The sequence below is a fragment of the Gallinula chloropus genome (genome assembly GCF_964237585.1).
Source record: "Gallinula chloropus genome assembly, chromosome: 28".
In the NCBI taxonomy this organism is placed as follows: domain Eukaryota; kingdom Metazoa; phylum Chordata; class Aves; order Gruiformes; family Rallidae; genus Gallinula; species Gallinula chloropus.
In genome coordinates, this window is record NC_140113.1 from 1,129,758 (window position 1) to 1,399,897 (window position 270,140).

The following is a 270,140-nucleotide window of genomic DNA, read 5'->3' on the forward strand; positions in this document are numbered from 1 at the left end:
CCCAGGACCGACCCCCACACACCCCCTCCCCGCCCCTGGACCCACCCCCGGACCGACCCCCGGCACCCACCAGCACCGAGTCCCCCCCGTCTCCCCAGGACCGACCCCCACACACCCCCTCCCCGCCCCTGGACCCACCCACGGCACCCCCGGACCGACCCCCGGCACCCACCAGCACCGAGTCCCCCCCGTCTCCCCAGGACCGACCCCAGCCCGGGACCCACCCCCGGCACCCCCCAAGGACCGACCCCCCGCCCCGCTCCGCTCCGCCGCGCGGTGCCGCTGCCCCCCGGAGCCCCGGTGCCGATGCCCGGTGGCGGAGCTGGGTCCCGTCCTACCCCGCGGGGCTACCGGAGGGGCTGGGCCGGGCTGCGGGGGCTCACGCTGCCCTTCTACGGGGGGGCCCGGGACTGCGAGGACTCTGGGATCCCCGGGATGGGACTCCCGGGGTGGCACCCGGGACTGGGACCCCCCCAGGGTGGGACCCCCCAGGATAAGAAGCCTTTGGGTGGGACCAGGTGGGTTCCTCCAGGCTGGGATCACCAGGACCCCCTGGGCCAGGACTCCCCCCCCTGGATTGGGACCCTTGGGCTGGGACCTCTGGGTGATGCTCGGGGGAGGGGGTCCACCAGGCTGGGACTCCCATGGAGGTGAGGGAGGGGTAGGAAGGCAGTGGGTAGGGGCCCAGAGGGGGCTGAGGCCTGGCGCACTCATGTCAATGATGATGGTGGTGGTGGGCCCACACTCACGCCCCCCTCCCCAGCCCCTGGAGGTGCTGGACCTGGGCATGCTGGTGGCCCTGCAGGCTGATGGCAGGGGACAGGAGGTGACACTGAAGGTGAGGGGCACCCCAGGGGTACCAGGGGGCATTGGGGGTACCTGGGGGAGCTGGGGACACAGGGTGTCAGGGCCATGGCAGGGCAGAAAGGGGGGCTGAGGGCAGAGGGGCAGTGTACTTGTTGGGGGGCTGTGGGACAGAGGGGTCCAGAGGACTCTGAATACAGAGGGGCACAGGTGGGTTCCTCCCCCCCAATTTGGGGCCATCATGGAGGAGCAGACCACCAGAAAGGAGCAGGGTGAGGCTAGCTGGGCTGGGGGAAACTGAGGCAGGGAGGGGGCACCCCCATGCTGACCCCTGCCCTTCTCTGCAGGGGAGAGAGACCCCCAGAGCCCAGCACCCCATCTCGCCCCCCAACGAGCCCTGCTGCCACCCCATCACCACAGTAAGGGGGGGGGGTCCAGATTCCTGGGTGTGGGGGGGATATGGGGCTGTGCCAGGACCCCCAGGTTCTGGGTCCTGTCACCAGCTCTGGGTGACAGTGGCTGGGGGCAGGGGTGACCCAGATGCTTGGGTCACCCCCCCCCATGTCACAGGCATGGCTGAGGAGCTTGCCAAGAAGCTGCAGCTGCACCGAGCTCTCATTGAACACTGAAGGGTGACAGCACGGGGGGGACACCCAGCTGCACCCCCACTTTGTGCCAGGAACCAGCTGGGGCAGCAGTGCCCCCCCCCAACCCTAGGGCAAAGCTGTCCCCAGTCCCCACTGGCTCCAGCATGGTGGAGAGGGGTGCAAGCAGCACAGCCTTGGGGGGGGTGGAGGGAGGGGCAGCAATGCAGCCCAAGCCCACATATTTGGGGAGCATCACCCCAGGCACTGCCCCCTCAACCCCACCCCCAGCTCCTCGTTCTGTTGGGGGCAGCACTGGGATCCTGCCCCCCCCCCCCCCCAAAAAACACCCCCCCTGCATCACACCTACATCCTGATTTATTCCTCAGGCCAGAAGCAGCTCTCAGTGGAGGGGGGGGCAACATGCCCAGCCCAGTGCCAGTGATCAGGGGCGAGGGGGTGGCATAGAGTGGGGGGGGGGGGGGAATAGCTGGCAGGGCGCTGGGTGCCGGTGCACCCCAGTTCTGGGGGCTGGCACAGCCCTGCCAGCTCAACGCAGGGGTTGAGGATGGGGGGGGGGGCAGGTTTTGGGGTGGGGGTTGGGAGTACATTCAGTGCTCTCTCCTTGGGGGGGGGGTGGCCGTGGGGAGGGGGATGCCCACGGCTCTAGGGCAGGCTGGCGTTGGAGCTGCTGGCCGTGCTGTTGCGTTTCTGGAGGCATTTCACTGCGCTGGGCACCTGCAAGCCCGAGGAGACGTGGAAGCTGCCACACCAGACCTGTGGGCACAAGAACAGGGGCTGGCAAGGCAATGGAGGGGTGAGGGGGACCCCCAAACCCCACCGCTGGCACCCCCAGAGGAGCTGCCCAGCCCCTCCCAACCCCTCACCGTGAAGGCAGGCAGCACTGGCTGCGTGAACTTGGCCTTGAAGGTGTGGAGCAGCTGCTTGGTCCTGGCGTTGTAGAAGGACAGGAACCCTGTGGGCATGGGAAGAAGAAAAGGAGGGGGGGGGGGGGGGCAGCACAGAGCTTGCAGGACCCTCCCCTAACCCACTGTCTGGGCTGGTGGCATCCTTGAACCCCCCCCCCCCATCCTGCACCCACCTTCATGGAAGTTGCAGTAGACGCCGATGCAGTCGGGCACGGGCACGTCCAGCACCTTGGCCTTGTTGGCGTGCTTGGCGCTGAAGCTGACCTGCAGCCAGTTGTTGAGGTGGAGGCACCAGGAGGATGAGGTCTTGCCCAGCTGGTCGAACTTGCCCAGGCTGCGATAGGCCACCCCCACGCCGAAGGCTTTGCTGTCCCGGTCGTACCGCACCTCCCAGTAATGGTCGTCCCCATCGATCAGCGTGTCGCCTGTGGATGGGGAGCACAGCTCTGCCTGTGCCCTGTGCTGCCCTGTCCCCTGGGAGCACAGCTCTGCCTGTGCCCTGTCCCTTGGGAGCACAGCTCTGCCTGTGCCCTGCTGCCCTGTCCCCTAGGAGCACAGCTCTGCCTGTGCCACCCTGTCCCTTGGGAGCACAGCTCTGCCTGTGCCCTGCTGCCCTGTCCCCTAGGAGCACAGCTCTGCCTGTGCCACCCTGTCCCTTGGGAGCACAGCTCTGCCTGTGCCCTGCTGCCCTGTCCCTTGGGAGCACAGCTCTGCCTGTGCCCTGTCCCTTGGGAGCCCAGCTCTGCCTGTGCCCTGCTGCCCTGTCCCTGGGGAGCACAGCTCTGCCTGTGCCCTGTCCCCTGGGAGCACAGCTCTGCCTGTGCCACCCTGTCCCCTGGGAGCACAGCTCTGCCTGTGCCCTGTGCTGCCCTGTCCCTGGGAGCACAGCTCTGCCTGTGCCCTGTGCTGCCCTGTCCCTTGGGAGCACAGCTCTGCCTGTGCCCTGCTGCCCTGTCCCTGGGGAGCACAGCTCTGCCTGTGCCCTGTCCCCTAGGAGCACAGCTCTGCCTGTGCCCTGTCCCTTGGGAGCACAGCTCTGCCTGTGCCACCCTGTCCCTTGGGAGCACAGCTCTGCCTGTGCCCTGCTGCCCTGTCCCTTGGGAGCACAGCTCTGCCTGTGCCACCCTGTCCCCTGGGAGCACAGCTCTGCCTGTGCCCTGTCCCCTGGGAGCACAGCTCTGCCTGTGCCCTGTGCTGCCCTGTCCCTGGGGAGCACAGCTCTGCCTGTGCCCTGCTGCCCTGTCCCCTGGGAGCACAGCTCTGCCTGTGCCACCCTGTCCCTTGGGAGCACAGCTCTGCCTGTGCCCTGTGCCACCCTGTCCCTTGGGAGCACAGCTCTGCCTGTGCCCTGTCCCTGGGGAGCACAGCTCTGCCTGTGCCCTGCTGCCCTGTCCCTTGCCCCCCCCCACCAGTCCCAATGGGTGCCCAGCCTCTCCCTACCCAGCACCAACACAGGACCCGGGCTCTCCCCATCCCTGTGGGGCTCAGGGGAGGGATGTTGTGGCACAGCAACACCACCCCACCCATCAAACACTAAGCCATCCCCCACCACATGGGTGCTGAGCCCTGCTTGGGGTGCTGAGCCCTGCCTGGGGGGGGTCTGTGCCATCCCTCCCCACCCTGGAGGGTCAGAGCAGGGATGCTCTCAGCCCCCCTCCCCACAGAGCTCCACTCCAAAGGGGGCAGCTGGTCCCTTTTTCCCTTGATTTTAAGGGGTGCCCCAGGGCCACCCCACCTTGTGTGTCCCCCTCCCCATGTCCCTGCAGCGTCCCCACCCCAGGGTGCCCCCCAGCTCTCACCCAGAACCGTGTAGGACTCAGCGGTGAAGCGATCTCGGCCCCCGCGCCCCGAGGGCATCCTCTTGGGCGACTGCACGGCCCTGGGACAGAGGGACGCTGGTGAGGGGTGGTGGGGTGGGGGGGCTGGGTGGGCACTCCAGGAGAAGAAGGGGTGACAAAGCTGGGAGGTGGGGGTGGGGGGATGCTGTGAGGTTACCTGGCGGGTGAATTGGCGGGTGAGGCTGTCCTGCCCTTGCCGTCCTTGTCGCGCGCCTTGACGTCCTGCACCTTGCCCCCCGTGGCGTCCCACTCCACGCTCAGCTCCTCCACGCGCAGGTTCTGGTGGCACGTGCTGGCGTCCAGCCGAAACATGAACGCTGGGGAGTGGGGGGCACAGCCACCACCATCAACACAGCACACCCACCCCCCCCTTCCACCACACACCCCACCACCACCACCATCATCATCCATCAGGGAGGGCATGGGGGAAGGGGAGGTGGGGGGGGGGGCGATGGGTGCCCTGCCACCCCCCCCCAGCCCCAGCACCCACCTCTCGTTTCCAAAGTGACTGGCTCAGAGAACTCGCCTGCCACAGCCTTGTTACACGCCCGGACCCGAAAGTTCATGTACTTCATGTCAAACTTCAGCCCTGGGGGCACAGCAGGGTCACAAAGCAAAGGACACACCCCCCACCCCCCCCAATAACCCCCACACAGCCCCCTGGGACAGCATCAGTTCTCCCCCCCCCCCCACCCAGCACATCTGGGGGGTGTGTGTCTCTCAAGCCCTCACCAGACAGGGTGTACTCAGTGCCCTTGATGCCCTCGACCACCATCCAGGGCTGGTCCTCCTTGGCACGGGGTGGCCCCTCGAAGTTGGTCCTGCGGTACTCCAGCACGTAGTGGTCGATCTTGCTGTCCTCATCGGGCATCCTCCAGGCCAGGGTCACACAGTTATCGGCCACCAGGGACTCCGCCAGGTCGATCTCGGGGGTGCTGGGCACTGCCCGCAGGAGCAGCCGTGCCAGTGTCCCCCCCAGCACGGGGATGCAGCCCTGCTGCCAGCCAGGGTGTCCCTAGTGCCCCCACAGGGACACCCCCACCACCACCCCCTGGGGTGCCCAGAGCCTCCATGGGCTCAGCAGCTTGGGCCCCCCAGGTACAGCACCCGAGGGACCCCAGGTGTGGGGTCCTGGGCATGGCATCCGCCTTACCCCTGGTCACAGCATCCAACCCCCCCTCATCCCTGGGACTTTCTCACCCCTTTGGATAGGGTGCTGCCCCCTGGCCCCCTATCCCACCCCATCCCATCCCATCCCACCCCACTCCATCCCATCCTACCCCACCCCATCCCATCCTACCCCATCCCACCCCATCCTACCCCACTCCATCCCATCCTACCCCACCCCATCCTACCTCATCCCATCCTACCCCACTCCATCCCACCCCATCCCATCCCACCCCACCCTACCCACTCCATCCCACCCCATCCTACCCCACTCCATCCCATCCTACCCCACCCCATCCTACCTCATCCCATCCCATCCTACCCCACTCCATCCCATCCTACCCCACCCCATCCTACGTCATCCCATCCTACCCCATCCCATGCTACCCCACCCCACCCCATCCCACCCCACCCTACCCCACTCCATCCCACCCCATCCCATCCCACCCCACCCTACCCACTCCATCCCACCCCATCCTACCCCACTCCATCCCATCCTACCCCACCCCACCCTACCCCATCCCATCCCACCCCATCCTACCCCACTCCATCCCATCCTACCCCACCCCATCCTACCCCATCCCACCCCATCCCATCCCACCCCACCCCACCCCATCCTACCCCATCCCATCCTATCCCATTCCACCCCACCCCCTGGCACCCAGCAGACCCCTTAAACCCCATCCTTGTGCTGTTCCCTCCTCAGCCCGGCACAGCCCCTCACACCCCCAGCACTGCCAATCCCTTGCACCAGGAGAACCCCCCCATCCCACCCCCATCCTCCCAGGTCCCCATGCCCCCTGCCCGTGGGCGCTACCTGGCAGGAAGGCGAGGGCCTGGAGCATGCGGCGCTCCTGGGCGAAATCCACCATCAGGTGGCTCATGTTGTCGCTCACCTTGGCCTTGAGCGAGAGGCGGAAGGCGGGCGCCATGGTCACGCTGCGCAGGGGACACCGGGGTCAGCGGCGCCAGGACCCGGCCACCCACCCAGCCCTCACCGCTCACCCCCTGCCCTGCGCGGCCGTGGGGAGGGTGCCCAGAGCCACCCCAGCACCCAGCGGGCTGCCCGCCGCGGGGTCTGGCTGGGAGGAGGGGGTTTGGGGGGGGGGTTAGTGGGACTGGGGGGCACGGGGGTGCCGTACCTATCCTTGATCTGTTTGGCAGCCTTGTGAGCGCAGAGGGAAAGAGGAGGGGGAAAAGAAAGCAGAGGTGAGAGGAGCAGTGCCAGGAGCCAGCGTGCTGCGGCGTGTCCACAGCGCTGTGCCGGTGCCAGCGTGGCCGAGCGTGCCCGTGCCCCTGCAGCAGCACCCCATGGCACAGCACCCCCCAACCCCACAGCAACACCCCATGACACAGCACCCCCCAACCCCACAGCAGTACCCCATGGCACAGCACCCCATAACCCCACAGCAGTACCCCATGGCACAGCAACCCATGGCACAGCACCCCCCAACCCCACAGCAGTACCCCATGGCACAGCACCCCCATGGCACAGCACCCCACAACCCCACAGCAACACCCCATGGCACAGCACCCTACAACCCCACAGCAATATCCCATGGCACAGCACCCCCATGGCACAGCACCCCACAACCCCACAGCAATACCCCATGGCACAGCACCCCCATGGCACAGCACCCCCCAACCCCACAGCAGTACCCCATGGCACAGCACCTCCATGGCACAGCACCCCACAACCCCACTGCAGTACCCCATGGCACAGCACCCCACAACCCCACAGCACCCCCATGGCACAACACCCCACAACCCCACTGCAATACCCCATGGCACAGCACCCCCACAACCCCACTGCAATACCCCATGGCACAGCACCCCACAACCCCACAGCACCCCCATGGCACAGCACCCCACAACCCCACTGCAATACCCCATGGCACAGCACCCCCATGGCACAGCACCCCCACAACCCCACTGCAATACCCCATGGCACAACACCCCACAACCCCACATCAATACCCCATGGCACAGCACCCCCACAGTGGTACCCCATGGCGGTACCCCACAGCTGCAGCACCCCCACAACATAGCACCCAACAGACCCACAGCAGTACCCCACAACCCTAGGGCACAGCACCCCCATGGCAGTACCCCACAGCCACAGCACCCCCCTGGCACAGCACCCCATGCTCCCACCAGCACCCCTATGTCAGAAGGAAGCTCTGGGCAGGCTGGGCATGACCCCAAGGTGAGGGGTCTCCGCGCTCCCACCCAGCCCTGCAGCAGGCACAGCCAACCCAGCGCAGCCCCGCTGCCCAACGCAGGAAGAAAGAAGGGTGCCCACCCAGGGTGAGCGTAGCCCCAGGGTGGCATCAACCGGTGGGCATGGGGTTAGGACCCCCCCCCAGCATGGGGAGCAGCACGACAGGGATGTCCAACCCCCCTCCCCTCACCGGTGGGGACCCACCTGGGGGAAGTCGTGGTGGTTGGCCGTCCCCAGGGCCTGGTTGGCCGCCTCCAGCAGCTCCTCCGAGCTCTCCAGGGCCTTGGCACACGCTGCCAGCTGGGCCTGGCGTGGGGAGGGGAGAGGGGCAGCGGGTGGGTGGGTGAGGGTGCTGGTGGGCAGGGCGGGGTGTGGGATGGGTGCTGACCTGCAGCTCGTAGGTGCGGCTGGCACGGTCCTGTTTGATCTTCATCAGCATCTCGTCCTTCAGCTCGTCCAGCAGCGTGTACAGGGACTGGAACTCCCCCTCCAGGTCCTCCTGCGCCCGTGATGAGTTGGCCTGGTCAGGACACGTGGGGACTCAGCCAGTGGGTACCACCCCAGCCAGGGGTACTACCCCAAAATGCCAGGGAAGTGGGGGGCGGTCCCCAGGGGCATGGCGGGGTCCCCCCCTACCTCCACATTCTGCATCATCTGCTTGAGGGAGTAGATGAAGTTCTGGATCTCCTCATTCTTCACGGCCAAGGTGGTGATGATCTTCCGCAGAGCCTCCTGCCCGACCCCCCCCACCCCGCCCCGGGCCTGCGGTCAGCACCCCCGGCCCCCCCCCGGCACGGCCGCTGCCCGGGGCTCTGCCGGCGTGGCGGGAGAGGGATGACTTGGCAAGTGTGTGTGAGGGCAGCAAGGGGGGACAGCGCTGCACCCCTCCATCCCTCCTTCCCTCCCTCCCTCCCTCCCACACCCCTCCTTCGCCATCCTTAACCCCTGCGGCCCTCCTTCCTCCACACCTCCATCCCCTCCAACCCCTCTTCCTCCAGCTCTCCTTCTCCAAGCCTGTCCCTCCTTCCTCCATCCCCCCTTCCTCCCTTCCCCATCTCCTCTTCCCCCATCCCTCCCTCCTTCCCTCTCCTTTTCCTCCCTCTTCCTCCCTCCCTCCTCCATCCTTCCCTCTCCTCATCCTCCCTCCCTCTCTTTCCCCCTCTTCCTCCCTCCATCCCTCTTCCTCCCTCTTCTTTCCTCCATCCCTCTCTCCCCTCTCCCTCCCTCCCCATCCCTGCATCCCTCCTTCATTCCTCCATCCCCTCTCCCTCCCTTTTTCCCCATCTCCTCTTCCCCCATCCCTCCCTCCTTCCCTCTCCTCTTCCTCCCTCCCTGCCGCCTCCCCCTCCCTCCATCCCTCCCCTCTCCCTCCCTCTCCCCCTCCCTCCCCATCCCCGCATCCCTCCCTCCTTCCTCCATCCCCCCCATCCCCTCTTCCTCCCTTCTTCCCCCATCTCCTCTCCCTCCCTCCACCCCTCCCTCTTTCCTCCCTCCCCGTCCTCCCCCTCCCCGCTCCGCGCCCCCCTCTCTCTCTCTCCCGGCCCGGCCCCACCTGGTCGCCCATACCGGGCCGGCCCCGCCGCCGCTCGGCCCCGCCGCCACCAACAAAGGGGGAGCGGCGGCCGGGCCCCGCCCCGCGCTGCCCCCCCCTCCACCTCCCCACGCCGCGGGGCACGATGGGTAATGTAGTCCGGCCGCCCGCCGCCTCACGGCCTGACGGGAGATGTAGTCCTGGGGGGTGGGGGGCACACACACCCCCCTAACCCCCCCCACCGCCCCCGGGCCGGGGCGCTCGGCCTCCCTGGGGTCCGCTGACCCCCTCCCGAGGCAGCTCTGCCCGGCCTCAGGGGGCCTTGAGCACCCCTCTCCCCAGGCTTTGGGAGGGGGGGACGCCCCCCACCCCCACCCCCTAGGCAGGGGCACCCCGAATTGGGGGGAGGGGGTAAGGGGGTCTCCCCGCCGCGGGGAGCCCCCCCCCCCCCCCCCCCCGTACGGCCCCTGCTGCTCCCGATGAGGCCACGCTGGGCCCCGGCCTGCTGGGCGGTCAGCTTGTGGCCGGCCTGGCGGGGACCCTGGGCCTGGGGCCAGGTCTGAGCGGCCCCAGGGCCCTTGGCCTGCGCCAGCCACCCCCTGCCCTTGCTCCAGATGCTGCCCCACACCCCCACCCCTTGTCCCTGCCCCCCATCTCCATCCCCTTCCTCGCTCCCATCCCGCTCCCTGTCCCTGCCCCCTGGCCCCTTGTCCCCATCCCCATCCTAGCTGCCCTCCCTGGCCCTGTCCCCCTGGCCCCTTCCCCCGTCCCCATCTCTGTGCCCTTCCCCAGGGCCACGCAGCCAGCGCGGTGGCAGGAAGCCGTGGCGTCACAGCAAAACCCACTTGGGAGACGGGGCTGGGACAGCGGCGCTTTGGGGACCGGGACAGCTTGGGGACAGGGACCCCTGCCAGACAGGACTCTTGCCCCGCAGAGCTGGTGGCCACGCTGGCACCAGGATGTGGGAGCTCAGGGTCCTCATCCCCCTCCTTGGTGGTGAGCATGGGGACAGGGCTGGACAGAGGGGACAATGGGTGGGGACCCTAAAGTCAGGTTCTGGGGTTGGAGACAGGCTGTTTGGGGGGCACTGTGGGGGCACGGGGCTCAGCCTGGCCCCTGTGTGATGGCTGGGGCTGGGGGAGCTGCTGGGGACGTCTGTCCTGAAGGAGGGGGGCTGGAGAGGGGCTGGGGACACAGAGAAGGGCCAGGCATGGGGCCAGGAGGAGGGTAGGTGGGTGCGTGGGTGGGTAGCCAGAGGTGGGCGACATGGCTGGGGGGGAAGAGTGGGGGGCACAGGATGGGGCCAGTGGGGACGCATGGGGGGCACATGGGGAGGGCACAGGAAGGGGTCATGGTGTGTGCAGGCAGGATGGGGACAGAGGGATGTGCAGAGCGGTGTGTGGCCAGAGGCAGCAGCGAGGCAGGGAGGGGGGGGGACACATGCAGCCAGCAAACCCATCTTGCTGTCCCTGGGGGCCCCAGCACCCTCAGCCCCATGGGTGGCCCTGAGGACCACCAGAGCAGCAGCCAACAGCCCCCCCCCCACCCTGACCCCCCACGCTGTTCCCAGCAGTGGGTGCCCTGCGTGTGAGCCAGGACCCGAGCGAGGTGCAGGTGGCCCCGGGTGACAACGTGGCCCTGGAGTGCCAGGTGCTGGTGGCCGAGCACTGGAACCTGCTGCGGCTGGAGTGGCTGAAGGACGAGGAGCACAGGGTGCTGTGTGGCACCCGCCTGAACTCCAGCAGCGTCCCCCCGTCCCCCTGTGGCCCCCGCCTGCAGCTGGCCTGGCAGCAGCTCCGTGCCACCCTCAGCCTCCAGCAGGCACAAGCCGAGGACACCGGGGTCTACGTCTGCCGGGTCACCCTGGAGATCCCCCAGCACCTCACAGCCACCGGCAACGGCACCCTGCTCCTCGTCACCACAGGTACCGGCGCTGCACCGGGTGGCTGGGACGCGGCGTCACCGTGGGCGAGGGGCGGAGGGAGGGAGGGAGGGAGGGAGGGAGATGCCTGGTGGGGTTTGGGTGGCCACAGTGGAGGGACAGGGACAGGGATGGGGACAGGGATGAGGACAGGGACGGGGATGGGGATGGGGACAGGGATGGGGATGGGGATGGGGATGGGGATGGGGATGGGGACAGGGATGGGGACGGGGATGGGGATGGGGACAGGGATGGGGGTGGGGATGGGGACGGGGATGGGGATGGGGACAGGGACAGGGATGGGGACAGGAATGAGGACAAGGACTGGGATAGGGATGGGGACAGGGATGACGACAGAGACAGGGATGGGGATGGGGATGGGGATGGGGATGGGGATGGGGATGGGGATGAGGACGGGGGGGGATGGGGATGGGGACAGGGATAAGGACATAGACAGGGATGGGGATGGGGATGAGGACGGGGGGGGATGGGGATGGGGACAGGGATAAGGACATAGACAGGGATGGGGACGGGGACGGGGATGGGGACATAGACAGGGACGGGGATGGGGATGGGGAAAAGGATGGGGACAGGGATGGGGATGGGGATGGGGATGGGGATGGGGATGGGGATGGGGATGGGGATGGGGATAAGGATGGTGATGGGGACAGGAATGAGGACAGGGATGGGAATGGGGATGGGGATGACGATGGGGATGGGGACAGGGATGGGTACAGGGGACAGGGACATCCCTGACTGCTTTCCCCTCACCAGCAACACCTGGCAGAGGATTTACTGGTAAGTGTGTCCCCGCTGTCCCCTCCATCCTGGCAGCCACGTGCTGGGGTGCCAGCGGTGCTGGGCGGGTGGCCCCAGCTGGGTGTGTTTGCAGGGCTGCTGTGGGGCCTGGTGGGAGCCCTGGGGGGCACAGCCCTCCTCATAGTGCTGGGCTACATCACCTACCGGTGCTGCCGCAGGAACTCAGGTAACCCCCTCCTTAAATTCCCTGTACCCCTTTGCCCCCACCCTACCCCATGCCCAGACACCCCCGTACCCACCTGCCCCATGTACCCCTCTGCCCAAACACCCCTGTGCCCATTGTCTGTCTGCCCCTGCTGCACCCCATCTGCTCATCAGAGCTCACCCCAAGCACCTCCCAGGGCTGGGGGCACCCAATGGGCCTCGCTGGGGGATCCTACAGAGGGTCCCCTGGAGCTGCCTGCCCCCTGTGCCATGTCTTGGGGGACAGGGTTGGCCATGGCCAACCCTGCACCCCTCCAATGCCTATTCCCCACCCCCCCAGACTCAGACATCTACCTCAACATGATGCCCCTCTCAGTGCAGACCTCCAGGAAGGAGGTGCCACCAACCACAGAGAACTGCTTGTACCAGGAGGGGCTGCAGCGGGCCCGGGGCCCCCCCCAGGACCCCCAGCCCTGAGAGTAGCCCCCAATGCTCAGCTTGGGGGAGGGCACACCCCTCCCCAGCTCTCAGTTCTGCAGGAAACCCCCCAAGAAGGTGTATTGCAGCATCCTGCCACCCTGCTTGCTGTCTTCTTTGCAGCGCCTGCAGCACCCACGCCACGGCATCCGGTCCCCCCCCACCACAGCACACCCAGTGTGGGTCTGCCAGGAGGCAGCAGGTCCCCTCTTGGCCCCCCCCAGCTTCAGGGACCCCGCTCTGCGGTCCCATAGCCCCGTTTCACATCAGCACCCAGCACAGTAGTGCTCTCAGCCACACAGGAAGCCTCTGCTCCCCCAACGGGGCCGGCACCTTCATCCTCCCCCAAATTTGTGGGCAAGCTTGTTGACAACAGCTGGCCTTGAGCAGTGTGTGTGTGTGTCCCCTCCACCCCTCCTGCACTGTGCTTTGGCCCCAAAGCCAAGTTGAATGGGGGCTGGGAGGGGAGGTGCATCCAGACACCCCCTTCCCCCCATCCCCACGCTCCTGGAGGGGTGGTGGGAGTGAGCGGAAGGGCAGGACCCCAGGTGGGGTCACCATCCCTCCCCCCCTCCCAGGGCACCATAGAGTCCACCCCAAGAGGGACCAGATCCCTCCCCCCCAGGCACCATAGAGTGCACCCCAAGAAGGACCAGATCCCTCCCCCCCAGGCACCATAGAGTCCACCCCAAGAGGGACCAGATCCCTCCCCCCCAGGCACCATAGAGTCCACCCCAAGAGGGACCAGATCCCTCCCCCCCAGGCACCATAGAGTCCACCCCAAGAGGGACCAGAGCGTCACCACGCCCACGCGTCGCAGAGCGCACAGTTGGCTTTTAATGGGGGGGTCCTTTTGCAGCAGGACTGGGGGGTTGGGGGGTGGGGGGGTGTGTGTTTCACAGCTTTTAGGGGGAGGGGTTTCCCCAGTCACAGGGGCTGCGCAGCCACGGGGTAGAGCAGGGAGAGGTGGCGGGCGCCGCGGACGGGCAGCGCTCGCGCCGTGTAGTGCCGCACGGCGTCGGGCACCGAGGGGAAGGCGGCGCCGGCGCGGCCGAGCGTGAAGTGCTGCTCCCGGGTCCGCGTCAGCTTCACGTGCACGAAGCCATGGCTGCTCCTGCGGGCGGGGAGGGGAAACTGAGGCACGGGGGGCACCGCCGCCCACCCTCCCAAACACCGTGCTCACAGCACAGACCCTCTGCCCCAGCACCCCTCCCACTCAGGTGATACCCCCCACCACCACCACCACCAATGCCTGGGGTGTCCCCAGGGCTGTACCTGTGTCCCCACCGCCCCGCTGTCCCCAGGCTCACCTGAGTGAGAGCGAGTAGTCGTCGGGGCTGGTCTCACAGTCGCGCACCAGGAAGCTGCCCTCGCGGCACAGCGCCAGCAGCGTCTCGGCGCCCGCCCGCCCAATGGGGCCGTGGTACCACCTGCGTGGTGGCACGTGGACATGTGTCACCCTGGCACACCGCATCAGCCTGGCACACAGCATGTGGCATCACCCTGCTACCCGGCACTTGGGGACCCCAGGACCTGTCTGCACCGTGGGGCACGCTCTGCGGCACGGGGGACCCCCTCTGCACCCCAAAGGGACTTGTCTGTGCCAGGGGGGCCACCTTTGACACCATGGAGACTGACTATGGCACCGAGCACCCAGCCATGCCAAAGGGACCACCCATGGCATCACAGCCCTGTCTGCCATGGGCGCCCACCCATGCCATGGGGCACCCAACACCGCAGGGACCCATCTTTGGGGACCCTCCACCCCAGAGGGCTGCCTCTGTGTGTGACAGGGCAGTTGGTGCCACCCCATGGAGGGGACACACCCCCTCCCCTTTCCCCCCCTCCCCAACTCACGTCTGCTTCTCCAGGGGCAGCGAGGTGTCCACGTGCCTGGGGCTGGGGGGGCAGCTGGGCCGGGTGCCTGCGGGGGGCCGGGGGGGCCGGGGCAGCTGCCGGGACAGGCTGGGGGAGCGCTCGGGGCTCTCAAACTGCACTGCGGGGACAAAGGGGGGGGTGTCACCCCACTGCAGGGTCCCAGCACCCTTGTCTGCTGCCGGGGGGCACCCAGTGAGTGGGGCACCAGCTCTTGGTGCCAGGGCACAAGGAAACATCCTCGATGTCCCCACCTCTGCCTTGCTGTGGTGTCCCATCACCCCTGTCTGCCCCCCCCAGCTCCCCTCGTGTGGGGGACCCATGGGTGCTGGGGGACACGGGGCTGGGGCACCTCAGGGTGCCACCCAGCACCCCGGGGTGCTGTCACCTGCGAAGGCCCGTGAGATGTGATCCTTCTTCCACTCCCAAGGCTGGTCGTACTCATCGGCCGGGCGCTCGTCATCGCGGGGCAGGCGGCTCTCCCGGGTGGGGGGCACCCCTGGACCCTCCCCTACCGTCTCCCACTCCTCGTAGGGGGTGTCGTAGAGTTGGGGACCCCGCCGTGGTCTCACCCGCCGGCCTTCACCCTGCCGTGGGCACCCTGGGGATGGGCAGGGCTGGGAGATGCAGCAGGACCGGGACAGGGGGGAGGCATCGTGGCCGTGGGACCCCCGCAGGGCTGGGTGCTGGGGGGGGGGGGGGGGGTGTCCAGGGTGTCACCCACCTGTGGCCTCGCTGGGCTCCTCCTCGCAGCCACCCTCGGGCGCTGGGTCCTGCTCCCCCTCGAAGGGCTCCGAGTACTCGCTCTCCCCAGGGCCCTGCAGGTGGGTGCCCTGGGTGGGATGGGACCCCCACTGCTCCCCCCACCCCCCCCGGCCCCCAGGCCTTGGGTCACCACCCCAGAACCCTGCAGGCTCCCCCGGGGCCCCACCATGGCTGTCCCCAGCCCCTTCCCCGCTCCCTCCCACTCAATCCCTTTGTCCCCCGACCCCTCTTCCCTGTCCCCTTCTCCCAGTGACTCCCCAGCCCCCCCCCCCCCCAGTTCCCTTTCCGGGTGCTCCAGTGCCCCCCCCCCCGACCTCCCCTTGGTTCCCTGTCCCCAATCCCCTCGGTCCTTCCCCCAGCCCCTCTCAGTCCCCACCTCACCCCCCCCCGTGCACCCCGGTCCCCTCAGCCCTTGTTCCCCGACACCCCCCCCTTTCCCCCGGCTGCCCTACTCACACCTCTCCGGTCCCCCCGCTTCCCGCTCCCCCGTGATCCCGGTGCCCCCCCCCAGCTCCCCGGTCCCTCCACCGCCCTCCCCGGTGCCCTGCGCTTCCCTCTGGGTCCTGCCCGGTGCCCCCCCCACCCCCCCGGTACCCCCCATCTCCTACCTGCTCCAAGCGGCGAGGGCCTCCCCCCGGCCCCGCACCCCCGATCCGCACCAGCCGGTGCCGAGGGGAAGCAGCGGGGCCGCGGAGGGCAGAGCCGGGGGCAGCGGCGGCGGGGGGAGCCCCGCTCCCGGGGCCGGTACCGGGGCCGGTGCCGGTGGGGCGGCGCTCACCGCCGCTGTAGTCGGGCTGGGGCGGGCGGGGGGGGGAACGCCGGGTCCCCCGGCCCAGGTACTCCCGGAGCCACTTGGCCATGGCGGGGCCGCCCGGCACCGGGACCGCGGGAGCGCCGGGACCCCCCCGCCGCCGCCGCCGCCGCCGCCGGGAGCCGCTTTGTGTCGCCGCCGAGCGCGGCGCGGACCGGAGCCCCCGGCCCCCCCCCCCAACCCCCCCCTTACCCCGCGCCCGCCTCGCCGGGGGGCACCGGCACTGGGGGTGGGGGGGGGGGGGGACCAGCGAGGAGACAACGCGGGCGGGGCGGGGGCACCGGGACCCCGCGGGGAACCCCGGACACCCCCCCCGTGTGTTTATCACTGGGAGAAGCGGGGGGTGGGTGGCACCGAGCCCCCCCCCGCCAGGGGCACAGCGGCTCCAGGACCCCCCCCCCCCCCCGGCCCTCGGAGAAAGATGATGGGGGGTGCTGAGTATGGGGGTTTTGGGGAGCTGGGGGGGACATGGAGCCCCCCACAGTGCAGGTCATCAGGGGGCACAGGGGGGGCCTGACTCTCCCTCTGCTGCGGGTTTTGGGGGACCCTGAGATGGGGGGGGACACACACCAGCCCTCTGCCCCCCCCAGCCATGCCCCGACATGGCTCCTTGTATTGTCTCTTCCCAGAACAAAGGTCCCTCCCCTGGGATGCTGGTCTGATGCTGGGGGGGGTTGTGTGGGTGCAGGAGAGTTGGGGGGGTGTCACATTTGGGGCAGCAGGATGAAACTGGGGGGGGACCCACTGGCCTAGGGGCCCCCCCACTTCACCAGCCCCACAGAGCAGCTCCCAGCATTAATGTTTGAAGAGGCTAATTACAGCACACGTGTGAGAACTGCTAATTGGGATGAGGGGTAGGGGTGTTACTGCTCTCAGAAATGCCCCCCCCAGCCATTGTGAGGCTTCCACAATGAGATAATTAGCAAGAAGCTAATTAGGGAGGGGGTGTGCGCCTTGATGAGGAGGTTTGGTCAGGACAAGAGCAAGAGCCCCAGACTGAGCCCTGGTTGGGGCAGACAGACACCCCAGGGTGGGACAGACCTCCTGCTGGGTGTCACCAGGGTGGGGGTGGCCCCTGTCAGCCCCACAGGGCTCCTGTACTAAAATTATTGCTCCGGAGAAGGAAGAGGCACCTGGATCCAACACATCCCATTTATTTGCAGGTTGTGGCTGGTGGCAAGAGGGAGTCTGGGGGGGGGCTGAGGACAGGGCAGCCCCACCCCTGCAGCGTGGGGCTACTGGAGCCCCCTCCCCTAACAGGACAATGGGGAGGGGAAGTCAGGCTCACCCCCCAAAGGTGGGACCTCAGCCCCACAGTGGGGGCAAAGAAGTGGCAGTGGTGGGTCCTCCTGGGGCAGAAGAGGGGTGCTGAGCTCCCACTGTCCCCCTGCTCTGGGCAGGGACACAGGCTGGGATGGCAGATGGGCCCTGAGGTCCCTCAATTGCTGCAGGGGTGGGGTCAGTGAGCCACAGACCCCAACCCAGGCCCAACCAGCATGGGGGGTACAGGCAGCAGGCACAACCAGCATGGAGAAAACATGCTTCCCAGCCACCCCTGCTGTGGCTGCAGGGTTGGGACATAGCGTGTTCTGGGGCTGCCTGGAAGCTGGTTTGGGCACAGCCAGCCTAAGACAGCATCAGGGCTTGCCCCTGAGGAGGAGGAAGAGGAGGAGGAGGCCACCCACTCCACTGATTCATCCCTGTCCCGTCTGTGGCTGGGGCCTCGTCACTGCTGGAGGATGGACACACGCCCTGGGCTGGGCAGGTGAAGATGCTGGGGCTCCAGATGGTCTGGAAACCCCACTGGGCCTGAGGGCTGCCATGCCAGCTCCGTGCAGGGCTCTGGGGAGCAGCTGCCATCAGTCAGGAGGGAGGGGGGAACAGCCCACGGTCCCTGCTGGGTCGCTCATCAGTCACTGGCAGTGTCCTCGCTGTCCGAATACGCCCCCAACAAGCTGAGAGAGGACGTGGTGCCCGTTGCTGTGGGAAACGAGCCTGGAAGCAGAGCAGAGAGAGAGAGAGAGAGAGAGGGGAGAGAGCACACACACCCTCAGGTAAGGCCATCCCCAGCACCCCCAAACCCTGCTGGCCCAGTGCAACCAGCCACGTGGAAACACCAACCAGCCTCAGGGCTCCAGCTGCTTGAGGCTGCAGACAAGGCAGCTGGAGCCTGAACCCCAGCACTGCCCCAGCCCCCAGCCTGAGGGTTAAACTGGGTGGGCAAGGAGACCCCACTCCCTCACAGCTGGAGCCTCCTGCTTGGGCTTTGTGCCAACAGTGAGGTCAGCCCAAGGGCTCCAACCCTCCCTTCTGGCTCCCACACCCCCTGGGAGATGATTTCAGGCACTGGAGAGGAAGGAAGGAAGGAGCCAGCTCTTGGGTTTGGCCAGAGGAACTGACAGCTGTGAGAGGCAGCGTGGCAGGCAGGATGCTGCAGCATGGGCAGCTCCTCCAGCCTAATTTGGCTGAACAGACCCCACCAGGAGCAGGTGGCTGGGGAAAGCATCCAAAATGGGGTGACTCCTAGAGCTGTCCTTCCTCAGGGACCCTGAGGGCAGAGGGATTTACTAAGCCACAGGCTGAGGACCAATCAGCCCAGAATCTATCAATTCCCCAGCTCCTTCCCCAAACCCACACGTCCTCTGGCTCCCAGGGCAGTGAGGGATGAGGTGCTGGGGAGCCTTTCTGCTTGTTTTCACTTCTGTACAGCTTCCAAACTCCACCAGCATGGCTGGTTTTATAACCAGCCCCCAAACCCAAAGCAATTCTCTTGCTTTTCCATTCTTATCTCACTGTTGTGACGCTCCCCAGCATCGTATCAGCGCCTGGAGACCCTGTTTTGAAGCTTCTGGCCCTGACTGTCTCTCTCCAAGGCCTTGGCTTACCACCAAGGGCTGGGAAAGGACTTCTGCTCCATCAGGAAACAGGGACAACCCCCTGTTCTTACCCCACCACGGCCCCACCTGTTCCTACAACAAGGATTTGACCCAACAGCCTTCAGACTCCAAAGACAGAGCTGAAGGCCACTTGGGTGCTGCCAGAACCCCTCCCCAATGCCCCAGCTCAGGCCACCCCATCCCCACCCCGAGCAGTTACCAGTGCTGGCTGCTGTGCCTTTGTTCTCTGTCCTGTCAGCCAGGGCAGGACCTGGCTTCTGCTTCCTTGCTGTGACCAGCCCAGCTAACTGGGCCTTGGTGTTCAATTTGCCCACACTCCTCTCCCAACTCTCAGTCTTCAGCTTCTTAATCTGAGGCTGAGGGTCCTGTGGAGCAGAGCAGGGGTGTTAGGGTGCTTTGGTGGGAAGACAGAGGGATTGGGGGAGAAAGAAGAGCGGTTAAAACAGCAGCACAAAGCACGGGAGAGAGGAGGATAAGCTGCTCAGAGGAGCCAAGGAGGGTTCTTCCCCCACAGCAGCTGGCACAAGCTAAACAAACAACAGGGATAGGCAGCTAAACGGCTGCAAAACAGCGCTCAGGGCAAACGCTGGCTGCCTCTGACAGTGAAATCTGGCCCGGGGACGCCCAGGAGCCAGATGCATGCGGCACCACCTCTGCCAGCCCAGCCTGCGTCCCTGCAGGTGGTCCAGCCACCGAATCCAGCTCCCTCCCCCTCCCCGGGGCGTGAGGATTACTGCCGGGCCAGGGAACACGGCTCAGCTTAACCCCAGCCCAGTTCAGAGCCACGGCAGCGGCAGCTTTGATTCATCCAACCGGCCAGAGGTCCCCGCAGACACGGATCGACACGGGGAGCGGCGGTGCCGGGTCCTGTCTGCGGGGATAATCCCTCCCCTGCGGGTGAAAGCCCTTTTGTTCCCTGTGTTTCCAGCACGGACAAAAGCAAAGCAAAGGAGAGGCTGTCCCAGGCTGCGGCTGGAATGTTAGAGAGGGCTGAAATGGTGCCTGAAGCACGGCCAAGGCAAAGGAGAGCCCCCTGGGTTTGGAGCTGAAAGGGAAGGCGTGTCCTGAGTGAGGATGGGGGCAGCGTCCCCACAGCCCTTTGTCAACAAAGGCGGTCTGAACATCACCCGGGCAGCCCTGGCTCCTTTCAGCCCAGCACACAGGGACACGGGCTTTTCTGAGCTGCTCAGGCGTGACAGGGGTGAGGGCTCTGGCACTGCAGGGAGGGAAGAGACAACACACAACCCAGCGCGGTGGTTTGGGCCAGGGGAAGAGATCAGAGTCACACAAGGGTGGAAAAGACCTTTAAGACTGAGTCCAACCATTCCCATCCTGGGCTAAACCAGATCCCTGAGCACCTCATCTCCCCTTTTTTAAACCCCCAGGGAAGGTGACTCAGCCCCTCCCTGGGCAGCCTGTTCCAGCCCTGACAACTCTGCCAGGGAAGAACTTTTCCCTCCCATCTGCTCTGCCCCTGCCCTGGGGCAGCTTGAGCCCATTGCCCCTTGTCCCATCTCCTGTCCCCTGGCTGAAGAGACCATCGCCCACCTCTCTGCACCCTCCTGGCAGGGCAGGGGAGGTGGGGAGAAGGTGGGTGGAAGAGGCTCTGCCCCAACTCACCTCCTGCAAGATGTCTGTGGGTTTAATTCTCACCACGGGCCTCGTCCGTGGCTTCCCAGGCTCCTCATCCGAGTCGGAGTCGACCAGCAGCCGGCGGTTCTGGGCCTGTTCCAGCATCGCTCTGCGGGGAGAAGGGGCCACACAGGGAGGGTCAGAGCTGGTGCCGTTCCACTGCCACACCAAGAGGCACTGGGCACACACCACACCTGTGCTGTGAGGGGAGCTGGGACTCAGGAGCAGCGTGGGGAGGCTGCACCTTGAGTGCTGGGTCCAGTTCTGGGCTCCTCACCATCAGAAGGACATTGAGGTCCTGGAGTGAGTCCAGAGAAGGGCAACCAGGCTGGGGAAGGGGCTGGAGGGCAAATCCTCTGAGGAGCAGCTGAGGGAGCTGGGGGTGTTGAGCCTGGAGAAGAGGAGGCTGAGGGGAGACCTTCTCCCCACCTCCACTGCCCTGCCAGGAGGGTGCAGAGAGGTGGGCGATGGTCTCTTCAGCCAGGGGACAGGAGATGGGACAAGGGGCAATGGGCTCAAGCTGCCCCAGGGCAGGGTCAGAGCAGATGGGAGGGAAAAGTTCTTCCCTGGCAGAGTTGTCAGGGCTGGAACAGGCTGCCCAGGGAGGGGCTGAGTCACCTTCCCTGGATGTGTTTAACAGAGGGGAGATGAAGTGCTCAGGGATCTGGTTTAGCACAGGATGGGAATGGTTGGACTTGATGAGCTTAAAGGTCTTTTCCAGCCCTGTGATTCTGTCATGGGATCCACCTTCTCAGGTGCTTCTGAAGAAGCCATGTTCAAGTAGCACCCAAAGGTTGGTAACACAGATCTGCAGCCTCAGCAGGTGCAGGACATCTCTCTCCACACAAGGACACCAGATCTCTCCACCAGTGATACCAAAACCCCTCCTCACCTCCACAAACACTTTGAGGTGGCAAACAGCCCCTGATCTCCTCCCAGCCCTCCCAGGGCTACAGATCACCCATACAGCTCCTGTGAGCTCAGGCTCCTCAAGCAGGGTCCCCTCTCACCCTTGGGGTGCAGAGGGAAGGGCAGGACACAGCCCAGTGTGGCCAGTTTCACACGCCTGTGAATGCCTCCAGCCCACTCACTTCATCTCCTGCTCATCCTCCTCTTGCTCCTTGCGCTTCTGCTCCTCCTCATACTCCTTGTACTGCTTCAGCATCGCCTCAAAGTCCACGTTTGCCTGGCGCTGGTTGAGTTCCTTCAGCTCCTGCAAGTTCTCCAGAACCTCCATCTCCAGCTTGGAGTCCTTAGTTCGGTTCTCCAGGACCTGGGTGACCAGAGGGAAGTCAGGCTGACATGAGCAGAGCCCACTGACAACCTCCAACACACCTCCCCAGCCAGCACAGGGCAGGAAGCACTAAGAGGTTCATCACCAGCATCTTCATTTTGGGGTCTTTGTAGAACAGGAAAAACTGGGGCAAGATGTAGAGAGTTCCAGCACAGGAGGAAACCTCCTGATGGCAGAGAGTGGCTCCTGCCTCTCTGGAACACAGCAATGCCCCAGGAGCCCAGAGAACTAAACCAGCAGCTACAAAGTCACCTGTACTGGGAAAAGCCAGTCAGGGCAGGAGGGGGTTGCTTGCTGCAGAGGAGGGCACATTCCTGTACCTTCATGGGATTGTTGAGCTCTTCCTCTTCCCTCTCCTTCTGCATTCTTTTCTCCTCTTCCTCCAAGAGCTTCTCAGCTTGGAAGTTGCGAGTGGCACCGTGCTCCATGGTGTAGTCGGTGTTCTCAGGGTCTGTCTGAGGAAGAAACAAGAAGGGAGCAGAGAAACAGGAGGGGAATCACCTTTTTAAGAGGGGAGATAATGGCAGGACAAGGGGGATGGAGTGAAGCTGAAGGAGGGGAGGGTTAGATTAGATGTTAGGGGGAAGTTCTTTCCAGAGAGAGTGGTGAGGGGCTGGAAGGGGCTGCCCAGAGAGGGTGGGTGGGTGCCCAATCCCTGAGGGTGTTCAAGGCCAGGTTGGATGGGGCCTTGGGCAACCTTGTGTAGCTCCAGGCCTGGAGGTTGTTGTCCCTGCCTGTGGCAGGGGGGTTGGAGCTCTGTGACCCTTGGGGTCCCTTCCAACCCAGACCAGTCTGGGATTCTATGATTCTATGAAACCAGCAAAGCCATTGTTTTAGACTGGGACAATCCTCCTGTCCAGCCATCCCATGGCTGCTCCCAGGGCTGCTTCCCAATTTCATTCCCATCACATCACCTCACAATCACCCACAGGCTTTTGCACGGGCTCAGACCAGACCTTTGCTGGGGGGATACCCCACCCCCAGCCCTCAGAGCCTCCCCAGAAAACACAGAAGCACTTTCACCTTGAAGGTGATCTCTGCCAGGCAGCGTGTGCACTTGATGTAGAAGCGGAAGATGGGGAGCCCCAGGTACACCTCGTTCTGCACCGTCTCCTTACGGGCATTGAACTTCTTCCCTTTGTAGATGTACTCCCCACAGGTCTTGCAGCTGGAAAAGGAGAAGGAAAAGGGGAAAGTTCTTTCCAGAGAGAGTGGTGAGGGGCTGGAACAGGCTGCCCAGAGAGGGGGTGGGTGCCCCGTCCCTGGGGGTGTTCAAGGCCAGGTTGGATGGGGCTCTGGGCAACCTTGTGTAGCTCCAGGCCTGGAGGTTGGTGTCCCTGCCTGTGGCAGGGGGGTTGGAGCTCTGTGATCCTTGGGGGTCCCTCCCAAGCCAGTCCAGGCTGGGATTCCATGATTCCCTGTGCCCAGCACAGCCCCTCTTACCGCATGTTGAAGGGAGCCATGAGCCGCACCACATACTGCCGGTCCTTTGGGAGTTTGAGCTTTGGGATCTTAGCAGGATCAAAGTCTGGTGGGTAGTATTTCTAGAGAGAGAGAACAAAGAGGGGTGTGTGTGTGTGTGTGTGTGTGTGTGCTGGGCCCAGCCTCACCTGCAGCAGCAGGAGCCATGGCAGGCTGGCTGCCAGCTGCCACAGCATCCGCAGGGATCAGCTCCACACAGCAGCAGCAGCCAGCGTGCCCCCCACTCAACTGGCTCAAGGGCCAAACATCCCATCTCCCACTCCCCACCAGAGCCAGGCACTGGGAGGGCTGGCAGGGGGGCTGTGTGTGGGGGTGTGTGTCTCTATGGCCTTGGCCATAGGGCCCCAAACTCCTGCATGATTCAGGGCGTCTCCCACCCCTGCCAAGGCCATTCCCCAAATGCTGTCAAGAGCCTCAACCCAGGGAGCTCCAGCCCAGCTGCCCAGTCCCCTCAGGGACCCCTGTCCAGCTCAAGGCCTCCCAACTGACCAGGCCTGGGGACCAACCTCAGCAATCAGGTCACCCTCCCCAGACCCAGCTCGGCCTGCAGACCCCCACAGACCCCCCACACCCCCTCCCCAGGCCCAGCTCGGCCTGCAGACCCCCCACACCCCCTCCCCAGGCCCAGCTCGGCCTGCAGACCCCCCACACCCCCTCCCCAGGCCCAGCTCGGCCTGCAGACACCCACAGACACCCCACACCCCCTCCCCAGGCCCAGCTCAGCCTGCAGACCCCCACAGACACCCCACACCCCCTCCCCAGGCCCAGCTCGGCCTGCAGACCCCCACAGACCCCCCCTCACCCCCTCCCCAGGCCCATCTCTGCCTGCAGACCCCCACAGACCCCCCACACACCCTCCCCAGGCCCAGCTCGGCCTGCAGACACCCACACACCCCCTCCCCAGGCCCAGCTCGGCCTGCAGACCCCCACAGACCCCCCCCCGCCCCCTCCCCAGGCCCAGCTCGGCCTGCAGACCCCCCACAGACCCCCCCACGCCCCCTCCCCAGGCCCAGCTCGGCCTGCAGACCCCCACAGACCCCCCCACGCCCCCTCCCCAGGCCCAACTCGGCCTGCAGACCCCCACAGACCCCCCACACCCCCTCCCCAGGCCCAGCTCGGCCTGCAGACACCCACAGACACCCCACACCCCCTCCCCAGGCCCAGCTCGGCCTGAACACCTCCAAAGACACCCCACACCCCCTCCCCAGGCCCAGCTCGGCCTGCAGACCCCCACAGACCCCCCACACCCCCTCCCCAGGCCCAGCTCGGCCTGCAGACCCCCACAGACCCCCCACACCCCCTCCCCAGGCCCACCTCGGCCTGCAGACCCCCACAGACCCCCCACACCCCCTCCCCAGGCCCACCTCGGCCTGCAGACCCCCACAGACCCCACACACCCCCTCCCCAGGCCCACCTCGGCCTGCAGACCCCCACAGACCCCCCACACCCCCTCCCCAGGCCCACCTCGGCCTGCAGACCCCCACAGACCCCCCACACCCCCTCCCCAGGCCCAGCTCGGCCTGCAGACCCCCACAGACCCCCCACACCCCCTCCCCAGGCCCACCTCGGCCTGCAGACCCCCACAGACCCCCCACACCCCCTCCCCAGGCCCAGCTCGCCCTGCAGACCCCCACAGACCCCCCACACCCCCTCCCCAGGCCCACCTCGGCCTGCAGACCCCCACAGACCCCCCACACCCCCTCCTCAGGCCCAGCTCGGCCTGCAGACCCCCACAGACACCCCACAACCCCTCCCCAGGCCCAGCTCGGCCTGCAGACCCCCCCTCGACTCACATTCAACACCTTCCGCTCCGACATGGCTGCGCCGTCCCTCAGCCGACGGCACCTCCCGGCACCTCTGCCCCGAGCCGCTCAGCACTTCCGGGAAACCAGCCCCGCCCCTCCCCGCCGCTCATTGGCGGAGACAGACGCTGCTCGCCTCTCATTGGCTCTCCCTGTTGTCTGTCAAGGAGCTCCGCCCCCCCCCCCCCGCCGCCCCCTGTACACCCACAGCGGCCCGGGGGGAGGTTCCGCCGGGCTGGTCCCCGGGGGCCGGTCTGAGGGGCTTGGGGCGTCCGGGGGACTGGGGCTCAGCCCCTTCTGAGCCAGGCGGGGTGTGGGGCCCGGCGCTGCGGCTCCCGATGCTCACACCGGGCTGGGGAACGGCCGGTTTGCCCTAAAATACCCTCAAGCGCCGTGTGCTGGTCGCCTTCTGGCTGCGGTTTGGCCCTGGCTGGAGGCTGGACGCCCGCCCAGCTCTGGGGGGGCTGCGGGGGGGGCTTCCCGCCCCTCTGGGGATGCAGCAGGGGAGGCCCAAGGTGGGAGGGGGGGACACATGGCGACCCGCCCTCCACGGGGGCCATTGGCCGCCGCGGGGTCGCGCCGCCATCTTGGAAGAGGGCGGGGCGGCCATCTTTGAACCGGGCAGGGAGGCGGGCAGAGCGGCCTACCCGTCGCTGAGGGGGGAGAGGCGGGGGGGGGTGATGCCGCCCGACCCCCGTGGCCTGGGTAAAGCAGACCGGGATGTCTGCTTGCCACGTCAAGCCTCAGGTCCCAGCTGTGCAGCGTAAGAAGCGATGGGCAGAGCTCCCCCCACACGCTCTGCCTGACACACACACCCTGGGGGGTGTCGCTGCCAAACCCTCTGCCAAAGCCCAGCAAGCTGCCCTGTAGCCTGGAATCAGGGAATTCCAGCCTGGGCTGGGTTGGGAGGGACCCCAAGGATCACAGAGCTCCAACCCCCTGCCACAGGCAGGGACACCAACCTCCAGGCCTGGAGCTACACAAGGCTGCCCAGGGCCCCAGCCAACCTGGCCTTGAACACCCCCAGGGATGGGGCATCCACCCCCTCTCTGGGCCGCCCCTTCCAGCCCCTCACCACTCTCTCTGGAAAGAACTTCCCCTGATATCTCATCTCACCCTTCCCTCCTTCAGCTTCACTCCATCCCCCTTGTCCTGCCATTATGTCCCCTTTGAACAAGCTGATTCCCCTCCTGTTTCTCTGCTCCCTCCAGGGACTGGGAGGCTGCAATGAGGTCCCCCCACAGCCTTCTCTTCTCCAGGCTGAACCAGCCCAGCTCCCTCAGCCTCTCTCCAGCCCTCTGATCGTCTTTGTGGCTCCTCTGACCCCTCTCCAACAGTCCCACATCTTTCTTGTATTGAGGCCCCAGCTCTGGCCACAGGACTCCAGCTGGGGCCTCAGGAGGGCAGAGCAGAGAGGGACAATCCCCTCCCTGTCCCTGAAGATGCTGTTTGTGCCTTTGATACCTTTATTGGGAAATGCTAAAAGTCTCTATGCAGATCAGATGCTCCCCCAAACCCCAGCTAGATAATCTTATCAGGCCTAATAACAGAAGTGATGGGTGCAATTTAAGAGTGCAAAAAGCCAAGCTGGTCAAACCCAAACCCTTTAGGAATCCATCTCCAGTAAAGTCAGGAATGCTGGTGAAATGCTGCTGCACACCTGGAAGTAACACACCAATAGCTGTGTGGGATTGAGTTGTCTTACAAACCCCAAAGAGTCAACATGAAATGAAAAACCCCACCCAAACACACTCCAAACGACATCTGTAGGTACTTCCATGCTGCTTAACCTCCACTAATCCTAACCTTCATCTCTTGGACACATGAACCAGAACAGCCAAGGCAGCTCAGATGCTCCATCTGCTGAATGAACTTGAGAATATTGAGACAGGAAACCCCCCAGCAGGAGAATGAGCTGCCCAGGGCAAGGTTCAGATACCCCAGGACCCACCAACCACCCTGCCCACAGTCCCCTGGGAAAAGGGGAAGGGGGGGATCCTCCCTGTAGAAGACTTAAAGGCAGCTGGAGGAGCAGATCTATATTCTGTGATATAGGTAGAGAGTAAATATTGTCCTGAAGGCTGTGGAAAGATAACTAATTAAATGTGGTAAAGATGCTGTTGTAGGAAGTTACATGTCTTAGATTTGTACAAAAAAACCCCCATAAATTAGTACAGGGTTATAACCTGATCCCAGGGACAATGAATGAACCACATGGATTCTCCAGGAACGATGTTCTAGGTGAGACAGAAGGACAAACAAAAGGACTGTCCTCAAGGACCCTCCAAAGACCCTTCTCAAGGACCCTCCAAAGACCCTTCTCAAGGATATCTCTGTATGCAAATAGGACACTGTAAGCAGGTAATCTTGATGCTCTGACTGAAAAGCATAACAAATCTAGATGAGCCACAAACAACAGAAACCAGTTCCTGGCCTCAGAAATTACAAGGTACCTAAACTACAGCCCTCCTAAACTTGGACTTGAGGCTTTCCTAGCCCAGGGAACAGTCCTGCCAGCCCCCTGTGTCATTTCTCACCTCTACTTGCCTTCACATTCAAACATGCTAAATGTCCAGCAGTGGCTCCCAAACCAAAGGAGCCAGGACTGAAAGACACAGCTGGCCTGAAAGCTCCCCAGGGAGCCCACCAGCAGCCCCTCTGACCCTGGGGCTCAGGGCTTCCCTTTGCCAGGGAACAGCCCTACCAGTGCCCTGTGTCATTTCTAGCAGCACTCACTTCCCCACACGCGGGTGCTGCCGCATCACAGAATCATCACAGGGGTGGGAAGGGACCTCCAGAGCCCATCAGGTCCAACCCCCTGCCAAAGCAGCTCCCTGGGACAGGTCACACAGGTCGGTGTCCAGATGGGGCTGGAATCTCTCCAGAGAAGGAGACTCCACACGCCCTGGGCAGCCTGTCCCAGGGCTCCCTCACCCTCACTGGGGAAAAGTTCTTCCCCAGGTTGGTGTGGAACTCCCTGTGCTCCAACTTGAGCCCATTGCCCCTTGTCCTGTCCCCACAGACACTGAAAAGGGGCTGCCCATTCCCCCTGCATCCCATGCTTAAGATATTTATAGACATTAATTAGATCCCCCCTTAGTCTTCTCTTCTCAAGACTGAACAGCCCCAGCTTATTCAGCCTCTGCTCACAGGGGAGATGCTCCAGGCCCTTCAGCATCTTCACAGCCCTTCTTGCCCTCGCTGGGGTGTGGGGCAGAGCTGGGCACTGCGGTTCACGTGGTGCAGCCACAGCCTGACGATGCTGCTGGTGGCTCCTGGGATGCAGCTTTGCACCCAGCACAGCCCAGGGACCTGCAAGGACCCACATCTGAGGGTGTCCCAGCAGCGGCCCTGGGCTCACAGCCCCATGGAGCAGGAGCTCTGACCAGGAATGCCCCACATTTTGGGGTGAAACCTTGGCTGTCAGGGAGCTGTGCAAGCAAAGCCCCCCCAGGGGGGGCCCTGCCTGCAGCAGCTCAGCATCTCACTCCCCGGGGGGGCCCTGCCTGCACCAGCTCAGCATCACTTCCCGGGGGGGCCCTGCCTGCACCAGCTCAGCATCACTTCCCGGGGGAGCCCTGCCTGCACCAGCTCAGCATCACTTCCCAGGGGGGCCCTGCCTGCACCAGCTCAGCATCATTCACCGGGGGGGGCCCTGCCTGCACCAGCTCAGCATCATTTCCCGGGGGGGCCCTGCCTGCACCAGCTCAGCATCGCTGCCCGGGGGGGCCCTGCCTGCATCATCTCCCGCAGTATCGACCCGTCGGGGTTCTCTGGCGCCAACGCTGCGTGACTCAGCCGTCTCTGCCTTCGGGACCCTCCCCGCAGCCAGCGCCACTACCCAGCACCCCCAAACCACCCCAGCACCCCCACACCACCCCAGCACCCCCAGCCGCGAGGCTGCCGCACCCCCGTGGGGCTCAGGGACCCCGGTGGGGAAGGGTCTGTCCCTTGGCAATGGGGGATGGAGGGTGGGGGGTCTCCCTGCCCAAGCCCAGGTCGAGATGCCAGTGGTAGGATGGGGGATGTCGGGGGTGGGGGGGGGGGGGTGTGGGGATACGACGTGGGGGGGACAGGTGGTCCCATCCCACTCCACGTCGGCCCCTTTAAGATGCTCTTCCCGTGACGTCACGCCCGCGGCTACTTTGTGGTGCGAAGCGGGCGGGGCCTGAGCGCGAGACCCCGCGGAGCTCCGCGGGGTCTCTTAAAGGGGCCGCGGCGGGAGCAGGTAACGGGGGGCCCGGGTTGCGGGGCGGCTGCTGCTGGCGGGGGGGCTGGGGGGGTGTCTGTGTCGTACCTCTGGCAGCTGACCTCGGCCGGGCTGCGGCTCCGCACCTTCCCCCCCGCGAGCGTCAGGATGTCCCCTCCCCCCTCCCGGCCTGTCCCCATCATCTGTCCCCGGGGCTGCCCGTGTCCCCCCGTGAGCTGTCCCCATCGCCCCCCGGGCCCGTCCGTCTCCCCGTGGCTCCGTTCCCACCCTCACCCCCCCCCCGCCCTCACCCCTCCCGGTGTTTCCGTGCTCCCGGTTGCAGCCACGGGGCTGTTTGTCCTCCGTGGGGTGAGCGAGCAGGTTCCCACGCGAGTCCCTGTGTGGGAAGCGGCTTTTGGAGGTTCCCGGTGTTTTGGGTTTGTTTTGTCCCGAAAAGAACCCCTGCACCCCCACCCGCCGAGGCTCCTCCCGGTCCGGGTCCCGACCCCCTCTGCCACCCTGTTCGGCCGGTGTCACCCCGACTCTGGCAACCGCCTCCCAGGGACTCCCCTGGGTGTCCCTCTCACTCCCGCTGCCACAGGGATGGGGGTGGCACAGCTCTCCCCAAGCCCCAATGACCCCTCGGGGGAATCCTCCATCCCCCCACCCCCCCGGACCCCGCTCCGGTGCCGTTCGTGTCCTGCCCCGTAGGCTGATTAGCCGGATTTTCCAGCCGGGCTCCTAATCCCGCTGGTTTGTGTGCCCGTTTATCCCCCGGGAGCCCGGTTTAGCCCCGAGCGCGGGCAGAGCCCGGTCGCCTCCCACCCTCCTCCTGCCCGGGTCCCCGGCCGTGGGTGCCGGGTGAGTCCTGCAGCTTCGGTCGCCACCGGGAACGGGCAGCGCGGGAGCCCCGGGCGTGTCCCGAGCTCACCGTGGCCGGGGGGAAGCGGGGGGGCAGCTCCGGAGCTGGGTTTTCCCGGGTGGAAAAGGGAGACTCCGCTTTGCTGCCGCTTCTTAGGGGGGGTCCCGACCCGCCGGCCCCGCTCCGGGTCGCTGGCTGGGTGCGGGATGCCCCGCACCCCTCCTAGGGCAGCGCTGACCTGGAGGCACTTTGCGGGGCTTGTGCCCTATTTCGCTGCTTGTGGGTCAGAAAACAATGAGATTTGAGGGCTTTGCTCCGGAAAGGAGCTTTGCAGCAGGAATGCCGGGCCGCCCCCTTCCCCCCTCCCCCCGCAAACCCTCCTCCCCCCGCAAACCCCCCTCCCCCCGCAAACCCCCCCCCCCTCCCCGGGAGCTCAGCCGTGTGCCCGGCGCTTTGCCCGGTGTGTGAGAAGCCCCGAGGCAGAGGGAAGCGAGAGCTCCGACTGTCGCCCCCAGCTCGGCGCTGATAGACCCCCTCCCGATCTCACCCTCAGCCCGACCCCGCGCCCCCCGCGCCCCCCGCGCCCCTCACCATGGCCGTGGGCACCCAGCTGGGGCTGCTGCTCTGGAAGAACTTCACCTACCGCCGGCGGCAGCGGGTGAGTGGGGTCCGGAGCCGCTGGCTCCTGGCGCGGGGACAGGCGGAACCCCCCCAGTTCCTGATGGGGGTAAGGACAGCACCCCACAACCGTGGGTCTTCCCCCAGGTCCAGCTTGCCATCGAGCTCCTGTGGCCCCTCTTCCTCTTCTTCATCTTGATCTCGGTGCGGCAATCCCACCCGCCCTTCCAGCAGCACGAGTGTGAGTGGCCTGGGGTCTCTGGGCCGGCCCCAAACCCCCCCCGTGCCTGCCGGGGATCCCCCCCACCCTCACCCCCCTTCCCGCTTCCGTGGGAGCCCCGCGGGGCCCCGGCACGGCCCTGAGCGGCACCGGGGAAGAGAAACCTGCGAGGCGGGTGGGAGCCGGGGACTCGCTGACATCTCCCCCCCCCCCGGCTCGGGTGGGTGTTCACAGGGGGTCGGGGCGGGGAAGGAGGGGGAGGAGGGTCCGTGCCGCTCTCCCCGGACCCCATCCTGCCCTTTCCTGCAGGTCACTTCCCCAACAAGGCCCTGCCCTCGGCTGGGACCCTACCCTGGCTCCAGGGCATCATCTGCAACACGAACAACCCCTGCTTTCGGCACCCGACGGTCGGAGAAGCCCCCGGCGTGGTGGGCAACTTCGATGGCTCCATGTGAGCGGCAGGAAGGGAGAGGAGGGGGGGGGGGCTGCGGGGCAGAACCGGGCACCGGGCCGGGGTCTCACCGCCCCCCCCCCATCCCTCCCCTGCCTCCGCAGCCTCTCCCGTCTGCTGGCCGAAGCCCGGCGGGTCCGGCTCCCCTCCCGCGGGCAGCGGCTCCTCCGCAGCTTCGCCAACCTCCTGCCCACCCTGCGCCGGCTCCGGGGGAGCGAGGCTCAGCGGAGGGGTGAGCACCGGGGACATGGGGTGTCTTGGGAGAGAGACACCCCCCACCCCCCCCCTCCCCAAACCAGCTGACCCCCGCTCTTTCCCCCCAGCTCTGCCAGTGCGGGACTACCTGAGAGAGGATGAGACCTTCTCGGGATTCCTCCGGACCAACACCTCTCTGCCGCCAGCGCTGGTGGACGAGCTGATGGGGGCTCGGCTCAGCCCCAGCATCGTGAGTGGCTGCGCAGCGCCCGGTGCCCGGGAAGCAGGGGGGGGTTGTTGAGGTGTGACCGGCCCTTTCTCTCTCCCCCCTCCTCAACTTCCCCTCCAGCTCTCCGTCGCGACCTCCCGCCGCCCGCTGAAGACCGTGGTCTGCAGCCCCTCGGAGCTGGGGGGCTTCCTGGTGGGGGGCGACGCCGCCTCCACCCAGCGCCTGCAGCAGGGGCTCTGCGCCCTGCCCGGCCCCCAGCTCCGCGCCGCCGAGGGGTCCTTCCTCTCCCAGCTCGATCTCCCCCGGCTCTTGGCGGTGAGTCTCCCCGGCCAGGCGCTGGGATGCGCCGGGTGTTGGAAGGCGTCGGGGCAATGACCCCCCCGGCACCCCTCCTCCCCGGTGGGGCTGTGAACCCCCTTCTCGTCGTCCCCCCCCCTGCTCAGGAACAGCTGAGCTCGGAGGCGGGCGGTATGGCTGGCACCGTGGAAGCTTTGGGCACCTTCGTGCGGGATGCAGCATCCCTGATGGAGGAGGTAGCACCCCTCTCCCCTGCCCCCCCCCCCCCCCCCAGTCCCCGGGTGTCCCTGCCCCCTCGAAGCACCGTCCTGCTCCCCGTCCCTCTGTCCCCAGGTCTCCTCCATGACCAGCCTTGCCGAGCTGCGGCGGGAGCTGGGGGCGCTTATGGCCCCCAACACCTCCATCCCAGGCGCCTTCGGAGCCCTGTCCCGCATCGCCTGCGGGCACCCCGAGGGTGGGGGGCTCAGGATCCCTTCCCTCAACTGGTACGAGGACAATGACGTCAAAGCCTTCCTGGACCGCAACAGCTCGGAGCGGAGAGCCGCCTCCACAGCCAGCACCGGCAGTGAGCAGGGCTGGGCTCGGGGTGGGGGGGTCTCTGGGCACAAGGGGGGGTGGCTGGTGGAGAGGACTCGGTTGTGCTTCCGCCCAGGTCCCTTCTGCCGAGAGCTGGTCCGTAACCTGGAGTCCAGCGCCCTCTCGCAGATCTTCTGGCGGGGCATCAAGCCGCTTCTCACGGGCAAGATCCTGTACGCACCGTCCGGCCGAGGCCCCGACAGCATCATGGCTGAGGTGAGCTGGGGGCTGCGGGGGGCTGCTGGGGCTTCACCCTGGCTCTGCCCTCACCCTTCTGCCTTGCACAGGTGAATCGGACCTTCCAGGAGCTGGCGGTGCTGGGGGATTTGGGAAAAGCCTGGCAGGAGCTGGGACCACGCATCTACACCTTCCTCAATAGCAGCCTGGAGATGCAGATCCTCCGGGTATGTGAGCCCCAGACCCCCTCCCCATTGTGGACCAGGCTGTTGTGGGGTGTGGGGGTGCAGGATAGGGGTGCAGCTGGGAGCAGGGTGGACCACTGCATGGCTCTGCGGTACCCGGTGCTTTGCAGGATGTGCTGCTGGCTCCGGAGATGGCCCAGCTCCTGGATGTGTTCCTCAATGGCACCTCCTCAAAGCTGCCAGCGCTGGCTGAGTTCCTGGCAGGGCCAGCAGCAGGCTCAGGGCTCACCTGGCACCAGGTATACGCCGATGTTGATGTGGTCCTGAGCACCCTGTCGCAGTTCATGGAGGTAGGTGCTGCCCCAGGTACCTTGGGTGAGCTGTTTCCCCCAGCGCCGCTGAGCCCTGCCTGCCCTGCCTGCAGTGTGTCTGCCTGGACAAGATCGAAGCGGTGGCCACCGAGGAGCAGCTGGTGGTCCGGGCCCTGGAGCTGCTGGAAGAACAGCAGTTCTGGGCAGCTGTGGTATTCCAGCCCCCCATCAACACCACAGCCCCCACGCTGCCCCCCCACGTCCGCTACAAGATCCGTATGGACATCGACGACGTCACCAGGACCAACAAGATCAAGGACAGGTCTGGGGACACCACATGCCGTGAGCATCCTGGGACTGCAGCAAGGGTGGGGGGGGATCTCCCCTCCCAGTGCTGTGCTCTGCCCCCAGGTTTTGGGACCCAGGACCCGCAGCCGACCCCTTCAGCGACCTGCGCTACGTGTGGGGGGGGTTTGTCTACGTGCAAGACCTGGTGGAGCAGGCGGTGGTGAGGGTGCAGACTGGGGGTGCCCCACGGACAGGGGTCTACGTCCAGCAAATGCCTTACCCCTGCTACGTGGATGACGTGTGAGTGGGTGGCAGGGGGTGGCCCCGGGGACCCTCGAGTGACCCGCTGCTGTGGGAATGGTTCTAAGCACCCAGCAGTGCCCCCCGTGGTGCCTGGCTGGAGGTGGAAGGGCTGGTGCCCTCTGCCCCAGGTTCCTGCGGGTGCTGAACCGCTCGCTGCCCCTCTTCATGACGCTGGCCTGGATCTACTCGGTGGCCATGATCATCAAGGGGGTGGTGCACGAGAAGGAGACGCGCCTCAAGGAGACCATGAAGACCATGGGGCTGAGCGGTGGGATCCTCTGGCTCAGCTGGTTCCTCAGCAGCTTCATCCCCTTCCTCCTCAGCTCTGGCCTCCTCGTCCTCATCCTCAAGGCAGGTTGCAGGGTGGCAGCACGGGTGGCACTGGGAGTGATAGGGCTGGGAGCTGGCGCAGGAGCCAACTGGTCTTGGTCCGCAGCTGGGAAACATCCTGCCCTACAGCAACCCGGCTGTCATCTTCCTCTTCCTTGGCACCTTCTCAGTGGCCACCATCAGCCAGTGCTTCCTCATCAGCACCTTCTTCCCTCGTGCCAACCTGGCGTCGGCTTGTGGCGGCATCATCTACTTCTCCCTTTACCTGCCCTACGTGCTGTGCGTCGCCTGGCGCGACCACATCACCTTCCCGCTGCGTGTCCTCGTGGTGAGAGGCCCCAGCTGACCCTTCCCCCTTACCCTGAGGGTGCTGGCGGGGTGGGTTTGGGGCTGAGCCCCCCCTGGCTGGTCTCTCTGCCCACGCTGCTGATCTTGCTGCTGCCAGAGCCTGCTGTCACCAGTGGCCTTCGGCTTCGGCTGCGAGTATTTCTCCCTCTATGAGGAGCAGGGGGTGGGCATCCAGTGGCACAACCTGGGCACCAGCCCTGTGCCAGGAGACCCCTACAACTTCGCCATGGCCATGGGGCTGCTGCTTCTGGACGCCGGCCTCTACGGCCTGGCCACCTGGTACCTCGAGGGTGTCTTCCCAGGTGAGCACAGCCCCCCCCCACTCCCGGCCCCCAGCACCCCCCTGGCCTCAGCCCTGCTCAGCCCCCACCTGCTGCAGGACAGTACGGGATCCCCAAGCCCTGGAATTTCCCCTTCCTGAAGAGCTACTGGCTTGGAGAGCAGTCCTCAGCTGGGCACCCTCCGTACCCCACCAGCCCCCTCACTGCACCCCAAGGTGAGCCCTTGCCCGCCCTGGAGCCGTGCAGATGAGGGGTGGCAGCCATGGAGCAGGGATTTGCCTCCCCAATGAGGGGTCCTGCACACCATGGTGTGGGGGGGGTGCTGCCCCAGCGAGGGGTCCTGCCCAGGACATGCCCCTCTGATGGCTCCCAGTGCTGGTGGAGGAGCCCCCTGCCCAGCTCCAGCCCGGCGTCTCCATCCGCAACCTGGTGAAGATTTACCACAACAGCAACCGCGTGGCCGTCAACGGGCTGAGCCTGGACTTCTACGAGGGGCAGATCACCTCCTTCCTGGGCCACAATGGGGCTGGCAAGACCACCACCATGTGAGCTGGGGCGGGGGGGCACAGCAGGGATGGGTGCTGAGCCTGGCTTTGCCCCTGTGTTGTCTCATTCCCGTCCCATCTGCCCTGGCCAGGCTCTAAGCACCCTGCACAGCATCCCTGTCCCCACTGGTCCTGCTCTCCATAACCCCCCTTTTCCCCACCGGTCCCACCTCCATCCAGGTCCATCCTGACTGGTCTGCTGCCCCCCACCTCTGGCACTGCCTATATCCTGGGCTGGGACATCCGCTCCGACATCGACAGCATCCGCAAACACATGGGGACGTGTCCCCAGCACAACGTGCTCTTCGACATGTAGGCAGGGGCAGGGTGGGCAAGGGGGGGGGGGGCTGGTGAGAGCAGGGCTGCCCACCTCACCCCCCCCACCCCCCCTCCATCCCAGCCTGACCGTGGAGGAGCACGTCTGGTTCTACGGGCGGCTGAAGGGGCTCTCAGAGGAGCAGGTGAAGGTGGAGATGGAGCAGCTGATCCAGGACACGGGGCTGCCCCACAAGCGGCGTGAGCAGACCAGGAATCTCTCAGGTAGGTGCAGGGAGGGTTGGACTGGCAGCCGGGCTGGGGGATCCACAGCCCTGTCCCCCCACAATGCCACCCTGCTGCCTCTTAGGAGGGATGCAGCGCAAGCTCTCGGTGGCCATCGCCTTCGTGGGGGGGTCCCAGGTGGTCATCCTGGATGAGCCCACGGCTGGTGTTGACCCCTACTCCCGCCGCAGCATTTGGGAGCTGCTGCTCAAGTACCGCACAGGTCAGGGCTGGGGGGTCCCTGTTTCCACCTCTGCACATCTCAGCCCCCTGCCATGGAGTGCTGAGGGGGGGGGGGATGCCCACGAAGGGCAGTCAGTGAGGGGGTCCAGCTGGCTGCTTGCCCCCCCCCCCCCCCCTCCCCAGGCCGCACCATCATCTTGTCCACTCACTACATGGACGAGGCAGAGCTGCTGGGGGACCGCACGGCCATCATCTCACAGGGTCAGCTCTGCTGCTGTGGGTCCCCCCTCTTCCTCAAGGCCAGGCTGGGCACCGGCTACCACCTCACCCTGGTGAAGAGGGAGCAGGTTGGGACAGGCAGCAGCACCGTCTCCAGCACCACCAAAAAGGTGGGGGGTGTGTTGAGACATCAGCCAGAAGGGTGGCTGGTGCCTCCATCCTGGGCATCAAGGGGGTGCTGAGCCCCAGGATTGGGGAGGGGTCTTGCTGTGGGGTACCAGGCTCTGGTTGCCCTTCCCCACAGGACAGCAGCGACTCGGAGCACAGCAGCGACACGGGCCTGGGCAGCGAGCGGGGCAGTGAGGAGAGTGCTGTGGGTGAGGATCCCGTCCCTCCCTGCACCCCTGGCACAGTGTCACCTCCTGGGTGCTCCCCCTGTGTCCCCCATGGGCAGGGAAAGGCTTGCAGCACGCTCAGCCCCATGCCTTGCCCTGCTGCTGGCTCTTGGCCCCTCTGCACTTTGGGGGCCCTCCCATCCCCTTCAAACCCCCTGGGGACCCTCAGACCAGGCTGTGGGGCACATGCCAGCCATGGCCAGCTCCTGCCCAGGTTTCCAGCCCTCCCTGTCCCACCCTCCCCCCAGATGTGGCTCAGCTCTCAGCACTGATCCAGAAGCTGGTCCCCGGCTCCCGACTGATGGAGGACATCGGGCACGAGGTGCTCTTCATCCTGCCCTACAGTGGGGCCAAGGATGGGGCCTTTGGGGACCTTTTCCGTGAGCTGGATGCTCGTCTGGGGGAACTGGGCATCTCCAGCTATGGCATCTCTGACACCACCCTGGAAGAGGTACCCAGAGGAGCTGTGGCTGGGGCGGGGGGGTGTGTGCTGCCTGTGGGTGCCCACCCTTCCTGGAGCTCTGCTGGGGGGGCCTGTGGCTATGGGGTTTGCCTCACTGGGGCTGTGGGGGCTGTGGGGGCTGTGGTCATGGTTAATGCCAGCACCATCCTGCCCTCAGATCTTTCTGAAGGTGGCCCAGGACACGGGAGTAGATGCTGACTCAGCAGGTAAAGGTGCCTCAGTTCTGAGCTTTGGGGGGTGTGTGTGGGGGGGAAGCAGAGGGGTGTGGGTGTCCCCTTCCTAGGGCTGGGATCCTTTCTGGGAGCACCCACAGGTGCAGGGGGGTGTCACAGGTTGGGGCCACACTCCAACCCTCCCCCATGTTTTGGCAGGCACTGGGAGAGGTGCAGCCCCCAGCGATGGGGGGGACATGGAAGCAGCCGATGGGGAGCTGGGTAAGAAGGGGGGAGCTGGGACCCCCAAGCTGCCCTGACCCCTGCTGCTGTAGCACACGTCCATCCAGGCAGGCATCCCTTCGTAGGGGGGACAGCCCTTTGGACATGCATCCTTTGGGGCAGGCAGTGGGAAGGGGGAGGCTCAGGTGGGCTCGTGTATCACTCCCCCAGCCTCAGGGTGTCCCCCCGGGGATGGGTGAGGAGTAGGGATGGGGGTAGGGGAGCCTGGCTCTGTGCTGGGGTGGGGACGGGGCATGACATCCCAGGGGACACATCCAGGCCCCTTCTCCTGGAGACATGGGGCAGCTACGGGGGTCTGGGGGGGCTGCAATAGTCTGGGGAGGCGGCTCTACCCCGGATCAGTGTGGGGGGCAGGCACCCCAGCGTGGCTGTAACCCCTCTTTCCTCTCCTTTACACTGAGCCCAAGGAGCCCGGCGAGGTAGGAGCCGGGGTTGGGGAGGGGGCTCACATCCCTGCATGTAGCACCCCATTCCTGCTGGGTGGGGGGACACCCCTGCCAGCCCCAGCCCCACCCCACCATCCCCCTGCACCCCTTGGCAGGACCCCCTGCCCTTCACTGCCAGCTCTGCCAGAGCCAGACCCCCCACACTCTGCCCTTGCAGCAGAGGAACCCCAGGAGACCGACCTGTTACGTGGTGGGGCTGGGCAGGCCTGTGGCAGGGTGAGGGGCTGGGCACTCACCTGCCAACAGCTCCGTGCCCTCTTCACCAAGAGGATGCTCCACGCCCGCCGCAGCACCCGGGGCTTCTTCGCCCAGGTACAGCCAGGGGATGGGGCCAGGGGGATGGGGCCAGGGGGATGGGGCAGGAGGGGGTGTGGAGCTGGCACTGACCCCCAGCCCCTGGCAGATCGTCCTGCCCGCTGTCTTCGTCTGCATCGCTCTGCTCTTCAGCCTCATCGTGCCACCCTTTGGGAAGTACCCACCTCTGCGCCTCCAGCCCAGCATGTACGGGCAGCAGTTCACCTTCTTCAGGTGTGTCCCCAGTTTGCAGCATCTTCATGTCCCCCTGTATCCCCCCCCCATGTCCCCCTCCATGTCCCCAGCTCACTCCCACATCTCCTGGCAGCAACGATGCTCCGGGGGACCCCGACACAGCCCGGCTCCTGGGTGCCCTCCTGGCTGAGCCGGGGTTTGGCACCCAGTGCATGAAGGATGCTGAGGAGGCGTGAGTGCCTGTGCTCACCCCAGGGGATTGGGGGGCTGGCTGGGGTTTGGCCCCCACCTCAGTGCCCACCACTTCCCAGCTGGTGTGATGCTGTGAGACCCCCCCACAGCATCCCCACGGCGGGAGCGCGATGACAACCCTGGGTGGGGAAGGGGCTCGGTGCCTCTGGCACACTCCAGGCTGGTAACGGGGGTCTCTCTCCCCCATGGCACTGGGTGCCCAGGATGGGGCCGTGCCCACCAGCTTCCCACCCCGACGGCTTCTCAGCCCCCCCGGCTCCCCCTGCCCTGCTGGAGGCTCTGCGGCGAGGGAACTGGACACGGACTGAGCCGTCCCCACCCTGCCAGTGCAGCGGGCCGGGGGCTCGCAGGATGCTGCCCGACTGCCCCGAGGGTGCTGGGGGGCTCCCACCACCCCAGGTAATGGCCATCCCACAGCAGGGCTGGCCACCCTGGCCACCAGCTCTGCAGGGTGCAGGTGATGCTCTGGAGAGGAGAGTGGGGGGCTGTGTGTCCATCCAGCCCGTCTGTTGTCCCCCCCAGGTGCAGAGGGGAACGGGGGATGTCCTGCAGAACCTGACAGGGAGGAACATCTCTGACTACCTGGTGAAGACCTACCCCCAGATCATCCGCCGGGGGTGGGTGCTGGGGGCACCCTGGGGACACCGTGGTGCTGCTGTATCACCTCCTTGGGGGTATTTCTTTCCATCATCCCGTTTCTTTCAGGCTGAAGAACAAGAAGTGGGTGAATGAGCAGAGGTGAGTCTGGGGGGAGGGTCCTCATGCAGATGGGGGGGTGTCAGGAGCTCCCCCATGGGATTGGGCAGAGTCCTCATCCAGGCAACCTCAGCCCTTCACTCTGTGCCCCTCGCTAAACTAGGAGGAAGTGTTGATCTGCCTGAGGGTGGGGAGGCTCTTCAGAGGGATCTGAACAGGCTGGACCCATGGGCTGAGACCGATGGGATGAAGTTTAACATGGCCAAGTGCAGAGTGCTGCACATGGGACAGAACAACCCCCTGCAGAGCTACAGGCTGGGGGAGACTGGCTGGAGAGCTGTCAGGCAGAGAAGGACCAGGGGGTGCTGGGTGACTACAGGCTGAATATGAGCCAGCAGTGTGCCCAGGGGCCAGGAAAGCCAATGGCATCCTGGCTTGTGTCAGGAATAGTGTGGCCAGTAGGGCTGGGGAGGGGATTGTGCCCCTGTACTGGGCACTGGTGAGGCTGCACCTTGAGTGCTGGGTCCAGTTCTGGGCTCCTCACCATCAGAAGGACATGGAGGTCCTGGAGCGAGTCCAGAGAAGGGCAACCAGGCTGGGGAAGGGGCTGGAGGGCAAATCCTCTGAGGAGCAGCTGAGGGAGCTGGGGGTGTTGAGCCTGCAGAAGAGGAGGCTGAGGGGAGCCCTTCTCCTCACCTCCCCTGCCCTGCCAGGAGGGTGCAGAGAGGTGGGCGATGGTCTCTTCAGCCAGGGGCCAGGAGATGGGACAAGGGGCAATGGGCTCAAGCTGCCCCAGGGCAGGGTCAGAGCAGATGGGAGGGAAAAGTTCTTCCCTGGCAGAGTTGTCAGGGCTGGAACAGGCTGCCCAGGGAGGGGCTGAGTCACCTTCCCTGGGGGTGTTTAAAAAAGGGGAGATGAGGTGCTCAGGGGTCTGGTTCAGCACAGGATGGGAATGGTTGGACTCGATGATCTTCAAAGGTCTCTTCCAACCTGGTGATTCTGTGAGGGGCCGGAAGGGTGTCCATGAGCTGGCTGGTTTGGAAGTGTCTGTCTCCCCCCTGCAGGTATGGTGGCTTTTCTCTGGGTGCTGGCAGCTCCCAGGCCCTGCCATCAGCAGTGGAGGTGGACAAGGCAGTGCTGGAGCTCCGGGCACTGTTCAACATCACCCCGGTATGGCCAGGAGCTCTGTCCCCCTCTCACCCCCCGTCCCCCAGCTTGACCCTGATGTGGTGGCACTGGGAGCCTCTGGCCCCAGCTGTCTCCTCACACAGTGTCCCTGTGCCCAGGGCAGCCCCTCAGACCAGCTCCTGGGCAACCTCAGCCGCTTCATCGAGGGTTTGGATGCTCGCAGGAACATCAAGGTGAGCCCAGACCCCAGGCCAGGGGTCCTGGGTGGGGTGAGCCCTGGGAGGCAGCAGGGGTTGCAGCACCCAGGGGTGCAGCACCCAGATGCCCTGTGGAGCTTGGAGCAGCCTGAGAAGGACCCAGCCCAGCCGGGACTGGGTGGGAGCAGGACCCCAGCAGGGTGCAGGGTGCTGTGGGCATGGCTGCAGCAGTGCCAGGCTGGGAGGGGGTTCTGAGGCGCCGGGACCCCCCTTGGCTGCAGGTCTGGTTCAACAACAAGGGCTGGCACGCCATGGTCTCCTTCGTTAACGTGGCCAACAACGGGCTGCTGCGTGCCCGGCTGCCTGCCGGGACCGACCCCGCGCTCTACGGCATCACGGCCACCAACCACCCGCTCAACCTCACCAAGGAGCAGCTCTCAGAGGCCGCCCTGTGAGTCCTGGGGATGGGGGTCGTCGGGGGCTACTCTCCATCCCTGGCTGAACCCCCCCCCTCCCCTTCTCCCTCCACGGCAGGATGGCCACCTCGGTGGACGTGCTGGTCTCCATCTGCGTGATCTTCGCCATGTCCTTCGTCCCAGCCAGCTTCGTGCTCTTCCTCATCGAGGAGCGGGTCAGCAAGGCCAAGCACCTGCAGTTTGTCAGCGGGATGAAGCCCCTCACTTACTGGCTGGGCAACTTTGCCTGGGACATGGTGAGGTTCAGTGACGGGGACAGGGGTGGGGTGCAGCTCCCAGGGGGGCCAGGTTGCATTCCTGACTCCCCCCACCATGGCTTCTCCCTGCCCACAGTGCAACTACCTGGTCCCTGCACTGCTGGTCATCCTCATCTTCCTCTGCTTCCAGCAGAAGTCCTACGTGTCCTCCACCAACTTGCCCTCCCTGGTCCTGCTGCTGCTGCTCTACGGGTGACGGGGCGGTGGAGCCCAGACTGGGCTCAGCATCACCCCACCCTTGGGCTGGACCCTGGGGAAGGGGGGGTGCAGGGGGCTTGGGGTGGGGCCGGGAGGGGGTCACAGTGGTGGGGTGGGTACCCCCAGACCAGCCCTTGCCTTTCTGCTCCCTCAGCTGGTCCATCACTCCCCTGATGTACCCAGCATCCTTCCTCTTCAGCGTCCCCAGCACTGCCTACGTGGCCCTGACCTGTGTCAACCTCTTCATTGGCATCAACGGCAGCGTGGCCACCTTCGTGCTGGAGCTCTTTGTGGACCAGGTGAGCTCCCAGGCTGCCTGGACCCACCTCCCATCCCTGTGGGGCTGGTGCCAGCTCCCCCTCCTCCCTTCTTGCTGTCCTGGCAGAACCTCAACAACATCAACCGCATCCTGAAGAAGGTTTTCCTTGTCTTCCCCCACTTCTGCCTGGGCCGAGGCCTCATCGACATGGTGAAGAACCAGGCGATGGCCGATGCCTTCGAGAGGTTTGGTGAGTCCCAGGGGGGCAGGGCTGCTCCCCCTCCCCAAAGATCAGCCCTCATGTGGGTCCTCCCCAGCATTCCCCTACTCCTACATCCCCTCTCGCTGCTCCAGGGGACAAGCGCTTCGTGTCCCCCCTCTCCTGGGATGTGGCAGGGAAGAACATGTTTGCCATGGCCATCGAGGGCATCATCTTCTTCCTCTTCACCCTCCTGCTGCAATACCGCTTCTTCCTGCGGCTCGGGTGAGGGGTGGCTGTGGGGCAGCCATGGGGCAGCCTTGGGGTGGCCGTGGGGTGGGCAGCCCTGGAAATCCCTCCACTGGTGTTGCCCCCAGACCACGGGCTTTGCAGCTGCCCTCGCTGGGGGAGGAGGACCAGGACGTGGCCAGGGAGCGGGCAAGGGTGGGCAGCACCCCTCCCCACGGCCACCTCCTGCTGCTGAAGGACCTGACCAAGGTGGGTGCCGTAGGGCTGGACCCTCGCTGCAGGGCCCTGGCCTCCCCAGAACCCCCCCAGTCCCACTGGTGGGTGATGGGTGGGGAGGTCCCAGCGTCACCTCGGCTCTGCTGCACAGGTGTACCGGCGCAGGAGGGCTCCAGCAGTGGACAGGCTGTGTGTGGCCATCCCCCCCGGGGAGGTGAGTGCTGGACAGACAGATGGACAGTGCTATGGGCAGGGCTGGGGCTGCCCCTAACCCTGGTCTGCATCCCTCAGTGCTTCGGTCTCCTGGGAGTGAACGGTGCTGGGAAGACTTCCACCTTCAAGATGCTGACAGGGGACACGGAGGTGACATTGGGGGAGGCCTGGCTGAAAGGGCACAGGTGGGTGAGACAGAGGGACAACCCCCCCAGCTGCCCCACTGCTCCCTGCTCCTTGTCCCGGCAGCATGGGTGCCATCATCCCCATCCCCACCTTGTGCTTGTCCTTGCCCTCATCCCTGCAGTGTGCTTCTGCTTGGCTTCATCCCCATCCCCGTCGCCATCGCCATCCTCATCCCCATCCCCGTCGCCATCGCCATCCCCATCCTCATCCCCATCCCCATCACCATCCCCATCCTCATCCGCATCCCCGTCGCCATCCCCATCCCCGTCGCCATCCCCATCCTCATCCCCATCCCCATCCCCATCCCCGTCCCCATCCTCATTCCCATCCTCGTCCCCATCCTCGTCCCCATCCCCATCCCTGTCGCCAATCCCATCCTCATCCCCATCCTCATCCCCGTCGCCATCCTCATCCCCATCCTCATCCCCGTCGCCATCCTCGTCCCCATCCTCATTCCCATCCCGTTGCCATCCTCATCCCCATCCCCATGCCCATCCCCATCCCCATGCCCATCCCCATCCCCATGCCCATCCCCATCCCCATCCCCATCCCCATCCCCATCTCCATCCCCGTCGCCATCCTCATCCCCATCCCCGTCGCCATCCCCATCCCCGTCCCCATCCTCGTCCCCATCCTCATCCCCATCCCCATCCCCATCCTCGTCCCCATCCTCATCCCCATCCCCATCCCCATCCCCATCCCCATCCCCATCCCCATCCCCATCCCCATCCCCATCCCCATCCCCATCTCCATCCCCATCCTCATCCCCATCCTCATCCTCATCCTCATCCTCATCCTCATCCTCATCCCCATCCCCATCCCCATGCCCATCCCCATCCCCATGCCCATCCCCATCCCCATCTCCATCCCCGTCGCCATCCTCATCCCCATCCCCGTCGCCATCCCCATCCCCGTCCCCATCCTCGTCCCCATCCTCATCCCCATCCCCATCCTCGTCCCCATCCTCGTCCCCATCCCCATCCCCATCCCCATCTCCATCCCCATCCTCATCCCCATCCTCATCCTCATCCTCATCCTCATCCTCATCCTCATCCTCATCCTCATCCTCATCCCCATCCCCATCCCCATGCCCATCCCCATGCCCATCCCCATCCCCATCCCCATCTCCATCCCCATCCCCATCTCCATCCCCGTCGCCATCCTCATCCCCATCCCCGTCGCCATCCCCATCCCCGTCCTCGTCCCCATCCCCATCCCCATCCCCATCCCCATCCCCATCCCCATCCTCGTCCCCATCCTCGTCCCCATCCTCGTCCCCATCCCCATCCCCATCTCCATCCCCATCTCCATCCCCATCCCCATCCCCATCCTCATCCTCATCCTCATCCTCATCCTCATCCTCATCCTCATCCCCATCCCCATGCCCATCCCCATCCCTGCAGCGTGCTCACCGACCTGCAGTCCGTCCACCAGCACATGGGTTACTGCCCCCAGTTTGATGCCATCACAGACCTGCTGACGGGACGGGAGCACCTGGAGTTTTACAGCTGCTTGCGCGGCGTCCCAGAGGAGGAGACCCCCAGGGTAGGGCCTGTCCCTCACCCCCCACACCCTCCAAACCCAGGGGACCCCCATCCTCATCCCCTCTGCGCCTCTCACAGGTGGCTCAGTGGGGCATCGCCAAGCTGGGGCTGGGGGCACACGCAGACCGGCCGGCGGGCAAGTACAGCGGGGGCAACAAGCGCAAGCTCTCCACAGCCATCGCCCTGCTCGGCTCCCCCCCCGTCATCTTCCTGGTGAGTCTGGGCACCCGGGGGTGGGGGGGGGTCCCACAGCAGCACCTGGCCCCTCCCTGGGCTGACCCCTCTGCTGGGACCATTGCAGGATGAGCCCACGACCGGGATGGACCCGCGAGCCCGGCGGTTCCTGTGGGACTGCATCCTCAGCGTCATCCGGGAGGGCAGGTCCGTGGTGCTCACGTCCCACAGGTAAGACCCTCCCCACCCTGTTCCCATCCCTGGGGTCTGCAGCCCGCCCCCCTCCCCAGCAGTGCAGCACCCCTCTGCCCCCACGGGGCCTGACGTCAGCCCCCTGGCAGCATGGAGGAGTGCGAGGCGCTGTGCACCAGGATGGCCATCATGGTCAACGGCCGATTCCGCTGCCTGGGGAGCGTCCAGCACCTCAAGAACAGGTGACAGGGGATGTTTCAGGCAGTGAGGGGTGGCTGTGATGGCCGGTCCTTGAGGTGATACCACCCCCCAGCCCCCAACTCCCTCTCCCCTCAGGTTTGGGGATGGGTACACAGTGGTGGTGAGGGTGGGTGGCCCCGGGCCGGCGCCGGTGGAGAGCTTGATGCAGCACCACTTCCCCGGCATCGTGCTGAAGGAGCGGCACAGGGGGCTGCTGCAGTACCAGCTGCCCTCGCGCGCCGGCTCCCTGGCCAGCATCTTCAGCATCCTGGCAGCCCACCGTGGCCCCTGCCACATCGAGGACTACTCTGTGTCCCAGACCACCCTCGACCAGGTGATGGGGGATGTTGAGGCATGAAGGTGTTGGGTGCCAAGGTCCCATGGGCACGGCCCCTCACCTTGCTCTGCCCTCAGGTCTTTGTGCACTTTGCCAGGGAGCAGAGCGACGAGGATCCCGGGGAACCCCTGGCCCCAGGAGGGCAGGATGCGGCCACGGAGGGACCCAGCCCTGGGAAGAGGCTGATGCCATTCCTGGAGGATGGCAGCTACCAGGAGAGCACTGTCTGAGCAAGGCCGTGCGCCCCATGGACCCCTCCCCAGCCGTGGCTGCAGGGCGACCAGGGGTCCTGGAGCTTCTGGCTACCTTGGACCCCCAGAGCTGTTTGGGGGGCTGGCTGCACCCCTCCTCCAGCATTTGGCCATCACCCCTGCAGGACCATATGGGTGCTGGAGAGAGTCAGAGCACCAGGGCAGGGCTGGCCCCAGCTCCCTGGCTATGGGGTTGTAACCCTCGGGGGGCTGAGCTGGATGAGGTAGGGGGGTGTCTGCCCTGGGCAGGGGGGTCTGCCCCGGGTGCTGGGTTGCCCTGGACCCCCACCTCTCTCTGCTGGAGCAGAGTTGGCTGTAAAAGCGCCATTCAATAAAGACCCACGACACACCTGGGGGTGGGGTCTCCTTGCACCGGGGGCACACGGGGGTGGGGATGGGGATGGGGGGGGGCCGGACAGCAGGGTGACCCCCACCCCAGAACCATAGAGCGGCCGGCACGGCCCCTGCCCCACAATTCCCCACCCCCTCTCCCTGCTCCAAGGGGCTGGAGGTCCCTGGGGTGGGCGGGAGGGGCTCTGCCAGGGCGGGGGGGAGACCCAGCTGGGTGGTGGGACCCCCTCCTCGGGTAACCTACAGCGCATAGAGACCCGAACAGGGCTGCCCCCTCCCTCCCCCGGGGACACCCCTCTCCCCTGGTGGGTGCACATGGTGGGGGGGGGCGGTGAGGGGGTAGGTGGGCTACGCCTGGGGATACCCTCGCACCTATGGGGGTTCAGGGAGAGCCCCCAGCTCAGAGCAGGGACTGATGATGCCTTGGAAAGCCAGAATCAAAACTCACTATCCTGGGTGACTGAAGCAGGGACCCTTCACTGCAGTGCTGGGCACACAGGGCATCGCTCCTCCCAGTGTGTGTCCCCATTAAAGCCAAATTCCTCCTGTTTATACAGATCAACTCTACCGAGTCATTATCATTCCTAAGAAAAGGCAGGGTTATGCAAATTATCCCTAAGAAGTCATTGCTATTAACTCCTCCCAGACAGAGCATGCTCAGGGACACTTAGGGGGTCTCCCAGTGGTCTTCAGGGATGAAGGCTGGACGTCTTCCTCACTCTCAGCACACGCTCTTTACGTTTCTTCTCCATGGTCACCTGTGCTCAGAACCACATTCCTTTTCTCTGAAAACAAGATAAACTCCATCTCTTAATTGGTCATTAGTCTCATTATTAACGACTCCCCTATCTCCACTCTCTCTGGTTTCAGGGCACTGTTTTGGCTGAGGTTTGGAGCCGCTTTCATGAAACAGCTCATCTGATCACAGCCAAATTCTGCTAAAACCCCAACCTAATCTATTCTTAAAACCCCCCCAAATATTGTCTGTTCTAAGCCCCCAAATATTGTCTGTTCTAAACCCCCAAATATTGTCTGTTCTAAACCCCACAAATCCTTCACCTTCAAGGCTGTTGCAGTGCTCTGGCTCAGTGTTGTAGCCACTCTCACAAAGCAGCTCACACAGTTACAGCCATTTTCACCTAAAATCCAAAAAAAAACCCCTAATTTATTCTTAAAACCATGAAAATTCTCATTTTAAAGTTATATTAATTGCCTCTTAAAGTGCCATTAATTGTCTCTACCTCAATCTATTGCATCCCATTGAGTCATCCCCCCCCCAGCCTTATCATTATCATTACAGGACCCAAAATAGGGGGATGGGGGGTGGTTTGGGGGTGTCAGTGGGGTATTTTGGGGGTGTCCCGATTGCTGCCCGTGCCCCCCCTGAAAAAATATGGAACGCTTCACGAATTTGCGTGTCATCCTTGCGCAGGGGCCATGCTAATCTTCTCTGTATCGTTCCAATTTTAGTATATGTGCTGCCGAAGCGAGCACGAATCGCCCTACAGCCGCCGCGCTATTTAAACCCCCCTCACCTCACTATCTTCACGTCATGGTGACATGCTCACTCTACATTCCCCCACCTTTTCCGCAACAGCGTGACTTCCCCATATCATCCCATCCGTTTTGTAGCGAAATCCTCCTTTTTTTTCTTGGAATTTTAGGCGTTTTACCCGCGGAGGGGGGAATCCACCCGCGCGCGGTGCATGTCGGGAGGGATTCCTGCTTTGCATCTCAGGGCGGGGCCGGGACGCGGCCGTCACAGTCCCACAGGCCTTCGGGGCGTTGGCGCAGGCGCCTTGCGGTGGGTGCCGGCGGGGGAAGATGGCGGCGGGGCGCTGAGGGGACGGGCTGTGGTCGCTCCGTTCCGCCTCTCCCCGCGCCGGGGGAGCCGAGGAAGCGCTCGCAGAGCTCCGGGCAGGGCCGCTTCAGGCCGCCCAGCCCCGCTGACGGGCTCTCTCCATGGCCGCGGGGCCGGCTCGGGAGCCGTGTCCCCGCTGGGCCTGCTCGGGCAGCGCCGCTCCCGGGCGCCGCCGAGGCAGCGGCCCGCTCAGCCCCGGGGCTGGGCCCCGGCCCCGCCGGGTTTGACTCGTTCTCCGCTCGGGAGGCGTTTGCTGCCCGTAGGAGGCCGGACCGGGGGTTTCTCCCCGCCGAGTTTAACCCCGGGGTCCTTCTGGGGCCGCTGCCTCATCCCGAATCCGCTCCGAGGAGGAGGAAGAGGAGGAGGGGGAGAGGATCCTCCGGCCCGGCTCAGCGCCTCCAGCACCCTCCGGCTCCAGGCCGCGGGCTTCAGGATGTCCGAGAACCAGCCGAACGCCAACAACCACCACCCGGCCAACAACAACAACAACAACGGGGGCGGTGGGGCTGCCGGGGGCAACAACCGGGGGGTCCGGAACCCCAACCTCAACCAGAACCCCCTGATTAACGTGCGGGATCGCCTCTTCCACGCGCTGTTCTTCAAGATGGCAGTGACCTACGCTCGGCTCTTCCCACCCTCCTTCCGCCGTGTCTTCGAGTTCTTTGTCCTCCTCAAGGTGAGGGGCAGCTTTAGGGGGGGGTGGGCTTCGTGGGAGGAGCAGACACTCCTCTTGCCAGCCTGGGCCTGGGCCCTGAGGTATAGATCTCCTTGTAAACGTGGCAAAGCTTGGTTCTGCAGGAGGTTCCAGGCTGGTTTTGGGGGTCCCAAGCTGGTTTTGGGGGTCCCAGCCTTGTTCTTGAGGGTAGCCCTGCTGAGAAGGGCTTGGGGATTGTGGTGGATGAGAAGCTTGACATGAGCCAGCAGTGGCTCTTGCAGCCCGTAGGGCCAATGGTATCCTGGGCTCCATCAGCAGAGGGGTGGCAGCAGGGACAGGGAGGGGATTGTCCCTCTCTGCTCTGCCCTCCTGAGGCCCCAGCTGGAGTCCTGTGTCCAGAGCTGGGGCCCCCAATACAAGAAGGATGTGGAACTGTTGGAGAGGGGTCAGAGGAGCCACAAGAATGATCAGAGGGCTGGAGCACCTGCCCTACAAAGAGAGGCTGAGGGAGCTGGGGTGGTTCAGCCTGGAGAAGAGAAGGCTGTGGGGGGACCTCATTGCAGCCTTCCAGTACCTGAAGGGAGCTTATAAGCAGGAGGGGATTCAACTTTTTAAAAGAGCAGATAATGGCAGGACAAGGGGGATGGATTAAAGCTAAAGGAGGGAAGGTTTAGATTAGATATTAGGGGGAAGTTTTTTACAGAAAGAGTGGTGAGGGGCTGGAAGGGGCTGCCCAGAGAGGTAGTGGATTCCCTGTCCCTGGGGATGTTCAAGGCCAGGTTGGATGGGGCCCTGGGCAACCTTGTGTAGCTCCAGGCCTGGAGGTTGGTGTCCCTGCCCGTGGCAGGGGGGTTGGAGCTCTGTGACCCCTGGGGTCCCTTCCAACCCAGACCAGTCTGGGATTCTATGATTCACGGAGCTCCTCTGGGCCTCTCCCCTGTGAGAAAGGCATGAGAAGGCCTGACAGTGTGTGGTGGTCCCCACACCACCAGAGCTCCACTACCAGATCTGGAAATAAAGGAGCTGTCTTGATGGCCAGCCAGGCTGGTGTGGGGCAGCTCCAGGGATGTGGGCACGAGAGGTTGCTGTTGCTCTTTCCAAGCAGTTGCTTTTCAGGTGTGTTGCCTTCATGAGATATTTGGTGGGTATTTTGTCAGTCTTTTTCAGGAAGTGATTACTGCACAGTCCCACTTTCACCCTGTTTCTCTCTAGTGGGCAGCAGCCTCAGCTGTTCCTCCTCAGTGTCATGCCTTTGTGCACCAGGGTGAACTCTCATGGGTGTGGGTGCCAGGGTCAGAGACCCACAGAGAGGCCTGTTGGTGTCTTTAGGGGGAACTGCTCCTCAGTTAAATCCTGCACTGTGGCTGCCAGGGCGCTGACACTTCTCACCAGCATCACTGTGGGTGATTGGAGTAAGGGGAAGGGAGGAGAGGAGCTGACTGGGTGACACCAGTGTGCTTCTCTGAGCAGCCAAAGTTCAGGCTTTAAAGCAAGAAAGCATTCAGGACAGCTTGTCTCATACTGCATGGGTATGTTTTCTTCCCTCCCAAGAAACATTCAAGGTTTTAACATGTCTTTTTTCTTTCTCCCTCCCCTCATTGTATCTCTGGGTTCCAGCAGAGAGACAGGAATGGGGCTGGGGCTAACGGCTCCATCAGCAGAGGGGTGGCAGCAGGGACAGGGAGGGGATTGTCCCTCTCTGCTCTGTCCTCCTGAGGCCCCAGCTGGAGTCCTGTGTCCAGAGCTGGGGCCCAACACAAGAAAGATGTGGGGCTGTTGGGGAGGGGTCAGAGGAGCCACAAAGATGCTCAGAGGGCTGGAACAGCTCCCCTATGGAGAGAGGCTGAGGGAGCTGGGCTGGGTCAGCCTGGAGAAGAGAAGGCTGTGGGGGGACCTCATTGTAGCCTCCCAGTCCCTGGAGGGAGCAGAGGAACAGGAGGGGAATCAGCTTGTTCAAAGGGGAGATAATGGCAGGACAAGGGGGATGGATTAAAGCTGGAGGAGGGGAGGGTTAGATGAGATCTTAGGGGGAAGTTCTTTCCAGAGAGAGTGGTGAGGGGCTGGAACAGGCTGCCCAGAGAGGGGGTGGGTGCCCCATCCATCCCTGGGGGTGTTCAAGGCCAGGTTGGCTGGGGCCCTGGGCAACCTTGTGTAGCTCCAGGCCTGGAGGTTGGTGTCCCTGCCTGTGGCAGGGGGTTGGAGCTCTGTGACCCTTGGGGTCCCTTCCAACCCAGCCCAGGCTGGGATTCTCTGATTCTAATGGTGAGGCTGTCAGATGGAGCCAGAGCCCTGGCTGGTAGTGGTCCTTGCTGCTCTCTGCTTGTGATCAAAGCACTCTGGAGGAAGTGAGAATATTCCCAGGGCATCTGCAGGGAGCAGCCTGCTCCTTGCAGGGTTGGGAGCCACCCAGGCTCCAGCCTGGTCTCTGCTCTTGTGTGTGGTACTGATAGGAGGTAAAGTCAGAGACTTTGCTGCTCTTTAGAGTCCTGAAACTGCTCATGGCTCTGTTCTGCTGGCTTCCTTCTGCAACAAGGGAGGTGTTTCTGATTTACCTTCCCTAGCCTCTTCCATACAGCTCCTCTGCAGATGTGATGTTTACCAGCCTGTTTATTCACAGCAAATAGGTCAAGAGTGATGTGCAGCAAGGACAGCTAGTTGAATGAGGAGCAAGGATCTTAATGCCATCAGAGAGTGAATGTGTGAAGCTCAGCTGTGCTGTACTGGCCTTTCTCAGAACTTCCATAGAATCCCAGCCTGGGCTGGGTTGGAAGGGACCCCAAGGGTCACAGAGCTCCAACCCCCCTGCCACAGGCAGGGACACCAACCTCCAGGCCTGGAGCTACACAAGGTTGCCCAGGGCCCCATCCAACCTGGCCTTGAACACCCCCAGGGATGGGGCACCCACCCCCTCTCTGGGCAGCCCCTTCCAGCCCCTCACCACTCTCTCTGGAAAGAACTAATATCTAATCTAAACCTTCCCTCCTTCAGCTTTAATCCATCCCCCTTGTCCTGCCATTATCTCCCCTTTGAACAAGCTGATTCCCCTCCTGTTTCTCTGCTCCCTCCAGGGACTGGGAGGCTGCAGTGAGGTCCCCCCACAGCCTTCTCTTCTCCAGGCTGAACCAGCCCAGCTCCCTCAGCCTCTCTCCACAGGGGAGCTGCTCCAGCCCTCTGAGCATCTTTGTGGCCCCCCTTTCAGCTGTGAACTTTGGCCAGCACTGAGGGATGTCCTGATAATTATTATCTTCACTGTAGGGAATGAATCTGATCAGTTCCCTTTGTGCTGAGGCTTTAGAGCTGTTCCTTGCAGGGAGCCCTGCGAGCTGAGCCCTGTCCAGCCAGCTCAGCCTCTGCCGTGGTGGATCTCAACACAGAGCTGGGAGTTCTGCCATGGGTTTGGGTTATCCAGCTCTTGTTGGGGGCCTGTCTTTTCTTGAAGTTTGCTTTGTTCTACCTTTGTAAAGTCTGCCCTGTCCAGGCTTTGAGAAGAAGAGACACTTTGTGCTGAGGAAGGAACGGGTGAGAGCTGCGTTCCTGTTTGCATCAGTTAAAAACTTACCCACGTGTTCAAGGGATGCTTAAAACTGAGGAGCCAGTAAACAAGCTGAGGTTGCTGGGACTGATGGTGTCTTGCTTGTTGTTCCTTGCTACCTGCAGGCTCTCTTTGTGCTCTTCATCCTGGCTTACATCCACATCGCCTTCTCCCGCTCGCCCATCAACTGCTTGGAGCACGTGCGGGATAAGTGGCCCCGCGATGGCATCTTGCGGGTGGAGATTCAGCGCAACTCCAGCCGAGCCCCCATCTTCCTGCAGTTCTGTGGTGTGGAGAAGTTCCCAGGGGTGGTGGTTGAATCTGCAGCTGAGGAAGAGGAGGAGGAAGAAGAGGAAATGACTGTGGATATGTTTGAGAACAGCTCTATCAAGGTAAAGAGGCGTTGCTCCTGTACGCTGAAGGAGGTGGGAAGCTGGGGGTTGGTTTGGGGGGGGGAAATGGTCTGTTAATACAGTCACTTTAGTTATGCCACAGTCCCCTGTGATCCCTAAGACACCTGGAAGCAGAGTGTGTTCCTTGGCTGTTCCCCAATCTCCACATTACCCTCTGAAGCCTTAGAGTGTCCTCTCTCACTGTCCTTCAGGCAGCAGCGCCCTTTGGTGGGGCACAGAAGGTGTGAGCTGAAAGCACCTTCTGCCCTGACTCAGAAGGTGTGAGCTGAAAGCACCTTCTGCCCTGACTCAGAAGGTGTGAGCTGAAAGCACCTTCTGCCCTGACTTTCCCTGCTGCTGTTTTCCAACAGTTTGAGCTGGATATCGAGCCCAAGGTGTTCCTCAAGCCATCCCTGGTGAGCAGCACCGAGCCTCTGACCCACAACGAAAGCCAGGAGCTCTTGTTTAGTGAAGCAGCCTCTAAAGGTATGCAGCCTCTGAGGGAGACTGTGTCCGAGTTTGAGATGCTAGCCAGAGCAGGTAAAGACAACTTCCACTGCTCTCTCTTCTCTCTCCTTCCCCTGCATGTCTCATTCCTCCCAGCTTCTCTAGCCACCTGCATTGCAACCTTAAATGTCTTCCCTGCAGCCTTCACCTTTGTCAATGCTAACAGCTCCCCAGTGCCATCTTTCCTGGGGCTGGAGGGGGGCTGGGAGTGGGGGCTCTGAAATTTCCTGAAGCCTCTTGGTCCAGCCTCATGTTTTCTGCAGCAATCTCAGATGAATGGGAACCTCCCTCTTCTGAGCAGTTCACCATTGTCTTGAGATCTGCAGGCATCCCACTGACAGCACGAGTTCCTCCTCCTATTAACAGGATTTGGGTTGCAGTTTGGGGCCCTGAGTCAACACTGACTAATTAATCTGAATAGCTAATTAATCCTGAAAGCCACTGAGCCAGTCTGTGGATTGCAAGATACAGCATTGCTGCTCTGCATCGGTCAGGATATCATCCTGCCTCATCCCTCCCCTTGTCCCAGCACCAGTTAAGCCACAAATGCCTCATAAACTCTGGAGGGGGATTTAGTGACATTATTAAATAATACCTTGTATTGTGGTATTATTAAATAATACCTTGTATTATTTAAAATGGAATTCCACTGTTGGAAAACTCCTGTTTCTAGTGGCTAGGGGAGGGAAACCTGTTATAAATATTGGTGTTAAAACAGAAACACAGCAGGCAATTGAATTCCTACTTAATTTGCTTTTTTCTCCTGTGCTTTCACCTGGAAAAACTGGGATTCTTTGCTCTTCACAAGTCCTGGGTGTCAGGGTTGAGAGACTGAACACAGCCATGGGCACTGTTCCCTTGGCCCTGCAGTGCTTTTGCTTGATGCTGGTCCAGAACTCCTTAGCCCTGAGTTTACTATCATTAAGTTGTGGAAGACTAGAGAGCAGTAGCTACTTTTTGGTGTGATATCTTCATTAATAGTTGCTGAAGTCCCATAAGAGTCAGGCTGTACAGAGTGCTGTGTGTTGCTGTGCTGAATGCCTGGTTGGAATCAATCCTGAGATGTGATGGGAGGGAGAATCCTGCAGCTTCCCAGCATGGCTAAAAGAATTCAGCTTTCCACATGGCTCCCAAATCCCTTTGGGATTATTGTTGGTTTTTTCCCAGGTTTCCCTGTGCTATAAGTACATCAAATTTGATATTTAGACATAACATGGTGGAAAGATGTTCTCTGACCCAAAGGAAGCAATTCTTTTGTTGATATTCAAACAGTTTATTTCCATTTGAACCTAAAACTGCTTGATAATGGAAAGGAAAGATGAAGCAAACACACCAGCCTGTGTTTGCTGCCTGGGAAGTGGGCTGAGAGGCAGGAAGGTAGAGTGAACATCTCTGTGTCACCAGAAGAAGCAGGTACATTATCTGCTTTTAACTTCTGTGCCATGAGGAGCCTGGCAGCTGCCTCACCTCTGGTGAGATGCTGTGTGACAGCTTGAAAGATCAGGCTGGGAGATGATGTAGCAAAAAGCCTCTACTTTGAAACTGTCTTCAAGGGGAAAAAAGAAAAAAAACCAAGGAAATTTCAGGCACCAGAATTTTCCTGGAAAGCTGTAATTGATCCTGCCTTGAGTCTGTAATTGCAGCAGTGACCTCTGCCTCCTGCAAAAAGCAGTGCTCTTGCCCCTGTGGAGTGTTTACTTGGAGTTCAGCAGGTGTAAAGTATATTTTCCTGCTGCTCCATAAACAACCAGAGCAAGAATAAGCAGTCCTAGGGCTCAGCAGGCAAAGATGTGGGCAGGATCAGGACACTTGACAGAGCTTGGAGCTGCTGCCCTGAAGCTTTCCCAGATGTTTCACCTTAAGGAAATGTCAAGGGAGCATGCTGCAATTTCCAAGAAGTTACATCAATTTGGTTTAAATTGGTTGAAGGAAGCCTGGGGCCTGTGTTTGCAGCTGCTTTTCTTCTCAAGAACATGATAGGGATGGAATGGGAGGGGTTGTTTCTTCTTGCATCAAGAGGAGTGTGGCCAGCAGGTCACAGGAGGGGATCCTCCCCCTCTGCTCTGCCCTGGTCAGGCCCCACCTGGAGTGTTGTGTCCAGTTCTGGGCTCCCTGGGATAAAAGAGACAGGGATCTCCTGGAGAGAGCCCAGAGGAGGCTATGGAGATGATGAAGGGCCTGGAGCATCTCCCCTGTGAGGAAAGGCTGAGTGAGCCTGGAGAAAAGAAGCCTGAGAGGGGATCTGATCAATGGGTATCAATAGCTGAAGGGTGGGACACAGGGGGACATGGGCAGCCTCTTCTCAGTGTCTGTGGGGACAGGACAAGGGGTGATGGCCTCAAGTTGGAGCACAGGAAGTTCCACACCAATCTGGGGAAGAACTTTTCCCCAGTGAGGGTGAGGGAGCCCTGGGACAGGCTGCCCAGGGGGTGTGGAGTCTCCATCTCTGGAGAGATTCCAGCCCCGTCTGGACACCGACCTGTGTGACCTGTCCCGGGGAGCTGCTTTGGCAGGGGGTTGGACCCAATGAGCTCTGGAGGTGCCTTCCCACCCCTGTGATTCTGTGATTCTCAGTCCATGTTTGCAAACCCTGCTGCTGAGTGTCCCTCCCTGCCCTCTCTTGCAGTGTGGCCCCAGGAGGAGTACATCGTGGAGTACTCCTTGGAGTACGGGTTCCTGCGCCTGTCCCAGAGCACCCGCCAGCGCCTCAGCATCCCCGTCATGGTGGTGACACTGGGTGAGTGAGGGACCCACCCTGCTCTGGGTGCAGCTCTGGGAGTGCTCCTCAGAGATACCTACCTGCTGTTTCCTCTTTAGGCTGGTGGAAACGATTTGTAACAGTTGATGGCGCTCATTGCCCACGGAGGAGAGCTGCTTTAGCCCAGCCCTTACTGCTTTACTAGGACACACCTTTCCAAGAGGAGTAGTCTGAGATGGTGGGGCCTGTTTTAGGGAGTCCTGATGTTCTGTTCCCACTGAGGATGCAAGAGCCTCATGGTACTGAAGATGCAGAGCTGCAGCAGTGCAGTGTTAGAGTCCAGTGGTGGGAGCATGGGGTTGATAAGTGCATCAGCTTGGTGCTGGCTCAGCCCCTGCTAGCACCTTCAGACCTGTTTTCCTGGAACAGTGTTTCTTTCTCCTGGCATCTGCTCTGTTAAAACCTATCTGTGCCAGGAATGTGGTCTCAAACCTTCTCATGCCTGTGAATTTAATTGTCCTGTAACGAGCTGTTAGTGCAGCAATCAGAGCAGGTTTTGTTACTGACTCCTAATCAAGCTGAAGTCCAGCTGGGCTGGAGTATTAAGTGGTGATCCCATAAAGGCAATGGGCAGTTTCCATCTTAAATCTCTTTTTACTGTCCTGGGTTTTCCAGTTCAGCTAGATAGATCCCTTTGGAAGTATCCTCAGCATTTACTGAACAATGATTGCTCTTTGTGCTTCCTGTTTTGCTTAGATTGGGGCTATTTTTCCAAGCTGATCAGTGTTCAGACAGTAGAATTTGGTACCAGCTTCATGAGATGGAATCAGACAGGCCAGAGCCACATGTCCTCCACTGCCAGAGGGTGGATGGGGACAGTGGGGCCCAGCAGGGTCATGCTGAGGCCAGATGTTGGCTAAAAACTCTCCACCTGGCCCTCTGAGTCCTATCAGAACTTGTTTCTCTGGGCCTTTAGCTGGGCTGAGCCCAAGGAGATAATCCAAGCCTAGAAGGCAGATTCCCTTCATGCCTGTGCCACCGGAGAGCACGACATCCCTGATGGAATTCTCCCTCCCAGTCCTGCCCAGTTGAGCTGTGGTGCCAAAGGTCCGAGCACAGGCAGGGGTCTGATGTGAAGGTGTCCTTGGGAGCGGCGAGGAGGCGGTGTGCTTGTCTCTGTGTCACTGAAGGTCCAGCTGTGGCCTGAATGGCTTTGTCTCTTCTCTCTAGACCCCACCAGGGATCAGTGCTTTGGGGACAGGTTCAGTCGCCTGTTGCTGGATGAGTTCCTGGGTTATGATGACATCCTGATGTCCAGTGTCAAAGCTTTAGCTGAAAATGAAGAAAACAAAGGTAAGGCTGGGAGAAGCTGCTGTCAGCAGCAGTGCAGAGCAGTCACTGGTCTTTCTGTGGGTGCATGAATATCATCTCCTGCCTATTGATTAGTCTCTAATGCAGGGAAGGGTTCCCTGTGTGAGGTAGAGGTGTGATTGTCAAGGACAAAACGAGCAGGAGGGGAAGGGAGGGGAGAGGTGTCTGCAAACGTGATTTCCTACTGCCTTATTGCACTGCATAACAATGAGGATGTGTTGCCTTAGATTTGCTTTAAACCCTGGTCCTTCAGAAGGCTCTGGAAGTTTGTCTTTACCTGTGGGTTAATCACACTGAGCTTGTGTGGCTGTGTCTGCTTTTCCCTCCAGGCTTCCTCCGCAACGTGGTGTCTGGGGAGCACTATCGCTTCGTCAGCATGTGGATGGCCAGGACATCCTACCTGGCAGCCTTTGTCATCATGGTCATATTTGTAAGTCAACAAGGAGCTGGGTGCTGCCCAGACTCATCAGTGTAAGAGCACAGGCCTGAGCTTTCTAAAGCTGAGCTCATGAAGGATGAGGTTCTACTCTGGTGGGGTTCTTAACGGCTGGACAGGGAAACCAGGGAGCTGAAACAGAGCGTGGTACTGGCTTTGTTGTGGAGAGGGAGATTGATGGCAGAGAGTCTCTGAGTGCAGTTCAAACATTCACCCTGCCAGGGCCTGTGCTGCAGGACTTTGTCCTCTGAGACTTAAGAACAGGTCTAACTGCCAGGAGTGATGAGGAGAGAACCCAGTCGCGTGAGACGAGGTGATTACAGAGAAGTATTAGACAAGATCCCAAGTGATAACTAAGCCTGTGCTCATAGTGGCCAACTCCCTTTGTGTCTGACCCTCCTCTGCTGCAGCTCCTTGTACCAGATAACACCAGTGCTGGGTGACTGGTTGGAGAAGGGATTACAGGCTGCTGGGAGGAGCGCACGTGGGCCGGGAGGAAACCCTTGTTCCAGCGCCGCTGCGGCTGTTTGGTTTGGCCCCTGCTCAAATATTCAGAGTGGGTCTCTTCACAAACAAATTACTTACTGTCTATTTCACTGCAGGAAACACAAAGATTAATTGCCCTTTGTCAAGTCCTAATTGCTCTTTGGGAAATCAGGCTGTGTAGCTCCCACTAATGAACGTGGGATACGCTGTGCTACGCTGCAAGTCGGAGCTTGTTGTGGCCAGGCTGTAGTGTGGTTCTCAGAGTGGCTCCTTGGGCCTGTGGGGCTCTAGTGTGGTTCTCAGAGTGGCTCCCTGGGCCTGTGTGGCTCTAGTGTGGTTCTCAGAACAGCTCCCTGGGCCTGTGTGGCTCTAACAGTGGCTTCTGCTCTCTCATTTCAGACTCTGTCTGTCTCGATGCTGTTGCGCTACTCGCACCATCAGATCTTTGTCTTCATTGGTAAGGATTTTCTAAGGGATTTAGGGTGTCATAGAATCCCAGCCTGGTCTGGGTTGGAAGGGACCCCAAGGATCACAGAGCTCCAACCCCCTGCCACAGGCAGGGCCACCAACCTCCAGGCCTGGAGCTACACAAGGTTGCCCAGGGCCCCATCCAACCTGGCCTTGAACACCACCTGGATGCTGTGCCTCCTCTAGCACAGCATATTGTGTATGTGCTCTCAACTTCCCTGTTTAGAAGGGTCCTACTGGGGAAAATACTCCCCCACACCCCTGTCACTGTGCTTGAGAGCTCTCCTGTCCCTTAACAAGTACCAGGGACAGTGGGCTTGGGACAAAGGACTTGGTATTGTGGTGCTCTGGAGGGGGAGTGACATGGGGCAGAGGGTCCTCAGCCCCACATCTCCCCTGCATCACAGGATCTTTTCCTCCTTGCAGTTGACCTGTTACAGATGCTGGAAATGAACATGACGATCGCGTTCCCTGCAGCTCCCCTCCTCACCGTCATTCTGGCTCTAGTGGGTAAGGACAGCAGCAGCCTTTGGGTGCTGGGCCAGGACCTGCTGTGTCACACTGTGCACTGCAGTGTGCCCACATCACCTGCTCTGTCCTGTAGGTATGGAGGCCATTATGTCAGAGTTCTTCAATGACACCACCACTGCGTTCTACATCATCCTGATCGTCTGGCTGGCCGACCAGTACGATGCCATCTGCTGCCACACCAACACCAGCAAGAGGCACTGGCTCAGGTAAGAGCTGCCTGGGCCCAGCACCAGCTGCACATTGAGACAGCAGAGTCAGGAGCAGGGAGATACTCAAGGTGTTCCTGCCTGTTGACATGTCCCTCCTCTCTGCCCAGGTTCTTCTACCTGTACCACTTTGCCTTCTACGCTTACCACTATCGGTTCAACGGGCAGTACAGCAGCCTGGCTCTTGTCACCTCCTGGCTCTTCATCCAGGTGAGCAGCTGCCACCTCTGCTGTGAGTTGGGGCCACCCCTTTGAATTTGAGGCTGGGATTTGAGCTGTTACATTGTTGGGTTCTGCAGGGGTGTTAAAAAGTGAAGGGAATCACGGTATCATAGGAGTTGGAAGGGACCTGAAGAGATCAGCAGGTCCAACTCTCCTGCCAAAGCAGGGTCCCTAGGACAAATCAACTCTCTTTTGGGCTTTATCAAACCTCTGGTCAAGCTGAGCTGGAGTAACAGGCTTTATTTATGTAAGAGACAGAAATAATCCTTGCTCTGGAGAGGGAATGGCAGGAGGAGGCTATCAAACAGCAGAACTTTTTGTGGTTGCTGGCTCACATCCAGCCATGTGACAGGCAGTGGGTGTATTGCAAGGTGTTAGGGAAGGATTTCTATCCCATTCTTCTCCCAGAAATCCACCTGGGGATTCCTCCCAGGCCAGAGAAATGCCTTTACCATTGGGGATTCCTCCCAGGCCAGAGAAATGCCTTTACCACTGGGGATTCCTCCCAGGCCAGAGAAATGCCTTTACCACTGGGGATTCCTCCCAGGCCAGAGAAATGCCTTTACCACTGGGGATTCCTCCCAGGCCAGAGAAATGCCTTTACCACTGGGGATTCCTCCCAGGCCAGAGAAATGCCTTTACCATCTTTGTTCTGAGCTCTTCAGAGGGAAGGGGGGTGGTACTCTGCTGCCTGTCTTCAGGGAGAAACTAAAAACTCTTGCCAGCAGCTCGTGGAGATCATTGTAGGGCAGGAGGGATAATCTCAATTTCAGATGACCTCTTGGCTGCCAGAGTTTCTTCCAGTGAGAGGAAACCATGGTTTTCTAAGGAATGCCCAGGCTCACAGGGCTGGTGGCTGACTCCTTTCCCCTTTGCCTTCTCCAGCACTCAATGATTTACTTCTTCCATCACTACGAGCTGCCAGCCATCCTCCAGCAGATCCGGATCCAGGAGATGCTGCTGCAGAACCAGCAGGTGGGCCAGGGGACGCAGACAACCCTCCAGGACAACCTCAACAACAACACCACGGCCGCCCAGGTTGAGGTTGGGGGGCCCCACCGACCCCACCTGGTGGCCGGAGCCTCCGGGGAGAGCAGCAGCCCGGCTGCCCTGACTGCCAGCGAGGCCTCCAGCGTCCTCGCCGCTGCCACAGCGGCCTCTGTGGGGAGCGACCTGAACTGGGTCGCCGAGACGGCGGCTATCGTGACAGAAGCCTCGTTTCTCTCGGATCTGAGCAGCACCCTCCTGGAGCCAAACGTGGTTCACGAAGCCAACGGGAACCCTCAGGAAGCCGCTGCCTCCGGTTTGGTCGCCCGGATCAGGGTGAGCAGCGACCACCCCGAGCCCAGCGTGGGCTCCATCACCATCCAGGTCACCTCAGCGGCCGCGGCGGGCGCAGCGGCTGTTCCTCCGCCAGCCGCCCCCCTGGTCGCGCTGCAGGAGGAGGGGGGCTCCACCCCCAGCCCTTCCCTTCCTCAGCAGACTGAGGCTGCCCAGGGCTGGGACAGCCAAGCAAAACCCAGCACCAAGAACTGCCCTGCAGGCAGCAGCGTGGCAGAGCCCCCTCCTCCTGCCTCCCTGGGGGGCACCCAGCCCGACAGACGTTGGGGCGGCGCGCGCGGGGACTGGGGGGACAGCGGCCCCTGCCCAGCACCAGCGGAGAACGGGCCCAGCTCCGGACCGTGCTGGGAGCCAGACTCCAGGAGCCTGTCCTGAGCCCCTCCTGCTGTCATTCTGGACTTGCCTGGAAGGCCTTTGGGGTTTTGTTTTGTTACTGTTTCTCACTTCACCATCCTCCTTAACCCCTGAGTTCCTCTGAGTGGAGGCAGAGCAGCTGGGGTTGCCCTGAGGGAGGGGACAAGGTGTTGACTCTGTGGCCAACACAGCTCTTGCTCACAGCTTTTCCTCACCCCCCTGCTTTGCCCCTTTCTGCTCCCTGCTGCAGTCTGGATGCTGTTGCTGACAAATGTGAGCTGATTTGGGACAGACCTTTTGTGTGTGTGTGTGTGTGTGTGTGTGTGTGTGTGTGCACAGCAGCTGCATCCCACCCAGGAGGCCGTTTCCAGGCACCCATGGGAGACTCTTGGGAAGAAACCTGTTGACTTTCCCTCCTTCTGGGGAAGAGGAGCTGAAGACTTTCCCAAAACACCAGGTCTGCTCGTGCTGGGGCAAAGCTGGGCCATAACCAAAGCAGAAGCTGCACTTCAGCCCCATTTCTCTCCTTCACCATCCCTTGGCTGGTGGGTTTGGGGGGCAGAAGGGGCTGGGTTACAGCTTCCAGGGATGCTGGGGGGGGCTGGGCTCTGAAGCAGTGCCCTTGCTCCCTGTGCTGCTCCTCCCTGCTGCTGGGGTCTGTGAGGGTGCTGGGAATTTGGCCCCTCTGCTGTGTGTGGGAGCTCCTGGTGTGTGATCCCTGGAGTGTGGGGTGGCTGGAGGTGTGTGGGATGAGGATGGGGCTCTGGGGGATGTGGTTTGCTTCTCAGTGCCTTGTCCCTAAAAACCTGGGCCTGTTTGCATTGGAGACCAGCCCCAGCCCTGAGCAAAGATCAGCTGCTCCCTGCCTGAACTGTGCATGAGGCTGTTCAGCCAAGAACCAAAACACTAAAGCCAAGACACTGCAGCTCCTGGCACCACCTGGGCCCCTGGGGCTGAGCTGGGGGGGGGCTGGGATGGGCACCAGCTGCCCCCCCCCCTCCCAGGGCTGGACCCCCCCCCCCCAGATCCATGCCTGGAGGGGAGGGGTTATGTCTGGGGGGTGTGGAGGGAGCAGGGCAAGGTGCTGCAGGGGGGTTAATGGGGTGGGGGGATGCTGTTCTGGGGGAGTGGGGTCCCCTGGCACCCCTCCCACCCCTGAGCAGGGGCTCCTCTCCTGTTCCATGGGGAAAGGGTTTCCATGGCAGCACTGGGGGGGGACACAGCCCCCACCCCCTTTGCTTTCTCTGTGTTTCCCACCCAAGGCCCCCCCCTCCTCCCTTTTCCTTTTCAGTTCTCCAGGAGCCCTCGGTGCCCTTTGGGGAGCAAGGCAGCCCCCTCCCCACCCCCAGCACCCCAACTTTCCCCATCCCTCTGCCAGCAAAGGAGCCTCATTGCCCCCCAGCTCCCTACCTCCCTCCTGGATCCACTGGGGAGCTGGGAGCAGCTGGGGGCTGCCCAGAGGAGCAGGGGTGGGATGGAAGGGTGGAGGGGGGGGGGAAACAAACCAAATGATTTAATGAATGCAGAGTAGAGTTCATTCTATTTAATTAATGTACAAAAGGTGTTTGTATATAATAATAAATACTGTATCTAACAGCTGCTGGGGGCTGCCTGGGTGTCCTGCTCCTCCCAGTTCTGCTGGGTTCCAGCTAGACAGGGAGGGGGGAGGATTGTTGGGGGGGTGGGTGCAGCACAGCCCACGCTCAGCTGCTGCCCCCCTACCCACCCCCCAGGGGTTCCCCCCTTAGCTTGGGGGGCAGGGGGCTCTGCACAGTCCCTTGGGCACCCCCAATGTTCAGCACTCTGTGCCTGGGGGAGGGAAGATCTCCGGCCCTGGTTGGTGTAGGGCTGCCCACGGGGGGCTGCTGCCTTTCCTGTGCCTGCAGCCCCCTCCCCACCTGGGGCTGGGGTTCCTCCAGCTCCCTGGCTGTCTGAGGAAGACTCCAGCTCTGGGGTGAGGTGGCTCCAGAGAGCAGCCTGGCAGCCAGCGCTGCCTTGGTGCTCAGGGGAAGTCTGGGTCTTGGCCTGTCCTGCACTCTGGGATGAAGGTGATGCCTTCCTCCTCCTCCTCTTCCTCCTCACTGCTGTCCCACAGCTGGGCTGAGCTGGGCTGGGCTGTCCCTGGGAGGAGGAAGGGTTACCCTCACCCCAGAGCTGGGCTACACCTGCTAAGTCAGGGTGCCAGGAGGAAGAGATGAAGGCTCTAGAGCTGGGGCAGGGGGAGGCAGCCCCAGGACACCCCACCACCCCAGGGGCCTTTTCCCAACCCCTCCAGCCCCTGTCACCTCTCCTCCTGGGTCTCCTCTGTGGCTGATGGCTCAGGCAGCGCCCGGCTGCTCCTCGCCGTGCCCAGCACGGCCACCAGCTCGCTCCTCCTCAGCAGGGCCGCCTGCAGCTGGTCCCTCATCTCCTGGATCTTCTCCTCCAGCTCCTGGAGCTCACCCTCCCCCTCTGCTGTGTCCAGGGGCTGCAGCACCGGCCCGTTCCCGGGGTGCCACGGGGGTCCCTCACCTTCAGGGGGGGTTTTGTCCAGCTGGAACCGCACCCGTCGTGTCTCTTTCTGCAGGGTGCTCCAGGGCTGCCCCGCTGCTGGCACCGGCCTGGGCTGGAGGCTGCACCTTTTTTGGGGAGGGGAAGGGCTGAGCTGGGACCTTTGGGGCCCTTGGGATGGTGGGCACCCCTAGGTGGGGAGGGGGAGAGCAGCACCCAGCCGTACCTCTGCTCCAAGCTCAGCCTCTGGCTCTTCCCATCCTCCGTCCCCGTGTTCAGAGCCCGGTGGATTTTCTGGGGGGCACCAGGGAAAAGCACGATGGGGATGGACCGGGGTGGGGTGGGGTGGGGGAGATCCAGGTAGAAGGGAAGAGGGAGCAATGGTATGAGGAGGGGGGGGGGGGGAAAGGAGGAGGGGACAGGCCCCCCCCCAGCCCCACCTGACTGGTGTGCAGCCAGTAGTTGAACTTCTTCTTGCGCTTGATGCGGGGCAGGACGAGGCGGTAGAAGACGTGCTCCCCCAGGGAGGTGAGCAGGGACCCGCTCAGCCCGAGGCACAGCAGCACGAACAGCCCCGAGAAGTGGTAGATCCCCATCTGCAGCGTCTGGGGACAGGGGGGGTGTTGGCTCAACTGGGGAGGGGAGGGGTTGGGGAACCTCCCTCCTCATCCCCATCCCCATCCCCATCCCCAGTGGCCACACCTCTTCTGTGGGGAGGAGGGTGTTGACAGAACTGGGGCAGGTGGGGTTGGGGAACCCCCATCTCCATCCCCATCCCCAGTGGTCACACCTCTCTGGGGAGAGGGGGGTTAGCAGGAGGGGGGTGTTGGCAGAACTGGGGCTGGGGGAGGTTGAGGAACCCCCATGCCCATCCCCAGTGGCCACACCTCTGTGGGGAGGGGGGTGTTGGCTGAATTGGGGCGGGGGGTGTTGAGGAACCCCCCTCCTCATCCCCATCCCCATCCCGGTGGCCACACATCTGTGGGGAGGGGGATGTTGGCTGAATTGGGGTGGGGGGTGTTGGGGAACCCCCATCCCCATCCCCAGTGGCCACACCTCTGTGGGGAGAGGGGGGTTGGCAGGAGGGGGATGTTGGCAAAACTGGGGCAGGGGGTGTTGAGGAACTGCCCTCCCCATCTCCATCTCCATCCCCAGTGGCCACACCTCTGTGGGGAGAGGGGTGGTGGCAGAACTGGGCCGGGGGCTGTTGGGGAACCCCCTTCCCCATCCTCAGTGGCCACACCTCTTCTGTGGGGAGGGGGGTGTTGGCAGAACTGGGGCAGGTGGCGTTGGGGAACCCCCATCCCCATCTCCATCCCCATCCTCAGTGACCACACCTCTATGGGGAGGGGGATGTTGAGGAACCCCCCTCCCCATCCCCATCCCCATCCCCAGTGGCCGCACCTCTGTAGGGAGGGGATGTTGGCTGAACTGGGGCAGGGGGTGTTGAGGGACCCCCATCCCCACCCCCATCCCCAGCAGCCACACCTCTGTGTCCAGGGGGTCTTGGGGAACCCCTGTCCCTCCCCGTCGCCCTCACCTCGGTGACGGCGAAGACGCGCTTGCCGCAGGGCACCATCTTGTACCACTTGTCGTGCAGGAGGTCGATGAACCCGGCCGACTTGTAGCGGCTGATGAACTCGGAGATGTTGGAGGTCAGCGGCGAGTTCTGGGGGAGGCCGATGCCGTAGCCTGGCCCCAGCAGGTGGAGGAGGGGGGATGTGGGGAAGGGGAGGGGGAAGAGTGGCAGCGCTGGAACAAGGGGGCAGCACCTGGGCACAGCCCCCCCCACCCCCCCTCACCCCAGCACCCCATAGAGCTGGCACCCTCCCCATGTGGTGTGGTCATGGCTGGAGCACATGTGTGTGTGAACACACACACAGGGTACCCCCCCCCAAACCCCCCCCCCAAACCCCCCACCCCAGCTCCCCCAGACCTTCGATGGCGAAGGGCTTGCCCACGGTGAGCAGTTTGCAGTCAGAGTCGATGGAGACCTCATAGTCCAGCAGCGACTTGTCCATGATGAAGGCGTTGAGCTTGGGGGGCTCCGTCCTGCACCAGCAGCACACTCAGGGAGGGGCTGCTCCCCCCCCCCTCCCACCCCCACTTCCCTGGGGCCCTTCCACCCTCACAACCCTCCCTGGGGTGGGGTGAGTGCAGGGGCTGTGGGGATGGGGCAATGCCTGCCCTGGGAGGGTAAAAAGAGGAGGGGGACAGGGACATACACTCCCCCTCCAGCCCTCCCCAGGCCCTCCCTGCCCCTCACTTGAGCATGGTGACGCCGGCAGGGGTGGTGGGGACGTTGTAGCGCCGCATGTACTCGTGCATCTCGGGGAAGCTCTTCTTGATGTACTCCTCAGCGCTGCTCTCCCACACCGTGCCGAAGCGGAAGCCCTGCGAGGGGTGATGCAGCTGCAAGGAGGCACCAGAGCATCAGGACCCCCAGCCTGGCGGGGGGAGGGGGAACAGCCCTAGCCCCCACCCAGGGACACATCCCCAAGCCCTGGGTGGGGTGGGGGTCTGGCCACCCGTGGTGGTGCAGCAGCTTTTGCTGGGTGTTGCTGGCAAACAGCTTCCCCCACCATGAGCAGCCTCAGCAGGACCCCAGCCCACATCTCCCCCACCCTGGGGGGGATCAAACACCAGGATGGGGGGGGGTGCACAAAGCTACCTAGGTGCTGGGAAGCACCCACCCCCCAACACCTCCCCAGCCATCCAAGGGGCTGTGCTGCAGGACAGGGTTGGGGAGACCTTTCAGGCTTCCAGCAGCAGGGAAAGTGCCACTGGTGGGATGGACAACCCAGCCCCTTTGGTGAACATCAGCCCCCACCCAAAGCAGCCCAGCCACTCTCCTACCTTGGGGTCATGGATGCCTGAGAGCTCCTCGAAGGTCTTGTCCCCCACCATGACGGCGGCGAGGTTGGCCGTGTAGCTGGAGAGCACCAGGAGGCAGAAGATGGCCCAGAGGTTCATGAGGAAGCGGCCGGTGCAGCACTTGGGGGTCTTGCTGGAGACGGTGCGCCCAAAGAGGATGGCGTAGCAGAGGTTGAGGGCTGAGGAGTAGGAGAAGATCTTCCGGCGGTTGCGGCCGTGGGGCGTCATGCCGTAGGGGCTCTTCCACTCGTAGAGGGTGAGGAAGAGCGCGGTGGTGTGCAGGGCCACGAAGATGCCCACCCACATGGTCCAGTGCAAGGGCCACATGAAGGCCCCGATGGGCGACGCCGTGTCCTTGGTCCTCACCAGGATGCCCAGGCTGGTGGAGAAGAAGGGGCTGGTGAAGTCGATGACTTTGCTCCGCGCCGAGTTGATGCTGAAGGAGGTGACGGCCATGTGGGCGGCGCCGCTGAGCAGGTCCCCCACCAGTCCCGTCCAGCGCCCGTTCTTCCAGGCCCCGTATTTCCCATCGCCCACGATGTAGAGCTCGAAGGCGAAGGGCATGTCCTCAGCCAGCTTCTCCAGCAGGTCGATGCAGTACCCATAGCAGCACTTCTTGTAGGCTCGCGGCACCGAGCCGTTGCCGGCGCTGAGCTCCTCGAAGAGGGCGTCCAGCACGGCCGAGTCGTTGGTGCCAGGGTCCAGGCAGAGCTGTCCAGCTGGGCAGCTCCCATCCTCATCTGCCTCCCTGGTGAAGACGAAGGGGTGCTCCACCAGCGTCACCACCCGCAGCTGCATTCGGGCTGCCCCGGCTCCCTCGCCGGGGCTCTTGTGCTGGCGCTGGCTGCGCCACGCGCCCTCCTCCAGCGCCAGCTCGCCGTGCTGCCAGGCACCCACTGTCACCCAGGTGGGGTCCCCCCGTGAGTCCCTCCTCAGGCTCCAGACACGGAGCTGCTGCTCCGGGCGCACCAGCGTCATGTTCTCCACACGCAGGAGCCCCGTCCGGCCATGGAAGGATGTGTTGGCCAGGAACCTGGCAGAGAGGAGGAGGAGGAGGAGGGTGTCATAGCTCCAGCATCACTGGCTGTAGGGCTGCGGGGAGTGAGGGACCGGAGCAGGAGGTGCCCAACTCGGGCGTAGACAAGGGCAGGAGGAGCAGCAGGACCCAGCTCTGCTTCCCTGCAGCTCCCTGTGCCAGCAGCACCCTGTGGTATTAATATTTACAGAGCTCGGGAGCACTAGGGACATCCAAAGTGACATGTCCCCCCACTGTGTGGCCATCCTGTCCCCAGGGTGGAGAGTGGGGGACACACTGAGCCCCACAGCAGCGGCTGAATACTCTGGGGTTTGCCCTGGGTTCTGCACGCTGAGCCCCAGGTTCCCCACAGCACCCCCCCAGCCCAGCGCACCACGATAGAGCCAAGGTGGGGGGAAAAGGGGCACCCACAGCACCTCCCTTACCGGGAGAGGAAGAGCCCCGAGGGCTCTGCGCCCGGCCGCTGCCTGTCGTGACACTTCACCCCCGTCTGCAGGAGCGCCGGGTCGGGGCGGACGCGGGCGGCGCTGGCCACAGCCCGGGCCACCAGCTCCAGCGCGTCCTGCACGAAGAGCTCCAGCGGCGGCCGGGCGGCTTCCCCGAAGGCCAGGAGCCCCAGGGGCAGCCCCTCGGTCTGCAGCTCCCCGGCGCTGAGCGGGGAGCCCAGCATCCAGTGAAGCTCCTGGGGCGGCAGCCCCAGCTCTTCAGCCGCCTGGAAGACGAGCCGGGCGCGCCGCGTGTCGCAGCCGAGGACCAGCACGGGGCTGGAGAGGCTCTTGAAGCGTTTCCCGTGCTGCCGGAGGTAGGGGGTGGCCCCGGGCTCATCCAGGGAGCTGAGGTCCAGGACGGTGCGGAGGAAGAGCTGGGAGCGGCGGGTCCAGAGGCTGAGGAAGCCGGAGCTGTCCCAGGGCTGGCAGAACACCAGGCTGGTCTCCTGCCAGTCGTTGGCTTGCAGGACGCTCACCAGCACGTCCACCAGCGTCTCCAGAGAGCTCTGGCGTTCCACGTGGAAGTGGAAAGGGCTCTGCTGACACACGGGGTGGTGGCTGTCCCCCTGCTCTGCTCCATCCCCCTGGGAAGAGCCCGGCGACAGCGGCAGGAGGGGTCCCAGCGGCTCTGGGCTCAGCTGCCCCAGCACACCCAACCCTGGAGCCACCTCACGATCCCTGCGCGCTCCCTGCGCGCTCCCTGCGCGCTCCCTGCCCGCCCCCTGCCCGCTCCCTGCGCGCTCCCTGCGCGCTCCCTGCCCGCTCCCTGCCCGCTCCCTGCCCGCTCCCTGCCCACTCCCTTCCCTGCTCCCTTCCCGCTCCCTGCCTGCTCCCTGCCCGCTCCCTGCCTGCTCCCTGTCTGCTCCCTGCCCGCCCCCTGCCCGCTCCCTGCCCGCTCCCTTCCCGCTCCCTGCCCGCTCCCTGCCCGCTCCCTGTCCGCTCTCTGCCTGCTCCCTGCCCGCTCCCTGCCCACCCCCTGCCCGCTCCCTGCCCGCTCCCTTCCCGCTCCCTGCCCGCTCCCTGCCCGCTCCCTGCCCGCTCCCTTCCCGCTCCCTGCCCGCTCCCTGTCTGCTCCCTGCCCGCTCCCTGCCCGCTCCCTGCCTGCTCCCTGCCCGCTCCCTGCCCACCCCCTGCCCGCTCCCTGCCCGCTCCCTTCCCGCTCCCTGCCCGCTCCCTGTCTGCTCCCTGCCCGCTCCCTGCCCCATCACACCCTGGGGAGATGGTTCCCCTCAGCTGCCTGCCCAGCACTACCCAGGAGCTCCAGCCATGAGGGGACCCCTGGGTAGGAGACCCCGCAGGACCCCCAGGGTTGTGCATCCCCCTGCGCACACGCCCAAGGGTCTCACGCTCCCAGCCCCGCTCCCTGCCACCAGTTAACTGCGTGAACTGTGGCCATTCAGCGCCTGCCCAGCATCCCTGGGGAGAGGCTGGTGGGACACGGGCTCGGTGGTCCTGCCACGTGCCTGGAGAGAGGGGTCACCCCACCCAGACGCAGCCCCGTGGGGGTCACTGTGCATGTGGAGGAGCCCAAATACAGCGAGGGTCCCCTCAGAGGGGGTCTGTGCCTAGAAGGGACCAGCCCAGGGAAGGAAAAGGGACAATTCCAGCCCCAAGGACACAGGGCTGCAGCAGGGCTTGGCAGGGTTTGGGCACCGGCGCTGTGCCGGAGACACGGGGGCTGGGCTGGGGGCTGGACCGGGGGCTGCAGGGATCCAGCACCAGGGCAGGGTCCCGGAGCCCTTCTGGAGCCGGGGTTGGAACTGGGGGGTGTGGGGCTGCTGGAGGAGCCAGGGAAGTTGTGTCGGAGTCGGAGCTGGGCTGGGATAGAGCCAGGCTGGGGGCCAGGAGGGAGATGAGATGGGGGCTGGGATGGGAATGGGATGGAGCTGGGATGGGGCTCAGGGGGTGCCCGGGTAGAGCTGCGATGGTTGTGATCGAGCCGGGATGGGGGTTCAGGTTGCAGAGGGGATGGATGCGGGAAACGGGGGTGGGGTGGGGGCCGGGATGGAGCCAGGACAGAGTCGGAATGCAGCGAGGATAAGGAGCTTTGGATAGAACCGGGATGGAGCTGGAAGTGCGACCGGGAGGGGAACCGGGAGGGGTATCCCGGGATAGAGCCGGGATGAGGAGCAAGGACGGAGCCGGGACGGAACCCTGCGCCCCGGTGGTCCCGATCCCCGCAGCACCCCGGGACCGTCTGCGAGGTGCGCCTGGCCGGTGCGGGTCCCGCTGCGGGTCCCGGTGCGGGTCTTACCTGCGCTGCGAACGGCAGGCGCCCGCGGGGGTCCGGGAGGCTGACGAAGGGGATCTGGAAGGCGGCGGCGAGGAAGTCGAGCTGGAGCAGCTCCCGGCGGGAGCGGGGCAGAGCCAGAACGGCGGCCACCCCGCGCCGCCCCGCCAGCGCCCCGCAGAACCACCGCACCAGCGAGCCGGGGTCCCGCACGGCCGGGGCCCCCGCCACCAGCTCCAGGCTGAGGTTATGGGGCAGCGCCGCCCCCGCGGGGCCGCTTCCCCCCCCGGCTCTCAGCAGCGCGGCGCGGAGCCGGGAGCGGCGGGGGGCGGCGGGGGGCAGCAGCACCCCGAGGCGCACGGCGGGGCCGCCGCGGGCCGGGACGCGGCAGGGCTGCGGGTGCCCCCCCGCCGCCCCCAGCGCCGCCGCCAGCAGCCAGAGCGCCCGCAGCCCCGCCATGCGCCCACCCCCCACCCCCCGCCCCACACCTCCTTCCACCCCCCTCGCCGGGGGGCGGCTCCGGGAGAACGGGGGCGGCGTTCGCGGGGGCGGGCGGGGTCCCGCTGTCAGCTCCCGGCTTCCCGGGGTCCCGGGGTCCCGGCCGCCGGTGTCCGCCCCGTCCCCGAGCCGAGCGGGAGGGTCCGGGGCGGCCCCGGTGCGCGGCGGGTCACGCCGGGAACGGCCCACGGGCCCCCCCTCCCGCAGCCCCCCCGCGGGTCCCCACGGCGTTGCCGTGAGAGGGCTGCGACCGGCACGCGAATCCCCGCGGCTTCCGAGGGTCCCGGTGGCTCCTGGACCATGGGAACCTTCCTCCTCCTCTTCCTCTTCCTCCTCCTCCTCCTCCTCCTCCTCCTTCTCCCCGCCGGGCGCTCACGGACGGCGCTGCCACCGCCCGGGCTGGGAAAAGCCCCCGGGGCGGATGCTGAGCGGGGTTCGGAGCCGTAAACTGCCCCCCCCCCCCCATCCCCCCACCCCCACCCCGCCTTCCCGTGTCCCCGCCCCGGTAACGGCCACAACCGGACCCCTCCGCGGTCACAGGCTCAGCCCCAAACCCCGGGGGTCGTGGGGAGAGAGGGGGGAGCCCGTCCCACTGCGTGGGGAAGGGGCGAACAGGTCACACAGAGGAGGAGGAGAGGGGTCACCCTCCTCATCCCACCGGGGAAACTGAGGCACGGCCCAGGGGCTCCTTCCCCCTCCGCCCCCCCATCCCCGCAGCATAAACAGCGGCTGGGGGGTGGGGGGGGACCGGACACGGAGCCTCCACAGATTAATAACAGCAGCACTGGAGCCAAATACCAGCTGGCGAAAAATATTGATCACCAGAGAAATTTAATGAGTCACAGCTAATGAATTCCCATCGCGGGGATGGGCCGGGAGGGGGGGGGGGGGGGGGGGGGGCAAATCCTGCTGCCGGGGGGTGCTGGCACTCCGCGGGGGGTGCTGGACCTCAGGGCTGAAGGTGAAGCAGCACCCACTGCCCCAGGCAGCAGCTGGGAGAAAGTTGGGGGGTGGGTGGGTGGGTGTGTCTGGTGAGCCCCCCCCACCTCCCAAACCCCCGCTGCTCCCCAGCACTGCAGGGGGGTCCTGGGGAAGCCCCCCTACTCCCTCCCTGCCCTGCCCCCAACCCCACTTGAGGGAACTGGGAACCAGTGGGATGACTGGGAGGGAGAGGTCTGTCAGTGGAGGGGGGTGTGGGGGGGGAGCTGTCCCTGCAGCAGGGTGACCACAGCCCCCGGCTCAGGCAGCCGCTCCCCGCTGCAGCCGCTTCATGCTGATCCAAACTGGCAGGAGGAGGGGGGGGGGAGCGAGAGGGGACAGGAACGGGGCTTATTAAGCTAAAAGCATTAGCTAAGCGAGCTGGCAGCGGCGCTGCCGCACGGCCCCGCCCAGCGAAAGCGCATGGGCTGGGGCGGTGGGAGCACAGGGTGAGGGGGGGCGCAGGGAAGTGGGGGGCACAGGGTGAGGGGGGGGCGCAGGGCAGTGGGGGCACAGGGAGGTTGGGGCACAGGGCAGTGGGGGCACAGGGAGGTGGGGTGCACAGGGCGGTGGGGGTGGCACAGGGCAGTGGGAGCACAGGGTGAGGGGGGCACAGGGTGAGGGGGGGCACAGGGTGAGGGGGGGGCACAGGGCAGTGGGGGGCACAGGGTGGTGGGAGCACAGGGTGAGGAGGGGCGCACAGGGAAGTGGGGGCACAGGGCAAAGGGGGCACAGGGTGATGGGGGCACAGGGTGATGGGGGCACAGGGAGGTGGGGGCACAGGGAGGTGGGGATGGCACAGGATGATGGGGGGCAGAGGGAGGTTGGGGCACAGGGCAGTGGGGGCACAGGGCGATGGGGAGGCACAGGGCAGTGGGAGCACAGGGTGAGGGGGGCACAGGGTGAGGGGGGGCACAGGGCAGTGGGGGCACAGGGCAGTGGGGGCACAGGGCGATGGGGAGGCACAGGGCAGTGGGAGCACAGGGTGAGGGGGGCACAGGGTGGTGGGGGCACAGGGTGATGGGGAGGCACAGGGCGGTGGGGGGGACGGGGGGGGCACAGGGAGGTGGGGGGCACAGGGAGGTGGGGACACTTGGCAGTGGGGTCACAGGGCAGTGGGGGCACAGAGAGGTGGGGGGGCACCGGGAGGTGGGGGCACAGGGCAGGGGGGGGCACAAGGAGGTGGGGGGGCACAGGGAGGTGGGAGGCACAGGCCCCCAGACCCCACAACAGGGACAGCAAAGAACCCAAGGGGGGGCAGCTTCCCCCAGCTCAGAGCTCGCCCCTCGCCCACTCCCGGGGGTCTCAGAGCTGTGCAGGCACTGAGGGGGGGGGGATGTTAAAGAAAAGCTTCAGGCACCTTTCACTATAAAAACAAATCTTTTATGTAAAAAATAAACCTAAACAAAACCCAGAACCCCGCTGCCATGCTCGTTACCAATACAAAAGGCCCATTCCCCAGAACACCGTGAGAACAAAGTAGCTGGATCCAAATATATATAAATCATCACCTCAGGAGATGGGAAATAGCACCTTGCCGGCCCCCCCGGCCCTCCCCCAGGAGTCAGCCCCGTGCCCTGAAACCACCACCCCTGCTGAGCCCTTGGCCACCCCTCACAGCCCCCTGCCCGCTGGCCCAGGAGGGTGGATGGGTGGGGGGTGTGTGTGTGTGTGGGAATCCCATCTTCAGGGCCCCAGGGCCCCCCCTGCTGTCACAGGAGCGGAACAAGCACCCAGCAGGATCCGGTCCCGAGAGGTCTGGTGACACGGAGCAGCGTTTCCCAGGGTGGGATGAGCAGAAGGTGGTGGTGGTGGGGGGGGGTGTCTCTAAAATCCAATCTCAAACTGGTATTGAGAGAAGAAGAACACTTTCCTGTCTGCACTGCAGGGTCAAGTAACAAAAAGAACCAAGGAAGGGCCAGGGGAAGAGATGGGGAAAGAGCAGGAGCTGTGTCCTGAGGTCCCCCACACCTTGGAGCTGGCGACACTCCTCCAGCAGCCAGCTGCTCCCAGTCTGTCCCTGCCGGCACCCAGCAGCGGGAGCGGGGTGGAAACGGTCCCTGTGGTGTCCCACCTGCAGCAGCCCTGCAGCCCCCAGGCTCATCTCAGCCCCACACCATGGACCAGACACCGGCTGGAAGGGGTGGATGCTCTGGCGTGGGTGTCACACGAGAGGTGCTGGCCCAGGCGTTGTCTGCGTGCGCAGGGTGCCCGAGGGTGGGCTGGTTCTTCCCCAGGAGCTGGGCAGGGGGAGGTGGAGGGGTGTGAGGGCAGGGGGGTTGCCTCTTCATTTGGCTGGTTTGGTGATGATGCGAGCGGAGAAGTCGAAGAGGTTTTTGTTGATCTTCCGGAGGGTGCTCACCTCCTCTTCCAGCTCACTCACCTGGATCGTCAGGTGCTCCTGGTCTCCAACCAGGTTCTGGGACAGGAAAACACCAGGGAGAAGGGTCAGGCACCTGGGGTCTCCTCAAGCAAGCAGAGGCTAATACTCCCCACCCACCCCCCTCCTGCCACAGCCCTTTGGTGCTCTCCCTCCTCCATCTCCTACTCCAACTGCAGCCCAACCTGCAGCCTCCAAAACCACCCCTTCCTGTCCCCAACTTGCACAGGGCCCTGAAGGGGGGATCCCCATAGGGTCTGTAAGGTGCAGGACCCCATCCCAGAGCTGCTCTCACCTTTTCCCTTGTGGAGTACATCTGTGAGTACATCTTCTCAGCCTTCTCCAGGTAGCTCTCGCCAGAATCCTGTGGGGATCAGGCAGGGGTGACTGACATGCAAAGCCCAGGCCCCTCCCAGCACCACCCCAGACAGGGCTCCCCACCAGAGCAGGCAGGGAAGCCTCAGCCCCAAGGGACAGAGCTGTCCCCTCTCCCAGGAGCCTTCCCCTGCACCGTCTGCCACCTGCCCTGCACAGAGCTCATCCATGAGCCATGGCAGGGATGCCACTCGCCTGGGGACAGGCACTGCCAGGAGAGCAGTTCTGGGACCACTGACAGTGCAGGACACCCCCCTGCCTGGGGACAGCCACGCTGGGGTGGCTTCAGGGACACCCTGAGCTCCACCTCCTGGGTCTGGGGGCTCCTCTCCCCAGGCCAAGAGCAGCACAGATGCAGCTGAGCAAGGGAAGAACCTGCCAGCATCCCAACCTGCATCCCAGCATCCCAACCTGTATCCCAGCATCCCAACCTGTATCCCAGCCTCCACAGCTCACACCACAGGGGAACCCACTGCTTTCAGAGCCAGTGCTTGGGGGAGACCAGCACAGGCTGTGGATCCACAGCAAGGGATCAGCAGAGACCAACCACTGTCACAGCTCTACCCAGAGGAGACATTCTGTACCACCCAGCACAGCTCCCCCCCCCCAGCAGCCCCCTTGGCCTGGTACCTGCTGGTGCAGCCCCAGGCGCAGCGTCACCCCCTCGCTGCCCTGCTCGTCGTTGCTCTCAGTGCCATGGAGGTGTTTGCTGAATTTGGGGAGAGGCACACTGGGTTTCCCATCAGGGTTGAACATGTTGGCTGGGGCCAGCACGATGAAGGCGTTTGTAACTGGACCTGGCGTGGGAGAAGAGAGGGGATGGGTCAGATTCACACACCCCCCCCCTCACCCCCTCTGCTGGGTTCCTCCTGCCAGCAGCCACGGGCAGCCCTGAGAACAGAGCACAAGGTGCTGCCAGCACCCAGGAAGACACAGAGCCCCTCTCTCCCCATCCTCAGTGATTGGGAGGGGGGCTGTGGCTCTGCACCCCAGGCCTGGGGAAGAGGAGGAGCAGGGCTGGCTGTCCACCCTCCACAGAGCCATCCATGGGCAGCTGCTGCTCTCACAGCTGCCTCCTGCAGTGCTCTCGTTAGGCAGAGCTAACGAGCTCTTTAATTGCTGCATTTCCCCACACAGGCTCTCCACACCTCTCCATACTCACTAGCAAACTCCCACTGCTGCCCCACATGCCCCAAACCTCTCCTGGCCAGACACGGTGAACCCCAGAGTCCCCAGAGCCCATGGGACACCTCCCAGCTCAGTCACCACTAAGAAATCCCCCAGCCAAATGGGGCAGCAGCAGGGAAAGGTCAACAGGACCCACAAACAGGAGGGGAATCAGCTTGTTCAAAGGGTAAACAATGGCAGGACAAGGGGGATGGATTAAAGCTGAAGGAGGGGAGGGTTAGATGAGATCTTAGGGGGAAGTTCTTTCCAGAGAGAGTGGTGAGGGGCTGGAACAGGCTGCCCAGAGAGGGGGTGGGTGCCCCATCCCTGGGGGTGTTCAAGGCCAGGTTGGATGGGGCCCTGGGCAACCTTGTGTAGCTCCAGGCCTGGAGGTTGGTGGCCCTGCCTGTGGCAGGGGGGTTGGAGCTCTGTGATCCTTGGGGTCCCTTCCAACCCAGCCCAGGCTGAGATTCTATGATTCTATGACCCAGATGCACCCGAGCAGGGGCTGCCACAGCGCCCACCCAGGGTCCCCACCAAGGTGGTGGGGGTCCCACAGGGGCTCTGAGCAGCTTGAGGCTCTGAGTCCCTGCAGAGGAGACAGACAGAAGCACCTCTGATGTGGGTGAGGGCTCCCTCATAAGCATCCCCCCCCTCTAGCTGGAGGAGAGCCTGTGCCAAAGCCTGACCCTCCTGGGATCTCTGGCTGGATCCTGCTGGCAAAGGAAGGGCTCTGCTGGATGCTGGGCCCAAAGGGCAGCCCAAGAGCTGCTCCCTGCCAAGGCTCTTGTTTCACTCCTGCGCCCTCCCTGAAGATGTTTGCTGCTTCCTACGACAGCATCCATTAGTGAGATTGCTGCTGGCACCCACCAGCAATTCCAGGGGTAATCTAAGGCAGGAACAAGAGAAATGGAGAGTATCAAATCCCACAGAGTGGCCCACAGAGCCCCAGACCTGGTCCCCATCCAAGGTGCAGACCCCTGGCTGATTTCAGGAGCCCATCTGAGCCCACCTTGTCACCGTGGCTCGGGCACCATGCCCTGGGTGACACCCTGCCAGTGTGGGCAGAGGGACTGGACACGACTGGGTGAGAAGGAATAATCCAGCTGCCAGCAGGATGGATGGGCTGGAGCAGCCCTGGGGTGGCCAGGTATGAAGGAGCCCTCTGGGGACAGTCAGTGCCACAGAGGATGGAGCTTGTGTGGCAGGATGGAAACTGAGGCTGGGGGGATTTTGGGGCAGTGCTGGCTCACAGCCTCATCCCAGAGGTCTCCTGCTTGCTCTCAGTGTGGTGCCAGCCATGCTGGGTGACCAGGAAGGAGCAGTTCTGCCTTGCCCAGTGCTGTCACAACCCAGAGACCAGCAGCCCAATCTCTCCAAGTCCATCTGCCTGCCCATGCTCTGCTCTCCACCCCCTCATCCCCACCAAGGACAAGCAGACCTTGCTGGAAAAGCCCCCTGCATCCATCCTGCCTGCAGAACCAGGCTCCTCTCCAGCCCCAAGCTACCCTCTGACCCTGCTGATCTATTTGCAGCACCATCATGTGGGGAGGGCAGTGGTTCCAGCCTTGCCCCCAGCTGCCCCTTCTCTGCCCTGTGAGCAAAGGGACCTCGGTCTCCGAGCGCACGAGGCCAGAGGTCGCTGTCACATCAGCCGTGGAAGAAGAGCCCCTGTCATCCCTGCTGTGGGAAGGGAAAGGCTCAGGGAACACGCTGGAGGGGTGAGCAGGGTGGCAGCCAGGAACAGACCTTGCTGGGAGGCTTGTGTCACTGTCAGGCAGGCGGTGAGAAAGGCCAAGGGATGAGGGTGACCCGTTGGAAACCAGCGCCGCAGGGACCCTGCTGCGGGCAGGCAGAGCTGCTGAGGTGACAGAGCTGCTGCTGACAAGGAGCCCTGGCTGGCAGCTCCCAAGCCATGTACAGCTCCCATCAGATCAAGCACCCAGCAGCAGCGGGGCAGCACTGGTGCTGGGGCTGCTGGGGAAGCTGAAGCCCTGCCTGCAGTAAGCAGGGAGCCAGCAGAAAGCACCCAGCACCTCACGGCCCCAGCGCCCAGCAGCGTGGTCGGTGCAGTCCTGTGTGCTCCTCTGCAGCCCAGAACAGGGGTTTAATGCCCAGCTCACAGCAGAAGCTCAGCCCTCCCCTCCTCTGATGACTCACACAGCTCAAATCTCTGCCTTCACCCTCCTAATGCTCATGGAGGGGGGCTGGGTGGGCGCAGCAGCAGGTCCCTGTCAGAAACAACCCTTGGCAGCAGCAGGAGAGAAGGGATGGCTCTGCAGGCAGCCTGGCTCTCAGCAAACTGCCCTGGGGCAGCAGCTTTGCCCACCCACCTCTGCCCAGAGGCAGGAACAGGCTCTGAATTTCACACTAACCCATCCTGGGAGGACTTTGAGCAGTGCCCAAAGAGCAGGTTAGAGACCTGAGACCACCACAACCCTAAGAGAAACCTGCTGTCAGCACTGGCAGGGTGGCTAAATCACCCGCTGCTCTGATGCCCTTAATTGTTGGCCTGAGCCTGCAGAGGTTGGTTTGCAGGGTTTATCAGAGCCATCAGAGTCCCAGGTCGCTGCTTGTATCAGATTCACCTCAGGCCTCATGAGCTCACAGGTGCTTGTTGCTGGGGTCACTGTGACAGTCTCTTCTCCAGACACATCCTGCCCTCCCCCAGCGTTAGGGTGCATGTGGGGTAACTGCTCCCCTTGGAAAACAAGTAGGGGGGGGGGGAAGGTCCTGGATGTCCTCAGTGATGGGGTGAAATCCATGACTCACCCCCCCTGAGAGCACACAGGGGGGTTGTTAAGAGACCTGGGTAAGGTCAAATGACTACCCCAGGCAGCTGAGGCGTCTCTCTGAGGTCTCTACCCTCCCCTGAGGCGTGAAGCAAGCGGCAGAGAGAGCCCAGGGCGGGTGTGAGAGGAGCAGAGGTGAGACAGGAGCAGCCTTTGGCAGCTGAGGAGGAAAGGATCATGGAGATAAGGGCATGCCTACCTTTGTGATTCATTGTCTTCAGGCACTGCTTGCTCTGGATGTCCCACAGTCGGACTGTTTCATCGTGCGAGCCGGAGAGCAGCAGGCTGCCATCCGTGGAGACAGACAGACACGTCACCTGGTTCCTGGAATGGGGAAGAGGAAGTTTAAACTCAGGATGACCTGAGAACTGGGTGAGGTGGGCAGATGGGGGCGAGGAGGCGTTTGGCAGGTATGTCTGGTCCCTCACCTGTGCCCTTTGAAGATCTTCCCGTTCTCCCGCTCCGTCTGGAAGGTCCGGTCTCTCTGGACTGGCTGCAGAAACCAAGGAAGGAAAGAGGGAAGGAAGGAAGGGAGAGAGAGAGAGAGGTTTCAATTCAGGCAGGCTGGAGCCAGCAGGTTCATCACTGTGTCTGGAGGGGGCAGAAGAGATGCAGGGGAACCCACACCCAGCAGGTCACAGTGGCCACCTCGGTGGGGAGGTGACAGTAGCCCAGGGTGCCACATCAAGGCTTGGGCTGCATGACAGCAGCATGGAGAGGACATGCAGCCCCAGGCACTCACCCAGGCACAGAGGTCAACCTGGAAGATGGAGCCATCCATGCCCCCACAGAACATGTGATACTCAGAGAGGTCGAGAGTCACGGCCATGATCCCCACGTCGAAGAGGACAGAGAGCAGGAGATCCCCAGATGAGACTTCCCAAAGCTGCAACAAGAGGGTACAGGATGAGTACAGGGTTAAATGTTAACACCAGGACTGGAAGAGCACGTTGCTGCTCCTCAGTGACTGCCTGGCTGTGGATGGGCAAACTGAGCCCAGGGCATGACCAGGGCAGGGCCCAGGATCAGACTCCCAGACAGCTCCGAAACCCTCAACCCCATCCCATGCCCATCCCAACACCCAGGCAGACCCCTCCCTGCCCTTGGAGCCTAAAGGACACCCACGGGAGGGATGAGAGGAGCTGACCCTGACATTCCCCAGGCTGCAAAGCAGGAGGCCCAACCCGAGGGCAGGTGCAGAGAAACTGCTGGTGTCTGGGGAGGCGAAGCCCATCGGGTCTGGCAGCTCTGAGTCATCGCAGAGACAGCCAAGAAATTCAGCTACTCCCCACAGCAGCAGCGCTGCTGCAGCCCAGCAGAAACTCTCCTTTAACCCTCTGGGTCCTGCTGGCTGGTGGGAGCCAGCCCAGCCTTACCTTGGCTGTCTGGTCCAGGGAGGCCGTGGCGGCTCGTGCCAGGGGCCCCCCGAAGCCGCAGCACAAGTCGGTGATGGGGAGGCTGTGTCGGGACCACACGTGGCGAGGGTCTGGGATCTGGGAGGGTTCTGCCTGCAGCACGCTGTAGGGGAGAACAGGCACACCTTGGGGTCAGCAAGGGCCACGTGGCTGTGAGAGCAGTGTGCCCAGGCAGCCAAGAAGGCCAATGGCATCTTGGCTTGTATCGGAAACAGTGTGGCCAGTAGGGCTGGGGAGGGGATTGTGCCCCTGTGCTGGGCACTGGGGAGGCTGCACCTTGAGTGCTGGGTCCAGTTCTGGGCTCCCCACCATAAAAAGGACATTGAGGTCCTGGAGTGAGTCCAGAGAAGGGCAACCAGGCTGGGGAAGGGGCTGGAGGGCAAATCCTCTGAGGAGCAGCTGGGGATGTTTAGCCTGGACAAGAGGAGGCTGAGGGGAGACCTTATCACCACCTACAACTACCTGAAGGGAGGTTGTAGAGAGGTGGGCGATGGTCTCTTCAGCCAGGGGCCAGGAGATGGGACAAGGGGCAATGGGCTCAAGCTGCCCCAGGGCAGGGTCAGAGCAGATGGGAGGGAAAAGTTCTTCCCTGGCAGAGTTGTCAGGGCTGGAACAGGCTGCCCAGGGAGGGGCTGAGTCACCTTCCCTGGATGTGTTTAAAAAAGGGGAGATGAGGTGCTCAGGGATCTGGTTTAGCACAGGATGGGAATGGTTGGATTCAATGATCTTCAAAGGTCTCTTCCAACCCTGTGATTCTGTGAGAGCTGGACAGGGCTCTGCCTGCTCTGGGGTGGCTTGGTGAGGACACAGCAGGACACAGAAGCCCTTGGCAGTCACAGCACGGGTGATACTGAGGACAAGGGCCACTCCTGAGCTCCCCAGCCCAGAGGGGACAGAGACCTCAGCTGCCATTAGCAGGGAAAGGGTGTGATCAGCACCACATCAAGCAGGGAAAAAGGGGGCAGGGCTGTATGCTGCAGCCTGGGGAGCTCAGATGAGACACAAGGAGAAACCTCTCCAGTGGTGGAACAGCTGCCTAAGGAGGGCAGAGAGTCACCAGCACCCACAGACTCTACCAACAGTGAGGGCACACAGGCTTAGGCAGAGCTGATTCTGCCTCTGGGAAGGGGTGGCTGATCTCCTCCTCTAACAGCCTGTGCCCAGGTGCTCCCTGAGCTTTGTAGGGACTGGCTGAGGCTTCCTGCCTCAGGCCATCACTACCTGTAAAGGTTCCACACCAGGGCCAGGCAGTCCTTTGCCCCAGAGAGAAAGTGGCTGCTGTCATCAGTAAAGCAGAGGCAGGTGAGGTCCTGGTAGTGTCGGTTCAGGATGGCCAGGAGGTTCCCATTGGAGACCTGTGGTGAGGGAAAGGGGAGGAGAGTGTTAAGAAAGGAGCACTGAGATCACAGACTCATAGAAGTGCAGGGGTGGGAAGAGACCTCCAGAGCCCATCAGGGTCCAACCCCCTGCCAAAGCAGCTCCCCAGGACAGGTCACACAGGTCAGTGTCCAGACAGGGCTGGAATCTCTCCAGAGAAGGAGACTCCACACCCCCTGGGCAGCCTGTCCCAGGGCTCCCTCACCCTCACTGGGGAAAAGTTCTGCCCCAGAGTGGTGTGGAACTCCCTGTGCTCCAACTTGCAGCCATTGCCCCTTGTCCTGTCCCCACAGACACTGAGCAGAGGCTGCCCATGGCCCCCTGTGTCCCACCCTTCAGATATTGATACCCATTGATCAGATCCCCTCTCAGGCTTCTTATCCCCAGGCTGAACAGCCCCAGCTCACTCAGCCTTTCCTCACAGGGGAGATGCTCCAGGCCCTTCAGCATCTCTGTCCCTCCTCTGAACTCTCTCCAGGAGATCCCTGTCTGTTTTATCCCAGGGAGCCCAGAACTGGACACAACACTCCAGGTGGGGCCTGACCAGGGCAGAGCAGAGGGGGAGGATCCCTTCCTGTGACCTGCTGGCCACAGAGCAATGCAGCACCCTGCCCTCAACAGCAGTGGGTGCAGCAGCACCCGTGGCTCCATCCCAAGCTGGGCGCTGCGGTGCCAGACGTGAGCAGAGCAGAGAGCCCCAGTGCTGTGGGGCTGCACAGGACAGGGCAGCAGCAAGTGGAGTGGAAAGGGAAGGCTGTGCCAACACGTGAGCCCCCTTCCCATCTCACTGACAGCAGGTGACACCATCAAGCTGCAGAGGGAAACACAGCAGGAGACAGTTTGCGTAGGTCCTGCCGACGTTAACTCTGGAACCTACTGACGCCAGCGTGGTTTGTCCGGTCAAGACACAAGCTGGCAGCAAAGATTTCCTGGTTATCATTAAGATTACTCTGCTGGCTTCTTCCAGCCTCTCTCCACACCCAACGAGGCAGCTGCAGGGGTTGTGAATGCTGTGGGGGCCACGTGCATGGCCGCAGGGTCTTGGGCTGGTGAAGGCTTCAGGGTGGGTGAGGAGAACCCTAAACCTGGAGCTCTTCTTGTTGAAAGGCAGCACCAGGGATGGGAGGGGAGTAGGGAGGCAGCATGAGAGAACAGAATCGACTCCCTCTCACCCAATTACACCTAAAAATAACCCCAAGCTGCAATTCAAGGGAGAACAAGCGGTGTCACGGGGGAGGCACAAACCCAGCGCTCCCAGCACCCTTCCCAGCTCTATGGTGGTGTCCTCACAGCCTCTCTGAGGTGTCTGCTCCCTCTGCCAGGAGGGGAAACACCCCTCACTGCAGAGACACCCTCAGAAGCATTTCTGGGGTGAGCTGGGGGACACACAAAGGGCCAGGTTCTGCAGGTGAAGCAGAGCAGGGAGCAGCTCAGAGCACCACGCGTGAGAAGCTCCCACGTGCTGCAGGCTCAGCCCCCATTCTCTGGAATAAAAAAGCCCTCCCACCCTCCCCCTTTCCCTTCCCAATGTTGCCACAAGTGCATTTTTAAAGAGAAAAGAAACAATCTGATGAATTAAGATAGAGCCTCCCACGTAATAAGGCTCAGAAACACCCCCCCCCACCCCACCCAGGAGCCAGAGCTTCCCAGAGTTGGCATCCTGGTGTTTCATCCCAGGGCTTGGAGCAAGCTCACACTTTCCTTTGCTTGGTGGGGTGCTCAGAACGTGGCACCCTCCCCCCAGAAACACACTGCTAATTAAAAACAGGGGGAGGATGAGCAGAGTGCAGCAGTCTCTGTGGATAGCTTAGGGCACAGGTCACCCACACACACCAGGCTGGAAGAGGGAAGCAGTGCTGAAGGAGACGCTGTGTCCCGTGTTTCTGCTGCCAGGGGAGCAGCACCTGACCCCTGAGGCAGCTGGAGAGGTTTGGAAGGAGAAGAAAGGAACAGATTGAAGCCTCACCAGCCTCCTCCCATCACAGTTTCTTCCCCCCACCAATCCATGTGCCCAGGGAGCAGCTGGCTCCAGCCTCTCAGGGCAACTGGGAGCCTCCACCACAGCAGGGTGGCTGTAACCTGTGTGACACCAGGAAGCCTCTGCTTCCCTGCAGAGCCCAGATAACCTGGATTTACCAGTTCCTGATGGGATGGGGACACTGAGCAGCTGTACCAGATGCAAATCTCTCCATCCCTGACCCCCTCCCACGCTGGCTGCAGCCCCCTCACCTCCCACAGGTAGATGCTCTCAGCAACCCCAGCCAAGATGTAGAGCCCGTTGGGAGAAGCTGTCAGGCAGGTCACTGGCCCAGGGCATATGATCTTCTGCTGGAGCTGGTCCTGGGGGTAGAAAGAACACAGTGACCCTTCAGCAGGGGCTGGAGGATGGGAGGGAGAGAGAAACCAGACCCTGGTTCAGCTCAGGCTGCTGCAGTTCAGATGCTGAGGAGGAAGATGATGAAGGAGCACGGCCCACGCCTGTAAATCACATCCAACTGCTTCACATTGTGCTGGTTTTGTGGCAGTTGCTGCACGTTTGGCCCCAGAGGGAAAAGATAAATTCCCCTCCCACCCTCACCCAAGCACAGATCTCCAGCCTCAGGCAGCAGGTGGTAGCCAAAGGGACCTGGATGCAGTTACACTCCACAGCTGGGCAACCTTGGAGACTCAGTGGAAAACAGGCTCAGGAGATTAGAGCAAAAGAACACAGATAAAAACCAAAACAACAGCTCCCCACAGCTTGAGGGCACTGGGAAAAACAGACCCAGAGCTGTGGCAGCAAAGGGGCTGCGTGTGCCAAACCCCACGGGGAGCTGCTGCTCCCCACAGCAAAGCTGAGGGGAAGGCCAGGGAACAAGAGGAGGAACTGGGGCTGGGATCACCACTGGGCAGGAGGAGGAAGGGGTCTGGGTGTGTAGGGATGGGTGAGGTTTGTCTGGATGTGTCCAGGCTGCTGATTGTGGCTGGAAGGGTGCAGAGGGGGCTGAGGGCCCAGACACTGGTACCTGCACTCCCCAGGCTGGGGATGGGGGTTCCTGGGCACCCCTGAGCCTCAGCCTGTGGGGCTCAGGGGCTCAGAGAGGAGCCCAAGGGTTCCTGGGCACCCCTGAGCCTCAGCCTGTGGGGCTCAGGGGCTCAGAGAGGAGCCCAAGGGCAGAAAACACTTTGCTGGGGGTTCTGGAGCCATCGGCTGCCACCCCCGGGCAGGGGGGTGGGCGTGAAGGGACCCTCAGCCCCGGGGCTGCGGGGAGCCCTCCTCAGAGAGGGGGGGGGGCTCAAGGCCACCCCTGGGGGCGGGGGGGACACGACTCCGGTGAGGGGGTGACCCGGGGGTCTGACCGGGGGGACAGGGGGGGCCGTGCGGCGAGAGGGGCCCTGGGAGGAGTGGGGGGGGGGGGGTCCCCCGAGCCGAGGGGCCCCCAGCGCTGAGACGGGGGGGGGTCCCCAGGGAGCGGGAGGAGGAGGAGGAGGGGGGGGGGAAGGTGGGGCTGGCGCAGCCCTACGGGGACGGAAGGTCCCTCCGCCGGGCCCAGGGCCATCCCCCCGGAGCCGAGGCCTCCCGGGCCCGCCCGCCGCGCCGGTACCTTCCTCTGGAGCTCCCAGACGTTGATGTAGCTCTTGCCGAGCTGGGCCCCCAGCAGGTGCTCTCCGCCCAGCAGCGCCAGCCCGCGGGGCCCGCTGTTGCCGCCGCGGTAACCGGGCAGGGCCGAGCCCGAGTGCAGCTCCCAGACGGAGCAGTTACACAGGGGCCCGGCGGCGTCCGACACCAGCGCCACCTCCATGGGCGCCGCCATCTTCGCGGTCCGCCAGGGCCAGAGAGAGCGCGGCGGCAGCCTAGAGCGCCGCCCTCCCCTCACTCTGCCACCCCGCTCAACGCCGCCCCCCCACCCCCGCTCCCCTCGCCGGCCAACCGGGGCCGGCCGGGGCGGGGCCGGCCGGGGCGGGACGCGCTGCGCAGGCGGCAGGAAGCTCAGCAGGGCCCGGCCCGGGATGGGGGGGGCTGGTCGGCGTCCCGCGGGCACCCCCCCGCCCCGTGGGGCTCTTACTACACCCGCAGCCCCCCCCCCCCGGCCCTGTGGGGACCCCATGGCCCCCTGGCTGCCGTGCGGACACCCCGCAGACACCCTGTGGCTCTGTAAGCCCGCAGTGCTGTAGGCACTGGGTCGGCACCCTATAGCTCCATGGAACCCTGTAGCTCTATGGGTACCTATGGCTCATGGCACCCTATAGCTCTGGGGCACCCTTCAGCTCTATGGGTACCTATAGCTCCATGGAACCCTGTAGCTCATGGCACCCTATAGCTCTATGGGTACCTATAGCTCCATGGCACCCTATAGCTCTACAGGCACCCTACAGCTCTAGAGGCACCTATGGCTCCATGACACCCTATAGCACCCTTATAGCTCCATGGGTACCTATAGCTCCTGGCACCCTATAGCTCCATGGGCACCTATAGCTCTACAGGCACCCTATAGCTCTGGGGCACCCTATAGCTCTGTGGGCATCCTCCACAACACCCTATAGCACCCTAATAGCTCTATGGGTACCTATGGCTCTATGACCCCCTATAGCTCTGGAGCACCCTACAGCTCTATGGGTACCTATAGCTCATGGCACCCTATAGCTCCATGAAACCCTATAGCTCTATGGGTACCTATGGCTCCCTGGCACCCTATAGCTCTGGGGCACCCTATAGCTCTGTGGGCATCCTATAGCTCTACAGGCAACTATAACTCTAGAGGCACCTATGGCTCCATGACACCCTATAGCACCCTAATAGCTCTATAGGCACCTATGGCTCCATGATGCCCTTATAGCTCTATGGGTACCTATAGCTCCATGACACCCTATAGCTTTGTGGGCACCCTATAGCTCTGTGGGCACCCTATAGCTCTATGGGTACTTATAGGTCTATGGGTACCTATAGCTCCATGGCACCCTATAGCTCTGGGGCACCCTATAGCTCCATGACACTCTAGCTCTATGGGTACTTACAGCTCTATGGGTACCTATAGCTCTACAACATCCTATAGCTCTACAGGCACCTATGGCTCCATGATGCCCTATAGCATCCTTATGGCTCTATGGGTACCTATAGCTCCATGGCACCCTATAGCTCTGTGGGCACCCTATAGCTCTACAGGCACCTATGGCTCCACGACACCCTATAGCACCCTTATAGCTCTATGGATACCTATAGCTCCATGACACCCTATAGCTCTGTGGGCACCCTATAGCTCTACAGGCACCTATGGCTCCATGACGCCCTATAGCTCTGGGGTATCCTTATAGCTCTATGGGCACCTATAGCTCCATGGCACCCTATAGCTCTGGGGCATCCTTATAGCTCTGTGGGCACCTATAGCTCCATGGCACCCTATAGCTCTACAGGCACCCTATAGCTCTAGAGGCACCTATAGCTCCATGACGCCCTATAGCACCCTTATAGCTCTATGGGTACCTATGGCTCTATGACACCCTATAGCTCTATGGGCACCCTATAGCTCTATGGGTACCAATAGCTCCACAACACCCTATAGCTCTGTGGGCACCCTATAGCTCCAGGTGCCCCCAGACCCTCCCAGACCCGCTCAGGCCCCCACCCCCCAACAAACACACACACACTTATATATATATTTATTTTTTTTTAATTTTTCTTTTAATATTTCCTCAACTTTACAGGGTTACAATCCTCTTAAATATTCTGCAGCTTAAATACAATCTGTATAATAATGTTATTATAAAATGTAAACTTTCAGTGGGGTTTGGGTTTTGTTTTTCTTTTTTTAAATTTTCTTTTCTTTTTTTTTTTTCCTGCCTTTTTAAACTTTTTTTTTTTGGTTTTTTTTTAAACTTTTTTTTTTTTTCCTCTCCCTGGATTTTATTTATTTTTATTTATTTTTATTTATTTTTTATTTTTTAAAACAATAAAATCAAAACTTTCAATACCTGAATGTCTTGTAAAACTGAAATATTTCACTGGGGGCTCTGGGTTGTACCCAAAGCCACCCCTCTCAGAGGTAGAATGTGGTTTATTTTTTCTTATATTTTCATTTTTTTTTGTCTTTTTCGAAGGTTTTTGTTTTTTTTTTCTTTAAATTCTTAATATTTTTTTTTTTAATGTCTTTTCTATTTTACCTGAGTTAAAGATACACTGGCTGGGTCGGTGCTCTGCTGGCTCCATCCCTTCTGCCTCTCCCAACCCCCCAGAGAAATTGATTTGAGGTTTGCAAATTGATGTGGGAAAAGGAGGAGAAAAGGGGGAAATGAAAAGATGCTTAAAAAATATATAAGGGGGGTGTGGGGGGGAAAAGAATTAATAAACCCCCCCTAAACCAACCCAAAATAGGGACTGTGCAAAGGAAAAGGTCCCTAAGAGTGTCTGATGCACACCCTGGGTGTGAGAAATCCCACCCCCCACCTCCTCCAATGCACCCCCCTTCTCCAATGCACCCCCCTCCAATGCACCCCCCTCCAATGCACCCCCCCTCCAATGCACCCCTCTCCTCCATTGCACCCCCCTCCTCCAATGCACCAGCCCCTCCAAAGCACCCCCCTCCTCTAATGCACCCCCCTCCTCCAGTGCACCCCCCCTGCTCTAATGGACCCCCCCTCCTCCAATGCACTCCCCCTCCAAAGCACCCCCCTCCTCCAATGCACCCCCCTCCTCTAATGCACCCCCCCTCCTCCTCCAATGCATCCCCCCTCCAAAGCATCCCCCTCCTCCAATGCACCCCCCCCCTCCTCCAATGCACCCCCCTCCTCCAATGCACCCCCCCTCCTCCAATGCACCCCCCCCACTCCAATACACCCCCCTCCAATGCACCCCCCCCAAAGCATCCCCCCCTCCAACGCACCTCCCTCCTCCTCCAGTGCACCCCCCCTCCAATGCACCCCCATCCTCCAGTGCACCTCCTCTCCAACGCACCCCCCCACCTCCAATGCACCCCCCTCCTCCAGTGCACCCCCCCTTGTCCCATGCACCCCCTCCTTCTATTCCCCCCCCCTCCTTGGGATTTCTCCTTATGGGGAGCTGGATACTAAGAGCAGCAGGAGCTGGATGGAGCCCCCCCCCCCGCCAGGACTGGCCCCCCCACCCAAGGGATGGGTCTGTGGGGCTTCCAAGGGGCATTTCCAGCTTGGAGAAGGGCCGGGGGTGGGGAAATGAATGAAAAGGCTGGGAAAACCCCAAATCCCCTGAGAGAGTCACTGCCCCAAGCAAAAGAAGAACAAAAATGGGGAGGGGGGGAGTGTGTGTGTGTCCCACCAGCACGGGGACCCCCCCCCCAACACCGTGCTTGAGGTGGAAACCTGAGGAATCAAGATACCAAGGTGTGGGGGGGGTGTTGGTATCAGGTGGTGATTGTGTCTCACGCAGATGTGGGTAAATATTTGGGGGGGGGGGGCAAAAAAAGTCTAAAAATTGCCCAAAAAGTAAAAAATAAGAAGAAATCTGGAAAGAGAAGGATGCTGAAAGGATCTTCAGGGCTGCAGGATGCTGGGGGGGTCCTGAAGGATGCTGAGCACTCCACCCCCCCTCCCACCCTGAGCATCCTCATCAGCCTGGGTATTTTATGCCAGTGTCCCCAAAGAATGACACCCCCCCCCCTCCATACACACACACACACACACACACACACACACACACACACACACACATACACCCCCCCTGCTGAGTTTTGGTGGGAAATCAGCCCAAATTGGCTTTGCACAGTAGTATGATGGGGAAAGGTGGGGGGGGGGATAAAGGGAGGTTGGGGGGGGGTGTTTCCCAGGGAAAGGAGCAGAGCTGGACCCGGCCACCGCCAGCAATGGGAGGTGAAAGGAGGTTACCTGGTTTCCAAGCTCCCAAATCCCTGATGACCACTAAATATAGATCATTTTTGCATGGTAAAAAGTTTGGATTCTTTCCTCTTTTTCTCTTCCCAAGAATAAAATAGAAGCTATTTACAACCAAAAGGCTCGACCACCCACCTCTTCCAGTCCCATACAGGGAGTGTAGTTCTCCAAAACAAAGGGGAAGGGGGGGGAAGAGGGATCTGAATAGAAAAACCTCTCCTGATTTCCTATTTTTTTTGGGGGGGGGGGGATTTTTGGGGGTGTTTCTGTTATCTTTTGGGTTGGTTTTTGACTTCCTTTAGGGAGTGCCAGGTGTGTGGGGGTGTATGTGTGTAAAAGGGGGGGGGGGGTTTCACTAAAGCTCGTGTGGGCAGGCGTCCCGTGGGTCTGTCTGGAGGTAACCAAGAGGTTCAAACAAAAATAATTAATAATTAATAATAATAAATGTATACAGTGCAAAGTGTGATGTGAGTGAGGTAAACGGCCCCGGAGCGGCCACCACGGCACAGCCGGCGGCTCCGGTGAAACCCCCCCCTGGGGGCTTAAAAAGCTTTTCTGCCTTGCAAAGGAAAAACCCAGCACCACCAGAAGGAGGTTAAAGCCTGGCTGGATTCTGGTGAGACCCCCCCTCCCCCCAAACCCCATCCCCTCCCCACCCCTACAACCACCACCTCTCAGTCTGTGTCCCCCCCTGCCCTGAGCGCTGGTGGGTGAGGGGCTGCCGGGGCTGGGGGTGTTAAGGCGAAGCGTTGTTGGAGGTAGAGCTGGGGGGCACGGCCAAGCTGGATGGGGCCGTGGGGGTGACACCGCTGGTCACCCCGCCACTGGTGCTGCTGCTGCTGCTCCGGCTGCTGCCACCGTTGCCTTTGCTGAAGGCAGCGGAGGGGAGCGAGGAGGAGGAGGAGGAAGAGGAGGAGGAAGGGCCGGGAGTCTGGGCGAACAGCACACCTGGGGAGAGAGAGGGGGGGCTGAGCTGGGAGCTGCTGGCACTCAGCATGACCGGGGGGGCCAAGGGCTGAGGGAGTGAGGTTGGGTGGTGCATGGTGCTGCTGGGGATAGTGGGGGCCGAGCAGCCCCCTCCCCACACACCGGCCAAGCCCCCTCACCTGTGTAGACGATACCGTTGATCTCAACCGACATGCTGATGCTGTTGGTGCCGTTACCGCTCAGGCCGGCGGCCGAGTCCGGGCGGTTCTCTGCCAGGGAAGAGCTGGGTTACAGACCCTGCCACGACCAGGGGCTGGGGGTCCGGGTGGGGGTCCTGCACTGACCTGGCGAGCGGGTGCCCTGGCTGTTGATGCGGATGCTCATGGGCAGCTGGGCCGTCATGGCCAGCAGGTTCTGCTGCAGCGCCCGCTGCATCAGCCGCTGCTGCTCGTCCGTCACCAGTGCCATCTTCTTCTCCGGGGGTTCTCCCGACTCCAGCTTCTCCCGCAGCTGCTCCAGCGCCACGGCTTGAGCGGCTGCTGCCACCTGCACCGCGGCCGCCTGGGCTGCCACCACGGGGTGACCGGCCAGAGAGACGGGGAGCCGGCTGGGCATGGAGATGGGGATGGGGGACTCCTCCTCTGCGGGGCACAGCGGGTGGTCAGGGACGGGCGGGGACAGAGGGTGTCACCACCCCGTTGTATCCCTGACCCTTGGCATCGCATCTCAGCCCCAGCTGCCCATCCGAGGACTCAAGGTCACCGAAACGCGACCCCTTCCCACCCTGCAGCACCCAGCTCTGCCCCTTTGGGGGCTGCACCCCGGCTCCCACAGCGGCTATTACCTTTCTTGATCTTCTGGACGGGAGCGATGGACCCACCGTTGGTGGCAGAGGCCAGTCCCAGCGCTGGCACCGGCAGCTTGGGGGAGGAGAGGAGGCCGTGGGTGCCACTGGGTGAGTAGGTGAAGAGGGAGCTGCCGAAGCCCTGCCGCCGGCCCTCCCGCCGGTTGCTGTCGATGGCCGCCTGCAGCTCGTTGGGGTTGCTCAGCCCTCGTTTCTCACATTCGTAGGGGTACAGGTACTTCATGTACCTGCAGGTGGAAAGGGATGGAGATGGAGATGGTGATGTGGTGGAGATGGAGATGTGGTGGAGATGGAGATGGTGATGTGGTGGAGATGGAGATGGTGATGTGGTGGAGATGGAGATGTGGTGGATATGGAGGTGTGGTGGTGATAGGGATGTGGTGGAGATGGAAATGTGGTGGATATGGAGGTGTGGTGGTGATAGGGATGTGGTGGAGATGGAGATGGTGATGTGGTGAAGATGGAGATGTGGTGGAGATGGAGATAGTGATGTGGTGGAGATGGGAGTTGTGGTGATGAAGATGGTGATGTGGTGGCTGGGCACCCCCTGCCCATGTGCCACCCCTCCCTCCATGCCTCCCTTTCCCTCTCCACCATCCCAGACCGGGGTCTCCCCCCAGCATCCTGCAGAAGGAGCACAAGCAGCACCGACCCTGCTGGAATCTCCCCCTCCCCATCCCACCGCGCAGTGCCAAGCCCCGCCGCTCACTGGGTGCGCAGGGTGAAGGCGGCGCTGGTGATGGAGGTGGGCAGGTTCAGCCCCTTGGTGATCTCCCTCCACAGCTTCTTGTTGATCACCTCCACCAAGCCGCCCTTCTCCGTCACCAGCGTGTACAGCATGTACAGGTCCAGCACCTGCTTGGCCATGATGGGGATCCGGTTGACGGGGGTCCCTGGGGAGCGGGGGGAAGACAGAGTGGGTTTGAGCTGCTGCTTTCTCACCCTGGAGTAAAGGAGGGTGGGGGATGCCAGCGACACCCCCCTGCTGCCACCCCTCCCATCCCTCCCTCCCGCCGTCGCCTCCTTTCCCCCTGGGGACCCCCCACCCTGCTGCCACCTCCCCAGGCAACCAGCCCCTTGCACAAAGGAAACAGAAACTCGCAGCTTTCAGCCACAGCCCCCGAGCCGGGGCTGAACTCGGCTGCTCAGCCTGAGGTCGGCAGCACCCAGCAACAGGAGTTATTTATAACGGCGGCGGCGGCGCTTCCCAGTCACGAGGGTCCTGCCGAGCCGGGGGCCGCACGTGCAGGGGGTTGTTGGGGGGTGTCATCCCTCCAGCCACAGGACAAAGGCTGCAGCACCATCCCCCTCACTGGGGGGGTCTTTGCCTGCCTGGTACCTGTGGGTGTGGGGGCTCAGGGGGGATGCTGGTGGGATGCAACCAGCTCCGGCAGCACCGGTGGCTCTGTGGTCCCCCCCCCTGTGCCCACACACGTGCTTCCCCCAGCGTTGCCTGACAAAAGGCTGAAGGCAGCGATGTGTCAGCATTTCCAGTGCTGTTTTCCACGCAGGAACCAGACCCTCAACTGGGTGAACACTTCACTTTCAGCCCTTTCCACCCCCCCTCCCTGCCCCAGCTCCCTGGCCCCCACCTCCTGGGTAGAGTGAGACAGCAGCGAGGGGCTTTGCCCTCCCCAATAACAGGGGGAAAGGACAGCAGAGGGGAGGCAAAGCTGGGGGTGAGGTGTTTTGAGGGGGGGGGGTTGGACCCCACGGGGAGAGGGCTGCATGTCCTGGATGTGATGGGCATGGGGAACAGAGCTGGGTGAGGAGGGGGGGGTCGCAGGCGCCGGCGCAGGATCTGTCCCAGCGGGTCTGACCCCGCTGCACAAGGAGGTTAAAAATTAACCAGCAGCCCAGCCAGAGCTGCGACCTCGGGGCTGGAAAGGGGGCAAGGAAACAAGCTCCCAGCCCCAGGGAGGGCGCAGGGGTGGGGTGGGGTGGGGGGGGAAGAGGGGTGGGCGTGAGGGGGGGCTCACCTCGCTTCTGCATGAAGCTGAAGAGGTCATCAAGGAATTCCTTCCTCCTGGGGTCACCATCCAGCTCGTACAGCTGCACAGCGAGGAGAGAAGCGCTCAGATAAAAACTCCTTACATGTGGCCCCCCAAGAGACCCCCACCCCTCCTGAAGCAGCATCCCTGGGGCTTGTGCCCGCCAGCCTGGGCTGTTCAGCTCAGGGGGCTCCCTGCAAAGGGCCGTGGGATCCAGAGGGTCCCTGTGGCTCAGCGCTGACCCCTGTCCATGCCCTGGCAGAAGCCCCAGAGCTCAGCCTCGGAAGCCCAGCGGTGAAATCATAGTCACAAGCGCCACGATGGGCTCTTGGGTGCCTGGCACAGAGCAGAACCACGCCAAAGAGTTACCCATCCTCTGCACCCACAGCACCCAAGGGAGCCAGTGCCGGGAGCCGGCAACCTCGTGTGCCATGGTGTGAGCTCGTGTGCCACCATATAAGCTTGTGTGCCATGGTGTGAGCTCATGTGCCATGGCATGAGCTCGTGTGCCATGGTGTGAGCTTGTGTGCCACCATGTGAGCTTGTGTGCCATGGTCTGAGCTCATGTGCCATGGCATGAGCTCGTGTGCCATGGTGTGAGCTTGTGTGCCACCATGTGAGCTTGTGTGCCATGGTGTGAGCTCATGTGCCATGGCATGAGCTCATGTGCCATGGTGTGAGCTCATGTGCCATGGTGTGAGCTCGTGTGCCACCATGTGAGCTCGTGTGCCATGGCATGAGCTCATGTGCCACTATGTGAGCTTGTGTGCCACGGCATGATCTTGTGTGCCATGGTGTGAGCTTGTGTGCCATGGCATGAGCTCGTGTGCCATGGCATGAGCTCATGTGCCATGGCATGAGCTCGTGTGCCACCATGTGAGCTCGTGTGACAACATGTAAGCTCGCATGCTGTGGTGCAAGCTGGTGCCCGTGGCAGTGTGCTCGGAGGGTCCCTGTGGGTGCAGTGCTGGCAAACAAGGGCCGTGATGAGGTGGGGAGTGTGCTGAGCTGGACCCCGTCGCAGGACACCCTCCCAGCTGCAGTACAGCACCGGCTCTCCTCTGCCTGGCACAGCCAGTGCTGAGTGTGGGCTGTCCTGGGGAGGGAGGCTGGCAGCCCCTCCTCCTGCAACAGCATCCCCCCCTTCCCCAACCTCTGCACTGCTCATGGCATGGCTGCCAGAGCAAAGCTGGCAGGACGAACTGCGCCGTGCCACATCGCTCTGAGCCAGGCAGAGCAGAATCCAGCGCGCCTTCCGGCACAGCCATGCCTTGAGCACCCGGTTCTGCTGGGGCAGCTCCTGTGGGGACCCCACCCCGAGCCCAACCACCCAGCACATTCCTGCCTGATTTATGGCAGCCGGATCTGCTGGCCGGAGCGCCCCAGGATGCGTGCCGGCACGCCACGCCGGCTCTGCCTCTCCCCGGCACTGCCAGCCAAAGCCCAGCGCGGTGCTTTCGGCCGGCGGATAATCAATCCCCCCCCTGAGGAGGGGAGTCATGGCAGGGGCTGGGTGGCACGGGCGCTGCCCAGACGCCACGAGGATGGAGGCTGTGGCCCTTGCCCTGGTGCTCTCGCTTCTCTCAGTGACGGTTTTGAACAACTGCCAGCGGAGCCGCGGCGGCCGGGCCGGGGTTATAAATACTCCCGTGTCACCCCGCAGGCACGCACCGCAGGGCGGCGGGTCAGCGCAGGGGAACCGGGTCACTGATACACCCGCTCACCCCGCGGGCACACCCGGCACGGCACCACGGTGGCGCTGGGACACGCAGGCAGCCACTGCCATGGCTGAGTGAGGGGTGTGAGCCCCACTCCTCCCAGCACCCCAGGGAAGGTGTGAGCCCCCCTCCTCCCAGCACCCCAGGGAGGTTCTGGACCCTGTGAGGGACCAAGGAACCCACGCTGATATGAGGGGCACGGTGCTGCAGGAGGGCCATGAACCCCCAGGTCCCCCCAAAACCCCATGGGGCTCGCCCAGCCCCCTCAAACCCCCAGGGTTGGGGTGGGAGCCCCCCAGCACCACCAACCAGACCCCTTGAAGCCCCTCTGCCACCCCACCTCCTCAGCAATTCTCCAGTATGCAGGGGGAGCATGGTGGTACCACAGCATGGGGTGGGGAGCAGAGGCTGCCCCCCAGCAGGGCAGAGGGAGCCGTGGTGCAAGCGGCTTTTTGGGCTGAGCCACACAGGCTGTACCTGGTCAGCCAGGGAACGTTGGGCCAGCACCAATCCTGCCTGCCCCGTTTCCTTGAGCCACTTTGAATCCTGCGTGGTGCTGAGCCCTGCTCTGCTCCCCACAGTTGAGCCAGCACAGCAAGCACCGCAGGGACCCCTGGGCGGCACCGCGGCGGCTCCCGCGTTCCAGACACAGGAGTGGCAGCCGGAACGCCGGGGGATTAAACACAAACCCAGGGAGGGAGAGGTGCTGCAGCACAGCAGAGGGAAGCAGGGGCTGGAAAGCCACCAGCGAGGGAAACGTGTCCAACCGGGAGCACTGGCAGCACGGTGCCGTGCCCTTGGCGCTGGCAGGGCATCACCGATCCCGGTGAACACCCAACATGCTGGTGGCTTTAGTGTGGTTCTGGGGTCCCAAATCATGGCTACGACTGGTCGGCATCGAGCACGGAGCCAACCCGTCCCAGCATGGTGTGATGGGGGGGGGTCACGGGCAGGCTGTTAACCTGCAGAGCTCTAAAAATCGATCAGCCGTTTATCACCACATCAGCTCATTCCATTTTGATACCTCTGGCTCTTAAATAAAGCCGCTCAGCCAGGGCTGCGGGCGGGAGCCGTGGCCGCGCTTCGGAAGGGACCAACGCACCAGTGGTTCGTTTCCTGCCGCGAGACACCCGGCTGCGGGGTGGCCCCCCTCCTCTCCCCTCCCCTCCCCTCCTCTGGGCTCAGTCCCGAGGGGAACGGACACGTTTAAGAGGATGAAAGAAAATTAACCGTCAGCTGAGGAAAGCATGCGGCGGTCGGGCCCTGGGGATTAGCAGCAGCGGGCGGGCGGCCGCCCCGTGTGCCGTCCTTCTGCCCGCAGGACTGGTGGTCCCGTGCCAAAGTCTGCCAGCCATGGCTACCCACACCCATCCCATGTGGGATGAAGCCGTGGAAGGGGGTCACTGAGGCCAGTGAGCAGAGGGAGCCCCATTCCCGGATGGCACCCTCGAGGCCCCACGGCACACCCAGCTGCTGCTGCGGGGCAAAGGACGTGTCGCAAGCCGCCGCTTGTGGTAACCGGTGAGATTTCGACAGCTCGGCCGGGCTCGGCTGCAGCTTGCCGGTCAGCGCCGCACCAAAGCGGGGAGAGGGGACTCACCCATGCCCAGAAATACCCTGGCTGTGTCCCCGCAGGAGCCCCCCCAGATTCTCCTCTGGCTTTGATACTGGTGTGACAGCAGCTTCCCAGCGGCACCGCGAGGCGAGGACGTGTCCTGCTGCGGCTGGGACGTGCTTTGGCCCGCACCGCGGCCAGCGCCGAGAGACCGATCGGCATCCGCCAAGCTGCCTCCATCCCCCCCTCACCCCCTGGGCACAGGCAGAGCCGTGGAAAGGGGCAGAGACGAGTGATTTCCAGCAGCCCCTCGCAGGATTTCCTTGCATTGACAGCATCCCGCGTCTGCCGGGACAGCTCACCGGCAGCCCGCGGCACCCCTGCGCTGGTGAGGACGTGGCAGAGGGGACGGCACGCCTCGCAGACACCGAAAGGCAGCGTGGGCACGGCAGGAAAGCTGACATCTCAGCTCTCAAAATAAAAATTGAGGAACAGAAACATGTTCTCGTTTCAGCAGCGTGCGAAACCGAGCAGCAGCCGGGCCTAGCGCAGGCCCGGGGGCACCACAGGACCGAAATCGGCAGGTGCTGAGCCCCGGCGGGTGCTGATACCCGGCTTGAGCACGGCTTCTGCTCGTGGTTCCTTGCTGGGGGAGCACGGGTGGAGGCGGCAGGCTTGGTGCAAAGGTAACGCCGGCAGCCAGGCCCAGGCAGCGAGCTGAGCCGCACGGCGGAGAAGCCACCCTGTCGCCGCTGACTCAATAGATTTACATTTCGTAATGAGGGAGGCCGCGTGGGGAGGTGGAAACGACTTAATCTGTAACGCAGCTGCCTGGAGAATATCCTCTTACCAGGGCGAGAGGGGAGGGAAGGGAGGGGGGCGTCCGGCCACACCACCCCGCTCATGGGTCCCCCACAGTGCCAAGGGATGCTCCGGCACAGCGGGGCCTAGCCTGGCTGAGACGATGGGTTCCCCACCTCCCTGAGAGCCTGGTGCCATGCTCCCAGTGCTCCCAGTGTTCACCACCCAACCCACTGGCAAGGCCCGGTGCTATCGGCACGCCTGGTTCTACGCCGCGATGCCCGAGTCACTTCGCCGCCGGCGCTGGCGGGCGGCTGAGGACGAGGGGCCAGATGGCCGCTGCCAGCAGATATATAATTAAGTGGAGGAGGAATTAGGAAGGCGGCGGGGCGGGCGGCGCTGACCTCGCACCCCAGCGCCCCGGCAGGATGCCGGCCCCGGCGTTTGGTGTGGATGACGGGATTAACGTTTCAAACCAGATTACGGGGCAAATCCCGGCCCCGTTGGCTTTCAAAGGGCTCGCGGGGAGGCGGCCCCTCGGCAACGCCAGGAATGTAGGAGAAAGCCCTCGGCACGGGAGCGGTGCGTGCCGGGGTGTGCCGGGAGGGACCCAGATAACACAACACCCCCCCCCCCACACACACACACACCCCTTCCCTGGCCCCAGCAGCCCCCTGCTTGTCCACGACCGGGCACTGAGCAGGGAGGGGAAGCACCATGTAAAGAGATTCCGACATCGCAGCCAACGTAGTGCCGGAGCTGGGAAGAAACCCCCCCGCATCACTGGGAACCCCCCACCCACCCCACCAGGAGACCCAAGGACCCCCAAGCACAGCAGGAAAGCACAGGGATGCTGTAATGCCAGAGCTTGGAAGACCCCCCCCTCATCACTGGGAACCCCCAACCCACCCCATCAGGAGCCCCAAGGACCCCCAAGCACAGCAGGAAAGCACAGGGCCACTGTAGTGCCGGAGCTTGGAAGAACCCCCCTCACCACTGGGAACCCCCAACCCACCCCATCAGGAGCCCCAAGGACCCCCAAGCAGAGCAGGAAAGCACAGGGCTGCGGTAGTGCTGGAGCTTGGAAGACCCCCCCCATCACTGGGAACCCACCACCCACCCCACCAGGAGCCCCAAGGACCCCCAAGCAGAGCAGGAAAGCACAGGGACGCCGTAATGCCAGAGCTTGGAAGACCCCCCCCCCTCATCACTGGGAACACCCCACCCACCCCACCAGGAGCCCCAAGGACCCCCAAGCAGAGCAGGAATGCAGAGGGCTGGGTCTGTGGAGGGGCAAGAGCGTGTGGCTGAGTTAAAACCAGCCCCCCCCCCCCAGCTCAGTTCCGGGTTTTCAAACCTCAGGGAATAATTTTTCGAGTTTCTTTTCCATGGCCAGGAAGCCCTGACACTCTTGGCTTTCCTCCTTTCTCTTCCAAACCGGGTGGGGACGTGCACACCGTGAGCTGGGGCTGGGTGGGGGGGGACAACAACAACACACACAGACCCCCAATGGCCACAGCAGCTGGGATGGGGGGGGGGGAAAACAACAGGGGGAGTAGTGACCCCTCTGAGGGGGCCTAAAGCCCTGAGCTGCTGTATTTAGGGTAAAAAACACAAGGAAGGCAGCACCCAGGGTGGATGGAGACCCCACCCCGGTGAGGCACCCGCAGCAGGTAGCAGACATGACGTGGAGGGGGGGTACAGTGGAGGGGGGGGGGGGCTCCTTTTCTCTCTTTTTCCCTTCCTTCCTTCCTCTGAGCAGCCCCTGGGGACGTGTCCCTTTGTCCCACTGACAGCCGAGGGGCGACGCAGGGCAGCGGGGGGGAAGAGCCCGCGCACGCTAACGAGTTATTTAACGAAGAATAAACAGGCGGGCGGCGTTTCCTGTCCCGGGCGGCGCACGCAGGCCCCTCGGCCCCTTGGCCCGCCGAAGCAGCGCCGGGGGCACGGGCTGCGTGCTGATGGCACCGCCAGCGCCCGTGCCTGGGGTCAGAGGGGGCACTGATTCAGAAAAAGAAAGTCATTCGTAAAAACTGGAGCCAAAGGGCTGGCAAAGAGCCCCGAAACGCAGCGTTTCGGGTGACGCCGCGGAGGTGGTTTCCTGTAAGATGGTGGCTGAGTCAGGGCTGGGTTGGGGGGGGCCTGAGGATGCACGGTGTGAGGGGTAGAGGGTTTGCCAGGACTGATCCTTCCCGGAGAAGGGCAAAAGGGAGAGCCTGGCCCCGGCACAGATCCTGCTGCAGATAAAGCGCTCGGCTTAGGGACGGGTCACCTCTCGCCGTGCCCATCCTTAATCCCCAGGGAGCACCCCCAGAGCACAGCCCTTCCCTGGGAAGGGGTGTAGGGGAAGGGGTGTGTGCCCCTTCCACAAGACCCCCCCCTGGGCGGCCATCCCAAACCTTGCTCGCCAGCTCTGAATCCGGGAGAGGCCAGTGGTGCCGGAGGCTCACCTGCACGGGACGGGATGGGACAGGATGGGACGGGACGTGGCCGGCTCCTGCCGCTGGCGGCCGAGTCCACTGACCGGCCCGTCAGGATTCCTGCCGCCTGCGCAGGGCCGGGGCTGCCTGGGGCGGGGGGCCGCTTCCGCGGGGGCAGCCATGGAGGGGGCTGGGGAGCACGGGGCCCTCGCCGCCGCGCTTCCCGTCGGCAGCATTGTTCCTGCCGGTTCCCAGCATTGTCCCTTCTGCGGGTCGGCACCGCCCGGGCCGGGACACGGCCCCACTGCAGGTGCCTCTCCCCATCGGTGCCCACTCCATGGGCTGGGGGATGTGGCAGACCCATCGGCGCTCCCGTGGCACGGGGTCAAGCCCGGTTGCCAGTCTCCAGCCATCAGCCCAAAGCGCCAGGGGTCCTGGCGAGCAAATCCCCCCCGAGCAACGCTGCAGCCACATCCTGGCCACGGTCCCACGCGGTGGTGGCCACCCCACCAGACGCAGGGTAGGGGACAGGGACAAGCCCAGCTGAGGGGGATGGGGGTTCCATACAACCTCCATGCCCGGCCCTGCCACCTCCCCAGCCAGGCTGGTGGGAACAGCCATACGGGCCACCCCAGGGGGAACGCGGGCCAGCGTCAGCGCTGACACGGCGGGTGTCACCGCGCCACGGAGCGGGACGTTGAATGGCCGAATTAGTCGCCGTTTAACCTCGCTGACCCGCCATTGTCCGCGTGCCGGCAGCCGCCCTCCCCACCACGCCACGGGGCCGCTCCTGGCCGGGCCAGCCGGCAGCTGCCGGGACGCTCTGCCCGCAGCCGCGGCCACGTGCTGGAGCCGTGCCGGTACAGGCCGCTGCCGGGCCCGGAGCGACGCTGGCTCCCAGGACAGCCATTCTGGGACTGGTTTTCCCCTTCCCACAGAGGAGGAAACGAATCCTGCTGCCACTGCATTTCCAGCGCGGGCTGCAGAGCAACACGCCGGGCAGCAGCTTGCCGGGCTCTGGCTAGACCGAAAACTGGCTCAGCGTCCGAAGGCCGTCATGGGGCCGATGAATTGTGCGGGGATGGGGGAACTGCTGCCCCCCACCAAGCTGAGGGCCGCCAGCCAGGATGGATGGACAGAAGGGAGTCAGCCCGGCAGCGGTGGCTGTGCCGGCCCTTGCCGCGTGCGTGCCGGTGCATGCCCTTGACACAGGCTTGCTATCGCACCAGACCTTGTGCAAATATTAATTCAGTGGAGTCAGGCAGCGTTGAGAAAGCTCAACCCAGGGCCCGGTTGCTGGCTGCTGGCGCGGCTGGACAGACCCCAGGAGAGCAGGCAAGCTGGAGCCACGTGGCACCGACCTGGGCAAACCAGAGCAGCAAAGCTTTTCCCAGTGGAAAAGTGGTGTAAACTCTCGGGGTATCCAATGAGCCCCCATCTTGGGCTGTGCACCCCCTCCCTGGGGTGACACCCCACAGCACCCCTGGGCGAGAACCTGACCCGGACGCAGGGGGGTAGCAGCACAGGAGCAACAGCTTGGCCGGCCCTTGCAGGCGAGCGAGCCGGGTTTGGATTCCACCATATGTAAATGATCGCCTTAGAAAGGGGATCGCTCTAAGCCGGAGCAGATGAGTCACCCGGGGCTTCCACCGCCCCGGCCGAGGATTTGTCTAATTACAAATCTGTTCCTGAAATGCGAGGTCCCTGCACCTCCATCCTCCACCCGCCCGTGGGATGGCCGCAGCGCCGTCCCTGCCAGCGGTCTCCACCGCGGTGGGGGTCCCGGGGATTGTGTCCGGCCATCCCCCGTACGCCCCGGGCCTGGCTGTGGGAGCTGGAAGAGGTCCAGCAGCCACAATGGCTTTGACAGGCAGCCAGCTGCGGGCCATCCGCCCTGGGAACCATCACCGCAGAGCTGCTCCGGCACCGCTGAAACCTCGCTGCTTCCTCGCTCAGATGGAAGGGGGTGGTGGTGTGGGGGGGCACTGACACAGCACCGGAGCAATGCCAAGCTCCGGCAAAGCAGCTGCCTGACCCTATCCCACCACACGGCAGCGGCACGTGGCAGCACGCCGCAGGTGTTGGGAGTCCCTGAAAGCAGGGACTGTGCCTGACCAGGGGCTCCACAGCGGCCGTGGGTGCTGGCAGATGGGGAAACTGAGGCAGGAATCCGAAGGATTTCCTTCCTGAAGGATTTAAGGCCAGCGCTCGCGTGGGCGCTCCTGGCTGCCATCTGCACCGGGGTGAGACCCTTGAGCCGGCTGTGGCGGGTGGACGTGGAAGCGCTTTCCTCAAGGACCACCAGCGACAAGGGAGGGGAGCGGGCAGCATTGCGCCTGTCCCCACCCTAGGAGGAGAGCCCCAACCCCCTGCAGTGCTGGCATGGGGCAGACCATCACCAGCTCCATCCAGAGCAGAACCGGGACCAGGCGTAGGCAAACTGAGTGACCAACGGAGGGGTCAGGGAGTGGGGCACAAGCCGAGCAGGAGCTGCACCCTGCGCCCTCAATCCGGCTGCCCCGTCAGGCTCAGAGTCCGGCGAGCGGCAGCGCAGGCAGGTGTGCCATGAGGGACGCGCCCAGGGGAGCGTGGGGGGCACCCTCCTGTCCCCAAACCGTCGATTGCAGCACGTCCGGCCGGGCCCCGGGACCGGCTGCCATTTCTCCTGCGGTTTGGGCCAGAAATAGGGCAATGGAGCAACGCTGTAGCCTTGCCCAACCGCTCTGCTGCCGGGCGGCTGTTTGCTTTGCTGACAAAGGACTTGCTCTGGCCTCTCCTCTTCCCCCTCCCCTCCTTTTAAATAAACCCTCATTCCTGTTAGTTCAGCTGTGCCGGAGCTGGGAGGTGGCTGCCTCCTCTGCAGCCCTTGGATCAGGCTGGGGGGCTCTCAGGGGGACACCAGCAGCGATGCCCTGGCTCAGGGGAGCTGCTTAGCTCCAGAGCTGGGGGGTATGGGGTGGGGGGACAGTGCACCCAGGAGTTAAGTCAGCAGGACACCCAGGGCAGGACAGACATGCTTCCCTCTCCCCACCTTGTTCCTCATGCCAGGTCTCACCAGAGAAATGGCTTGGGGCAGTGCCTGAACACCGGGACTGGCACCTGCGAGCTGAGCCGGCCGTACAGGCACCCAGGTGTCAGGTTGGGGGAGGCATTTGGCAGCTAAGCTGCTCTCACCAAGAAGTCCCTGACCCCCGGCCAGGGATCCAGTGGGATTACAGCTCCGGGAAGGCTCCCTGAGCACCGTGAGCCGATTACTGGGTTGGATCCCTGGCCAGGAACACCCTTCAGCGAGCTGACGGCGGCACAGGGCAGGATGGCGATGGCTACACCAGAGGCTTGGGGAAGACACGGCCCTCTTCCTAAGAGGGGTCCACCTGCCACTGAACAGCTGCCCACGCCTCCTTGTACCCCATCCCGCTCCAGCTGCACCCCCAATCCCCCATCCCACCCTGATCCCCTCCTCACCCCCTGTTATCTACCGGCACAGCCAGGCCCTACAATCTCCTCCTCCCGGTGCAGAAGCGCCCGGCCAGGGGCCCCAGGGTGCTGCCCTTTATCTGTGCTGCAGCGCTGGCCGGAGCAAAACCACCCATGGTGGGGGGCAGGGGGGGCTGGTGATGACACCCGGGTACCCCTTTCCGTGCACAGGGGGCCCCTCGCCCTCCCCGGGGGCAGCTCACCCGCTGGGCTGCCTAACGCAATGAAGCTCCAATGGGTTTTTTAAAGAAGGTAAATGGACCCTCCCACCCTCGTTACAAGGCCACAGGGCCCCCAGCTCCCCCCAGCCAGCTCGGGGCTTTCGAAACACAAACAATCCCGAGGAGAAGGGGTTCAGGGTGTCACACTGGGGCTCTGCTGTCAGCGGGGCAGAGGGGATCTCCCCCTACCCAACCCCCTGCAACTCAAGCGCAGGGTTTTGGCTGGGGAGCAGGAGCCACCATCTCCTCCTCAGCCCCTCCAACCCTCCCCAAGAAAATCCTGGCTTCATCATTCAGGGAGCTGCTGTGGCCCTGCCAATGTCCCAGCCCTGGCTGGACACCATGTAGGCAGGGCTGGGGGGGTCCACTCTGGCCCCCCGCTGAGCCCAGCATGTGCCAGCTGGGGTTACAGAGTTGCTTTCGGTTTGGGTTTGTTAGGGTTTTTTTTTAGTTGCTATTTTTTTTCCCCTCCCTCCCTCTCTTCCCCAACCGTTGCACTTTGAAACGCCGTATCTCAGGGGAGCACTGCTCAGCCCAAGATAAGAGCTGAGGTTTCTGCACCCCGCGTGCCAGCGGTGAGGTTCAGCTGTCCCTGTCTGGGACACACGAACAAACCTCCCACCCACCATCCCCCCCTCCCCAAAAGCACCAGCACCCCACCAGGACCCCAGTGCTGGGCACCACCCTCCCCCCTTCCCAGCACCACATCGCCTTCCTAAAGCCTCCAACTCTTCTTGCAATCAGGACTGGAGATGGGAGGGGGTTTCAAACATCAGCCTAGGGGGACCCCAAATTACGGGGGGGACCCCAAACAAATGGGGGGACCTCAGAAAGAGCCCTGCGGCTGCTGCGCTCAGCTCCCCACCACCTCCCCACCCATGGGACATGGTGCCAGGGTACTGGGGCGCACGTGCCTGGGGTGGGGGTGGTGGGGGGTGTGCAGGCAGCCGCTGCCTGCCACAGGCAGCACAGGAAACTCCAAAAGAGGCAGAGGCAGGAAACTCCAGCCCCCGTGGGCTGCCGATGTGCCCACGGCTCACGTTCCCGGTATCAGCGGGCTACAGTAATAGCAGTAACGAAACAGAAAGGTCAGGAGGGGGGTTCTCAGCCAGGCAGCAGCAGCAGAGCCCCCCCCAACAAGCTGGGGCAGAGACATCAAAGCAGGTTTTCCCCCGGCAGCAGCTCGCCAGCCAGGCATTACGCAGCAGTTTGTGGCGGCCACGCAGCAGCACCGGATCTTCGGCTCGTGCTTCAGTGGCTCCTCAAAGGAGCCTCAAACATCGTCCTTTAGGGTGCAGGGTGTGAGCCCCAGCGTCCCCCTGGCTGGCTGAGACCCCCACAGCCAAGCCCAGCGGCTGGACCCATCAGCATTCCCCCCTCTCCCTTGTTTTTCGGGGAGGTAACCCCAAAATCAAAGAAGGGCAAATGTAGCCCTGGTATGGTGGAGATAGGGGGGCAAAGTGCCACCATCCCCCCCCCCCCCCCCCCAGCAGGGCTACAAGAGGCACCACATCAAACCGAAAGCGAGCCCATCCTCGCTGCGGCCAGCGTGGGCGGACAACACGACAGCCATTGCTCACGGGGAGCCTCCTCCTGCCCCAAAACTGCCCTTTTTCCTCCCCAAGGAGCCATCCCGCCCTCGGCAGCCGCTGCCCCCCGACCCCCCGCAGCACCGGGGGCTCCTTTGTTCTGCTGCCTGCGCAGGCAGCGCCCCGGGTCAGCCCCCCGAGCTGACCTCTGCCTGCGCGGTAGCTATCCCCGGGGACGGGGAGGTGCCACGCGCCAGCTCCCTAACCTCCATAACCTCCATCACTCTTCCTCCTGCCCTGCCTTCCTCCCGCTGCATTGGACCCCATCCTCCTCCTCTCCCAGCCCCCCCCCCCCATCGCTGAGCCCTGGTTTGCAGGGATCTGTACAGGATGGGTCAATAAAACACGGCAGCAGAGGACAGCAGACCCCCCACACTGCCCAGCAAGGACTGTGGCCAGGGATGCCGGGGTGCTGGGCTGTTCACCAGCACTGCCAGAGCTGAACCTGAACCATGGGGAGATCCAGAAAGCTGTGGGAGGGCTGGGGCTGGACCATCAGCCCTGTGCTGCCATGGGAGGGTGGGTGGGGGGGTAGATCTGCCGGAGAAAGAACCCTAAGCCAACCCAGCCTGTGCTGCTGTGGCTCATTTTCCCCCCCCACCCCCGAAGCTGCGCTGACACGGGCAGGAGGCTGGATGCTCGTGGGAGAGCCCAGGCGGTCGCAGCGCTGAGAGGAAAAGAGCTCATTTGCCAAAAAAGAAATAAAAAGAGGAAACCCAAAAAGAACCCCTTCCTGGAGCAGCGCTTCCCCACCACAGCGGGAAGGCCCAGCGCCAGCACGGCAGCGCTCGCGGCACCGCGGCTTCACTGGATCTCTCATGCAGGGAAATGGTGCTGTGGGGTTCTGGCTTAATGCACCCTAATCCCAGGCAAAGGGGTAGAAGTAGTTGGGAATCATAGAATCCCAGCCTGGTCTGCGTTGGAAGGGACCCCAAGGATCACAGAGCTCCAACCCCCCTGCCACAGGCAGGGCCACCAACCTCCAGGCCTGGATCAACACAAGGTTGCCCAGGGCCCCATCCAACCTGGCCTTGAACACCCCCAGCGACGGGGCACCCACCCCCTCTCTGGGCAGCCTGTTCCAGCCCCTCACCACTCTCTGTACAGAACTTCCCCCTAAGATCTCATCCCACCCTTCCTTCCCTTACAGCGGTGGGGCATCCCAGCGCGGCGGCAGTCGCCCCGCGCCGACACTCGGTGTTTACATTCCAGCTGCTTCTTCCCAGGCCGCACCGGCCCAGCTGCGCCAGAGCCGGGGTGCCGGGCGGCACGCGCTGGAGGGCGGCCAGGAGGAGCTCCCAAGCGGTGCCGCGCTGAGCAACCCCCTGGCCCGGGTCCAGCGGCCACGATCCAAGCGCCGAGGCGCTGGCAGGCTGACGTGCCGGGGAAAGCCTCTCCCGGCAGCGCGCTTCGCCTCCTCTCCTCCCTCCGCCCACGGCACAGGGGTGGCAGCCGCGTTTTTCTCCCCCCTCCGGCTGCTTCCACCATGAACCGCCACGCCGGGATCTCCCCACCGACCCCAGGAAGCCTTCTGCTGGGAAGGGGAACTGGGAGAGAGGCACAGCTCTGGGGAGGGAAAAGGGATTTAGATGCGTGGGGACTTTGAGCTGGTGTCCCCGAGCGCTGCAGAGGCTACGGCGCAGTCCCACGGCACATCCACGCACCGCAGCCCGGCATGGGCCCTGCCGACGCCACCTGCCACCCAGCCCCACGCTTTCCCATTGGATTCTGAGGGTGGGGAGAGATTGCTGAGCCCCCAGAGCTGGGGTATGGGTCCAGGACAGCCCCAAAGCGGTGACAAACAGGAAGATCACGGCTGCGGTACTGAAAAAGCCTGTTCACAGAGACAGAGATCGCGTCCCCGGCCTCTCGCTCCCCGACGGCAGGAAGCACCAAGAGACAGAAACCACAAGAAGAGGCGGCGTGGGCGAGCGGCTCAAGGAACTGGCGGAGCAGAAGCATCCCTCCTTCCCTGCAGCCAGGCAGGAGCGTGCCGGGGAGGGTGACCACACGCTCCACGCTCACTCCCGCTTCCTCCAGCAGCCCCAGCAGCAGGCTGCCCGCATCCAGATGTGCCAGCAAGTCCCAGCAACCCCCTTTCCACCCCTTCAACACCCATTTTGGGAGGGATGCAATGCACGCCCCCACCCCCCTGCCACCTCCCAAAAGGGGAAGGGGCAGGGGCCGTCGCATCCCTCCCGAAAGGCCACCGTGTCCCAGCCACTCCATCTGGGTCCCATCTGCTGCTGTTGGCTCCCGTCCCTTCCCCCAGCTCTAAACTCAGATGTATTTAAACGCACACATCAAAGGCACCGAGCAGCCCCCGGGGAGCCCCAGCTCACAGCACATTTCCTTCTATTAGCTGAAAGCAGGGCGCAGTGAGCTCCCACTCCGGGAGAGAGCGAAAGCCCCAGCTCAGCCGGTGTGGGGAAGGCAGTGGAAGGGGCAGCTGGGGTGCTTTCACCCCGGTTCACCCTTCAACAGCATTTTGGCAGAGGTGGGAAGGGGACAAGTGTTGCCCTCAGGGGCTGGCACAGTCCCACCATGCATCACCTCTGCTGGGACGGTGGCCAGGACCAAGCCACGTCCCCACTGAAAAATGCCTTGGGGCAGGTAGAGAAGAGGAAAAGCCAGAGTCCCTTCAGACCCACAAATTCAGGGAGGAGTTTTTCCATCATTTCCAGCAAGAATCCTCCCAGGTGCCTTCAGCAAAACCTCATCACACCACCCGCCTGCGCTGCGCCAGGCCACGGGGCCAACGGGGACTTAGGACCCCCAGGGGAGCCACCGCTCAGGGATGGGGTGAGCCCGAGCACGACAACCAGGCAGCAATCCCACGCTTTCTTAGCAGCAGTGACAGCAGCTCGATCCCAGCACAACGCTGCTGGAGGCAGCACTGCCAGAGGCAGCCCCACCGCAGCTCTGGAGGATGCGGGGACACGCGGCGGAGCCGAGGCGCTGGGGAGGGACGGGACGCGGCGCGGGGGGCCGAAGGCATCTCAGCGGGCACTCACCTGTTTGAACTGCTCCTCGTAGGTCCAGTCGCCATGGTCAGGTGCTGGTGGCGGGGGCTGTGAGTGGCCCAGTCCAGAGGGGAGCCGGTCCTGCCCGCCCGGCAGCCGCTGCGGCTCACCCCGGTAGTGCTGGGGCGCCGGGGGCTTGCGGAGTAGCAGCGATCCCGCACCTGCCCGCACCGCCTCTGCCGAGCCGAGCCCTTCCTCTCCCATGTCTTCTTCCTCCTCGTAGTCTTCCTCCTCTTCCTCCTCCTCTTCTTCCTCTTCCTCCTCCTCTTCGGCCAGGTCCTCCTCAAAGTCATCTTCATCCCACTTGCCCTTCCTAGAACAGGGAGGAGAGGAGAGATTCGGTCCCACGCTAGGCTGAGGGGGTTGGGTCCCCAAAACTGAACCCTCCTCCCTCCCTGCCTGCCCACACCATGGCTGTGGGGCTGGGACCACCCACCCAGCACACGGGGAAGCCAGCGAAGCCCTGTCACACCCTCTGTAGTGGGTGGCAGCCCCGTGGGGCACTGCCAGCCGCTGGCATCCTGAAGGCAGCAGCTCCGGCGGCAAGCGGGGCTCTGCCAGATGGCTCCCAGCCTGCTCCCGCCCCGGGGAGGACACGGCCACGGGGGCCCTGCATAATTTAAAGCCAGACCAGGATCCTCTGTCACAGCCCCACGTGGCTCCCCAGCAGAGATGAAATGTCGCCCAGCGCAGCGCGAGGAATCACGGCTGCGGAGCTGAGCTCCTGCCCTCAGCAACTCCTGCTCCGGGACGTCCTGGCGGCGCTAACCCACCTCCTCGCCTCAAGGTGCCCCAGCTGGGGCATCCCCCAGCAGCCTCCACCACCGCTCCCCAGCCCCAAAGGGACAATCACGTCCCCAACCAGTTGTGCCAACCCCCCAACACCACCAGCCCAACCCTGCGCCCCTTCCCGAGCCCGTGACAGCAGCTAGTCTGGCTGAGCATATACTCACAGATCCTCCTCCTCAGATCCCATCTCCTGCTGGTACCCTCCATCTTCCTCTTCCTCCTCCTCACCGCGCTCCTCCTCCTCCTCCTCCGAGGCCTGGCTCTCATCCGACAGCCCCGGGCTGGACGAGTGGCTAAGGCCGGCGGCCGCAGCTCGCATGGCAGCCAGGGCGGCCATCTGCGCCCGCTGGATGTGCGCGCTCTCAGGCTCCGCTCCTTCCTCCGAAGGTGCCGGAGCCGGATCCTGTCCACGGCCCCGTGCTGGGGTGCTGGCAGGGGTCTGCCCTGGAGCCGGCGGGGGCTGCGCGGGGGAGGGCGTGGAGCGCTGCTGCTGTTCCTGCTGCCGCGCTTCCAGGGCCTGCTGCAGCCGCGCACGCTGCTGCCGCTGCAGGTTCTCCATCACCGCCTGCAGCTTCATGGCTCTGCTGGCGGGTGGCGGGTCCCCGGGGGGGCGGGGGGTGATGCACCCGGGGGGCAATGCCCGGGAGGCGCGGGGGGCAGCGCCCGGCAGGCTGCTGCGCTCCAGCGGGGCCGGAGGCCAAGGCTGGGGAGCACTTGTTGGGGGGGGGGGAGCAGCCCTGCAAGGGGGCTGCTGGGACCCGGGATGGGGGGTGGTGAGGGAAGCGGAGGATCTGCGGCGCCGTTGGGCCCCTCAACCCTCCTCAGTCTTGCCCCGACGTCTCCTTCACTCAAGGGCTCTGGTGGAAGCTGTGGGCACGGGGCGGCTCGGTGGGATCAGGGTGCTGCTGCTGTTGGTGAACGTGCTCCAAAAACTTGGTGGGTTCAACAGGCCCGGTGCATCACCCCTTCTCTCGTTATCCGGGCACTCTCAGGGGGGTGGCAGCCTTGAGGTCAGCGCGGTGTCCCCCCCGGCTTGGGGCCAGGCGTCCTTACTCCTTGGCTGGCTCGGCTTCCCGCAGGCGTCGGCGCAAACCTGCGGGGAGAAGCAGAGCAGAGGGTCAGCGGAGCTGCTGGTGGGAGCGGGCGAGCAGGAAGGAGTTAAAGACAGCGCAGGAGCCTCATTAATCTCAAGCTAATGAGATAGGGAGGCTGGGCCCTGCTGGGGAGGGGGGAAGGGGCCTGCCGGACCAGATAGCCCTGCCTGGCCCCCACAGGCAGCGGATACCGGGATCCCAGTGCCTGCAGATAACAGCCCCACGGGGAGGGCGCTGAGCAGCCGGGTCCCCACGGGGGACAGGCCACGTCCCCACCCGGGGCACCCACTGCACATGGGGGTGAAGGACCCTCACCCCGGGGGGGGGTGACCCTCACATCCTACTGGACGGGCAGCACAGCCTCGTTCCTCAGAACCCTGGCAAAGAGGCTCTGCTGTCTGCCCCAAGAGCCCCCCAACTTCTCCCAGTCCCTGGGGGCTGCGGGTTCCCTGGGGAGACACGGGGCTGGAAAGGGCCCAACTCTGCTTCACCCCACCAGCAAGCGCCCGAGAAACCGTCACGCTACACCCAGGCCCCACCACCCCCCCCTTCACCCCGGTGTGACCCCCAGACAGGGCCACACTGACAACAGCTTCAGCAGGATCCCCAACAGCAGGGCTGGAGCTCGCCGTGCCACAGCAGTGCTGCGTACGGACAAACACCCCAGTTCCTGCTGCCCCGCGTGCCGGTGGAGCGCACCCCTCTGGGACCCTCACAGGGACGAGCCCGGGGCTGGGTTTTGGGACACAGCAGCCCCCCGCCGCAGGGGCAGGACAGCCGGCAGCAGCGGCAGGAGCCCGTCAATTCTGGAAAGGGGAACCTGCTTCCAGCGCGGGCCGGTGCTGCTGCCAATAGGGCGGCCGGGTCACAGCCGTTTCCCCCTGCGCCTCGCCACGGCCGCATCCGCTCACAGCCCCGCTCACAGCCCCGCGCTACGAGCACGCTGCCGCCGCGGCACCCCCCAGGCTCCTGCCTGTGCCTCAACTGCCGGTGCTGTCTCGGAGGGAGCCCCTTGAGCTTCTTGCAGTGCCTCAGTTTCCCCTTCTCTACCCCAGCCACCTCCACCTTGCCTGCGCGGCAGGGAGATGCTGCAGCAGCGACTCTTCCCCTCTCTGCACAGGCAGCGCTGCCCACGCAGGGCTGCCCTGGAGCAGCAGCCGGTCACTGGCCGTGGCCACGCTCCCCACACCACACACATCCGTCCTGTGCAGTGTCTCAACTCCACTCCCAGCGCCTGCCAAGAGCCACGAGCAGAACCGGAGCGAGACATGTCCCGGGCACGTGCTCCACTGACCCTGCTCCGCCACGAGTCGCCGAATCGCTCGTGCAGCACCGGTGGTGCCGAGGGCCAGGAGCAGAGCTGCCTCCTCCAGCACCCTGGGCCACGCTGGGGCCACGCTGCCACGGCCCTGCAGCGAAGCCCGAGCTGCCAGCGTGGTGAACCAGAGCCAGGGGGGGACCCTTCAACGCAGGGGCCCTGGCCCAGCGGCTGCGGTGACCTTGAGCTGTGCCCCTTTGTCCCTCCAGGCCGCGGGGGCTCGGTGCCTCCCCGCCGTGCCGGGCGGTGCCGGGCGACGCGCAGGGGATTTCGGGCATCAGAGACACCCGCGGGTGTCCCGCGGGGCAGGTGCTCGAGAGCAACAGCGGCTACGCCGGGCTAAAAATACGTGGCGGCGGCGAACGACAGGGGTGTGTGATGGATGGGGCCTTTGTGCCACCGACACCGGGCCCAGCTGTGGCTGGACACCCCCACACGCTGCCCCCCCCGGACCCCTGGCTGGGCTCAGGCTACTGCCGAGGGAGGGGGGTCCGAGGGCAGCGCTGGGACTCGGGGGGATGAGGAGGAGGAGGAGGAGGAGAGTGCCCCCGTTCCCCGGGACAGATGGGTCCCAGGGGGTGCGGGAGGGACCCCAGGGATAGTGGGGGGCTCATCCCCAGGGAAGAGCCCAGCCCGGCCCGGCTCCCGGCGGCACGTGGCACCGGCTACGCCTCAGCCGGCGTCGGGCCCGGCGGTGCCCCGCTGAACACGGGGACGGGAGCGGGGGGGGAGGAGACCGAACACCACGGACCAGGAACGGAGCGGGGAGAACGGCCGGTCCCGGCGCGGCGGGCCAGGGCCGGGCCGGGCCAATAGTTCTCACCCGACCCAGGCCGAAGCTCGGTCCCCTCCCCGCCGGCCGGAGCCCCGGGAGTCCGCGAGCCCGGGGCTGCCCCAGCCGGAGGCACAGGGGCGGTGGCGACGGCACCGTTCCCCACCCCCCCCACCCCCCCTCCCCGCGTCGTTAGGGGCCGCGGGGCGGGGCGCGAAGGGCTCTAACCGGCCGGGACAGTAAGGCCCGCAGGGTACGGAGGGCCCGGGCCGAGCGCGGGGGCGTGCCGGCCGAGCCGGGAGCGGCCGCGGCGGGGGAGGGGGGGGTGGGGGGGGTGAGGGGGTGGGAAGGGCGAGCCCCGGCCCCGCGCGGGGGGAAGCGGCTGGTACCCGGCCGCGGGGGAGGGGGGAGCCCCGCTCCCGGCCAGCAAACCGGCCGCGAGGGTCCCTGACCGCCCAGGGGACGCGGCCGGTCCTCGGTGCCCCGGTCCCTCCCAGCTCCCGGACACGGGAGGAGACCCCGGACCCCCGGTCCCGGCCGCGGGAGAATGCGGGGAGGGGGGGGAAAGGTGGGGATCCCCGGTACCGGCCGCGGGGCCGGTGCGGCAGCGCGTCCCCGCTTACCCGGTGGAGGCCGTGCGCCGCGAAGCCGCATAGCAGCCGCGGCCGCCCGGGGCTCGGGCTGCGGCGGGGCCGGGGGTGCGCTCGGTGCCCGCACGGCTCCTGCTCTCCCCGCGGGCGGGCGGCGGGGCCCGGCACCGCCCCGCCCCCTTGCGGCTATTGGCCAGCCGCACCCGCCACGCCCCTCTCCGCCCCGCCCCGCGCCGCCATTGGCCCTCCGCGCCCGCCCTGCCCCGCCCCTCCTCCCCATTGGCCCAGCGCCGCCGCCGCATGCAAATATCGCGCGCGGTGGCGTCACGGTGGCGTCCCGGCGGGAACGCGGCCGCGGCGCCCCCTCGCGGGTGGGCGGGGAAGCGGCGCCGGGCGCGGCGCCTTTAAAGGGGGGAGGCGGCGGCGCGGGCGGGGCTGGCCCGGGGCTCATGGCCCCGGGTCGCGGCTCCGGGATGTGGCCCCGGCGGCTCGTCGGGGCTCCCGGTAGCCCGTCGGGGCCCGGTACCAACGGCGCTCCGCACGCACTCACTCACTCACGTACCCCACACCCGCCCGTACTTCCCCTTCCCGGCCCCGCCCCCGGCCCGACGCGTCTCCCGCAGTCCCGCCCCCCCCCCTCCCCGACGCCACTTCCAACGGGGACGCGGAGGCCCCTGTGCCGCCGCCCGGGCCGGGCCGGGCCGAGCCGAGCGGGGCCATGGTGGTGCTGCGGGGCTGTGCGGGCCCTGAGGAGCCCTACCCGTGAGTGCGGGGCCCCGGGGCCGGGCGGGCCGTGGGGGGGCTGTCAGCGCGGCCGCGGCTCCCTCGGTGCGGTGCCCTCCCAGCCGCCGGTTACCCGCCCGCCTCACCCCGCCACCCATCCCGCCGGCTCCGCTGAGCTGGGCGGGCTCCGAGGCCCCGGAGAGGGGCACCCGCGGCGGAGAATGGCGGGGGGGGGGGGTGGCTGCGCTGTCCCGGCAGAGCTTTGGCTCTTTGGGCCGGAGCAGGAAGGCTCCCGGGCCCGGAGGTGGCCGTGTCAGAGGCAGGCGGCCTTCATTAGGATCACGGGCTAATTGGTGTTTACCCCGCCGAAGGTCACGGGGGCTGCCCTGGGGCCAGCACGGAGGTGATGGGGGGTGGGGGGGCAGCCAGGCTTCTGCCCCTCCGGAGACCGGGGCTGCACCCAGCGTGGGGAACCCCCTGGGTGGGTTGGGGGCTGCTGACCCTACGAACCCGACCCCACTGCTCCCTGGAGCCCTGTCTGCTGGGGGATGTGGCAGCCCTGTCCCCAGCGTTGGCTTTGCTTCGGGGGTGGGTGCCGTGTGCTGGGCTGTGAGCCATAACTAATGGGAACTGGTTGGAAAACATCCCCCCCACCCCTTATTTTGGGGAAGGAGGGGCTTCTCGTTCCTTGCCTGGAAAGGAGAAGTGGGGAAGGAGATGCCAAACTTGCTGTGTGGCTGCTCTGGAGCTGCTTGGGCCCATCCATCAGTCCTTGGGGTCCCCAGAGAACGAGCTCTGCGGGGTCCCCGGGGTGACAGCGGCCGGGGCAGCCTGGCTGTGGTTTGCACTGGCAGGGATCCCGCTGCCGGAGGGGCCGATAAGGGAAGGAAAGCAGAGCTTGTCTGAAGCTGGCTCCTGGCTGGGTGCCTGAGGCTGTAGAGCCTGGCTCTGCTGGCACAGGCCAAAGGTCACCGTCACCTGTGCTTCTCCCAGCTTGGAAAGGAATCCCACAGCCCTGCGAGTGCCGCCGAAGGGCGGACGTGGCAGCACAGGGTGCCAAGGGCAGGGTGCCAGCAGCACACACCGGGCAGCCTGGCCACGGCCGTGGGTGGCCCTGGGAGCCTTGGGGAGCAAGAGGAGCGTGTGGCTGAGCACCCATTCTGCTGCCTGTCCCAACCCTAACCCTACCTCTCAGCCTTGGGGTGGGGTAGGGGAGGGCAGAGCCAGCAGGTCCCAGGGGTGCTCCCACCCTCGGTGATGCTCGCACAGCTCATTCGAACACCTTTTCTTCCCCTGTGGCTGGAGGATGATGCCTCCACCTGTGAAAACAGGGTAAATATTTACCACACCTTGCCTTAGAGCCCTGCAAAGGGAAGGGCTTCCCGTGGCACAGCCATCCCTGGCTATGCCACTGAGCAGGGACAGCTCCTGGTAGCACCGGGCTCGCAGCTGCCATGCTCTATGTACTCAGCCCTCCAAACCAGGGCTGGTGGTAAGGTGACTCCCTCTATTATCTGTTGGGTTGGTTTTTTTTAAACCACCTTTGTATCAAAAGACCTGTAAGCCCTGGCTGCTCTGCTTCCAGCTTGGGTTACAGCTCCCCACCCGCCTGTTAGTCACCCCAGGGATACAGGCACCTCTTTTTCCTTCCAAGGCCACCTCTCTGCTGATTTTCCCTTCAGCTGAAAGGAGGAGAGGTGTATTTTTACCCCTACCCCAGCAGCACCAGAGGGAAAATGAAGGCTTTAGTGTGGGCAAGGAGCTGGCTGCCTTCCCAACCAGCGGGCTGGGATCGTGTGGCACAGCCCACTCTGCCAAGGATGGGTGTGTGGTGCTGGAAGGGATGGGACATGGTGGGGACAACCCAGACACAATGCTGCTCCTGGCTGTCCTTCCAGCCCTGCCCGTGCTGTGTGTGGAGGTGGTTTGTTTTGGTGGTGGTGGGTTTCTCACCCACCTTCTGCTGTGCTGAAGGAAATCCGTGCAACCCCAGGGTAGAGGAGGTGTTTGGGGGGGAAGCTGTGACATCAGAGGCTTTAGCAAGCAGAGAACAAGCTTCCTGTCCTTGGCAGAGTTCTCATGAACTTTGTAACCAAGGCAGTTGGGTTAAATGCCTGGTGAGCCCCTTGCTCATCTCTTGGGCTTCATTTTCACATGACATCTCTGAAGTGTTACGGCCCTTCCTAAATCATACGTGTGTCTAAGTAGCACCCTGACCAGTTTTCTTGCTGACAGAAGCCAAACGCCTTTGGGTACACCTGGGAGGGGTGTAGTGTTTCTCCTGGGGCTGTAGCTTTGCTGCAGTGAAGCCTGGCAGGCTCCCTGCCCATGCTGGGTGGTGCTGGGACAACTGGTGCCTGCTCTGGGCCTTGCTGGCTTGGGGCTGGTGGTGCCGCATCCCCAGGGGATGGAGAACCACTGAAACCAGCCCTGGCTGGGGCAGGGGAGTGCCTGGGATCTGGGGGAGGCTGTGGGGAGCGATTGGTCTGGAGGGAAGAGCCAGCCTGACCAGTGCTTAACATGCCTGGGGTGGGTGTTAGGGCTGCCCAGTGATGGGGTGATAGCGCTGTGGCTGTTCACTGTGACCTGAGGGCTGCAGGGCTCTGGGGAGGACCTTGCAGTGCCTATTGCACCAACACCCACAAGCTGATGCTCTGCCCCATCCCCACCGCGGGCTCTCCCCACACATCTCCCCATCCTCACCCTGCCAATAGCCCCTCCAGGGGTCTCAGGTGGGCTCAGTCCCTCTTGCCATGTGTCCCCACAGGAGCATCGAGGACTGTCTGCCCCCGCTGTGCGACTGCCCCTCCAAGAGGCTCTCTGCATCCAAGAGGAAGCAGTATTACATCATCAAGGCCATCCGCAACTCCGACCTCATCCCCAGGGCCAAGGGCCGCAAGAGCCTGCAGAGGCTGGAGAACAGTAAGGACCTGTGGCAGGCTCTGAGCAGCCTGGCTCTCCTCTCTGGGCAGGTGGTCGCTGTCCCAGACCCTCCACTGCCTGACAAGCTGGGGGATGCTGGGGGCTCGGTGGGGGATGCTGGGAGGGGGAATGCTGGGGGCACAGGGTGCTGCATCCCCCCCTCTGAAGGGTGTTGCTCTTCTCCTCCATCCCAGCTCGCTACCTGATGACACTTCTGGAGCAGGAGGAGTGCAGCAGTGAGGATGAAGAGCTCGCCCACTCCGCCACCCCGAGCATCTTCACTGAGGCCTGCAACAACGAGACCTATGTGGAGGTAGGTGCAGCTGCTTGGGAAGGCTGTGGCACAGCATGTGCATGGCATCCAGGCCTTGCTTCTCCATCCCAAGGCCTGCAGTGCCCTAGCTCCTCCCTGGTGTCAGCACTGAGGCTGGCTGTCACTCCCTGTGCCAGGGAAGATCACATCTAGGGGACCCTGGTCCTGCATCCTGGGGATCTCTGGATAGAGGATCTGCATAAACATGTGGTGCAGGGACTGGGTTCTGCTCAGAGCCTGGCCAGGCTGGCTTAACAGGGGCTGCAGCTGCTGCCAGCAGTGCCCAGCACACTGCTGAGCACCCCAGCCTTGTACCTGGGGAGCGCTGGGTGAGCTGCAGCGCTTCCTCCCACGCAGGCCCCTTGCCAAACCCCGCTGTTACATCACGCTGCCCAGTCCGTGTTGCAATACCAGTTCCTTACCCAGGCTTCTCTCCTGTCTGCCTGCATGCCCCTGGCTCTGAGGAGCTCTTCTCTCACCCCTCCAAGCCGGGTTTAGGAAGCCTGGTTGCACATATGGGCTGTCCTGTTGGATCTCCAACTCCCCGTAGCCGTTCGTTCCCCTCTCTGAGCTGCTGTTCCTGCTCTGCCTGGGCCATCCCTGGGGCTGGGTGGGTGAGGAAGAGGTTCCTGGGGTGCCAGGTGGGGCTCAGGGTGGTTGTGCACTGGGAGGGTGCTCCCTGGAGATCTCTGCAGTGGGGCCTGCTGGCTTGTGTTGTCAGATCTGGAATGACTTCATGAACCGGTCTGGAGAAGAGCAAGAGCGAGTCCTGCTCTACCTGGAGGAGGAGGCCAGGAAGAAGCACAAGAGGAATCTGCCTGTCAAGAATGAAGACAAGTGGAAAGGTGCTGGGAGGGGACGCTGGGTGGGGAGAGCCTCTCCCTTTCCTCCCCTGCATGCGTTTCGGGAAGGGCGCCGTCCCCCGCGGGCTGCGTCCCACTCCCTGAGCCATCTGCTCCTGACAGGCCTTGGGGACATCTGAGCCCTGCAGCAGGAGGGGGTTTAAGTCCACCAGACCCCCCCCCACCCCAGACTTGAGAGGGTTTGTGGGAGTGGGGAGCAGCTGGGGCAGTGGGTGCAGCAGCCACCCCTCAATCACAGCCTCCCAAATCTTGGCACCATCCAACCACTCCTTGGCTGGGGAGGGTTTTGCTGGGCTGGGGGTGACTTTGAGGAGATCCCCAAAGAAAGGAGACCAGCTGGGGTTCCCTGGGGCAGGCAGGGACGTGGGGCTCCTTCTGAGAGGTGTGACTGTGGCCAGAGCTGTTCCTCTGGGGATGTGAATCGTGTCCAAGTCCCTTCTGTCTTCTCTCTGCTGGCTCCAGAGCACCCTGCCTACACACCCAAGGAGTGTTTCCAGCGCATCAGCCGCCGCCTGCGCTCCACCCTGAAGCGGGGCAGGATCCCCATGGTGAGCTGGGGGGCTGCTGGGGGTGGCAGAGCTGGGGCAGGCAGGGCTGCTGGCTCCAGAGCCATATCCCTGCTGGAGAGGAGCTCTGTGGAGAAGGACCTGGGGATCCTGGTGGGTGATAGAGTGGCCATGAGCCAGCAGTGTGCCCTGGGGGCTGAGAGAGACAGTGGGATCCTGGGGGGCATCAGGAGGAGTGTGGCCAGCAGGTCACAGGAGGGGATCCTCCCCCTCTGCTCTGTCCTGGTCAGGCCCCACCTGGAGTGTTGTGTCCAGTTCTGGGCTCCCTGGGAGAAGAGACAGGGATCTCCTGGAGAGAGTCCAGAGGAGGGACAGAGATGATGAAGGACCTGGAGGGGATTCGACTTTTTAAAAGAGCAGATAATGGCAAGACAAGGGGGAAGGGACTAAAGCTAAAGGAGGGAAGGTTTAGATTAGATTTTAGGGGGAAGTTCTTTCCAGAGAGAGTGGTGAGGGGCTGGAACAGGCTGCCCAGAGAGGGGGTGGGTGCCCCATCCCTGGGGGTGTTCAAGGCCAGGTTGGATGGGGCCCTGGGCAGCCTTGTGTAGCTCCAGGCCTGGAGGTTGGTGTCCCTGCCTGTGGCAGGGGGGTTGGAGCTCTGTGATCCTTGGGGTCCCTTCCAACCCAGGCCATTCTATGATTCTATGATTCTATGATCTCCCCTGTGAGGAAAGGCTGAGTGAGCTGGGACTGTTCAGCCTGGAGAAAAGAAGACTAAGGGGGGACCTTATTAATGTTTATAAATATCTTCAGTATGGGATGCAGGGGGAATGGGCAGCCCCTTCTCAGTGTCTGTGGGGACAGGACAAGGGGCAATGGCTGCAAGTTGGAGCAGAGGAAGTTCCACACCAACATGAGGAAGAACTTTTCCCCAGTGAGGGTGAGGGAGCCCTGGGACAGGCTGCCCAGGGGGTGTGGAGTCTCCTTCTCTGGAGAGATTCCGGACCCGTCTGGACACCGACCTGTGCAATATGAGCTGGGGAGCTGCTCTGGCAGGGGGGTTGGACCTGATGATCTCTCGAGGACCCTTCCAACCCCTATGATTCTGTGATTCTGTGATTCTATGATCCCAAGGACTGTCCCCTGACCTTGTGTGTGCTCACCGAGCCGGCCGGGTGCCGAATTTCAGATGAGCTCCTGGGGAACGTGCTCCAGTTCTCCTGTGACCTCTGCAGCGCTGGCTGACAGCAAACAGACACTCAGCTCCCTGCACAGATGGGTTGTCCTGGCTCAGCTCAGATTTTTCTGGCAGTTACAGGGCACATTGACAGGGTTGTTTCCCAGTCTCTGCTCCATGAGCAGCAGGTGACAGGGGAAACCCAACCTGTCTGCCCACAGGGACAGACAGCAAAGACTTTGGGTTCTTCCAAACAGTCCACATGAAGCTATTTGGCAAAGCTCAGCTGTGTTTTGGAAGGGGGGGGGAACTGCACAAAGCCCTGAGCAGACAATTCATTCTGAAGGGAGAAGCGAGCGCGGCCTCGTGCCGCCTGGCTCGGGGAGCCGCGCTGCCACGCGCAGCCCCGCTGCCTGCCCAGGCACTGGCTCCCCTGGGCCCCAGGGGTGCCTGGCTCCCTGCTCCCTCCTCTCAATGGTGCTGTTTTCCTGCTCTGTTTGTTTTCCTTGCTCTAATTAGAGCCTCTAAAAGCGGCCTGGGCTACTCCTGCCCGCTGGCTTCTGCTCAATCTGTTCTCCAATGAGACTGGCTTCTGCTGCCTGTCTCTGGGGTCGTGGTGCTCTAGAGAGCTGCATGGAGCTGATCTTTGCCTGTTGGGAGGAAAGGAGATGCAAGGCACGAGGCTTTCCTGGCTGCTGCTGCTGCTCTGAACATGAGGGACGATGCCAGCCCTTGGCATGCTGTATGGAGCTGGCAGGGGATGGATTCTTCCTCACCTCAGGGGGCTGGAAATGGGAGATGTCTCTTTTCCTTGTGCCTTCCTCTCATCTCTCATCCAGATGACTTGTCTGTGAGCTGCTGGAGGTAACTCCTCAGGAGCTGGAGGCCCCGTTGTGCTGGGTCTGTGTGGATGTGGCAGGGGAAGGTCTCTTCCTGGGCTCTGCCTGGCCCCAGCTGGGGCAGTGGGTGCTGCGTGGGGCAGGTGGCTTGGCCCACCTTGGGGTACCCAGGCATCTCTCACCCGGTGCTGTGGGGTGTGAGTGGGGTCTGGCACAGCTGCCTTCACCTCTGACAGCCCCTGCTTCTCCTTACAGGGGACGCTGGAGGGCCTGGAGGAGGAGCTGCTGGCTGCTTTCTCTGTCAACCCTCACTCCGTCTACACAGCGCTGATGGACAACAGGTATCGCTCCCCCTTCAAGCTCTGCTCCTGACCTGCATGCACCCCACATGTGGGGGTTTCTGGGCAGATGGCCACACACAGGGTGCTCTGCCCAGCTTCCCACTGCCCCAGGCTGCTGAGGGGTGAAGGGGGTGAAGGGGACCCTTGGCCAGGCTCGGGTCTCATGGGTTTTCATCCAGGGACGCTCGCCTGGCCTGGCTCCTATGGGAGGGATGCTCTGGGGGGGTCAGGGCACTTTGTGATCCTCATGGGAGGAGTGAGGGTGAAGCAACGCTCAGGAGATGCTGGTCTGAGACCTGCCAGCTCTAACCCTGTCACCAAACCCCCCCCCTCCAGCTTCGAGCGACTCCTCCTCCACGCCCTCTGCCAGTACATGGACCTCATCTCCGCCAGTAAGAGCCTCATGTTTGTTTGTTTGGGGGGTTGTTTTTGTTTTTCCCTTCATCACTATCTCTCCTCTCCAGCTCAGCCTCTTCCTCCCTTCCTCCCCCCGGCCCCACCTTGTGCTGCAGCTCACAGATAACCCCTGTCTCCTACTGCTGCTGCCCGAAGCTTCCTGGGGAGCCTTGGCTGCAGTCACCCTGCTTTTCCAACACTGCTGGGTGGCATCATCCCACTTGCCAGGGGACTGAAGCCCAGCAGTTGGGGTGATGGCTGGGCCCAGCTCTGCCTTAGCAGCAGTGCTGCTGGTTCTGGGTTCAGGAGGCCTGAAGCAAGAGGCTGCTCACAGGTCCCCTTCCCACAGAGCATGGCTGTGCCCTGTAGCCTGCCCATGGGTGTCCCTGGAAGGGTTTGTTGCCAAGGCAGAGGCTCTGGGCTGTGTCCCTGTGGAGGAGTCTTTGCTGCTGAGCATTTCATCAGCAGCTGCTGGTGGCAAACAGCACGAGAGGGCTAATGGCATGATGCAGAGCCCGGGGTGCCGCAGGGATGTGTGGAGGGAGGGGGCTGCAGAGGGGAGGGAAATTGCCACCTTTGCAGAGCAGGAGGAACCTGTGTTTGCCCTGAGCTGGGGTGAGGAGCTGGGCTGGGAGTTGTGTGTTTGAGGGTGGGGGGGTTACAGGGGTGTGGAGGGTTACAGGGGTGTCTTAACCACCCCCTTCCATCCCCCAGGTTCAGACATCGAAGGGAAACGTCAAATGAAAGTGACCAACAGACACGGCGTCTTCCTGCCGCCCGAGCTGCCGCTCTCAGACTACCTGAGGCAGATGAGCTGATACCCCGAGGGCTGCCCTGCCCCTCGCTCGGTGCTGAAGGCTTCCTCCCTCCGCTCCCGGCCTCTCCCAGCCCTGAGCCAACGCTGAGCTGGCGGAGGAGCCCCAGGGTGCCCCGTTCCCAGGCGAACAGTGCTGTCTGTGGGGGTGTCATCCATCCATCCATCCATGCATCCATGCATCCATCCATCCATCCATCCATCCATCCATGCATCCATCCATCCATCCATCCATCCATCCATCCATCCATCCATCCATCCCTCTACCCATCCATCCATCCATCCATCCATCCATCCATCCCTCTACCCATCCATCCATCCATCCATCCATGCATCCATCTATCCCTCCATCCATGCATCCATCCATCCCTCCCTCCATCCATCCCTCCATCCATCCATCCATCCATCCATCCATCCATCCATCCATCCATCCCTCCCTCCCTCCATCCCTCCCTCCATCCATCCCTCCCTCCCTCCATCCATCCCTCTCTCCATCCATCCATGCATCCATCCATGCATCCATCCATCCCTCCCTCCCTCCATCCATCCCTCTCTCCATCCATCCCTCCATCCCTCCATCCATCCATCCACCCACCCATCCATCCCTCCATCAATCCATCCCTCCCTCCATCCATCCCCCCCGCCCTGTCGCTGGGGTGGGGTGTTTGGGCAGTGGAGGGGGGTGTTTGGGCAGTGGAGGGGTGGGCTTTGGGCAGTGGAGGGGGGGTGTTTGGGCAGTGGAGGGGTGGGCTTTGGGCAGTGGATGGGGGTGTTTGGGCAGTGCCTTGGTGTGTGGGGCAGATTTTAAATAGAATATAGTTTGTGTTTTTTATCAGGCCTGTGTCTGGCTGGGGGGGGGGGGGAATTGGGGGGGGTGCAGCCCCCCTGGGGGGGTGGGTGTCCTTGTGCTCCCCCTCCCCATGTCAGGGACTGGCTGGGGGGGGGGGGGGGGTGTCCCTGCCTGCGCCCGGGGCTCTTCGTGCTACAGCAGCTCCCCGGTCTGTTCCCTGAGCCCCCCAACTGGGGGGAGCTGCGCCTTCCGCGCTGCGCGGGTATTTAAAGCCTCAAGGCAAAGCCACGCCTAGGATAGAGTGACCGCTCTCCGTTGCGTGGGTGAACGTGTTTTGGGATAGACACCCACAGCCATGTAGGGCTCCCGGCCCCAAACCCCGCTTCGCCTCCGCTCTGCCGAAACTGCCGGCATCGTTGGTGTTGGGGGTAGCGGTGTGTCTCCGTACCGCCGCGGGGAGCTCTGGGTAGGCGCCCATGCAAATTAGACCCTCTTGAGTGGCGCTGTTCCGCCTTCCCAGCTCTGAGGCTTCCCCGCCTTGGGTTGTCCCCGGCGGTGCCTGAACGCGTGAGGCGGGACGGGGCGCCACACATGCGCGCAGCGGGGCGCAGGCGCGCGGAGGGCAGCCCGCTGGGGCGGGGTCCTCGTGCGCGGCGGGAGGCCGGTGAGTGGGGCCGGGCCCGGCCGCGCGCCCCGTGAGGCGCTGGGCCCGCCCGGATCCAGGGACTGAGCCCCTCAGACCTCCCCCCCCCCGCCGCCGCCCCTCAGACCCCCCCCCCGCCACTCAGTCCCCCCTCAGCCCCCCCCCCGCCGCCCCTCAGGCCCCCCCCCGCCGCCCCTCAGCCCCTCCCCGGCGCCCCTCAGCGCTCCCCCCGCCCCTCAGTCCCGCCCGCCGCCCCTCAGCTCCCCCCCCCCTGCGCCCCTCAGCTCCCCCCCCCCTGCGCCCCTCAGCTCCCCCCCCCGCGCCCCTCAGCTCCCCCCCCTTGCGCCCTTCAGCTCCCCCCCCTGCCCCTCAGCCCCCTCCCCGCCGCCCCTCAGCCCCCTCCCCGCCGCCCCTCAGCTCTCCCCGCCGCCCCTCAGACCCCCCCCTCAGCCTCGGGGCTCTCCCCGCCGCCCCTCAGACCCCGCCCCCCCCCCCCGCCGCCCCTCAGCCTCCCCCCGCCACCCTTCAGACCCACCCCCGCTCCTCAGCTCCCCCCACCGCCCCCCAGCCCCCCCCCCGCCGCTCCTCAGACCCCCCCGCCGCCCCTCAGCCCCACCCCCGCTCCCTGCCCTGAGGGGCACCGGCGCTTCCTCCGGTGCGGGGCCGGTCCCACGCGTGTCCCGCGGCCTGTGCTCGCCCCGCCGGCCCCCACACACCCCCCCCCTCCCCAGGCCCGGCTGGTGTCCCCGCGGGTCGCTCGGAGCCGGGGCTGCCGCGCTTTCCCCTCCCGGCTGCCGGTGTGAGGTGTGTGGGGAGGGGGCTGTGGCTGCGGCGGTGAGCGGGGGAACCGGCCGTGCCTGGTTTCCAGGGAGCAGCGGGCGGCCCTTCCCTTCCACTCCCCTTCCCTTCCCCCGGCCATGGACTTGGCCTACGTGTGCGAGTGGGAGAAGAAGCCCAAAAGCGACTACTGCCCCTCCATCCCCCTGGTGTGCGCCTGGTCCTGCCGCAACCTCATCGCCTTCACCACCGACCTCAGAAATGAGGAGGAAAAAGGTAAACCTGCCTCACCCCCCACCCCCTCTCCCCCCGCCCCCCCCCCGCAGCGTGGGTGGTGCCTGGAAGCTCCCAGGGCTCTTAGGAACCGTGGGGCCAGGTGCCCTGGGCTCTGCTTTCACCCTGAAGCCTCCTGGCTGTGCTGTGCCATTGTCCTAGTTCTGGCCAGGCCAGGGTTAACCTCCCCCAGTCTGCCCAGGTGAGCTGAGTTACCCGGGGCTGTTTCCCACACCACCTGACACCACTTCCCCCGTAAAAGCAGCTGGCTGGGGAAGGGTAGGGGCTGGTTTGCCTCTGGGAGAGTTGGAGTGTGGCCAGAACGGTCAGTTGGTTGGGCTTTGCTGTCAGGCAGCCCTCTGTGATCATCAGGTCAGTCAGGTACTCTGTGCTAGCACTGGGTGTGAGTGGAACTGGCCATTATTCTATATTCACAGTGATATTTGGCAGCAAACTGCCCTTATCCCATCCCACAGAGGCTCTGCCTGTTTCTCCTCCAGGAGTGAGCAAGTGGCTTTGGGCATTTGGCCTCTAGGCAGGGCTAAACCACCCCAACCACGGAGGAGACTCTTTGTTTTCCTTCAATTCCTGGATTTGAGGGGGTTTTGTTCACTGTGATGCCATTCTCACCTTGCTCAGCCAGGGCAAGCTCTGCATTGGCTCCTGCATTGCCAAGCACAGTTGTTGCCCTTCCCAAAATAGCTCAATGGAGAGTATTCAATGTCTTTTCCCTGCATCAGCTGAGGCTCCCTGGGTTCAGAAATGCCACCAGGCAGCTGGTAAGACAAGGGCAGTGATGTGCTTCCCTCCTCACACAGATCTCACCCACATGGTCCATATCATCGACACTGAGCACCCATGGGATGTCTATTCCATTAACTCTGGCCATACTGAAGTCATCACTTGTTTGGAGTGGGATCAGTCAGGTGAGCTTGGATCCCTTCCCCTTCCCCCTCTGCCCCATTGTTCATGTTCCTGAAGTGGCATCTGATTCTATCCCTCTCTCCACAGCTGTGGGTTGGTTGTCTCCACTCAAACTATCCCATAGTGGTTTGACTTGTCACGTGGGGGGTGTTTTTTTTTGGCTCTACCCCCTGGTTCTCACCAGGCACCTTTGTTGTAGGTTCCAGGCTGCTCTCTGCAGATGCTGATGGTCACATCAAGTGCTGGAGCATGACTGACCACCTGGCCAACAGCTGGGAGAACACTGTGGGCAGTGCAGTGGAAGGGGATCCAGTCGTGGCCCTGTCCTGGCTGCACAATGGTGTGAAGCTGGCTCTGCATGTGGAAAAGGTTTGTCCCAGCTCTGGGGGGCAGCTGATCAGGAAGGTTGGCTCAGGGCATCAGGAAAGGGCTTAGCAAGGCCTTGTCTGTGTGTCTGTCTGCTCTGGGCTTCTTCCATGGCCATGCATGAGTCAAGGAGGGGGATTTTTCCAGTTCAAAAGAAAAGCTAGATTCCTAGTTCCTGCTGGGGCTGGATGCCTTGTTTCTCCTGGTGCTTTAAAGGTGTCTCCCTCAGCCTGGTGCTTTGCTTTTCTGGGCTGTGAAATGGAGATAAACCTGTGGCTTTGCCTACCAGCAGTGGTTAGAAGAAAAGCATTTGAGGTCCTGAGGGTTGATCCAGGGGGTTGGGAATGGGAGCTATGTGTGTAGGGAGATAAGAAACGTGTCTAAATTCTGTCAGGCTTAAAAAACTCAGCCAGTCTGTCCAGTCCAAGTTACCTACTTATGCTTAACATTAACCCTGGAGACACCTTTCCCTCCCTGGGTGGTGCAGGGGGCTGATGTTGGGGCTGGATTTGGCTGCAGGAAGGGGAAGGGGGTGTTGGTTTTCCAGGCTCGATGGGTGAGACCTGAGCTCACACTGGGGAGAGCTTTGCTGATGGGCTGGTGTGTCACAGAATCACAGGGTTGGAAAAGACCCTTAAGATCATCAAGTCCAACCATCCCCATCCTGTGCTAAACCAGATCCCTGAGCACCTCATCTCCCCTTTTTTAAACACCCCCAGGGAAGGTGACTCAGCCCCTCCCTGGGCAGCCACAGCCCCACAACTCTTCCAGGGAAGAACTTTTCCCTCCCATCTGCTCTGACCCTGCCCTGGGGCAGCTTGAGCCCATTGCCCCTTGTCCCATCTCCTGTCCCCTGGCTGAAGAGACCATCGCCCACCTCTCTGCACCCTCCTGGCAGGGCAGGGGAGGTGGGGAGAAGGTCTCTCCTCAGCCTCCTCTTCTCCAGGCTCAACACCCCCAGCTCCCTCAACTGCTCCTCAGAGGATTTGCCCTCCAGCCCCTTCCCCAGCCTGGTTGCCCTTCTCTGGACTCACTCCAGGACCTCAATGTCCTTCTGATGGTGAGGAGCCCAGAACTGGACCCAGCACTTGAGGTGCAGCCTCCCCAGTGCCCAGTCCAGGGGCAAATGTCACATTGCAAGCGTTGGGTGTGTGATCTGACACCCCCATCCCACTCTGCAGACCACACTGTGGTGGCTTAGGGAGGAGAACTCAGTGTTGAGCCAGGCTGTGGGTCTCAGGCACAAACCTCTCCCTTCTGCCCCCCTTTGCTCACAGTCTGGAGCGTCGAACTTCGGCGAGAAGTTTTCCAGAGTCAAGTTCTCCCCATCACTGACACTGTTTGGTGGGAAGCCCATGGAAGGCTGGATTGCTGTGACCATCAGTGGGCTGGTGACAGTGTCTCTCCTCAAGCCCAACGGGCAGGTGCTGACCTCCACCGAGAGCCTGTGCCGCCTCCGCTGCCGCGTCGCCCTGGCCGATGTCGCCTTCACCGGCGGGGGGAACATCGTGGTGGCCACTTCAGATGGCAGCAGCACCTCCCCTGTGCAGTTCTACAAGGTGTGTGTCAGCGTGGTGAATGAGAAGTGCAAAATAGACACTGAGATCCTGCCTTCCCTCTTCATGCGCTGCACCACCGACCCTGCCCGCAAGGACAAGTACCCAGCCATCACCCACCTCAAGTTCCTCGCCCGGGACATGTCAGAGCAGGTGAGCATCTGAAAAGCAAGGAGAGGTGATGCCAAGGAAGCAGCTGTTGGCTCTGCTTTTGGCTTCCCCACACAGTTCCAGAGGTGAATGATTTGTGTCCTGCAGCACCCTTTGCCTTTCTGGTTGTGGAAGTGCTGCTGGTGAGCAGACTGCACTCTAAAGGTCTGGGGGTGCAACAGCCAGGGCCTCTGGTTTTGTGGGCAAGGAGCCCCCTCCTTCATGAGCTTGATGAGGTTTTGTGTTATCCATCTTCCAGAGCTGGCACTGGTTGGTAGGGAATCAGCTTGTTCAAAGGGGAGATAATGGCAGGACAAGGGGGATGGATTAAAGCTGAAGGAGGGGAGGTTTAAATTAGATATTTGGGGGAAGTTCTTTCCAGAGAGAGTGGTGAGGGGCTGGAACAGGCTGCCCAGAGAGGGGGTGGGTGCCCCATCCCTGGGGGTGTTCAAGGCCAGGTTGGCTGGGGCCCTGGGCAACCTTGTGTAGCTCCAGGCCTGGAGGTTGGTGTCCCTGCCTGTGGCAGGGGGTTGGAGCTCTGTGATCCTTGGGGTCCCTTCCAACCCAGCCCAGTCTGGGATTCTCCTGGGCTGACTGGGAGGTTCTGGGAGGTGAAACCTTTCATCTTGAGGTCCTGGTTTCAAAGCAGCCCCTCTCCAGAACGCTCAGAGCTCTCAGTCTGTGTCACATAATTCAGCAGCTGAACTCTGCTTGCCCAGGGGATTGCTGGTTCTGGGGAGCTGAGTGAGTCAGTGGCCTGAGCTCTACTCTGGGTAGGGGAGTGCCTTGTTGGAGAACACTGCTCTGGCTCCAGAGTGAGTTCAGTTCCCTTTACATTTAAGATGTGTGTGAGTGACAGCAGGTCTCAGGTCTGCAAGACACAAGATCATTCTCTGATGCTGAGAGGCACAGTCTTGATAACACATGGCAGAGTTCTGCCTTGCTTTCCCCCTCTACTAGCACAAGGGGCTTCACCATTAACATGTTGCTGATCCTCTGCTTCTTGCTAGAGGAGCATAAACTAATGGGGAGCAGGAGCCCTACTGAAGAACAACATCATAGAGTGATACCCAGCACCCTTGTGCAGCAGAATATCTTTGAAAGCACACTAATTGCAATTATTATGAATTAATGAAACATCCTTATGAAAAGTTGAGAGGATTTAGCAAGGTTTGGCTGTGTTAGTCACATCAGTAGAGTTTTCTTATGGGCTGCTGCTCTCTGTGCCTTCACTGCTTGGCAGATCATCACCCTTCTGCAACAGTGAGACGCCCTTGAAGCCTCTCAAAAGAGAGGGGAGGGAGAGAAGGGCAGAAAGGTGATGGGGATGGCACCTTTCCTTGTCATGAAGCTTGTGCATGTGGCTGCAGTGTGGGTCTCTGTCTTGCAGGTGCTGCTTTGTGCTTCCAACCAAAACAGCAGCATCGTGGAGTGCTGGTCTCTGCGGAAAGAGGGTCTGCCAGTCAATAATATCTTCCAGCAGATCTCCCCTGTGGGTGAGTTTTTCTGCACTGAATACTCTTAAAAAATTAGGAGCAAGGTCTAAGTGAAAGCACCAGGCAGGTTCTCCCATCCATTATTGCAGCCATAGGATTGTCAGAATCCTGCATTTGTTTTTCAGGTGTTCTCAGTCATGTGCTCTGTCCCATCTGTTTGCATCTTAGGCAGCCAATTGCTGGTTTCCAGGAAGTTGTTGGATTGTTACTTCCACTCAATAAAAGATGTTTTTTCTCTGTTAGACTCTTCCCACTGAGAGCTGGAAGAGCCTTCTGCAGGGAAAGGGTTGTGTGGCAAAGCTTGAACGAGCTGCCTGCTCTGTGTGGGTTTCCACCTGACTCCAGATACACCAAAATGAAATCTGTGCAGCTTGTTCTGGTGAATTAAGTTCATCACAGAACCTTCCATCAGAGGAGGCTTAGCTGAACAAGTCATCATGGTGCAGTTGCTGAGATTGGAGAGGAGGGGGTGGGAGAAATCAAGGGATGTATGAGGGAAGCACCCTGGTCTCTTAGGATGAACAAAGAGTTGGTGCTTGAGCTGTGAGCCCGCTTAGGTGGGAGCGTGGGCAGGGATTGGGGGGTGTTTTCTGGTCTCTTTCAGGAGAGATGTCTCACTTCTTTACTTATTTCCCCCAGTTGGAGACAAACAGCCCATGATCCTCAAGTGGAGGATTCTTTCTGCCACCAACGACTTGGATCGGGTTTCAGCTGTGGCTCTGCCCAAGCTGCCCATCTCCCTGACCAACACTGATCTGAAGGTGGCCAATGACACCAAGTTCTTCCCTGGGTTGGGTAAGGAGTTTCTGCTGTCTTTCTCCTCAATAACATAGCTTTTGCCTGCAACTTCACCTTCTGTGGTAACACTTCACAACAAAGCCATAGGAGATGCTGGGAGGAGAGCTTTGAAGACATGGCATCCCATATCCCATCCCATTTCATCTCTGTGGGAAGAGGGGTTTCCCTCTGAAACAAAGCTGTGGCTTCAGGATCCCAACCTGCCTGTGAGCCCAGGCTTGGGGGTGCTGTTTCCACGTGGGCTCTGGGTGTCAGCAGCTTCTCTGGGAGAGCTCAGCTTGCAGTAGGAGGAGCTGCTTGCCCAGCCTGGCTTGTCTTCTCTCCCCAGGACTGGCTCTGGCTTTCCATGATGGCAGTGTGCACATCGTTCACCGCCTGTCCCTGCAGATGATGGCTGTCTTCTACGGCTCTTCCTCCCAGCGCCCCGTGGATGAGACCATCAAACGGCAGCGAACTGCTGGTCCCCTGGTTCACTTCAAAGCCATGCAGCTCTCCTGGACATCTCTAGCCTTGGCAGGCATTGATAGCCATGGGAAGGTACTTCTCACCCAGGCCCTTTCTTTCTGTCCCTCTGAGAGGTGATGGGTCACTTGGAGAAACACTGGGAGTGTCACTCGCAGCTGGGTGATCCATTCAAGAGATGTTGTATCCCAGTAGTGTGGGGATTGTGCCTTTGGGTTGGGAACGAGGTGTGGCTGCCCCTGTGGTGTGTTAAGAGCTGTGCAAGTGTGTTCTCAGCACAGTTCTCCCCTTGCCTCCTCCCTCCAGCTGAGCATGCTTCGCATCTCCCCCTCCATGGGCCACGGGCTGGACATGAACATGTCCCTCCGTCACTTGCTCTTCCTCTTGGAGTACTGCATGGTGACTGGCTACGACTGGTGGGACATCCTGCTCCATGTCCAACCCAACATGGTCCAGAACCTGGTGGAGAAGCTGCATGAAGAGTACATGCGCCAGAACGCAGCCCTGCAGCAGGTGAGTGGGGGCAGAAGGGCTGAGGCTGGCTGCAGAAGTGGGGGGTGACATGCAGGAGGCTCAGGAGTGGTGTAGTGGCTGTTGCTCAGGAGACTGGTGGCTCTAACTCCCTGGCCATGCAATCTCTGAACACTCTGCTTGTGCCATACGTGAGCTGTGAAGCGCCTGTGTTCAAGCAGTGTTTGTTTTCATGGGCATTAAGGGGTCTCTGCCTGTTGGAAACATCTGGTGAGATGGTTTTGGCAGAGACTGTGGGAACAGCAGCACTGCTTGTGCATGCATGGAACAGTATTCACTAATCCTTCTCACCATCAGAAGGACATTGAGGTCCTGGACCGAGTCCAGAGAAGGGCAACCAGGCTGGGGAAGGGGCTGGAGGGCAAATCCTCTGAGGAGCAGCTGAGGGAGTTGAGCCTGGAGAAGAGGAGGCTGAGGGGAGACCTTCTCCCCACCTCCCCTGCCCTGCCAGGAGGATGCAGAGAGGTGGGCGATGGTCTCTGCAGCCAGGGGACAGGAGATGGGACAAGGGGCAATGGGCTCAAGCTGCCCCAGGGCAGGGGCAGAGCAGATGGGAGGGGCAAGTTCTTCCCTGGCAGAGTTGTCAGGGCTGGAACAGGCTGCCCAGGGAGGGGCTGAGTCACCTTCCCTGGGTGTGTTTAAAAAAGGGAGATGAGGTGCTCAGGGATCTGGTTTAGCACAGGATGGGAATGGTTGGACTCGATGATCTTAAAGGTCTTTTCCAACCCTGTGACTCTGCGATTCCCGTTGTTCATGTGGCAGAAACAGAGAGCAGAGAATAAAGCAGCTTGTTTTAATGAGCTTATTCTAATTCTGCCTTTACTCCCCTGGCATGTGTGGCCTCTCCCTGCCCATCAGGTCCTCTCCACACGCATCGTGGCCATGAAGGCGTCTCTCTGCAAGCTCTCCTCCAGCACCGTCGCCCGCGTGTGCGACTACCACGCCAAGCTCTTCCTCATCGCCATCAGCTGCACCCTGAAATCCCTGCTGCGCCCACACTTCCTCAACACCCCAGACAAGAGCCCTGGTGACAGACTCACTGAGATCTGCTCCAAGATCACAGATACAGGTAAAGGGGCTGCTCCCAGCACCTGGCACTACTGTCATGTCAGATCCTTTCCCCCCATCTTTGGTCTCGTAGGGTGGGAGGGAGAGGAGGGTACACAGGGGGTGAAGTTTGAGTCTCTCTCCTTCCTGAGCCAGGATATGCCTTTCACTTCTGTTTCAGACATTGACAAGGTGATGATTAACCTGAAGACAGAAGAGTTTGTCCTGGATGCCACCACCTTGCAGTCCCTGCAGCAGCTCATCCAGTGGGTGGGAGACTTTGTGCTCTATCTGCTGGCCAGCCTTCCTAACCAGGTGAGAGCCTGGGAGAGGTGAAAATCTGTGTGCTGTTGGGCAGCAGCAAGCCCAGTGTGCTGGAAACACTCATGAGAAGGGGGTAAGGAACCAAAAAATACACAGTAGCCCTTTCTGTGCCCATCTGGAAGTCAGTGAGGGAGTGACCAGAACTGTTAGAGAGGGTTTGGAGGAGCCACAAAGATGATGAGAGGGCTGGAGCAGCTCCCCTACAGAGAGAGGTTGAGGGAGCTGGGCTGGTTCAGCCTGGAGAAGAGAAGGCTGTGGGGGGACATCATTGCAGCCTCCCAGTCCCTGGAGGGAGCAGAGAAACAGGAGGGGAATCAGCTTGTTCAAAGGGGAGATAATGGCAGGACAAGGGGGATGGAGTGAAGCTGAAGGAGGGAAGGGTTAGATGAGATATCAGGGGGAAGTTCTTTCCAGAGAGAGTGGTGAGGGGCTGGAACAGGCTGCCCAGAGATGGGGTGGGTGCCCCATCCCTGGGGATGTTCAAGGCCAGGTTGGATGGGGCCCTGGGCAACCTTGTGTAGCTCCAGGCCTGGAGGTTGGTGTCCCTGCCTGTGGCAGGGGGGTTGGAGCTCTCTGACCCTTGGGGTCCCTTCCAACCCAGCCCAGTCTGGGGTTCTATGACCAGCAGCTGTGCTGGGAGGAGTGGGCTCCTTGGGAGCTGTGTGCCTCGCTGAAACCTTTCATGACCTCTATATGCCTCTGACCTCCAGCAGTGAGTGCCACAGGCTGTGTAAGTCCCCACCTTGCCCTCTTTGTCCCCTCTGCAGGGCTCCCCAGTGCGGCCAGGACACAGCTTCCTGCGGGACGGAGCATCCCTGGGCATGTTCAGGGAGCTGATGGTGGTGATCCGCATCTGGGGGCTGCTGAAGCCCAGCTGCCTCCCTGTCTACACAGCGACCTCCGACACCCAGGACAGCATGTCCCTCCTCTTCAGGCTGCTCACTAAGCTCTGGCTGTGCTGTAAGTGGTTGCCAGTTTCCCTGAACAAAAGAACCTTCCCCAAAGGAGTAATTGTGGGGAGGAACTTCTGAGTAGGCCCGTAGTGTTGAGCAGGGGGGAGTGCAGCTGCTGAGCTTATTGTTCTCCACGCTGTGTTGGAGGATGGAGGAGGAACCCATGCATGGTTCTCAGTCTCTAAATGAGGCCTGTAAAGATCACACTGGCTCACTCTTTGCTCCCCCAGGTCGTGAGGAGAATCACATAACGGAGCCAGATGATACCCTGATCGATGAGTGTTGCCTCCTGCCCAGCCAGTTGCTCATTCCCAATATCGACTGGTTGCCCATCAACGATGGCATCATCAGCAAGCTGCAGAACAAACAGCTTGTCCGCCTCCAGTTTGGGAAAGCTCCAGGGCTCGTTGGTCACACTGTCTCTTCCCAGTTTGATGCCTTTGTCAGGTAAGGTTCAGGTTAGAAGTGAGGAGAAATTTCTCCTCCAAAAGAGCAGTTGGGTGTCACAGAGACACAAGGTTGGAAAAGACCTTTAAGCTCATCAAGTCCAACCGTTCCCATCCTGTGCTAAACCAGATCCCTGAGCACCTCATCTACCCTTTTTTAAACACCCCCAGGGAAGGTGACTCAGCCCCTCCCTGGGCAGCCTGTTCCAGCCCTGACAACTCTGCCAGGGAAGAACTTTTCCCTCCCGTCTGCTCTGACCCTGCCCTGGGGCAGCTTGAGCCCATTGCCCCTTGTCCCATCTCCTGTCCCCTGGCTGAAGAGACCATCGCCCACCTCTCTGCACCCTCCTGGCAGGGCAGGGGAGGTGGGGAGAAGGTCTCCCCTCAGCCTCCTCTTCTCCAGGCTCAACACCCCCAGCTCCCTCAGCTGCTCCTCAGAGGATTTGCCCTCCAGCCCCTTCCCCAGCCTGGTTGCCCTTCTCTGGACTCACTCCAGGACCTCAATGTCCTTCTGATGGTGAGGAGCCCAGAACTGGACCCAGCACTTGATGTGCAGCCTCCCCAGTGCCCAGTCCAGGGGCACAATCCCCTCCCCAGCCCTACTGGCCACACTATTCCTGACACAAGCCAGGATGCCATTGGCTTTCCTGGCCACACTGCTGGCTCATACGCAGCCAGCATCACAACGGGCTGCCCAGGGAGGTGGTGGAGTCACCATCCCTTGGGGTGCTCAAGGAGAGGTTGGATGAGGTACTTGGGGACATGGGTTAGTGAGTGATGTAGGTGGTAAGGGGATGGTTGGACTAGATGATCTTGGAGGTCTTTGCCAGCTTTAATGACTCTCTGATCCATGTCAGTGTGGCCTTGAATCCCACAGCCTTCAACAGCCAAAGCCCAGGGCACGTTGGCTACAGACCTGCAGCTCCCTGTCCTGGGCAGAGCTTGTAGGGAGTGATGCTCTAGCAAAGCTCTGTTCTCCCTCCTACCCAGGGCACCTGGACAGCCCAAAATTGATCATCTGAGGCGGCTTCACCTAGGAGCCTACCCCACAGAGGAGTGCAAGTCCTGCAGCAGGTGAGCGATGCCGAGGAGCTCTGGGCAGACAGGCCACATCTTGGTCTCCCAGCCAGCACCCTGGGAGGTGAGGCTTTGGCCTGTGGGAAGGAGTCTGAGTGCCCAGGAATTCCAGCTTGTTTGTGCAGGTCTGGCCTTTAAATAAAGCCACTGGTGGTGTGGGAGAGGAGCTGGTGAGATCACAGCACCTACCATGCCATTTTTGGGTCGTCTTTCAAACTCCACTTGCCTTTCAAGCCCCCTTTAGGGCTGTCCCTCTGCATCCACCCACACACAGGAGCCAGGATTTCAAAACCACGATGCAGGGAGCAAACATCCCTCTAATCATGGGCTTGAATCTGCTTTAATTACCAGTTTTAATAGAAACTGGAGCTTTTGCAAGGCGACTTGTGTGCTGGTTGACATACAGATAGCAGCTGGGGGGGCTGCTCCAGGGTAACCTCGCTCTGCCTGTGCTTGGTGCTCACAACCATCACCTGCAAATGATAAAAGCTGGCTTCCTGGCTGGATTCTCCAGGAGCACTGGCTTTTCCCTTTCCTTTTCCTGGGTTGCTGGGGCTCCTGGGCCCTGCTGCAGCTCTGTGGTGCTTTTCCAGGTGCGGGTGTGTGACGATGCTGAAGTCGCCCAACAAAGTCACGGCGGTGAAGCAGTGGGAGCAGCGCTGGATCAAGAACTGCTTGTGTGGGGGGCTGTGGAGGAGGATGCCCCTCAGCTACTCCTGAGGGAAGGCTTTCTGGGAGGGAAGAGTGGGTGTGAGGGATCCCCCCCAGCTCCTTCCTTGGTGGCAGGTGGCATGAAGGGACTGCAGCTCTTCTCCCGAGCTCTCTGCAAGCGCCAGCCCCTGAGCAGTGGAGCTGCTGCTTTCCTCACACTGCCCTTTCTGGGTGAAAAAGAGGGGAAGGGTGTTCTGCCTCTTACCAGGGAATGCTGAGGTGATGGGAGGAGAACTCCAGGCTGCAGCTCTACCTCTGGGCCAAGCAGGGGCTGGGGGGGTCCCTGGTGTGGGCAGAGCAGCGACAGGTGCCCAGGGTGCTGCAGCACCCACTGACCAGAGTCCTGGCACCAATTCATCCCCTGCTGCTGGCTGCTCTGGAGTTGCTGGTTCCTCCCCATGTCCCTTCTCCTCCATCCTTTGAGTAAACTCTTCTTTTGGGTGGGAGACTTCCCCACCCACCCCCTCTGTGCTGTGAGGGAGTGGTTCCTTCCCCCTCCAGAGCAGCAGGACACCAGTGTGGTGCTGCCCAGAGCAAACTCCCCCCCCTTCTCCTTTGTAAATAAAAGTTCCCTTCATTTTGTACAGAATGTTTCCTTTGGGTTTTAAATTCCATCTGCCTCTCATGTGTGAGAGAGCAGGGCTTGGCCAAATCCCTGCCCCCCCCATGACTCCTGGGTGTCTCCAGGGTCCCTTTGTGGCAGAGAACAGCCCCTTTTTTTGTTTTCCTGTCCTTTTGAAACTGCCTTTTCCTTTGCTAGGGGAAAAGTGAGCTGATGGCAAAGTGCATGTCTCTGCTCAGCTGAATGGAGGGAGCTGGGTGCTGCTGGTAATCAAGGAAAACCAGGTGGCTAATTGGGGAGCTGCACCTTGCAAAGGCTCTCTTCCCCTGTCAGTACAACTCCCCCTCCTGTTCCTCTCCTGTTCCTCGGAGAACAGGTTTGGGGTTCTTTGATGGTTGAGTGCTGCTGCTCACTGGTGGGGAAGGGGGGTCAGGACAAGGAGTGGGGTCTCACCGAGCCCCACGAGCAGCCCCCAGGCTGGCAGCAGCCTGCTCTGGGAGGGCAGGGCCTCTGCCTCCCCCCTGGCCCTCTCCAAAACTGGAGCATCCCCCTCCAGCCCCTTTTGCCTTTCCATGGGCCCTGGAGCTGGAGGGTGCCAGCGTGGCTCCTGCCAGGCCTTGCTTCCCTCTCTGGGTCCCTGTGCTGCCCTCTGCCTTGGCGCAGGCTGAGGCTTTAACAGCTCATCGCACGGTGACCATGATGGTCCCACATTCAGCCCCTATTGCTTGCCAGCTGTGCTGTGTCCCCTGCTTCCCCCCTCCTGGGGCACAGGCACTGGGATGTGGGGTACAGAGAGGGGAATGAGGCCAGGGGGGTGAGGAGGGAGCCCAGTGTGGGGCAGAGCTGGGGTCAAGTGCTCCCTGCAGCGAGCGTGAGGGTTCTCAGCACCCAGCTCAGGGGCTGTGGAGCACAGGGGGGGGGTCCCTGGCAGCACCATCCCTATGGGCTCAGCCCACCCTCTCCCCACCTTGTGCCCAGCTCGTCCCAGTGCTGCTGGCATCCCCCAGCAAGGGGTCCCCACGCTGCCCCAGGGCTGGGCTGCTCTGCAGGAATCATCATGGCTTTATTGCGGGCGCGGGTCACGCTCAGCAGGATGGGCACGAACAGCAAAGCCTGCAGCTGTCCCAGCATTGGGGGGGCTGCAACCCCCCCCTCCTTGGCCAGGTCCCATGCATTGTGAGGGGATGCCATAGCCAGGGAACCCCCTTCCCTTAATTTCTCTCCGGTCCCCCAGCCCAGCCCTCATCCTGGCGTGGGGAGGGGGATGCTCTGGGAGCAGGTCAGGCTGCGGTGGGGTCCTGGCGCTCGGCGGTGCAGCTTCCCCCAAGCAGCAGCGTGGGTGCTGGGGCTGTGCCGGCAGCAGCAAGCTGTGGTGTGGAGCTGGGTCCCCAGGGCCGGCTCAGGGAGTGTCCCCGGCTGCCGAGGCCATGACGCTGTCGATCCAGTCCGCGTAGGGGGCGATGCGGGTGTAGATGGCCGGTTTCTTGTAGTTGCCGCAGACGCGGGAACCGGCTGTGACCACCCCCTCAGCCACCCCATTGCAGACCAAGGGGCCACCCGAATCTCCCTGCAGAAACACAGCTCATCAGCACAGCCAAGGGATCACCATCCCACACCCCAACCCCAGAGCTGGGGCTCCCTGCCTGACCCCCCTGGGGACACAACCCCATCCTCCCCACCACCCACCCCAGACCCACGAGGGGGGGTCAGTCAGCAGCCCCAACCCGTGGGTGGGTGTCTGGGCAGGGAGAGGGGTGTGAGGCCAGGGTGAGTGGTACCTTGCAGGTGTCCTTCCTGCGGGAATCGGTGCACATCATCTTCTGGGTGATGGTGTGGTCGTGGCGGGTGCGGTGGTTGCAGACGTCGCGGCTGAGCACCGGCCTCTGCACCTGGTACAGCTTGTCCGGCCGGTGGCCGCTGTGGGTGATGGTCCCCCAGCCCGCCACGTCACACACCGTGTCGGGCGCCACGTCCCTGTCCTCCCGTTGGAACGGCAGCACCCGCACGTGCTCGTTCAGCTCTGCTTTCTCCTCCAGCTGCCACCAAGCACAAGGGCACCCAGGTCAATGGAGGGGGGCTGGTGACAACCCAGCACCCAGTGGGACATGGTGAGCCCAGCCCCAAGACCACCCCGGCCTCAGGGTTTCATCCTCAGCCCCCATGGTGCAGCCACAGCTGCGAGGAGCGCGGGGATGACGGAGGCATTTGGATGCAGCCCCAAGGTCTTGGGATGGGGGAAGTGGGGATGGTCCCCTGGGATGGGGAAGGGACAAAAAGGGGACTGAGCGGTCCCAGCCTGGGCTTGGGGGTTTCTTTCCTCCAGCTGCAGCCAGTGGCTCAGGGGGGCTCCCAAGGGACAGAGGGATTTGTTTGCAGGAGCAGGGCCGTGCTCAGTGCGTGGGGAAGGAGGGGGTCCCATCAGCCCCCCCCAGCCCACCTGGAGGAGGAGGAGGTCGTCCTTGTTGTTGTGGATGTTGCTGCCGGGGTGGGGGATCTGGGCGCGCACCCGGTACAGGCGTTTGTGGGGCTCTGGCTCTGAGAGCGAGTGGGCGCCCAGGAGCACCTGGAAGACTTTGCCATCCCTGGAAGAGAGGCAGCTTGTGGGGTGGGGTGGGGGTGGGGGGGGATCTCCCCACCCCATAGGGCAGGCGGAGCTGGGGGTGGTCGCCGCACCCAGCCACGAAAAACAGGTGCCAGGGATTCCCCCACCACCACCCTAGGGTGCTGGGAGCTCCTGGGCGCTGCCACAAGGGGAGTGGAGCCCTCCTTCCCCAACACCAGGGTTGGGGGCTGTGGAGCAGGGTCTGGCCTGGGGCCAGCTGCCCCCCACCCCCACTCCAGCCCCGAGCACCCCCTGAGCTGACCCCTCCCCAGCACTCACGTCTCCTCGGTGCAGTGGGCAGCGCTCAGCACCCACTGCTCAGCGATGAGGAAGCCCCCACAGACGTGCTGCCCGTCCAGCTGCAGCGAGGCCATGTACGGGCGCAGGTGGGGTCTGGCCTCAAAACCCCCCAGGATCCGTCCCCGGGGCTGCCCTGTCACAGGCAGGAGAGATCCTGCATCAGCTGGGCATCCCCCCCCCCCCCCAGCCCACCCAACGGTGCATGGGGTGGGGTCACCCCCTTCCCCACCCCCACCCCAATACCCTCCCCTTGGTTGCGGCACAGCGGGGCTGCAGGAATTGGGGGAGGGTGGGGGGGGGTGTGCCAGGTGGGATCCCCCCCCCCAACATGCTGGGGTCGTCGTTACCCCAGGTTGCCCCATGGTGGGGTGCAGGGGGATGCGCTCACCATTCCCCGTGGTCCCCAGCAGCAGCAGCAGAGCGAGGATGAGGATGGGAGCAGGAGTCAGCCCCATGGCTGCGGTGGTGCCTCTGCCCCCCCCGGCTGTGGGGTACACGGGCTCCGTGGGGTGTGTGGGGTGCGTGGGGTGTGTGGGGTGCGTGGGGTGTGTGGGGTGGACGCTGCTCAGCCCAGACCCGCACCGAGGTCTCGTTTTTATGTCCCACTTTGGGGGGGGGAGGCGGGGGCAGGAAGGGGCAGTGCAGGGGGGGGAGCAGAGGAGAGGGGAGGATTGGGGGGGTGGTTTCCGCAGCGTGGGCTGAGTGTTTTTAAATATTCAGCTTATAAAAAGGGTCAAGAGTTCCCGGCACAAACAGCCCGGGGGGGGGAGGAAACAGCCTGTCCCAGCTGCCGGCCCTGGCACCCGCTGCCGGGGAATTCTGCCCTGTTGTTTGCAAAGAGGTGACCGAGTCCAGCCCCGGGCGTGCGAAGGCTCCGGACCAGGCGGCAGCTCCCAGGGCTGGCCCCAAGCCCCTCCGGCCCAGGGACCCCCCGCCCGGGCCATGGGGAGGGTCGCTGGGAGTGTGGCGGTGGGTGCTGGGTGCCCCTGGATGGGGGTCTGGGGCTGCGGAGCAAAGCTGAGCATCCCCCTTGGGATTGGCCTTTGGGGCTGGAGAGGATGAGGTGTGGGGACCAGCAGCCCTGGGGGGAGCCCCCAGCCCCGAGGGGAGCCCCTGCGAGGGCTGGGTGCCGCGGGGGGTGGGGGGAAGCGGGGTCCCTCTGCCTTTCTCCCCGGTGCCACTAAGCGGAGCCACCGCCGCGGCTCCCGGCCGGCCGGGCCCGGGCTCGTCCCCGGAGCCCCTCACCTCGCCTCGGGTCTCCCCCCTGGACAGACCCAGAGCGACGGGAGCCGGGGCCGGGGCTGGGACCGGGGCTGGGACCGGGGGCATCGCTCCGTGCCCGGGTAGGGTTGGGGAGGGGGGAGGAGGGGGTCCCACAGCCCGACCCGGTTCCACCGTGACCCCAGGTGGGATTCCCCCCCTGGGGGACCGTGGGGGGGGGGGGTCTGGGGCAAACAGGGTGAGGAACTGGAGCTCCTCTTCCTCCTCCTCGCCGGCCTCTGCAGCTCCCATGGGCCGGGGGTCCCTCTGTCTGAGCGCCCAGACACGCCGCACCCCCAGCATCGCCCACTCGACCCCCCCCCCCCCCCCCCCCCAAGTGCCACCCAGCCCCCAGCCCCTCCAACCTGTCCCCACCCGGACAGGGGCACATGGGTGAGGAGGGTGCTGGGCTGCAGCGCCCGGGGTGCCCTGGGGGGTGACAGGGACCCTCCCTGGGGGGGGTGAGGGGTGGTAGGGGGGGGGGTGGCTCCCCAGTGTCCCCAGCGGGCGGGGGTCGCACCATGGGGGGCAGGAGGGGGACGGCTCAAAGGGGGGATTTCCTCAGGGAGAGCAGCTTAATCGCGGCTTCCCGGGAGCCGGGATTTAGGCCTTAAATGCTCTGGTAGATTTCTGCCCACTTAGGACCAAAAATGGAACAAGGGCAACGCCGGTGGCCACACGGAGCCTGGACGGGACCCTGAGGGAGTTGGAGGGGGGCAGCAGGCTGGGTTTGGGGTGCAGGGTCGGGCTGGGTTGCCCTACAGCTGTGGGGAAACTGAGGCAGCGCAGGGTCAGGGGTGCCTCATCCTTCTTCAAGAGGTGTTGAACATCCCTGGGGAGCAAAAGGAGCTCCCAACCCCGCCCCCCCCCCCCATCACCTTCCCGGCCCTGAATCCGGGGTGACTCGAGGCTCCAGCTCAGCTTGGCTCAGGCTCCATCCTGGGTGCTCCTCTGCCCAATTCACCCCTGAGATCTCTGGGGCGCAGCAGTGCCCCTGGGCAGGGTGGGTGAGGGAGTGGGTGCTGCCCGATGAGGGCTGGGGGAGCTCAGCAGGGCGGGTGTGGGGGGCTCAGCACCCCCCTTCTGCCTGGCAGCCCTGGGGTCTCCCCAGCCCTGGAACAAGGGAGATCGGTGAGGCTGGGGGGGGCTCTGCAAGGGCAGGGGGGTCCTTGGATTGGGGACCCCCCACACACACTCCTTGCAGCACATGGGGGGAAGGGCTGACCCGGTGGGGGGGCGGGACGGGGCGCTGGGACCCCCCCCCCCGGGTGCAGAGCTGCTTTCGGGGTGCTGAGCGGCGCGGGGGGTGGGGGGTGGGGGGCTGGGGGTGGGGTGTCTGTCCCGCTCGGTGCCCGTGGCCCCGCCCGGCCCTTTGTCTCGCCCCCGGCCCCTCCAAACCCCCATCCCCACCCCCCCTCCGGCTCCGCGGGGGGCTCAGAGCCCCGGGAGCGGCGGGGCGGGGCGGGGGGCGGTGGGGAGGAGGTGGTGGAAGAGGAGGAGGAGGAGGAGGAGGAGGAGGCGGGGGCGGAGGAAACCGCCGCTCCCCGCGCTCCGCCGAGGCAGGAGCATCCCGGCTCCCGGGGAGCCCCGCGGCCGCCACCCCCCCCCCGCCCCCAAACCCCACCCCACCCCCCCGGCCCCGCTTCGCTCCGGGGCGGCCGCAGCAGAGGTGAGTGGGGGGGCGGGGGGGGGGCTGCGGGCTGCACAAAGGGCCGCTCCCCGACCCCCCTCCCCTTCCCTTCCCTCCCGGCCCCGACCCCCGCCCGCGGCTGCGGCACGGCCCTTCGGCCCCCGCCGCGGGGGAAGCCCCTCGCTGCCCCCCGGTACCACCCCCCCCCCCCCCCGGGTCATCCTCCCCGGTTATTTACCCACCCCCTCCCCACCTTTATTGCCCCCCCTTACTGCCCCCCCCGCGATTGCTGCCGTTGCTCCATCCCCCCTTATCCCGCCCCCCCCCCCCCTTTTTTTTTCAGCCGGGGCTCGGTGGCAGTTCGGGGGTTGGGGCCGGGGTGTTCGCGGGGACCCCCTCCCCATCCTCGGCTCGGCACACCCCCTCCCTCCCCACGCCCTCCGCAGCCGCCTGGCCGCCTGTCGCGGTAGTGACCGTCTGTCGCGACAGTCGAGCCTCCGCCCCACCTGTTGTCACAGCCCCTGGTTCGGCCGGACCCCCCCCCTTCCCCTCCCCCCCCGGGGATGCGGGGACTTCCCTTGGCGGTGTGGGGGGAGCGGGGGTAGCCCCTGGGTGCTGCCCAGGGCATCCCGGCAGGGGCAGAACCCCCGGTACCGGCGGCTTCTTCTCGTGGAGTGGCTGCAGGGAGCGGCGGGGTGACCCCGGGGGTGACACGCTGGCCCACGGCAGGGTCCCCAGAGTCCACCCCAGGACCATGATCCCCCCCAAGGAGAAGGCCCGGGCTCCCAAGGACAGCATGACGCTCCTGCCCTGCTTCTACTTCGTGGAGGTGAGGGTGGGGTGGGGTGGGGTGGGATGGGATGGGATGGGATGGGATGGGATGGGGTGGGGGGCTCTTTCCCCCCCACCCTGGCACAGAGGGGATGGGGGCTTTGAGCGATGCTGGTACCTGTCACACTGGGTGGTGTGGTGCTCCTGCTGCTCTGACACATCATCCCCCCACTCCCCCCCTCAACCCAGCTGCCCATCGTGGCCTCCTCTATCGTGACACTCTACTTCCTGGAGCTGACGGACCTCTTCAAGCCGGCCAAGGTGGGCTTCCAGTGCTACGACCGGGCGCTCTCCATGCCCTACGTGGAGACCAACGAGGAGCTCATCCCGCTGCTGATGCTGCTCAGCTTGGCCTTCGCTGCACCAGCTGCCTCGGTGTGTCCCAGGGCTTGGTCTGACGTGGGTTGGGGTGAGGATGGAGCCTGCCCAGGGCTTGGGGTCCTGGTGCAGGCAGCCCAGCCATGTCCTGCATCCACGGGGCAGCATCCCCAACAGCCCAGAGCACCCCTTCCTGCCCTGATCCCTGTGGGGCAGCACCCCCTGAGCTGCTGGTTCCTCCCTCCTGCAGATCATGGTTGGGGAGGGCATCGTGTACTGCCTGCAGTCCAGGCTGAAGGGCCGTGCGGGCGCTGAGGGCAGCATTAACGCTGGTGGATGCAACTTCAACTCCTTCCTGCGCCGGACCGTAAGGTTTGTGGGTACGTTGTGCTGCAGCCTGGGCAGGAGCCCTCACACCATGTAGGGGGATTGATCTGAGGGGCTTGGAGCTGGGGGGTGGGACATGGGGGCATCCTGGATACCATAGAGGGAATGCCCAACCTCCCCCTACCCCCCTCCTCCCAAACCCTGGACACTGCGCTGGAGCCTGTGTGGGATGGTGTGGGGGTGACCCTGCTCCTGCCCTCCCCAGGGGTCCACGTGTTCGGGCTCTGTGCCACGGCCCTGGTGACCGACGTCATCCAGCTGGCCACCGGCTACCACGCACCCTTCTTCCTGACCGTCTGCAAGCCCAACTACACGCTGCTGGGCACCCCCTGCGATGCCAACCCCTACATCACCCAGGACATCTGCTCGGGCACGGACAAGCACGCCATCCTCTCCGCCAGGTACGTGGGGGGTGAGCAGCCTGCCTCGCGGTGCCACCCCTCCCACCCTGTCCCAACCACTGCCCCCATCTCCTGGCAGGAAGACTTTCCCATCCCAGCACGCCACGCTCTCGGCTTTCGCTGCCGTCTACGTGTCGGTGAGTTCCCGGTGCTGCTCGGCTCTCGGTTCCCCCCCCAGCCTCTGCACACCACAAGAAGCCCCCCCACTCTGCCCACCCCCCCCCCTCTCCTGTGTGTGGGAAGGCTCTGCCCCACACATGTGTGTCCACGGTGGGACATCCACGTGCACCCTGCGTGGCTGGGGAGGGGGGAGGCTGCGGTGCTGCGATGGCAGCGGGCGCCGTCACCGCCAGCCACGACTAACCAACCACCTGTCCCCACCACCCCGCTGCCACCAGATGTATTTCAATTCCATCATCTCGGACAGCACCAAACTCCTCAAGCCCATCCTGGTCTTCGCCTTTGCCATCGCCGCCGGGATCTGTGGCCTGACCCAGATCACGCAGTACCGCAGCCACCCTGCCGACGTCTACGTGGGCTTCCTGATCGGCTCCGGCATCGCTGCTTACCTGGTGGGCCCTGACCCCCACCTTTGGGGTGCATCCTCCTCCATCCATCCTCAGTCCCCCGGCGCGGTGCTGACCCCACACTTCCCTACTTGCAGGCGTACCACGCTGTGGGCAACTTCCGTGCCCCAACGGAGAAGGTCCCGGCGCCGGCCCCGGCTAAGGATGCCCTGCGGGCGCTGACGCAGCGCGGCCATGACTCCGTGTACCACCAGAACAAGTCGGTGAGCACCGACGAGCTGAACCCCCAGACGCGGCTGGAGGAGGCGGCGCGGCCGGTGCCACGGGAGAAGAATTCCCTGGGCAGCCTGAAGCGGGCCAGCGTGGACGTGGACCTGCTGGCCCCCCGTAGCCCCATGGGCAAGGAGAACATGGTGACCTTCAGCAACACCCTGCCCCGCGTCAACACCCCTTCCATGGACGACCCGGCGCGGCGCCACATGACCATCCACGTCCCCGTGGACGCGTCGCGCTCCAAGCAGCTCATCACCGAGTGGAAGCAGAAGTCGCTGGAGGGCCGGAGCATGACGCTGGCGGAGGAGGCGGCGGCGGCGCAAGGCCGCGGTGCCGGGGATGCCGGCGAGGATGCTCCCCCATCCCTCTACCCCACAGTGCAAGCGCGCTCGGCCGAGCGGGCGGCCATGGGGCCCCGCGTCCTCATCCAGCCGCGGCCGGGCGCCTCGCAGCTGGTGCACATCCCTGAGGAGAGCCAGGCGGGCGCCGGAGCCCCATCCGGCGCCGGGGCGGCCGTACGGGCCAAGTGGGTGATGGTGGCAGAGAAAGGGGGGGCGCAGAGGGTGGCCAACCCCCCGCGCCTGATGCAGGTCATCGCCATGTCCAAGCAGCAGAGCATCGTCTCCGTCACCCCCAAGCACTCGGAGACGTCTTCCTCCTCCACCAGCTCCGACTCCTCCCAGTACCGCTCGCCTTCCGAGCGGGACAGCTCCAGCATCATCACCATCGACGCCCACGCCCCCCACCACCCCGTCATCCACCTCTCCGCGGGCAACGGGCCCTGGGAGTGGAAGTCGGGGCTGAAAGGGCCGGAGGGGCCGGATTCCTACGAGCTGGGTGACATGGGGAAGGATTTCCGTGGCTTCCGCCCAGCCAAAAGCGCCGGCGTCTCCCCCGGCTCCTCCATCAGCGACATGGAGCAGGACGAGCCGCGCTACGGCAGCCTGGCCGCCATCCCGGGGGCGGCGGGGGGCAGCGGGGGGGAGCGGGGGGATGCCCCCCCTGAGGGGCTGCTGGCCACGGCCAGCCGGGAGTCCACGCTGAGGAGGAAGCCGGCGGAGAGGGACGGGCAGGGGGACAGCGAGGTGGAGCACTACTACAAGAAAATGCAAGCTGGACGGAGGTTTAAGGACTGAGACCCCCCCTCCCCCTTCCCCCACCCCTCCAGCTCAAGGATGGGGGGGTTTCTACCAGCGGGGGTCCCCCTTTGCTGGGGGTGGGGGGCATCAGGATGGGGCTGTCGGAGCAGCGTGAGGACGCAGCAGCACATGGTCCCACCAGACCCTGAGCCAGCTGAGGCGTGTGCAGGACCCCCAGATGTGGGACCCCGCTCCTGCCTGGGCAGCTGGGGAGGGGCTCAGGGGGGGGAGGTTCTGACCCCCACCCCACCCCCGGCCTGCAGCGCTGGGCAGCTCCAAGCACTTTTGACTTTCTTTTTCTCTCTAACAGGTGCTGATGTTTCCAAGGGGTTAATTTATCCTGGCTCTGGAAGTGTAGGTCTACTGAGGGGGGGTGGGTGGGGGGAGAACATGGTGCTGAAGGGCTGGGGGGGGGGCTGGATGAGGGGGGCTGGGAGGATGGGGGCTGGGAGGATGGGGGCTGCCCTTGTGCAACAGGTCCTGGCTCACACAGGCTTTGTGGGTGCTGGGGGTCCTGCAAGAGTGGCATGGGAGGGGTCGTCATGGATCCCCCCATCTTGTGCCACTGGGCTGTGTTGGGGGAAAATGAGGATGGGGACAGTGCTGGGAAAGGGGGGGGGGGGTTTGCCCAGGGGCTCTGGGCATGTGGAGGGTGTAAATAGTGCACGAGCTGAAGTAGAGGGTGGGCTGTGGAATGGGGGGCAGAGGGTCTGGGTGCTGCCAGGTCTGGTGTGGGGGGAGCCGGGGCTGAGCTCTGTCCCCAGGAGCAGCAGCCCTGGGCTGGGGACTGAGGTTTTGGGGGGGTGGGGAGGGAGTTCTCTGGGCTGTGAATGCGTCTGTCGGGCAACGGCTGGAACCGCCGTGGTTTGGAAAGCAAATAAACACGTGGCTGTTCCCCAGCTGAGCTCCAGTGCCAGACCGGGGGGACTGGACCTATGGCAGGGAGGGGTGGGGGGGTGGGCAGGACTGGGGCTCACCAGCATCTGTGGGGGCTGCTTGCAGCGGGCACGTGCCATGGTCTGATGGCTGGGAGAGCCACGACACTGTCAAGGGCAGGGCTCGGCGTGGGGGGCTCGGGCAGCGGCGGGAGGGACCCCCTGCCTGAGTACCCAGGCCTGAGGGAGGGCACGATGCTGCCAACAAGCCGAGTGAGCCCCCTCTTCCTGGGGACAGGGACCCACCCAGGTCCCCACCGCTCCGAAACGGGCTCAGGATCTTTCTGCCCCCCACCCCAGGTGCCCAGATAAGGCCTGTCCAGGCCCCCAACTCCTGAACCATCAGGTGGGCCCGTGGCTGCAGCGTGGCCTGACCACCCCTTGGCTGCCCTCATGGCAAGGTGGGGGGGGGGGGAGGGGGGCTGCGAGCTGTGCCGGGAGGGGCACCTTGGGGGCTGCATGGGCCCAGCCATTGCTGCCAGGGAATCATCCTGCACAGCCCCCTGGGACTTGGGGGGCTCAGCACACCGTAGACCCCCCCTCGTCCTCCCGCCCTCCCGCCACAGCAGGGAAATGCCGCCGCTGCAGTTTTCCACCGCGTTGCTGTGGCAACCTGGGCTCCAGCATCACGCTGGGCTCCAGCACCACACTGGGCTCCAGCATCGCGCTGGGCTCCAGCACCGCGCTGGGCTCCAGCACCACACTGGGCTCCAGCAGCACGCTGGGCTCCAGCACCGTGCTGGGCTGCAGCATCACGCTGGGCTCCAGCACCACACTGGGCTCCAGCACCACACTGGGCTCCAGCAGCACGCTGGGCTCCAGCACCGCGCTGGGCTGCAGCATCACGCTGGGCTCCAGCAGCACGCTGGGCTCCAGCACCGCGCTGGGCTGCAGCATCACGCTGGGCTCCAGCACCACACTGGGCTCCAGCACCGCGCTGGGCTCCAGCACCACGCTGGGCTCCAGCACCACACTGGGCTCCAGCAGCACGCTGGGCTCCAGCACCGCGCTGGGCTCCAGCATCATGCTGGGCTCCAGCACCGCACTGGGCTCCAGCATCACGCTGGGCTCCAGCAGCACGCTGGGCTCCAGCACCGCGCTGGGCTGCAGCATCACGCTGGGCTCCAGCACCGCACTGGGCTCCAGCATCACGCTGGGCTCCAGCAGCACGCTGGGCTCCAGCACCGCGCTGGGCTCCAGCAGCACGCTGGGCTCCAGTACCGCGCTCGGCTCCAGCACCGCGCTGGGCTCCAGCATCATGCTGGGCTCCAGCATCGTGTGTCGCTGCCGGCAGCGGCACAACCACGATGCCCTGCGACCCCCCCACCCCAGCCGGTGCCACATCCTCCCCTGGGCTCATCGCGGCGGAGCTCTGGGGAGGAGGATGCCAACCACGGGCACCGGCAGTGAAGGTGGCAGGAGCGGAGCAGATTCCCAGCCGTGTGGTTTGGTGTCCTCTCATGCCACCACCTCCCCCCGGACCCGTCACCGTATGGTGATGTCGAAACCCCGCGCGACCCGGCCGGGGCTCGGAGCAGCATCTGGTGCCGTTTGTCGTGGCTCATAAATCACCCCTGGGAGCAGCAGCCTTCCCAGGGCAGAACTGCAGGCAGGGATGGGGATGAAGATGGGAGAAGCCACTGATGCCCAAGGGAGAGAAGCAGGAGCACTGCAACGCCGCTCTTGTCCAACGGGCTGCTTGGTGGGACCTCTGGCAAGGGGGCTGGAGAAGCCCCCAAAACCTCCTGGGCTTACAGCAGCTCCAGACCAGCGCGCTCCACAGCCCACAGGAGCTGCCACCAAGCTGGGGCTGAGCCCTTTGGGCTGGAGCCCTCCCAGCTCAGGGTGCAGCAGCAGGGGCAGCCCACAAGCCCCCCCCACCCCCCCCAGAACCAGGGTGATGCGACGAAGGCACCAAACTGCCACTGCCAATTGGATTAACAGTGGATATCCCAAAGCCTCCGCCTTGCAAACATATGGATTATCCGGCATAACCCGGGCTCGGTGCTGGAAAAGCCACCCGGGGATTAGCAGGAGGGATTGCTGGCAGCAGCTCGAGGGGTGGGGGGCTGCGGTGGGGGCACCGATGGGTGGTGCCTGCCTGGTTAACGGGGTGACGAACCGGAGGGTCTGATGCTGTCCAGCAGCAGGGTGAGGCCGGGGGTGCTGCAGATCCCCAATCCCCAGCCTTGGCACAGGCGAGCCGGGAAGGTGAAGGGGAAGCGCTGGCGGGGGCAGCACAGGGGGAGGGGAGATGCAGGGGGTTCGCATCCCCCCAGCCGGCTGCCGCCGCTCTCACGGCTCATTGCGGTGAGCGATGGCGTCACACGTCGCTTCACGCTCTGACCCAGCCGTTTCCATAGCGACGCCAGCCCCGCACCCGCACAGCTCCTGCGGCCTCCGGGCTCCCCCCACCCACCCCCCACCTCCCCGGGAGCATCCGCCTGGCTGGGGGACCCGTGGGGCCCCTCAGGGAGCAGGACCATCCTCATCCTCCTCCTCCTCCTCCCCAGGCCTGGGTGTGCTGCTGGACCCCGTTTACACCAACGGCTCAGCCCCTCCCAGCCCCATCCTTTACCTGTCCCCCAGGCAGGGGTACAGCCTAAAACCACCCTCAGGCTGTAGGCAGAAGGGGGTGGGTGTCCCCTCCTCTGTTAGCCAAAGCACAGCTGCTCCTGGAGCGCTGGGCATCCCAAAATACCCACTGGTGGGACAGCAGCAATGCTGGTCCCGGGACAGGAGAGGGGAGCAAGAGACCAGCTTCCCCAAACTGTGTGCTCTCAGGTGACACTGCTGCGGGACAGGTGCCCCCCAGCACCCTCATTTGACAAACCACAACTTGGGGGATGGGCTTCTAGGGGGGCCGAGGGTCCCTCTCACTGCCCCTGTCTTTCTGCTGGGTCCCAGTGCCGCTGCCCTGCACAGGACACCAGCCAGAGGGACTTGGCCATGGGGCAAGTCTGACTCCAGCAAATATTGGGTCAGGAGCAGGATGAGGCCCTGGGGCTGAGTGCCCCAGGCAGCAGCATTCCCACTTTGGGGAGACAGAGACAGGGAGGAAGCTCGGGAGGAGTCGGGTGGGAACACATCCCCATCCCAGCACTGAGCCAGCCTGGCCCTGCACAGGGTCACTGGCCCTGGCAGACCCTGCCTGGGGCCAGGGCCAGGACCCCAGACCCATGGGCAGGATGTGTCCTTGCCCAGGCAGCCACCACCATTTCCATGGCAACCATCCCATCACGTGCTCCCACCCCCAATCGATGTTGCTTTGCTGGGAGGCTGCGATTACTGCACTAGGCAGCTAATTAGCAATTCATTACAGGGCACTGATGGCCCAGAGCCCAGGAGCTGCCAGGCCCAGGGCAGCAGCAGCAGGATGGGGCCTGTGAAGCACATTCCTGGGGTTGCCAGCCCAGGGGCACAGCAGGGCCAGGCCCCATGCCCCTGACATGCACCTCATCACCCCAGTGCTTTTCAAACCCAACCAGGAGGCAGGAACTGTCTTGGTGCTGCCAGGCAGCCACGCACAGGGCTCAGCACCCCACCCAGCAAGGGCAGAGGCAGCCAGCACAAACCCCATTATGCTTTTTAGGAAGGAACAACCCCTTCCAGCAGCACAAGGCCACAGCCAGACCCCACTGGGTAAGGGGGGAGGCTGAGCCAGGACCCTGCTGCCTGTGAAATCAGCTGTTAAGGCTGATGGGGTCACCAGACATGCCCAAGGACAGCCAGCCCCACGTCACTTGGTCCCTGACAAGGGGCAGTGCTGGCCCTGTGCACAGCACACCCTGGGGCAGGGGGCTGCACCCCAGCTTTGCTGGTGGAGGGACTGGTACAGCAGCCCCAGGCAGCTGAGGGTGGGCTCATAGCATCACAGCACAGTCTGCCCTCTGAGGGAGCTGTCTGTCCATCCCACCAAGCTCCTAGAGTCCCCCACTCCCTTCCCTGGACACTGGGGGATGCCTGGCACCCTGGTACCCACCTGCCCCCTCAGGTCTGCACCAGGAGTGTCCACCTCTGCTAAGGAGCTGGAACCAGTGCTCCCAGAACACCCCTGGTCCCAGGGCAAGCTGAAGGTCACTCCACAAGCCCCCCAACCAGCACCTGCCTGAGAGCCCAAGGCCCAAAATGACCCTGCAGGAGTTGAGGAGGAACCTCACCCCACTCACACCGCTGGGAAACTACAGCACATCCAGCTCAGCCAGAAAGCTTTGACACATCTAAAGCACAACACTACAGAGAGTATTACATGTTTGACTTGAGAGTGGGTTATTTCATGGATATTAGCTAGAACATATGGAAAGTTTAGGAACATGAAGTAAAAATAAAAAGTGTGGAGCAGGACAAAGGCAGAGCATCAGTTAAGGCCCCACAGCCTCCTACCTCCAAACCCCTTCCAGCATCCAGCCATCCCACACACCCCCCTCCAGCACCAAGATGGGAACGGGGCCACACTCTGCCAGCCCAGAGGTATGTGAAGAGTCAAAGTTACATAAAATGAGGCAGCTGAAATTACATTAGAAGGAAAAATCAGAAGCAAAATAGGCACAATAAAAAGATAGGAAAAATCAGAAGCAAAGAATACAGAAGAAATTTATTGAAAGCACAAGTACAGACTGGCCAATAACTGCTTTCTACAATGTGAACAGTAAATAACGGAGCTACAGAAAGGTACAAAGGTTGTTATAAAATAGTTTTAATTTCTTTTTGCATTACAAACATTCTTTGAAAGAGGCAATGGAATTCTGATGTCGTGAATGCTTACCCTCCCCACCCCACCTTCCACAATACTGAACCTGTAATAGCTGTTATCAAAATATACAATTCATCTGTTCACCATAAAAAACTGGGTTTTGCTGCCCCCTCATGTCTTACAACAGGTATAAAAAAATTATAAATATGTACACCCTTTTGTTACTCACATTCTTTACATGCAAACACAGGGATCCAAAGGAAAAACCCCACTGCCTGGGTTCCGGGTCACCTCTGCTCACTGCTTGGATCCTACAGAACACGTATAGAGCCTGTGGGCTGACCACATCAATGCTAAAAGGCCACCAGACAGACAGCTGTCACTCTGAGAAGCCTCTTCCCCCATGGTCTGGGGTGAGGTTGATTGAACACGCTGGAAGGTCAATCAGTGTTCCCCTCAGAACCCTCTGGAAGGCCGGTGCTCCCCGGCTGCAGGAGGACTGGACTTTCCACTTCAGAGGAAGGGAGATGAGCAAATTAACTCTGACACCAAAACTCTCTCAACACCTGAATTTGCCCTCCTGAAGGCAAGGTGCTGGCAAGGAGACACAGATCTTTCCAGCGAGGAGGCAGATCACAAGGCTTCACTAACAGGCTTACTCAGATTTAGAGGTAACTGAAACCGGCGCCGACTCGTCAGCCCAACGGTTTTCTCAGCTCAACTGGGGCACCACTTTCATTGAAGATGTTTTCACACTCCTCAGCCACAAGCCAAAGACTAAAGGCAGACAAGGATTACCCATCTCATGCCAGCAACCCAAGCTGAACCCTCACACTCAGACTTCACGAGCTTCTCCAGCATAATTCACATCCTTGAGAGTTCAGGGAGGAAACTAAGAAAAAGTTAAGACTTTTCCAAACACTCAGTGCCAGGCAAGTCAAGAGCTTCCCCCACACCAAGCAAGGAAATCGTTAACTTGCAACACTAAGACAATTAAAAAACAAACTTTGGTCCACAATTTGCAGAAAAACCCTGAAAAAAAGTACAAGATTCTTGTTATTTTTTGTTTTTTTTTTTGCATCCGAACAGGTTGCAGGTTAGAGGGAAATGTAAGGCAACATCGGATTACACGAAATAGAAGGCAGAATGGCCTGGGAAAGAGTTGTAAGCCAGAAAAAACAAAACACCAAACCCAAATGGTTGTATCATTGGGAAAGGAAAAAAAAAACCCCACAATGATCTGCTGCATTCTACTTTTCATAAATTCCCTTCCTAGAACTTAAAAAGATCTGGGCTTATAGGTTTAAAAAAGTAGAAAAAAAAAAAGAACCACTTTAGCCTGGGTCCTGTCACTTCAATTCACAAGCTACCTGTGCTTGTTTTGCTCACTTGCTTGACAAGTCTGCTGCTTTGCTTCCCATGTTTTATCGATTTCGTTACATTACCCATCCTCAGTCATGACCTCAGCCTGATAAACTAAATTCCTGCCCTACAGTTTCAATTACAAAACAAAAAAAGGAGAGAGAGAGAGAGAGAAAGAGAGTACAGTATACAAGGGTAATACCACAAAGGAGTAAATTTAGATTACGTTTATACCATCTTACCATTCTATAAAAAGGTACTTAAACTATTTCTTTTGCATATAAAGAGATTAGAATATTTGGTCAACTGGAAATATTGCTAGGCACAGATGACAGCGACGGCATCAAAAAGAGTATAATACAAGAATTAAACCCAAAAAAAAAAAAGCTCAAATGCTGAAGACATGCTATAAGAATGATGGCAGAGCTACATTGGTCTGGTTAATCTCAAATCAGGGGCACGAAGGTGACTCACATGAACACCTTTCTAAACGTGGGATAGCCAATAACTCCTCAAATCCTAGCCAAGTATTTAGATATGTACACACACACACACACAAATTTTGACAATGTCTTAATGATTCGTCTTCACAAGTGTCCAACAGTGGTTAATTTAGTCTCTTGATCAACGCTCTGGTGAAGGGCAGAGCCCGTTGACTCACTATGACAATGGAATGTAATTTGTCTTGGGAATGCTTCCCCACCCAGACCTTTCTTCTGAAGTCTGAATGGACAGGGATAAAGGATCTTAAGAAACTCCCACAACTTGAGGGGTTTTGCAGATGGTGATAAACCACAAGCAGATTGGAAAAGTGGCATGAAGACACATGATACTCTGCAGGGTTTGAGACATTTCACAACAGTGGGATACAACTGCCTCAAAAAGAAAAAAGAGTCAAAAGCCCAGTATTTTCTTTATCCACTTTGCCAGCTTCACTCGTCCTTGGCTACAAGCTGATCCGGTAAGCCGGAGCTCGCTCAGTTTCCCCTCAACTCTCCCAAATCCACTCCCTGCAGTTCAGATGTTTTCCCCAAAGAAGTCAAAAGTTGGTTTTTTTTTTTTTAAGGCACAGGATAGCAGATGCACAGTTAAGGTAGGAATCAATGTGACAATTTTTGTGCTGGGTGAGTTGGGAGCCTCCTCTACACCGTGCGTTTCGCAAGATCCTGATTCAAAAAGGCGCTAAAAGTGAGTTTACACAGTGGTTTTAGGTCTTTTCAAGGCATGGATGGGTAAAGAAAACCAAAAAGGCATCAATATGAAACCTGATCAACTTGTTAGGATCTGCTTCTTTTTTTTTTTTTTGGGTGGGGGTTAGGGGAGGAAGGAGCAGGAGAGGAGGGGAATTTCCCAGAGCAGGTTTCCAAAGTGTAAACTTGAACTTGTGGTTTTGATTGGAACAGTCAGGATTGGTACCCATCACCGCAAGGTTAGCAATAGGAATTAAGATTTAGTTTTTCTTTTTCTTTTTTTAAAAACCGGTAAACTGATTTCTCTTTAAAAAAATAAAATCTCTGGTCTCTTTAAGGTCACTTCAGCTGCATTTTTAAAGTGGCTTTTTTTTTTTTTTTCTGGAATGATGGAAGTTGAAACCCTAGTGTTCAGCCTTTGAAGGTTCAAGGCTGAACTCAAAGAGGTTTTAAGTCAAGTCCATTTTTGTCTCATGCCTTCCAAAGCTTTTAAATGGTGGACTTTGAGAAGGACACACGCAGGTGATGGTTCTCACCCAGGTCATGGTTATGGAGGTCAATGAGGGACTGAATGGCTTCTTCCACAGAGCCCATCTGGATCAGAGCCATCTTCCTGTCCTTCCTGTCAAGACACAAGTTGAAGTCACATTCAGCACTGCTGCATGAGAGTTTGCCTAATGTAATGCAAGTTTTCTTACCCAGCACTTGAAGGTCAGCAGAAAATTAACTCCCCAGGTAACTGCAATATTTTTTTGCTATGAAAGGAGGTATCTACATGACAGACATCTGAGCTTCTCACTCAGATACCCCAGTCTTTGTTCATTCACATCACACACTCAAATCCAGGGCTACTCTGGAATGAATTCTCCATCCCCAAGAGTCAAATACTACATCAGTGTAGACTCTGCTCAGCTTCCTCTCTCTGGCATTCCATCAGAACTAAGCGCATCTAACCATCACACACTGAGGAACCCAGTGTAAGGGGCTGAACAGAAGAGAAAAAACACACTTACTGGAAGAATTTGAATCCTTTGACCATCCCACCATTGCTTGAAAATAACATCTTGAGGTCTTCCTCAGTTATTGAAGGTCTGAAACAAGTGGTTTTTCAGTTAAACGTACACCAACAGAGAAAATTGATCTCTACAATCAGTTCTCACCAGATCCTTTTCTAAGTTTTCTACCAGTAGCTTTTTGGACTGGAAAGGAGCCACAGAAAGATGGGCAAGCTTCCCTCCTGCTACCAGCAGAAAGCTGACAGTGGTTACTTACTGGGTTTACAAACACTGTTTTACTCAGCCATGCAGATACTTACGGAATATTGGACAGATGAAGAGTGGCAGAAGGAGGAAAGATGTTCTGGAAATTTTTGGAGCCTGGTTTCTTGAAGCGATGTAGAGGAGAATTGCCATAGTCCTTAGTCAGACCGTGGTCGTCCTGCCCCTCACGAGGGAGCTGTACTGTATGGTGCTTGGACAGCGTTATACGGACCGGCTTCCCGTGAAGCTTCTGGCCATTTAGATGGCTCATGGCTGCAACAGTTAAACACAGTGCTGACTGCAACAGCAGTTTTGTGTGTGTTCATTTAAAAATTCAAAGCCAGAACTTCCTAGTTCTTCCCCACACAGGTACCATATCCTTCAGGAACTGCACAACAGGCACCGTTACCTCTGCCTTGTTGTGTTGTTTAATGTTCCTCTAGATTCCCTCTCACAAACGAGCTGTAACTTCCCCAGAGCTGCCTCAAACCCACACTACACATGCAGGGAAAGCAGTTAAGTGCACAGATACATTCAAAGTTTGGGTCTTTTTTTTCTAGAAGAGAAGACAGTACTGATATTAAAGCTTTCATTATCCATTACGTCTCTTAACACTAACAGTCTGATTCTTTGAAGCTTGCTTACCAAGCTGGGCCTGGTTTCCATCAGCCATCTGAACTAGGGCATTGTCTTTCTTATTAAATAAAATCTTCACCCTGTGCACATCACCATAGACTCCTTCAAAAAGTGAGGAAACAAGAATAGTCTTAGGCAAGGTGAAAAAAAAAACCAACCCAACAAAGTCTCATTCAACTTAACATCAGCTAATCAACCCAACAGCAAAAAAAACATTCATTCACAACCAGAACTGATCTCATTCCAACCATGGCTACTTATTCTGCTCTAATTAAGGAAAATTCGTATGTAGCAGAATAATAATGGAACAATACATTAAAGAAAAGATACTGGGTTTCAGCAAAAAGCAAAAAAATCTTACTGCCAGAAGACTGGACAATTTAGCATGCTATCACAATTTAAAACTCTTATAAAAAAAATAAAGACATGCAAAGCAATAAACCATGCATAACTGAACATAAAATAAAGGCAAACTAAATTAAATAGCAAACTAAGTAAACAATGTAAAAACCAAAATTATGCATTCAAAAAAAAAACAAACAAAAAGGCAAACTGCAAACTACATTTTTTTTTTAGAAAAAACAAAAAAAGTAAATCTCAAATAAATGAAAAAACAAGGTAATAAAAAAGTGTGAATAATAACATACCGAAAAGAATAAAGAGGCATTGGGGTGTAGCTCTCTTTAGAGAACAGCAGAGCAAGGCAGCGGAGGGACAGGGAAGAGGTAAGGAATCGAAGGGGAGAGCGAGGTTGCACAAATCGTCCACAACGAGGAAGGGCAGAGTCCCCACAGGAAATGGCGAAATTGGTTGATGGATGATGAAGTTTTCAAGATGGTTAATATTGAAGGGCAGGTTGGTTTCCGAAGAGCAGGGTTTGTGTTTGGTTTTTGGGTTGGTTTTTGTTTTGTTTTGTGGTTTGTTTTTGGTTTTGTGTTTTGTTTGTTTGTTTTTTTGGAAGGGGAATGTGTTTATTTGGTTTTGGTTTGTTTCAAGCAGCAACAGGAAGCAGAAGTACCGTGCAGTCAGTTGGCAAAGAAATTCCGGATCAGGGGAAGAAAAAAAATTCAGGGATGGGGAGAAAAGAAAAAAGTAGCAAAAAACACAGGTCAGTAAATACATAAGGAAAATATGTAGTGTTCCATCAGTCAAGATTTATAGATTCTACATACAATAACTTGTTTACAGAAACAGTTAATAGGTTTTACCTAGTGGAACACAATGATAAAGAAAAGGCATTTTTATTGAAGATATACAAAGATGTAAGAGACAGTATGACAATGGAGTGACATCTGCAGGTTTGGATGTTGAAATGGCAATGGTATTCCCCCAAATTTGCCTGCCAAGTCCTTTCTCTGATTGCAAGCATTTCTTAGGATGAAAAATGAGTCCATGGCTCAGCTAAACACAGCTGCTTGCTGCTTTCGGGCCTGTGACATAGCAAGCAACCTGTCCTGCAATAGTCTGTGGTGACAGAACAGGGCAAGTCTGAATTTAGATTCCAATCTCTGCCTTTCAAGTAGAAATTATCCATCTAAGGGCCGTGCCACCACAGAAAGCCTCAGAGGTCTGGCAGAAGTGCTGGCTACAAAGCAGCTCGGTACCTCATTTGCAGAGAGGCTGGCTCCCTTCCACCTCTGTGGCCTGAACCCCAAACCCGCTGTTACTTATCCCAAAAGGCATCTCTGCCCCAGTGACATCGCTGACTTTGCATTCAAAGTAAGAGTCAGGGCAAGCTGAGATGCACTGGCTGCTTCTGCTCATCATGGAAGAGAAAAAATTGAGCAATTTCAGTTTCTACAACTCCAATTCAGTCACACACAATCACAGAGTAGTCACTCCAGAGAAATACTGTCTCTTAACTAACTGGTTGTGGCACAGGTAAGTTTCTACAACACTGATTATACAGGCAATGGAAAAAGTTTCAGGTCTGTTAGTTCACAGCTTCAGTACAAGTATCAAAGTCTCTCTAGCCCAAAGATAAGCTGGATGGATAGCAGAGAGCTCATTAAAAAAAAACACAAGGCATGAAATAACTGCTTGCTCCTACTCAAGAACTGTGTGCACCAGTCACTGCCCAGAGCTGTGAACTGCTAATTCCAGCAGTACAGCACAGTCCTTTGGCCTGTCTCTGCCACCCAGACCATACAAAATGACCCCAAGGAGCACACACTTGGCAGTATGACACTAGTTGAGAGTGATGGATGTCAGCTCTTAACATTGAAGACTTCTGTTTGAACAGCAAGTCATCCAAACCAAAGCTGTATCACAGTTCCTGCTGTTATTTCATGCCCTGGAGAAAATGGTAACAACAGATAAAGAGTAGTCCAAAATACTGATTCAATTGGTTCATCTCATCAAGAGTTAAATATTTTGATCATTCATCACATCCAGACTTTCCCTTTGATGCAAAAGAGGTTTTGTGGTTACTCTGACATCACTGGTAAGTTTTATAGCTTTGCAAAGTAGTATTAACTTTTGTGCACAGTCCCACCAGCTCGAGTGTTTCAGCAGAGACTCATCATACTCTACTGCACACACTACAAGATTCTACACTTTCAATCCAACAAAGAGCCAAAAACTGACTGAAAAAAAATCCAAGATACCCATATAAAACTCTATTATGCTGTCTTTCATTGAAAAAGGTTTTTGGTCAAATATTGTTGGCTTTATTTGTAATGAAACCCAAGTATTACAGCTCACTAAGTTAAGTAGAATTGAAAATGTAAACTGTGAGCTGTTATGGGGTGTAGCTAAGGAAAAACTTCCAGGGATCTTGGAAAGGGAAGATGTACAAGCACATGGCAGAGGGAATACTGCACAGGTGTAAGGTCAAGCTGGCAGGGGGTCCAGACACTACACAGAAAGAGCAAAGGTCAGAATGAGCTCTCTGTCCTTCTGAATTAATGTATTAAAAACCAGAACATGCTAAGGAAAAGAAAGGACAGACATGACTATTCTCTGACCCAAGTGACACTACTCCACAGGAATGGCAGGGAGACTCCAAATAAAAAGAGGGAGTGAGGGACAGGCATTGTAGTCTGTATGGGACAAGACCAGGCAGGCAGCATCCTTGGCTTTGAACTAAAGAAAAGCAAGGTTTTCATTTGAGATGGACTTTCTCATTTCCCTTCAGCAACTAGAGTACTGATCTGCTTTTTGAGTTTTAGAGCTGGCAGAGCACGTCATCTGCTTTCCTAGTTTTGCCGCTTCCTTTAGGAATACAGTAGGATTTCACTTTCAATGAGTTTCAGCACAATCCAGTTCAGAAAGTGAAAGCAGAGGTAACAGGAAGGAGAACAAATAAAGTAAAGTTAGGACTCCACTAACCTCAACATTCAGATTGCTAACCAGCAGAACAGCATTCCCTGCCCCAGTGAGGCCAGGAATGGCAATCCGTCCTGCTGCAGCCGCTGCAGCTGCTGCTGATGGGATAGCCAAAGGAGCTAGTGCTCCATGGACATTGGGAACTGACAGGCCTGGAAATTAAAGAATATTAACCAGTAAAGAAATCATGTACTCTAGTGTATTTGCTGCACCAGAAGGGAGACAACACCTTCTGTAGCATGCACAGGGATCATTCGAAACACAGTGACCACATTGGAAGAGCAACAGGAGCCTCCAATCCTGGTGCTGCAGGAAATGTTACAGTTCATACAGTGTTTGCTCTTGCAGTGCCTGGTGCTTAGCAGGTGCCTCTCAGAACTATCTTGTTGACTACAATCTTTGGCATGTTTCACCAGAAGCACAATCAGCCCAAAGCCTCAGCTCTGGCAATGCAGGAAAGGTATCAAACACAAGTGCATTCCTGAGGGGCTTTCCAACCAGTGCATGCCAAACCCCACAGTTCTTTAACCATGCACATTACAATCCCACACTGTACACTAACCTCAGCTAATCTCTTAATGGAGAAACATTAAGGGTTTATTTACAGGCATTTCTAGGTTGCTCACAGTAACAGCTGGCACCTCTCTATCAGCCCTCCAAAGGGAGGAGCTTGAGTTCAAGAAGCAATTGCCAGTAACCAATTAGATGAAATTGCTTCTACACGTGGCACTGTCTCCCTCCCCAACAGGATATGAACAGAACATTAATGGTTGGAGGGTTTGGGCTGGGCTTGTTTGTCATAAGCAAGGAAATTACATCACCTTACAAGAAAGTCAACACAGATACACTGAAAACCAAAGCAGTAAGTGTTCAGTTGAGCAGTCCAATGTGTGTCTTTAGCATCAAAGTCTTTAGTCTCAGACACTGGGCTACTTCTGGAAGCAGCAGTAACATTTTTACCTGCACTGAGCTGTAAGCTTTGTAACACAAGTGTAACAGTGTCTGTAATGAGTCTTGTGTTTAAATTCCAGCTTTACTCAAAGTTAGGAAAAACCAGAGAGAGATTCCTTGCTTTTGACCACATTTACAGCGCTCAGAGTGAGCTCCCACCCTCTGCAGCCACATGAGGAAATTCACAAATTGGAAAAACTTGATCTCTTCCCCCAGTTATTTTAAATACTGCCTTTACTGTCTCTCCCACCCCACTATTCATATTTTCCTCTTGTCACCAGGATATTGCCTAGCCAGAGGCACTACAGCTGCACAAAACATTCCCAGTTGAAGTTTATGTACTGAAACACCATTTCCTTTCGTGCCCAAACGCCAGCGTTTAGAATTTACATGACTATCCCCAACAAAAATATCACTACTTAGCTTTAAAACATCAAGATACTTCAGCAACAGAAAACCTGTATGAAATTTCAACTTACGAAATACAGTACCTGCAGCCTGGGGAATTGCAAAGGTGGGAGGAAAGCCAGCTCCCGCGTAAGGAGAAGCAGAGATTATTCCTGGGGCACCTGGGAAAGACAGAGACATTACAGAGGGAAAGGCAACAGCAGGAGAAGTCCAGACTTCTCTGGAGCACCGTGATCTGTCCTTCAATGTAAGCATTTGGTTGAAGGATGAACCTTAAACCAAGCAGTGATTCAAAAATGCCTCTATTATAACGCTGAACTTAAAAGAAGTTAGAAAAGCCATTCCTCCCCCAACGCTGTGGCTCTGAAACAGCTGGTAGCAACAGCTGCTGACCAGAATACAAGCCAGTGGCTCCGCTCCTGTAACTGTCCCACCTCACCAGAGCTTTCAAAGTATAGGTTACCACACCCCAAATCATGGCCACGTCCATACTGGGGCAGGTCAGCAGATGGCACCAGAAGCACGGACAGCTGGAAAGCCTTAGCCAGCCCTCACCCAAATGGAGAGGCACTTGTAAAGCAGCAGCATGCTCCCACATCGGTATGTTCCTACTAGCATTTTGCACCAGCTCAACTCAGTAGTTCCCAAATTTCCCCCATTAATCACACTGTATTTAAAATTCTGCATAACCAGATAGACCAAGATTACATCCCTCCTTCCCCAACTGACACACATGTATTGGTTATACACGTCCCCCTCTAAGAGCTCTCACCAAAAGCAGCTGCCATGGTCTGATCAAGAGCGGGCTGGTTATCCCCAGAAGGCAGGTCTGGTCGGGTATAATCTCTGCTCTTATCATTATTGTATTTTACATTGAGACTTGTGAGCTTTGAGAAGTCAATACGCAGCGTACAACAGGCATTGTAGATATTCTGTCCATCTAAAGACTGCAAAGAAACAGACCATTCTTCATCCATGATGCATTTAAACCAAGACCACAGCAATAGATCTCTGAACACAGGAGGTGTTCCACCATCCCAGGTGCCTGTGCTATCTTCAGATGGATTCAGATGGAGTGGGTATCTTGCTTCGTGTAAGGAAAGCACTGCCTCATTTCACCCCTTCCCTATTCACCTGGGTTAGCCACCCTGCTCTTGCTGGAGAAGTCCCCTCCTGCTCAGAGGTGTGATTGTGCCCACAGGGCAATGCTCCCCTAAACCTGGTACAGCCACCCAGCACTCTGAAAAGCTCCTTTCTAACAGGGACCCATGGTTACTAAAAGCAAAGTGAATTCAGGTACTTAGCAGTACTCACCAGTTTGGCATGCTGAGCGCTCACTGGGTCAGCATACTGTAACAGGGCCTGGAATTGGTTGTTCTTGGTGAATGTAATAATTTTCAAGACTGTACCAAATTTGGAAAAAATCTGCAAGATAACATTTGCATTTCTCATTATCACATTTTCAGTAACTCAGTAATTTCACATCGATCTCCATTATTAGAACCAGAAACAGCAATTTTGCTTTGTTAGCTTCCCAACTTAAAAAAATTAAGGTTTTAAACAACAGCATGGGCCTTGTTTAACCTGGCCCATGGCAGACTAGAAGAACACTGGGGTGACCAAACTGCCCCCTTAATAAAGTTCTTGTTTCATTACAAATTCTTACATGGGAATAATATTCACATACACCTTCAAACTGGAACCTTCCCACAGGAGTTTCAGGGATTCTTATAAGCAGCCAGGCATACATTTTATGAAGTTAAGCAACCACAGAGCAGGAACTTTCCAAACAGGCTACTGCCTCAATGACTCCTGACACTGTTTCCCCCCACCCTCACACAAAGAGGTGTAAGCAGCTATTTCTGCTAAACCCCAAACAGAACTCAAAGAGCTGTCCTAGAAACGTGAGTATTTCTCCCTTGCACTGTACCAGACTGCAATTGAATTAAAAAGGATCAGCAATCAAATCTCAGGAAATTAAAGTCTGGCCAGATTTGGACCAAAAATAGAAGAATCCTGTGTGGGTGTCAGGGTCTCCAGAAAGTAGAATTTTGACAGCTATGTTCAGAATTTGAATTGTATCCACACGCTGTTAGAACAGATGGTTCAAGTACATCCATTTACTGTTTGTTGCTACCCCTTCCTCCAGAACACTCCACAAGAAGTTGTGGCAACGTGTTTTACCTGATGCAGAACATCTAGAGTGACAGGATAGAAGAGATTCTCAACAATGATCCTCAGGACAGGGCTCTGGCCAGCCATTGCCATTCCTGCATCTACGGCTGCAGCGGAGGCTGACAGCGCCAGGTTTCCAGACTGAACAGAGTTCACTGCTTGGAGCGCTGCTTGGGCACGCTGCAGGACCAAACATTCTGTTAGACTGACATTCCCACTCTCAAAAACACACATCCAATTTTTTCTTTAGCATCCTATCTGTAAGCTACTAGCAGCACAGGAAGCAGACTGCTGTTCTAAGGCTGGGGATGCAATGACTTTAGCAGTTTGAACATAGTATGGTCCACACCTCCATCTGTAAGAGTGATGCAAAACCACAAACTAGGTGAAGTACTTCAACTGCTAGTTTTACTCAGCATCTATCAATACAACAAAGTTATTCCATTATTTAGAAGAAAGGAAAAACTAGGCTCTTCTGTGGTGAAGCACCATCTCCAAAATACTACAGAAGCTGGCAAGGCTGGAAGATTACTGCATGTTTGCTATAGGGATCCAGAGTGAAAACTGACTTGGAGTTTTCCTGTTGAGTCCCCCTCTCACATTTAACCTTATGATGTGCTCTGTAGCAGGTTCTGGCTTGCTTGGGTGCACTGAATAGCAGCATTTTGTCTGCACAGCATTAGGTGCTCTGATCCTGATGCAAGTCAGCCTGAAAAGTGAGAGGAGGCAAACTGGATGTACTCAGCAGCCAACCTTGATAAGGAGGCACAAGTAACTTGAACTTCTTTCCAGTGTTCCTGTCTTGAAAGATTGCCAAGAACAGTTGAACTGAAAAAGGCAACTTTTTACCCTAAGCAGAGCACATCTTGCAGAGGAACTCAGCCCAAAACCTTGGGAACTGCTGCAGTGGAGTGCTGCCTGCCTCAAAGCTAGCACTAACCACCAGACCGCACTCTACTGCAGAGAAGTTTTGACCCATCAGAGCTTCATTTCACAAATCTCTTCCAAATATTAGAAAAAACATCCTAAAGCACTAAATATTAATGAAGTTTTTAGACAGGTATTCAGTTACTGTTTCTAAAGGATGCTAAAACACCACTTATCTCACACTTGCTAAGCATTTCCTTCCCCTGACACACTAAAGCCATTTCAACAGCTCATTTCACAGCCTGCTGAGGCTTTGGAAGAAAGCTGTTCTTAAAAGGCCTTTTTCCATAAGCTCTTGTGCTCCCCTTTAGCATATTGCACCAAATCTGAAAGCCCTCCTAAGCCCACAGCAGCAGCACAAATCAAAACAGCAGCAGAGAAGCATCTCCCCCCCTCCCACCAGGTACAACAACGTAAAGAACAAAAACTAACTGCTTGGTTTGCAGAGTTGTCTGTCTTGAGCTCCTTGTGGTTGGAGAACTGAATATAGATGGGCTGGCTTCGAAGGACTGGAGTGACTGTGGTGTAGTAGTTTACCATGGTGTTGGCTGCCTCCTCCGTATTCATCTCTATGAAAGCCTGAGCACAAGGTCAAACCCAACACTGACATATCAAAGCAGCTCACACCAGCAGACAGCATCAACACCCAACAGCATTACACGACCGGTGACTTTAGGAGGAACTTCCAGTTGAACTGTGACTCTATTTGATTTTCACAACTGTGTTTACACTGAATTGGTTCAGAACCAACTGTGTGTAGAAAGAAAATTGAGGATCTTCACTGTCCAGACTCATTTAATGTAAGGTTTGTGGTCTCACCCAAAGATCCCCACAGTATATATTTAGAGAATGGGCAGTGACACAAGTGTCTGTAACACCACAAAAAATACAGCAGCAACCCAGATTCTTAACACCTGTATTAAGCAGCTTTCCATACTATGCAGAGCAACAAGCCCACTCACTGTTCCATGCCTCTATGGTCTTCTCTACTTCAAAACAAAAACATAAGGGATCATGTAGCAAGTCATTACATTAAGTACTTCTATATAATCACACCATGCAATGTATCAAGAGGCACATTTTCATAATTAAGATTAAAGACTCAGGTTTTTAAGTGATGATTAAAGTTGGCTTGCTTTTTTACGCCTTCATTTGCAAGACAATTTTCGTTACCAAATTAGTGCACACCTCCTGCATTACCCAAGAGTGTTTCAGCTCTACCCAGCTAATTTATTGTATCTGTAAAGGGGTCCTTAATATGCAAAGTGACACTGATGGTTACTCAACTGTCAAGCTGGCTTGAGTGAAAGAGGCCAACTCATGTCACTGCTGTCCAAATAATTTACCTGGTCTGTAATTTAGAAACCAGGCGTAATGCCAATTATAAGTAACAACCTATAATTATGGGCTTAGCTCTTTGTACAGTCTGAAAATAGTATTTTCTACAGCTCATGGGACAGTCATGGAAAAGTAAAATAATAGTAAGCAGGGGTTATTGACTCCTAGTACAAGTTGTTTAAACAACTGTCACGTATCTGGTTTACTGGTGACAAACTCATCAAGCCTTTGACATAATTTCAATTACAGAGACAATACCTGGTTTTTTCCTTTCAACATGAGAAGATTTGTGACCTTGCCAAAAGGTAAGCCCAAAGAAATGACCTCTGCCTCCGTGACATCACTGGGGAGCTTACGGACGTGGATTACTCGGGATGGGACCCCAGCACTTCTGCTATCACCTTTGAATTTTTTGCTGTCGTTTCCATTAGCTGTAAAAAGCAAGAGTCACTGCTCAGAGTGGGGTTTTTTAAAGAACATGCACACACTTAACCACCTCTGACATACAGCTTGTGCTCCCCATCCAGTTACTGTCCATTACAGAGAAACTCAACTCTATAGTCAAATTTAACAGTCTCAAGACACATGGTTTTACTCATTTTCACTTTTTTTTTCCCCCAAGTTCCACGATGTCAGTGATGTAGCCAAATGCCACAGCAATGGAATCAAGTCTCCAGTGGCCATTTTACAGCCTGCTAGCAGTACACACCCACATTTCTAAGCCACTGTGGCTGGTATTCTCAGCAATGAAGCAGTTTGAAAGGGACATCTTAAAACAAGTGATGGTAAAACAAGTATGAACTGTAGTTTTCGAGCAGCTGGCAACAGGGCAAAATGTCAGCAGCCCACCACAACCAACTCACTGAGACCATCTAGCAGGGAGGCCACAGGGAGATGATGGACAGTAGTAGCTTGCAGCCACACAATTCAAGGCACAGAGAGGGAAATTCTGGACTGAGCACACAAGGACACTGTCTCAGGTGGGACTGCTCACCTCTAAACAGTGTAAGACTCCCAAAATAGCAGCAAAATGTTACATACAGTCAGGATAATGTTACATGAAATACAACTATGCTTTAAGGGTAACAGTTTACAGCAAAACCTGCACATTGTAATTCTGTAAAATCATTTTAGCAACCACCCTGCAACAGTTTTCAGTCTGCTAAGCTTTTAACAGCATAGGGCAGAAGTTTATTACTGGCACTGTCCTACAAAAGGCTAACAAGTACTAAAAATGAAGAGATTTTAAAATTAAGGAGGCAAAGCCAGACTTCCTCATAGTATTTTTGCAACAGTTATCAATTGCTATTCTTTTTTTCTAGGCAATATTACCTGCAGAAGAGTTGCTGCTCATGATAAAGGGTCCGTTAGTAACACAAGTAGAGAAAAGCTCGTCAGATCCCCGCTGGAAAAGAAAAGATGAAAGGTAAACTGACAGCATTTTTACTCTATTCAGGTACTCCTAAAGCAGAACAATTGAGATTAAGGTGTAGAGAAGCTGACAAAAGTGTAAGTGAAAATATACTGTCAGCAGGCAGTGAACCTCACCTCCATCATAAATTAAATATAAGTAAGATCCAGTTTAGTAACTGAGCAGCACTATCCAATATCTCTTTTCAGCCAAGCATTAGGAATCTAGGAGATGAAGCACTGCTAAATTGTCTGAAGCCACTAAGTGCAGCATGATGCATCAAAACTCACATTTTCCTACTGCATCTAACAAACCCCATGTCTCACAGCTCGTATCAGGCAAGATTTTAACACCACTGCAGTTGATAAGGAAGAACAAAACAGGCAGGCCTGCTGGCATTCACTGGTCCAGAGGACAGATCATTGTACTGTGGGTTACCAGAAGCAAGGAAGTCTCAAGCAAAAGGAAGTTATCAGACACTGGCCCAAACTGTTAGTGTATGACCCGGCAGTTAGGGGCCAAAGATGTGTTATTTTCCAGATACAGGCAGAAGATGCAACTTAGATAAATTGAGACCTGAAAGAAGTGGATCTCTTCCCCTCCCTAGCCCAAGGAAGGTCAGATCAGGAAAGCAAAGCCACAAGCAAACAACCTACTTTTCAAATTTTACAGCAGAACTAGGTCCACATATAATTTGTATTCTAGTGCAACAGTCTGATCACCAGTTTGTCTTCTAACCATGATCCCCAGAACAGCAGCAACAGCTCTAGGACAGCAAGTGCCATACAGTCTCTGTAAGCACGCTCAAGCCAACAGACACTAGTTACTGTTCTCAAGCAGAGGAACCCCCATATCGCTGGTACAAAAGCTCTGCAATCCTATTCTCTCAGCAAACTGGTATCACAAATTTACAGGCACACATCTATTCTAGGCTTTTTAGTAGGTACAGGTATAATTCCATCTATACACACTAAGTTTGAGGTGCAGGAACCCAGCACATCCCCACTCCCAGCAGCTAAAGCTGATAGTCCTATGGAACAGATTACTGCATGTTTCAATCCCTTCCAGCATTCCCTGCAAAGTCACTTGCAGTAGCTAACTGACCAAGACTAGTCTGACCCAAGCAGAAGGTATGAAGAACACTGAAAGAACAAGCAAACAAGACTGCAAATTACTTGGCAGCACAATCATATACACATAATACAGCTAAAACTCAGTTTGGTGCCATTTCAAACAGGTGAGAGAAGACTTCAAGTCCTGTTGTAAACCAGGAGAAAACACAGTAATATAAAATCTAACATATAAAAGCATTTTGTCTTAACTTTTCACATTATTATTATTACAAAGACACACCAACCAAACAGCTTTCTGTAACAGAAAAGAGCTCATCCCTGCCTTGGCCAATTCCCACCCATCAACAGAAACATACCCTGCTCCACACTGTGGCCACCAGAAACTCTATCTTCCACCATGCCCTATATCTGGTGGCACCTCCAGAAACAGTATCTGCGCACAACAAACGCTCTCTGCTCGCTTCCTCAGCACAGGCTGCCAAAGTAGGTCACTCCAGAAGCCCCACACCATTGAATTACAGACACAAGGGTTTGGTTTTTGCTCTCCCCCCAAACCCCTCCCCCAAAATCTTGAATTTCTTGTTTGACTACTCACTGCTAACTCTTCAAAGACAGGCTCTCAAGGACTTTGATGTCCTGAATGCTGAAGCTGGGCCAGGTTCCAAACCTCCAGCTCCAGTGCTGTCGCTGGTCACCTGGAGCACTGACCAGGCTCCACAGGGGCTGTCCACACCATCAGCTCTCCCCCTCCTAACAGGGTGTAGTAATTACCAATAGGCCTTTTAACAGCTCTTCTAATTAGCACTTGGGTTCCTGAGTACAGCGAGAGGCAAGCAAGTCTGGAAGGCTATTAAGACTGTGATCCCATCCATCCTTTTGATGACTCAAATTAATGCATAATTCCAAGGCTAGAACCAACACCCCCCCACACACAACACAGTTTACTGTTAAAACACTTTCATGCCTAAACTGCTGCAAACACAACAGGTACAGCTTTACCCTCTGCAAAAACCACACACCAGCAAACAAACCTCCCCCCAGACAGACCACACTGCTTACTGGCTTCATGAAACCCCTTTCTAGCAGGCCCAAATGGGCCTTGAGCATCTTAAGGAAAAGATGTTCTTGAACAACAACGTGGAAATGCCTGAAAACACAGAACACCAGCACTCCCAGTACAAACCAAGGCAGCTGGGCAAGCACAGCCAGGCAGCCCCTGCGATCCATCATGGAAATATCAGGAGCACAAGCCACATTTGGCTCTGATGGAAGCAATGCTAGGAAACTATAAACTGGAAAAACAAACATTTCTACTATTATGGAAAGAATTTAAATTCCCTGAATTTCATTTTCTTAATGGCTTGTTTAAAATAAACATTTTCTCACATATTTGAAAATTTACTTGCAGGGCACTTTGTTGAGGCATCCTCACTGCTGCTGGCTTCCACACGTCCATGTTTCTTTAATGAAAGAGCAATTTCAAATCCACTCCCCCCTTATCTTGGAGACATGCACACTGCCTGCTGTGACCAGAGCCAGGAGGGGCAGGGGGGATGATTGTTCAACATCAAAAGCAGCAGCAGTCAATTTGTAAGCTTCCCAGCTGGAAACACATGCAAACGAAGAGGGAAGACTGCAGCAGTTGGAAAGCTACAATTATTCCAAGGTCTCTTCTCTACACAAGGACATTTACCATGAGTACATACATGGTGCTGTACAGTTATACCAACATTATTCCACACAGACTCCCTTTAAAAGTATGGCTTCGATGTAGAAGCCAAAGAGGAGCACAACCCATGCCCAAGGTGCTGCCATCCTACACAGGGACAGAACAGGGCTGGTAAGCTTCCTCCAACACCCACTATGGCTTTTCATCAGAGCTCATCTGCACTTGGTATTGGGAACTTCAGCAGGAGCTTGTATCCACCTCCTGTTCTTTCACCTGCAGGGCTTGTCAGTCTTCTTCCAGACTCTCATCTCTTTCTCTACATCTAAGAAGCCATGAATAAGCTTTAAAATGATGTCATAAATTCTAATACTCCATACCAAGTATCTTAATTCAGCAGAGCTAGAGTAACTAAAGCAAGCCTGGCTGTTTCAGAAGAGCATCTCACCACAACATATCCATCAGGTGTTTTGTGCTGCACTGGGGAAAAGCCAGTAGAAGAGCTATTGATTCTAAAGCATGGGTGTTATTTAAGGCTATGCAAGCCTAGGGAAGGAGAGGAGGTGAGCAAGCAGCTGTGTGGGTGCTCAGCAATAACCCACAACAGGACTTTTCTACCTGTTTTTCTTGCAGCCTGCCATGGGGAGGCCCAGCCGCCCAGCATTTCCTTCCAGACACAGTTTTCAGACTCTGAAGTTCACAGCCCTGCTCACAAGAGGCATTAATTTACAGTGACATTTCTGTTTAGCTGGTTCTTTTGCAGCTGGTATTTTTATGACGAGATTAACAGAAGCAACAGTGTGCTAGCAGAAACACTGCCCCACCAAATTCTTTGGTTGGACTAACAAATCTCTGCTTCCTGTTTACAGAAAACACATACCACTCCTGAAGTTATGCTGCCAAGTCTTACCTAGAGCAGGGCTCTGCTGTGTCTACCACAGTCACACACATTCTATGGCCAGGTAATGTGCTGCCCAGGAGTGTTTCTATGACAGCAGCCTCCTTTTGTCTGCCACACTCCTGGCTACAAAAGCTCAAACAGCATTAATTTAATAAAACACCCATGGCTTTGTAGTCTTGCTGTCAATGCTTCTTTCGTGCCCCTTCCTGAACTGGAGAGAGGATGTCTGTTCCAAGGTAGAATCTTAACACTTCATATTTTTCTGTGTTAGTTTTGTGAGCACCCCTCAAACTCTAAGCTGTTTTTTTTCTTATAAGGTTTTAATTAAAAAGTCCTTAGAATTTTGAATTAATCTAGGCTTTCACAGCTTAAAAGACAACTGTTAATTCATATGAAAACTGTAACATTATCTCATTTTCTCTAGGATTTTACCTGTTCTTCACCATAGTCTGGAGCAGAGCCAGAGACCGACTCAGCTTCTACCAGCACACCTACTACAGAAATTCCCAGCCGCCCTACATAATCCTTCATCTACTTAAGATCAAGTCACTTATTTTAAATGGATTAGAGTAAGTCAACTGCATTCTGCCTGTGCAAAAGGCTAGAATCAAATGCAAATAAATGACTGTAGAAACATTACTTTCAAGACAAAGAGTATCACTCCTTGTGAGGGAAAAGAGGGATGTCAGGAGGATGCAGGTCATCAGCTACCATGCACGCATGAAAAGCAAAGTAGGTAATGCAACTGCACCTGGAACCACCCCCCCAAATGTAAACTCAAGAAAAAACTGTGCTGTTACAAGCCTTTGGTTTGCCCTTCTTCAGTTCAGACAAAAACCTTGTGAGAAGTCTTGTAACTGCCTGCCCAGAGCATGAAAGCATCGCTCTTCTGCTCTGCTTTCCTGTTTGTCAGGAGATTTTGGGCTCAGTAAAGGCTACCGTAATATTTTACACACAAAAATGACAAAGAAAGCATTGAGAAGCTCTCTCAAACCCAGTGCTCTGATGAAAGGAGGACAAAACTGTCTTTGAGCACAGAAAGGAGCATCTCTGAAGTAGGCTGCAAGGGTTCTGTGCAAGCCCTGTCCCAGAGGGGTGGAAGAATGCACTCTGATACTTCAGTTTGCTTTGTGAGGAAACGACAGGAGAAATCCAGTCTGATGACATCACTCACACTCATGTTACATTCCAACATTATTTGCTGAGAGAGTCAAGAGTTAGGACTGGGGCTAAATCTGAACTACTAGGAAGAAGGGTGCCAGTTTTTTCCTTGTCTTCCACACAAGACTCAATGCCAGCAAGGCTCCCTTACCTTACCCCCAACACACCCCTCGTCCCCCCTCCCACCAACACTCTTTAGCCATTTCAAGGTAAAGAACTGTGAAAAACAGTCCAAATTGAGTCCTCAGCAGAAAACAAGAGGCCTTTTTTGTGAAAACATCTCTGAAGCACACACAACGCCATCACACCCTACCTTCAGCCCTAGTAAGGTTGGAAAGCAAAGATTAACACAAAGTAGCATCAGGCTCCTGAAGACTGACCACAGCCTCAGAGGGGCTGCTGTCCCTCCACTTCATAAGCAGCCACCATGAGCTCTGTGTCATGCACCACCCTGCAGCACCCAGCTTAAAACACAGGGAGAAGTCCATCCCTTTAGCTGACCACCTTGCTCAGCACATGGGCCAGATCCAACTTCCCCCACTCCATGGCAGTGAGGCTGTGGTGGGAGCATCACCCCACCCCAAAGGCTCAGAGGACACCTTTTTATCTGAACTACACCCTTCACCTACCACTTCAAGCTTTGAACTTGTGATACAGCCTCACTCTTGGCCAGACAAGATTTAGTCCAACACCTTTACAAAAGGGTCAGCATGGTCAACTTCCCAGTAAGGTTCACCACAGCACACCGGGCACAGACGTGCTTCTCAGCAACTCAGGTGCCTATAGGAAAGCTGGGGAGGAACTGTTCCCAAGGGCATGTAGCAATAGGATGAGGTCTACTGGTTTTAAACTCAAAAATGGGGGATTTAGGTTGGATATTAGGAAGAAATTCTTCAATATGAGTGTGGTGAGACACTGGCACAGGTTGCCCAGAGAGGTAGTGAAGGCTCCAACCCTGGAGACATTCAAGGTCAGGCTCAAGGGGGCCCTGAGTGACCTGATCTAGTGAAGATGTCCCTGCTCACTGCAGGAGGGCAAGACTTTGATGGTCCTATCCAACCAAATGCATTCTATGAACTTCAAAACTAGGTTAGTTGGTCAGAGCACTGCAAAGAATTTAGCACGTCGGAAAATTATTTTCCTACCACACATACTGCCACAACAGCTGGTACTATTTCTGTAGCACACAGGCAGATTTCTGAGCTCCTAAAGGACACCAGGGACTGAAGCACTGCACTGAAGTGGTTGCTCACATGTCCCCATGTGAGGCTCCCCAATAAGATGCATTATGAGCTCTACACACACACACGCACCAGCTTGAGCCAAGCCGGATCCTCAATCCACTCATCTCATCAGCCCCTCCCAGACTTTTCTTTCTCCCTCTTTGCTACTATGGAGACACCCTGGTGAAACAAACCTGCCCTTTAAGCAAATAAAAGGTGTGGCCATTTTCAACAGCCCCAAATTCCTCAACGCCAAGTCCTGCAGCAATGCAGTCATTCTGGCTTAGTCGCAGCACACGCCCAGGCGTTATGGTAAGATGTTCCCAAGCTGAGACTTAACTAGTCCTCAACCTGGAGCTTTTTTCATCATCAGAGGAGCAGACAGGTCCCTGGTAGAGCTTAATACAACCACTATCAGAAAGAAATACTGCTGGATGAGTCACTTCAGGAAACTGGAACCCATGAAGGAGCAAATCCCTAAAAGGGCAAACTGAGCACACAGGTTTAGAAGGAACCCCACGCTAATTCAATCTCATCTAAATTGCGGTTGTGTAATAACGACAATCTGCTTTGGCAAACACCAAGCAATCATTACACTGGGATTAGCAGAACACACTTGCTGAACTAAGCACAGCGTTCAACAAGTTTTCCTATGAAGCTCAAGAGACAGCTATACTAGAACCACACAGAATCTGGAATTAAATAGTGCTCGTTTCTCACTAGCAGGAGGCGACACCAGACATGGCACCTGCACAGCTACATTCTCTGGTTCAACATTACTTGAAACCAATGTCAGTGACTTGGAGACAGGAGTCTATCCCTACACTTCTGGGATTAGAGAGATAAAGCTGAGTCAATTCATGTGTGCTCACTATTTTGTTACTTTAACTCATCTAAGATTGAAAGCAAAGCAGGCTTGAGGTTAAAGTCAGTATTTTCTACAGCCATTTCATTAACTGATCATTTCTAGAGTCCCACAGTCTCGTTTCCCCCACAACAGGAGTCACAGCTTGCTTGCTTTCCAAGCACAAGTAATTGGAGCCAGCTCCCCGCACAAAGAAATCGGTTTAGATGGGATGGAGAGCCTACTTCAAACAGATCTAATAGCCGATAAGCCGGTGGCAGCAATCTCACTTAGCATCTGCAGCTTAAATTCCTGTTAGACTTCACACAGATTTAGGGTTTTCATAACCTAACCAGGGGCGTATCAACTGCCCTGCAAAGGACCGTAACTACTAACTGGGTATGCTGGTATACAGGAACTGCACCCAATGCCAGCTCAAGCATGGCATCCAGACAGCATGCTGCTTGCCAAGGACACGGCATCCAGGTCCCCTGCCCCAACATGGGCCAACATGTGTGATCACGCCTGTTGCAGAGCCCACCAGCTCTCACTGCAGCCTCTAACTAAAGCCATAGGAGGGGACTGGAATTTCCTCACAACATTCTTGGCCTGCTGCCTGAAGCCATAATTACTGTTCCCATGGCAAAGATCCTGGCTTGATCACAAATCACTTCTATGCAGGCAGCCTGTATCACACTCTAGCAAACCCCATTTTAAAAATTAACTTCTCAAATGCCACAGAAGTGTACTTTTCTGGATGCATAAGCTTTCAAAAAGAGCTCAACCAAACCAAGTAACTCAAGATTATTCAGCACCTAAACTAATGCAAGGCTTTTTCAAGCCCTGAAATACAATTTCACTTAAAGAAAAATGAAGTATCATAGTTCATATGCTTTCTAGCAGATCGATCCTGCTCAGAGACTGTTACAGCCTAAAGAGATAGCAGTATCTAGGCAAATTAAAGAAAGGGAAAGGAGAGAGAGGGGGCAATCGACCAAATTACTGAAAAGCAACTGCAGCACTCAGACCCAGTGCCCTACAAGTACCGTGCCTCCATCTTAAAGCCATACTTCCTTCCTCTTCAGACAACAATGAGATTATGGGAAGAACTCAGTCTTAAATCATGTGTTTCTCATCTACGGGACATTCCAGAAGGCTGTGCATCCAGAGCCCCATGCCAGAATCAGAATGTGCTCCCTGAACAAGTTCACACGCTCTAAACCCAAGGGCCTGCAGACCAGGCAAATGTGAAGCGCTGCAATCGCTACAATAGTTCCCACACCATGATTAGAGACAGGAGCACCAGGCAGCACAGTGCAGCGATTCAAGTAGAGAGCCATGAGAACACCTGGGGACTCCTGAACTTACAGGACCTAAATATAATGGAAGACCTTAAAACAATTCAAAGCAGTTTATATAGAATATGTAAATTAAGGATGTGAGAAAATCCTACAGAGGTGCCAGCACATTGCAGACTGACAGCCCCTTTCACAAAGCCCTCAGACTTTGCAAGCAGGAACACAACCAAGAGGCCATTCGCTGTTACCTTTGGGGGTTTGCTCAGCAGTATTTTAAGTTGCAGGCACTTTTCCTACTGGGTTGAGCTCTCCAGCTCTAGGAGATTCCAGCCAGGAACAGAACAGTGAAAGATCTGCTGGTGTCTCTGCGACACACCACCTGAAGCATGACAAGGGCTGACAGCTTTCAGGGACTGTAATTGCCCAATACCTTACACTGGGCAGCACACACCACTCCTACATTCTCTACATGGCAAGAGTACTTAAGCTTACACCTCAGATGAAGAGCTTTCCACCTCAAATTTTCCTGTCACATTTAAAAGCTCAGCCAGCAAGCTCTCTTGTGAGCACACAAAGTAGTTCCACCTCCACCTGAATCTTGTTTCTATGAGTAAGTTCTATGAAGTCAGTAATCACAAAACTCCACAGCATTACTTTTAAATTATCAAGCAATTATAAAGAACATCTGCTTCTGAAGGAGGGGAGCCAGTTAATCCTTGAAGCTATTTCAGTGATGCCTCAGGGATCAAACAAATGCTGATGGATGAACAAGTTTTATCGCCGTAGTTGTTTCAGTAAAGACAACACTGAAACGCTTCCGTGAGATCAGACACCTTCTGCAGCTCTTTCAAAACACTGGCTGGCAAACCAAGTGAAGGTAGGCTGACCTGGAAGCAGCACACAAAAGCAACAGCAGAACCTCACAAGAGCTGCAGCTGATGAGGGTTTACACTTGCTAGATGTTAAGTATTTTAAGAAGCAATTGTTACATGATTTGAAAGAGAAGTGGGTACCTCTCTGAACAAGAGTCCCACAGCCAGAGGAGCTTTAAGAGTACAGAAGCTGCAGAGGATGGAGAACTGTCTGACATGGCTGACCTGAGCACAGCAGTGGAGAGGATACAGGCACAAGAGAAGCCTTCACTTGGTTCCTAGCTGTGTGCAAACAGGAGTCCAACTCACATAAGCAAATCTGTGACATGTCATGCATGTCACACCATAGTGTTAAAAAGAACACACTTCCATTACATGATCTACACTGGCATGTTCAGCATCTTGGTCAAACACAATCAGGTAACATGGCTTTGTCAGAAAGAATTTTAGAACTTACCTTTATCAAGATGATTCAACACTCCTGTTTGCTTCAGCCACTCTACATTTGGATTCACCCTTCCCAAAACCTGCCTCACCTGACTTGACAAGAAACCTCACTTTTGGTGCACGCTTTGGTCACCCCACTCCCCAGCCCACTGCCATTTGGTGGCAGCATCATGGTTAGTGCTGTCCTGCACTAGAAGTCAAAGTGCTTGGACGGGATTTCTCCCAATCCTCATCTTGGACATGTGGCTGTGCAGCACAGGGACTGCACCACCCCAAAGAGAGGAGCTACCACGCACACCATGTCACATCCTGAAGCTTTTTGACTTTGCTGAGGACTACTATCAGTCTCAGAAGCTTCCCAGTCAACTTTTGTTATGTCAACCACTCATTAAAGCTGCAGAAATCTAAAGCTGCAAGTCACACACTGCTAAAACCAACCGAGGGGACTTTCCTAGATGTTGAATCAAGCTGCTTTACAGCAGTCAAGGGATGACTCAAAGTCAACTCAGTCCACCCTTTCTAACAGCTACGTGCTATTAACCAGCCTTGCTGCCCAGGTTCAAGCCTTTCCCCCTCCCCTGACAAACCAAACTCCTTGCAGATCATGCTCCAAACAGAACCAGACACTATCACAGCACTACAGTTCGTTCAAATTGCAGATTCTCATATGAAAAGACACAACATGTTCCCCCCCAGTCACTACACAGAGCCTCTTCAGATGCTGAATGGAACCTCTACGCAGAGGCATGTTTGTTGGTGCTCAACAGAGCCACATCTAACTTTGTACTGAGGATACAAAATCTATTTGCTGTCTGGGAGCAAATCCTCCCTAATGCTCCTACATCCTTACATGGGCCTAAAAGCTCACACCACACAAGCTCAGCTCTACTACAAGTTAGTCCTATCACAAACTGCATCACTTCACTGGCCTATTCAAGCTGCTGCATGCAACTCCATTTCTTCATTAATAATGAAGACATTAACATCACAAAATTCAGGCCATTAAAAAAAGCTGTCAGAGCACTACTTTGAGGGCCAACATTCACACACATGCTATCTAATAAAAAGAACCCTCAGGGCTGAACTTACTCTAATCCTGATCCCAGAGCAGTAGCTACAATGTTCCCGAAGTAAAATGAACAACCTTGAATGCATGAAGGAGCCCAAGTCTGTCCTGCCCATTCCAGTTTAACATTTCATGGGAATGAGCTTTTATCCTGTGAACACAACAGCCCATCACCACGTGCAGCAGATAAGGAGGCTCCTGTCAGCACTTTGAGTTTCAGGGCTAAGTCTGCGCTTTCAAAACCTGAGACTAGAAGGGTAAAGGTCATATTTGCTGTACTCACAAGAGATAAAAATCAACAGCTAAACACTCAATTCTTGTGGCAGAAGGATTTTTGACATAACTGAACAGGAATTCACATAAACAAAGGAAATAAAGTTGTCAAAAGAAAAAGGACCCATTTCTCCATTGAGAAGCATCGTCTAGCACACAAGTAACGAGCATGGCTTGACATTTCAGCAGGGGAAGGGCTGTTTCTAAACGTAATAAAGTTCTTTTCTGACAGTTGATAACCAATGTCCAAATGCCAAGAGCTAAATGCTGAGCCATAATTAAAGTTTTAAATGCAAGTGAAACCCTCTGGTTAAAACCAGCTTACATGGTACCAGAAATGACCCTTTAAAGCTGAAGATCTACATTTGGTGAGGCTAAAACTAGGTCAGATGCTGAGCAGTGTAAAAAGAGAGAAAAAGTGAGAAGTGCCTACCTTTGTACCAACTGTTATATCTTGGACAATGCTGTAGAAAAAAGAAAGAAAAGGATTAAAAAAGTTAGATAGGTTTGCCACAAATATCCAGCATAGTTTACAGTAGTAAGAAAAAAGCAAGTCAAAGTGCACAGTTGTCTTTGCGAGTGAGCCAAGGACAGTTCATACAAAGGGAAATTATTAGATGTGATGGTGGAGACCCAAGACCCAGCAGCATTAGCAAACTGCAGCTCTCACTCGCTTTCTGCAAGGGCACCCTGGGGGCTAAGACCAACAACCCAGAGGTATCAGCCTGGCACTCTTCAGGGGAGCACGATGCAATTCAAACACCAACCCTAAGCCAAGAGAGCAAAGGCATCAACTTCATCACCGATAGGCACTTGTACAGCTTAACAGCCACCTACCCAAAGGACTAACCTCTGCTAGGCTGCAAAGAGGCTATCTCTAGTGTTATCACCAGTCACTAGCACTAGAGCTCCAGAGGCACAGGAGACAGACAGCACACCGCACACTGAGCCAGGCTGTGCCAGCCGTGGCCCTTGAGCCATGCCAACCCCTCCAGAGCCAGAGCCACACCAGACCCAGAGTGCAACTAGAGTGATCAGTCAGCTCCCAGAGTGGGATACGCCTCTGCACAACGCTCCTCCATCAATTCTCTTCTACTTAGGAATACAGATAGTATTTTCCCCAACTGAAGAAAAATCCCCACAATAATTACACAGTAGCACATACACTTAAACCTCTTAAAATGAGACTTCCTGATTAACTAACATGAAAAAGCGCTAGCTGCACCTCCAGCAACTCGTGCTAGAGCTGCTCAGCCATGAGCATTACCTATCACAACACACATCTACTTAGAGCCACTTGGTTCACTGATGGGATCTGGATGACTTCACTACAGCCCGGCACACGCTGTACCTGGGTAAGACGACAGCACACATTATTGGGTTGGGGGACTGCAGACAGCCTAAGGATTTCAATTATGCCTTTGCATGGAAGAGTATTTTTTAATAAGGTCCAAACAACCGTGCAACAGAACAGAAGCTCTTTTACATCCTCATCTATGCAACTGCCCATCTTAAACTCCTGCCTTTCAGACCACAATTCCACAGCAGAGGATCCGAAGCTGCTGGCTAACAGACCTGCAGCAGCTGTACAGAAGCATGGCAGAGAAGGCATGGCAGGGCAGTCGTTCTTAAAAGAGCAATATGAAGACTAGAGAACAGTTCTACAGAGTGATTTAGTACTAGAGAACTTGCATTCACCAGTTCTTCAATCCCTACCCTCCTGAAACAATTCACGTTTTTTCAGGTAATTGAATACTGCCCGATCTTTACCGAGCCATTCACGTTTCTCCAGCTCCACAAGCCAGCTGTAGCACGGGCAGAAGCCAGCTCAGCTCCTCAGACTTCCTCTTCAAAGCCAACCTGCCATGTCATCACAACCCAGCACTCAGAGCTGGAGTTACACTCTGGCTGCCAGGAAGCCACGCGATAGTTTCTTTTTTTTTCCAAGGGAACTAACTTAAAGAAGGCTCTGTATGAGAGGCAGGGCTCCACAATCCCCTGGAGCCTGGTCACCAACCAGGACAGATGGGTTGTGCTGCACTTTGAAGGCCAGAAGCAACCAGCTAATTAAACCCATCTGCACCCACCAGTTTAGAGAATCATCATCTTCTATCAGAATTACTAAATACAAGTACACATTTCTCCAGTTCACACGTACCATAACATAACCGTAAATAAAAGTTACTTCCCACAAACCACACTAAGAACCTAGAATCTCCCAAGTTTCCAAACTCTCCAGCTTGCCCCTGAGCAGTTTCTCTTACTTCCTGTTCCTCCTGTGGGCCTCTCACACAGGAAATGTTTTACATAAAGTATCCTTAACAAGGGATAGTATTTAAAATTATCCAACAGGGAGAGCGGTTTTATTTGCCAAGAATTATCGATTCCTGGAAACCAAATGCCACATGAAAAACAAGCACCGACAGCGTTTGAGACTCTTTATTCAAGAAATGTGCAACGTCCTTGCAGTTCTCACACCCCCTCAATAAATTACCATACGTTTAGCTTCCTTCTCTTGTCCCCTGTCAACCTTAAGCTGGAGATTAAAACTTCTCATCTCTGAAGGAACAGGCAATAGAGCCTTTTTTTTTTTCAATGGGGTGGGATAATTCCTACACAGTAAAGGGGAAGAGTTAAGCAGCACCAGTGAAACCATCTAGGTAGTTTTCCAAAGCAGCATTTCCCATATGAACTCCGTGCATAACTTTTAACAAAACAACTTATTGAAAGGGGATGATTCCAAGAGCACAGCAACACCTCAGTTCAGGTAGGAGACGACGACAACAGAAGCAGCCCGCAGCCAGAGGCCACTCGCTAGGCCTGGGCTGACGTGTAAAACCATCTTCTGAGGCAGCTTTCACAGGGTAAACACATCACCCGCCACAGCCCTTCCGAAGGTAATGGATAATTAAGACTCATCTGTTATCTACAACCCTTCTAATGCACAGTAAGATGCCTTCCTAGGAACTACAGTGAAGACAGCTGAGAACTGGCTGATTTTTGCTATCAGAAGGATCTCACATGCTGAGGAGGTGAGGATTTTCACTCTTTAAAAGTATCATTCAACACATTCAGCAGCTTTTTAAAAGAACCACAGCCCGACCTGCACCCTGGACTGTAAAAATTAGTAAGAGACACGATTCCAATTTATTTTTTTAGATGAAAACAACACCGAGACGCCACCTTTCAGTGTGTAAAAGCCCAGGCATGTGACTACGCCTAATTCTCACCAGACCAGTGCTGTGAGGCGAGGAGGCGGCGGCACTAATTTGGGCTTCCCGTACTTAGGGCTCTGGGAAAAACAAACTGCTGGCTCAGAGGCCTGGAGAAGGCTTTTTAACTACTGCACTCTAGAAGAAACAAGAGTCAGACCGCTAAAAACCAGACGCTACGCCGAGAGGAAGAACAGGGGAGAGCTCATTTCTGAGGGCAGCCGCCTCGAACGAAGCCGGGTTTAAAGCAACCCCCTTCTGAAGCGACACACACACACACACAGGGGCGATTAAAGAGAAATCGATGCTGCCCACGAGAAACTATGCTGGGCTCCAGAGGGAAGTTTGCTCCCCCCAAAGAGCCCAGGCGGGACAATAGGGGGAGGGAGCAGGATACCGGCGCTGCCCCACCTACGGCTCAGGTAACACACTTGGGGAACCGCCGCGAAACTTGGGCTGATCGGGGAAAAAAAAGCTGCTCACAAAAGGAAATGCAGCAAGACACCCCCCCCACCCCACCCTACACCCCCCCGGGCTTGTGAAAGCGCCAGACAATAGGAGCAGGGCCCGGCCGTGAATCAGCTGCCACCCGGGCGCGGCCCCCACCTCCACACACACGCCCCCCCCCCGGCCAGGTGCGCCCGCTGCCGGCACTCCGGGAGGCCCCGGCCCGCCCGCCCCCGGAGCCAGGCCGTGCCCGCACCGCCCGCCCACGCCGAGCTCGCCGCCGCCCGCGCCCCTCGCCGCCCCCACGCCCAGTCCCGGGGGGGGAAGGATGTGGAAGGGGGGGGGTGGGGCTCAGGGCGGCCTCCCCTACTCGGGACCCCCACGCCCCCGGGAAGCGGCGACTCCCCCCGGCGAAGGAAAAGGGGGAGAGGGGGGTAAGGGGGGGGTGGCGACGGGAGTGCGCGTGCGGGGTCCGGTCCTCACGAGGCGCCACGGCGGCTCCAGAGCAGGGGCCGCCCCCGGGCCCCGCTCCCCCCGCCACGCGTCCAGGGGCTGCGGGAGGGCGGCCCCCCGCCTAAGAGACACCCCCGCCCCCCCACCCCCCCTCACCCCACCGGCGACCACGCAGCCGGCGACCGCGCCTCCCCCACCCCCTCCTTCCCCCACGTTCGCCTCCGCCGGGCGGCCCGGCCGCACCCTCAGCGCTGCTTCCCCCCCCCCACCTTCTTTCCCTCCCCCGCCGCCTCAGGTACCGCCCCAGTCCCCGGCGCGGGTCCCGAACCTCTGCCGCCTTCTCCCCCTCCTCCGCACCCCGGGAAGGGTCCGGCGAGGCTGCTCCCCGACCCCCGGCCCGGTACTGCCTGTGCCGAGGCGCGGGGCCGGCGGGGACTCACCCGTCCATTGCACACGGAGAAGACCCGTCGGGAACGGAGTGGAGGCGCCGGAATAGCAGGAACGAACCCAACCGCTCCGTGTTATAGACTCACAAAATGGCGGCGCCGCCCGGCCCGCCTCACCCGCGCCAACGCCCCATTGGCTATCAGAGATGTCATCTTGATAGCGGGGGCGGAGCCCGCCCGCCTCCGAGGGTTGGCGCCTCGGCGGCCCTGGCGGAGCCTATTGGCCGATGCCGGGATAAGGGGGCGGTGCGAAGCGCCGGTGCGCGGCGCGAATCGGTAGGCGAAAGGAGGTGGTTGGGAGGAGCCATCTTGAGAGCGCCAAGGATGTCGAAACACCCCACGGGTCCACCATCTTGACGGGGGTAACCGCGTTGGGCGCCATCTTGAAAACGGGCAAGGGCCCCCGACGCGCACATTGTGTTGCGACCCGCAGCGCGAACCGAGGCCTGTGGGAGCGGCCCCGCCGCCGCCATTTTGGGTACGGGCAGGCAAGGCGCGCGCGGCTGCCTGTTAATAACTCGAGGGAGGGAGGGCGGGCGGCTCGCCGAAATGAGGTTAATTACTCAGCACCGCCAGTCTCTGGGGACATCTCGTCGCGCTAGGCAGCACTTGACACTTTTATTTAAGATCCAGGATGAAATCTGTTTAATTACAGTTAATATCTTAAAGATTACCCAGTGAGAGAGAGAGAGAGAACTTGTGAGGTAAAACATAACCCCGACCTGCGCTGCTCAGGCATCAGGATAATATTCTTCCCCAAAGTAACGTCCTGACACCATTTTCCTCACCAAAACAGCTCCTTTTCCAGTCAGGTGGGCCTCAGTGATTAATTAGACAAGCTTGTCTTTGCTCTTAATGCCTGTCATTGCCTGTAGGTCTTACCTCTGCAGAGACTCAGGTAAAATCCAGGGATTTTCTACCTTTGGGGATTTTAAGACCTCTAAAAGATTTATTTTTCAGGTGCTGGGCCATCTGAAGTAAATATAAGTCTACTACAGCGGACTGACTTGGTGTAAAGGTACTTTCTGTGATGCCCTTAACAACTTGTTGAGCTCACGTGTGTGCCACAAGACGAAGGCCCCTCAAAAAAAATAAGGGAGAAGTTGGTGTCTGTGTGGTTCTTGCTGTGCACTGTGCTGGTCCATTCACTTTGTTCTGCACAGGATCAAACACACAAGGACCAGGGATCCAGCAGAGCCTGAGCAGATCTTGGAATCTTCCTCCTGTTCACTTGGGCATCACTGGTTCCACTTATGGTTCTGGAAAGCAGTTTGCTGCAGTAGGTGAAATGCTGTGTTTCTCTGTTTAAATATAGACAATATTTGCTCACTGGGAATTCTTCTAGCAATTACTCATTTTCTTTGCCTCGCTTGTCATAACCCTATCTGTTGACTGCAGCACAAGAATTAATTGTCCCAGACCTCGCTACGAGTCCCTTGTGTGGCATTGAATTAAATATCAAATGTCCAGCCCACATTGATCTTGGCTTAATTAGCTGCAACCCTGTTTTGAGAGTTTCTAGGCAACCTAATGCTGGCCTTATGGAGAAAGGGTCCATCATACCTCACCAGCACACCCACTTCTGACATTTTTTTTTGTGAAAACATGCGTACAAATCTGCCAAGCTGCCCCTGTAGCCAGAGGGAAACAGTAAAACACTGATGCAGATCAATGCCACTGATGGAAGCCAAGCACCTGAGCTGTAACCCACAGTGTCAGCCGTATGTGAAGGCTCAGAAAAATGTTTTAAAAACACAAGGCAAATGAAATTGGGAGCCTTACCCTTGGGCAGTGTTTCTGCTTAGAGTCAGGTAACTCTGACGGGTACAGACATGCATTTTGTGTTCTCATTTCTTTCTGAAGTGTGCACTAGGCACATGGGGTGGGAGGGAGGGAGGAACGGGACAGGGGGAAGCTAAAAGTGAAACCATCTTATTATTTTCTCCCACCCACGTCTTGCTGTGTTGGTTCCTACGACCAGCTGCCTTATTTTCTGGGGCAACACTCAGGTATTTTGGTGGCCAGGTGCAGACATCAATTTACAGCCTTGTCATGCTTTGTGAAACACAGGAGCTTCCTCTGAGCTTGGATCTTGCCAAGACCTGGTAGCTCTGATTTCTGCAGCTGGTTTATTTGGTTTCCTTGTTTCAGCAGCGAAGTTTAAAATGGAGAATGTGTGTGTTCTTACCTCCTGCAACAGGCAACTAAAGGGCTCCATCTGAAACCAAAGTTCTTTTAGGTAGGGCATATGAAAGGCTTTGCCACAGATAAGAGATTTACAATTAAGATGAGGCAAAGAATGGGAAAATGACTAGTTTATTCAATCCACTTTAGTGTGGCTGAGCTGAGGGCCAGAGAGATAAAGTGATCTGATCAAAGCAGAGCAGGAATTTAACTCCCATCTCACAAGCCACGAGGCACTTTCTGAAGCTTTGCCTGTTTGAAGCTGTATATTCCCATGGAGGTTTTTTCACTTCATCTTCCCTTCAGAATAATCTGGTTTGTAGACCAGTAAAAATTCCCTCCAATAGCAGAGGGTGGTATGGGGACAGAATCACTTCTTTTTTTTTTTTCCCTTTTTTTTTTTAAATATGGGACATTTCAGTCCACTTGCAAAGGAGCCTGCCCTAGAGAAAGGTACCCTGCCCACCAAACAGGCTTTGAAAGGAATTACTGATGCTAGATAGCGATCGCTACTCAGAACAATACTCGATTTTCTAGTGGCTATTGACATTAGTTTATTGCCTGTGCTGATATCCCAGCTGCTTTTCAGGTGTCTTTAGAAAAGCAAACAGGGGTGGATGCCATCAAAGAAAGTGCTACACTTCTCCCAGATCCTCTCCTGTGCAATTGTGCTTTAACTTAAAAGACCCTTGGAAGAGGGTGGTGGAAGCTCACCCAGATTTTCCAGAGTTGTAGCAGAAAAGCTGCTTATGCAACATTTTAACAGACATTTCCCTGTAATATTAACAGATACTTTTCAGATCCTGTGGTTACAAACTGACTAATGGTACTATTGGGTATTGTGCAGTGTTCTGAGCCAAACAGGAAAATGGATTTAAGAACAAAATAACAGCTTTATTAAAAAAAGATAAAAAAAAAACCCCAAACAAACCCTAAACCAAACAGCCAGGACAAAGACTTGCCTCTTTATATCTTCGGGTTTGTTTGGAAAAAAAAAGAAACCCACATGAAAATAGCCATGTGAGCAGGGGAAAAAAATATAAAAGGGGGGGGGGGGAACCAAAAAAAAAAAGAGGAGAGAGAAGGGAAAAAATATGAATCAGCTTCTTTTGCACAATCCAGAGAAACCGTCCCACCCTCCCCCGGGCTCCGGTTACTCACTTGCTAGAAAGGCCTTGGCAGGACACACCCAGGTTTTTCTCTTTTTAAGCCTTTCCTGCCTATGTTATCTCTTCCAATTTCATTTATTGTGCAGGGAAGAAAAAAAAAATAAAAACAAAAAACCCTCTGAAACAAAAAAAAAGACCCATTTTTCCTGCTTTCTTTTTTTTTTCCCCTTTGTATTTTTAAAATAGCTCTGGAGCCTGCCTGACTTAACTTTGCAAACCAGCACTTTGCTGCTTTTTTTCCCCTCCTCCCCTCTCTTCTTCCTCTTCCACCCGACGTTTCTATCGGTGACTCGTTGAAAACAAGAACCCTCCTAAAATCCCGTTTGCATGCAGGAGCCCAAACCTCTGGGCACAATGGTGTATCCTAGACGCTGGGTTTCAATGACAGTTGTTTTCCTGCGAATTCCCCTCCTCCCCCCCCTTATTCACAGCACCCTGCAAGGTCCTAAACCAGGAAACTCTTCAGTAGATAACTTTGCTACCAGCACAGTTCTGAAGAAACTTAGTGGGGGGGAGGCAGGGTGTGTTTCAACTACTTTTGCTTCTCCTTGTTGCCTTATAGATATTTTAAACCTCTTCCAATTAACGCAGCTGTGGTGTTTAAAAGAGTATTTTGCAGCTTTAGCAACATCTTTGGGGTGCCAGAACATTCTTTTGTGCATCGTTTCCGATGCCACATCACAGCTCTGGAAATTGTGAGTCCAGAGCTAGCAGGAGAAGGAGCAAACTCACCACTGCATTTCCCAGCCCAATAAACAGACATGTGGGGCTCCTGAGCCCATGGTCAGCTCACACGTGGCTCAAAACTAGTGAGAGCACAGGGGGTCTTCTCACTCTCCTCATACCTAAGGGAAGGGGGAAGGAGTGGGACAAGAAGTATGGTGGGGAGTAGCCATAAGCCCAAGGAGGAAGAGGTGTGGGTGTATGGGGGATTGCAGCAGAGCTGCCCTGTGTTTGTTTCAGTGCTTGGGAAGAGAGTCTTTCTCAACTGCAGACCAGTGGTTTTACAAGCACTATATGTATCATTAGCAAAGGGAGTATTTTTTCCACTGGCCTGGAAGAGTTTGGCAGCCTAAGTATGGGCTAAAATCAGTAATTGATTAATAAATTGGTTTGGAACCGAGTTTAATATACCTTCAGTGTGAAACAGAAGTAAATCTTTCAAGAGCTTGCAAGTTCCCCACGCTGGATTTTTATGACAGTTGTGCCACCTCAGCACTTTGAGGCCTTCCCTTCCAGGGACAAAGTTGAAAAGCACTTGAAACTTTTATTAGTGCTGCCATTGCACGTTCCTACTGCACCTTTTAACAGGACTGCCAAGCTGCATCCTCTGTGCTGTGAGGAGGGCTATCCTAAAATTGTCAGGGTAACCACAATAGCTCAGGTTTGGTATTTCTCTCCTTTCTAACCCGTGACCAAAGCAGAGACCCATCTGCATGCCTTACACCCTTGTTATCAGTCCATGTTATTTCAGAACTTCCCTGTCTCCTCTGCTCCTCACTCTGGTGACTCATTTCCTGTGAAGGATGAACCAGCCATTTCCTGGTTATTCAACACTGGACCTTTTTTCTCTTTTTTTCTTTCTTTCTTCTTGTTTTTTCCCTTTCCAGTCTGTGTTGGAGCTGCCTGGATTAATCTGTGGTTTGATTATACCCCCTGCAACTCACACCAGAACCCCAGCTCTTCACTGCAGCTTTCTATCACAATAAACTGCCAGCATGTGTTGCTTAGGGATCATAGTTTGTCCCTGCTTACCTGGGCCACAGGCTCTGTGATTTTGGGGTGCTGAGTTAAAATAATTACAGCGACACAGATTTAACAGTGTCATCCTTACAGTTGTAGCAACACAAGCTTTCTCTTCCTTTGACCCATTTCAGCTCATAATAAATCATAGAGTCATAGAATCCCAGCCTGGTCTGGGTTGGAAGGGACCCCAAGGGTCAGAGAGCTCCAACCCCCCTGCCACAGGCAGGGACACCAACCTCCAGGCCTGGAGCTACACAAGGTTGCCCAGGGCCCCATCCAACCTGGCCTTGAACACCCCCAGGGACGGGGCACCCAACCCCTCTCTGGGCAGCTTGTTCCAGCCCCTCACCACTCTCTCTGGAAAGAACTTCCCCCTAAGATCTAATCTAACCCTCCCCTCCTCCAGCTTCACTCCATCCCCCTTGTCCTGCCATTATCTCCCCTTTGAACAAGCTGATGCCCCTCATGTTTCTCTGCTCCCTCCAGGGACTGGGAGGCTGCAGTGAGGTCCCCCCATAGCCTTCTCTTCTCCAGGCTGACCCAGCCCAGCTCCCTCAGCCTCTCTCTATAGGGGAGCTGCTCCAGCCCTCTGAGCATCATTGTGGCTCCTCTGACCCCTCCCCAACACATAAATGAAATGTTTAAAAAAAAGAGCATCGTAGGGCAAAGATACTGATCTTACAACACACCAAAGCCCAGAAACGTTGAATTCTATTACTAAGTGCTACTGAGACTGTGTATTGGCATTTGAGAAGTCCAGGTAATCCCCACATTGGGTTTTGTGTTAGACTGGGGCAGTTCCTGCATTGATTCTGTGCCTGTGATCCCAGCTCTGCCCTCTGACCCATGTTTCCAATTTCCAGAGCCACTACTTATTCATAGTTCATGTTGTGATTCTAACTGCTGTGGACAGCTTGCTTCAACAACACCACCCAGTTACAGGATTGTCTGGCTCTTGTAATGCCAGCCTGACATATCACAACTCTTTCAAGCAGCTTTTTACTGCTATTTCTTAAATTATTCTTTTAATCTTGTTCCCCATCATTTCATTTGAATATTTAGATTCATTAGCCTGTCATACATCTGTAATGTTTGGGAAGAAAACCCACACAATAGGCATACTGCCTCTTGAGTCTGAATGTAGCACATGTTGTAGGGATGATCACTGAATAATTCATACCCTTAATGATTTATTCATGCCCAAAAGCTGGATACCTTCTCTGTGACTTTCCATCCTCTCAAAGAGCATGCAAGTTCCTACCCAACTTCTCTTCAGGGGGCCAGGAGCAGCCCCTGTGCTGGCACACGAGCAGGACGTCCGAGGCAACCAGAGCAACTGTGCATTAGATGCTTTGCAAGCACAAAGGGGAAACTCTCACTATTCATAGAATCATAGACTGGTCTGTGTTGGAAGGGACCCCAAGGATCACAGAGCTCCAACCCCCTTGCCACAGGCAGGGCCACCAACCTCCAGGCCTGGAGCTACACAAGGTTGCCCAGGGCCCCAGCCAACCTGGCCTTGAACACCCCCAGGGACGGGGCACCCACCCCCTCTCTGGGCAGCCTGTTCCAGCCCCTCACCACTCTCTCTGGAAAGAACTTCCCCCTAATATCTAATCTAAACCTTCCCTCCTTCAGCTTTAATCCATCCCCCTTGTCCTGCCATTATCTCCCCTTTGAACAAGCTGATTCCCCTCCTGTTTCTCTGCTCCCTCCAGGGACTGGGAGGCTGCAATGAGGTCCCCCCACAGCCTTCTCTTCTCCAGGCTGAACCAGCCCAGCTCCCTCAGCCTCTCTTAGTAGGGGAGCTGCTCCAATCACTCTGGATACAGAAACTAAAATGTACATGGTCTTCAGAAAGGAAGGTGGCTGAACAAGCACATTAAGCTCTTCTCCACCAGTACCCAAGTAAAGTGAGATGCTGCAGGATGTCCTGAGCATGGCAAACAGACAAACGGGCCGTGACTCTGTGATTTGATACCCTTGATCTGATCTTATTCACCACAAGAAATTTCAGTTTGATTTTTTCCATTGTAGAGTTCCTGATTCTGAGACAATTGATATAAACATAACAAGATTGTTTCCTACCCTCTCAGGAAACCTTGCAGGAAAGCCTGGACAAAGAGCAGCAGTTCACACTAATCTCTTTCCTGTCTAAAGGGGGCTATCAAAAAATATGCCTTTGGTAGACGTTTGCAAGACCTGACCTGAGCCTCCTGACCTAGGTGAAGATTTTTGCAAGACACTCAAATTCCTTCTGTCTAGAAAGTATGAAAGATGATTCCGTGTTTCAGCAGAGTCTCCAGACCCACAGGCAACACTACCCCTAGCCAGCTGGTATGAAATTTCCTAACTGTTTATCCTGTAATCCTGGCTGCTTTTGTCCTTGGAATAGGCTCTACATCAGCATAATTAAAAATGTCAAACATGCTTGAGAAACTCTCTTAAGTTGCTAAAAATGAATGTGAATTTCCTCCCCACAACCTCCCTTCATCTTTCCCTTGCTTTGGCCTCAGCTTTGCAGAGTGGTCTGTTTCCAGCCCTTCAGCATAGTTTGCATTCCACTGCCAAGAATGAACATTTATTTATACAAACAACCGTCCTTACAAGCACATCTCCTCCTGCTATCCTAGGGCAGGGAAATAGACATCATTTCTGTTCTCTTCTGTAGCTCCAACCTTTTCCTTTTTCCTTTCCTTTCCTTTCCTTTCCTTTCCTTTCCTTTCCTTTCCTTTCCTTTCCTTTCCTTTCCCTTTTCCTTTTTCCTTTCCTTTTTCCTTTCCCCTTTCCTTTTTCCTCTCCTCTCCTCTCCTCTCCTCTCCTCTCCTCTCCTCTCCTCTCCTCTCCTCTCCTCTCCTCTCCTCTCCTCTCATTTCTCCTCTCCTCTCTTCTCCCCCTTCTCTCCTTTCTCCTCTCCCTTCTCCTTCCCCCCCCTTCCTTCCCCTTCTCTCCTCTTTCTCCCCCTTTCCCCTTTCCTTTTCACTTGACATTTCTTGCAGTGACAGATCAGTGTAGTTCAGTGCCTTTCCCATGCTACAAATCTGCTCAGAAACGGACTGGAATGCTCTTTCATTTCCTTACAATGATTTTATTTTATTAGCCTCTAATGACGGTGCCAGTTTCCTGATAAACCACTTAGGGGGCCTTGATGGCTCAGCAAGCAGGTTTTCAAAGAGGTCTTGCTCACTCTGGAACCTTGAAGGCTCTGCATAAAGCTGCCTGTTTCTCTCAAAAGCCCACCAGTAACCTGGTGTTCCCAGGGCTGTTTTCAGGCTGCTCTGTTACATGAATCCTTCCAGCAGCACAGCTGATGTTGTAAGAGATAATGGTAAATGAAACAGCAAGGACCAGGTGAGCAGCACCCTACCAGAGAGCACCTGAAGCTCATGCATTATTGCTACAGCCTCTCCATCCCTCACCTGTCAGGCTGAGGTATTGTTGGCTGTAACACTAGCTCATCACCTATGTCCTCTGTCGTCAGGTTGTCTCCTGTTTCATCTGCCGTTTCAATGGGTGTTACACAGAGGACTCCAGACTTTCATAGTCTGAGCACAGTTCATTTACATGCAAAAAGAAAAGGGGGGGGGGGCCTAAAAGCTAGAGATACACAGGCAGAGAGCATCTAGAAATCCTCCAGGAGATGTGTGTGTCTGCAGGCTGCGCTCTCTCACTGCAAGCACGGTGGGGTTTGCTGTGTGCGAGCCAGCTTCCATTCCTCAGTTGATACAATTGTTTGTAGCTAAGAGTAATATTTAGATTGATAATGTTTACAGTTACCTCCACTGGCGAATAAGATAAAGTGGTTTTGTTGGGAACTCTCTGACTTGCATTTCTCAAGCAATCTTCTAAGAAACAAAGCATTTCAGTCATTTCCGAAGGATCCAGGGGAATACTTTAAAAAACCCAAACCAACAGCAAGATAGTATTTCAGAATATAGTCCCAATGCTGTCTTTTTAGGAAGAAAACACAGACACCTTCTTTAATAATAGTGCCAAAGTCAATGAACTACTGCAAGTGGATGAATTAAGAATGTCTAGTGACTACTTTCCATGCATTTTATGGCTCTTCCTGCTCTTGTAGCTTACTGTTGCAAAGTTTGTGGAGCTGTATTTACTTTTGCCTCAGTATAAGATGTCAATCTCATGTACCCAGGTCTAAACAGGTATTGGTCTATTTGGGGAGGGGGACGTGATTCTAGTTAGGCTTCACACTGCTCATGCAGTGGCATCACAGCTAATATATCACAGGAGAGAGACCCCCCACCCCAGTGAAAACACAGCTGGCAGCATACCACTACCTCCCCTTCACTAGGCTTCCATCAGAGCAGGATTTATCCTAATCTTGCTGGTTGTAATATGCACGCCTGGAGCACACCCAACTGTAGATCCTCACTGGATTCTTCACGTGGCTTTTAAAGTATTTCTCATTAAATGATATCAGTGAATGTACTGGTAGAAAGTTCAGCAACATTTGATGAGGTGTCACATTATCTAGAGGTATATGCACACACAGAGACATGCATATGTGTGTTTACAGCAGAATGCCAGCCATGTATATTCCTCTGTATAGGAGTATGCAACACCCTGATTAGTGTGACAATTTCCCTGGAGATAAGGGAGAAGGAGGTGACCCCAAAATAGCACGAGGCAGCACAAGCTCAGAAATGCAGAGGCATCCTGGCTCTGTTTTGGAACTGGCAAAGTTGTGCTCCCTCTCCCCCTTCCCCAACAGTACTTCTTGATGTCTTGCATGTAGCTCATAGGCGCTTCAGCAGCACAGCTGAATTAAAGTCCTTGTTTCCACATTGATTCCAGAACAAATGTATCCAAATACATCTGAAAAAGTAAGAGGACTGACACACCAAACCACTGTGTGCCTGCCATGAGGCTCGCATTGTCATACAGGCTAATAAAGACATCATTTTCCCAGGGCTTCAGCTCTATTAAACACAAAGCTCCAAATGATTTCCTACTTGGATCAAAGATGTGTTTGTTCCAGTGCCACTTAAGTTTAAAAGGCAATACTGGGAATGAATGAAATCTCCCCAGCGGCAGCTGCTGAGGTTCAATTGGTTTGTCAGTGCTGTAATTATGCAGCGGACGTTTTCTGTTTGCTGGCCCATATGTTCCTGAAGGATGTTGTGCAATGGAAACAGGGCAGGGAAGTCTTGCTTCCAAAGCGAAGAGGGGCTTGTTTTTGTGGTATGAGGACTTGCTTGTGTTTCAGATGGTGAAAACATTAAGAAATCTAATGTTCTGATTTCAGAATTGGAAGTGGAGCTGCTGCTCTCACTTGATCAGACTAGATGGAAGCCTATGAAACAAAACAGTGGCCCACATCCACTGTCCTGGAGTGGAGACTGACCACTTTTAAATATTATTTATATAGTTACAGCTCCCCTTGGCTAACATAGGGAGCTGTCACTGTGACAAGTGGCAGGGTTTGGTGTTACCCTTGCTGCTAAGAATAACCATGGCTTCCTGTCCAGCCAGCCACTGCTGCACTGCCTATCCACCTCTTCCTCACAGCACTTCTCATCTTTTAGGCTAGGGGCTGGTCGCTGGTGAGACATACCTGCTCCTTAAATAGCTGTCTCCTTGTCTAGTAGAAGGTACACCAAATTTTCTGCTTTACAGACATGAGTAAGAGCTCCAGAGTATTAAATTAAGCATTAAAGGAACATTAAGACATGAACCTGTAAAACGTGAAGTCAGGGAGAATTGAGAGCACTGGAGATCTCAGTTGCCAGAGGAACAAAAGAAACACAATATCCTTTAGAATGTTTAATATTTAATTTGGTAAGATGCTGGGATACTGGGGCAGCAAATGCAGAGGGCGAAGAGAGAGAGCACTGTGGGAGGGGTGCTTTATGTCAGCCATGGGGCCTTAATGGGCAGCCAAAACACAGAGGCACAAAAGGCTCCTTGTTGGCAGAACCCTTGGTTTTGTGCACAGCTACCTGGTCTGCCTACACATGCTGCAAGCACCTCACTGAAAGCCAACAGGAGGATTTATGTGAACAGAAGCAGTCTTCCTGCAGAGCTAAGTTTAAGTCAGAGGGGCACCTTCACCTAAATTTTATTCATTTAAGGGTCAGGACTCAAAATATATATATACTAAATACTTTATTTATAGAGAAAATACTTAATTTCATACTGTGACTTGACCAGTTACTTCTATAACAGCTGGAAGTCAGCGAGCAAGATTCTGCCCTCCTAAGTTTTGTGATGAGGACTTAAGTACACATGTAGCCACCAAAGGAACAGAAAGGAAACTGTTTACAGAGCAGTCCACTAACAGCCAGAGAGCTGGTCCGGGCACAGATGGGTGTTGTGAGGCACCCATTTGGACTTTGGAGAGCCAGCAGCCTGGATGATTCTCTGAGAAGCAGCCACCGATGCCTCGGTGCTCTGAGAGCGTCTGCTGGAGGATCCAGTACAGGGCAGCTGGGCTGGTGGTGCCGGCTTGGGGAGTTTCCAAAGTGTATTTTTTCAGAAGTGCCTTTTGTGCACTCAGGGCAATTTCAGCAGAACACTCCAGATCCAAACCCACCACTGGCTCTAGTTTTGCTGGAATCTGTAGAGTGGGTTTAATTGTTTGCTCTTGCTCACATTTTGGGAAGTGTGTTATCAGTGCTGTAGGACAAGGGTTGGCAACTTCTTACAGCTCCTATGCCAGACTGTATTTTTCTTTTCCAAATTAGCGGCTAGGTGTGCCAATGCTGGGTTTTGCTGCCTCTCCAAGAGGCAAGATGCCATCCATCTGTGGCATTTTTCATCTGTGAGGCTCTCAGCTCCTGCTGAATGCAGCCCTCAAGAAGTGGGAGGCAGAAACTGGGAGCCATTGCCTCTTCCTTGAGCCTTTCCAGTTAGTGCCGATCCCAGTGCCTGCCCCAAACATGCCATTCAGAACCTATCCAAGTGGGGTGCAACCTCAGTGCTCAGGGCAGAGCCTTCTGCTTACTGCTTTCATCCCACACATGGGATCTTCAGGTTGCTTTAGGATCACTTTTCTGAAAAAGTAATAGTTTCTCTCTCCTGTCTTTCCTAGGTTTCCCTGTCCTCTAGGTGCCAGTGAGATTCTTGTCCTTCTACAGATTGCTGTGCTCCGCAGAGGCTTCCTGAAGCATCTTGCGTGACCTTGGAGGAGGTAAGGGAGAGAACAGCACCTCACAACAAGGACAGTAGTAGACAATTATATAAGAGGAAAGGCTCTAAATGTGGGAAGCCTGATATCATGAGCTAATGGATTTGCCTGCAGCCAAACTCCTTGGGTGCTGCTTGGTGAGATGCATTTTGTGAAGGACCTTTCCGTTACATGGGCATCACACCCTGTGCTCTCCCAATGCCGGCTGTGGACATGTCTGCCCAAGAGCCCAGCCAGTTGCCATCACACCCTCAGCAAACCCTCACAAACACTTGGGATGTCAGAGTGTGAGCTAGCTCTTTGCCTGTTGCTAGTGAGACTGGCTTCTACATAACACCCCCAGACTGAGTCACCACACATTTAAAGTGCTTCTGAGGAGGTAAAATCCTCAAGCCGGGGAATGACTTGAGGTGTCCATGGTTAAAATGGTTCTCTGTTGTAAAAAAGCAGGTTTACTACGTCTCATTGTGAACAACAACATCTAATTACAAGTCACAGATTCACCACAAATACTATTTAATAACAGATTTCTACCACACTTCATCCAGAGTGAAGCAACACGTTGCGGGTAGGTAAACGCGTGATGCACAGCAGAAGGAAAGCACTTTTTGGCTCAGATCAAAGAGGAATGGATTCTAGGCCCCCACTCAGGGCTGCAAACTCTGGCTGGTGTGTCCTCCAGCTGACAGCACTGGTTGTTTCATTTAATTCAGCAGATGGTAGGGGGAAAAAAAAAAATATGGTGTGTGCCACACCATGATTTTAGTTAAACTTTAAAAGGCTGCTCAGAAATATATAACACTGCAATAAACACTGAGGCAATAAAACTAAACAAGTAAGATTTGCAACTTCCCCTTAGCAAACTCCAAACCGGATGTTAATTTTTTGCTGTTTGATATAAACCAAAAACAATCCAGCAACAGAAGAGGAATCAAAAGAACCGGAGATACAGTAACACCCCTCTCCCTCCCTGCTGCAAGGGCTGAAAGGGGGAAGTTTCTGTGCTTGGCTAAAGGGCTGTTACTGGTCAGCAGTTTAAGCTGTATTTTTAGGAGCAAGATAGCAAGTTTCCTATAAAGCTGACGTGCAGAGGGGTCAGTAACTCCAGGCTGAGGGCTTTGCACTAAGATTTTTTGCTGTTTTCTCTGGAGCTCCAGGTGCAAAGTTCTTTGGCAGGAACAAGGAAGTGAGCTGGGACGGCGCCTTCCCCTAAATACAAATGCGAGAGGACCTTGACCCCCGCATTACAGCAATATTTATTCAGCATCGGACCCGGGGGCAGGGAAAGGGCTTCGGCTCGGGCCCGGCCGGGAAGCAGGGTGGGAACGGCGAGCAGAAGCCGCTTCGGGCCACCCCAGCCCCGGCAGCGGGCTGCCGTGCGTGGCCGGTGGCCGAGCACCCTCTGCCGGGGACCGAGAGGCGACGAGCTCCAGCCCCCTGTCCCGAGCCCTAGGGAAACCCACCGAAGGGACCTGAATTTTACAGCGTTCCCCATCTTCCTTTCGAGCCTGGGAGGATTACAAGTGATTTTTATAGTAGGAGGTGATGATGTTATCCCCTGGCTCGCTTAGCTTGGGCTTCACGAAAAAAACACCACAAATAGCGATTCAAAAGAGGAGCAAACGCTCCTACAAGTGCCTTCTTGCCAACAGACAGCTTCTTCCCTTAATTAAGTGAAAGAACATCATTTTAATACAAATGGCCGCTGGGGAACAAAGTGAAGTTCCCACAGTCGGTTCTTTGCTGATACAATTATATACTGAACCCCAGCACAGGACTGGGAAGAGAAAATCTGAGGAGAAGGAAAACAGTCTCCATGTAGAATCGTTAGGGAAAACCATGACCTGCTCTCCCCTGGCAGCACTAACCCCAAGTGTGAAGCTGCTCACAAATGGCAGCGTTAACAGGGTAACTAAACATGGTTATTATCCACCTCGTAGCACTTTCAGCCTAAGTACCACTTGGCTAATTTCAGCCTTCCCACTTCTTCCCCTGGAAATAAACTATTAGGACCTATTTATCGAAGTTCAGGGGTTTAAATTAATTTCCCCCTTTACTACAGCTGGTTTTAGTGGTTGATTACTGTTTGTTGGCCCAGGCAATCCTTTGCCAGCTGGCTGTGGCTTTTATTAGCTCTTTTAAGAAGACTTGATTTAGAGCTCACAGCTACGTTACAAGGACAGCAGCTCTGTAATGCAGACCCTCCAGAGAAGAGATAATTAGGACCCATGGAAAAAAAATGGTGTCTGATTCTTTGAACAAAAAAGCTCTTGTTTAAGGAATGTGGTGCTGTAGGCTAATATTTAACAGCAGTCTCCCTTCTCTCACTCAGAACTGGTGTGTGTGATTAGACCCTGTCCTCCATCAGATACACTGGGTATTATTTTCTGGGAGCATCTCTCAAAATGGAGGAATGCTGCCCTGTAGCAAGCACGGGATGTATCTTGGGAATTGTATTTCTCAGCAGGCAGGGCAGGAGGTGCTGGTGGAAGGACGCAGTGAAGCAGGAAGAGAGCTGAAGAGGTGCTGAGAAGGCTCTTGTACAGGGGCGGGGGAGGAGAGAAACAAACATTGCAGAGAACAGGAAAAACGATGTGCTGGGAAATGATTAATCCACCCCAAAGGCCCTTGCTAAGAAGTGGTGGGACAAGCTCGCTGACTTTTGGCAGCCAGGAGCTACTTCTGCTCCACTCTCAACTCCCGTCTTGCAACCAGATGTGTTTAAGCACATCTTCACCCCCTTCCTGCCCCAGACACCACATCCCCCCGGTGTCCTTCACTGCTCCTGGCAGCTCCCTGGCAATCCATCCCCTCCTAGATGTGTGTTTTATGGCCTCCCCCTGTCCCTCCACCTCCAGTACATGTGTCTCAAGTGAACAGGAGCACACACAATCCAGGCTGAGGAAAGGGGTCGGGCATCAAGTTTAAGAACTGCTGCTCTGTATCCTGTTGTTTTCCTACTGGGATTGTTCCAGCTTCCTGCACTGTCTTATCTAGAGCTGAAAAGCCAAAGATCTCATATTTATTTGCTTTGTGTGTGCCCTAGGTTTCTAATTGTGAAATAGATGTTGGAAGACTTAAGAGAAACATAGCTAGGACTATAACAGGGCGGAGGGACAGGAACACAGTGGTTAAAGGGCTTTCAGTGCCCATACAATTAGCTGCTTTATTTAGTTACCCTGCTTGCATAAGCCTGTGTGTGTCACAGAGGGTTTCTAAGAACCTTCAGCATACCTAAATGCTACACAGAGCCCACTGAAGTGTAAAATTCAGGTGTTTACAGTCTCAGGTGACTTCAGGTACCTGTGTTAGACAGATCTTGTGAGATAATCACTTTTAGAAAATACTGAATATGTTTCCCCCACCCCCCACAGGGGCTCAAACTAGACACAGGAAAGTCTTAAAAGGGAATAAGCATTTCCATGCTTTCCATTTCCAGTCAGCCTTGAGTTTAAGAGCTCCACTGAAATGCTGTAGACTTCTTTGAAATAGCTTCTCTGACCACATTTTCTTGAATACAGAAGATAAGCATAGACATCTTGCAAGCTGACTACATAGCTCAGATGCATGAGATAGCAAAATCTTGTAGATTTTTTAAAAAACCCCAAAACTTCATGAACTCACTTAACTACAGATTATATCAGCACACTAAATTCCCTATGGGTTAAAAAAAAAACCCCAAAACATTTACCATACAGCTTTGGAATGTCCTGTTTTTCTGCACAAAGGTGTGAGTCCTGCATACACAGTGTCCATTATCAGATGGGAGCCTCTCCTGGAAAGATAATTAAAATGCTGCATCAATCAAGGGTTCAAAACAAAAACCAACTCCCCAACTACACACACACACACACACATACACACACACACAGGGGAATCCTGGGTTTGCTGGAAGCAGGTAAAACCTCTGGCAATGCTTGAGGTGGGGTTTTGATGTTGAAGAGGTGAGCAGCTTTTGTGGATAAACAAAGGTTTTTCACCACTTAGTTGTAACTTCAGTTCAGGCTCATTCCACTCCACAGTTTCTTTGGAGGTTTCTTACTCTCAACTGATGCAAATGCATGAGCAGAAGTGGGTTGAAGAAGAGTCTTTAGTTGATTACCAGACCTTTTATTTGGAATGGAATATCAAGAGAAAAAAGGCTTTATCCCAAAGAGATCAGGAAAAGGAAGACATGTGCTTGGAGATAAGGAGAGATAAAAGCATTCCATTTAACCAGGCCTGTGATAGAAATCAAGATGTCCATCTGCCAAGTCAGTAATTTCATGGCCTTATGACCATGCTGAGCTTCCGTTGCTGTTACCTTTTCCCACACTGACTGTAAGCACCAAGCTATTGGCAGGAAAGTTCCTTCTCCTTTGTCACAGCAGCACAGCCCTTTAGGGAGGAGTTGAAGAGAAAACTGCCTTTGACTTCAGAAAGGGGAACTGACGTTCAGCTTTCTGAGGCCTGGGAAGAGGCTGCTCATTCCTTGTGCTTGGAAGGTTTGAAGACAGGTTAGATGAACACCTGGGCAGAGCTCAGTTTTCTGTGAGGACTGAGGACAGTGAGGCCATTTGAGGGGACTTCCAACCCTGTTTTCAGTGGTTTGTTAGGAGGGAGATCATGGTGGCAGTAGATCCTATACAACGCCTAGTTTAACAGAGATCAAGAGCTCACAATGCATTTGCTGCTTTAAAACAGGGGGGTTTGGGTCTGATTTTGGTATTTCATCTAGAAGAGTCTTTGGAAATCCCAGCTCTGCAGGTTTCACAAGCTAGAGTGTGCTTTAGAGAGGCTAAAATTACCCATGCTATCATTAGAAAGCTGTAAGAAGGGACATAAGGATTGATGCTAGCATAGGGGCAGAAGGGCCTCCTAGAGCTGGGCTGCCCTGCAGCAGTTTCACCCCAAACAGGAGCAGTTCTGATGCCTGCTGTTCCTTCCCCATCAGGAAGCACAACTGACATGCAGTGAGAGATCTGACCTGCTCTTTTCTCTTTGAAAGGGACATTGAGTTCCCTGACCTGTCTTCTGAGGTTAGAGAGGGCTCTTGTACGCTCTCCTTTTGTTTCCTTTCCTCATGGGGTTGTGCTTCCCCTAAGAACCCAATGCTCATAAATTGTTCTGTGGGTGTTTGGCAGCGTGGTCGTTTCCCACCGTGGCACACAGGCTGCCTCGTGCTGAGCAGCTTGGAAGCCCAAACCATTTTCCTGGCTATTTTTTTTTTTAGGTTTTCTTTTCCCATTTCCTGCCTGGAACAATTAAACTTTTGCCCATAGATTTTTGTATGCTTACTCACTTCAGCTTTGCATCCAGCAAATCATGTTTATCTTTGGCACCAGCAGATCGAAGCATTCACTTCAAATTCAGCACGTGGGTATGTACGTGGCCAGCTGCAGCCTTGGAGCTCTGCAGCCTGTTCCTCTGCTGCCCCTCAGCTCTGCAAGCTGGGAATCAGCTAAGCAGGGTGTTTGTGAGACACTTGCAGAGGGCTCCTCCTTGGGGCAGGAGCTTGGACAAGAGGCAGTTCCACCATCACCAGATTTTGTTGGGCTCAATCCCCGCTCTGGGGATGGTGAGGATGGGGGTATGGGAAAGAAGAAGGTAGATGCCCCCACCATCCACAGCCTTGGGGCACCCCAGGTGACTGAGAGGGTAAAGCCCTTCCACCCCATGGTTCCACATCCTCCTTTCCCATCACAGAAGCTGGCTGAGCTCTGCAGCAGCTGCCACACTTCACCCCACACATGGGGCTGGTGGCTTCCCCTGGGCAGCACAGTCAGGCACGCTCATACTTTCCTTCCTCTTCCTCCAGGCAGGGCTCCTCAGCCTCACCAGGGCCTCTCCTCACACAGAGCTGGTAAGCACAGCCAGCAGTGGACAGGCACTGAAGGCAGCGGGTGTAGCCTCTGCCTTAGACTGGTGCACACACAACAGGGCTCCTGCAGAACGGCGGTTTCCTGCCTGTGCACCAACAGGCTTTCCCTCAGTTTAACTGACATCCTCATGAAACAAATCCCTGCAGACAAAGACCACACTCACAGATTACAGAGCAGCCCTGCTCCCATCTTCCACAGCTCGCTCTGAGAACTGGAGTGTGCAGAGCAGGAGATCCACGGGCTCCAGCTGACGTACCCGGTGAGGACGTGTGCTCGCGGTGTGCTGGGCTGTCCGCACATGCGTGCTCAACTTCAGAGCCAACAATACCTGTTCTCACCAGGGAGCTGAGTCACGTTCAGGCCAGAGCTGCTCAGAGAACCAGTTTAGACAAGATTCCTGGGGCTGGTGCTTTCAGTCTGGCATCTTTTCACCGCCACTACACGCAAAGCTTGTCATTAATAATAGACTAGGATGTCTGGAGCACAGACTGCCATTACCAACGTGAACGGGTGCACTATCACATAGCATAGGACCTGGGTGTCATGGTGGGTGAGAAACTTCCCATGAGCAGCAGTGTGCTCTTGCAGCTTGGAGGGGTGATGGGATCCTGGGCTCCACCAGCAGAGGGGTGGCAGCAGGGACAGGGAGGGGATTGTCCCTCTCTGCTCTGCCCTCCTGAGGCCCCAGCTGGAGTCCTGTGTCCAGAGCTGGGGCCACCAACACAAGAAAGATGTGGGGCTGTTGGAGAGGGGTCAGAGGAGCCACAAAGATGCTCAGAGGGCTGGAGCAGCTTCCCTATGGAGAGAGGCTGAGGGAGCTGGGCTGGGTCAGCCTGGAGAAGAGAAGGCTGTGGGGGGACCTCATTGCAGCCTCCCAGTCCCTGGAGGGAGCAGAGAAACAGGAGGGGAATCAGCTTGTTCAAAGGGGAGATAATGGCAGGACAAGGGGGATGTAGTAAAACTAAAGGTTTAAATTAGATGTTAGGGGGAAAATTTTTTACAGAGAGAGTGGTGAGGGGCTGGAACAGGCTGCCCAGAGAGGGGGTGGGTGCCCCGTCCCTGGGGGTGTTCAAGGCCAGGTTGGCTGGGGCCCTGGGCAACCTTGTGTAGCTCCAGGCCTGGAGGTTGGTGTCCCTGCCTGTGGCAGGGGGTTGGAGCTCTGTGACCCTTGGGGTCCCTTCCAACCCATCCCAGGCTGGGATTCCATGATTCTATGATAGCATCGTAGGGCTTCCTGGCTCTCTTGCTGCATGTATGTTGACAGGAGGTTGCGTGACTGATTGTTCCTTAGTGTGTTACACAGAAACAGTGATGACTTTCTAGACCACTACACTGACCATTTCAAAACAGAAGGGAGAATTTCAGATTTACTCTCTAATACACACGTTGCACATGCCCATAATTCTCTGGTTAGGAAACTACCTCCTCTTTTTACTATTTGAGGAGTCAGATACTGTCAGAATCTGAACTAGCTTTGCTATTTCTGGTACTTCTCTTTTTGCAGCACGCTATCTGGAGAAGTAAAGGTTGCTAACCACAGCCTGTGATCAGAGTGCTGGTGCTGAAAGGAACATCTCCCAGAGTCTGGTTTTTAAAATCCTATTTTCAGTATTTATATTTTGGTTTAACTTTGATCTGTAGGCTGCAGAGACTAATCCTGCAAATATTTACACAAGTCAAGCTTTCTATATATAGGGCGTGCGAGCTCAGTGAGAGCTCACCTTAATGAAGGAGCATTTATTTTGGACTAGGCACTGAAAGATTCAGTTGCATCTGCTAGCCAGGTGCTTTTTAACATCTATACACACACAGACATGATTATTTTAGGTTCTGAGAGAGAAAGAGTATTCAAACAGTCACTTACTGATCTCCACCCACGAGAAGGCTCAGGGAGACAGAAAACAGCAGCATGGTGAGGGTTCTTTTATAGCATCAACCACAGACAAGTGTTTCTAACAAATCAATTACAGCATTGAAAGTTCTAGACTTTTAGCAAACAGGTTTCAGAGATGTGGGTGCAAGGTCCAGCTTTTATGTTCTGAAAAGCATCCCTAAACTAGCTGCTTCCTAAATCCAATTCCAGTCAGCCAAAGGAACTGATTCCTGACACATTCCCACATGGTTTTCCATAAGGGAGTACAGAGCTGGCCACAGGTACCCACTTGCTCACATCCCAAGCCTCAGACTTGCAGAGGGCACTGTGCTTGAGCAAGTTACCCTCCCATTAGCCCAGCTGCGGTCGCTGCAGGGGTGGCTCAGCCAGAGCCTTAATCTTGGTTACTCTGTGGATTTAGAACAGCTGCTGTGCCCTGCCTCAGGTACTTAGGGTGAGGTACTTGATCAGGATTTGGAGCCTGCAGGTACACATAAATTATGTCTGGAATAAATTCATCATTCCAGGACCATTCCCACAAACTACCCTCCAGGTCTTCAAAGTGGACGAGCTTGTTTATTTGTTTTAAGGAATGAACCAATTGTTTTTTAAAAAGAATCATTAGAGGGATCATTGAGCTACAATTATTGGTCTCTGGGGGTGGGGTTAGAGACAGGCTCCAGGACTGCTATTGCATGTGCATCCTCTTTGACTTAAGTTCTCTCCAATGTGCTTTTACAGAATGAGAGTGTTGGTGATGGAGGTACAGCGATGACATTTCATTTCTCATGGATTTCAGCAGTCCTGTGACCTGGGCACACACTCATGGGACCATATGCAGTCAAATCCCAGTCTTGGAAGTGGTGCAGAACGTGGGCCACCCTACCATGGACAACTGTCCTCTGGATGTGTGGGGTTGAACACATGTATCTCTGGAGAAATGAGAAGAGAATGAAGCTGTGGTAATGAGAAAGAGATGGTATCTCCTGAGGCTTCATTGAGGGAAGCTGATTTAGATGAAAAGAGGTTCAGGACCACCCCATCTTTTGTGAGGGCTAGAGCAGATGCTGTCAGCACAGGGTCATGTAGAGAGGATCTCCAGGGGTCACTCAGCAGAAAGACAACACAGTCTACATAACAGATAATGAACCATCACCTAGGGAAAAGAAACATGGCAACTCCACTGAGTCAGGCTTTGCAGCAGAGCAGCATTCAGCAGTGTCTGGTGGTGGAGTCAAAACCAACATGCAGAAGGTGAAGGTAGAAAGCAAGGAAGATCTGCAGATCCCTGATGAAGAACAGTGCCTGTCAGAAGAAAATGATCAAGGAGGCAGAATGAACTAGAATATTCTGTCAGGATCACCAGCTAAAGGTAGAGCCCTGGTGCATCTGCAAATGCATCACAATTGGAAGATGGCATTTAGCAAGCTGACAACCACCCAAACATCTGACTTTCCCTCCCTAGGACAGCCACCCCTAACTCCAGCCTGCTGTCTGACCCCCCCCCCCCCCCCATCAGCAAATCAAGACAGCCTGGACAGCAGGGTGTGTTTGTCAATAAACGTTGTGTTTCCCAAAATATTAAAGGGTGTGTGTGGGGAGGTGAGTTTGTATAGCTGCCAAAGTCTGTAATGTAGCATCCAGATAATGCCTCTGAGCAGGGACACTTGGTTTCTGTTAAGATCCTTTGTTGTCCCTTTTAAGCCATCAGCCCTTCAGTAGATAAAGCAGTCAGCAAGGTACCCAATGTGTACTTGGCTGTGGCCCAGCTTTAACTCCCTGTAAGAAGCTGGAGCCAGAGATGGGAACTCGGGTCTGTAGAGGCAAAAATAAGAGGAAGCAGCTTTTAAAGCACTCAGAACAGTTTTTTAAAGCACTCAAAACACACAGTTTCTCCAAACTGCACCAAATTCAATGGCAAAACCCCCAGAACCTGCAGTGGGAGCAAAGTTTCAACCCTGCACACTGAATTCCACGAGCTAAACAAGCTGCTTTAGTACCTTTAGGAACTTTAAGATATTCATACATGCTGTCCTTGGGATCCTCCCAGAGCAGGGAGTTATAATTGCTCAAACACTAATGAGCAAGGTATGCAGCTTACTAGGCAACTTCCAATCCTGAGGTTAAGCTGTGCAAAGAGCCTGTTTTAAATGAATCCATATAGAATTGATCAGAGAGTGCTTTGGGTTGGAAGGGACCTCAAAGATTCCAACCCCACCACCACCCCTGCCATGGGTAGGGACACCCTCAACTAAATCAGGCTGCCCAGACTTCTTATTGATAAGAATATGCTGTTTGATGAAGATTTGAGAAGCCTGCCCTAAACCAGGCACCATCCATGCAGGAAGAGCCACCAGAGAATGAAGTTAGGCTAGTCTTTTGCAAGCCCTGGGGAAGCCATCAATGAAATCAATTTAATTAATTAAACACCTCAAATAAAATGCAAATGTCCAGGTTTTAAAAGGTGTGACAGCAAACCCACAACATTTGCACCTGTAATGATTTGAGTGCCTATTTCCCATTCATTCCAAGGAAACCGCTGTCTCACCAGGCTTGGCTCCTGGCATCTGGGTGTGAACACAGTTCCAAGGGTAGGAGCATCTCTTTCCCACCCTGTGGCTCGATGCCTTGGCCCCACCTAACTGAGAAGCAGCCCCCCAACAGCACATCTCAGTCAAGAATCCCATTTCACCTTCCCCAAATGTAGCATTTCTCATGCTACATCGAACTAGGTAGATGTGGTAGCAATCTAACTAGGTAGCAACTTGAGACAGCACAACCAGAATCCTGGCAATCCTTTATAAAAAAAATACACTTTCCCCCCTCTTTTTTTTTTGCTTCTTCCTTACTACCCACCCACTACTACTACAGTTTTATTTCAGAGAGCTCTTGCTCCGCACAGATTGATTTTCTCTGTCAAATCCAGCTCTTCAAAGCTCTGTTTTGCAGAATGCCTTGTACACCAGTAAGAGTATAGAAGGGATGCAGCTTAGGTCACAACATCCACCCTCCTCTAGCTTAACAGAGCAGAGCTTGGCCCTTGCAGTCGCTGTGAGATACATTGAGGAGGGTGTATGTACACCAGGCTGTTTGGGGTGGCTTGGGCTTGGTAGCCAGTGCTGCGGGCTCAGGGCCACACTCACTGGTTACACAGCTGGTCCCACGAGCGCCCTTGGAGAGAGCTGTGGGCTGGGTGTTTATGGCTGAAGTCAGGATGTGGAGACTTGTTAAGAGTTTATGTGTTTAATTAAACATGTTTGTGTGTCTCTTTGGTGGAAAAGGCTTTCTGGGAATGTCTTTCCCTGCCAGAAGTGAGACTGAACGCTCTTGGCTCGCTGGTGGACTGCCCTCCAGAAGCTCCTGTGCCCGGGGATTAGGGAGAACCCCACGCACTGGGGAGACCCAGGCTGTGGGGTTCCTGCTCCTGCCCTCGAGTCTCACCCATCCCTGTTCTGGGGAGTGTCACTGGGGATCCCCTGAGGGTTACACACATGCTCTACCTTTGCACTGAGTGAAAAAAGTGATTAATTAGGGCAGAGACCAAGGTGCAGCCCCAAGTAATTTGGTCAAGGCTGTGGATTAGATGAAAAGCAGAATCTCTGGGTCTGTCTCTGCCTTCCCAACTTGCTCAGGGAGCAGTGCTGCCATGGCTGCATGTCCTGGTGCTTCAGTGAGGAGGAATGTGGCAGCTGCCCAGCTCCTGACCCTGTGGGAAATGGGGCTCTTCCAGCTGCGCTGCAGGAGCTGGTGGCAATGGAACTGGTAGTGACAGGGCTGGTGGTGAAGGAGCCAGTAGTGATGAAACCAGTGGTGGAGCCAGTGGGGATGGAGCCAGTAGTGATGGAGCTGGAAGTGATGGGGCTGGTGAAGTTGGAGCTGGTAGTGATGGTGCTGGTGGTGAAGGAGCTGGTAGTGATGGAGTTGGTGGGTTTGGAGCTGGTAGTGATGGAGCTGGTGGGGTTGGAGCTGGTAGTGATGGAGCTGGTGGGGTTGGAGCTGGTAGTGTTGGAGCTGGTGGTGAAGGAACTGGTAGTGATGGGGTTGGAGCTGGTAGTGTTGGAGCTGGTGGTGAAGGAACTGGTAGTGATGGGGTTGGAGCTGGTAGTGTTGGAGCTGGTGGTGAAGGAGCTGGTAGTGATGGAGTTGGTGGTGAAGGAACTGGTAGTGATGGAGCTGGTGGTGAAGGAGCTGGTAGTGATGGAGCTGGTGGTGGAGCCGGTTGTGGAGCTGGTGGCAGCGGAGCCAGCAGTGTGTGGGGTTTGCACCCCGGGCACCAGCAGCCCCGGAGCCCCCGGTTGCCTCTGGCCGTTGCAGGGGAGGGGCCGGGCCGGGCCGGGCCGCCCGGAGCCTTCTACAAACCCAGCGGCTTCCCCTCGGCTTTGCCCGGGGACTCTGCATCCCTCCCCGCCCTCTCCTTCCCCCAGCCGTGTGCTGCGGCCGTCCCCGGCTGAGCGCGGCGGGGGGATGCGCGGAGCATCCCCTGCGGGTGCGCGGAGCTGCGCGCTCGCCGGGAGCCATCTAGCGACAGCGCGACGTGGGCACCGACCGGCCCGGCCCCGCACGGCGGCCGCAGGGACCCCCGGGCTGTGAGTCGTGTCCCCCTTCTACCCCTCGGGGCCGTGTATCTCCCCACCGGACCGTATCTCCCCTCTCCCGGGGCAGTGCTCCCCCCGCAGCTGTGTGCATCCCCCTCTCGCCACCGTGCCCCCCCCCCCCCCCGCTCCGGGGACCATATCTTCCCTCTTCGAGGCTGTGCCCCACCCCCGGGGCCATGTGTGTCCCCTCTAGAGCTCCAGCCCCCCAAAAACAGAGCCTCCTTTGCCAGCCTGCTGCAAAACCGACGCAGTGGATGGACAGACGGATGGACGGGCAGACAGAAGACACTGGGAAGAGTGAGGGAGAGCAAAGACTCTTTAATAAATTAGCAAAACAACCAGCACTTCCTGGTGCGGGTGTGGGTAGCACATCCCTGCGCCTCAGCCGGTCCCAGTTGGATGCAGCCACCGAGCGATCCCAAAGCACACATCACTCGGGGTACCCCCCCGACGTGGTGCCTGGACACCCCAAACCACTTAGCAATAAAACAGCTGTTCGGTAAGCCAGAGACGCGGCGTCGGTGAGGAAGGAGTTAAATTACCGTGTGATTTCTGGGGCAGGAGTGATTAAAAGCCACCTGATTAGTCCTCTCTGAAGAAATAACAAGCAAGAGGTGTGGGGGGGGAAGGAGTGAGCGGATCTAAGGCGTGGGGAGGATGAGCTGTGACAGCGAAGGGATGCGATTTGCAGCGTGTGAGTCTGTGATTCTCAGAACCAGGAGCTGAGCTGGTCGCTGGATCCCAAAACGGGGCAAGAACTGGGGGTAATTGGGGTGACTCCCTCAGTCATCATCCCTGACGTACTGCCCTGCCTCCCAGCGCTGGGCCATGGCACTCTTGTGCCGGGTCACTCTGGTGCTCTCCACGACCTAAGGAGAACGGAAGGCGCCGGATCTTTTTAGAAATCAGGGATTTTTTTACAATCTTCTCTGCACAACTTGCCCCCTCCCCAGCCAGCAGCCTCCCCCCCATCCCATTAAACCCCCCCATAGGCTGTGCCCAGCGCGATGCCCACCGGCAGCGGGCAGAGCCCTGGAGCATGGGAAGGACTTTACCTCCGTGTTGATCCTGTCCACGGGCTCGATGCCTGCGTACTGTGAAGAGGGGAAACACCGTTCGATGGCGGCAGCCTCGCCGGGGAATGCCCAGCAGCAGACAGATACGGGGCACGGGGGTGTCACGCCGCAGGGAAGGGGGGTGAGGTCACATAGCACATGTAGTTGTGCCCTCCCCGGAGTAGGGGGGAAGTTCAAGCCAGGATCCCCTGACCCGTGGAGGATGCTGCTGCTCCCTTAGGTCCCCCCACTCAGTGCCGGCACCCCTGGGGTCCCCCCACTCAGTGCCAGCACCCCTGGGTCTCCCCACTCAGCGCTGGCACCCCTGGGTCTCCCCACCCAGCACTGGCACCCCTGAGTCTCCCCACCCAGCACCAGCCACCACCGCTGTGTCTCCCACTAAGCTGGGACCTCCAGCTCCAAGGAGGAGCTGGGCACGGCCACCTCCAGCCCCAGAGCCACCAGCTCGTCCCCAGCTCCAGCCCCCCACTGTGTGCTGCCTGCAGCAGAGCACATGCATTCACCTTTCCATCCTCCTTCACCCTCCTCCTCCGCTCCTCGAAGGGGCTGGAATGAACCGAGTCGGGGCTGAGGGTCTCCGTGCTGCCCTGGGAGGGCCCAGCCACTCTCAGTGGGGTGAAGGACGATACCAGCCCCAGGACCCCTGCCTGCTGTGAGGCGGGAGCGGGGACGGGAGATCCGGACACCGAGTAGCTGCCGCTGGCACCTGAGGCAGCTTCAAGAGAAAGAGCAGTCGGGGTGAGGGGCACTGGGACCGTGGCTGGGGGCTGGTGTACCCGCAGCAGAGTGAGGGGCCCACCCCAGACCATCCTCTTTGGCTTTGGTCATGGCCAGGACCCCGCGTCTGGGCACCAGCCAGGGCCCATCCGGAGCAAGGGAGGGGAAACGCAGGAGCTGGGCACTTCTGGGCACTCCCAGGAGTTTGCTGCGGTAACGTGACACAAAGTCATCAAAACCTGAGTTGCTCCAGGATGCAAAGCCCTGCTGATCCCTCATCACCATCCCCCACATCTGCTCCCCCCTGGGCTGGGCTGATCCAGCTGGCTCCGGGGACTTCACATGGAGCACTTCACAGACTCACAGAATTATCAGGGTTGGAAGGGACCTCCAGAGCTCATCGAGTCCAACCCCCTTCTGCTGGCTGGCAACAGCATCCCTGTCCCAGCAGAACTCCTTCTCCCAGGCCAACCTGCTGCCAATGCACCAGAGTCCCCACGGGCATCTGGGCAGTCACAGCAGGCAGGGAGGAGCTCGTGCCCCTTGCTCGCTTGTAGCTGGACACTCAGAGCCACAAGGAACGGGAAGACAGGAGCAATGCCCATTGTAGCTCTGCCCCCAGGACCAATCCCCTGCCCCAGCCCAGCCCACTGTTCCTCTGCTCCCCTTACCGGAGCTGTGCCGGGAGCGGGAGGACTCCTGGGGAAAGCCGTCGGTGATGACCAGGGAGCAGCCCTCTATCATCTGCCGCCGCCGCCGCTGCTGCTGCAGCTCCTCTTCCCTCTGCAAGTCGCTCCGGATCTCCTCCTCTATCAGCGACGAGGTCTGAGGCTTCCAGGTCCTCACCTTGTAGGGCTCCTCCCTGTTGTCCTCCTTCCTCTGCGGGTTCTGTGTCCCCATGTTGTCCACGAAGGAGATCTTGGGCTTCCAGAAGGAGAAGGAGAAGTACTCTCTGGGCAGGATGGCCGTGCCGGCGGGGCTCGGGGTGGAGCTGGGAAGCCTTCCTCCCCGGGAATCCTCATTCCCCCATTTGCTGGGGCTGGCGGAAACGCGCTGGGACACCGGAGGCTGGTCCCAGCTCTTCTCACTGACGGTGAAGCGTGGCTGGGATGCCTGGGAGCGCGTGATGCTTGCTGTGTAGCTGGACAGGGTTCTTCCACCCCTGGAGTCTTCTTCAGAATGAGAGCTGCAGCTCAGGGGCTGCTCCGCTGCAAATTCATTAACCCAGCTCCTCCGCTCATCTGCTTTCCTTGTTGGGGGGGGATTTTGGGGGGGGACTTCCTCCTGCTCAAACACCTTCCTGCGCTCCTCCAGCTCCTGCTGCGTTCCCCTGTCGTAGGTCCCCAGCAGCCTCCCTTGCTTCTTCAGATCTTCCTCACGCTTGGTTTCCTGCTCGATTTCCCTCTGGACGTAAAGGGAAGCGCGGCTTTTGTCCTTCCCTTTCCTGCCTGGGACGGGAGAGGTATGTATGGAGAGGAGAGGCTTGGTCTGGATCTCCACCAGCTCGCTGCTGGAGGTCAGCCGCTGGATCCCCCTCTCCTTCCAGAGGTTCTCCTCCCTCTCCATCGCCATGCGGATCTCCCGCTCGATGGGTGTCTCGTTGCTGATCTTCACTTCCTTGTCCACATCACCGGCCTTCGGATCCACGAGGCCATTGAAGATCTCCTTGGATGTGCTGGTGTTTGCGGCTTTCTTACCTGTGTCACCCAAGCCAGAGTCCAGGTCCTCTCTGGAAGATGCTTTAGTCAAGCTGGATGCTTTCCCGGTGGGACGTGACCTTTCGCTGTCAGCCCTTCTGGGACCATAAACCTCCTCCTTCACCGGTGTCTTGTAGGACACCCCATAAACCTGATAAACACTCTTGTCTGTCCCGCTCTGGCTGGACACACCAGCGTTACCACAATCTCTGGCAGCTTTTGAGGTCGACTCAGGGCTGAGCCACTCTTGACTGGAGACTTTTATCATTGACTCGGTCTTTGGAGACATGCCCTGTTGCCCAGGGCTGAAGAAAGACCCTGGATTAATCTTCTCCAGCATCAGGAACTGCTGCCGGGCAGCGGAGAAGTTGATCTGCTCCGTATCGATATTTTCGGGGTCGACAGGCGTCACTGCCCGCCCCGAGGGGTCCTTCTCAAAGCAAATGGCAAAGCTGGTGCTGAAGCCACCCACGTGTCTGCCCTCAGCCTGGCCACCCGTGCCAGTGTTGATAGAGCTCAGCTCGTCTATGGAGCTCCACCGCTCAGCCGTGGTGGAGCTCTTCCTCACCACCTGGCTCCGAATGATCTCCCTCCTCTCATCCTCCAGCTCCCTGGCTTTCTCTGGCGAGATGTTGGGTGGAGGGACCCTGATCTGCTCGTGTTCATCCTCATCATAAAGCTTTGAGGGCTTCTTCTCACCTCTGTAAGCCCTCAGGTCATAGAGGCTTTCCGACTTCACCACCTCCAGCTTGGACTCCCTGTCTGGGGATGGGGTCCAGACATCTCTTCCACCATCCAGGAAATTCGAGGGGGACTGTGACCTTGTTTTCCAGCTGTAGCCGTTTTCCACCCTCTGGCTGCCACGTGGAGGGGAGGCAAAGACATCGTCATCGCTGTCAGCCCTCTGGTCCCCAAATGAACCCTCATTATAGTCGTGCTTGTGTGGGAGCTGGAAGACCAGGTGCCTGGTGACTCTGTCCATCTTCTGGGAAGAGTCAGCGTTCTGCCCGTGGCCACCTGGGGTTGGGGACACTCTGGGCTGTGAACTCGGCCTTCCTGGCTCACCGAGGATGTGGAGTGGGAGCTGGATGTTCCTGGAAGCAGGAGGGGAGAGAGGCTGTTAGGAGCAGCTGGAGGAGCAGGGGGTGGGGGGCATGCAGCCCCCTTGCCCAGGGGACAGACATTGCTAACTGGAACTGGTCACAGCCTGATGTCATCTGCTCCAGTTACCTGTGGGGATGGCAGAGCAGCCCTGGAAAGGAGACACAGTTGTGCTGGTTGGAGGGAAGCTGGGGAAACCAGAGAAGAAGCAGCAAAGCCTGAGATGGAGGGTCTCCTAGAGAGGTACATTTGGGGGGTGTTCAGCAGGGAGATGGCACGGTGTGCTTTGGAATGGTATGGAAGGCACAGAGAGAAAGATGCCTCCACAGACAGACAGACAGACAGACAGACCCCTCCACAGACAGACAAACCCCTGCACAGACAGACAGAACCCTGCACAGACAGACAGACCCCTCCACAGACAGACAGACCCCTGCACAGCGGGGGTCCCCCAGGCTGGGACACCCTTTTGTCCAGGAACGTTGTGGTTCTGGTGTGAAGGGAAAGCCCTGAGCCTGCTGCAGGCTGCTGCCTCAGCCATCCAGAGGGGAGACCAGCTGGCTTGGTTGTTATCAAAGGTGTCTTGGACCCACCATGATCAGAATTGGGGCCCTTCCACCACCACATTTACCCAGAAACACCAGGTCTCAGAGAGGAGCAGCCAGGTCACAGGGCACCATTCCCAGCAGGAACTGCCCTGGAGTTGACATCCCCATCCCATCTCCACCCCACAGCCCAGCTGTGTCCTGTGCTGAGCTGCAGCTGTAAGTGAGTGCAGCCTGACCTGCTGCTGGCAATCAGCACTGCCCATGCCACCGAGAGGGTGGCAGTGCCATGGGTGCCATAAGAGCATGGGTGCCATAACAGCATGGGTGCCATGGGAGCGTGGGTGCCATGGGAGCATGGTGCTATGGGAGCGTGGGTGCCATGGGAGCGTGGGTGCCATGGGAGTGTGGTGCCATAAGAGCATGGGTGCCATGGGAGTGTGGGTGCCATGGGAGTGTGGTGCCATAAGAGCATGGGTGCCATGGGAGTGTGGGTGCCATAAGAGCATGGGTGCCATGGGAGCGTGGGTGCCATGGGAGTGTGGGTGCCATAAGAGCATGGGTGCCATGGGAGTGTGGGTGCCATGGGAGTGTGGGTGCCATGGGAGCATGGGTGCTGGGCAGCACCTTGTCCACATTGGCTGCACCAGCCTCTGCCATCACATCGTGCCACAGCAGCTCTTGGCAGCTGCCTGTGTCCTTTACCCCGCTCACCAGCAGCAGGGAGGGACCACCAGCCACGAGCATCCCTGGGAGCATCAGCTCCTGGCAGGGAAGGGCGTTGCCGGTGCTGGGTCCACCTTCACCTGCAGCTCCTCCTTGTCTCCTTCCTTCCTTGCGGGAAGGAAGCACCAAACAGCCGAGTTATAGAAACAGTGGGGATCGTAAAAATGGGCTCGTGGCTCATAAAGAAGAGGGGACTTTATCCCCTGCGTCATGCAGAGCGGAGAGACCCACCCCGACCTTGGTGTGGATCCTCCTGTGTGACCTGGATGGGTGCCGGGAGAGAGGGAGGGGTGGCGCAGGTGGGTCCCCTCGAGATGGGGTCTCGCCGTGTTGCAGATGGCATCGCTGGCCCAGCCCTTACACCGCTGACACCCTCGTGCAGGCGGGGTGAGCCAGCTGTGCCCACAAGCCGTGGGCACCTCCTCTGCCTCTGCTTGCCAAGATGCAGCCACGACCCCGGGGTCACCACCTCTCCTGGCTGCGCTCACATAAGCCCCAGTGGGTTGGGGTGTGTCAGTGCCTGACACCCCCCTCCCCAAAGTGCTCACAGACCCTCACAAGCCTTCTGGCAGCCTGAGCAAGGCTGTGGTGACAGCCTTGGGCCTGGCAGCACTGGTGGGCTCAGCCCCGGACAGGAGGGTCCCTCGGTCCAGAGCAGCCCAGCACCCCCTAGACAGATGCACCGTGCCCCAGATGTGCCTCCTTCATCCTCAGGATGGGCAGCAGGAGCATCCCAGGGCAATTCCCCACCGCTGAGGTGCTGCCTGGTCCCTGCCCAGCCCAGGGGTCACCCTGCTGCCTGCAGCAGGGTTGGGGCTGGGGGCTGTGGGGAGCAGCTGGTCCTGGTACACTGCACCCATCTGAGCACCCAGCACCTCTTCATGCTCCTGCCGGGGCTCCTCCACAGCCCCTGGGGCCCTGGGTGGTGGAGCTGTGCATCCACAACTTGGCCTGTGTTTGGGGGTCTGGGGGCCCTGCTGGGAGGGGACTCCTCACTGTGGTTACTGGTGGCTGCACTGGGGAGGGGGGAGCGTGGCCAAGGACCCGTTATCAGGGCTCCCAGCCAGCACTATGCCGAGCAGCACAGCCCCTCCCTAAAGCAGCACCCAAAACCACCTCAGCAGCTCAGCCCCGGCACGGCAGGAACACCCACCACCCCAGCCTGGGTCCCCCCACCATAAAGGGACACCAGGGATATTTCCAGGGATGCCTGACCCCCACCCCAGGGGTCCTGCAACAGGCTGCAGGCCTGCAGCACACCCACCCAGTGCAAGCACCCACAGGCACTCCCAGGCCTGCTGACGTCTGGGACACAGCACCCCCCTCACCGCAGCCAGACCCTGCGTGGGGACCCGTCCCCCTAAGGCTGGGCAGCCAACGGGTGCCCTGCGTGTCCTCGGCGCTCCCCTCACCCCCACCCTGGCCACGCCACACTTACTGTCCAGGGGAGCATCGGGGTGGGGGTCCCCATGCCCCAGGGAGGCTGCGCAGGGCACCCAGCTGAGCGCGTCTGTGGGGAGCGGCCGGGGCGGGCGGGTGGCGGCGGCGGGGCGTGGGGCCCGTGGGGCTGCCGAGCCCTGATAAGCTCAGTGGGGAATTCCGGGAACCGCGCCGGGACGATGCTGGCCCCGGTTCAATGACACGTTCCTGGCTGCCCCTCACCCCTGCGGGCTGGCTCCCATGCCAGGAGGGCTGACCTTGGCCCCTGGCCGGCGCCACGTGCCGACACGGCAACGTGCCGGCGATGGGCCGACGCACCCGCGTGCACCGATGCTGCTGCAGCCCAGCTGTGCCCTGGCACGCCTTCCCGCCTCTCTGCCACTGGGACTGCAGCACCAGGAGGTTTGGAACCCCAGGAAGAGATGGGGTGTCCAGCTCATCCCTGATGCTGCAACCCAGGGCAGCCTGCACGCCCCATTTGGATCTCCACACGTGGGCTCGGCCGTCCCAGGACAGAGCTTGAGCCAGGCAGCGCTGGGGCTGGGAGGCAGCTTGGGATGCACAGCCGCCCTGCCAGCGACATCCTTCACCCCTCTGAGGCCAGTTGGGAAACCCAGGGCAGAGCCCCCAGCCCCTCAGCCCTGGGGATGCAGCGGAGGAGCCTGTGGGAACACCTCAGGAACCACCGTGCCGGCAGCCTGTGCTGTCCTGGTTGCGCCACGGGGCCTCTCCCAGCCCTGGCACCGGATAACCCCGTGTTTGCACAGGCAGGGCTGGGGCGGGCACCCTCGCTGCCATGGCAGCCCTGGCTCTGCTGGGTGCACCTGTCTGGCACTGTGCTGCCCCAGCCCCCTGCTCCCCTCTGCAGCGGGGTTGGGGGGGGCTGGCTCCCTCCATCCCTGGGCATGAATGGCAGCAGCCCCCTCTGAGCAGGGATGAGCCCTTGTGCCTGGTCAGGAAACATCCAGCAGGCTGAGGGCAGGACCGTGGCACAGCAGCCACAGCACCCTCAGCACCTGTGACTGTGGCTGTCAGACCCCAGCAGAGCATGGCTGGCACTCAGCACTCTGCACCCAGCACCCAGCACCCAGAGCCGGCCGCTCTCCTGGCACAGGGCATGGCAGACGATGCTGAGCCAGGATGCTCAGCCCTTCACCGTGCCTGAGGCAGGAGATCCTTGTCCTCACCCTCCTCTGCCCTGCTCCGCTCCCCACAGCAGCCCAGTCCTGCTGGAAAGCCCCTCCCAGCTCCCTGAGCGGGGTGATGGGGTCAGATCCTGCTCGCCCTGGCTGCGGGGTGCCCAGGAGATCCTACTTACCCCTGCCAAGCCCCGGGGTGTCCCTGGCTCTGATCTCTGGGCTGCTGGCTCTGGCACTGGCCAGGCTGGGAACGGTGGCTTCGGTGTGGCTGCCAGGCAGCTCTGTGTTTCCGGGCCAGAGCGTGGAGCCTGTTTTACCACAGGGTTGAGACAAAGTCCACAGGCGATGCCGGGAGCACACCGTGCCCGTGGCAGGGTGGGTGTGTGGCTCACTGGGCTGGCATCGGCTCCACCGCCCCGGGAATGAGCCCTGGCATCCCAGCCCTGGAACCACGCCAGCCCAGGGGGTGGGCAGAGCCCCAATGGCTTTGAGGTGACAGCACCCAGGGTGGGCCCTGGCCCAGCGCAGCCCCCCTGGTAATCTGGGCTGCCACATCCCCATCCCTATAAGGTGAGGACCTTCCCAGCAGACTGCAGATGTGCTCTGCACTGCCTGGGATTGTTTAACCCTTCACCAGCCAACAGCCCCTTTGATGATGTGTTAAAGGGGCATAAGGCAGGTAAGATGATAGAAAAAGTCCAGGACTTAATTGTGTGAGCTGGAAACTTTAAGATGTCTTCTTCCTGGGCAACCTTGTGTAGCTCCAGGTCTGGAGGTTGGTGGCCCTGCCTGTGGCAGGAGGTTGGAGCTCTGTGATCCTTGGGGTCCCTTCCAACCCAGACCAGGCTGGGATTCTATGATTCCTTTTCTCCTCCCTGTGCCATCCTCCCACTTCCACCCCCTACAACTGACATGATGTATTTATAATGGACACATCTTTCTGTCTGTGGATCTTCTGAAACGTGGGAAGAGCCCCTAGGGTCACCCCCTCAGCCTTGAGTGAGCACCCTGTGCCCAAAGTCAGCTTGCTCCCTCTCCTAACAGCAGCTCCCAGCTGCTGAGACGTGTCCCCTGGTAAAGGGGTCTGAGCCTGTGCATCCCACTGCCCTCCTGAGACCCACCCTGAGGGGTGTGGGGATGGCAGAGCGGCCCTGGGAAGGAGACACAGTTGTGCTGGTTGGAGGGAAGCTGGGGAAGCCAGAGAAGAAGCAGCAAAGCCTGAGCTGGAGGGTCTCCTAGAGAGGTACATTTGGGGGGTGTTCAGCAGGGAGATGGCACGGTGTGCTTTGGAATGGTATGGAAGGCACAGAGAGAAAGATGCCTCCACAGACAGACAGACAGACCCCTCCACAGACAGACCCCTCCACAAGAGAGACAGACCCGTGCACAGACAGACAGACCCCTCCACAGACAGACAACCCCCCTGCACAGACAGACAAACCCTTCCACAAGACAGACAGACCCCTGCACAGACAGACAAACCCTTCCACAAGACAGACAGACCCCTGCACAGACAAACAAACCCCTCCACAGCCAGACAGACCCCTCCACAGCCAGAACAGACCCTTCCACAAGACAGACAGACCCCTGCACGGACAAACAAACCCCTCCACAGACAGACAGACCCCTGCAGAGACAGACAGTCCCCTCCACAGACAGACAGTCCCCTCCACAAGACAGACCAACCCCTGCACAGACAGACAGACCCCTGCACAGACAGACAGACCCCTCCACAGACAGACAGACCCCTGCACAGCAGGGGTCCCCCAGGGTGGGACACCCTTTTGTCCAGGAACCTTGTGGTTCTGGTGTGGAGGGAAAGCCCTGAGCCTGCTGCAGGCTGCTGCCTCAGCCATCCGGAGGGGAGACCAGCTGGCTCGGTTGTTATCAAAGGTGTCTTGGACCCACCACGATGGGAGTCGGGGCCCTTCCATCCACCCCAGACAGGGCAGCAGGATTGACCACCAGCCCAGCAAGGCAGCAGCAAAGTCTTGTGGCTTGGTGTGGGTGGGAAGCAGCAGGGCTGAGGTAGCACTGGGCTGAGAGCCCCGCGCTCCCCTCCGCGCTCCCCAGGAAGGTGCAGCAGCAAGACGGGGATAGGCTGGTTCTTCACACAGTTTATTTGCTCGGTGTCTTACAAACAACTGGGGATGGGGAGGGGCTGGGGGGGGGGGTGGGGAAAGGGGGAAACTTCCAACGGATTCGGCACAAGTGAAAAGCACAGGGGGTGGGGGTGCGGGAAGTGCACTTCAGCGGAGCCGGGCAAGGGGCTGGGGGCTGGTTGGGATGGGGCTGGGGGATGCGGCCGGGCTCCTCTGCTGCTGCACAGCCTCCCCCACCCCCCCACCCACCTCCCCGCCAGCCCCGGCCCCGTCGGGGCCTGATCCTGCTCCCTGCTGCCGTGGGGGTGGGTGATGGGTGTGATGTCAACTGCAGGGTGCTGAGAGTGGGAGGGGACCCTGGAGTGGGGTCAGGGGAGAATGGTGGGAGCTGGGGTGGGATGGTGTTGGCCCCCCCCCCGGCTAAAGGGGTGGTGAGAGGTTATGGGCACCGTAACCCTAACCTGCCCCCCCAGATTGAGGGGTGGGTGCCCCACGGCATCCAGTCCCAGCATCCCCTCTGTGGCACTGCAGTGATGGGGGTCCATCTGGGGGAGAGGCTCCCCTTCCACCCCCAGAGGTAACAGTGTCCCCCCTTCCCAGCTCTGCCACTCCCAGAGGCAGCACCATGAGCCCCCCCACCCCAGCCCCCAACCTCAGCCCCTGCCCCCTTCCCCCTGCAAACTCCATTGGGGTGAAAACTGGAGCCTGGGTGGGAACTGGAGAGCAACTGGGGTGGCACAAGGGGGGGTGACTGCTCACAGGATGGGGATGGGCAGGCCTTGGAGGGGGGAGCTGAGCCCCATCCCCAGCTGCTGTGCCACCCATGTCGGGTGGGCTGGGTGGTGCGAGGGCTGCTCTGCGCCTCCATTGCTGGGGGCTCTGGGAACCCCATGTGACACCCACTGCCCTTCGCAGCTGGGACCCACTGGGTCAGCCCAGGACCCCTGTGCCATGCTGGCTGGCTGCTGGGCCACACTCCTGGCTGGCTGGTCCTTGCCTGGAGCTCCTGGACCATGGGGAACAGGCGCTGCCAGCGTGGCTGCACGCCACAGCCGGCTCAGGGGGCACCGAAAGCAACCCCAGCCCAGGGCTGGCACATGGGGCTCAAGCCCTGGAGCCTTTGGGGACAGTGCTGGCAGGAGATGGGACCCCCCCATCTGCAGCAGCCCCCATGCCAGGCAGGGCAGGACCGTGCCCTCAGCCCACCGGCTCGCCCAACGCCTGCGAGATGTGGCTGTGGCTGCAGCAGAAGCACCCAGGGTTTAGGCAGGGCTCAGCACCCATGGGTGCTGCTGTGGGTGTCCCCCCACCCAGCCCTCCCTGCCTGCCCCAGCAGGTCTCAGTGGGGAGGAAAGGCTGGTGCTGGTGGTGAAATCCCCGCTGAAGGGCTGGGGCACGTGGTGGGGTGAGCGGGGCAGACCGCTCGCAGTCCCGGCACGGACATGGTGTCCTGGGGACACCCCTCCATGGGACACGGGACCCCTGGCAGCTCCTGGTCCTGGTGTCTGGGGTGAACCGGGCTGCCCCCCTGGCCCGGGAAACGGAGGCTGCAATCCCCGGCTGCAGAAAGCAGCTCTGCCCCTGCCACTGGGCAACTCCAGTGCGTGGGGAGCCGGGGCAGGAGGGGCACGTGGTGCTGGAGCTCCCTTCCCGTCCCTATGGGGCTAGGCCCCCCAGCTCCCCTTTCCTCCCCTCAAGCCATTGCCACCCACATCACACCAGGACACAGGCACCCAGCCACAGCACCACTCGGCTCCTGCGGCTGGCAGAGCCCAGCACCCCTGGTTGGGGTTGGGTCGGGCGGCTGAGATGGAGCCCCAGCCCCGGGGAGCCTGCAGAGAGCTGGCGGCTGTCACAGCAAGCGCCAGGGCGAGGAGCCGGGTCCCCAACAGCAGAGCAGGGTGTCCCGCCTGGGGATGGGCTGGGCCTGAGCCCCCCAGGACCCGAGCACAAACCCCTGTGTGCTGCTGACTGCGGCCAAGCGTCGTGGAGGGGCTGCCACCCTCACCTCCCTCCCCTCGCCTCGCCACGCTCCATCCTGGAGGGGCTCACAGCTTGGGGACACGGCGGTGAGGATGTGGGATGGAGCGGGCCCACGTGTGGGCAGCTGCTGGGGCACAGCCCAGGGCCTTTCCCCACCAACATAGCACACGATGGAGGTGCAGAGAGAGGGCTGGCATGGGGCTGGCTCCGTGTCTGCCATGGGCTGGGCCAAGTGTGGGTCCCACTGACCCCTCAGCCCCCCCAGGGGTCACGTGCAGACACGGCGGCATCCTCTGATCCCCCAACCCGGCCAGCTCCATCCTCCAACGGTGGGTGGGAAGTTGCCAGTGAGAGGGAAAGGCTCCAACATCAGCGGCAGGATGGTGCTGGCACAGGGCGAGGCTGTGGGGTGAAGGGGGAGGGGGGGATGTTTCTCTAATAAATATCACAGGCAGCGCTGGTGGGGTGCGGCGTGGGGCGGGCGTGGGGCGGACAGGGTGAGCGGTGCCACGGCCACGCTTCGCTGCCGCCTGCGTCGCGTTTGGGTCTCCCCGGCTCTGCTGAAAGAGGGTCTGTGTCCAGTGGGGGATGGAGCCTGGCGTGCCGGGGCGGCGGGCCTGGCTAGCGGGGGGGCCGGGGCGGAGGGGTCTCGGCGGGGACAGCCTGCTCTGGCAGCGGCACGGGGCCGGCGGGGGCTCACATCACCGTGCAGCACTTGCAGCGCTGCTTCTTCACGTCCGTCTCCGGCTCGGCCTCCTTGGCATCCGTGGCGTTGGCATCCGGCTTCTGCCCACCCGGGCTCTCCTCACCCAGGGGCTGGGCGGCCGCCGGCTCCAGCGCGGTGCCGTTGGGCGGCGCATGGTCCTTGCTCACCGGCTCCGGCTTGTTCTCGGCGTCCTCGATCACCACCAGCTCGGCCTTGATGGTACCCTCCAGCCCCAGCACCTTCTTGGTCTCGTCCTCATCCTCCACGTTCTGGTAACCCATGAAGATCATGGTGACGGGCTGCTCGCGGCTCGGCTCCGTCCCCTCTCCCACTGGAAGCACCGTGGTGCTTTCCCGTGGCTTGGCTTGCAGCCCCGTGATCTCCCGCCGCGGCGTCGGCTTCTGGCTGGCTGGGGTGCTGCCAGCCCCCTCCTCGCCCACCTTGGCTGGAGCTTCGCGCCCGGCGGCTTCGCTCAGGGTGGCCTCGTCCGCCTTGTGCAGGAGCTCGTCGACCTCGGAGGAGCTGAGGGGGTGGGCCCCGTTCTGCAGGACCCCATCCTCGGCACTCACCGCGTGCACCACTGTGGGGACAAGAGGAGGGAGGGTGAGGGGAGCCCAGGCTGGGGGCGCAGGATGACCTGGAAAAGCTCCTCTGGAACAACCCCGCGCGCACCCAGCTCCTGTGTGGCACCATCCCCTCCCCGTTCAGCACTGAGGGTTGAGCCCCCAGTAGTGCCCTGGCCCCCTCTTCAATCAGAGCTGCTGCCACACCTCCCCCCCCCCCCCTCCCCCCGCCATCCCCAGCATCACCCAGTCCCTGCCCAACAGACAGGGAGGCTGAAACAAAAGCAGAGCACAAGGAGCCATCCCCCAGCCCTCCGCTGAAACCTCAGACCCGGCTCGCCCCGTGGGAGCCGCGTCCATCTGCCAGGTCACCGACAGCCTGCCAAGCCGGCACGGCGTCCGCCCCGGCGCCTGGCTCGGGGGCCGACACGATGCTCTGCAGCAGATTGCTGCTGCTGGCCTGAGACCCCGGTGAGCACCAGGCCGGTGCTGCCACACCACGTCCTGCCGCATCCCGCCGCATCTTGCTGCCGGTGGCACCCGGTGCTCCCACACCAGGGAGCGGACAAGCCCCTCGGGCTGCTGGCGTGCTTTCCCACCGCTGCCGGCGGCACTGGAGGCGGCAGACGTACGTCACGGTGCGGCGCCTCCAGCCCATCGCATTTTCCACTTGACCTGGGCCATCATGTGATGATCAGCGCAACGGCTCCAACAGCCGCGGAGCGATGGATGGCAGCCAGACCGGGCAGGGTCAGCTGGGATGGGACCATTGAGGTGGCTGCTCAGCCCGCTCTTGGATCTGGGGGGGTCCCAGAACAGTGGGGGGGCTGAGCCAGGCAGCCGGTGCAGGTGAAGGCTGGCGTGGCCCGGCACAGTCGTGGATGGGACTGGCTGCCAGCACAGCGTGGCTTCCTTGGCAAGGTGGCTGGTCCACTTGGCCACCACAGCCGCTGTGATGCGGCCCAGGTCCGTAGCTGATCCTCGCTGCCCACACAACCATTCCCAGGTGCCCGCAGGCCCTTCGAAGCAGGTTCCTGGAGGTTCCCAAAGCAGGCAGCGTCCAGCCCCTGTCGCTGCACATCCTCTGTGCCCGGTGACCATGGTCCCCTCTGCCAGGTTGGGCACGTGGGGCCGATGCGGTGCCAGTGCTACGCTTCCCGCCTGCTGGGTGGGCTCCTGAGTCCCAGGCAAGGCAGATCCTCTTCAGCACACTCCAATGGCCGTGTCAGAGCCCACCGGGACCGTCTACGCCGTTCTGCTGGGATGGGTCCCACGTGGGGCTGGCCAGGGCACAGGATGGAGCCGACAAGGGGCTGCCCTGAGCTGTCTCCCCCACAGAGCTGGTGAGGACGGCCAGGCATGACTCCAGCCCTTCCTAGCCCTGTCACCCATTGGGATGCTCGGGCAGCTGCTCCCTTGTCCCTGCCCTTTGCTCCTGTCGTCTCCGAGCGGTGCGGGACGGGGCCGTACCTTTCAGCTCATCCTCGTACACTTTGACCCCCTGCAGACAGTGGTTCTGGGGGAGCAGGGTGGTGCTGGACAGGACCTTGGTCTCCCCAGTCACTCTGTCCTTCTCCACCGTGATCTCCACCGAGTACATGGCTGGGACACAAAGAGGACAGCGCGCGTTACAGCAGCCCCAGCCCTCCCCAGCCCCCGGCTCGGCAGCCAGCAGCAGGCAGGCGCACGGTGACAGCGGCGCGGTGCGGTGCTCAGCGGCGGCGGTTAGCGGGGCAGCGGGCGGCAGCGAGGAGCGGTGAATGGCAGAGGCGGGTGTGACATCCCAGGCACAGGCCTTCCCACGGGACCCAGGGGGCCATTGCCATCCTGGCGCTGTGACATCGTCTTACCTCCGCGGCTTCTGCATCCCTGGCGCTGGGGCCTGGATGGGCCCTGCAAGGTACCGTGGCAGGCGGTGCCACGTCCGTCTGTCCGTCTGGTTGGCAGTACTGGCTGCAGGGGCCTGAGCGAGGAGCCAGGCTCACGCTTTGGGGAGGCAGCATTGCCTTCTGAGTGTGCTGGTGCTGGGGCAGCTCCTCTGCGATCCTTGGCACCTTTCCTTCGGCTCCCAGCCAGTCCCCACTGGCACCGGGGCCACCAGGGCCCGGTGATGCTTTACTCCGAGGACCCCCAAGACAGGCTCTGCCCAGCACCGGTGCCAGGACACTGTCTGAGCCATCCCCCCAAAGCAGAGCTGCTGCAGCCCCCCCAGCCTGCTCTCAGCACCCCTGGAAGCTCCCCACCAGCAGCCAGCCACGGGGCTGGCACAGGGTGAGCCGTGCTGGAGGCGGATGCTCCACTCTCCCCCCGATGTCCCCAAACAGTCTGGGAGCTGAAACGTGGAATGTAGAGCAAGGAGAGGGTGGGGGGCCACCCCCAAACCATGACCTGGCAGCGCAGTGGAAGCAGAAACAAACCCTCTGATGGCAAATAAATGTTGTTCTCTGCCTTGGGCTGGGAAAGTCATCGAGCGGCGGGGAGCGGTGGCGGCAGGGCTGCGGGGTGGGCAGCGAGCTGAGGGGCAGCGTGGCAGGGCAGGGGGGGAGCAACTGAGTGGGAGTGCTCCTCTGGGAATGCCGGTACCTACCTGCCTTCATCATGTCGGTGCCTTCCACCACCTTCATGGGGCTGCTGGAGACCTTCTTCTCGGCTGGGGATGGGGAGCAGAGGTGATTGCCCGAGAAAAACCATCACCCAATTGTCTGCGCGCCCATGGGAGGAGCCCCAGAGAGGGGCTGGTGCCAGGGATGGGCCCCCTCCCACCCCACACCCCCTCCCCCTCCACTGGAGGGCACCACTGCCTAGGATGGGACTAGGATGGGGACACTGGGACAGGGATGCCCTGGCTCCCCCCACCCATCCGCTCCCATGCCGGCACCGCGCGTGATGAGAAGGGTGGCCGAGGGGGTGATCACCTACCCTTGACTGTGCCCAGGGGACTCTGCAAAACAGGAGGGAGAGGTTAGGAGCTGCAGGGAGACGCTGCGCACCCACCGCCCACATACCCACCTCCTCTCCCAGGCAAGGGAGTCCCCCCCCCCCATGGCCCTGCTGCATGGAGGACCGAGAGGACAGGGGCTCCGAAGGGGGCAGGGATGCAGTGGGATGACCAGTCCACCCCACAGCCACACCAGTACCCCAGCACAGCCCTGTGCCCAGCCCCTCTACCAGTACAACCCCCCTGCTGCAGCACTGTACCCCTGGCAGCATCCTGCTCCACACCCACAGCGAGGACCAGCTCTGGTGTGGCTGGGATTGAGCAAGCGCCGACATCCCCCCTCGTCCCCCCTCCAGGCACCCCCTCTCCCCTTCACCCCTCCCACAGCCAGCAAGAGGGGCTGTGCCCACCTTCTGTGTGTTGGGGACAGCCTCAGCCTTCTCCTCTGCAGCCAGTGCTGCTGCCTCCACCAGGTTCTCCTTGGTGGAAGCCGCCGAGCTGCCGTTCTCCAGCGTCTCCAGCTCCTTCTCCAGCCTGGGGGACACAGTGGGGACTTGAGGGACCACGGTGGCCACGGGGCGGGCGGCCACAGCAGACCCGTGAGCAGGGGTAGGGGAGAGGGGAGTCACGCATTGGCCCCTGGGCTCAGCGGGCACAGGGACAGACAGACAGACAGACCTTGGTCTCTTTGCAGGGGAAAAGTGGTGAGTTTGCCAGAATAAATCCAGGGGCTTCACCAGCAGGTGCTGCCATCACCCTGACACCCCAGTGCCTCTCGGCCACGTGCCTCACCCATCACCCCAGGGAGGGTGATGCTCAGGACCTCAGCTGTGGCTCTGCGGCTGTGAGCAACTGGGGTCCATGGGGCTGGAAGAAATGCCACTGTGGGCACTGGGTGGGGGGACTGACCCCTTCAGCATGACTCTCTGTCCCTGGGCAGGGACAACCGAGCCCACTGTGGCCTTTGCAGCACCCTCGGTGTGTGGCAGGAGCAGCACCGCTCCATCACCGCTCCATCACCGCCCCGTGTCCGCGTCACCCAGAGGCACCTTGAGCTTCCTGTAGCCCAGTCACAGGGCCCAGCACCGTGTCCTTGCAGCCACAGGGCCACACTGGCATCCCGTGGGTCCAGCCCAACAACGTGTCCTTGCAGCCACAGGGCCCCACTGGCATCCCACGGGCTCATATCCGTGTCACCCGGAGTCTCCCCGCTGGTGCAGTGGCAGCCCCCCTACCCCAGCAGAGCCCCCCCACCCCGGCAGAGCCCCTCTGCCCTGGCAGAGCCCCCCTGCCCCGCTCTTAACTCCCGTCTCCCTGCAAGGCTGGGACAGAGGAATGCGTCGCACCATTAGACGGACACAAAGGCCCCTTCGTGCCTGACCCCTCTCTGCACTGATGCTCGGTAATTAATGGTGCAGCCATGACCAAACGCATTCTTGCCGGGCTGCCAGGCAGCCGGGACACCTCCGTGCCGGGGGTCCTGGCCCCCTGCCTTCAACAGCCCAGGAATGTGGGGGCTGGGCAGCGTCTGAGGCTTCCCCCCCCCCGCCACAGCCCACCCTGCCCCTTCCTCAGGCACTGAGCCACGATGGTGGGGACAGACATCCATGGGGAACCAGCACCGTTTCCCTGCCCCTGCAATCTGGGTGATGGGCACCGAGCGGAACCCCAGAGGGGCTGAGCCCCCAGCCCAGCCCCTCCGGTCCCCACTGTGTCATATCCCGAGGATGAGAAGGTTGGGGGGGTCTCTGGAGGGGCAAGGGGTGCACGCCGAGCGCTCCCCAGCTCCACGCTGTCCCCGTTACCTCTGGATGGTCTCCTCCAGCTCCTTGGTTTTCACCTCATCCTCCTGCATCTGCTTCTTCATGGCCTCCTCCTCCTCGGAGGCTGAAGCCGGGGCCCCCTCCAGCAGCCATCTCTCCCGCAGAGCCTTGGACTGGGGAGCAGAAAGGGGGGTCACAGCCCTGCCAGTCCCCAGCCAGGGCTCCCTGACACAATCTACAGTGTGGGGGTCTGGGGGATCCTCACCTTGAGGTGCTGCAGCTGCCGCCGGTCGTCCTCGAGCTGCCGCCTTTTGTTCTCAATCTCTGTCTGGCGCTTCCGCTTCTCCTGGAGGGAAGAGAGAGGCCGAGACAGGGTCAGTGTGGGGAGGGGGATGCTGCCAGGCACCACCCTCCCAGCCGGGACAGCGTCCTGGGGACAAGGGACTCCTGGGGTGTCTGACACAGGGACACAAGCTGTGCCTGGCACTGTGAGCCTGGCCCTGGGGACAGTCCACTGGGACCTGCTCCAGCCCTCACTGAGGGAAACTGAGGCACGGGGGGTGTTGCAGAGATGTCCGGGCAGAGCCTGGGGGGTCTGTTCACTGTCTCAAAATATCCCCTTCCCCACACCCAGCCCCTCTGAGCGAGCTGCCTAGCACAGGGGGAACGAGCCCCCAGGGCCTCTCCCCCCCCCTTCACCGCACATCCTGGGGCTGGTCCAAATCATCTCAGCAGAGTCAGTCCCAGCCTGGGCCCCGTCACCCGCTTCTTTCTCCTCTGGCCCAGAACAATTTGCCCTTTGTGCAGCAGAGATTGGCCGACAGCGGGCCAGGCCGGGGGGGGGGATGTGGGGGGGCTGGCAGCCCACAGCGGGCAAGGGAGCTGCTGCGGGGCAGCGACTGGGTTTCAAGCCAGCCCGGTGCTCAGCGAGGGGCTGCCCAGCACAGGCAGGGCCAGATCCTGCACAGTCCTCAGCCTTTCCCTGGGAAGGGATAAGGGGGGATCACACCTTCCCCTCTCACTCGGGGCTCGTTGAGGCATTGCCTCGTTAATTAAAACTCCAGCACCCGTTGCTCGCTCTGCACCAGCACAGCAGCTGTGCCCACACCCTTCCGTCCTGCCGGTGTCTGCCCCGTGTGCCGCAGGCGGTGGCACGGGGAACGCTGGCTCAGGGCCTGGCAGTGGCTGTGGTGTGTGCCAGGGACTCACCGCGATGGCCTGTAGCCTCTCCTGCTGAAGGGTGCTGGCCTCCACAACCCTGCAAGAGAGCGGAGAGCAGCCGTGAGGAGCGCGGCCGGCCCTGTGGAGCAGCGGCGGATGGGGATGCTGCACCACCAGGCACAGCACCACCGGGCATGGCACCACTGGGCATGGCACCCCGGGCATGGCACCCCCAGGCACAGCACCACTGGGCATGGCACCCCGGGCATGGCACCCCTGGGCACAGCACCACTGGGCATGACAGCACCGAGCTTGGCACCACTGGGCATGGTACCACCGGGCACAGCACCACTGGGCACGGCACCACTGGGCATGGTACCACTAGACATGGCACCACTGGGCATGGCATCACCGGGAATGGCACCACTGGGCATGGCACCACCGGGCACGGCACCACTGGGCACGGCACCACTGGGCATGGCACCACCAGGCATGGCACCACCGGGCATGGCACCACCGGGCACGGCACCACTGGGCATGACAGCACCGAGCTTGGCACCACTGGGCATGGTACCACCGGGCACAGCACCACTGGGCACGGCACCACTGGGCATGGCACCACTGGACATGGCACCACTGGGCATGGCATCACCGGGAATGGCACCACTGGGCATGGCACCACCGGGCACGGCACCACTGGGCACGGCACCACTGGACATGGCATCACCGGGCACGGCACCACTGGGCACGGCACCACTGGGCATGGCACCACCAGGCATGGCACCACCGGGCATGGCACCACCGGGCACGGCACCACTGGACATGGCATCACCGGGCACGGCACCACCATGCATGGCACTACTGGGCACAGCACCACCGGGCATGGCACCACCAGGCATGGCACCACCATGCATGGCACCACTGGGCATGGCAGTACCGGGCTTGGCACCACTGGGCACAGCGCATGGATGAAGGCTGAGCTCTTCCCAGCTGCTTTCTCCCTTTGCTCCCACCCCCCTGCATAGCTCCTCCAGGCACCCCCCAACACAAATCCCACCAGAACAGGCACAACCAAACCCGCTCACCCCACAGCTGTGGTACAGATGGCAATGGTGACCACGGCAGCGCTGGAGGGAGAAAGTTCTGGCCACCCCCACGGTCTGACCTGGCTCACATTTTCTACTCCAAGCCCATTTCTTGGCTGCTGGCACCTTTCCTGAACAGCCACCCCTCTTCCTGAGCCCCCCACACAGGCACACATGTACACACGTGTGTGAACACACAGACACACTCAGACACACGGACACACACATCACAACAGGCTCTGCTCCGGTTCATGTTCCTGGGTCTGGCACCCACCACCCTGTGACGCTCTAACGCAGCCTTCCAGGGTGCCATGAAAAGGGTGCCCTGACCCCCACAGCCACATGCCCACCCACCCACCCTCTTGCACCCCAGCAGCACAAGAGCCCAAATCCCAGCCCAACAACCAGCACAGCCCCCCAGGGTCCAGCCGGAGCCCCCACCCCACAAAGCATCAGGTGTGGTTCAGGTGCCGGGAGCTGCGGAGTGCCTGGGGATGCTCCAGCACCGCAAGGGACCCAGCTGGCCCTTTGCCAAATGATGCTAACGAAGTGCTTAGCTGAGACAGTAAATAGGCACAGAGGTATCGTCAGGCAACGGTTCATTGGCGCTTAGGTCCCAGAGCAGGGGACAGCTGCCATGGAGAGGCGATGGCCATGGAGACGCTGCAGTCCCCGCAGCCAAGCTCTTCCTCTGGCCTCTGCCCTGCATCCGAGGCTGCCAGCGCTGCTGCTCTGGAGGAAACATGGGTGGGGGGATCCAGCCAGCTCCAGCCCCCGCCATCCCCATGGCTGGCAGTGGTCAGGGAGAGCTCTTGGCCTCAGCTCACACCGATGGAGAAGTGCACAACTGTTTCCGCAGCTCCCAGCAGCTCCCGCCCTTGGCTGACGTGCGGGGGTCCGGAGGGACACCCCTGCACCTGCCCCCTGCCTGGATGCATCCTCCCACACCCAGCCAGACCCCAAGGGCACCAAAGGCGCCACCGAAACACAGCGCAGACAGTCCCTTGGCGGGTGGCAGGGATGGGGGAGGGGGGGGGGGGGAGGGCGGGGAGGGGGGCCAGACAGTGCCGTGTCCCCAGCACAGCGGGAAAAGCCATTAGCGAGGAGTGAGTGCTGGAAGCCCAGTCCCACCCCACCTCACCACGGCGGCATGCTCAGGGGGCACCCAGCATCTCAGGGGGCATCCAGCATCTGGGGGGGCCACCCAGTATCTCAGGGGCCACCTAGCATCTTGGGGGGCCACTGAGCATCTCAGGGGAGCAACCCAGCATCTCAGGGGGCACCCAGCATCTAGGGGGGCCACCCAGTATCTCAGGCCACCCAGCATCTCAGGGGGCCACCCAGCATCTCAGGGGGCACCCAGCATCTAGGGGGGTCACCCAGTATCTCGGGCCACCCAGCATCTCAGGGGAGCCACCCAGCATCTCAGGGGCCACCTAGCATCTTGGGGGGCCACCCAGCATCTCAGGGGAGCAACCCAGCATCTCAGGGGGCACCCAGCATCTAGGGGCGTCACCCAATATCTCGGGCCACCCAGCATCTCAGGGAGCACAGACTGCCAACACGGGTTGTGTCCATCCCCTGGGTTCGTACGGCACCGACCACAGCAGGAGCTGAGCCTGGCGCAGGGCACCCAGTTTGGAAGGACTCGGAGATGCCACCCAGCACCCGCAGGCTGTGGTACCCCGATGGGGGACGCTGACCCCACTCCCTGGGGTTCTCCTCTCTCCCATGGCTGCATCGTCCACTCCCTCAAGGCCTGGTTGGGCTCTGCGGGTGGGCCAGGCTGGGGGTGTCACGGGGGGATACACCCCCCCCATGCTCCTTTTAGGGCCTTTTCCGCTCATGGCTTTATAGATGGGGCAGGCAAGGGATGCTCCCCCCCCACCCCAGCACATCCCTGGCTGGGTGCTGGGGCACACGCACACCCTTCCACACCCATATGTGCAAGAGCTGGGCTTGGGAACAAACCAGATGACCTCAGCTGGGGTGAAGGGGACCCCCCCCTTCCTCCACCTGCCCCCTCCCCAGTAGCAGTGATTCCCTGAGTCGTGCTCGGAGCCGCCCGTCCTCCCCTCACCCCGCAGCCCAGCATCCCAGCAGCGTGTGTGAAATCCAGGCCAGACAAACAACCCAGGGAAGGCGTCACTTTCGTCGTGGTTATTTTCGTGCCGCTGTTTTGCAGGCGCAGGCGCACGCCCGCCGCTCGCAGCCTCCCCTCTGTGTGTGTGTGTGTGTGTGTGTGTGAGACCCCTGGGCAGCCTCACGCCACATCCCAGGTGGGAATTAAATCATTACAAACCCAAAGAGAGTCAGGAGTGTCTGTGAGTCCCTTTCCCATCCCTGCTGCTCGCTCTGTTCTCACTCCCTGCCCAGCTTGCATGGGGAGGGCTGAAAGCAGCAGGACCCTGCACGGGGATGATGTGGGGGGGTGGGTTGAGGGGCTGGGATCTGGCCCAAAGGGTGCAACTTTCAGCCCACAACCCAGCTCCTAAGCAGCCAGAACACCCCCTCCCTGGGGTTTGGGGCAGCTGGGATGGCTCTCTGCAGAGACAGATTATGTGTGAAAGTTGAAGGGAGGAACTGGCTGCCCCCCCCCCCCGTACACTGCCCTGAGCCAGGGCTGCCTGAGAGGCTGGGGTGGGGGGGTCTGGCTGGCCTCAGCACCCCCCATGCCAGGGATTCCCTTCACCACAGGCACCTTGCTGCCCTGGGGCAGGGACCCCCCCCTAATTCAAGCTCTGGGCACCCCAAACTCTGGGAGCTTTGGACAGGCGCCTGTTTCCCTCCTGGATCTTGCGCCATCGGATGGATCCAAACTTTTACAGCATTCCTGAAACGTTCTGTTCTGCTTTTCCTCCCTCCTCCATCCGATTTATTTTCCATGATTTGCTACAGGCTCCACATTCCCGGGTCAAACGCCAGGAATCATCCTGGCCCAGGCAGAGACACAAAACAAGCTGATGCTCCTCGCTGGACCCCTCCCTGCCCCAGCACTCTGACCCAACCTGCAGCTCTGGGGGTTCTCCATCCCTGATGACAGGTGGGAAGAGGGGGACAGACCCCGCTGTCCCCAGCTCCCAGCCCACCAAGACAGGGTGACCCAGAGGAAGGATGTGGGGAAGGGTCCGGGGCCCCTCCACCAGCCCCCATGGTCACGCCATGCCCTGTCCCCAGGAGTCACCAAGCTGGACAGGGACCCTGGGAAGGGATCTGGGGTGGGGGTCCCCCTGCTCTGGGCTACCCCAGCCCCTCCCCACACCACTGCTCACACTGGAGAGGTTTCAGAGCGGCTGTTCCCTGCCTTTCCCCCACTCCCCATCCTCCTCTTCCTCCACCGTCCCCCGCGGGGGCGGGAACAGCGTTGGTGCCGGGGCAGCCCCAGGCCGGGTCGGGTGCCGATGGGGCCCCTCAGCATCCAGCCCCGGTGATGGATGGCTCCGCCGAGCCGGGAGGCGGTTCCCTGGCAACGGCGCCATGGCAACGGGGCGAGCCGCCGGGAGGGGGATGCGCGGCGCGGTGGAGGGACCGAGGGACCCCCTCTCCGGCACGGGCAGCCCCCGGGGCTGGGGGCTGCGAGCTTTGGGGGCTACGAGCTTCACTGGTGGGCCAAGGCTTCGGCATCACCAGAATCTGGGAGGTTTCAGCCATGCCGAGCTCCGGGTCCATCCTGGTGAGCCTGGGGCCACCGAGGCCACCAAGCCCCTCAAGAACCATCAGCCCAGAAAAAATCCCCCACCGTGAGCCCCTCCTGCCCCTCCTTTCCCCTGGTCCCATGAGTTCTGGTTAACAAACATGTGTTTTCCCATCTAGCATCTACTACCAGCCCTACAGTCCCAGGGCAGCTCCACGGGCCACGGCACAGGAGGGGAGCTTGGCAGGACCAGGGCTGCAGGTGACACTGGGGGATGACACCCTGGGAACTCCCACCTGCAAAGGCAGCAGCATCCAGCCCCATGATGGACACACACTCACACACACGTGTGAGCGTGCACGTGCCCCGTGCTCACACCCCTGGCTCTCCTGTGGCTCTCCAGCTCTTTCCAGCGCTGCTGATGCCGCCGTTTCCTACCATCACAAGGGAAGCCCGTGACCTTTTGTCTCCTCCCTGCCTGACATGAAACAATAATGTTTATTTGCCTTCCTCTGTGGGGGTTTTTTTTCCCCATTAGCTCATCCAAATGTGCGAAGAGCCGTTTCAAGCTGCTCCTCCGCCTGCCTGACCTCCGCTCCCTTTCCACCCACTCAAGCCCCGAGCCAGTGGGACAGCAGGGAAAGTGTCCTGCATGGGGGGTTGGGGGGGGGGGGGGCTCAACCACCCAGACCACCCCCCTCCTTGTACTGCCACTGGCTAGCCAGCACTCCAGGGAGACCCAGAGCCCGTGTCAACGGCAGCGCTGATGGGGATTGAGAGACCAGCACTGATTTACAGCACTGCTCCCGTGCTGAGAGCCAGGCCTGAGTGACGCTGCTCTGGGGAGAGCCTCTGTCACCAAGCCATTAGCAGCAGGGCCACTATCGAACGCCCTTGTTGGCAGTGGGTGTGGAGGGGAGGGGGCTGCAGCAGCCACCCCCCCAGGGGAGGGGGGTGTTTGGCAGTCATCGACCGTGAAGGGAAATAAATCAACAGTGAGGGCGGGATGGAAATCGCGCTGCTGAGCAGCCAGGCCAGGTCCTGGGTGACACAGGGGCTGCTCCTGCCCTGCCTCCCAGTCCTGGCTACCTCCACCCAGCTGCATCACCCCAGCCTTCAGTCCCTCCGTGCTTTCCCCACGCTCCCTCATCCAACTGGGAGGAGACAGGGACAGGGGGAAGAAACTGGGGGAGTAGGGAGGAGGAGATGGCAGCCCCAGGCTCCCGAAAACGCAAGATGCGTTAGAGCAAGTGGAGCTGCCTGATTGATTCTCCGGGCTGAGACGTGGGCTGGGAGTGCCAGGAGAAAATGGATCCCATGAATATTTGATGAACAGAGGCTTGGGGAGGGAGTTTGATTGGAAAATTACAGTTCTTTCAAACAATGGTTCAAGTGCCCTCCGAACACTTGGGTTTCCAGCTCCCTTCCAGTTAGAGGAGCAAAGCTCCACCAGGAAACTCCCCCACGATTTATGAATGAGAGAAGAACCGGCCGCTCCCCACGCCTGGGAGCTCCGACCGGTTGGGACACGCAGCCCCAGCGCCTGGGATAAGGCACCCAGCTCCCAGCCACCTCGAGGTGGTCCTTGGCCATGTCACTTTGCCCCCACGTTCCTGTTCACACCAACGCCATGAACGCAGCCACGCACGAGGCTCAAAGGAGCTGGCAGGAACGTGGGTCCTGCCTGGGCTCCTGGCTCAGCTCACATCCAGCCATGTTCCACCAGGAAACACCTGGCTGGGGCAGGAGCCACCCGGGCTCCTCCTGTGCTGTCACAGGGCTCGTCCTTGTCCCCAAGAGCGGCTTCTGTCGGGGGGCCCCGAGGGTTCGCTCGCCTCCGGATGGAGTAAGGACAGGCTTGGGGAACCGGGCTCCAGCACACGCCTCTGCCTTCAGCCTGGAGCTCTGCACCTCCACCCAACCCTGCCCCAGCTCACGTCGCCTTCCAGCCTTCCTCCCGGCCCTTCCTCGCTGCCGCCACCCCCACTGCTGGAGACGGACCCATGTCTGAGCCGGGCTGAGCCCTGGCACAGCTCCCAGCACGATGCAACCCGTGTGAACCGCCGACCCCACGTAGGGAAAGGGGCTGTTTCTGGCCAGGAAGCAGGAACGCCAACACCAGCAGCTTCCCAGGAAACCTGCTCCGGTTCCTGCCCCGCCGCGCAGGTCCAGCCAAGGGGCCCCGTCCCACAGCGGAGGCTGAACTCTGGACCCCAGATCCTGAGCAGGGCTGGGATGCTGTTGTGCTGTAATGCTTTATGGCTTCCGCCTGGGGAGCTGGGAAGGGTGATGGTGCCGTCCCCTCCGCCGCACACAGGGCCAGGGATGGACCAGGTGCCCTCTGGCTCCCCGCAGCCAGCTCAGAAGGCAGTGATGGTCCAGCCTGGGAAGCATCAGCTAGGGTTTGCTTCTCACTGGGGGTCCCAAATCCCTTCCCAAAGGGCCCCCAGATCACCCCCCAGGGAGAAATCCCTCTCCTTCCCCTGGGTGCGACCATCGGCTGCAGGTTGGGGATGGGCAGCATTGGGAAGGGAGGCGTGGGAGAGCCCACACCTCAAGGAGACCAAAACCCAGAGAAGAGAGCAGCAACCTGCCCAGCCAAATCACCGAAGCAGCCGGACACAGAGATGCAAAATCTGCAGCTGCTCAAGAGCGGCAGCGGGAGCAGAGGCTGGGTGAGTGTCCGGGATAGGCACGGCCTTTACAGGACCTGGAAGGATTCAGCTTAACCTGGCTGGGCACCAGAGGCTCCTCCAGCCACGAAAAACCAGGAGCCAAAGCAAGGCCAGCCGTGCACCCTGCCACAGAGCCAGGTCACTGGTAGGGAGCATCTCACTGCTGAGCATCCCCCATCCCGGGATGCTCCTAAACCTCCAGACCCGCTGAGACCTGGGGATGGGGTGCCAGAGCTGCAGCTCTCCCTGTAGCCCCAAATTCCCAGTGGGAGAGTGTTCAGGCATTTTAACCACCTTATTCCAGCCCCAGGGCCTCCTCCCAAAGAGTCGCATCCGGCCGAGCAGCCAGAGGGGCCGTCCCGGTGCTGCCCACGCAGGAGCCACACACACCCCTGGTTTGCTCTTTGGCTGTGCCCGTGCTGGTGGGCAAGGCTGCAGGGAAGGTGCTGCTCCCATGGCTGGGCTGGGTGAGCCCTCACGATGGGGTCACTCGTGGGGTTTCAGTCCAAAGGAAGAGCCATCGGCAGGTGCAGCACACAAGCTGGAGGGAGGGAAGCCCCTGCACCCCTCTGCCAGCTCCTTGGCCCATCCTGGAGGGTCTATCCGGAGTCTTGGCTGCTGGAGGAGCTCTGGGGAGAGCGGAGTGGGGTGAAAGGCAGCGTGTGGAGCCCGGCAGCAGGGGCTGCTGTCCTTGCCCCATCGATGCTGCTCCCCACTTCAACCCCAGCCCTGGGTGCCTCCACTCTGTGAGACCCCATGCCCAGACCCTTCACCCCACTCCCTGGAGCACACCACGTCCCCTGGTTCCTTTTGGCAAATGCATTCTCCTCCCTGGAGTGGCACTTTCCTGCAGGGACCAACATCCCAAGGAGCTGCCCAGAGCCATGGAGCTGTCTCAGTGAGCTCCCACACCACAAAGCCTCTGGCCCTGCAGCAGCAAGGGGAGTCGCTCCAATCCCCTGGCCCCCCAAAACATCACCAGCCCTCACCAGCTCCCCACGGCTCCCCGGGTGGGACCTGTTGAGCACCCGGTGTGTCGTTAACAGGCGGCCAATTAATGGGTGCAAGGCAAGGCACCCATGAGGAGCAGAGGGCAGCTTCCCTGGGGCTGGTGGGATGGCTAGATGCCCCTCGGGGAAGCCCCCAGTGCCAAACCCAGGGGGTGCTGAGCACCCTTTGCTTGCCAGGGAGGGGACCGGAGCCGCAGGAAGGCAGGAACGGCCCCGGCCCCGCCGGCCGCTGTGGCTGGTACCCGGCTCGTTGAGCAGCCAGCCAGCCCCTTGCACCCCCAGCATCGGCGGGACCTGCTGGGGTCCCTAAAGGGCAAAACCAGGGTGCAGGCAGGATGATCCCCAGCTACCGGCTTCCACCCACTCCCGCCATTCCCCATCCCCCTGAAAAAACCTCGTGCCGGGCTCCGACCCCTCCTGCAGGCACCGGGCAGGGCCCCACGGCAGCACACAAAGGACAAGGCTGGGGCCGGAGAGCGGCCGGACCGAGCACACGAGGAGGATCCCCCCACCCCCCTCCCCATCACCATTGCAGCGGGGTCCTTGGTAGGGGGCTGGGGGTGCGCTTGCAGGGAGGGGTCCACGGCTCACAGCCACCCACTCCCCCCAGCCGAACGCAGCGGCAACAACAGGTTCAAACCACAGAAATAATAAACGCCTTTCCCACCCTCCCCCCAACCCTCCCCCCGGCTTTCTGCACCGCTGCCGGCAGACACTCACCCCCCACAGCACCCCCCACCCCCCCAATCCAGACCCTCCGCTGCTGCACCCCGAGCCGGCGCCTCGGCACCCCGCAGCAGGGCAGGGCCCCAGGGAGGGGCGGCACCTGCCGAGCAGCATTTGGGGGGAGGGGGGGAAGGAAGGGAGGCCCTGGTACTGGGGCTCCGAGCCCCCAGAACTGGGGGGATACGACCCTCTGGTTTAGGGGTCCTGAGCCCCAGCATCTGGGGGATGTGAGCCCCGGTTTTGGGGTTGCAAGTGCTGGCACTGGGGGGATGCGTGCTGCAGGTTTTGGGGTCCCAAGCCTCGGTATTGGGGGGATGCGAGCCCCCCCCCCCCCATCTCGTTTTGGGGTCCTGAGCCCCAGCACGGGGAGGGAAGGAGGGGGAGCGGAGGGGGATATGAGCCCCCGGTATTAGCTCCACGAACCCCCAATGCGGGGGGGGGGTGGTGGGGGCCTCTCGCAGGCCCGCTGCGGGGGTCTTAAACCCCGGTACCCGGGGGTCCACCCTCCTCCCCGTGCCCAGACCTCGCGGTGCTCAGCCGGCGGCCCGGGGGGGGGGCTGGGGGGGGGGGGGGGAGCGCAGCCGCGGCCCGGTACCGGGGTCCCGCTGCCCGCGGCGGCGGGGCCGGCTCCGGTCGGTACTCACTCCATTTTCCGGTCGGGTTGGGGGGGGCGACAGCGGCTCCGGTGGGGTCGGGCCGGGAGAGGAGCGGCGGAGCGGGGCCGGCAGCCGCCGGCGTCCCGGCGCTCAGGGCCCGGCGGGCGGCGGCATCCCCGGCGGGGGCTGCGGGATGCGCAGGGATGTCGGGGCCGCGCCGGTGCTCCCGCCTCCCGCACAGCTCCGTCTGCCGGGCGCGGCCCGTCACTGCCGCCGCCCATCACCCGGCCTCGGGGCGCGGCGCTCCCCGCCCGCTCCCCGGGGCTGACAAACAACCCTCCCACCCCCTCCCCCCCACCCCGCACCCTACATCTTCACGCTGTGATGGAGCCGCCCCAGCTCCTGGGGTGCTGGGGGCAGGGGTGGGGGGTTCATACCGGACCCAAAGCCCTGCCCGGAGCTGGGCAGGATGGAGGCGCCGCGGGGGCTGGTGACCCCTTGCACCGGGCAGCGTGGACCCCCACCCCCCCATTCCCCTCCCTTTCGGTACCCCACGGGGGTCCCCACCCCAAGCCACACTCATCCCTCCCACCGCGCCGGGGTCCGCACCCCATACATGGTGCAAAGGGTGACCGGGGAGATGGAGCAGAGGAGGGATGCCGGGCTGCCTGTTCCCCCCACACCACCCCCCACCCCAGGCACCCCCCCCCCCGCCCCGATCCCGCCTCTCCTCCGTTTCCCAACGCAACGGTCGCGTTGGGCAAACGCTGCCAAACCGACACAGGAAGCCCCCGGGCAGCCTCAGCCATGGCACCGTTGGGAAATCTGCACCCTGCCAGGGCTCAGCATCGGGGCGAGCCCAGCTCTGAGGTGAGGGTCTCACCCTAGGGTCCCGTCCCCCCACTTTGGTACACCCTGCAGCCCTTCTTGCACCCCAGGGTGGATGCAGGCACGGAGGGATGAAGTGCCCCTCTGTCCACTGCACCATTCCCAAGCCAGGGGGTCTCCGGAGAGGCTGAACTGTCCGAGTGTGGCACAGTCCCTGTGGGACCTGAGAGCACAAGGGCAGTCAGGGCTGGCTTGGGAAGCTGCTCTGCTTTCTCTCTTGCTTCCCTGGCCTGCTCTCCTCCCAGTGAGCAGATGCTCTGCTCCAGGGGAAGCTGCAACGCCGCATCCACCCTTGAAAGAAGCATTGCAGGGCCTGTGCCCCCCACCCCACAGCAATTGCACAAGGCGGCAACACCCGGAGAGGAGGAAGCAGGAGGGAGATACCCATCACCATCCAGGCAGAGGCTCAGCCCCCAGGGATATTTAAGCACCTCCACCCCCCACCCTGAGTGGCCCCAGAAGAGGTGGCAGTGGCCCACTCTGCACCACCATGGTCATGGCAGGACTGTTCATCCTGGGCCTGGGAGGCTTTTTCCTGCTCCCAGCGCTGGCCCCAGCAGGTAATGGGAGGGATGGGGCTGAGAGGGCTACAGGGCTGGGGTGGGAGAGGGAGACCCAGGGCTGGAGCACCACAGTGGAGCCTTTGCCCTGCCATGCTCAGCCCTCCTCGGCCAGAGGTGATGTTCCACCAGTCCCAGTTGTCTGTGGGTAGCACTGGGGGGCTCGGGACAATCAGCCAGGAGCAGGACAGGCACAGGCAAGGGCTGTGCCCAGACACCCTGGCACACGGTGACCACCTGCACCCACCCACCAGGCGTCCAGGGGAGCCGGATCATCGGGGGAAAGGCGGTGGCACCCCACTCCCGGCCCTTCATCGCCTCCATCCAGATGAATGAGCAGCACATCTGTGGGGGCTTCCTGGTGTGGCCCAAGTGGGTGATGACAGCAGCCCACTGCCTCATTCCCAGGTGAGCTGTGCTCCCACGTGGGCTGCCCCCTCCCCGCTCCCTCCCGGGACATGGCACAAATGGATACCCCAACCCCAAGGGTTGGTCCTGGAGCAATCCCCCCCCCGACTCAGCACCCCATCTGTGCTCCCCCTGAGCCCACTTTCCCCACCCCCTTATTTCCCTCCCTGACCATCCCCGTGGCACTGGCTCAGGGCCCCTCTGCCGCAGGCACAGCCCCTCGTTCCGCGTGGTGCTGGGTGCCCACAGGCTGGAGGAGCCCGAGGAGTCCCAGCAGGTCTTCAGCATCACAGAGTCCATTGCCCACCCACAGTACAACCCCCGCTCAGTGGACAACGACATCCGCCTGCTCAGGGTGAGTCCTGTGTGTGCTGCTGCTGCCCATTGCAGACCTGCCCACGGGAGGTCACGGGCATCCACGGCCCGAGAGGTGGGGTGACCCATGGGGCGCGGTGGAGGGGGCTGGGGTGCCCCATGGGGTGCGGGAGGGAGCTGGTGTACCCCATGGGGTGCGGGAGGGGGTGCCCACGCAGGTCCGAGCCGACACTAGATGTCAGTGGTTCTCCGGAGAAGCGGGACCACACGGTGGAGCGCGATGGAGATGGAGGCGGATGAGGACACTGCTCCATCCACTCCCAAGCAGCCAGTCTCTAGAGCAGACTGGGACCAGTGCAGAGGGGCTGGCAGGGGGGATACAGCCTCTGGAGAGGGCAGAGCAGGGGTAGGTGTGTGATGGGGGTGCAGGGGCTCAGGGTTCCCTGAGAGCAGCTTGGGGGGGGGGGCTCTGTCCCAGCTGCAAAGCCACCCAAGCCGGTGGCTGCCTGCCCAGCTGAACAGGTCAGCCACGCTGAACAAGTACGTGAAGCGGATCCGCCTGCCCTCACCACACATCGACCTGAAGCCTGGCACCCTCTGCTACGTGATGGGCTGGGGGGACATCTCCAACTACGGCGAGCAGCCCACCGAGCTGATGGAGACGGGCACCACCATCATCAGGCGGGGGCTGTGCCGAACGCTGTGGAGGGGCAAGGTCTCTCACAACATGCTGTGTGGGGCCAGCCCCAACGCCACGCTGCAGGGCGTCTGCGCGGTGAGTGCGGTCCCGGCCTTGTGCCAGCCGGCCATCCCCTTCCAGGAGACCCTACTAAGCCTCCCTCCCACCCCTTCGCTTCACAGGGTGACTCCGGGGGCCCCCTGACCTTCAAGGGGAAGGTTTATGGCATCGTCTCGTTCTCTGGGGAGAGATGTGGGGACCGCCGGTTCCCTGACATCTACACCAGGATCTCCAACTACGTCGACTGGGTGCGTGGCATCGTGCAAGGGCACCGCAAGGGGCACACAAAGCCCTAGATGGGGGGGCTGGGGTGGGTGGGGGTCCCAGGGGCAGGCAGGGCCGAGGCGTCTTGGCTGTCTGACAGCTCTAAGAAGGGGGCCACAACTGCCAGGTCCTCCCAGCTCCAGGGGAGGACAGAAGCTGGTAGTAACGGCTCCACGAGCCAGGGCAGGGGATATGTACCCCCAGGCTGTGTGTGAAGCCTTGACAGCTGCCTGGGCCTCCTGCAGCAGCAGCATTTGCCTTCCTCAATAAAACCTTGGTCCCAGACTGCTGCCCATTCACCTTCCCTGCTCCTCCTCCCTTACAAGGGGGGGCCACAGCCCCCATCTTGGGGGCAGGCAGGAGAACCAGGGACCCTCATCAGCCCCAGCCCACCCCGAATCTGCCCCAGGCACAAGATGGGGAGACCAAAACCAAGCCCAAGACTCACCTGTCATAGGAGATGGCAGAGCCAGGGTGGGGTTTAACCCCCTTTAATCACCTGGTGTGCATCTGAGCCGGGGAGGGCTGATCCTGAACCCCGCCCTACCCATCTCACCAGGGGCTGTTTTTTCCCAGCCGTCCCCTCTGCCGTCCTTCCCCTGCCATTCCACCACCCCCTCTCCGCCCCTCCCACTGCTCCCCTTTGCGCTCTGGTCCCCAGCCAGACCCCCAGCTTGTCCTGGGCTGGGTTGGATGGAGATGGAGATGAAGGAGGAAGGAGGGAAGTACCAGCCCCTACTCAGGACCGGGCCCTGCCCCGGAGGAGCCGGGAACAACATCCAGGTGCTTGCACCCCACGGAGCATCCCCAGCAGCACTAGAGCTGCCTTCCCGCCGGGGTGGGGCTCCCCATCCCGTCCCGTCCCACCCCGTCTCGTCTGGTCTCGTCCCACCGCACCCTCCGCACCGCGCCACGGGACCCCCCTCCTCCCAAAGAGGAGAAACCCAGACACCCCCCGGGGGCAGACGGGCTCCCGAGCAGCGCTGGCAGAGCCCGCGGGGACCCCGCCGAGAGCCCCGCTGGGGGCTGCAGCCGGTCGCGGCACCCCCGGAGGAGGGGGGGCGGGTAGAAGGACAGGGCCAGGCTGGCACAACGAGAGGTCCCCAGGAGCCCCCACCCCTGCGTTGGGGACTTAAGGAGATCTGACTGTCCCTCCCTGCGGCCCCGGCACCGCCGGTCGCAATCCCGGCTCCCTCCGGGGGAGGGGGGGCTTTGCATGGGGTTAAGGGGACACAGCCGAGGGCACCAGCGGCCCCGGGGATAGCGGTGACGGACCGCTCGCCCCCGGGATGCCGGGTTGATTCCCCCCTCCCGGGATGCCGGGCTGATCCCCCCCCGGGATGTCGGGCTGATTCCCCCCCGGGATGCCGGGCTGATTCCCCCCCGGGATGCCGGGCTGATTCCCTCCCCCCCGGGATGCCGGGCTGATTCCCCTCCCCGGGATGCCGGCCTGATTCCCCCCCGGCATGCCGGCTGCCCCCCCCCCCCCCCCGGGATGCCGGGCTGATTCCCCCCCGGGATGCCGGCTGATTCCCCCCTCCCGGGATGCCGGCTGCCCGCCCCGGGATGCCGGCTGCCCGCCCCGGGATGCCGGCTGCCCGCCCCGGGGCTTGCTGCGCGCTGCCAGGAAGCCCGTAGAGCCGACGCCTGCCCCGGCTTGTCCCGGACCACCCAGACACCGGCGGGACGAAGGCGCCTGACTCACGACTGTGGTTCGGGAGCCGAAATCTCCCGCTCATCGGCGGGACCGACCTCTGGGCGCTGCGGGGTCCAAGCCCCTCCCTGGCCGGGCAGGTGGAGGGGGACGAGCTGCCCCCAGGAGAAGGGGGTGGGGAAGGAGCTGTGGAGAAACCCGGGCCACACATCACCCCCTCCGGCGCCAGGATAGTCCTGGGTGGTGGTTTGGCAGCTCCTTTACACCCGTGCTGATAGCTGGGTTGGGCAGATAGAGGGGGGCTGCAGGAGACCCCCTGCCTTGAGAAGAGATGCTGCTGCTGAGGTTCAAACCAGGATGAATCCTGTGCTCTGCTCAGCATCCTCCCAGACCACGAGCAGGGCTGAGGGCACTGGGTGCTGGCCAGGAGAACAGGCCGTGTTCCCCCTCCCCACTGCACAGTGCCTCAGTTTCCCCATTAGGTCCAGGAGGGATGGTTGGGGATCTCTGTGGGAGCCAGCCTGGCTGGAAATCCCAACCCAGGCTCATTTTAGCAGGGGGGGCTGGGTGCTCAGCAGGGTCTGGGGGCTCCCCATGCCTGCCCCTGGCACAGGGAACACAGGGAAGAGGCTCCCATGGTGCTCAGAGCGCCGAGCTGCAGGCTGGGCTCCCGGGGAAGCGTCGCACATCGGGACCCAATTAATGGCAGGAATTGTTTTGTGCAATCCCAGCCCCTCTCAGCACAGCCTGATATTGGGAACAGATTTACCCGCGGAGCTGGTTGCTCTTCCCCACTCTCCCCTTCCCTCCCACTGCAGAGAGAGGCTGCAGCCGGCCTGGAAACAGCCCAACGCTGCACTAAGCTGAGCCCCAAACCTGCTGCTGGGGGCTCTCCTATCACAGAATCATAGAATCCCAGCCTGGGCTGGGTTGGAAGGGACCCCAAGGATCACAGAGCTCTAACCCCCCTGCCACAGGCAGGGACACCAACCTCCAGGCCTGGAGCTACACAAGGTTGCCCAGGGCCCCATCCAACCTGGCCTTGAACACCCCCAGGGATGGGGCACCCACCCCCTCTCTGGGCAGCCTGTTCCAGCCCCTCACCACTCTCTCTGGAAAGAACTTCCCCCTAATATCTAATCTAAACCTCCTCTCCTTCAGCTTTAATCCATCCCCCTTGTCCTGCCATTATCTCCCCTTTGAACAAGCTGATTCCCCTCCTGTTTCTCTGCTCCCTCCAGGGACTGGGAGGCTGCAATGAGGTCCCCCCACAGCCTTCTCTTTTCCAGGCTGAACCAGCCCAGCTCCCTCAGCCTCTCTCCACAGGGGAGCTGCTCCAGCCCTCTGAGCATCTTTGTGGCTCCTCTGACCCCTCCCCAACAGCCCCACATCTTTCTTGTGTTGGGCCCCAGCTCTGGACACAGGACTCCAGCTGGGACCTCAGGAGGGCAGAGCAGAGAGGGACAATCCCCTCCCTGTCCCTGCTGCCACCCCTCTGCTGATGGAGCCCAGGATCCCATCGCCCTTCCCAGCTGCCAGAGCCACTGCTGACTCGTGTGAAGTTCCTCATCCCCCATGACCCCCAGGTCCTTCTCAGCAGGGCTGCTCTCCAGGAGCTCCTCTCCCAGGCTGGATCTCTGGCTGGGATTCCTCCAGCCCAAGTGCAACACCTGACACTTGGCAGTGTTGAACCTCACCAGGTTCACCTGGGCCCACCTTTCAAACCTGTCAAGATCCCTCTGGATGGCTCCTTTCCTTCCCTTGTGTCAACCCCACCACTCAGCTTGGTGTCATCTGCAAACTCGCTGAGGGTGAAATCAGCATCCCTCTGCCCACACCCCCCCCCCCCAGACCCCTTGGAGCAGCACAGCTCCACGAGAGATGAAATTCCCATCTCCTGGGGCCCCAGGATCCGTTGAACAAAGCTGAACCTGCAGCACCATTTATTCTTTGGTTTTTAATTATAATCCAAATTGTAATGCAGCCATAAAAATGCCCCTAACGATACTGGATAGGAAATATTTCTGTCCCAGAGCATCTGCCTTGGGAACCCCAATGCCATCATACAAAAATAGAAAATTGGGTATTTTTCTCTATATAATATATATATGATACTCATATAAAGGCAACAGCTTCTCAGTGTCAGAGGTGAGATGGTATTTACATGGGTGACCACAGAAAATGAGAGGAGAAGTGCAAATAAATACGGTGCCGACAGAGCAGGGGGTGCAGGAGGTGGGGGATGGGGCTCTGCAGCTGAGGGGGGGCCCAGACTGAGGGTCTCTGGGAGGGGAAGGGGGGGGCAGAGCTATGACCCCGCTCCTGTCCCCCTCCATGGTGATCCCCACAGCCACCTGTCCCCTCCCCATGGCAGCTCTGCAGTGGGGGTGGGAGCTGCACCCAGGCACCATATGGCTTCACCCAGTGCCAGACCTGGAAATGCCTCCAGGGGCTGCAGACACCCCACCCCCCTACACCCCTACTCCAGCATCCCAGGGGTCTTTCATAGAGGTTTTGTTGGGGTGGGGGGGTGGGGGGGCAGAGGAGGGGCTCTGAGCATGCTGGTCCCCAGACAGGGGGACTTGGTGGGCCTGGGGGGGGACAGTTATACCCCAAGTCAGGGTGGCCACAGCCCACCAACCTTTGGGTGCTGGAGTCACCCCTGGAGATGGGTGGGAGCCTGGTCTAAATGGACCCAGAAACAAAAAAAAACTCACCTAAAAATCCACTTTAACATACACATGCTAAAACTTTAGGAGAAAAATAACACAATTATAATTTTTTTTTTAATATACATTTATAGATATAAAAATATTTCTCTATCTCCTATCTGATGCAGCACCACGCTGCCTTTCCTGCTGCTGGCAGCTGGGGCTGAGCCCCTCTGGGGAAGGCAAAAGCCCAGATTCCCTCTAGACCTCGAGGTCCCAGCCAGAAACGTCAGCAGAGTACCAAGAATTCAATCCAAAAATAAATAGGCCCAGGGCTGCTGGCCAAGGACACGTGGGGAGGCCCCAAACACGCGACAGCGCGGACGCCCCTCAGCGCCACGAGGGAGGAAGGGGCCGTCCCAACAACTGGAGAGGGTGCTGGTTGGCAAAGGGTTCTGCCAGACCCTGGAGCATTCCCAGCGTGGCATCACTCCAATCTCCATGGAGCCCCCCCCTCCCCTTGCTCCCCAGCCAGCAGGAGCCAGAATCAGGCCCACCCCCCCCGCGACTGCATAACATACACAGGTATAAATAAGGATCTTTTTTATCTTAATAAATATCAGGTATATGGTTTGTACAATATACACATAATGCCCCTGTCTCCTGGGTCCGGCGTGGCGGCGCCGGAGCGTTCACACGTAGTTCTCTTCAGCGTTGTCCGTGTCCGGGGAGAATTTGGCTGTGGCTGTAAAGAGGGGGAGAAAAAGGGGTGAAAAAAGGGTGAATGGGGGGGTTTGTGAGGGGGATCGAGCCCGTTTTCCCTGCTGCCACCAGAGCCTGGGTGGCCTCGCTCACCCGAGCAGCTTCCGTAGTGGCGCACGCCGATGGAGCGGCCGCGGTGGCAGGTGGCACGCCGGAGGTGGCACGCTGATGGGTAGGTGATGTTGTTGTTGCCACACAGGGCACGGTCCAGGCTGGTGGGTTCTGGGCAGGGAGCCGTCCGGCACATCACGCAGTGGGCGCTGCCTGTCTGGTCCACCACGCAGGTGTGGGTGCCGGGACACACCACGCTGGAGCAGGACTCTGCGGGGAAGCACGCGTGGCTGTGGCTGAGCCTCCCCATCCGGAGGGAGCCAGGGACTGGTGTCCTCCTCCCACAGCTCCTCTGATCCAAGTGGGCAGCCAGCATCATCCCAGGGAAACCCAGGCGGCTCAGGCTCACCCACCCAGAGCAGTCAGGAGGCTGGATGGTCCCAAGCTCCCCATCGCTGTCACTCCTGAGGGCAGCAGCTGGCGTGGGGGTGACATCTGTGGCACGAGGGGCTGTGTGGTCCCCCCAGGCCTCGGGCACATCCCTGGACAGAGTCTGACCGCTGACATCTGGCTGCAGAGCGGGGCTGAGCCCAGCTCGGCGTGATGGGACCTGGCTGTGGCCAGCGGCCCCACACAGGTGCCTTGGCAGGAGGAGCAGCAGCCGCTCCGGCCAGTCTGGCAGCCACCACACGCCCCGGCGAGAGGGAAAGGGCAGGGTCACCCTGGACACATCCCAGCCCTGCTAGAGAGGGTGTGCGGGGGCGGCGGGAGGCTGTACAGACAGGATCAGGCCCCACATGGACCTCTGCCAGGCCAGCACAGAGCAGTTACTTACACACATCACCCCCCTCACCCCCCATCCCGCAGCAAAACCCCAGGGTCTGCCCATCCTGGCACCCCCATGCACCTCCAAGCCCCGGACGCAGCGGGGGGCCACGCTGGGACCCGCAGCGCTCCCCAGGCACTGTAAACACTTTGCAAGGCCATTCCCTCTCCGCCTTCCTCCTTCCCTGCCGGATTGGAAGGAGATTTGGCATCTGCAACTCCCAGCTCGCAACTCGCAATTTTCTTGCCCCACATTTCCCTGCACCGTCCAGAGCCTGACAGGCAAAGCATTTCAGAGAGGAGGGCTGGCAAAAATAATCATAATAATTCTGACAGTTCTTGGCAGGGCAGGGAGGATTGCTGCTCTCTTTAACAAAACAACAAAAAAAAAAAAAGGGGGCTTGATGTCGGTAAGTGACATTTTATGGGCTGTTATTGCTCAGCCTGTGGAGAGGCTGAACCCCTGCGGCACTGACAGGCTGCTCTGGCATCACCGGTGGCTCCGCTGCTTGGCCGTGTTGGGACAGGGCTGTGGGTAGCTGGTGGCTGCTAGCCAGATGGGTGCCAGCTTGTGGCACAGCAAGGGTGATGCTGAGCCATGGTCCTGCACTGGGCAGAGCCTCACAGCCTGCAGATGAAGTGTTGGTGTGGATCTTCCCTCCCTGGGCACGGCCAGGCACTGGGTATGAAGCTGGATGTGCCAGCATGACACAGTTGGATGACCCTTCCCCTCTGAGCCTTCCTCTCCCCAGGGACCCAGCGCTGCTGCTCCTCTGTTTCTGGATGGGTACAACTCAGAACAGCCCCAGGTGGAGCTGGGACATGAGATCCACAGGAGTTGGGAGCGGGATGAGAACGGGCCAGGATGAAATGGAGTGGGGAATGGGGGTGGGGGGGGGGGCACAACCAGACTTACTTTTGCATTTGCCCTGGTACATCACTTCAAGGTCGGGGTGGTCTCTGCACTTGGCTGTCAGCAGGTCGCACTCATCCCGGTACGTGTAGCCGTCGGAGCCGCAGACCTGCAGCTTGCGGGGCAGGCTGGAGCAGTCGGGGGCACAGGCGCACTGGGGGCGCCCGTGCTTCATCTTGCAGACCTTGTCGGGGCCGCACACCACCCCCTCGCAGCTCTCTGGGGAACAGAAAGGAGCAGCACATAAGAAAACAGCATCGACTGCATCCCCCCCCCCCACCCCACCCCCCCCATAAAGCTCCATCCTGCCCAGCCTGGCTGAGCACCCCAAGACCAGGGTGAGTAGTGCTGAACACGACAGGGACAGCATCAATCCTCAGGGGATCCCAAACTCCCCTTTCCACTCTCCCTGAGGATCCCAACACGCAATGCTGATGCCGAGCTGCCCAAACAGCATCTGGATCTGCTCAGCTCCAAGGAGCAGGTCGTTGGCCGGATGCTCCATGCTATCATCCAGCCCCAGCCAGAGCCCCCCCCGGCCCTCCTCTCCGCACCAGCTAACGCACTGCGATGTGTATTTATTTTTTTGGAAGGAGAACGTTTCTTTTTCCTTGTGCAATGGAAAAAATCTCTCTCTTCACAAGGCCCCAAACTCCTCCAGAAGGAACTGGGCTCTGGGAGGCGTCTGGGCAATGGAGATTGCTGCTTCCAGCAGACAATACCCAGCCCTGTTTTGCTCCGGGCCTCCGTGACTTGAACACAAGAGAGGGACGCAGCAGGGAGAGCAGATCCCCAGACAGACAGATGCTTTGTCCCCCTGGGATGCCTCCCAGCCAGCACGGGGGCCGGGTTCAGAGGGGTCCCGCCAGCACCCAGTGTTGTCCCGAGGCTGTGCCCACGCTGGTGGGGATGGAGGGGCCCCACTGGCTCCATGCATGGGACTGGCCCGGCTGCCAGTGCCTCTGTGGGGACAGGCAGGGAGTGGGGGGCTCTGGCTGGGTGTCCCCCTCAAAGCACAGCTCTCTGCTCCCACAGTTACCCCCCTGGACATGGGACATGCTGGGAGCTGTAGGGACCTGGCAGCACCCTGGGATGGGGAAGGAAGGATGGGCAGGACCTGGAAACTTCCTGAGGCTGGGGCTCAGCCACAAGTGGGAGGGAGTCCCAGAGATGGGGAAACTGGGAGCTGGTGGGATGTACACAGGGGGGATTCCCTGGGAGAGACCAGGAGGGGGAAATTGCCCCCTGGTTGGCCCTGCTCCCCCTTTCCAGGGGAAGTTCCCTGTAAGAGGCAGCTTCCTGGCCTGCTCCTGGGTTTCCATAGCCAGGGCCTGTCATGGGAAGGGCACTGGGACAGGCTGAACCCCACAGCATCTCTGCTGAAAGGCACGAGGGTGAGACCCTTGGACAGAAGGGCACAGCCCAGGGCTGCCAGAGCAAGCAGGACCCTCATCCCCCTCTGCTCCAGGACACTGCCACCAGCACAGGGGGGTCTGGACTGTCTCAGTGAGGCAGGGGGAAGCACATGGCTGGACCATCTGCCTGTGACCCCAACCCCACAGTCCCAGCTCCCCCCTCCTGCACTAGGTCCTGGGTGGGGGGGATACACCATGTACCCCCATAGCTGGAGCCAGAAATTTCATCTTGCCCCCCAGACCCATTGCAGAGCCCCAGGGGTCTGTCCAGCCCCTTCCTGGGGGGTCTTGGCCACCAGTGCAAGACCAGTGGCTGCAGCTCGCTTTACCCCAGAGTAACCTCTGCTGGCACCATGATCCCAAGGACCAGGAGCACAGCTCATCTCATCCACCCTCTCCCAAAGCCTCTGGAGCCTGGCAGGGAGCAGCACCAGCTCCATCTGGATGGGACAGGCAGGGGCTTTCTGAAGGGTGGGGAGATGCTGCACATGTGCTGGCCAGGCTCTGTGGTGCTTTCAGTACAGGTCCTGCTCCCAGATCCCCATGACCCCCAGGAGCCACAGCCTGGTCTGTGGTTGCTGGCAGCACCCCCTGTGCCCCCCCTGGTATCCCCATAGAAGTAAGAGCAGCCCCCTGGGACAAGGGCTGTCTGCCCCATATGTCCTGGCCTGGCTGTGGGGGAGCTGTGCCCTCCAACCAGCCCCCAGGAGGGTTCCCAGTGTTGCTGGCACAGGCTGAATGGGACCATCCTGCCCAGCTGCCATAGGGATGATCCCATGGCAGTGGAAGGGATGGGAAGCCAGGGCCAGGATCTCACTTGGCTGGCGCACGGTGAAACACCAAAAACACCAAGCTGGGATGGGACAGGGGAGCAGGGGTGGGGTGTGGGGGGGTGGCAGTGTGGTGGGTGCTCAGAGGCACTGGGAAAGACTTCAGAACTCTTTTCCCCCCCCACCCCTGCTTTAAGACCATAATGATGTGACCTTCCAAAGACCTGCTCCTGCCTCCTGCGGTCAGCAGGTCCTCCAGCATGTTCTCACACGGCCACGCAAGTGCGACTGGGGGATCCACGCCTGCAGCACACGCCAAAACATCTGGCGGGGCTGGAACTCACAGCTGGAGAGTTTCCACTTCTGGAACTGCCCGTTACATAAAGCCATTTCACACACAGGCTGGGAGGAGGAAAGGGGGAGCGGAGGGGAAGAAATGGAGCTCTTTCCTTCCTCCCCCCCCCCACTCCTTAAAATCTCTCATGGAGCTTGCTTCTGAGCAGAGCTGGCAAGGGCAGGGGTGGGAGGCCCCAGCCACAGCAGAGTTAAACTGGGAACAGGGAGTCCCAGCCCGGCTCCTTGCACTCAGGCTGCTCAGCCAAGACCCAGGTCACGCATCCCCCTGTGCTGGGGGGGGTGTGTGGAACAGCAGAAATACAAGACAAGAGCTGCTGGGGCATGAAGGCTGTCCCACAAGCCCTGGCTCCATGGCAGCATCCATCCCAGTGTGGGGTCAGGGGTCCCTGTAACCATCCCCAAGGGGCAGCCCAGCTCCACTGCCACCACTTCTCCTGGAGCTGCAGGTTCTGAGCATCCTCCCAGGGCTCCCAGCACCCTGCCCAAGCAGAGCCTGGCCCCCCAGCAGCCCACTCACCCCACGGCCCTGCTCACCTTTGCAGGGGTGGCAGGTCACCAGCCCCAGGAAGCCCAGCAGGCTGATCTTGTTGCCTGGGTAGGTGTAATTAGACCAGGCCACATCCACGTTGCCGTTGGCACAGCATTCTTCCCACGTCACGCCAGTCTTCAGGATCATGGTGCACTTGGCCTCCTTCCCCTGCTGCAGCCAACAGATCCCACCTGCTGAGGGGAGGGCAGAGGGTGAGGGGTCCCCCAGCCACAGCCAGGCTGTCCATGGGGCAGAGGCATGGGGACAGTGGCGGTATCCAACAAGGACAGGTTTGGAACCCTAAGGATGTGCCATGCTGGTCCCTTCTGTCCTTCTGTGGCACAAGGGCTGTGCCAGAGCTCCAGTTCTGTGCCCACCATGGCTGCTGGCAGCCTGGCTCCAACAGGCTCCCAGCCCAGCACTGCGACAGCCAGGACACACCAGTTACCCCAGTCCTTACAAACCATCCTCTGGGGGATGCCCAGCCAGCCAGGACGTGAGCCTGCACCTCACCTCCTCACCCTGTCCCATCCCCTCTCCAGCACAGACCCCCCCAAACCTGGGGCTGATGGGCACCCACGCTGCGAGGGCTGGATCCCACATCCCCCAGGGCCTGTCCCCACAGCGTGGGGGTCTGACACCCACCACCTCCACAAGGAGCAGCCCAGGCACCAGCTGGAAAGCGGGGCACTTGCCACAGCCCTGGGACAGGGCCAGCCCAGCGCCATCGGATCCCTCTGAGTCAAAGGCCTGTTTATCCCTCAACCCCACCAGCAAAGCAGCTATTTTTTATTTATTTTTGGTGAGTGATTCCTTTGCAATTTCCGCCCCTGCAAACCAGCCTCTTGTGACGCTGGTTTGGGTTTACACTCTTCCTCGAGCTGCGTTTGAGGGTTGTTAAATGGCTAAAGATGTGAGGGAGGGAGGGATGGGGGCAGGGACTGAGCTGGAGTTGCTCCCCTCCAAAGCAGGATTTCCCCTGCTCCAGAGCAGGGCCAGCACCCACCTCTGACCCCAGGCATATCCCCCCCTTCCCCCCACCTCTCCCTCCCATGCACATGGTGGTTTGGCCATAAGCACATGGGAGTCAGGGATGGGGTGCAGCCAGTGAGAGCTCGGCTGTGGATGGAGCAAACGCTCAGACCAGTGGCCTGGGCACTGCTGGAAGCATCAGACAGGGCAACACACCTCTGCCACAGCAGGTTCATCCTCTACAGATGTCTTCAAGTGCTCTTTCCTGCTTATTTCTCCTTAGCACCACCCCAAATCCTCCCTGTGTTGGGTGCAGAGATGCTGACAAGGGACGAGCCTTGGGCAGGGGGAATGGAGCCCACCCGCCCCACGAGCGGAGCCAGGCAGCCAGCTCAGGGCTCTCTGGGTGCCCCATCCTTGGTGGCCCAGCCACTCCTGCTCTGCACAGCTGAAGGACCCAAGCTTGTGGCCAGGCAACTACCCAGGGCCTTCCAGCACTTGTACTCAGCGCGTAGAAATCCCACAGGCTGGGGGATGCCAAACCCAATCCCAGGAGCTGTGGCAGCACGAGGGGCCTCACAGGAGCCTCCCCATCCTACAGGTCATCCTGACCCGCTGTTATTCCGTGCTGGCAAGGAGTGATGGGGACAAACAGGACTGTGCAAAGGGAAGATGGTAACTCCCACACTGCTGTGGGAGAGCCAACGCTGGCAGTACCAGCCACGGCTCCGCAGCGCTGGGAAGGGGCTGCTGGAGCCCCAGACCAGGGTCCCAAGTCAGCTTGGGTGCCAGGAGGGCTGCTCTGCAAGGGAGCAGCTCCCAAAGAGCCCAGACACCTCCCAAGCACCCACAAGAGCTGCCAGCACAGTCAGCCCGAGCGGGAGGGGTTCAGGCTGCAAACTCCACACCCAGATCACGAACCGGCCGCTGCTCCCAGCTCACAAAGCCGGGGAGCACAGCAATCCCACCCCCCTCCCCAGGACCCCACAGCCTGGGCAGAGGGACCCCCTCCCCAAAACCCATCCTGAGGCCAACATGGGGTGCTGGAGAAAAGAAGGGGGATGGTGGCCAGGCCGTCACCCCATCCCAGGGGTGCTGGGTACCAGCACCCCCACACTACAGGGCACAGCAGCAGGGCTGTGCAGGACCCCAAGCACACGCCGCTGTGACCCCAAAACCGAGCATGGGGGGGGGACAGCTGGGGGCAGGGGCCACCTAAGCAGCACCAGCCACCGCTCCACGCCCCCCACGCCCCCCCCCCCGGAACAAGGGGCTGTTGCCCCCGAGAGCCCCCCCCACACACACACCCACCCACCGGGGCAGCAGCTGCCGGGAGGGACGGAACGGGACGGGACCTGGGGGGGGAGGAAAGCGGGGCAGAGAGCAGAGAGCGGCGCCGGGAGGGGCGGGGGGCGCAGCCCGGTAACGGCGCAGGGACCCGTAGCCGGGCCACCCCCGTCCCGAGCACCTGCCGACGGGGCCGAGACTGGGAGTGGCGGCCCCGACGGCCCTGGGCAACGGGCGGCCCCGGAGGGAGCGGCTGCCCCGGTGCCCCCGAAGCGCTGACCCCCCGCCACCCCCCTCCCCGTTCCCTCCCCGGCGGGACCCCCGGGCAGCACTCACCGTGCGCGGCGGTGGGGCTGCAGAGGACGAGCAGGCAGAGCGCCAGCCGCAGCGGCATGGCCGGGCCGGGGCGGCGGGACGGGGCCGGGACGAGCCGGCGACCTGTTGCCTGTGAGGCGGCGGCGGGGCCGGCGGCGTTATAAAGCGGCGGGGCGGCGTGAATCACCGGGCGGGGCGGCGGCGGCGGCGGCGGGGGGGCCGCGGCCGGGGGCGGGGGCAGAGGGGCGGGGGTGGAAGTTGGGGGGCAAGGAGGAAGGGGGTGGGGGGGGATTGGGGGTGCGGGGGTGTCGGTTAAACCCGAGGGGGGACGGGGCTGCTCGTCACTGGCCGCTGTGGGCGAGGTGGGGGGGTCGGGTGGGGATGTGTCCGTGTGTCCTCAGACCCCCCCCCCCAAGCTGGGGGATGAGGATGGGGAGGGGGGTTTGGGGGTGACCCCCCGTGCTGGGGGTGTGGAGGTGGTGGAATGTGCCAGTGGAGCAAGGGCTGGAGCAGAGGAGCTGAGATGTGTCCTGGAGACCCCCCCGAGACGGGGGAGACACCGCAGGGGCCGGGGTGCTGTCCCCCTGTGTGTGACCCTGTCCCTCAGCCCGCCTCTCCTTCCCCACCCTCCCATCCTCGCATGAACCCGCAGCCTGCCTCTTCCACCCTCCTCCTCCTCCTCCCCACAGCAGCCCCGTCTGGCAGCAGCGTTACGGTAAGGTCTGTGTCATGTGGCTCCTTTCATCTTTGCTTCCCAAACACCAGCGAGCTCCACCAGCAGCCCAGCATCACCCACTCTGTGCCAGAAGGGAAACTGAGGCAGCACTGGGACCTGCTGCCACAAGCCACCTGAGCATGGATAAGCCATGCAGGGTGAGGAGGGGAAAAAGAGGAGCTGGGGGGATGTACACCCCCATGACCCCCTCCCCACCCCCCCCCAATGGCACACACTGTCACTGTCCTCCACACATGTCCCTATCGCTGCTGTCCCAGCTCCCAAATGTGTGCCGGACCCTGCCAGGCCTGGGCTGGGGAACTGCAGCAGTGCTGGTGCTGCCAGGCTTTGGGGGGTGGGGGGTGTCCTGGCAGGATGGGGGTGGGCAGGGTGCTGCAGGGAGCCCAAGGAAAGGCGAATCTGGCTTGGTGACATCGCCTGGCCTCGCTCCCTGCACGGTGCCCTGCACCATCGCCGACCCATCACGCCACTCACTGGGCAGGGTGCTGGGGCATGGGGCCTGTCCCCGCTCCTCCAGCTGCAGCCCAGTGCCCTTCCCCAGCCCCAGTACCCTTCCCCAGCTCCAGTGCCCTTCCCCTGCCCCAACGCCCTTCCCCAGATCCAATGCCCTTCCCCTGCCCCAGCACCCTTCCCCAGCTCCAGCGCCCTTCCCCAGCCTCAGAGCTCTTCCCCAGCGCCCTTCCCCAGCGCCAGCACCCTTCCCCAGCCTCAGAGCTCTTCCCCAGCGCCCTTCCCCAGCCCCAGCGCCCTTCCCCAGCCCCAGGACCCTTCCCCTGCCTCAGCACCCTTCCCCAACTCCAGTGCCCTTCCCCAGCCCAGCACCCTTCTCCAGCCCAGCACCCTTCCCCTGTCCCAGCGCCCTTCCCCAGCCTCAGAGCTCTTCCCCAGCGCCCTTCCCCAGCCCAGCACCCTTCCCCAGCCCCAGCACCCTTCCCCTGTCCCAGCGCCCTTCCCCAGCCTCAGAGCTCTTCCCCAGCGCCCGTGCCTTCTCCCGGCCCAGCAGCTGAGCAGCGTTTTACCCTTCGCACCGGCCTCAGCTGAGGTCATGTTTTCAGCAGAACTGAGCTGGGCCCTTTCAGGAGAGGGGCCCCGGCCGGAGGGCCCACGGGACCTTGCACCACCCCTCCAGCCCGGGGAGCAGCTTCCTCGCTCCGAGCCGGTGCCAGCACAGAGTGAGCAGCTCGATTTGGCGCAGGATGGGGCTGGATGCGGCTTTGGTCCAGTGGGACACTAAGCAGCCCCGGTCCTGCAGGGAGCAGGGAGCAGGGGGTGATGCCAGCAGCCAGCGCTGGCAGAGCTGTTGTATCCACTGGCACCACAGCATCCCTGTGCCCCTCTCTGTCCTCAGGATGGGTCACAGGGGAGGGCAGTGGGATGGCCCTCCACCAGGGCAGCTCATCCCTCTCTTACCCCCATACAGCCCCTTGCACTTCCAGGGGATGGGAACAAGGAGAGCTGAGGTCTTACCACATGTGACATGGGTATAAGCCACCAGCTCATGGTGCACTTGGGGCAGGGACCCCCGCTGCGAGGGTCAGTGAGGGGTCTGTTGGCTTGGGGAGGAAAGACAGAGCTGCAGCCCCCTGGCTGTGCAGGCTGCGGGCACAGGGCTGGGCAGTGCTGATCCCATCCCTGTCCCCATCCCTGTCCTGAGCCAGCGTGACCCCTGGCTCGCTCCATGGCCCTTGGAGCAGTTGCCCATGTAAGGGCAGAGGGCTGGGGAGCCAAATCCCCGAGCTGGATTTCAATGAGCGAGCGGGTGGTGATGCACTCGCTCACATGCTCCAGGATGCAAGAGGAGCTTGTGGAGGCCAGGAAGGGATTTTCCCTGGCTGCGAGAGCAGCAGTGTTGCACAACCGGCTGGGTTTGGCAGGGAAAGGGGTCGGACCTTGCTCCGGAGCAGCGGGCGCTGCCGCATCTGGAAGGGAGCAGCCAAGCTCTCGCTCCGCCTGACATGGGGCTGGAGGAGCCCGGAGGGAAGTGGTCAGGCTGCTTCCCCCCCCAAGCTGGTGTAGCTTGGCGTGGCTTTGAGCCAGCTTGCCGGTGCTTAGGGGTTCACAGCCCTACCCAGGCCATTCGGTCCCGATGGAGCTGTGCTGGGACCCCTCCTTTGCCCCTTGCCCTGGCTTTGGCAGCCCTGGGAAGCGCCATCCTGCCGTGGGCAGGGAAGGGAAGTGCCCACGGTCACGCCGCAGGCTGGTTCTCAAGGAAAGCTGGGAGCAAAACTCCACCGACCAGTCTGCCACACGTGGGGTGCTGCCACCGCCCCGCTCCCACAGCTCCCCCAGAGCCCTGATGGGAACCATGGCAGGGGTGGGAACCACAGAGGAGCCAGCCCTGCCTTGGCAGGGGGGAATCAGAGGAGCCCCCGGGGTTGGGCAGGGGGCTGGGGGCGGCTGGAGGAGCTGGAGCTGGGACAAAGGAGCCCTTTGCCGCTGCAGTGAATGGCAGCCTCACATCTGACCTTTCCGTCTGGGTGCCGGCATTGTGCAGGGTCAGGCGGCTTCCCCAGCCGGCTCGGATCAGGCTGTGGTGAGATTGCAGGCAGGGGGGGGTCTGAAAGCCATCCATCCCCCACCTCCCATCCCCCCTAACCTCCCCCCCGCCCCCCCCCCCGCCCCCGGCCACTTCGCTCTCCTTCACAACCGCTGGGCTCCTTTAAGGAGGGAATCTCGCCGTTCTCATCAGTTCAGGCTAATTAAACTCTGCTAAACCAATTAGAGCTGCAATTTGCAACAAGACATTCAATTGAGAAGTGTTTCTCGCAGGGCCCAGGGTCAGGGCACAGGGAAAAGGCTTCGTACCAAGGGCGTGAAGCCGCTGGCAGGCGTTGAGGGTGTGGAGGTGCCTGGGTTGCTGCTTCCTCCTCAAGGGAAGAGATCCCAGCCCTGCTACGCTCCCCAATTCTCCCGTGCAAGCAGAGATGCTGCTGGACAGGGGGTCCCTGCAGTTCAAGGCACTCCCAAAACCCAGAACCCCCTGGAGATGAGTCCTGTGCTCTGCCAGCTGGGGGGTCCCTGCATCCCAAGGTGCTCCCAGAACCCAGAACCCCCCAGAGATGGGCCCTGTGCTCTGCCAGCTGGGGGGTCCCTGCATCCCAAGGCGCTCCCAGAACCTAGAACCCCCCGGAGATGGACCCTGTGCTCTGCCAGCTGGAAAGTCCCTGCATCCCAATGCACTCCAAGAACCTAGAACCCCCCAGAGATGGGCCCTGTGCTCTGCCAGCTGGGGCATCCCTGCATCCCAAGGTGCTCCAAGAACCTAGAACCCCCCAGAGATGGGCCCTGTGCTCTGCCAGCCGGGGGGTCCCTGCATCCCAAGGTGCTCCCAGAACCTAGAACCCCCCGGAGATGGGCTCTGCCAGCTGGGGGATTCCTGCATCCCAAGGCGCTCCAAGAACTTAGAACCCCCTGGACATGTCCCCTGTGCTCGCTGGAGTTGGCTCAGCTGGTTATTGTGTGCTGAGGGTCGGCATCAGCGAGGACCCAGCAAGTGAGAGCCGGGCAAAGCTTGATCCAAGCCTCAGTTTCCCCCTCCGTGAGTGTCATTCGCTCAGGTCTCACCAGTGGTGACTTGTCACGTGCTCTGAGGGATGCTCCTGGAGCCCGTGCTGCCCGCAGCCCCACACAGCACAGGGCCTGGAGGGAGCTGCCCCTGAGGCACAGGGCGGCTGCAGCAGCTCTGACCCCAGGGCTGGATTTTCTCACTGCGCCTGCACGGTGCAGCCGGGCGAACTGGAGAGATGCTGGTGGCTCATGGCTGCATCACTGGTGTTGGGGAGAGAGAGAGAGTGGCCGAGCAGGGGCATGGCCCAGCCGGCCACACTCCACCCCCAGCGCTGACACGGAGCTTCGCCCCGCGCCCCGGGGCAGCAGCGTCACTGCTCCGTGCCTCAGTTTCCCCATCTGCTGCGGTGAGATAACGCTCCTGCGCTTGATCCTGCGCTATCTCCCAGGAAGGTTGCAGGGATTAGTTAGCTAATGTTTGCGAGGAGCTTTGAAGATGAAAAGCCGTGAACAAATGCCAAGAAGTGCTGAGCTGGATTCTCCTCACCGAGTAATCGTTTCATGTTCCTGGGACACTTCCACTTCTGCAGATGAAGGAGGGCAGGGCAGGAGAGCGTGTGTGTGGGGAGGGCAAGGGGGGCAGGAAATGTGTAGATCTTCCCAAGCCCTGCCCCTCCAAATCTGATCACCCAGCCTGTTTGACTCCAGACCAAATCTGGATCCCTCCTGATGATGCTTTTCAGCCCCCCCTGAACATGAGATGGCTCCTTGCAGCGTGCCGTCCGCTCCTGCTGGGCTCATGGCTCCAACACAGCATCAGCTGGGTGGTTAATTAACTTTTACCTTGGCTTCCCAGATCCAAAGGGGCCAAATGATGTGGCACCCACTGCCCCCACCCCCAACCCCACATTTGGCTGGGCACAAGCTGCCCCCAGCCCCAGCACCATCCTCCCACTCCCAGAGCTGTCCCAAACTTGCCCAACACCTCTTCTCTTCCCACCACCTTTGGTCCTGGGGTCCCCAGCTCTGCCCTGTGATGGGTGGAAGAGGCTCTGGGTGCTGTCCTTGCCGGGGAGACTCCAGCACATGTGGTCTGGAGGTGCAGGCAGCGTGCAGCAGAGATGGGAAAGGCCGGGAGGCAAGAAAGAGCCAGGATGTCCCATCCATCCCATCCCATCCTGCTTGGGGAGAAGGAGCTGGGTCTGAGGAAGCGTGTCTCCCCGCTCGGGGAAGGAACAGATGTCTCTTGTCTGTGGCCCGCAGTTGGCTCTGGTTCCCATCTCTGCTGTCTGCGCACAGCCAGATTTATAGCCGCCTTAACGAGCTCCTCACAAAACCATCTCCTTGCCCACACGCTGGCTGAGCCTCACGGGATGCGGCCATGGGGGGACTCGGCCAAGGGGGGTCAGCAGGGCTCCAGCGTGGCCAGTGGTGACGCGACGCGCAGCCCTCAATGGCTGCACCAGCTGCGGCACCTGCGGCGTCTGTCCTGAGCAGGATATGGAGGAAGGATAGAGGGGATCCCTGCCATCATCTGGACCCCCAGACCCATGTGCTGTTGGGGATGCTCCCCACAGCACTGAGGGCTTCCACCTCTTGCTCGGTGAGGAAGACGAGGCAGGAAAAGCCTTGATGCAGCGAGATGGGGAGGGGTTCACCCCATCCTGCAAATAGCATCCTTCATCCCACGGGGCAGAGGAGGAGGATGCTCCAAGCGTCTCAGGAAGCTGCAGCAGGAATCCGTGCCCAGTGCCAACCTGGCAGCACCCTGCCATCCATCCCCCCTCTCCCCGCAGCCGTGCTCGCGTGTCTGGGCTCCGCCACGCGTGACACACTTCTCTGAGTACCTCTGGCGGGCACGCCGTGTAAACAAGCCGTGAGTCAGCGGCCGGGCCAGCCCTGCGGTTTCCCCTCTGTAAACGCCGCTTCCTCTGCCGCGGTGGAAGGAAGGGCCAAGCGGAGCCTCGAGGGAAGAGCTGGCAGCGCCGTAAATCCTACATGAAATCCTGTGGGGCTGAACCGGCTCCGGAGGAGGTGAGAGTGGGGAACACATCCCGCGTCCTTGTAGCCTCCCTCGGACACCCTGATGGGTCTGGGGGCTGGTTGTCTGGATGGGATGGCCGGGATGCTGCTGCCCTGCCCGGGTACCGGCCAGATGGAGGATGCCGACTCAGCCTACGCACGCTTCTTCCTCCTTCCTGGCCGAGGGTCTTCTCTGGAGTTCTCCTGGAGCCCTGTGCTGGCATAACCCAGCTCTCATCACAGAGAGACATCGGCTCGGGATGGGGTGGGAGACGCCGGCCTCATTCTACCCACTGACCCCTGCCAGACGCAGCCCTGGCCGCCACGTCCCACTCTCAACCTGACAGACCAGGGCACAAGGGTGACAGACCCCAGAGCTCAGGCCGGGAGCTCCTGCAGAAGACTGGTTGGGATGAGGGCGAGGGGCTATCATGCATGGCAGGATTCTGTGTGGTGAGTGGGGGCTGATCACAACCCTCCCAGCCTGACTCCTCCACGTCGGGGAGAAGCCATGGAAGGAGCCTGAACAGGTCCACGGATGCCATCGGTGACCACTGTGCCCACAGTCTGACCTCCCAGCTCCAGCCCTTGTCTGCAGATGGAGGTTTCAGCTACGATGATGACAGCCACCATGGTCAAGACTGGGGCATCCCAGCCCCGCTGGCCTGGTGGCTCCAGGGCACCCCGGCTCTCAGTTAGTGAAGGAAAGAGCTGGGCATGCACCCCGCCCATGCAGCTCCCTCTGCCCCCCAGCCCTCCTCAGCAGAGAAGCTTGATTGCTCACAAAGCCCAGCCTTGCAGTTAGCAGAGACACAAAACATGTTTTTCACATTAAAATTTCCCTTGAAAAAAAAACCAAAACCCACCCCGACCAACAATGGTTTAAATGAAGCGTAAGGACAGCAAAGAATCCAGAAAGAAAAGGGAAATTTTTGGTGGAGCCCAAAAGCAACCCCCAGAGACCCCCAGCTTGCCCCTGAGCCTCTGCGAGACCTCGCTGTGCCCCAAGGCAGCCGGGTTCCCCCCGGGATGCTACAGAGGGACAGGTCACGCTGCCGGGTACCGGCACCGCTCCCACACGCCGCTGCCCCGTGGAATCCGGGGCCGTGCGCTGCCAGCACCCCTCGGACCTCACAGCCGCTCGGCGCGGCGGTGGCGAGGATGGGGCTCAGCCGGGTTACCGGGAGCTGCCGGATCAGTGCCGGGGCGGGTGCCAGACCTGCAGCCCAGGGGTGCGAGGCGCAGGGAGACGAGGTGGGGGGTGTGAATCTCCCGATCTGTCTGCGAGCGAATTCAAAGGGAGAGCGATTCAAATCCGCCGTGACACGACTGGCTCGGGGCTGGCAGACAATCCCTGCAGTGCTGGTAACGAATCTCGCCGCTTTCCTTTGAGTGGCCTCCAATTTATTAATTAAAATAGGCAATTATATATAATGTGGGGTGGAGGGGAGCGGGGAGACCAGCTGCACCAGTTCTTCTCACTTGGCAGGAACCGTGCTGGAAAGCTGCTCCGGCTCCGGGAGGTGCTTGTGCTTTCCAGGGCTGGAGGCGGTGGGATGGAGCCGGTGCTCAGAGCTGCCCCTGGACCCCCCAGCCTGGCACGGCCCAGCCCGAGAGACAGGCAGCGAGCGGGCTGAGCTCAGCCACCGCGGTAATTGAGGAGCCTGAGGCCAAGACCTCGCAGAGGAATCCATGTCCCAGGCACCGGGGGAGCTGGCATGGGAGATGGGAACTGGCATTGGAGGTGGGAGCTGTCCCCAAACATGCTGGGGATGTGCCAAAAGCACGGGCTGCCCTGGCCCCATGAGGCTGGAGCGTGTGGCACAGAGGGGGGTCAGGACTTTTTGTGACCGTTGCCGTCCATCCCTCCATGTTCATCGATGGGAAACAAGGAGCCGGAGCTCCCACAGCACAGTGAGCACGGTGCCCATGGAGGGGGCGGGGGGCACTACCGGCCACGCAACGCCAGGGCTGCGTGCGGCAACGCCTGCGCGGCCGCGGGTCCTGTGTTGGCAGGATTCACCCGCTGCCCTCGGTGCTCCCTGTAGGACACAGCACCGTGAGGCCCCGGTAACGGGCTCCTCTGCCCAGCGCTGACCGTGGGGCGCGATGGGAACCCTGCACAGCCAGCACAGTGCCCGCCAACGCGGCTGGTGCCACGGGGCAAACCCCCAGAGCCACCAAACCAAGTGCTCGGTGCACGTGCACACTCGTGCACACACACAGGCCCATGCCTGCGCCCGCCGACGGCTGCACCCCCACAGCCCGCGGCCACCCCCAGCCAGCGCCTGGCACGGTGGCACCGGCTGAGTTAAGTAACGTCTACGGGATGTGAGCTCATCGCCAGCACACGCAGCCCGGCCAGCGCCAGTGGCAGCGCCGGGCCCTGAGCAGCCTCCACCGCATCCACAGGGGCTGCCAGCAACGCCGGCGGGCACCGCGGCACGGGGCAGCGCGGCCTTGGGCAGCTCCCACGTGGCACCTGACCCTGGCACAGCCCAGCGCAGCTCTGGGGCTTTGCACCCTCCCTCCTGACAGCTCCATGCCCAGCCCCGTCTAGCCTGGGGGGGATCACCAGCCACAGGACACCTCTGCTCCCAAACCCCCCAGCTTCTGGGGCAGAGGCTGATGCACCCCTGGCTTCCTGGCAGCCCTGGTCAAGGACCGCAGAGCCTCCTGCCACCACAGCATCACCCAGCGGGATAGTGACTCGGAGCTGCTGCAGGACCCTCCCTGCCCGTCCTGTCCCCTCAGGTGACAAGCAGCCCTGGACGTTTTCTGCCAGCCCTTGGCCAAACCCTTCTGCTCCCCCCGAGCGGGGATGGCCGTGCCGCCCAGCCCGCTGCCTGGGGAGCAGGCTCTGCCTGGCGATGAAGCGATGAGTATTCGGGAGGTGTCACCTCTTTGTCAGTCCTCTCAGAAGAGGGTGCAGTTCGCTCCTTTCTGCACCACCGTGGGAAAATCCTCCCTGATGCTGGCTTCCCAGGGTGACTCAAATTTGCTCCCAACCAGACCAGGCTCCTTCAGACACAGGCAGGGGACAACCAAGTTGAGAAACACGATTATTGGGGTGCACAGCCCCGCCAGAGATGGGGTGCATCAGCCCAGGCACCCTCATGTCCCCTGCCAGGGCTGATTACAGGGCACAGGTCTGCCTGTGGTAGCCAGAACCTCAATCCCTGAGATAGGGTCTTGAGTGGGTTACCCCCCAGTCCGTGCTCAGCATCAGGGATGCAGAGGGTTGAGGTGTGGTACCTCTGCATGACCCAGAGGCTGCAGGGCTGAGTGCTGGGGGAGCAAGCAGCTTCCTACCTCCCCAAACTCCCCAAGCCCAGGGACAGCGTGGTCCTGAAGCCAAGGGTCCTCACCCTGAGCACAAACTCATCTCAAGGGGCTCAGGGGGTGGTGGTGGGGTTCCTCTCGACCACCACTCACTGGTGATGACTGCAGACTGCAGGCCACCCAGCCCGCCCTTATCTCCACGTGCGTTTAACATCCGAGTGTTGAGCTCCTGCGTCAGGGAATTCCAGAGGGACAAAGTCAGTGGAGCCGGATCCTTCCCCTCCCCACCCCACAGGCACCTGGCACCCATCTGATCAAGCGGCAACTTGTCCTCCACCGTGAAACGGGGGGGGGGGGGAGGAAAAACGCATCCCCTGCCTGGTGCAGGGCCGCGGGCTCCGTCTGGCTCTGGGGCTGCCCCACGCCGGGTTGTCTAGACCCACCGCAGGAGTAAAGGCGTAGCAGGACTAGGAGCAGTTTGCTCCCCGTTGGAAGCGGTGGCGCACACGCCTTATCGCCGGCTGGGATCAGCCCTCTGCGGCTGCACCGCCCCACGTCCGGTCCGAACCCTTCGCCCACCGGTTACCGAGATGTCAGGCGGCTGTGTGCCGCCCCTCACCCCCCGAGACCCGTCCCGTCCCGTCCCGTCCCGTCCCGTTCCCCCGGCGGCTCCCGGCGCAGGAAGCCGGAGCGGCAAAACCCGGGCGGGGGATGCCACCTGCTGGAGAGCGGCGGGGGGCTGCAGCCCGGCACCCCCAACCCCACCGCCGACACCTCTGAACTCTTCAGTTCCCTCTGCCCCGAACCCCCCAAAACCCACAACCGCTTAAGCCCTGAACCCGGCAGCCCCATCCACCCCCATCTCTGTCACCCCAAACCCTGCATCCCCATCCACCCCCAAACCCTGCAGCCCCATCCACCCCTAAACCCTGCATCCCCATCACCCCCAAACCCTGCATCCCCATCCACCCCCAAACCCTGCATCCCTATCACCCCCAAACCCTGCATCCCTATCACCCCCAAACCCTGCAGCCCCATCCACCCCTAAACCCTGCATCCCCACCACCCCCAAACCCTGCAGCCCCATCCACCCCCAAACCCTGCATCCCCATCACCCCCAAACCCTGCAGCCCCATCACCCCAAACCCTGCAGCCCCATCCACCCCCAAACCCCGCAGTCCCTGAACTCCAGAACCCTGCAGCCCCATCCACCCCCATCTCTGTCACCCCAAAACCTGCAGCCCCATCACCCCCACTTAGAAACCCCCGAAGCCCATTACCACACCATGTAGACACCCCAACCCCCAGCAACCCCACAACCCCACCATGCAGAAACTATCACCCCAAGACCCAGTCCCTGGTGCCAGAGACCCCGGTGAGGGCCGTGGGGACCACGTGAGGGCAGTGCACCCCCAAAAGCTGCTACCTCAGGAAAGGGCCAGGCTTGAGCTCACCCTCCGTGGGCTCCCTCACACTCCCAGGCAGCAGGGCTGTGTGTACCCCCACGGGTACCTGCACCCCCGGCCCGCAGGTCAGGCAGGAACAGCCCTGACAAACGGACCCCCCCCAAACCTCCCTCAGCACCTGCCAACACCCACGGGGCGATCGGGCTGGGGGGCAACCAGAGAGGTTTGCCTCCACGTGCCACTGTGGCCATCACTGCCCTTTAATCAAACCCCGGCTTTTCATGGGACAAAGCGCTTTGTCTCCATTTTTGGGGGGACTCCCCCCCCACCCCCCCCCATCTCATTTCTGCCACCTAATAAATAAATAAACACATTCAACTTCCGAGCTGGAGCCTTAAGGGCCCTTTCCCATGTGGAACAAGCCCAGAGGACAGACAGACAGACTGACCGACCGTGTGGATCTCGGCTGAAGAGCTCTCCCACTCTTCCTCACCGGGAGCAACTCTTCCTCCTCCTCCTCCTCCTCCACCCCTCTTGCTCTGACCAAGCCGGGAGCTTCCCGTAACGCTCCGGCAGCTCTTGGAGCTTCTCAGCCCGGGCTACGGTCTGAACCACCACCCCGAGGTACGTGAAGGGGGCCGGAGTACCGGGAGTGAGGGGGGTACCGGGGGATGGGGGTCTGGGGATACTGGAGTACCGGGGTGTTGGGATAACAGGGGATGCGGGAGTGAGGGGGGTACCGGGGGATGGGGGTCTGGGGATACTGGAGTACCGGGGTGTTGGGATAACAGGGGATGCGGGAGTGAGGGGGGTACTGGGGGATGGGGGCCTGGGGGATACTGGAGTACCAGGAGTGCTGGGATAACAGGGGATGTGGGAGTGCGGGGGGTACCGAGGGATGGGGGTCTGGGGGATACTGGAGTACCGGAGATGCTGGGATAACAGGGGATGCGGGAGTGCGGGGGGTACTGGGGGATGGGGGTCTGGGATCGGATACTGGAGCACTGGGGGTGCTGGGATACCGGGGAATGCGGGAGTGCGGGGGGTACCGAGGGATGGGGGTCTGGGGATACTGGAGTACCGGGAGTGCTGGGATACCGGGGGATGCGGGAGTGCGGGGGGTACCGAGGGACGGGGGTCTGAGGGATACTGGAGTACTGGGGATGCTGGGATACCGGGGGATGCGGGAGTGCGGGGGGTACCGGGGGATGGGGGCCTGGGGGATACTGGAGTACCGGGGGTGCTGGGATACCGGGGGATGCGGGAGTGCGGGGGGTACCGGGGGATGGGGGCCTGGGGGATACTGGAGTACCGGGGGTGTTGGGATAACAGGGGATGCGGGAGTGCGGGGGGTACCGGGGGATGGGGGCCTGGGGGATACTGGATACCGGCAGTGCTGGGATACCGGGGGATGCGGGAGTGCGGGGGGTACCTGGAGTGCCGGGGGTACCGGGGGATTCGGACACGGGGGATTCGGGAATGTCGGGGTACCGAGGGATGCGGGAGTGCCGAGGGTATGGAAGGATCCAGGTGACACCCCCAGCCCAGCCCGCCGCCGCGCGCCTCTGCCCTGCGCCTCTCTTGTCCTCGCTCGGCCGCCGTTGGCCGCGCGTCGCGGGGCGGGGCGGGGCGAGGCGGCGGCGGGGGGGGAGGTGGGAAGATGGCGGAGGCTCCACCGCAGCCGGGACGCTTCTTCTGCCACTGCTGCTCAGCCGAGATCGCCCCGCGCCTGCCCGTGAGCGGAGGGGATGGGGCCGGGCGCGGGTCGGGGCAGGAAGGGGGAAGCGGGGGGTTCGGGGGGGGGAGCCGGGAGGAGCCCCGGCGGGTCGGGCACGTGGGGGTGAGGCCTGAGGGGGCCGGGGGGGCCTGAGGCAGGGCCGGGCGGGCAGGGCCGCGGGGGGCCCGGGGGCGCCTTAGGAGGGCCCGGGGGTCCTCCTAACATTTAGGAGAAACAAAACCCGCAGGCAGATGCGTTTTACCCCCAGGGAAGGGGTGAGAGGGTGTAACACGCCGTGCGGGCACCAAGGTCAGGGAATAAGGGTGGGGGGAAAGAATGAGGCACTCCAGGTGAGAGAGATTCCCCTGCAGCCCCTGGAGAAGACCATGGTGGAGCAGGTGTCCCCACACAGCCCATGGATAAGGACAGGGAGTAGAGACCATCTACAGCCTGTGAAGAGATTGATCCACACCATAGCCGGTTTGCCGGGGGACTTGTGACTCTGGGGGTGCAGCAGGCTGGGCCTGAAGGTCAGCACCCCATGGAAGGAGCCGTGCTGAGACAAGTGGTGAGACCTGGAAGCTGAAGACCACAGCCCGAGCACCAAACAACCCCAGGCATCCCAGGCTCTCACCTCTCCTGTCCCAGGAGAGCACAGAGGCAGCAGGTAAGTCACTGCCCACTCCAGCCACATTCTTCTCATGCTCCAGCGCTGTCACAGAAACTGAGTCACAAACACACCTGGGTATTTGTCTCTCTCTCCTTTTTTAATCAGTTGTATTTGAAATAACTCTGAAATACATTTTTTTTCCCTCCAAAATGTTGGGTTTTCCTGTGTATTGTTCGATCACAATGACTTTTGGCTGGTCCTTGCTCTGATGCACGCCCAGTCCTGGTGTCGACACAGAGGAAAAAAGTCTGCTCAGGCTGCCAGAGGGCAGGACTGCAACAGGGAGAAGGTGTAAAAAATACCAGAGACCAGGGGAGGATGCTTTCAGTTGCAATCCTGCAGCCAACCACTCCAGGATCCACAGGCTGGCCACGCTCCTCCGGGTGCCAGTCACGATGGCCCCTGGTGCCTGGGGCTCGCGGCTTCGCTCGGCAGCAGGGAGAGCTCAGACAAAGCCCCGCCGGGACACGGGATGGCTCAGCACAGCAGCCTCCAGCCAGCTCGCCCTGGAAGTTTGCCTCAAATCATGCAGAGACGTCTCCTGGAGCCGAAAGAGCCGTTTCGAGAGCAGTAATAATTTAAAATGATAAAAACCCTCCCAGTGTGGAGTATCAGAAGGGCAGGTTACAGAGAAAAATACCAAGGGGGCTCGAGCTGGGGCAGGGGAACGGGGGGTCTGTTGCCAGAGTCCATTTGCAGTGGCAGCTCTTGGCCCTCCCCAGCCGCAGGCGTGGGGGGCGGGAGGCAGTATCCTTACGCTTCCGTTTTACAGACTTCAGTCTCCAAAGCAGAAGAGATAGTATCCAAGGGGAGGAGGAGGAGGAGGAGAAAGGAGGGAATCTCCCAATTCAAAAGCCATACAACCAACCTTTGCAACTCAGAATGGCAACCGCTAACTCAGCACCTGGGGGTGCCCCGTCTGTGGGGCGCTGCTGCCTTTCACTGAAACGGTGAAGAGTCCACAGGGCAAATGGATGATTTTATTGATCAGACAGAAGCTCTTCCCCCCCTTCCCCCTCACAGAACTCGAGGCTTCTCCTCTCTGAAGCACCCGGAGCCACCGTGTCTTCAGGACTCAAAAGGGAATCCTGGGGGTGCTGCTTCCCCCTTGCTACCCTCCCCTCGCTCCGCTCTGGATGCCCCTTGCGTTGCTTCTGGTGGCTGGGGAGGGAGGAAGGGCAGCGGACAGGGCCCCAGGGACAGAGGGATTAAGACTCAGGAATTGTTTGATAGATTTTCACTACTTGGGGAGCTGGAGGAAGAGGAGGAGGAGGATGACGACGAGAAGTTCATCCCTGTGAGTCCTGGGGGGTTTGTGGCAGTGTTTTGTCCACTTAAGCTTTTCCGGCACACAGGACACGAGTCGTGCTTTGGAGAGCAGAGAGAAACAAAACAAGGAACAAGAGGAACAGCATTAGAAACACCACACAGGAGGAGCACCAGGGGAAGGACCAGGTGATGCTCCTTCCTCTGCTGGAACACTGCTCCTGCTCAGGCCCCTCAGCACGAAGGGGACGGCACCACCCAAGCGCTGCAAACCCACCGCCCCCCAGCCAGCACCAACCTGCTCCAGCCAAGGGACTATACAGTTGTTGTGGAAGAGGTGATTGCAAGGTAACTGCCGGACGTTTTCACCCACTGTATAGTCTTCTTTGCACACAGGACACTCCAGCCTGGAATCTGGTGTCATGATGAGGAAGCAATAAAGGTTAATGACACTCCAAGAGCCTGACTAGGGATCCCATCGCCTTTTCCCCTTCCCCACAACTGCTGCTTTGTCCTGCAGAGAGGAAAGCTCATTGCTCTGCAGTTCCCACCACTGTCACCCCCTGGGATGTGCTTGGCTCTTCCCTTCCCTTCTGCTTTCTCACCTCCAGCCACACTGAACTCATGGGAACAATTCACCTCCCCAGGGCCGATCCACCCAGCCTGCACCACTCTGTTCTGTGTGTGTGGGTATAACGGAGCGATATTTCCCCTTCCTCCCCCTCTCTGAAACGTTTTAGGGCTTGAAGGTCCCACCAGACCAAACTAAGTCCCAAGGAAATGTTAATCTGAGCTTTGGGAGAGCTGTGAAGGATCCCTGGAGGAGGCAGACGTACCTACGTGTTCCTGCGCGATCTGTACGGTGGGGAGGGCCTGGATCTTTTCTTTGTCTGCTGGTGGTGGGCCGGTGTTTTCAAACTGGTTTAGTAACTGGAAGAACAGGAGGGCACAGGAGGCAGAAAGACGTGAGCTCAGCAGCGCTCAGGATCTGTTCACTTATTCACCAGGGCGCCCGAGCCCCGCGTCGCCTGCACTCTGGACCTTGCCTCCCACCTCCCCACCTCCTGTGCTCTGTGTGTGTGTGTGTCCTGTGCCCCCCCAAAGCTGCTGGCAATCTCAGAGCCCTGTCACAATGTGGGGGAAGAAGGGAGAAAAATCCTGACTGAAGTGCAGTCTGCTGAGAAGGAAGGGGTGGGGGGAAGGTGCCTTAAGACCTGGCTGCACTTCTCATCACCTGACTCTGGTGTCACTGGGGGTGCAGGGCAGTGTAATAAATTACAGTTTTCTCTCCTTCACTCTGTGTTGAGTCTGTTTTGCCCATGACATTGATTATGGGGTGATCTCTCCCTGTCCTTTTCTTGACTCCTAAGCCTCTCAATATCTTTTCTCCCCTGTCCAACTGAAAAGGGGAGTAATAACCTGACTTTGGTGGGCATCTGGCCTCCAGCCAGGCTTAAACCACCACAACAATCCTGTCAGGTAATTTTAGGTGGTGATAAGTTGTCCCCTCAGCCTCCTCTTCTCCAGGCTGAACACCCCCAGCTCCCTCAGGCTCTCCTCAGAAGGCTTGCTCCTCTCCAGCCCCTTCCCCACCCTGGTTGCCCTTTTCTGGACACGCTCAAGGACATCGATGTCCTTATGGTGAGGAGCCCAGAACTGGCCACAGTACTCAAGGTGCAGCCTCACCAGAGCTGAGCACAGGGGCACAATCCCTGTGTGGTGGTTTAGGCCTGACTGGAGGGCAGAGACCCACCAAAGTTGGTCTATCACTCCGCTTTTCAGTTGGACAGGGGAGAGGCCTACCTCCTGCTGTGCTGGCTGTGATGGCTGCCTGCCCTGGTCAGGGTGTGTGCAGAGCCCAGCCCCTCCTAACGCCCTCCCCAAGGCACCAAACAGAACCGACCCCCCTCCAGCTCCTCCTAATGCCCCCCCCTCCTCGTGTCCCACTCTGCTCTGCCTGCCTGGCCCTGCCTCAGACTCCCCCAGCCCCCTCAGGCTTCACCCCCATGTACCCCCCGGCCCTCCCCACAGTGGTGCAGAAAGGAGCGAACTGCACCCTCTTCTGAGAGGACTGACAAAGAGGTGACACCTCCCGAATACTCATCGCTTCAGCGCCAGGCAGAGCCGGCTCCCCAGGCAGCGGGCTGGGCGGCACGGCCATCCCCACTCGGGGGGAGCGGAAGGGTTTGGCCAAGGGCTGGCAGAAAACGTCCAGGGCTGCTTGTCACCTGAGGGGACAGGACGGGCAGGGAGGGTCCTGCAGCAGCTCCAAGTCACTGTCCCACTGGGTGATGCTGTGGTGGCAGGAGGCTCTGCGGTCCTTGACCAGGGCTGCCAGGAAGCCAGGGGTGCATCAGCCTCTGCCCCAGAAGCTGGGGGGTTTGTGAGCAGAGGTGTCCTGTGGCTGGTGATCCCCCCCAGGCTAGACGGGGCTGGGCATGGAGCTGTCTGGAGGGACAGTGCAAAGCCCCAGAGCTGTGCTGGGCTGTGCCAGGGTCAGGTGCCACATGGGAGCTGCCCAAGGCCGCGCTGCCCCGTGCCGCGGTGCCCGCTGGTGTTCCCGGCAGCCCCTGTGGATGCGGTGGAGGCTGCTCAGGGCCCGGCGCTGCCACTGGCGCTGGCCGGGCTGCGTGTGCTGGCGATGAGCTCACATCCCGCAGACGTTACTTAACTCAGCCGGTGCCACCGTGCCAGGCGCTGGCTGGGGGTGGCCGCGGGCTGTGGGGGTGCAGCCGTCGGCGGGCTCCGGCACGGGCCTGTGTGTGTGCACGAGTGTGCACGTGCACCGAGCACTTGGGTTTGGTGGCTCCGGGGGGGTTGCCCTGTGGCACCAGCCGCGTTGGCGGGCACCGTGCTGGCTGTGCAGGGTTCCCATCGCGCCCCACGGTCAGCGCTGGGCAGAGGAGCCCGTTACCGGGGCCTCACGGTGCCGTGTCCTACAGGGAGCACCGAGGGCAGCGGGTGAATCCTGCCAACACGGGACCCGCGGCCGCGCAGGGGTTGCCGCACGCAGCCCTGGCGTTGTGTGGCCGGTAGTGCCCCCCGCCCCCTCCATGGGCACCGTGCTCACTGTGCTGTGGGGGCTCCGGCTCCTTGTTTCCCATCGATGAACTTGGAGGGATGGACGGCAACGGTCACAAAAAGTCCTGACCCCCCTCTGTGCCACACTCTCCAGCCTCATGGGGCCAGGGCAGCCCGTGCTTTTGGCACATCCCCAGCATGTTTGGGGACAGCTCCCACCTCCAATGCCAGTTCCCATCTCCCATGCCAGCTCCCCCGGTGACTGGGACATGGATTTCTCTACGAGGTCTTGGCCTCAGGCTCCTCAATTACCGCGGTGGCTGAGCTCAGCCCGCTCGCTGCCTGTCTCTCGGGCTGGGCCGTGCCAGGCTGGGGGGTCCGGGGGCAGCTCTGAGCACCGGCTCCATCCCACCGCCTCCAGCCCTGGAAAGCACAAGCACCTCCCGGAGCCGGAGCAGCTTTCCAGCACGGTTCCTGCCAAGTGAGAAGAACTGGTGCAGCTGGTCTCCCCGCTCCCCTCCACCCCACATTATATATAATTGCCTATTTTAATTAATAAATTGGAGGCCACTCAAAGGAAAGCGGCGAGATTCGTTACCAGCACTGCAGGGATTGTCTGCCAGCCCCGAGCCAGTCGTGTCACGGCGGATTTGAATCGCTCTCCCTTTGAATTCGCTCGCAGACAGATCGGGAGATTCACACCCCCCACCTCGTCTCCCTGCGCCTCGCACCCCTGGGCTGCAGGTCTGGCACCCGCCCCGGCACTGATCCGGCAGCTCCCGGTAACCCGGCTGGGCCCCATCCTCGCCACCGCCGCGCCGAGCGGCTGTGAGGTCCGAGGGGTGCTGGCAGCGCACGGCCCCGGATTCCACGGGGCAGCGGCGTGTGGGAGCGGTGCCGGTACCCGGCGGTGTGACCCGTCCCTCTGTAGCATCCCGGGGGGAACCCGGCTGCCTTGGGGCACAGCGAGGTCTCGCAGAGGCTCAGGGGCAAGCTGGGGGTCTCTGGGGGTTGCTTTTGGGCTCCACCAAAAATTTCCCTTTTCTTTCTGGATTCTTTGCTTTCCTTACGCTTCATTTAAACCATTGTTGGTCGGGTTGGGTTTTGGTTTTTTTTTTCAAGGGAAATTTTAATGTGAAAAACATGTTTTGTGTCTCTGCTAACTGCAAGGCTGGGCTTTGTGAGCAATCAAGCTTCTCTGCTGAGGAGGGCTGGGGGGCAGAGGGGGCTGCATGGGGGGGGGTGCGTGCCCAGCTCTTTCCTTCACTGACTGAGAGCCGGGGTCCCCTGGGGCCACCAGGCCGGCGGGGCTGGGATGCCCCAGTCTTGACCATGGTGGCTGTCATCATCGTAGCTGAAACCTCCATCTGCAGACAAGGGCTGGAGCTGGGAGGTCAGACTGTGGGCACAGTGGTCACCAATGGCATCCGTGGACCTGTTCAGGCTCCTTCCATGGCTTCTCCCCAACGTGGAGGAGTCAGGCTGGGAGGGTTGTGATCAGCCCCTGCTCACCACACAGCATCCTGCCGTGCGTGATAGCCCCGCACCCTGATCCCAGCCAGGCTCATGCAGGAGCCCCCGGCCTGAGCTCTGGGGTCTGTCACCCCTGTGCCCTGGTCTGTCAGGTTGAGAGTGGGACGTGGCGGCCAGGGCTGCATCTGGCAGGGGTCAGTGGGTAGAATGAGGCCAGCATCTCCCACCCCATCCCGAGCCGATGTCTCTCTGTGGTGAGGGCTGGGTTATGCCAGCACGGGGCTCCAGGAGCACTCCAGAGAAGACCCTCAGCCAGGAAGGAGGAAGAAGCGTGCGTAGGCTGAGTCGGCATCCTCCATCTGGCCGGTACCCGAGCAGGGCAGCAGCATCCCGGCCATCCCATCCAGACAACCAGCCCCCAGACCCATCAGGGTGTCCGAGGGAGGCTACAAGGACCTGGGATGTGTTCCCCACTCTCACCTCCTCCGGAGCCGGTTCAGCCCCACAGGATTTCATGTAGGATTTACGGCGCTGCCAGCTCTTCCCTCGAGGCTCCGCTTGGCCCTTCCTTCCACCGCGGCAGAGGAAGCGGCGTTTACAGAGGGGAAACCGC

At 60.0% G+C, this 270,140-nt stretch overlaps 17 protein-coding genes, 1 long non-coding RNA gene and 1 pseudogene across 19 annotated transcripts; 7 read left to right on the top strand and 12 right to left on the bottom strand.

Moving 5' to 3' along the window:
• Positions 1–1,790: 1,790 nt before the first annotated feature.
• Positions 1,791–9,125, bottom strand: FSD1 (fibronectin type III and SPRY domain containing 1). The gene is made up of 13 exons (XM_084276312.1): positions 9,096–9,125; positions 8,180–8,275; positions 7,932–8,063; positions 7,748–7,849; positions 6,465–6,487; positions 6,140–6,261; positions 4,888–5,097; positions 4,646–4,744; positions 4,313–4,472; positions 4,117–4,196; positions 2,491–2,742; positions 2,276–2,364; positions 1,791–2,165 (listed from the first exon to the last, which is right to left on the bottom strand). The coding sequence occupies exons 1-13, from the start codon at positions 9,105–9,107 to the stop codon at positions 2,055–2,057; spliced, it is 1,488 nt and encodes a 495-aa protein (XP_084132438.1). The 5' UTR covers positions 9,108–9,125; the 3' UTR covers positions 1,791–2,054.
• Positions 9,126–13,362: 4,237 nt separating this feature from the next.
• SHD (Src homology 2 domain containing transforming protein D) lies at positions 13,363–15,935 on the bottom strand (the record flags this gene model as incomplete). The annotated part of the gene is made up of 6 exons (XM_084276423.1): positions 13,363–13,549; positions 13,746–13,865; positions 14,293–14,431; positions 14,699–14,911; positions 15,035–15,131; positions 15,684–15,935. 6 exons carry the CDS (start codon positions 15,933–15,935, stop codon positions 13,363–13,365), a joined length of 1,008 nt encoding a protein of 335 aa, XP_084132549.1.
• Positions 15,936–17,031: 1,096 nt separating this feature from the next.
• YJU2 (YJU2 splicing factor homolog) lies at positions 17,032–25,030 on the bottom strand. The gene is made up of 8 exons (XM_084276244.1): positions 24,985–25,030; positions 23,153–23,253; positions 22,733–22,877; positions 22,030–22,164; positions 21,507–21,688; positions 20,404–20,524; positions 18,983–19,148; positions 17,032–17,881 (listed from the first exon to the last, which is right to left on the bottom strand). Exons 1-8 carry the CDS (start codon positions 25,006–25,008, stop codon positions 17,796–17,798), a joined length of 960 nt encoding a protein of 319 aa, XP_084132370.1. The 5' UTR covers positions 25,009–25,030; the 3' UTR covers positions 17,032–17,795.
• A 5,606-nt stretch (positions 25,031–30,636) lies between these two features.
• Positions 30,637–46,185, top strand: ABCA7 (ATP binding cassette subfamily A member 7; the record flags this gene model as incomplete). The annotated part of the gene is made up of 49 exons (XM_084276347.1): positions 30,637–30,702; positions 30,810–30,903; positions 31,192–31,333; positions 31,438–31,565; positions 31,657–31,778; positions 31,878–32,072; positions 32,201–32,290; positions 32,388–32,619; positions 32,707–32,846; positions 32,918–33,034; positions 33,163–33,342; positions 33,417–33,625; positions 33,715–33,891; positions 34,023–34,245; positions 34,331–34,552; positions 34,670–34,874; positions 34,952–35,068; positions 35,227–35,398; positions 35,579–35,710; positions 35,799–35,938; positions 36,024–36,161; positions 36,305–36,510; positions 36,645–36,717; positions 36,984–37,186; positions 37,356–37,404; positions 37,570–37,632; positions 38,233–38,411; positions 38,503–38,627; positions 38,722–38,820; positions 39,044–39,239; positions 39,363–39,457; positions 39,546–39,578; positions 40,601–40,706; positions 40,823–40,897; positions 41,143–41,312; positions 41,396–41,573; positions 41,671–41,786; positions 41,947–42,091; positions 42,178–42,301; positions 42,406–42,535; positions 42,628–42,748; positions 42,867–42,929; positions 43,007–43,113; positions 44,518–44,659; positions 44,737–44,871; positions 44,960–45,063; positions 45,174–45,266; positions 45,361–45,598; positions 45,679–46,185. The coding sequence occupies 49 exons, from the start codon at positions 30,637–30,639 to the stop codon at positions 45,829–45,831; spliced, it is 6,762 nt and encodes a 2,253-aa protein (XP_084132473.1). The 3' UTR covers positions 45,832–46,185.
• Positions 46,186–48,497: 2,312 nt separating this feature from the next.
• Positions 48,498–59,350, top strand: TMEM259 (transmembrane protein 259; the record flags this gene model as incomplete). Its single annotated transcript, XM_084276111.1, has 9 exons — positions 48,498–48,740; positions 52,377–52,643; positions 53,015–53,129; positions 55,777–55,887; positions 57,079–57,201; positions 57,549–57,649; positions 58,541–58,598; positions 59,036–59,119; positions 59,214–59,350. The coding sequence occupies 9 exons, from the start codon at positions 48,498–48,500 to the stop codon at positions 59,348–59,350; spliced, it is 1,239 nt and encodes a 412-aa protein (XP_084132237.1).
• Positions 59,351–63,341: 3,991 nt separating this feature from the next.
• On the bottom strand, positions 63,342–70,840 carry GRIN3B (glutamate ionotropic receptor NMDA type subunit 3B; the record flags this gene model as incomplete). The annotated part of the gene is made up of 10 exons (XM_084276321.1): positions 63,342–63,384; positions 63,549–63,881; positions 63,980–64,047; positions 64,194–64,358; positions 65,294–65,445; positions 65,690–65,805; positions 66,020–66,165; positions 66,610–67,660; positions 68,089–68,687; positions 70,406–70,840. 10 exons carry the CDS (start codon positions 70,838–70,840, stop codon positions 63,342–63,344), a joined length of 3,108 nt encoding a protein of 1,035 aa, XP_084132447.1.
• A 2,623-nt stretch (positions 70,841–73,463) lies between these two features.
• On the bottom strand, positions 73,464–85,157 carry WDR18 (WD repeat domain 18; the record flags this gene model as incomplete). The annotated part of the gene is made up of 10 exons (XM_084276362.1): positions 73,464–74,276; positions 74,533–74,601; positions 75,243–75,409; positions 78,771–78,895; positions 79,000–79,064; positions 79,314–79,457; positions 79,948–80,089; positions 81,208–81,341; positions 83,593–83,703; positions 84,948–85,157. The coding sequence occupies 10 exons, from the start codon at positions 85,155–85,157 to the stop codon at positions 74,145–74,147; spliced, it is 1,299 nt and encodes a 432-aa protein (XP_084132488.1). The 3' UTR covers positions 73,464–74,144.
• A 4,747-nt stretch (positions 85,158–89,904) lies between these two features.
• ARID3A (AT-rich interaction domain 3A) lies at positions 89,905–109,155 on the bottom strand (the record flags this gene model as incomplete). The annotated part of the gene is made up of 8 exons (XM_084276360.1): positions 89,905–90,150; positions 90,309–90,398; positions 90,474–90,770; positions 90,974–91,221; positions 91,704–91,887; positions 92,974–93,046; positions 107,781–108,102; positions 108,743–109,155. The coding sequence occupies 8 exons, from the start codon at positions 109,153–109,155 to the stop codon at positions 89,939–89,941; spliced, it is 1,839 nt and encodes a 612-aa protein (XP_084132486.1). The 3' UTR covers positions 89,905–89,938.
• A 3,868-nt stretch (positions 109,156–113,023) lies between these two features.
• R3HDM4 (R3H domain containing 4) lies at positions 113,024–121,932 on the top strand. Its single transcript, XM_084276467.1, has 8 exons — positions 113,024–113,114; positions 115,843–115,997; positions 116,192–116,310; positions 117,032–117,155; positions 117,636–117,721; positions 119,951–120,036; positions 120,373–120,428; positions 121,147–121,932. Exons 1-8 carry the CDS (start codon positions 113,071–113,073, stop codon positions 121,248–121,250), a joined length of 774 nt encoding a protein of 257 aa, XP_084132593.1. The 5' UTR covers positions 113,024–113,070; the 3' UTR covers positions 121,251–121,932.
• Positions 121,933–123,548: 1,616 nt separating this feature from the next.
• Positions 123,549–135,140, top strand: MED16 (mediator complex subunit 16). The gene is made up of 14 exons (XM_084276217.1): positions 123,549–123,732; positions 124,548–124,655; positions 124,853–125,022; positions 126,297–126,728; positions 128,116–128,221; positions 128,861–129,016; positions 129,348–129,556; positions 129,788–129,994; positions 130,871–131,081; positions 131,241–131,374; positions 132,151–132,343; positions 132,567–132,783; positions 133,773–133,856; positions 134,453–135,140. The coding sequence occupies exons 1-14, from the start codon at positions 123,597–123,599 to the stop codon at positions 134,577–134,579; spliced, it is 2,490 nt and encodes an 829-aa protein (XP_084132343.1). The 5' UTR covers positions 123,549–123,596; the 3' UTR covers positions 134,580–135,140.
• Positions 135,141–136,176: 1,036 nt separating this feature from the next.
• On the bottom strand, positions 136,177–138,608 carry LOC311201849 (complement factor D-like). The gene is made up of 5 exons (XM_084276313.1): positions 138,423–138,608; positions 138,014–138,167; positions 137,570–137,714; positions 136,911–137,168; positions 136,177–136,699 (listed from the first exon to the last, which is right to left on the bottom strand). Exons 1-5 carry the CDS (start codon positions 138,487–138,489, stop codon positions 136,532–136,534), a joined length of 792 nt encoding a protein of 263 aa, XP_084132439.1. The 5' UTR covers positions 138,490–138,608; the 3' UTR covers positions 136,177–136,531.
• Positions 138,609–141,678: 3,070 nt separating this feature from the next.
• On the top strand, positions 141,679–144,797 carry PLPPR3 (phospholipid phosphatase related 3; the record flags this gene model as incomplete). The annotated part of the gene is made up of 7 exons (XM_084276327.1): positions 141,679–141,753; positions 141,945–142,130; positions 142,324–142,453; positions 142,666–142,861; positions 142,941–142,998; positions 143,260–143,433; positions 143,526–144,797. 7 exons carry the CDS (start codon positions 141,679–141,681, stop codon positions 144,795–144,797), a joined length of 2,091 nt encoding a protein of 696 aa, XP_084132453.1.
• A 5,512-nt stretch (positions 144,798–150,309) lies between these two features.
• Positions 150,310–165,400, bottom strand: PTBP1 (polypyrimidine tract binding protein 1). Its single transcript, XM_084276248.1, has 13 exons — positions 165,334–165,400; positions 164,260–164,432; positions 163,096–163,242; positions 161,746–161,916; positions 160,876–160,986; positions 160,334–160,508; positions 159,645–159,722; positions 158,206–158,354; positions 155,523–155,556; positions 154,885–154,977; positions 154,296–154,512; positions 153,994–154,071; positions 150,310–153,602 (listed from the first exon to the last, which is right to left on the bottom strand). Exons 1-13 carry the CDS (start codon positions 165,353–165,355, stop codon positions 153,470–153,472), a joined length of 1,581 nt encoding a protein of 526 aa, XP_084132374.1. The 5' UTR covers positions 165,356–165,400; the 3' UTR covers positions 150,310–153,469.
• Positions 165,401–192,792: 27,392 nt separating this feature from the next.
• Positions 192,793–202,118, top strand: LOC311201705 (annotated as a pseudogene). The gene is made up of 2 exons: positions 192,793–193,043; positions 201,516–202,118. The product of its transcript is annotated as an uncharacterized misc_RNA (transcript).
• A 3,549-nt stretch (positions 202,119–205,667) lies between these two features.
• On the bottom strand, positions 205,668–209,841 carry MISP (mitotic spindle positioning; the record flags this gene model as incomplete). The annotated part of the gene is made up of 4 exons (XM_084276338.1): positions 205,668–206,238; positions 206,425–206,463; positions 206,949–207,160; positions 207,834–209,841. The coding sequence occupies 4 exons, from the start codon at positions 209,839–209,841 to the stop codon at positions 206,152–206,154; spliced, it is 2,346 nt and encodes a 781-aa protein (XP_084132464.1). The 3' UTR covers positions 205,668–206,151.
• Positions 209,842–218,481: 8,640 nt separating this feature from the next.
• Positions 218,482–234,891, bottom strand: PALM (paralemmin). Its single transcript, XM_084276395.1, has 7 exons — positions 234,801–234,891; positions 225,075–225,123; positions 224,131–224,211; positions 223,908–224,038; positions 222,513–222,636; positions 222,084–222,105; positions 218,482–219,181 (listed from the first exon to the last, which is right to left on the bottom strand). Exons 1-7 carry the CDS (start codon positions 234,803–234,805, stop codon positions 218,592–218,594), a joined length of 1,002 nt encoding a protein of 333 aa, XP_084132521.1. The 5' UTR covers positions 234,806–234,891; the 3' UTR covers positions 218,482–218,591.
• Positions 234,892–236,130: 1,239 nt separating this feature from the next.
• PRSS57 (serine protease 57) lies at positions 236,131–237,958 on the top strand (the record flags this gene model as incomplete). Its single annotated transcript, XM_084276133.1, has 5 exons — positions 236,131–236,200; positions 236,455–236,608; positions 236,819–236,963; positions 237,438–237,698; positions 237,785–237,958. The coding sequence occupies 5 exons, from the start codon at positions 236,131–236,133 to the stop codon at positions 237,956–237,958; spliced, it is 804 nt and encodes a 267-aa protein (XP_084132259.1).
• Positions 237,959–242,828: 4,870 nt separating this feature from the next.
• Positions 242,829–250,506, bottom strand: FSTL3 (follistatin like 3; the record flags this gene model as incomplete). Its single annotated transcript, XM_084276364.1, has 5 exons — positions 242,829–242,976; positions 243,087–243,314; positions 244,786–245,001; positions 247,859–248,044; positions 250,449–250,506. The coding sequence occupies 5 exons, from the start codon at positions 250,504–250,506 to the stop codon at positions 242,924–242,926; spliced, it is 741 nt and encodes a 246-aa protein (XP_084132490.1). The 3' UTR covers positions 242,829–242,923.
• A 12,848-nt stretch (positions 250,507–263,354) lies between these two features.
• Positions 263,355–266,283, bottom strand: LOC311201858. The gene is made up of 3 exons (XR_014617888.1): positions 265,870–266,283; positions 265,332–265,447; positions 263,355–265,135 (listed from the first exon to the last, which is right to left on the bottom strand). It is a non-coding gene; the product is annotated as an uncharacterized lncRNA (long non-coding RNA).
• Positions 266,284–270,140: the final 3,857 nt, after the last annotated feature.

Excerpts from the sequence above, each read along its gene's own strand:
- MED16 (XM_084276217.1), top strand. The coding sequence starts at position 123,597 with ATGGACTTGGCCTACGTGTGCGAGTGGGAGAAGAAGCCCAAAAGCGAC. Across the intron at positions 129,557-129,787 it reads GCATTGATAGCCATGGGAAG|CTGAGCATGCTTCGCATCTC; the intron begins GTACTTCTCACC and ends TCCTCCCTCCAG. Across the intron at positions 131,082-131,240 it reads CTCCAAGATCACAGATACAG|ACATTGACAAGGTGATGATT; the intron begins GTAAAGGGGCTG and ends CTTCTGTTTCAG.
- YJU2 (XM_084276244.1), bottom strand. The coding sequence starts at position 25,008 with ATGTCGGAGCGGAAGGTGTTGAAT. Across the intron at positions 21,689-22,029 it reads AGCTCAACAATCCCATGAAG|GTCCTGGAGAACCGAACTAA; the intron begins GTACAGGAATGT and ends CTGGTCACCCAG. Across the intron at positions 17,882-18,982 it reads AGGCACAGCAGCCAGCACTG|GCTCGTTTCCCACAGCAACG; the intron begins GTAACTGCTCGG and ends CTCTGCTTCCAG.
- R3HDM4 (XM_084276467.1), top strand. The coding sequence starts at position 113,071 with ATGGTGGTGCTGCGGGGCTGTGCGGGCCCTGAGGAGCCCTACCC. Across the intron at positions 115,998-116,191 it reads CCTGCAGAGGCTGGAGAACA|CTCGCTACCTGATGACACTT; the intron begins GTAAGGACCTGT and ends CCTCCATCCCAG. Across the intron at positions 117,156-117,635 it reads GAATGAAGACAAGTGGAAAG|AGCACCCTGCCTACACACCC; the intron begins GTGCTGGGAGGG and ends TGCTGGCTCCAG.
- PTBP1 (XM_084276248.1), bottom strand. The coding sequence starts at position 165,355 with ATGAGCAGCAACTCTTCTGCAG. Across the intron at positions 159,723-160,333 it reads GACCATGGCAGCTGCTTTTG|GTGCCCCAGGAATAATCTCT; the intron begins GTGAGAGCTCTT and ends TGTCTTTCCCAG. Across the intron at positions 154,978-155,522 it reads ATGCCTCTTTATTCTTTTCG|GAGTCTATGGTGATGTGCAC; the intron begins GTATGTTATTAT and ends CACTTTTTGAAG.
- PALM (XM_084276395.1), bottom strand. Across the intron at positions 222,106-222,512 it reads CTGTCCCCAACACACAGAAG|AGTCCCCTGGGCACAGTCAA; the intron begins GTGGGCACAGCC and ends CCTGTTTTGCAG. Across the intron at positions 219,182-222,083 it reads TCCCCTGGGCACAGTCAAGG|TGGTGCACGCGGTGAGTGCC; the intron begins GTAGGTGATCAC and ends TTGTCCCCACAG.
- FSD1 (XM_084276312.1), bottom strand. Across the intron at positions 5,098-6,139 it reads GGCCCTCGCCTTCCTGCCAG|TGCCCAGCACCCCCGAGATC; the intron begins GTAGCGCCCACG and ends TCCTGCGGGCAG. Across the intron at positions 2,166-2,275 it reads CAGTGCTGCCTGCCTTCACG|GTCTGGTGTGGCAGCTTCCA; the intron begins GTGAGGGGTTGG and ends TTGTGCCCACAG.
- LOC311201849 (XM_084276313.1), bottom strand. The coding sequence starts at position 138,489 with ATGGGGCTGACTCCTGCTCCCATCCTCATCCTCGCTCTGCTGCTGCTG. Across the intron at positions 138,168-138,422 it reads GCTGGGGACCACGGGGAATG|GGCAGCCCCGGGGACGGATC; the intron begins GTGAGCGCATCC and ends TGCCTGTGACAG. Across the intron at positions 137,715-138,013 it reads GCCCACTGCACCGAGGAGAC|GGATGGCAAAGTCTTCCAGG; the intron begins GTGAGTGCTGGG and ends CCTCTCTTCCAG.